Here is a 219,158-nt window from a genome sequence, read left to right as displayed (position 1 = left end):
TCTCTAGCCAAAAGTGGGTGGGTTTTTTTCTCTTCAGTGTACTCTTCTTTGCATTTCTCTTTGCTTTCTCGCCACCTTTCTATGTGTCAGCCTTGTTCCACTTCTTCTCCCTGGTGGCATTCAGAACTCCTGCTACTTTCATACACTCTCACCATTTTAAGCTGCTTTCCCACATGCTGCCTTTCACGGAACACCTTCCATCCACTGATTTCCAAAGCACAGATGCTTGTTCGCTTTCCATGATGGCAACAACAGCTCTAAAGGAAACATATCGTTTCCCTTCCTGCAATTCACGCACAAATGCCTGGCATGTGCTGCCTGGAGAAAGCCTTTCAACTTTGAATTTCCTTGCTTTTGTGGAATCTGTGAAAAAGTCTGATAAATTAAAGCTTTGGCAGTTATTTCAAATAACTTTATTTGCAGCCAGCTGAGGCAAAATATGCCAAGGGTGCCATCCCCGTGTTCTTTCAAAGGTTATTGGTGTTTCATGAGGGAGCTCAAAGTCAAGCTGGTTCAAAGGGAGGCTCACATTTCATTTTTTTCCAAGAAGGGTAGCTTACATGTTCTAATGGTGACAGGACTGTCTTACAAGACATAAGAGCTGAGTTCTAGTTGAGGCCATGAGTCTCTTCCAATACATGTGTTTTGTCACTTTATCTCTCGCCTGATGATTTCTCATCTGTGAAACAGCTGTAATATTAACTGTTAGTTGTAATATTAGTTAACAACAGACAAGAAGACCCCAACTAATCATATGAGTGGCAAGGTTTTGGTGTTGGCTTTGGACCTGGTTTTAGTGTTGGCAGTTTGGGCAAAGCCAGTGAACCTCAGTCTACAGCTCCTCTCAGCAGGGCTCAAGAGACACCAGCTGTGACACACAGCGTGCAGCAGGCAACTTCTCACATTGTCCCGAAGGCCGAAAGGAAGAAATAATACAGAGCCTTGGCTTTGCAAGCCGCTGCTGCCTGAGCTTGCAGGAACCACCATGCACCTGGGGACCTCCAGTGATACTCAGAATAAACACCAGCATGGCAGGGTTTGCCGTGGGCGTGAGCAGGATTTCAGTGCATGCCAATGAAAATAAGCATGGCGTTCCTGACCCTCTACATCCAGAAGCTGCCCAAAGCCGAAGTCTCATGGCACGCCTTTGCTGAGCTGTCTAGGTGGATGGAAGCTGTATGTAATTGTCTCCCATCTACACCTTCTGGTGACCTGAAAATGAATGGTGAGAACATGTCAATTCTGCTTTAACCAGTAGCACTGTGTAAAGAAATTGATAACTACACTTGACTTCAAGAATCTTGGATGAAGAAGGATACAAATGCTGATCATATTTTAAGGCAAAAGATCCTGCTTATGTAGAGAAGGATTCTCAGGACTGTCTTTGAGCAAAATCTACTTATGGTAAGAGACATAGATTATTATCATTAATGTTACATGCATGATTTAATTAGGAAAAGCCACACAGTTCATGAAAACAAAATATTTCCAGCTAATAGTATTACTAATTACCTAAAAGATCATAAATCAAAACAAATTTAATAAGATGCAGGAGAAAAGGCTGACAAGAATCTCATGAATTTCAGCAAAGAAACATGAAATCCTGCACACAGATCAGAACAATATTTGTGGTAACAAAGCTGGGGAAGCAGCTAAAAAGCAGCTTTGCAGGGAAGGCCCTGGGGACCCTGGTATTCAACAATCTGAACATGAGCCAGCAGTGCAGCCTTGCAGCAAAAATTGCTGGGGTGCACTAGGAAAAGCACTGCTGGCAGGTTAATGGATGTGATCCTTCCTCTCTACTCAACTCTGGTGAGACACATCTGGACTGCTGGGCCAACATCTGAGCTCCACAATATAAGAGAGACATGGACACACTGGAACAAGGACAGTGAAAGGCCATGGAGATGATAAAGGGACTGAAGCATCTATGTTTGAGAGGCTGAGAGATTTGGGATTGTTTAGCAAGGAGAAGAGAAGGCCCAGGGATATGGCGCCTATACATATATGATCAATGTGTATAAATACCCAAATGGAAGGAGGCAAGTAGAAAAGACAGAACCAGGCTTTTTTCAGTGAGAGGACAAGAGGCACAAATCAAAGTACACCAAATTCCATGTAAACATAAGAAAAAGCTTTTTTTTTTTTTTTTTTTTACTATGAATGTGGTCAAACACTGGAAGAGGCAGCCCAGAGATGCTATGGAGCCTCCATACTTACTCAAGACATGACTGGACACAGCACCAACCTGTTCTGATTTGAACAGGGAGGTTGGACTGTATGATCTCCAGAGGTCTCTTCCAATCCCAGCAAAAATTCTTTGATTTGCTAAATACATGCCCCATTCTAGTCCTGAATATATCTCTGTTATGCACGCCAAAGATACATTTGGATTTTTGACAGACTTTTCACCACATCAATGTGAAGGCATTGCCATTGTATATTAGGATGTGTAAAATTAATGTAAATATAACTGAGAAGACCAAGAGATTGAATCACGTGTCATGTAGGATTCTGGGGGACGCTGGCAGGAAAACAAGCATTGCAGTAGAAGAGTAATTGTCAAATAATGGTATGTCAAAGCTCAACTTTTACCAACTCTAAATCATTTAGTGTATATCAGTGTAGTTCCCTTGACATGTTTCTTTGGGTCCTGGAAAGAAATGAATAGCCCACTGTATCTTGTATATGCAATGCAGGGGATAATTTGGACAAAATTATGTAATGTTTTTGAAAACATGACAAGAAAATTAAGGATGAAGAAACTCCAGAATGACTTTATGAATGAAAAGAACCCGCAATTGCTTTCCATCCCTTGACAGATGTTACTTAAACTGACATACTATATCATACAACAAAGCTTACAGGGGATATACAGGATTATGAGAAAATGTATAAACCACTATCATTACTGTAAAAAAGTCTTTTATTCTACACAGAGAGACAAAAAGAGTAGGGATACTTTTTAGGAAGAACTTGATGTAGAGTATTGTACCAGTATTTTCAGGAATTAGCAAAATTAATCTATTAAAAAAGAAAAGAGTGAAGTTAAAAAGAAAGGAGAACTTTCTGCTGTATCCCAATCCCACACAATCTTTCCCCCTCTTCTCCTGCCTTTGTAGCATCTGGGAGACTTACCTATTTTTTAAAGTAAAACCAAGAAGACTCTCTCCTGCCTTCTTTGGTACAGAGAAGTAAAATAATTGGAAGGGGAGGAAACAGTCATTGTCAAGAAATGGTAGGTGAAGAAATGAATATGCCTTGGCTAAAACATTCTCAGTTCATCTTAGAGGGAGGTTTACAGCTTAGGATTGCTGCAGAGAGCACAAGCCTCCACCCATCACTGGTTTTGCTTCTGACTTTGACAGTTCCCTGCTTTTGATGTGTGTAAAAAACAGAGGCACTGCACACAGGGAGTTAGGAGGATGCCTCAGAACCTCAGTCCTTCTCCAAAGCAGCCTTTGGAGATCAGAAATTTAGGTGTCAACCCCAATGAAAGAAGAAACCCTCAAGAAAGTAGGGCTTAGTATATGCTCTTACCAACCTGTGTGACAAAGCAAGTAGAACACCATTTTGGACCAGATGAAACTTCAAAAATTCACAAAATCTCTTTTTAAAAGATTAATTTCATTCTGAGGTACAGACCTTAGCTGTAATGAAGCTGCAAACCCATAGTTTGTCACAGCCAAGTTCAAGTCTGGTGTAATGTGTCTAAGTTTTTTGCGCATCCATAGGTCCTTTGCTTTTTTCTACTTGATTTTTGGCATTGCATTCAATATGAAAGCATCACAGAAGGGTCACTGAATAACCAGAGTGGATAGATAGAGTATAGCAGTAGACAGATGATAAAGATTTTTCCCCACAGTCAATACTGGTGTCCGGGACATATTTTTTACTAATTTGTTTTTTAATGCATTGCTACCTTATAAAAAGGTTTAATATTGATTGATTTTTAATAGCATGGGTGTTCTCTTGTGCTAAAGACTTCTTCTTGCTTACTTTTGTTGTAAGGATCATGAGAAAATAAACAAGAAACAAAAAGGCATTTTAACAGGATACTTGGAAGTATTTAACAAAGAATCATAGAAACAAGTTAACTTTTCTTTCTGTTTATCAAATTATATGAGGATTCAGGCCAAAAGAGCAATTGTTATTAATAATTTAATAAGTTAAATAAAGTTTCTTCTTTTTTGCCAGAAGCTTCAAAAAGCATTAACAGTGTTAAAGCACTCTCTTGCCATTAATTCATACAGATTTGACACTGATACCCTAAAAAAAAAAAAAAAAAAAAAAAAATTCATCAATATTAAAATATCTCCAAACATTTCCAGATCTTTGTATTTGGAAAGCTGCCACTACTCCCATTTCAACTGCCATACTGAGTCTGCTTTGCAAAAGCTACCTCTTGACATTTTGCAGAACAGCCTCTAATCGTCTAAGGAAGCTCTGGATTGAGATTAGTATCCACAGCAGAAAGGAATCTACAGACACTACTGTGTGCGAGTAATGCTGTGGGCGTTCATCCAAGCTCAGGAACGAGTGGAATGTACCCCTTCTCCAAGGTATGGGTGAAAAAACATCACTGAAGTGGAGTGGAACTGAAGTAAGAGAGAAGCTCACATATATGTTTTCCATCTGTATGAAAATGACTGTCTACTTATTAAAAAATATATTGGGAGCCAATATTTTAATTATTCACTGCATTTATTTGCTTCTGATGGCATAAATAATCTATCATCTTAGCGTGCCAAACAAAAAGTTGGAGGAACATTTCCACTTCAAGTCAAACAAAAAAAAAAAAAATAAACCAACGTAATGGAACTTTTCTGTGAACTCACATAATGAATTTCTTTGTTTAATTAAACACTTCAGCAAACCAAATACCTGAATTTAAATTGCTGTTTATTATGGCTTCCCCTCGGATACAGGTGAAAGACTGCATAGACATATGTTTTCCACGGTGACTGGCATTACCAAGCAACCTGATGGAGAGCTGACAACACCTGGCAAGCAGGGAATAATAAGGTAAATAAATTATCGGCAATATTAAGAGAACCCAGTTACGAGCCTCACCTTTACTTTGGCCTGAGACGTCTGGGGCTTTTACTTGGGGAAAAAAATAGAGACAACAGCATCCCTTTTTACCTTCAGCTTTCCTCCTGTGTGTGTGGGTGGGCGTGTGGGTTTATACGTGCATAATCGCACGCAGACTGGTGCTTAAACACATTTCTGTGTCCGAGGCTCCATGATGCGCTTCCCACCGTGCTGGGAAGGAGCGGGACAGGAGGGGGAGCTCTCGCCGCAGCCGCCGGGCGGGGATGCCGCTCCTCGGGCCGGGGGCGGCGGGGCCGCGGCCCCTTCGACCGCCCGCCGTCCCCGCCTCCCGCCGGGCAGCACCGCGGCTCCGGGGATGATCCCGCTTGTCCCGATTTTGCCTCTGAAAACCGGCACGATGTCTACAGAGTGCCCCCAGAGCGCCGTTCGCTTGTTGCTGCTGCCTTCTAAAACCTTTCGCTTTGATGCCGTCGTGCTGCTTTACATATTTAGCAGCTGGAAAAATCAGGCCTGCTTGTTTATCTCATCCTCCCCAGCAGGAAAAAACAGAGAAGAAATAGCTCATTAATAATATTAAAGAGACTTCTGCATTAATAAAGGCCAAGATGAAGAACTTGAAGCAAAGTGTTTCTTTTGTGTTACCTAAAAAGCAGCTCTGGTATGTGGATACCTTTAAAAACATTTAAACATTAGTAAATAGGAGTATGAACAATAGAATATAAATTAAATCTGGGGTGATTTATTTTAGGCAACTCATTTATACATGTAATTTTATGAACGATACATATTTTTCAGAAGTCCAAATTACTGTGCTTGCAAAAAACCCAAGTGCAAATTCAAAGCTGGAAAAAAATCTGTGATAGAACAAAAATAAGGAGCTTGGTAAAATGTGGAGCCTTGGGTATAGAGCATGTGCTTGAGCAACGGAAGGAAAAGCTCAGGTTCTTGCCACAACTTAGAGACCACCCAAAGGCAAAATCCCATAGTTTCGTCCCAGTTTTAAAAGTGACCAAAAAACCAACCAGCTTCAAACCCTTGAACCATCATGACAGCAAGAGACTTTCTCTACTGCACTGTAGTTAGAGCACACTCTAAGAGATTGATTTTAAATCACCTTGGAAATTTCACAAGGAATTTGGTCTCATTAAACTCAGGAGTAAAATCTTCATGGATTCCCACACGATCAGGGTTTCATCTTTGGCTGCAAACTGCTCACAGATACCACATGCCCCGGTATCTCTGTTCCCTAAAATAAATCTGAGCAGTTCTATCGATCCAATATGTCACCTTTATTCACCTGTTTAAGACGTTTGCAGAATCCATACTGAGAACTACAGAACCAGGATTCTTTACCAAAAATTCAGGTTTTTATACAAAAAATATGTGGTGCTGCCAGAGTTCAGTAAATGTGTTCAATGTTAGAGTGCCTGTAATGTAAATAGCAGATTTATTTTCTCCTAACTTTTTGGAGATGTTCAGATCAATGCCATTGTATGGCTGACAAATGTGTGGCTTCCATAGATTCTGATATTCTGCCTCCCCTTATGAATTCACGAGTTACCACTAAAACCTGAAAGTGTTCCTTTTTGTTAGTCATTTCCCCACACTTAGTAACAAGCGGAATAATTAGATGGTTTCCAAAACTTATTTCGGTACCTCTGATGTGTGTCAGATAACATCTGAGCACTCTAAATGCATGAACTTCTGTGTTGACAGTTGATGGTCCTCCATATGCTGCCACTAGAAGAACAACTTCCCAAGAATATGCAGTGTAATAACATGCAACATATAAAGGTAATAACAGCTCTAGAAGAGTAGGAATCATGACAGTTGCAGAAATAACCTGCTGTCAGATGGAGATATTATTATTAGGGCACAGAGAGGTAGAACTTTTGTATCCGTCCCAGTCCTACATTAAATACTGAGAAAAACAGGGTATGTTTTAAGACTGTGGCTTTCATCTGGTGGTTGACAAGGTACTAGGGGACTGGAGGTTCTTTTTAAAGAGCTTACCAGAAGTAGCTGAGAAAACGAGCCTACTGTCAGGAGAAATAAGTTCACATCTCCATTCAAAAGTATTCAGAAAAATACTGTGAAAAAACCCCAGCTGAATGCTTTTGGTGATCAAGAAGTGAGAATCAGCATTCAGAACTGGTAGCAAAAGGGGTGGGAAGTGCTTCAATTTGCAGCCAAACCTTCAGATGCTAGTCAGGGAAACCGGAATGACAGACTTGATCCTGAAGAAAATTCATTCTGGTCTACTCACTGTAACCTGCTGTAGTCACATCACCTAGGCTTGCAAATACTTTCTGCAAAGTATCTTCCAATATTAAAGGAAGTTCTGTTTATGCTGGGAGTTTGAGATTAATCTTTTTGTCAGATTGTCAACTCAAACCTGTTAAATTTATGCAGTGCTTAATGGAACAGTGTCAGGGTTTTTTTACAATACACATAGAAAGTGTTGAGAAGTAGTCCTCTGATGTTTCACTGAACAAGAACCATTTAAGGCAATACTCTGTTTAGCAAGAAATTTTAAGGTTTTCCTTAAAACTCTTCCATCCTCTCTACAGAGGAACTAGCCATATGTCTAATACAAGAGCTAGTTTTGCCTTTTTCATTAGAATGACTTAATGTATCAGCAAGGTGGTGGCTGCTCAAAGCAGAATAGTTGTCTGAGGTTGGCTGGCTTTTTCTAGCCAAAGGTTTCAAAGAGCCATGTGAGGCTGTGTTTAAAAGAAACTTCCCCTTGTGCTGTCTGTCTTATTGTGTGAAAGAATACACTGAGATTCTGGGACTATCTCCTGTACTTAATGAGAGCTCAACTGTACTGATTTGTTTGTAATAGAATATGGTAAGGAAAACACAGAGGTGAGGTTGCTGCTGGTGGTAGTAGTGGTGAGGCACAGGAGGAGGGAAACGTCCCTACTAGGCACCATCCTTTGAAGGTTATCTGTAGTCAAAAGTTAGTTTCCACAAGTTTGAGAAATCACTGTATTTTAAATTCTACAAGCAAAAATAAACCTTGCTTTCTTCTCATGCTTGCTGCTTGGTGGGTTTGAGCCCAGACCTTGTGCTCCTGGGGTGCGCAGAATGGACCAAGCCCACAGCACGAGCCCTGCTACAGCTGAACTCCTGCAACTTTTTGCTGTCAGCAGAGCCTTCTCGAGGTTCTCTGCGAAAAACAAACGACCAGGGCTGGGTTTTTTTCCAATATCTATCTGCCTGATTCTTTTAGGCAGCGAGGGGAGTGGCAGCACCTTCGCCCGGCAGCGGCCGTGACCTTACCACTGCGGATGTGCTCTAGGATTTTACAAGCTCAGTCTGGTTGCTATCTCATCTTTTGATGCTCGATGCTCTAACAGCTGAGACTGTGCAAAATCCCCATTTCTTCTTATTCTTAAAGTCACGGAGGAAAATGTGCACCGTGTCTCTAGAAATCACTCTGACAAGGCAGGCAGGCAGGCAAGGCTCATTTTAGTAACGAAACGAACAAAGTTGTGCTCAACTTTTCATGTAAAAAGTGCCAGTGATTTAAAGCTTCGGAAACAGAGAATGTAAATTAAATATTGTTGCACGCAAACCGAACTTGTCTTTGACAGGCTAAACAGAGATTTTTATGGGGAGCCTACTCATGCCCACACGGAACGCAGTTTATCTTTTCACTGTGGGTTTGGGTGTTTTTATAAAAACACGTATCATTTTAAGGTGTACCGCCGTTGTAATGAGAAACTCCGTACGATTACAATTTTGACTATCCGAACAATGGACACCCCCGTGCCGTAATGTGTTGTATCGGGTAATCAGGGACTGCCAGGAAAAGAGGGAAAGCAGAGCCTAGGAATAATCAATGTATCGCCCACAGTGTGTGCTGTAATCCAGCACCTCCTCGCTGAAGCGCGTCCCACCAAACCATTCATCCGCACCTCCCCGCTGCAGATAAAGGGAAAACCAGGAGTGATCAGGGGAAGAGCCTCGGCTGAAAGCGGCGGGGACGGGACGGGACCGGACGGGACGGGAGCGCTCGGGACGGGACGGGTCGGCTGCGTAGGAGGCACAGGCCGGGCGGACCCCTCGGATGTTCGTGGGGGGCACCGGGCCCCCCTCCCCATCCCGGGCTGGGGGCGGGGGCGGGTGCGCACCGCCCCCTCCTCTCCGCCGCGCTCCGCTCCGCCCGGTGCTCGGCGCCTCCCCCCTCCCCGGCTCCCATGGCGGGCAGCGGCGGCCGATTCGGTGCCGGCAAGCCCCGCCCGCCGGCGGTCCGGGGCCGGCCTCCCCCTTCCCTCCGCCGCCCCCTCCGCGGCAGCCCGCCAGCAGCGCCACAGCAGGCGCGGGGCCGGCTCGCTCCGCGCTGCCTCCCGCCCGCCCGCCCCGCCGCTCCCATGCGGGCCGGCGGCGAGGCAGAAGATGGCTGACTCGCCGGGGCACCCGCGCCCCTGCCCGCCCGCGCCCCCCGCCCGCCCGCCGCCGCCGCCGCCGCGCTCCCCCCGGGCCCTCCGCGGCGCCGCCTGCCACCACTGAGAGCCGCCGCCGCCGCCCCCCCGCGCCCCTCCCGGCCCCCCCAGAGCACCAGCAGCCATTTCATCTCCACCACCACCACCACCAAGTAGGCGCAAAAAATGGCAGAAATGGAGAAAGAAGGGAGACCTCCCGAAAATAAAAGGAGTAGGAAGCCGGCTCACCCGGTGAAGCGGGAGATCAACGAGGAGATGAAGGTAGGTGCCTGTGATAGGGACGGGACCGGGGTCCCCCCCCGCAACCCCCGCCTCCGAGCATGGAGATGAAATAAGAAAGGATCTCTTGTCATTTTTTTTTTGTAGGATGCACTGAATGTGTCTCAACTCCGCCTCCTGGGCTGCAAACAGAGACGAATTCACAGGCTGCAAATCCTGTTCATTGACCAGCTTTATTTATTTTTTAAAAATAACTCTCTCGTTGGGCTTTTAAGCTCCTCGGGTGCCAATGATGAGCCTTTTTTTTTTTTTTTTTCCCCTCTTTCTTTCTATAGCCACCCGCTCAGGTAGCTGCGAAGCCCTTAAAGTTAGGAAAGAAAGGGATCTCTTTTGAACGCTGTATTTCTGTCCTTTTTCAGTAGCCAGCTGCAACTGTGTAATTAAATTGTCAAAGTGAAACGTTGCGGTCTGAGCCGTGCATCAGTCAGGCGCTTCAGCGCGGAGACCCCTTTTCTCTCCTTGCCCCTTTCGCCTCCTCCTCTGCTGCACCGCTTCGCTCCGCGGCTCGCGGCAGCGCAGAGGTGTCGCTGGAAGGTGGCTTGTCCGAGGCTGCTTTTGATGGAAGTGTATTTACGCGCGGAGGGCTGTCCTGCTTGATAGGAACCGGTGCCGCTCCAGCTGTGCTCTGGCGGCCGCTCCAGATGTTGGGATGGCTGCGATGGCACAAACCCGCTATTTTGGAACTTCTTTTATCATTAGGTCGCTGTTCCAGGCTGGACCGGTCCTATTTTTTGCGGCGGTGTTCCATGTCTGTTCCCTGTCTGTTTGTTTGATGTCTCTAATTCCCCAAAGTTGGTAACAATGTATTGCTAGACTTCAGCTGAACTTGTTGTTAAATGCGCAGATAAAGTGACTAAAACAGCGTAGTCTGGCTGAGATAAAGCTGCCGAGATTTAATTTGAATATGTCATTTATTAAAAGGCTGTTTTTAAGTGGAAGACTGCCTGGAAAATGTCACTCGTTCACATAGTATGTATACTATATAGGCGAGTGTATAAATATGCATGATGCCTAGTGAAAATATCTTTGCTTTCCGGAACATTGATCTCCCCATATAAAATTAAACGGGAATGCGCCATCCCCTCCCATCTCCCCTCTTTTGCACACCACTAATTTCGGTTAGGTGCCCTTTCCTGCCCAAGGCAGGCGTTCTTGTTCTTGCTGCCTGTGTAATGAGTGTGTACATGGTTCTGTGTGCACTTCAAGTGTAAATGTGGACAAGAGTAGTATTAGGGGCACAAACAAAATAATGTGTTGGTGCATCTCTTTGGAAACAAACTGTAGTAGCTTCAAGTCCAGAGGAGCTCCCGCTTTTTTTGTGAGATATGTGACACATCCTATTTTCAGAGAGGGCTCTGTGCAGCCACCGGAGAGTCATTGCTCATTGTAATCCCACATAGTTTTGAGGACTGCAGAGGTCTGTAGTACAGGGCATTGGCCCCTCAGAGCATCGCCTAATGCGATCTATATGGATTGCAGCTTTTAAGTTTCATAGGTTCTAGAATTACAAATTAGCTAATTTTAATCAAAACATGTGAAATGTTATCCTGGCTGGATATAAAGGCTGACTGTGCTGGATCCTCTGGGTTTGTTTTGTTTACTTTGGCTGCAGGCACACTCAGCGGTTTGGGAGATAGTTGTTCTTCTACAGTATAACAGATGTTTGTCTGAAAGGGTGAGGAAGAAACAAAAACAACATTGTGTGAAGGAGAAAAATTACACAATTTTAAACTAATGCTTTGGTATTAAGCACTAGCATTAGCCTTCATGTAGAAAGTTTCTTTTTTTTAATCATGGCTAACTGCTTAAGGTTAGGAACCTCAAGATTTCAGCTGACTTAAAAACTAAGGGTGTGTAGAAAGGACATTTTGAACCCATGTAATTTCTGGTTGAGAGTGAGACAGCTGATGGCAGAACCTTCCATAGCCCACCTTTCAGCATAAACTATGCTCTATGTGCTATGCATTTTTAGTAGGGCTGTTGGTTGCTATCATCTAAGAAGGGGAAAAAGAGGGAGGAGGCAAAAGAAGTAGTTTGAATTTTTGACTGGTTGAGAAAGTTAAAATCCTGTGGTGATCATTTACCCTTTTTCTTTACTGCTGAACTAAGACGTCTAGTTGTTCTTAATAAACCCGGAGAATACAATAATGTAACAAATTGGTTACAGTGTGCAAAATGTTTGCAGTGAAATGACAGAGGGAGCACAATGTGCCCTTGTGTAGGTTTGTATCTATAATGTTCAAACAGGCTGGCTGTTTCCCTTCATCTGAACTGCTTTCATCTGGACCAGTGTAAAATAAGCTCTGGTAAGTAATCACAGCAGAGCAGAAAGAAAGGAATGTATACAGCAATAGACAGCCTAAGCTGTAAAAACTGTAACCTGAGTATCAGCAGCAGATCAGATATCAAGGCTTTAAGGTAGGGGAAATGAAAGAGATGAAGGGGAGGAAAAGACGAGAGAGGGAATGGAAAAGTCAGCTTGGAAAGTAAGGGAGAAGTAGGAGGGCCCCCTCAGGGAAATTTGGCTCAGGGGTTAGGGAATTTTATCATGGTGTACAGTGACCTACTCAGGTTTCAGCCCACGTTGGATCAAATTGTGTCCCTTTGCTAGCAGAAAGAAAAAGGACTGGTGTATATGTGATTTCTTTCCCCCCCCACACACACTTTGGATAATAAAAAGGCCATTGGTACAAGTGTCTATTTTAAGTACAGTAAATTCAAGGCACTATGAATGAGCAATAATATTACTTCATCACAGAGACTTCCTTTGAGATTTGCTGTTTGATACAGTCAGATATTTACTCGAGAAGGATCACAACACCTAACTGCTTGCTTTAGTGTTTTCCAACAGTAGTGTCACAGCTTGGTTTTAACATGACTGGATGGATATTCAGGTTGCTCGCTCTTTCCTTATGCCAGATATTGAGTTACGTTTTTGTTATCTCTAACCTAATGTACACGATGGTAATAACAAATTTTAATTTGATACAATGTTGTGTGCAAAAAGTACATGACTCTGCACAGTTTTCTGATATTACGTTTCAATGAAAAATATATTCACGAGGAACTGTTTTGTTACACTGTGACCTTTACAGCCACTCTTTCGTATTTTCTAGTTGTTTTTTCTTTTGTCCTCCTTCGGATGAGACTTTCCAGTTTTTCTTCCAGAGGTAGCATTCGCCTTGTGCCTTGGAGGAAAAGCAGATGGTTATTCTGAAATTCAGTTTGGTGCCATTTTCACTTGCTGATGAACAACAGAACACCTCATAAATCCAAACCTTTTGTCATCAGGGAACCTACTACTGTTTTAAGACCAAAATATCTGCAAAAGTTTAATTGATGAAAGCAGTTGTCTAGGCACAGTGGTGGATTCCCCCATCCATCCCTCCTTGCCTTATTTCCATTTGCCATCCTGCTGCCAGGAAGCAGTGCTGCTCAGGAGGAATAGCTAGGTGCTCTGCAATGCTGTGAGGTGAGGTTACATCCAGTACTGAATTGCACTGGAAGTTCTCCTGCACAGATGAGGCAATGTATCCATGTGTCTCTAGCAGTTGAAAGGTAAGCAATTAATTTGCGTTGTAATTTCACAGGGCTGCTCCATGTGCCCAAGGAGTTTGCTGTCCATAAATATTCTCAATAACTAATTTGTATCTAAAACTGGGCTTTGTTCCTGGTGCCTAGAGCTTAGGGCAGCCCCATCTGTTATCATTGAATAGTAAACTCATCAGAATATCTTTCAGTTTAGTGTTTAAATAGTCCCTGTTTGGCATTTGAAAGTACTACTGTCAGAAGGAGGAAAGCGGTGAAGCAGGCGTAGCAGCCCTGTGCCTGGAGCGAGCCAGTTTGCTCAGAGCGCTCGGAAGATTCCAAGGAAACGCCTCCCTTCTCTCCTGAAAAGCAAAAAATATCTTTGGGAAAGTAGAAAAACAGACAGACTTTATCAATTGCATTATTTCAGGAGACCAAGGTTTTTCTGTGGAGTATGTATGGAAGTTTTGTGGGATGGCTGCAGAGGGGTTGCCTGTCTGCACAGGGAGCCTCACCTGGCAGGGCATTGCAGAAATATGCTTCCCCAAACAAAGTGGGTTGTACAGAGCCAAACGTACATGGGAGGACAAAGGAAAGCAAAGCATAATGGAATTGTGCTTCCTGATAGTGTAAAGGTCTAATCACAGAATTCAGTATGGTGACAGCATAAACAAGCAAAGAATGTGAGGGCTGGGAAAAAAGATCCAAGTTTGTATAGTGCCCCTAGAAACATTTTTATTTCCTTGATGCAGTGAAAGTGAAAAGTGAGTTTGTGGGGCTCTGCGCTGAGTAGGTTATGCAGGCAAGGAAATGGAGTGGAGCCACTATGCTTCCTCCCAGATCTGAAATAAACATTCAACAGTAAAACCTAGAAGAAAATGAGTCTGACAGACTCATGCTCCCCTGTGTTTCCTGCCTCCATGTTTGCCAGGCCTCATTCGGTGAAGCCAGGTCTTGCCCCCTGTGAATAAGGTTCATAGAGAAGGAAAGTCAAGAGATCTAAGATGGAAAGACATGCATGGCATAGCTTGAGAATGTATTAATTAGCAAAGATTTGGAGAATTGATGCCTTGTAATCTAAAAAATCAAACTGTACGCGTACTGTTATGATGAAATGAATCCTGAAGTGGGAATAAACGTGATTATATTTTTACTGCCTAGCATATAAGTCAGACTCAGGAGGGAAACTGCAGTCTAGCGAGTCAACACACTCTTCTTCATCTTTCAGGGGAATAGGGAGCAAATTCAAGTAGAAATACCAATGAGCATAACAGTTAGTTATCCTGGCTCTTCCAGGAGGGAAGTAGTACAAGAATAGAGAAATCATACAGTTAAAACACAAAAATTACACATTGCCCCACAGTGATGATAAGTGTTTTGGGACGTAGCAGTGGGCAAAAGCTGAATTGCCATCTATTGGGAAGGAAGGGCTTTGGCTGTGGTGTGTGACTGGGGCCACTGGAGCGTTTTTGGGCTGATTTCTTTGGCAGACATGAGCTGGTTGTGCCGCAGCCGTAGTGAGTGCTCAGGCAGTCAGCAGCTGTAATGGTGCTCTGTCAGCTAGGGAAGAGCAGGAGGTTTGGCTCCTGTGGGATGTTAACCAACTGCCTGGGTGCACTGGCAGCTGCAGAGGGGACTGGTGTTTCCACTGTGGTCTCAAAAGCTTGTCTGCTTGGTGCATGGTGTGACAGAATGAGCATGGAAGGACGTGCAACAGGATTTCTGTGGTTTTCTTCTCAGCTCTCATGCTGACCCACGCTGTGGGTGGCACCAGGGCTCCGTCTCTGTTTTCGTGCTGGGGACTGAGCATTGCCTCTGCACCTGGCTGAAGTTGGGCTCCATGCTGTACATTTGCAATGAAATCTATGGGTCCCTGCAGGGGGGCTCCTGTTGGGCTAAGGGTCCCAGCTTAGCAGTGTAATTGCTGACCTGAGATGTTATTGATTATGAGTAAGGTTTTCTCTCTGTGCTAGTCTTTCACATCATCCCAGCCCTTTGGCACATCTGTGGGGTTGGGGTGGCAGCCTCATCCTGCAGACACTCCACATCCTTTTGGGGAATGAGTCTGAAAGTAGGCATGGACTGCCTTAATGCCTCTGCTGTCCTGTTCCTGCTGAAGCTTTGAATTGCAGCTCCTTGCACATCCTCCATCTGGTCATCCACACCTGCCTTCACATCTCCTCCGTGGTCTTTGGCAGCAGGTCTATTATCTACCTCTGGCTTCTGTCTAGCTTACTTGATCACTGCTGCTTCTGCTTTCCTGCTCCAATGTTGAGTCCACATTCCTGCTTTTCTCAAACCTCAGTGTTACAATCATCACCCTTCCTTTCACTAAGCCTTTGACACTTGTATATCTTTCAGTGATGTTCTGTTCTGCATGTACAGGTTGTGTATTAACATGCTTTCTTCCTTTTCTTAGCTTCACCAAGGACTGGTCATTGTCTCTCTTATTTTTTTCTTTTTCTTCTTTCCCCCCTTCCCTGCATGCACACAGAGAAAAATTATCTAATCATTTGTGTTTTGGCTATTGCCACCAAACTGGTCTTTACAAATCCCGTCTTGTTACCATGTCTTGAATCCATGTGTTTTGTGTCTATCATTGAAATGGAAGAAGGGGAAATACATGAAAACAATGAATTAATAGTGGTGAGCTTCAGGGCAGTGGCTTCAACATGATCTCAACTGTCAGGGTGTTAGACATCTCTGCAAATGGGTGTTGTAGTCAGGAGTCTGAGGGAAGGTGATGTTCTTTGGATACCCATCTATGCAATAGAGTCAGTGTGGAAAAAAAACATTTCTCAGGTTTGACACTCAGCTTGCTAAGGATGGGGTCATGCTTTCCGTTTGCTGTGAATAAAGTGTGGTGTAATGGAGCTCTGGCTGTTAGTCACTGAGAGAATGGTATTAAGGGTGACTTGCATCATTGTAGTAGGTAAGAAATTATGGAAGAAAACGGCTTAACTGTTTTCTTCTTTTATAATTTTTTTTAGATCCAAGCCACCCTTTTTTGGGAAATCGGTGTAAAAGGTGCTTACCTTTGTTATTGCTGGCATGCAACCTTGTTGTACTCTCATTGAAGTTAGTAGAAAAGACTCCATTGATTTACTATTTTATAAAAGAGTCAGATCTCTGTGATGAGTGATTTTGAAATCCAGTGTATTTTTTGTCAGTATAAATGTTCATTTTGGTACATCACTTATCATGGATAGTTTAAATGAGACATGGCTTAAACTTGGTGCCATCACAAACCCAACCATCATTTTGACTACATTTCGAAGGGACAGATGCATGTATGAATTTTCAGGAAAAAACAAACATACGTACAACCTTGCTTATGTATTCCTTGACAAGTAATTAGAAATTATTCATTATCTGAGTTGATCAGCAGTGCAAATAGAACACAAAGCATCCACAGGAGGCAAATTTAGAGCTACTCAATTAATTTGGTTGCATGGGGTAAATCGGTAAGATTTTGTCTGTTGGTCTCTACCTTGCTAGATTAGTCTCTAGGGCTGTGTCTCCATAGTTGAAATTTAGCAAAGCAAGGGAAGCTGGCAGATCTTGCCTTTGGGACTCCATGGGCCCTTTCAGGTCATTTTGAGTGTGTTGCAGTGGTGAGATCTGACTCCCCAGGTCCAGGTCATTTTGTTATTGGTTTCCCATGGGTTACAAACAGGGTTGGTGCCTTTGGCCTCTTGAATGCTGGGAGAAAAGTTTTCTAAAAAGCTAAAAAAAAACCCCAAACCAAAACACTAATGAAAAACAACTTTCAGAAATTTTTTTCATTTTGCTAGTATTTAAAACACAGCACTGCATCATTCAAATCACCTAAGTAGTTGTTAGCCACATTTGCACTGCATTGTACTCATTGAAAAGTGTAGTAGTGGCCTAATTCACGTATTATACTTATAATGCTGAGTCTAGAAGCAGCGTTGGGATGATGGAATATTTTTGAGCAATCTGGGGCTGCACAGGACAGCCACAGAATTGTGACTTCCATCAGATGGTAAGGTGAAAATGCAGAGAGGAAAAAAGAAAAGGAAATGGATGCTTTAGGGGTCTGCTCTGGGGTTTTGTTTTGGGTTTTCTTTTCCTGAAATGTGTTTGTAGCATAATTGCACAGATGATACTCTTGGAAGAGTACAAATTGCTTGTGTTTATTGCTTATAGCTGCTTTAGAGCGCTCCTTGAGTGACAGGAACACCTATGTAATCTGGTGTGATGAATGAGCCAGGAGCAGTGCAGCGCTCCAAGGTTCTGGGACACAGCGCCTGCTGTAGCTTTGAATTCAAAAGCAATTATCATCTGATTAATTTTATTTATTTGTTTAAATGACTGGAGAATTGCTGTGTTCTATCATTAGACTTTCTACCACTCAAAAATTAAGCTAGAGCAGTTACTAGACAAAATCTGGCAACCTGCAAATTTGACATTCACCATTTGCTTTGAATTGGTGTTGTATTCTCCTTATTCCTTTGCCAGAGTCCTGGGAGGCAGTGCTTATCAGAAGCATTAATTTAGATGTCAAGATCTTGGAGGAATATGAAGTTTGGAATTTGTTCTAGAAGAGTGTTAATAAAAAAAATTGCAAAAACCAAATAGAAGGGCTCTGTGTGTGGCTTTTTTGTTTCAACTTATAGTTGTCATACTACTTTAAACTGATCTTTGCCATTGCAATAATTTGTTAGCTGTTTTCCTTTGGTAGTTTCCTAAATCCATAATCTGTGGAGCTCTGTGGTGCTATTTGGTTTCAGAAAGCTTTGTTGCCTGGCTGCAGATTTCTTAACTTACTCCATTAAATCTCCTGGCCCAGTAATGAGCATTTTCTACAGAAATATTTTTGCCTCATGACCTAGAGGACATATTTTTAATAGAAATTGAGGGTTATGACAGTCATGTTCCATACTCTATATTTCCATACAAACATAAAATGTAACCACTCAGCCGCTTGGAAATTGGTTTGAAAATAAATATGGCAAAATTGAGAAAGGTTTTCTTAAACAAATATAAGAAACATTTGTATGAAAAATGATGGTAGAATGCTTTCACAGTGAAGAATCTTTAAGTGCTTCGACTATGCAAGGGCTTATAGCTGAGAAAAAACGTCTGCTGTGATTTTATTTGATTTGGTTCATGGGCACCTCAAGGAACTGTAATTGTGTCAGTGACCTGCTCCAGCTGAAAAGACTGTAACGCAGTAAGATTGATTAACTGCTGGCTGGAAAAAAAAATCCTGGTTTTCTGTTATTCTCTTGCTGCAGTCTTAAATGTTTTATGGCAACACAGACAAGTTTGTGTGAGGAATGTATGTTAAAATATTTCTGACATTGAATGTCAGAGCAAAAGTCATAAATAACTCTCCTTTTCATTTTCTTTAAATTACAGACATATGAGTCTCTGTCATAATTACATGTGCCAGTCGGAGATTTAAATGCGTTTCACTTTATGCACTTGAGTTATGAAATGAACATTAGTCTTTGAGGAGGTGGGCCAAACCTGACACTTCCTCATGTAGCACAGATATGGTTCGATTTATGCAGTCCTCCCTTCCTTCCAAATGGTTATTGATTACATAAATAAGTAGGTAATTTTTCTCTTTCAGAACTTTGCTGAAAACACTATGAATGAGCTCCTTGGCTGGTATGGTTATGATAAGGTAGAACTGAAAGATGGAGAAGATATTGAATTCAGGAACTACTCAGCAGATGGGGAAAGCCGCCAGCACATTTCTGTTCTCAAAGGTAACGAGACTTCATGTTTCTGTGTTCATGTAAAGAAGGATTAATAGCTCGACCTGTCTGATTGGTGTTGATTGCAAAGCATGTTCTGCTGCTTGTGTCTTGGTTGCTTTACATAAAAATACCTGAGAGTACCTTGTGGTACAGGGAAGCCCATAGGCTATGAGGAAAGTCACATAACAAATTAGCTGTTGGTCTATTGATATACTGTTATATATTCATATATATCTTCACAAATAATGCCTTTCATGTGTCAGTTGAAAGCCATGTGCCTGTGGTATCAATAAACTACTCACAACTGGAGAAAGGAAGGAGTACTTAGCAGGGTGGCCTTAAGGAACCCTTTTGCTTCCCATACTAAGGCTGGTTGGTCTACAACTTTTTAAAGTATTGAAAGATTTTAAACTGGAATAGTCACACATGTAGGAACAAGTGTGAATGCTCACAGAAGGCTTCTCATCCATGTTTGTACTATACGGTCTTCTGCACTGTGGTAGAAATTTTCCATAGATGAAATTTCTTTGAGACATTGCTGAATCTTTGTGATTCAAAATGTAAAGGGTGAGAGCCTTTTGGTTTGTTCGGTCATTCAGGTTTTGCTTTCTGACTCCTCAGTCTCAGGGAGTGGATAGGGGCTTGTCATCAGAGTAAGGAGGAAAGTAGAAAATTGCTGCATCTTTACTTATCCAACAGGAATTCCTCAAAGGTGAGGTAAAGAGAGGAGATCCCAACAGCTTTGATCCACTTGGAGTGCTACTTTTCACTGTGTTCGTGGGCAGCAATGTTTGGGTTTTCTTCCTGATAGCTAGCAGCAGCACTGTGTTCAGTGAGTGTTGCAATGAGTACTGACACCAGAGAGACCAGTGCTGAGGGACAGATGGCTAGAAAAAGGGGAAGAAATTAGAGGTAAGGTGAAACAACGTAATTGTGTTAAAATTGAATGTTTGCAGCTTGTTAGTACTATAACAACATTGGTGATCAATATTTATTTTTCATTGAAAACGTAATGTCATTAAGCTACCTTTGAAGAAACTTGTGCCTGTGTAGTAATGTACTTAATTTATTTCTGTTTTAATAAATACATCTTTTACTGAATGATTACTGACTCCAGCCTATGCTTGATGAAATTTGTGACATACTTTTTTAATAGGCACATGATACAAATCATATGTTTTATGTACCATAGATATTGAATGCCTGTGATAGGTAGAAATTTTTGGTGTGTGCTGTTTTTGGGAGGGGAAAAAGCACATTTCTTGTTCTGAGAGATGGGAGAAGAGGGAGTCCCATGGCTGAGATATATTAGAGAAATTCCTACAAATAAGAATCCTGAGGGGATTTGGAATTAAAGAATGAGAATAATAACTGTCATCATTTTATGCACACTTTACTGTGATTTCAATATTTTGTTCCTTTCTTTAAATTCCTTTCATTATTACTACTCATGTTATTTATAGAGAATAGGAATTATTTTATTCTTCAATTTATGCTTCTTGTACTGGTGAAGTCACAGCACACTGAGTATGATCATGCAAACAGTAGAAATGAAGTACAAGAATAGGATGCCATTGACTAAATCAGGCATACTAAGGCTAAGCATGACAAAATAATCCTACCTTTTACCTTCTGCAAAAAGAAAGTGTGAGTTTGATTTTGAAAAAAGAATGGAGCACTTCTGAAGATTACTGGAAAGTATCAATTTCTTTAAAAGGGAAAATACTTGCGATTTTTGTGCACTATTCTTGTATTAGGGTTAGTAATTTAATGAAGAGATTGGTGAAAGTATGTAGGGCCATTTAAGAAATTTGTGTCATACTGTACAATGTGTTCTTTGTCTTTTACAGAAAATTCTTTGCCAAAACCAAAATTACCTGAGGACAGTGTTATTTCACCGTACAATATAAACCCAAGCTACCCAGGGCTTGCCACAGGAAATGGACTATCAGACTCACCAGCAGGGTCGAAGGATCATGGGAATGTACCTATTATTGTCCCATTAATTCCACCACCTTTCATAAAGCCACCAGCAGGTAAATCCTAATGAACATGTAAAAATGGTTACTGTTACTGAAAACATCCTGAGATCACTGGATCACAATGTCTTAGCAAGAGGGCTGATTTCAAAATGATTAAAATCCAGTCACAGATTACTTTGAAAATGAGTGGGAGAGTGGCTTTAATCACTTTAGTATTCTGGAAAAACTCCTACAAATGCAATGACAACAAACTTGCATTGCTTGTGACACTTCTTATGCTGGATTATGCTCTCAACACTTCAACAGCATTTGCTTTTAGAAAAAAAATAATAAAGATTTTGTTCTGGTGAATAAAGCCTTTAACTAAATTAATGAAAGATTATTAAATTAAAAATAGTCTGCATGAAGGAAACAGTGAAAGAGACAAAGCCATCAAATCAGTATCGTGTCTTTATATCAGGTTAACAAGCTCATACTGGGAAAACTGTCTCTTGATTCCCATTGAAATCCCTGACCGCTGTCTCTCAAGGGTTTAATATGATTTTGACTCTACCCAGGAGACTGCACTGAGACGTTTTACATTTTCATTAGATTTTTATCAGGAGAGGTTTTCTAACATGCCATTCCTCAGAGTTTGCATGAAAAATGATTTATTCCCCTCTGCATGCTGCTTACTGTAATCTGTGGAAGGAGCTCTTACGGCTACACCAGGGTGATTAATTGTTCTGTTATTGTTTACTGCTCCACACAGTGTGAAAATTGGTGCATCCAGATAGGAGCAGGCTGAGTCCTGCTTCCGTGGACATCCCTGGGTATTGTTGTGGTTGTTCTTGAGTGACCAAGGCACTGAGGAATACAGGGTGACATGCAACTCCTAGCCAAGAACATCGGTTCTCCACACACGGGGCTAAAGACATGCCAGTGGGTGCCAGGGTGCTTCTGCAGATGCAGAACTGCTTGTAGGATCAGGTCCCAGGTCACCTCTGCCCTTCGTAACATTGTCTAAAGGTAGCTGCAATATATTGATTGATCCCAGAAAGTGTTTTCCTGTTGTTGGTTGTGTAATAGACTACAGTTGCCCCTCCTAAATTATTGTTATGCCATTGAGTTTTATCTCTAAAGAACTATATAATATGCTATGAATAATTTTCAAATGTTACTCAATATGTGGTCCTTGCCAAAGACTTTCAATCTATTTTATACGATAGTTGCTAATTACCAAAGCTATTTGGGTCCATTCCTGCAGCCTTTACACAGCTAAAGATCTCAGGCCATATGGGCTGGATCCTCAGCTGTTGTTGATTTGGCCTTAAAGCTTTAATCAAGGGCTTGTGCCATCCCAAGCTATTTTCCCCTCCAATCTGAGTCACGAATGAATCCAGAATGCAGAATTTGTGGTATGTGAACACAAGGCTATAGCATGCATTGTGCAAATTGCCACAGTTGCTGGATTTTTACGACACCAAATAAGCAGGAGAAGATTGAACTATGAAGTAGAAAAACAAATTACTGCAACAGTAGTTAAGTGGACACAAGGGAATTTTGGCCAAGTCAACTGCCTTCTGTTCTTTGCCTGTCCACCTACAACATATGATCCTGTGTTCAAATGTACCCCTAAGGGTAATGTGTAGAGAGAGCTTATCATAAGTCTTTTCCACCTTTAGGTTTTTAATTAATTCATCAACAATGAATAATGTTGTTGTACCTGCACAGGAGATACGAATGTATAATCTCTGCCTCCTCCGACTTTATCCCATGATTGGTAATGAGCACTAGATTACCATGACTTCTGAGCAGATGAATGTATTTATCTCACATTTGTTTTAGAGACCAAAGCTTGGGAGGATGAGAGGGGGAGGAGAATCACCACCTTTGTGGGATTTGCAATAAGCAAGGGTAGTAATGGTTTTGTTTTATCTTAGGGTGTTGGTGCCCTAGCCATGATCACCCTGAAGAGCCTGGCAAGAAACAACTGGTAGGAAAGGGAGTACAAAGGCTTCAGGAGAGCCAGTGTGCGAGGCAGTGGTCTTGGCACTGCACTTTGAGACCGTTTTGTGGGCACTACATCAAAGCAGAAAACTTCAGAGTGATACAAGGCCAGATAAGAGTAACTCTGGGGATGTGTTCTTGGAGTTCCTCGCAAGCATAGGGGGGATGACTTTGGAAACAGCACAAAGGTGCTTCTTTGACTTGAGCAGGCAAATGATTAGACTCACATCATTAATTAATAAGGTGAAGGTTGACATTTTCAGCATGGGGGACAGACAGGCTATGACTGATCTGCCACTAACACCAAAGTATTTATCCATGTTTGAGTAGATAAATGAAGTAAGGGGACAGAAGAGAGAGGCAGAAAGAGGTCAAGAGAAAGTTTCAAGGTTAAAATGCTGGGCAGAAAAAGGGATCTTTGCAGCATGTTTTGTGTGGACACACAGAGGGCAAAGCTACATTACAGGCCAGAGAGAACACCAGGTAGCAATGCACTGTAGTGACTGGGAGGCTAAGAATTAGGATGTGCCCAGAGCTTGTGAGCGGTGAGAAAAGCTTTTAGATATTGTACAGAAGTAAAATCTACAAGACTTCAATATAGCTCGAAAGGGAGTGCCCACAGGTGAAAATGACACCTAAATCATGAACCTGAAGGATGGGAAAAATGGTGCAGTCCATCCTTATTGAGCGAATAATATGGAGTGAGCACTCAGGGAGAAATTATTAAGACTTTAATTCTTGCTGTATTGATCTTGAACAGAAGGGTCAGCATGAGTAAAGAGGTGTCAGAGAGACAGGCTGAGGTATTCATTTGGACAGGAGTGTAATGGTCTGAAGAGGATAGCAGATCCATTGAATTATTAGTTGAATAATTTTGCTGATAAGATTCAATACAGGTAAGAGGAACAAGAGCAGAGCATGAGGGATGCTCACAAACCTGAAGAGAAACAAGAAGGATACTCTGCAATGTGCACTGACATAGCAATTGCAGAGGTAGAAAAGACACAGTCAGGAAGCCAAGGGAAACAAGATTTCTAGGAAGGCAAATACGATTCTTTATCAGAAACACATTTCAGTTTGAAAAAGAGGAGGAAGGAGTGCTGATCCTAAACTGTCTAGGAAGCTGTCATTGAAGATTTCAGCAGACTAGGTTTCCTTGAGCATGCTGGAAAGCTTTGGACAAGTGTTCTGCTTGCATTCATATTTTGTATGACCAGGCTAAAACTTAATATAATAAAATTACCTTTTTTCTTCTCATACCTATTGGTTTTTTTTTTTTTTTTTTTTTTTTTTTTTTTTTTTTTTTGTAATTTGAAAACCAAATAATTTTGAGCAGTCTGGCTAAAATTTTATCTTCAAGCTGTTCAGATTTCTGTTTTATCAAATGAAATGTTAGGTTCCAATTTGCTTATATGATTTTGGAAAACATTAGGGTTCTACTAACCAAATAGAAACAGCTCCAATAAAGGCACTGTCTCCTTGCTATACCTCATAATTAAACCCAAAAAAGGTTGAGTTAAATGCATGAGCCCTATGTGGTGCACTGAGTATCTACAGGCTCAGGTTATGCTGTGTCACTGGAGGATGCTAAATCCAGTCATGGGAAGTGTCCACCAGGAGAATGCAAGTTACTCAGATGTGGAGGCTGTCAGCAAGAGCACTCCCCTGATCTGCAGCACCAGGCAGATAGACCACACTGGAACAGTGCCCAAATCAAACATCACTTTATAAGTCAGCATCGGCCATCCAACCTGCATCTAGAGGCATATAAGTAGTCAATGCAGCTTCCAGAGAATTGCTGTAAAGAGTCTCCTTGTGCCTAGTAAGAGTCCATCTTGCCCAGCCAGCTGGCAACTACATTTAGACTTCACTGCAGGTTCTGAGTGATCTTCAGGGTTAGTCTTGAGTACAGCCTATTGCAACAAAGTGATCGTAAGATTAGTTCTGCTTGCTGTTAGAAGGTTCTTATTTTCTGCACAGCAATGTAAAGAAGGCTGGTGGGTTTTTTTTTTTAATTTGCTTGTTTGTTTGTTTATTTTCCCAATTTAAAAGTTGCATAGAAATAGCGAGGAACAGAAATGCAATAGCCAGGAATGGCCCAGAACTAAAAATCTCACCACAGTTGTTTGGGGTATATGGCCTTAGTATGTAGCATGCAAGCCTTTTGTTATTCTGCAGCCTTTAATGATAGAGTAAATTCGAGAGAGCACTTTGGGTGACTCTGCCCTTTTGCTCAGGCAAGTTTGGACAACTCTTGTTACCTGGGATGAAGGAAGGCTGAAATCAAGAGTAATCAAAGAAGAATGCAAAAAATTCTTGCAATGCAGGTGAGAACAAGCTGCCTCCTTCCCCTGGCACCTGCTGGAGGCTATGGTGTGTCAGTTTTCCCATTTCTTTGAGTGCTCTTTGATTTGTTTTATCTTGTGAGCCCCATGGCAGTGCCTTGGTAGGGGGGTACAGCTGCTGGTTGGTCTGTCCTTTGAGCATGAGGGTTGACAAAATCCTTCCCTTTCCTGCCTCCTCCTGTGATGCACGTGATGCAAGTGATGCACAGAGTGTGCCGGCTGCTCTGAGCATCCCAAACAAGAACTGGCTTCCTGCGATGCTGTGCTGTGAAGGGAGGTCACTGCCAAGGGACACAGTAGAAGGGGAGGCAGAAAGCATGATGACATGCAGTTGACTGAGCTTTCCACAGAGAAATAAAGTACAAGGGAAAAATAATGCTCCCTCCCAAGGTTTTCAGAAGATACTGAGTACATTTGGAGAAGGAAAGGGGATGCAAATCCTACAACCCACAGATGAGTGTCTTAACATAATATTAAGTTCCAAATGATGACTGGAGTTGTACCAGAAGTTATCAGAAACTTGTGAAGGTGAAGGAGGACTAGGCTGGAGGAATGGTATCTGAGGAGGCAAAATGTCTTAAAGGAGAAGCATTTCCAGTGCTGACTTGTAAAATCAGCCTGTGACCTAGGCTGGCAAAGCAATATCAGATTCAAATACTAAAGTACATATTTAGTTATTTTATAGAAAGAAACCAGTGATTTTCTGTGTTACGGTTTAGCATCACTTTAGAATTAAAGTTTATAGGAGATTTTGTAAATACAAGTGCAGATGAGTAACTTTGTGCAACATATGTGAATAAGCAGAGTTCCTGCCCTACAAACATTCTGGAAGAGCGTGCTGTAACCTCTCTCAATATTTAAATTGCATTGGAGGAATCTGAAAGCATAAACAATGTTTTAAATGGCATTTAGCAGGCCACTAAAAATGAATTCCAAGATCATCTGTCAAGATTCACTGAGGAATTGGATCTATGGCTACAGTAGCAAGAAGTTTGATTCCAGGCAGAACCAAATAGCAGTTTTCCTTAAGTGAAGACCACATTATTAGATCTAGTTAGCTCTGTATATGGAGGAGACTTTCATTTTACTGTGCTCTGGATCCCTCTTCAGTATTTCACAGATATCTTCTGGTTGCTGAACAGTGTTACAATTTCTCTAACTGTAGGCTTTGCCCCCTGGTAAAGACCACTGCAACAAATCCCATAGTCACTACTCTTCAAATTATTTCTCTTGTTCTCTGTTTGAAACATCATCAAATTTACAGTGGTTATAGGGTTATTGCTGCCTGGGTTTTTAAATGCTGGTGGTTGCCAGGATGCCTGCCCTATCTAGCCCACTGTTGATGTCTTTTGCTCTCTGTGGAGGGCCAAGTGTTTCCTTTGTGCTAAAAAGAAAATAATAATGTCCATGTATGCACCTTAATAACATGTATTCAAGTGTACAGGGAGTTCCCCCTCTGTTAGCTGAAATAGGTGCTTTTTTTGTTTGCATGTTTAAAACCTGCCTAAATGCCAGCTTTTGTGTTGTGCATTCAGTCCCTACTGAACTCTGCATAAGAATGTGCCTCAGCTCATGTATAGAAAACGTAGGCAGGCCGTGGTTCCCCAAAATGACTTTTGAAAAAGGGGCTGGGACATTTTGCTTTATTGGCAGAGCAATGAACTTGAAGAGACTGGTCCTTAAAAGGAAATGCATTGTAGAGGCTATGATATTTCCATAGTGATGGCTGCAGCAAGCTTTCTATTGTCTGGCCTATATTTTAATCTTCCTCTGGTAGTTATTTTTTTAAGGTGCTTTTTCTGCCTTAAGTTTGTCACGTGCCCTATTTGCTTAGGGGATCAGTGCTTAAGGTGATATCACAAGAGGATCTGCAGCAATGTCTCAGGAGTTTTGTTTCTTCACCTTTTTTAGTTTGAGATTAATTTGATAAAGCATTTTGGGTGTAAGAAAATTGACAGCAATGGTGCTTCTGCCTTGCTTGGGATTAACAACCTCAGGAACTACTTGGGGATGAAAAATCTGAATACATGCTACTTGGTTTTCTTCAGTGGTCATCTGGGATTTCAGGAGCAGCAGGAGAGTAACTCAGAATTATCCAATTCTGAAATCCTGGCAGGTCCCAGTGGAAGCAGTGAGCCCTTACTGTTACTGCTGCAGATGCTCAAGTCAAGATCTTAAGTCTTTAAAAAGGAAGTTTTGTAGCTTTTCATTAGAAAGTAATAGTGAAAGCAGCTAAAATATTTAAAGATATATGTACACCAGTGGATTGAGCACAGTTCCCAGCTCAAAATAAAAGGGCTATTATAGCTTCCTACCCAAAAAACCTGAGATTGAAGCTGCCTGTTTGAGGGGGTGGGATGCAGCAAAGAGAAAAAGAGAAGAAAGCAGTAGTGGAGAGACATGGCTTCTGATAGTGTGATAGAAGGAAACTCATGCCAGAGATGAGTTGGTTGGCTGGTAGACATGGAGGAGAGGTGGGATTCCAAAATATTTTTTGTATCAGCTCATGGATATGACCACAGTCAAGGTACAGGTTTCAAAAAGGCTCACTCAGTCCGGGTGCCATACTTGAGATCTCAATCCCAAACGCTCCGTCCTCCTGGTCCTCCTTCTGCATAGCAGTCCTGTGGTTGGGCAGCTTTGGGACAGATGTTATCTTCTTGCCAGAAGAGTTGACTATCTCCTGCTGTATTTTTATGCAAGGAAATATGGAAAATAAGGTTTTGAAGTACCTGCTGTTGAATCATCATAATAGGCAAGATTAGAGCTGTAACTGCATTTCGTTTCACCCAACTTTTTGAAGCTGGAGTTAAAATTGAAAATGCATCACAGTTCAAAACAGTAGAGTGTTGCAACCTAAAACTTAGTAAACTGATCAGGATTTAACTCCAGAATTGTAGGGATTTTAGGAACATTGTGCTAAACACCACAGATCATGCTGGTTTGCTTAGATGAAAAGACAGGATAGATTTACTCCATTGTACTCATTGCATTCCTTTGCTTCCCCCCACCTCTTTAAATTATGGCTCCATATAAGATCGATTAGTGTAAACTGCTGCTCATTGGGTTTAAGAGGAACAATTTTCTGCAGCTCCTTCACATGGGTTTGAAAGGAAAAAAATACCAAACATTCTGCTTAATTAAGACCTAAAGAGGCGGTGCAAACTTTTGATGATTAATTGAAGCATGCTTTAGACTGATGCATATTTAGTTATTATAATGTGATAATTTTATCTTGTTATACAAACTACTCCCTTTGGGAACATTATTTAACACCGCAAACACTCCGTGTTTATTGCATTGTTCATTATGAAAAATACACAGGATAAAAACCACAAGGAGATGTAACTGAACAGTATCTGTGTGGTGGGTGCAGGGAGTACTTCTTACACCTGTAATGACACAACCCAGAGGCAGAAAATCACAATATTGTAACTCCCACAATATTTCTCCCTGTGAAGAGTTGAGAACTCAGAGAAGTGGAGGCTGGAAATTTAGGTCTTGTGCAGTATGTAGAAAGAATTTATCTTTTTATCACCTGGACTAATTAGAGAGGACAGCAATATGCATGTTCTGCTGAAAGTCCTCCTGTTACTATTTAGTTGTGTCAGTCTCAGCTCCTCTTTGTCTCACCTGTAAGAGTGCCCATGCTACCTGTCATAAGTGTGAGAGATCTGAGAGCATGCTAAACACTTTGCAAAAGTAGGTGATAAAGTTGCAGGCCCAGATGGAGGGGGGAAAAAAAGCAATTATTAAGAAGTATTTTCTTTCACTTCAATATTATCTGTGCCAGGACTTGCAAATGATATTTTTGTACTTTACAAACGTGTGTCAGCATAGCTGTATGTGTCCTAAAAGTGATGGTGAATGATCTTCATCAGAAGAGCTGCTCCAGTGAGAGCTCACATGATGGATGTAGGCATGGTGTCAGGATGAGCTCATGTTACTTTAAGCAGATATGCTAAGCTAAACTATCAGCAAAAGATTGACTATGAACAAAGGAGACCACTGCCGATGTAATAAACTGGTACAATTATTGTGGAGAAGCTTTCTTAGTGCAGTTCTAATGAGGAAAAGATTAGAATAAAGATTGAAGACAGATAACCAGTCTTAAACTACTGGATTAGAAATTTCCTGCTTCCTCTTATCTCCTAGCAGCAAGTTCTTCTAGCTGAGCGCTCTAGGAATAGGGATTTGATACATTTTCCTGGAAGCAGGGCAGGAATCTGGTAAAGTGATTTTCGAAGAATTTGGCCTTGAAAAACAAAGGTCTGTGAAAAAGTGAGAGGAATTTTATCTTGAATGGAATGCAAGATATGAATTTCTGTTTTCAGATTATTCCAGCTTGTGTTTAGCAGATGACAGCACTTAAATCCCAAGACTGTGTCTTTTCTTATTTCACAAAGTCTTAATATCTTGAGGCTATATTAATTGCTTCTCACTGCTGCTAGAAATACATGAAGTAATACTTTCTGCCAATGTTGAAGTCCTGAATTTTGGTTGTTAAGCTTAATACACTGTAACAAAACATGCCTATTAGTTCTTTTCACAAGGTCTGCTCAGATCCCTACCACAACCGGTATGAAGAACGAAATCACACAGTCAGGTCTGGACCTTTATCAGTGTCCCCAGCTGTCATCCACGCCCATAGGGCACAGCTCTGTACTCTCCCAGGTACCAAGCATGGCTTCCTTTTTCTGCTGTTCTTAGCATCACTGAAAGAAAGGATTTGATTTTAGACCAAGTTTTTCCTCCCACTGGGCTTGACCCGGTTGATGGTCCACAGAAATGTGATACTGGATGTTTTCTATTTCACCTGATGAACTGCATTACAAAAAGTTAAAGTTGCATCAAAAATTGACTTGGGCAAATGTACACCTGAGGGAGCAAAGATGACTTGAAAAGTGATGTATTAGTGTCCTGTCCCAGGAAATGTGTACTCTGAACCCCCTTCTAAAGTATTGCTATTTCCTGGCTGCTTCACATGGCCATACTCAGTTAATCCTTTTGTAGCAGTGTTCCTGAGTCTATTAAATTGAAGAGGCATCTAGTTTTATTATTGCTGTTACCATGAAATGAAAAGAATTACGTTGTTTGATGACTAGAATGAGAAAGGAGTAGAATAGAGAAATAGTTTAAGTTCTTTGTATATAGCTAGACTATTTCCTTTCCTTTCCCCTTTCCTTCTTTCAAAATGATGACCATTTTGACTAATATTGATGATGCCTCCTGGATATTGCATATCACTTCCTGGAAGGGCATACAGTGGCTGGAAGTAGTAGTTTGTAGACCATTCTCTGCTATTTTTCTGACCATCAGATTTGTGGACCACAAGTGGAGCTATACTGCTTCAAAGGATTCTCTGTGAGGTGGTTGTGAAGTTCTGCTGGACGGGGCATGGCAAGACAGCAACCTGACACAGAAGGTCCCTCTCCTCTCCTCTCCTCTCCTCTCCTCTCCTCTCCTCTCCTCTCCTCTCCTCTCCTCTCCTCTCCTCTCCTCTCCTCTCCTCTCCTCTCCTCTCCTCTCCTCTCCTCTCCTCTCCTCTCCTCTCCTCTCCTCTCCTCTCCTCTCCTCTCCTCTCCTCTCCTCTCCTCTCCTCTCCTCTCCTCTCCTCTCCTCTCCTCTCCTCTCCTCTCCTCTCCTCTCCTCTCCTCTCCTCTCCTCTCCTCTCCTCTCCTCTCCTCTCCTCTCCTCTCCTCTCCTCTCCTCTCCTCTCCTCTCCTCTCCTCTCCTCTCCTCTCCTCTCCTCTCCTCTCCTCTCCTCTCCTCTCCTCTCCTCTCCTCTCCTCTCCTCTCCTCTCCTCTCCTCTCCTCTCCTCTCCTCTCCTCTCCTCTCCTCTCCTCTCCTCTCCTCTCCTCTCCTCTCCTCTCCTCTCCTCTCCTCTCCTCTCCTCTCCTCTCCTCTCCTCTCCTCTCCTCTCCTCTCCTCTCCTCTCCTCTCCTCTCCTCTCCTCTCCTCTCCTCTCCTCTCCTCTCCTCTCCTCTCCTCTCCTCTCCTCTCCTCTCCTCTCCTCTCCTCTCCTCTCCTCTCCTCTCCTCTCCTCTCCTCTCCTCTCCTCTCCTCTCCTCTCCTCTCCTCTCCTCTCCTCTCCTCTCCTCTCCTCTCCTCTCCTCTCCTCTCCTCTCCTCTCCTCTCCTCTCCTCTCCTCTCCTCTCCTCTCCTCTCCTCTCCTCTCCTCTCCTCTCCTCTCCTCTCCTCTCCTCTCCTCTCCTCTCCTCTCCTCTCCTCTCCTCTCCTCTCCTCTCCTCTCCTCTCCTCTCCTCTCCTCTCCTCTCCTCTCCTCTCCTCTCCTCTCCTCTCCTCTCCTCTCCTCTCCTCTCCTCTCCTCTCCTCTCCTCTCCTCTCCTCTCCTCTCCTCTCCTCTCCTCTCCTCTCCTCTCCTCTCCTCTCCTCTCCTCTCCTCTCCTCTCCTCTCCTCTCCTCTCCTCTCCTCTCCTCTCCTCTCTCCTCTCCTCTCCTCTCCTCTCCTCTCCTCTCCTCTCCTCTCCTCTCCTCTCCTCTCCTCTCCTCTCCTCTCCTCTCCTCTCCTCTCCTCTCCTCTCCTCTCCTCTCCTCTCCTCTCCTCTCCTCTCCTCTCCTCTCCTCTCCTCTCCTCTCCTCTCCTCTCCTCTCCTCTCCTCTCCTCTCCTCTCCTCTCCTCTCCTCTCCTCTCCTCTCCTCTCCTCTCCTCTCCTCTCCTCTCCTCTCCTCTCCTGGATGTATCTTAGAGGGTAGAAGGAGGTGGACTGAACCTGACTGTCCTGCATAACTGCCTGCAGAGAAGTGAATAATGTGGCTTTTCCATGTAAACAGCTGTTGCTGGTTGCCTGTGTAATTAGAAATAAGCAATTGTGTGGGTCTTTCTCATCATCTGTGGGAGACCATTCATGCAAATTAGTGAACAGGAATTGAATGACAGCTGAGGTGTTCCCCCTGTCAATCACTCATGAAAGTCCCTGAGAATCCCAGTGGTGCATCTGTGTTTCCCCTTAAAAACTGTGCCCCAGACAAGCCAGCCTGCTTCAAAAAGGGCTACTTCAGCACCTACTTTGCCAGTGAACTCTCTTTCAGCTCTGTAATATTCTTTTTTCATTTATGAGAGTTCCTCTCACCAGAAATGAAGGCTATTAGAAAGGTATCACTGGTAGATCTTCTCTTTTCCAGAGATAAAATGCTTCTTATCAGTAGGGGAATATATGTTACTGTTATCTGAAACAAGAGTCTGCTGTCTGGTTCCTTTGATTCAGAGGATCTTCTGTTGTCCTGGTACATTCAAAGGGGCAGGTTCAGACTGTAAGGAATTGGTTTATTATGGTGCAAAAGTAGCTGAATCAGGGTGCCTTTGTAAAAGATAAGTGCTTCAAATGACTCAGGACAAGAATGAGGGGAAGAGCTCTAGGTCTGTGCTGGAGTAGTTGGCACCCTGGACAAGGCCAGTGTGCAGAAAAAGCAGTGATGACCCCATGCAAAACCACCACAGCAGCACCCTGTGTGCCAGGCTGATGTTACAGCCAGCTCAGGGCAGGCTTTTTGACCCCAGAGATGGCTAGTGATAATTTTGGCCAAATTGTTTTGATTTCCCTTTGTGTTCAGTATATGAAGGTGCCTATAATACTGACAAATCCCACTCTAAAGGGTAAGTGATACAATACATTAAACACAAATCTGTGCTATAACTTGGCCTTAAATGTAGGTTTAAAGGTAGACAGTCTGATTAAAACTAAAAGGTCATTATTTTACATTGTAGAATTTTATTTGTAGCTGTAAATCATAACACAGTTTGTGGAAGGAAAAAAGTTATTAAACTGGCAGTATTTATTCCAATAAGGTGAGTAAAATGCAGCACATAGTTCTGAGTTATGATAGTCAGGGAAAGGAGCCAAATCACTCTGCTAAAAATTAGTTTGCCAATAATTTTACTGAATGATGACAGCGTAGCTTCAAAAACAAATCCTTTATAGGGAAATAGGATGGCTGCATGACAGAATCTCTAAGCTATGAATTCTCCACAGCTCATGGACCAGGAACTGCTTTAACAATTAGTCTCCAGAGATATTTTTTCCCAGAAGTTAGACAATGGCTGCTGTCTGTAACTGAAAGGTCACTGAGTATCATAAACTGGACATAAGAACTGAAGAATTCTGAATTTTAAGCCAGAAAGATTCCTGCTAACTTATTGACTTGATCTGTTTAGTAGGCTTAACTATTCACTGCTGTTGTCTGTGAAGCTGAGGTGGGAATGATGACCACAAAAGAATATTTACGTTTGTAAATAAGCTCTGTGGTATTTTTACATGGCAGAAGGCACACATGCCACATTTGTAACACATGTTAGAGAAGAGCTTGAAAGAGGCTTGCAAACTCTGCCTGAATTAAAATTTGACCAATGAGCATAATGATTGAAAAGCAACATGGCAAATTTTGCCACAGTGCCGCGACTTCCGCCTTGTTCAAGTCTGTGTTTCTGTAACTGCTGAATTCATGAAAAAGCTCCTTGTTTTGTGTGCTAGTAATTTCAAAATAATACAGAAAAGGGGTGTTTTATATTCCTTCTTACTTAGAAGAGGGTTCGTGTTAGAGACCTGCCTTGGTGCAGCATCTTCTGGCTGTGTTCTATCACCAGCTTGCTGAGCAGAGCATCTCAGGGACTCACTACAGCAGACTGTAAGTAACAAGAACAAAACAGCAATAGCCACTAAACCTTCAGTCTTGGTTACTCATTTAATAAAGAGTTGTGCGCTCTTAAGCGTGCTAAAAAAGTTCTTGAGATTTCCAGACATTTTCAGCAGTGCACAATTTTTGAAGCTAATAATCTTTTCCAGCCATTTTAGAAGCTTTGCCAGTCTGCTGAGTCTGGCTGGCACAGGTCAGTGGCTGCCTGAGGACAAAGCTGGTGATCACAGGCAGGCACAGTTCTGCTCTATGACAGTGAGGGAGTTAGCAATAAGATGAGCTGGTGCTGCTTGTATCTAAGAGTAAGTGTGCAGATGTCTGAGGAAGGTGTTTGCATCTCATGTAAACATTGTTCTTATATTTTTGTTGTAGAAGATGATGTGTCAAATGTACAAATAATGTGTGCCTGGTGCCAGAAAGTTGGAATCAAGCGCTATTCCCTGAGTATGGGAAGTGAAGTGAAATGCTTCTGCAGCGAGAAGTGCTTTGCAGCTTGCCGAAGAGCATATTTCAAGAGAAACAAGGTAAGAGAAATAAGGAAAGATGTAACCTACATAGATGTGGCTTTAATCAGGCCCAGCCTGAGTCTCATTTAGCATCTAATAGAAACTCTTTTCTTTTGTTTTCTCTGTTTCATCTAGTTCCACCACTCTCCATCTGTATTGTCTGTTGGACTGTCAGCCCTTTACTAACCTTCTTTCTTTCAGTTTCTCTCAGCTTGATACTTGGGTTTTGTGAGGGTCAGGAAATTTAAATACTAATAAGCATTAACGTAAGACTCTGAATTTGGCCTTAGAGTCTCAGGATACTTCCTACACATACACAACTAAGAGGAAGTATCAGAGAAATAGAGTAAGGTGGTGTATGACAGTGCCACCAAGTCCCATGGCACTGGGATCATGGCCAGTGGGTAAACACTTTTAGGGCCTAAGTCTCAGTCCTGTCACAATACTGGACATTTTTTCACTACTGCTAGTGAGCTCTAGTTTAATTCTTTAAAAGTATATAATTTTTAATAACTTGTCATTGCTACAAAATTCAGACCCTATACAGTTTTTGGGTTGGGGTAAGCAATGTTAGAACATCTAGAGTAACTTGAACACCCCTCCTACTCAATTTAAATTTAACTCCATCTAAAATTAGAAGCAATCCTAATATTGAATGTCTACAAAAATTGCTGTAATCACTGAAGCACAGTGCCTGAAGATGCCCTCTAGGTTACTTCAGCAGCTGTTTTTCTGCAGCAGAATTTGTAACATGTCATTTAAAGAAAAATAGAGCAGAAACACCTCAAATTTTTAGTTGTTAAAAAAGTAACTGTGTCCTTTTGGTGCTTAATAGTGTGAGCCACTGGGTAACTTTATTGTCTTAGAAATGTTTATCATTAATAAAACTCTTTACATTTTGGCTTCCTAAATGATGCCATTTACCCTTATGCTTCAGGACATTCCAAGCCTGTCAAGTTCAAACTGACTTCAGAGCTCTAAATCTTGTCTTTTACATCTGTCATAATAATAAATAAGTACATATGGGTTCTAGACTCAAGATGCAATGTTATAGCAAATTAACCTCCTTTATAAATTTGGGTCACATCATCCTGTCAAAAAAAAAACCCAAAAAACAAAACAAAACTAAAAAAGCCCTGAAGAATTAGGTTGCAAAAATCAGTAGAGTGGAATTTTAGTGGCAGTCTTGGCGAATCAAGCTCATAGTGTCTACTGGAGCAGACAGGCAAGTAAAAGTCACATGAGTATTCTGTGAAGAGTGTTGTTTACATTCTTCTTGTCTAGAAAAAGTGTAGAGAAGGGAAATACATGCTCCTTAGATGCTGCCCATTTGAAAATAAATCTGCACAAATGTATGTGCATGTGCACATGTGCACTTCTGTCACATGCAGTTCTGTGTGCCTTACAACGTGCAAGGCACAGTCCAGACCCTGTGGGCTGACAGGACACAGATCTCTGTCAGCTGGTGCTCCTGTGACTTCCAGTCATTAATTTACATGGATAAGATACTTCCTAGTAATGGAGGCATTGTCAGTGATCCTGGTTAGGTGGTCCTGTGTGTCCAGAACTGATGAGTAGCAGATAATTTGGGAAACTTTGGAGAGGCAGATGAAAGGACTTGGTGTATTCTTTCTCACCTACAGCTTAGATCCTGAAATAAGAGATTTAGATCTCCACTAAATGAAAATAAATGCATGTTAACATAATGTATAGGTGTACTTCAACCTTCCAGTAACCCATTAGTAGTAGAATTCAGTAATAGTTTATGACCATGAATTCAATCAGTGAGGCAGTATATGAAAAAGTTCCCTTTTACCTGACTTGCTATTTATTACCCTTGTGCTTTATTGGAGGCCTCCTTGTCCTTGTATTATGAAAAAGGATGAATTAGAACTTCACATTCTCCTTGGTTCCCTTTCCTACACCTCTGTGAACTACTTCTGGAAGATGCCAAATATTTCCATCCAGAAAACTCTCTGTATTCATTATTTTGTATGTGTGTATAGACAGACAGACACACATATACGTATACAAATATATACACATATACATATACACATATATGTATAGAAACACAATAGATATTTCTAATATTTTCATATACCAGCATATCCCAGTGAAATGTCCTATTATTCACTAAAGAGGTTTCAAACTAACAAAATGTCATGTGGGAGGACTTGGCAAAACATGGTGAGAAAACATTATCATGTTGATTGGCTCTGCTTCAAAGCTAAGCCAGTGAGTTAAATTTTCTTTCTCTTTGGACCTGTGCAACTTGGAATTTCACAGGATCTGACTGAGCAGAGGAAATCTGTAGCTGCCCCTTGCATGTATGTTGATGGCATGAGATGATTCGGGGACAGAATATTTAGGAAGTGCTGTCGTTAAATGAAGACAAGCACAGTAGAACTCAGCAGACCCTCACGCTTCTGGTTTTGCACTTCACCTGTTAGTAAAAGAGTGGAGTCTTGAAGATCAAAAGAACCAGGATGCAATAGTTTCAGATTTAACTGCTGACCTTTGCTCTGTTACTGTTATTCCAACATCGTACCTGTCTTCTCGATGACTCTAATGCTTATTTATGTATTTTAAGGAGTTATGCCACTCTACACGTTCTCATTTTTCAAACAGAGGAGCAAAACAGTCACGTTTCACCTGCCTTATGCATGTTTTAAACAGCGGATCTCTGCCACAATATAGTGTTGTATTACATTAAATATGTACAGCTGCTGCATTTCTGGGAGCTGATAGGACTTTGTGGTCACTTTATTTAAAGCTTGAGTTTCCTAATGGATCACGTTAAGCAGTCTTCCCTCCCTCCACTAGATAAGAAGTGCTGTAATAAGTGCTTGCCTTACTGTTTAAGCAGTAAAGAATTAGTCATCACTAATGCCTCAAAACAGCACTAAGTAATGCTGTGAATTATCCATCCCTGAATGACAGTTGCTGTGTTCAGAATGAGTACTTTTGTAATCATTCTAATAAAAAGATATTGTCCCATACACAGGGCAAATGCACACTACAGTGCTGCATGCCACAGATTCCCAACTTGGGGGAGGCTTGGCATGAGCCCACACTGAAGTGCCCTGAAAGTGCTCCACAAAGCCCCAGTTCAGCTGGGCACTGGCTGCTCCCAACTTCTAACTCCTTCTCAGTCCTTTCCTGCACTAGGTTTAGCAAGAGTAGCAACACACTGGAATAAGCTGGTGCCTTCCTGGCTTTGGGAGCTTTGAACCCAAGGAGTTAAGTCAGAGGTGCCCATCAGGCTTTCCTGCTTTTTGTCCTGCTGGAATCTTGTCTATTTGTGCTCTGGAAGCTGGGCCTCTGTGTCCTCTGCATGCATGCATAGCCAGGTTTGTCAGGGAGCTTCATGCCTGGAATGGGAAGTTTGTAAGGAAGAAGTCTGGTGCAACCTTAAGTTGCTTTTCTTATAAGAAATGCAAATTTTGCTCCAGGTATTTTAAAGTCACGACCGTTTAAAATTATATGAGCTAGCAGCCATGCCTTGCAAGAATAGAAATATATGTGTTTTGAAATGATAAAGGCTCCCCCAACAGAATAAGCTTATCTAAATTATTAGTGATAAATGAACAAAAAATTGAGGCTTTTACCCCATCAAGCAAACCCCAAAGTATTTAGATGAGATCCAATTTAGAAAGAAACCTAAAAATAACATCACTGCCACCCCCAAACAAAAATAACCCAAATCTGCATTCCTGCTCCTGTTTGTCCAGTCAAATGCACATAATGAATATTGTATAATGACAACCTGTTGTGTATAAAAATACTGATTAAAAGGAACAATTGTCGGAAAAACTAGCATTTGGGACTAATGTTAGTACCCAAAGATATAAGATTTGGATGCTTCCTTCTTAGATTTAATTTTATAGGCCAACTAATACAAAGTTAAGTACCAAAGAGTCATGTAAGGGCAAAAAGCACTAGACCACCAAGTTTCAGAATACGAAATTTAAAGGGAACGGTTGGACTCATAATTGGATCCAGTGAGTCTGAAGCTTGAAAAGATTAATTTTGAAATTAAGTTGTTTGACTCACTGGGTCAGAAAACAAATTTATTATGACCAAATAGCCAAACATAGAACTAGAACTGACTTCAAAGAGGCTATAAACTCTGTTCACAGATATATTAAAGAATAATTTACTTGATTTGACTAAGACTTTGGAGACATAGTGACTGCAAGGTTCTCAGGCAGTATTTTGTACCTGACCTTGTCCCTGCTTTGCACTGCATCCCAATTAGGAAGAAAGATATTTTTGTTTACAGAGCAGTCCAATTTCATTCATACTAATAAACAAAAAGGCATAAATCAAAAAGTAAAAGTAAGCTACTCTTTAGCACCATGAAGATGTAAACAAGGATGACCCTTTTCTCCCTGTAAAGTATAGTGATGGGCAACACTGTGTGTTAATAGTGCAGACAAGGAGTGTGGTTTAGGGTCCTTTATCTCATCTGTGTGGCAAAAATGAATGTGAACTATCAAATGGAGCTGAAAGAAGTCATACACATTTATTTAGTTCTGAGTTCTGTTGCATTAGACAACTCCTCACATTTTCAAGCTATATTTAATGATGATAAAGAGCATGCAGTATCATATAGCTTTAGTGCTCTTGCTGCATAATTTTTTGGTTAATTAATATCTATCACGAAGCGATGATATGGACATTTAGATACAAACACATACTATAAACTGGGAGTAAACAGCAGCTATCATTCCCCAGAATTATTACTGAGGATTGTCAGAGAAAGTTCTCTTGATTTCAAGCCTAATTGTGCAGCCTAACAGTGCATGAGAGATATTTAACAATCTCACTGTTAAGTCAATGAGTAATGGCAAAAAAAAAAAATCTACTTTCATCTCTTTCTTATGACTCTGCAAAATTTAATTTGTAAAGTGATCATTATTCATTGAGATTCGGAAAATTGCTTAGAGCAACTTGATGCAAATAATGCCCTGACCAAAAAAAAAAAAAAAGAAAGCTTAACTGTTCCTTTAGATTCCCTTTCCATAGTTGAAACACATGGGGCTCTGAATAGAAAATCTATTTCTCCTAGAGATTTAACTTGCATTAGTCAGGTGTTCAGAAAGGTCAGTGCAGAGCAGGTGTCCCACCATCTTTGCATGCAGTTGCCCATATTTGGTTCCGTGGAGCTGTAGAGAAAAGCCGGATTCAATAAATGGTTCACAAAGTTGCTTCTGCTGCTGTGGGTTTGCGTAGAACGTGCGTGCGTGTATTTGTGTGTGCACATCTGCGTGTGTGCGCGCGCCTATTTGCCACAGCAGCCAATTGAAAAGGTTTCTTGCAAATGCTTGAAGGTAGAGGGGAAAAAGACAACAAACATCTCCATAGCTGTGATTGCTTTGTTGAGATATAAATGAGCGCTGATGAGTGAATGTAGATGAGACGCTGAGTCTGCAGGGGAAACAGCTCAAGCGTAGGGCACAATTGCAAACTTCTTTGAGGAACTGGCGGGAGAAGGAGGGATAAGGAAAATAACCTCATTCAGAAGATGTTTTTAAAGTTTGTGGAGGGTTGAAGCCTGCAGATAGTGACCAAGAATCTGGAACAGAGACTGAAATATTAAGAAAATCCTGAGCTGTGGCATTGGTCAGAAAGAAGATTGGCATCATTGTCTTGTTGTCATCAGTTGGCCTTGTTATTTACAGGATGCTAAACCCAGAGATCTCATAGAACTGCTTCCTTAAACCAGAGCTAGGATTTTTTTTGTGATTAGAAGAGGCAAATGAAATTCCAGATTAACCTACTGAGGCCATCAGTCAGAATATCTCACTGCTAACCCACAACAAAGCAAAATGTATTACCATTGCTAACAATGAAATGGGCAGCAGCACCTGACTTATGCCACCAGTGACTTAATGAAGGGATCTGGCAGACCCAGCATGCTTGTCAGTTTGCAAACTCAATGGACATTTTAATGTCCATCTGCTGCCGTTTAATACTATAAATTTGAATCAAATTCCCATTGTCTGAATTACTAGCAGGTATCCAATCCAATTAAAAGGCGTGTTCACTTTTAATTTTAACCACCGTGTCACATAACATCAGTCATGTTGCATTCTGGCTGCTTTGGTTATATCAAGATGAATATGCTAATTACAGCTGCCTCTTGTGGGGCAGGCGTTTGATTCAAACAAAGCTACCAGTTTATGCATGGTGTCCTCACATCAGTTTTGGACAGCTTTAACGATTGCGCTTTTCCTTTTTCCCAGAAGCAAGTTTTGTTTACATACAGATGGTACAACAAAAACCACTAATTGTGTTAGGACTTGACTGGAAATGCTTTTAAGTTTCTTGCACACTGGGTGAATGCCGTTTAGAGCAGTGATTTGGATTTAAATAGATGTTCTGTCACCTTGGTATTGGAGAAGTGAAAGAAGTTTCTACCTGCAGAATGACTGCGGGAGAAATATGACCAGTAGCCATTTTTCTGGAGGTTACTAAAAAGCTTTACTGAGGCTTTAAATCACTTAGGGTGAATTTTTGAAGGGGAGAGGAGGACACTAGAAGATAACAGACATTTTGCTCCTTTAAAAAGTTTGGCAAGGTAGACTTCATGGTCTGCATCCATGACATTTTTATATCACCAAGGGATTTTTGATTAAAGAGTTTAAATGAATAACAACGATGTGTTCAGAAAATGAGCAGATATAATACACACCGGTGCTTACTTTACCTCTGAACCCCTTTGGTTCCAGCCTATGTGAGCTAGCCAATTGCTCAAAAAAACATTGCTCTCCTCTGTTTCAGGTCTCAGCTCCGGTTGCCTCAGATTAACCTTGTCTTTGTATGAAATTAGGCGCCTTTCAGCTTCGTTTTTACATGCTCAACACAGAATGAGCATCAAGAACAGTCCTTGTTCTGACAAAAGCTTAGGGTAGATCTCCAAAGTGAATCTAATTTGCACAGACTATATTTGGTGCCACTCTTCCTTTTCCTAATGAACACATCAATCATTAATACTAATAGGAGCTGGGCAAATAAAGAAATGCATATTAAATGTTTGTTCAAAAATATCATGACATTTGAATAAATGATTGCCTTAATGGCATCTGTTCATTTATCAGTCAGCTCATTAACTTAGGGAAATATTGAAAAGGAGGTTGAGTATTTTTTCACTCTATATATTTTTATTTGGAAACCAAAATTAAGCAAATATGGTTTTCAAAAATGTGTTTGGATTAGGAACAATGTTGTGAGCAACACCATTCGTACACACTTCTGAAAGGGTGTGTGGAATACAGAAATTGGAATTAACGGCATAGTTAAATGAGGCAAAATTCCACCCAGGCAGGATAGCATAGTGGGAAGTCTAATGTAAAAAACCTGAGGTGCCCAGCTGATGGTGGAAGGTAATTTCTAGTCCTAAAGTGTCTCGGATGACATTGCTGTCACATTTCGCAAGTGGCAAAGTAATTTGTGCAGGTGAGGCAGCAATTTGGTGGTGTTGTGACATTTCTTGTCAGCTGACAGTCTGTATTTAATCACTCTATTACACTCCCAGTGTGGCGACTTTCCTCTCCATCAGCCATAGAAATCTTGCAATAAATTCAAGGATGAAACTGAGTCAGACCAAGGGAGTAAATCATGTTGTCTATCTTTTTGGCCCCTTCTAGCCGGGAAAGTTTCATCCCTTTTAGCTTTGTTTGGAAATGTCTGCTGGTTTATGGGAAGACTGAAGAAACCCTTACACCCATTAACCTTGAGTCTGGCCTTGTGAGTTTAAATGAGGCTAGGAGAGGCCAAATGGATATAACTTATAATCTGCTGGATGAACAGGAAAATGTACTACTGGGGATTGTTAGTTGAAGTCAGTTTCTTGCCATAAATCAAGTTGTGCTCACTGTGCAGGCGTTAAACTTGATGGAAGAATGAGGTGGGTTTTATAGAGCAAAAGTCTGAAAATCTAAAATGTCTTTCCAGTAGAAAATAATTTCTCCAGTAATATTTGATCATTTGATGACCAGATAAATTCAGTGACTGGCTGTGCTTTGTCAAAACCCCAAGCATTTACAGCTCACCTATTTGAATTTAAGTTGAAAGTAAACATATGTTGTGAGTTGTCAAACTTGATGCAATTTTGTATCTAAAATAAATGTACTCATCTGTTTAGTAATACTTAGAAACAGACATTTGATGGGTTCGGAGGTGGGGAGAATGTGTCTTCAGAGGTTTTTGGTTTATTTACTCTCCAGCCTAAGAAGCAGGAGGCCAGACCCTGTCTCTGTCACGCAGAGGGGCTGGTGGAGATGCTCAGGCAGGAGCCATTCCTTGGCTGGCATGCACAGGACGAGGGGGAGACGTGGCTCTGTTGCTGCCCATTTACTTCAGAAGCAGAGCAGAGCACCTCTCCAGCCCTTCTCTGGGCTTTGTGAGTGCAGGGCTGTTAGTGGGGCATGGTAGCCTGGTGCAGCTTTCCTGGGGAGCATGGGAAACCACCGAGGACTCAGCATCTCCATTAGACTGGCCGAGTGCAGTGATTTCCCTCTTACCACATGGATGGATGCAGCACTGCAGTGTCCTGTGTGCCTGTGGCCCATCGTTCCCTTGGAATTCAGAGTCTCAAATAAAAAGGGAAACCTGTTGAGTTAGAAATCAAACAACAACTCAGTCTCAATAATTCCTATTATTTTTAATTTAGCCCCAGGCTTTCAGAGTTGTGGTGCACAGTGCTACTAAAAATGAGGTGGAAGAGAGCTCCTAGAACTAGAAATATAAGTCCTAAAAGATTAATCTAGAGATTAAAGCAGTGCACCAACATTTAAATATTTATGGGGAGAAAGGTTTGAATTATTTCATTGTGTAGTATTAAAATAGTGGTTGACTTTGGCTATTGCTGAATGGTCCAGTCCCATGCCTCCTTTTGCAGAAGCAATTTATCAATATCACTGCCTTGATAAGGCAAGTCCCTATGAGTTGTAACTAATGTACAAGCATTAAAAGAACAAGTAGTTGCACTACTGACTTCAGTGTGTGAATGTGATAACTTCATCCTGAGGAAGAAGAACCAGGAGCTCTGAAAGAGGAGGTTCTAAAATACTGAGGAAAAGGGTTAAACAAGAGAAAGTTTAAAAGGGAAAAAAGAAGCATTGAATCTCTCTGGAGGCTATTTAAGAACACCATATTAGATGCACAGATGGTATGTATACCTCTGAGCAAGGAAAAGTAGAAAGGGGAGAGTAAATCTGGCATAGTTAAGTGAAGTGCATAAGCTTAAAGGGACACTGTCAACTTAAAAATCACACTTTTACTGGAAAATTTGCTACCTACTACTGTTACAAACAACACCTATGATTACTGTAACTGAAAGATGAGACAAAAAACTCCCTCTCCTTTTTTGTGTACTTTCTTTGGGCCTGATCCATATTCCATTGGCATCAGTGGGTGACATCCCACTGCTTGCAATTAGCTTTAGATCAGGCCCTCTGCATATTTGCCCTGTACATTGTGTACATGCAATTCAATTATTTTGCATCTGGTCTGTTTTCCTATTGTTTCTGTGGTTTTTCACACAGCAAGAGAGGAAAAAACCATTTTTTTTCCAAATTGACAGTGTGATTGTTAAATGATGGAAATACCACCAGGGTCCTAGGCATGCATGTAGCAAAAATACCAAATGTTTTGCCTTTTTAAGACAAAACACTTCCTTCAAAATATTCGAAAACATGGTCAATCAGTTATAGCTAAAGGTTCCTGAGGTGGAGTGCGGAAATTTTCTGAAAGGTGCAGGTACCAGGCAGTATAGGAAGTATAGAAAAAGTGGCTCTGTAGAAAACAAAAAGGCACCTGTAAATCCTCTGTGCCTGTAAGCCATCCAGCCATGGCTCTGACCACTTCTGAAAAAGTGGAACAGCAGAGAAACTAAATTAAATTTCCTGTGTCCATCTTCACCACAGAGGATGATGAGGAAATTCCTGTCCCAAGGACACTATGCACAAGAAATCAGAATGTGGCCTTTTAACAGAAATTGAAGTCTCTTAGGATGAAGTTATGGAGCAACTTCAGCAACTCGAGAGCAGTAAATCACCAGGAGCAGATGGTGCTCAGCTGAGTGTTCCTAAGGAAATAAAAGTGTGAAGCAGCAGAGATATTGACAAGGATCTGCAATATATCATTAAAACCAGCAACTGTTCCTGAAAATTTGGAAGTCTTTTGTATGGTGCTTAAAAAAAAACCAAAACAAAAACAAAAAAAGAAAAGGAGACATAAGGTTACTTTATTCTTGAGCACAGGAAATGAGAGTTCCTAAATAATTTTTATTTATTTTGCTTAACAGCAGAATAAAGTAACTTCAGCTAGGCATGACCTGGCAGGCAGTAACACTGTAAAGAACAGCTGGGATATAATTTTTACACATAACAGCTTTTAGACAGAGATCTTTAGGTAGTTGTTTGGACTCGGGATCGTGTTTGCTGGATAAGATTAGTTGGTTTTGATGTGTTATTTGATGTCTATGGATAGGTCCATGCCCTCCATGGAAGCAGTGAATGCAGCATACCTCAGTCCACGTTTTCACAGGAAGCTGGACATTTAAATAAGAAACTGCTTGCATTGAAAAGGACTCAAGTTTCCTGCCAAAAGAAGAATTACTTTATAATGCTGAGGAGTGTTTTTATATGTGCTACACAAAATTTCAATTCCATTTTCTTGAGAAAAACAAATTGTTTTTTAGGAAAAAAATTGGATTTTCCAACAAAAGGCAGATACTCAATGCAAAAACCCACTCAACCACATTCCTGTTTTCTGCAGTTATACCACATGGACAAGGAGTAGCAGACAAGTACAGAGGTTTAGCTCAGCAAACATGGCTAGTGTGTACACACGCACAGAAATCAGCTGAGGGAGGCAAATTAGAAGTTCTAATGGATTTGAAATTTAGTAAAGCACTTGAAATGGCATCTCATGAAATCTTACCCTCAGATTAATTCAAATTACTTTGGATATGAGCACAGTCAAGTGGCCTGAAAACAGGCTCAAGGAATAAAGTAAAGGGTGGTGATAAAGAGCAGCATATCAGGTTGTGGATAGAGAAGTGCCAGGGGGACTTTTGTGAGGTTGGTCTTGTTTCATATTTCATTAATGATCTCCAGGAGAGAACAGAGAACAAGTTCACAAACTCTGCAGCTGATACAGAGCTAGGAGGAGTTGCAGATACCAGACAGGACAGGAAATAATTCTCTGGAGGAATTCGAAATAATGAAAAAATCCAACTTGTACTTTTCCAAACATGAGATGTTATGTCTAGGGGGGCAAAAAAAAACAACATGAAAAAAATGTCTTAGGGGAATGAGTGAAGCTAGAGAACAGCCTGAAGCTGAGGATAGGAGAATAGGAGAAAGGCAGTAAGTTGGATGATGCGGATATAATGGTAGTTAAATGGGCAAGGGTCTGGGGTGGTGGAGTGTTGGGGAGGATAGTTGGGTGATTGCTGTAATGTGGATAGAGGAAGGAGTGGCAAGATTTAGAGAGAGTTTGGATATGCGGAGTTCAGTGATCAGAAGAGTCAAAGATGCTTTAGGGAATATGAAAGTGTTAAGCCTGTAGAGAAGGAAGAGAGGGCTGGACCAGAGGTTCATCTTTTGCAGTTTTGATGTATAATACTTTGAGGTGTTAACACTTGTAACTGGGGCCTGAAATGAGTTTGCTGGGGACTGACTAAGCTGGGAAAAGCAAACACTAGTAAGCACAGTGGCTGGCACTGACAGGGAGATACATACACCGTCCTCTGTGTATTTTCTGTCTCCTGCAGAAATGAAAGGATAGCATGCTCAGATTCAGCAGGAGCTATTACTTCCCAAAAGTACACGCCCCATTTTTAGACTCAACTGTTACAATTAGTTAAAGGCCTGAGTGACAAGCCACTGAAATAAACACGAGTATTCTGTTTGGAGTAGCAGTTGAACTGGTACTAAAATTAAATGGTGTAGTTGCAGAGGTTTGATAAAACTGATCACTATTAGCAAAGTGTATAGCTAAACCAAGTGAAAGAGCAATAGGAACCAATATCATTCATGAGAGATGTTGCCTGCTGTGTCAGCCCCAGATGCATCCTATAACTGTGTAGGTTATAGGATATTTTTCATTCCTTCCTTCAGGTATTGGCTGTTGTCAGCTGCAATTTGCCAGATGAGATGAACAAATGGGCTGATCACTATGGCGAGACCCATCTTCCTAATCAGAGTTGTTGCACTGCTGGCATAGCAAGCATGAAGGGCTCTGTGACATAATCCAGATCCAAATTGATGTGTCCCATTTGGTTGGGCAAATACATAGCTGGTGTAAACAGGCATAGCTTTATTAAAATAAATGGGGCTGCTTGGATCAGCAGCAATTTTGGCCCAATGTAGGAATTGTAATAGCTCCATTTAGTTCTTACTGGGTCTGCAGGAGCAGTAGGTTTGGTATAGTCTTACTAGGGAGTTTTTTGTTAATATCACTCAAATGAAAATGTTTTGTCTCACTTTCAGTTATTCTCAAGTCTCTCTTAAAAATTTTCAGCCTTCATAATGCAGTTGTCAGGGTCACCACACTGCTCTCTTGGAGTATTTTGAAAATGTCAATATTTTCTAGTATTTGCTGTTGGTGAAAATATGGAAAGTGTAAAAGACTTCTTATAAAAAGACTAAAGCAGTATGTGAGGTTGTGTTCAATCTCACACAATAAAGGCTGTTTTTAAAGAGGGGTCATGTAGAGCTCTAATTCATTATATCTGGACATTTCAGCATAAAATGTAATGTGTGGCAGCTTCACTATGCCTGACTTTTCCAAAGAACACAGTAGAGATATTACAGCATTTCACCTAGTTTGTAAGTTGTTTCCTAGAACTGATTTGTTAAAGACAGCTTACAGCAAATGTGGTTATTTTGAGCTTTTAATTTCTTCAGCCTTGAATTTAAGTGTGAATAACTCAATACCAATTGCAGAGCAGAATATGCTATAGCTTGCTGACCACCAGTTTAAAAACAAAGGAAGTATTTTGGTCTTGTGAATGTCAGGGGCAATATTTCCACTAATGTCAGTAAGATGAGAACTGAATCACAAACTTCAAGCCAGTGGTGGCATTACAACAGGAAAAATGAGGAACTTGATATTTATGCTCTACAACTATAACTTTTTGCTGATAAAGCTGTATAAGTATTTTAAATTTAACCTAATTTATACGAAATAAAATAAAGCTCAGGTCTGCTGCAGTTAGGCTGGATAGCTCTTTATTCTCCAGTAGCCCAGGGCAGGGAGGTAATGCACATTTTTCTTCCTTTACCATTCTGCCTTATCCTTTCCCTTGCTTTATTAAATGGAACCTTTCTAGCCTTCACAATACAGCTACCAAACTTTCAACCTCTCTCTGGCTATGTCTTCCTACATTTCCTATTCTCTTTCTGCATTTTCATTGGTGAGGTTAGGATAAGGTATGGCATTTTCTGTTCCCTATTGTGTTCTCTATTTGCAGCATGTCTTATATTGTCTTAAGGATATTTTCTTAGGTTGCTTTTTTTCCATTGAAAGGTACCGAGGAGAGGAGATTCTCAGTTGTTTTTTCTCTGTGCCCTTAATGGGGTTTAACTTACCACCCCATTAAACAGTCATTTATGTGCAATTGTGATTGCTGGAATGTAGGTTGCTATTATTAATCATCTTTCCATTCTTGCTGTTACGTTAATCATGTGAGGAGACATGGGCGTAAGTTTGGATCCAACAGGATGACAACTTCTCGTTCGTGGTGATCTGAAATTCAACCCGTGAAGCAAAGAATGACTTTTACAAGTCATTTTCATGTTTGCCAGTTTTGAAGGCAGCTCTGTGCCATTTTGCAGTACTCCATGCTAATTATGACCCGTGTGGATTTAGGGATTTCATGAATAATACAAGAGAAGAAGGAGCAGTTGGGAAAAAAAAAAAAAAAAACCCACCCAGTTTCACATGTTGTTTGTGTCAGGGCTTGGTAATGGATTTACCCTCGAACACAGTCAGCACTAAGAAGACATTCTGGTTTGCAGGGCCTCACACTGTGCATGCAGGAGTCATTTCAGTTTTGCACGCGCGGCGCTCTGGCTGCTCTCCCTTTGTTTCCAAATCGCGCGTGCTCTGCCGCATACATGTGCCCTCCCATATTCCTACAGGAAATCTACTTTCACGCCCAGGAGGGAAAATGTCTAGCATGTTTTCTGCATGTTCCTTCGGGAAGCAGACGAGCAAAGAGGACAGTACAGCTGTAGACATTCTGCACGGAGATAATCAGTGCCCCAGCAGGAGCACCTTCTCCACACAGCTGTACAATTCCCTTTGCTCCCTAGAAGGCACTGCACCCTACGTGCAGTTTCCAAGCTACATTTAACACAATTGCCCATCAGCACTTAGGAAGCAGTTACCACAGAAACCCAGCAGAGACCAATTAGTCACATGATTAAATTAATTAAAATAACCCAGGGTATCTGCCATCTTGCTTCTTTCTGCTATGCATAGCACATGACCCAGGCAGAGATGTAATTGGGTAGCATTATTGTGCCTTTTAATCCTAGAATCATCTTCATACTGTACTGTAGGTGGTCTTTGATTTTTCCTTTTCCATGGGTCTACATAAATCCCCTCCTAGAGATCCGTCTTATTCCCCTGCTGCAGAGACGCTTTATTCGTTTTCTGGAGATCTGTGTTATTACACAAAAAAAATTCTCCAGCCCCCTCAATAAGCCAAGTAGTATCGAATTTACAAAACATCAGATTTAACAACAGCAAGATTTGTTATGTTTGGGATAAGAGGATTTGGAAACATTTTGAATTGCACAGCTAAGACTTTTGGAGGTCTTTAATGACAGCTCTAACAATACTTGCCAGGGAGAGCTCTGTAATATGTATTAGCACTTGACCTGAGAATTGTAAAGCACTAAGAAAAGACTGTATGTTGTGTCTTCATTTCACAAGTAATACTGTTACTGCAGTGGGACGCATTTAAGTGGAACAAGCTGTCTGCCTTGTAATACTGCTTCCTGGGAAAGGCAGGCAGTTTGGTTTCCTCCCTCGTTTTTGAAACCTAGAAGTGCACAGTCATTTTCTAACTTAGTAAATCAGTGCTTTGTCCTTGGTCGTTTGGCTGCCCTGATAATGGCATCCCCCGAATACCCATGTCAACTAGGGTTTTCTTCTATTGTGTCAGTGTCATACTTCTGCATGCACACAAATCATCTCTACCTGAAGCGGCGTAAAACATAGAACATTGCAATTTCCATCTCATCAGAGATTTGCTGGTGGCTGCTCTGAAGTTACCTTGATCCATAGCACCAAAAGAAAAGAAAAATTAATACTATTTCTGGCCCCAGAGTAGAGAGCAGCTTGCCTCTCCAAAGCAGATTCCGTACAAACAGACTTGACAAAATAGCATGCATAAATTACACGGCTCTGATGCATTAATTCGTGCCTAACAGAGCAAGTGGCAACAACACTACATCTACAATTGTACATCTACAATGGGTGGGTATAAGATGGAAGAAATGAAGTCTGTGGGTTAATGTATAAATAATCAACTGTTACGGAATTTGCAAATATTATGGAAGAAAACTAGCAGGTTTTGCGTGTGCTGTATTGCTAAAGTGCCGTGCACAAACACATTTGCCAGGCTTAACTGGCTCTGAGTAGCCTGTCAGGAAGGATGTACACGTTTGGCAGTGCTTGGGCACAGATGCTCCAATATGAGATAGGGTCTGGTTGTGAGATGAGGTCTCTGTCTACCAGAGTAATGTCAGTGGCAAAAGTGAGCCTCCACTAAGTCATAGCACACTTCCTGAGGTGAAACAAGCCTTGTGCCAGGTATAATGTGGGTCTGTGGCTTTATAGACATTTTCCCTAGCTGGCCAATCTCCCCTGAATCCAGGACACATGCATGCACACACACAAATTACCAGGCATAAGTGACACCAGTGCTCTGAGTGTTTCCATTTTTCTTGTGTTTTACTTGTCATCATTTAAATCATGCATCATGGGCTGCTGCAGTGTGCACAATACCTGTGGAAAAGTCACTGTGTTTGATCTTGCCATTTTTGCAGTAAGTGACAATAGGAACACTGGGAAAGAAATTCTTCACGGGATCACCATTTTACACTGTAGTAGTCCCTCAGAAATTGGTTTAATTAGGTTTCCATAAAACTGAGGTTAGCTAGAGGCAAATCTGGTTGAAAGATTGTAGGTGCAGCAGCCATGTGGTCTTGTTTCCAGAATTAAAAAAATGTCCCATAAATAAACTCATTAAAAGAATCATAATAAGAAAGCTTTCTGCTCTGTATTTAAAGTGCTTTTTCAACAAATCTGCCTGCGAAGTTCTCAAAGCTTTTATTCCTTTATAATACAGAAGAAAAGTGGGTTTTTTTCAGACTAGAGTGAAGAAAAGTTTTGACTGTGTTTTCTTGTCATGCTACATAAAATACACATGTCTGAGAGCAGAAAACAGGCTCTCCTGCAACAGCTAAAGTGACAGCAAAGGCTGAGGTGGCTGTTTTGAAGTCTCCAATATAAATAGGAAGGGAAGGGGTTTTCTTTGATGTGCAGGAGCTCTGTGTTCTTGATACAATTTTCATGGTATGGTTTCTAGCTTTTCTCAGGGAACAGACAGGCCTCCTTACTCCTCTGAGTATTACAGAGGAGTGAGTAGTGATGGAAGTATGGGTCCCTCTCCCAGTTGTCCTTGGAGTGGGGTTCATAAATGAGAGAGCAGGGACTGAAGTGGGTCAGTACATATCTCTGTGCCATAGCTGCATTTGGGAGGGATGTGTTGACTTCTTCCTGAACCAGGAGACGGAGCAGTTCATAGGGACCTTTCTGAGGTACAGCCACTGCTGCTGGAATGGTCCCTCCAGGAGCAGACAGAGGTAGGGATTGCAGAAAAACAGAAGTACTGGAGACTAAAGGTCATATTGTTTTGATTGTGGAGGTATTGGGCAGGATCAGCAGGATTCCAGGCTTCCTTTGTAAAAAGGTGAGAAAAATTATATTTGGCCTCCTTGAAATAAGAAAAAGGGAGGATATAAAAGGAAACTTGATAAAGTGCAAGCAATTTTGGAATAACTCTTGTGAGTGAATGGTCCAAACACACAGTGAACTGCATGTGAAAATAAATGAGAGCAAATCAAGATAGCAAAAGAATTTTGGTAAAATATTTTCTGCTTACCACAATAAGCAAAACAAAGAATAAAGAGCTGTATCATAACAATTTGATTTTCCTAGATGTTGTAAACACCTCATCTTCCAGGAAGTGTGATGGGGTTTACAGCTAGACATTCACATCTGGGAAAGTCAGGCCATCTTGAGCCTTTAGTTTGAAGGCAGGCTGAAGCGAGTAGGAAGCTTGAGCTGAGTGGCAGTAAGTGATAAGCATTTGGCTTACATGTTTTTAAACAGGAGGAATGGATAAAGCATGTACTCCTGAATAATTTATGTATGGATTTTTTTGTGTGGTAGAGGACACATAAGGTAGTCTTCAGAGCCTAAGTAAATAGTCTAATGGATTGCATGAGAAGGAGTGCCAATGGAAGAGAAATTCAGTGTTCTCTCAGTCAGGAAGAAGGTAATCTAGGTGACAGGAGGTTAATTTTGGGAGATTCCTTTTTGAAAGAAATCACGGCTGCTAGCTCAGAAAGAGCTGGTGAACCCACAGCAGTCCAGTATTCCAGAATTCATCTATTCCTAATCTCTCCACTCATTTGTATTCCTAAAATGGCTCTGACATTGAACTAGTTAGGGCAGAAATAACCTCCTGGAGGTCATCCAGGCATTTCCCTACAATGCAAGAGGGTTTGTTTAATTTAGTCGTAGTCTACGATCATAGTGTTACTAGATAAAAGCATATAAAAAGTAGTCTGAGAGACTGTAAGGAGGTACTTCTCTTTTGGTATGTTTCAATAAATTTCCTCAACTCCTTGACATTCAGAAAGTTTAAAAGAAGAATGAAAAGTTCACAAACTTTCCCAGATTGTGTATAGAATTGTGGGGTTGAATTCTGGTCATTCTAATCAGTTTGTCTCGAGTGATTTCAATAGAGTAAGTTTGGGTTTTTTTTGGAGCAGCTGTATTCACAAGTGGACCATGGCTTTAAGCATGTTAGTATGAAGGACGTTGCTGGTATTCTTGATTAGAAACAGCATACAATTTTGGACAAATGTCAGGTGAGAACTATCTAACTAAAAGCTGGGAACAGATTCCTAGTCATCTGGGATAAAGGAAGGTCCAGGTGATTCCAGTTTAGACATATTCAGCTTGTTCTGAGGCCATTTGGATAGGATCCAGTTTCCATATCCTCTAGGGTTTGTATTATCATTCAAGCTTTATTTGAACTGGAGGAGGAGTCATTCTGCTGTGGTCTGTTTCTCAAGAATTGCTTTGTCTTAAGGCCCAACACTTTTTGCTTCTCTCAGAAGCATTTCCATTTGTCTTTATTTCCTGTACCCATCCTTGTCTCCCTCCTGCCAACAGTCTCTGATTACTCCTTGGACTTTCCCTGTCTGTCATACCTGCTCTCTGTACCTGCCCTTATGGACCCCAGCACTTCTTACATGCCACAGACACCTACTGTGAATTCCACAGGAAATCACAGGAAAACTGTTTCTAAATCCCATATAACTAAGGCTTTTCCCCCCTGCCTGGAAGCACTACCTTGTTTTTTAACCTGTATTTATACAAATTCCTTGTGCTAGGAAGCTATAGTAGCTGTGTACCTGTTATTGCCCTGATATTGCCAGTAGATTCCTAATACGATGGCAGCACAACGTGGCTCTGCCTCAGGAGCTGACAGCCACTGCAGGTGGCAAGGGCCAAATGCCAAATAGGTAGTGCTTTTATATGTGTGCTTTCAACAGATTCTTAGTGGTGTTATTGTTTTCTGTAGAAAAACAACTGGTCCCTGTGAGGAATAAATAGTCACTCATGGGAAAAGTTTATTTTATGAATGTGGTCTGTAGATTGTCATGCCCCTTTTGCTCTCCAGCTGTCCCTTTTGCTTCCCTCTGGTGCCAAGCACCATGGCTGTCCCTTTCACAACTTCTCCAGTCTAAATCTTGGCCCCTTTGAAAGTCAAAGTTGAAACTCAGTTGGTTGCAGAAAGGCAGGACTTTAGCCCAGCCACTGAGCAGATGCCAGTCCCATGTTGCAGAGGGTGTGTGTGGCTCTCTCCTGGGATGAGGCAGCAGCATAAGCAGGCTGAGTTAAAGCAGAGCGTGCCAGCAAGAGCCAGAGGAGAGGCTGAGGACACTAAACCAGGATGTGTCAATGTTGTTATTGCTGCCTTTCTGAGCTGCTTACAACACTGCATGCTCCTCTGTCAATTCCACTCAGATTAAAAACCATGATGGAATGTTCCTTTTTGTGCTTCTGAATGGGAAATCAGAGATTACTTAGACACCTAATATGTATCTGAAAAGATAAGTGTTTTTTTTTTTTTCCCTCCTTTGAAGAGTATTGCAAAAAGAAACAGTTGTCATGAACTATCAATAAAATTGTTTCCTTCTCAAGAGAGTTTTTACCCTTCATCTTTCATTATCCTAAGATATTTACAGGTAGCATCTTCATTGAACATTCCTGCATGCTTGTACAGGCACACAGTGCACAGATGCTTAGGAGACAGTCTCCTTAGTGCCCAAAAACAGGGTATTCTCATTTACTGTTTTCATTTCACTGCACCAAGCTGTGGAGCTGCAGCATAAGCAGCTTTGGACTTACTCAGACTGCGATATTCAGCGACACAGAGTTTTGACTGGTCACATTACGTGTCATGTTAAGAGCCTTTTGTCTCCATTCAAGCTTTCTGAAACAAGACAAATTATGATATTTTCCTGTTAATTTCTGTTAATTTCTTTCCTTAATGAGTTTCATTAAAATCAAAGCTTCTGGAAGACTGAGCCATGACAGCTGTCTAAAGACTGTTTCACTTGCTATGGGCTGTTTGGGCTGAATAATTATTTCAGCTTTGTGAGGATTATTTCTTTAAATAAGAACAATGATGCTCTGTTTGGGAAGAGGAAGAAATGCTTGGAGTGGTGCAGTATAATTTCATAGCTCTGTCTTGTAGTACTCGATGGCTTTAGGAATACCTGGGAAAATCACATCTCTCTCTGTCTGACATGTTTCTTAATGATTTCACTTAAGGATACAAAGGCAGCTATTTCAGCTGGCAAGAGAAAGAGGGTTTTGGCTTTTAATTAAGCAAATAAATTCTGCAAAAGAGAGAAGGGCTTATTCTTTGCTCTTGCATTGCTGTGAATGTGATCCAAGAAAGAAAGAAAAATCAAGTCATTCTGGCTTACCATTCATAAAATATTCCTGTAAGTTGCAGGCAGGCCTGATATTTTGATAAGACAATGGCAAATATTTCAGTTCTTTTATATTACCAGCACTGTAAAATCTTAAAGATGCATAGTTCAGTCTCTTCGCTGAGCCTACCTTCTTTTTTTATTTTTTTTTTTTTTTTAATTTTTTTTTTGACATAGAAAATCTTAATTCAAGGGGTGGGAAGATGGGAATTTTACAGTAGTACACTACTTCCCAGTTTGAACTGGACACTCACCACCTGTTTTCATGAGCTGTTGCACCAAATTCCTTGTCAGAGTTGCAGAAAACCCGGCTGGTTTGACGGAGCTCGTGTTCCTATTGCGAATCTCAAATTTCAACACCCAAATAGTAGATTTTTGTTTGGGGAAAGTGAGCATATTCTGAGATTTAGGGACACCTTCTCAACTTCCTAAGTCCTTGTTCCCTGACCCCAGTTTCTAATCCTCTGTCCTTCCTGGTGCTGATTTTATCACATTACTCTTATTCCTTGAAGAATAGAGGCCAGTGACCTCTGCTTAAAATGAGATTGTAGTTAAGAAAGTGGTTATTTAGAAAAACAGCACCTTCTTGTTTAACAAAGAAATTCTGCGTGCTCTATGTGCTTCCTGTGTTGACCCAGATGGATTTTGTCCCTGTCAGTGTGCCTGGAGAATGACCAGATGCCTTCCCACCTCAGTAAGAATCATCAGGGTAATAATGGTCAAGAAAGCCTGACACACAGATTTTTTATTACCAGGAGTGAAAATCTTTGAAAGGACACAGCATAATTTTTGAGTTATAGGTTGATTTCATAAGACAGACAGCAAAGCACAACCCTATCTGGCCTGAGAAAGCCACTGCCATAATGGAAAACAAAGCTGAGCGTATCTGATGTAGTAACTGTCAAAGGGGGAGTCTTTTGGAACTGGTCTGAGACAGCAGTCACTGCCTGATGGATACTCGGGACACAGTAGGGGTCAAAGTGTTTAAGGTAATTGTGAACTGGCCAGCTGACAGCTGAAGATCTGCAGTGAATTTGCAGCTTGGACAGTTTCACAGGGAGGAGCCTCTCCCACCAACAAACAGCTGCATATCAAGCAAAGGTGGGCTTCTGCCACTTTGTTTTCCTTTCTGATGGACAGCTGTAGCAGTCAGAGAGATGCATGCTCTCATCAGGGAAGGAAAGACACCCACAAGGGCACATGAAAGCCAGGTGGGTAGTCCTGCACCACATGAGCCCTTCCTCCATGGAACACCCACGAAGGGAGCCACCCCACAGGAACACCACATCTAGGCAGCCCTGATGCAGCTGGGCATTTGTAACCTATCATCATCACAGCTCTGGAATGAGGGAAAGTGTTTCCTTTGCTCCTTTTGCCAAGCCTGAAATTTCTGAAAGCACAGGACAAAATTAAGCAACTGATTTCCCTGAAAAAAAAAAAAAAAACCAAACAAAAATGGACCTTGCTTGCTTAACTTATACCAGGTCTTCTAAAATCCAAGCCCTGGTGACTTTCTTAGAGGTAATTGCATGGGCTCTTGACTCCAACACTGTTGTATAAATTCAGAACCACATCATAACTTTGTTCTGTCATGTTTTAATTACTGTTGGGACATACAGTATGGGAAATTTCAGCATGAAATTTCAGTTCCTCTTAAAACTTTCCTCTAATGAAAAATGTGAAATAAATGAAAGGAATGAATGAAAAATATTAGCATCATAAAATCAATCACAATTAAACACTTTTCACAAGAGACGTGCTGTCTTTCTAGTTAGTTGTTGGTTTGTTTTGCTTCAATTCAGTTCTTTGCCTCTCTGCCTTTACTGTTTCATGACATTTTACTGCAGAGACTTGATCTCCAACCATGAAAGCCATTTCAGATTTGCTGAGAACCCCACAGCTTCTGGGCCCTGGGAGCCTCTGGAATGAAAGCCTTTGAGTGCATGATGGGCTTGGCTCTGCCACTTTTGCTCTGTGGCTAAAAGTAGCTGGCATAAAAATTTGCTGCTTTTCTTATTGAGTGGCAGCTTTTAGAAATCAGCCCTTCTCCTGCATGTTGCATGTAACAAACATAAAGGAGCTGGGTGCTTTTTTATCAGAGAATTGTAGTATGGTTTGTTTTGGAAAGAAATTTCAAGAACATCCAGTTCCAACTCCCCTGCCATGGGCAGGGACACCTCCCACTAGACCAGGTTGCTCAGGGTCCAACTCCAACCTTTCCTTGAACACTTACAGTGATGGGGCATCAGTAGCTTCTCTGGGAAACCTGTGCCAGTGTCTCATCACTCTCATAGTGAAGAATTTCTTCCTAAAACCCAATAAAAACCTCTCCTCTTTCAGTTTAAAGACAATCTCTCTTCGCATATGGAGAGGGGATACCCTTGGAGGGATGTTTAGAGTTTACAAAAGTGTTGGTCACTTTTTCACATTAATTGCCACTGTCCAATACCCAGCCTGGCAGACAAACTCCAGATTTCTGTGCTTTCAGCCTCAGTGGGTGAATCTGGAACCTAGTTAGTTTCAGCATATATTGTGCATGGATGTCTATCTGCCTCTCAGTGATGCGAAAGCACTTAATTGAATGTAATCCATGAAAGATTTATTCTCCTGATCAGATTACTTGTGTTTTTTGACTCATCAGATGCCAGCTGTTGCTTAAATCCATTCAGCCATCAAGCCTGTCAATTTTATTGTGAGTATTCCAGGTCTCTTCCCTGCCATGGCCTAGATATGTGTCTCCTATTAGTCTCTTTTGCATTTCAGTCAATCTAGAATAACGTAGGTTTCCTGGTGTGTGTGGGGATGAGCAAGGATGTGGGGAAAAAAAGCAAGTTCATCTGATCTAGTTGATCCATCAAGGGTGGTTTAGAAACTCCTTTTCTGTAGAACTTCTGCTTCCTGAAGTGATCTGTCTACAGCAACAAGCACCTGGTGACCAAGAGGGATGAAAAATGATAGGAAAAGGAAATAAAAACCACATTGGCTTCTGTGAGCTCTTGCAACATTTGACACAGCTATGTGTGGCAGCTCCACCCTTTGTGAAGCAACTGTTGTAGCTGCTTCACAACAGTTGTAGTTTTAGGATGTTTAGGATGTTAATTAACTTTAAAGTTTCTAATTACTTCCTGTGAGTGATGGAACTAAATCTAGAGATTCATGTTCATACATGCATTTATGCACATAGTGAGGCTGTTGTATCTTTTCCTCAGAACTAGCTAAAAAGAAATGGCATATCTTGGCACAGCCAAGGTTTTTTCTTCTTTTCCATTACTACATTCTCCTTTCCATGTCCCAGAACTACATAAATGTTGCCACGTTCCACCTGTTACCAGGCAAGTGACTGACAGTAGCAAGAGACTGTGGTTTTGGGTTTATTATATTATATCATTATATTATTGAAGGTAATTTTGAAAGTCCTTTACAACTAGTAAAACTGTAGTATTAAAGTTTATAAAAAATGTGTCCAAGGCTAGTATTTTTTTTTTATCCCATTTTTAGTGAAGCATGTTTTAAAGGTCCTGCTCAGGATCTAGGTAAATTCATTTCTTAGTATCTCCAGCTGCCCTTTCCTTTCCTGTTCATATGTTTTAGGGAAAGTCTCTTAGTAGTTGGTAATATTCTAGCAAGCTCTCAGTCCAGAAGTGGTGTTTTCTAGGATACTCATTTGTAATTGTCTGAATTCCTCTGAGCAACACCGCATTCCTTAGATTGAGAGAGAAAGATTTAAACCCCTGCTGAAAGCCATCACAAGAGTGATGACATTTCTGGTTGCTTCACGTATCTCTAGGAGTGCAATCTAAGTTGATTTCCTGGATGACCATGTAATTGAACTCAGAAATGCAGGTAAAACTGAAGAAAACTGGAAGTCAGAGTGAAATTTATTTCTGTTGTACTCATTATATATGCACATTTTCCTGTGGATATTTGTGTGTTTCAAATCTAGTTGTCTCTTTTTGGCTCAAGTCAGGATATTCAAAGTTGTTGAATTTCAAGAGTGCTGAACTTCCTCACAACAGGCATAGATTCCTAGAATTTTTTTTGTGGTATGTACAGACAGCTGGAAGGCCAGAAAAGCTGTGACCTCCTGGCTTTCAAAAGCCCTTCAATGACAAACCTTTCCTAGAGCATGTATAAGAAGAAAAGCTAGTCTGTGTCCAGTACCATCAGGAGATAAACACCTGTGTTTTACCCTTCCACCTCTCAGCCAAAGTGTGGCTGTGTTTGCTGTAAAAGTTAAATACAGCTCCCACCTCTGAAGTCTCGTACCATTCTCAGAAGCAATTTAATTACCCTTTTCTGGAGGGAGAAATGATAGCCCCAATTTCCATGGGTTACTTTCAGGGTTTGAAAACAGATCCAGAGTTCCTATTTCCAAAACCAATTCCTAGTGTTTGACTGCAGGGAGGCCTAAGTGTCTGAAACCTCCAGCTGAGGTCACCCTGCAGGCCAAACTCCTGGCTCCTTGCATTGAGGCCATGTCTGCTGGTTCCTTGGAGCTACTCTCATGTGGGAGTGCTTGTGCTGCTGTTGTTAATAGCTGATGAATGTGTCCTTCCAAAAGATATCACACTCCTCCTGGAATAGTGCGTGGTTTTGACCTGCACATCACCCAGCTTGGTGACTTGTTCTGCAAAGAGTTATTTTTTAAAAAAAGTTTTTAGCACATTTATTGAACCTCTAGCTTTTCACATTGTGATAGTGGATTGTGAATGGATAGCTACTTTTGCTTGGGTAACAAAAATATGGGAGGTTTCTTTTTTTTTGTACCATAAAAATATAGCATACTACATAGACTACTATCACATCCATTGTCTCTCTTTTTTCTTTTTTTAAGTGGGTAAGTCCTTGTTATTGAATATCTTATGTAAAAGCTGTTCCAAAACTCTGCCTTTCAATTATACTATTTCCTCTAGTGCAGACCATGGCCAGGTTTTAAGGAGCAGTCTGCCATATATTTAAAATAACTTTTGAAAAAGAAAGTGTGGAGATGCAATTAAAGTCAATTGTTGAGAATGAACTAACATCAGCAGCGATTAGAGCTTGAGGCAAGAACTTGTTATTTTTCCCTTCCCTTGCTTCTCTTTTATTTTCATATATTTGATAGGAGGGGTGACAAAATGTCTAACAGGGCCTTAAATTGCTCTTTTTTGTCTGTCTTCCCCCCCAAAAGTGTGACAGTCATGTCCCCCTTCCCCTTTGCTATGGAGTAGCCAGGGTGTTGCTGTCAGGGCTAGGGAAGAAGGCAATGGGCACAGTGCAGTGTAAAAGCCACGGAACTGTGCTCCCACGAGACGAGGCAGACAGGCTAAAGCTGGCTGGGGGTTGTATTTCATCCCCTGTAGGGTCAGCACCTGGCTGCAGGACTCCTACAGTGCCATTTGGGCAGCCCCCAGGGGCAGCTGGGTCATGAGGTGCCATCATGACTGTGTCAGAGGAAGGAAGTCTCCTCACAGCTGAGGGACATGGCAGCAGCTAGATGAAAACTTCCTTTTGGGATGGCTTTCTCCCTCAGCTCCCATTGACAGGAGGGTTAAGCTCCCTTCTCCCTTGGAATCAGGTGGGGTCCTGCCTGAGAAAAAGAAGTTTCTGTGAGGAGCAGAACAGGGTGTGATTCCCCTGGTGAGTGCCTGTGGAACGCCAGTGTGCTCTCCCCACCATAAGGTGCTCTCCACATCCTGTGTCTCTCAAGGAAGCTGCTGGAGCCAGAGGCCCACCTGAGGAGTCAATATCACCCCAGGCAGTGGAGAGGCTGGAACAGGAGGAATTTTTTTCTCTAGCTGGGGAGCCCTCACAGCATCTCTGGGAAGCAACACAGGTCAGCCCTGAGAAGTCCAGCACTCAGCTGCGTGAGGAATTCATTCCTATGGGATCAGGAAGCAAGTGTGATATCTCCAGTCGTGGCTTTCTTATCAGGGCAGTTCCTCTTCGTCCTAAAAATGCCATCTCACCTGCATTTCCCTTCTCCGTTTTGCTTACTCACCACACTTCCTCTGCCTACACGTACATGCACGTATGGAGTCCGTCAGTAGGTAGGGAAGGAGATGTACTACGATCTCACCTGACTCAGCACTTCACAGAGATATATGTCAAAAAATCCAGGAACCATGGACACACAGGCCAAACTCACTTATCAAACCTTTTACACGGCCATTCCCACTGCCCTCAGGGCAGGTCTGTGCTTCTGGAAGGACTGGTAGCCCATTGCTCCTCAGATTCTCCTCAGGAGAGTGATACTGGTTGCTGCTGGAGACAAGCCTGAGCTAAGGTACCTTAGATTTGACCCAGTGTGGCCATTCTTACTCAGATTTAGATAGAGAGTCCCTGTTTCAAGGCTGTGCTGAAAAAAAGCATACCAGACATCTGCTTCAACCAGCACCTGAGTTTCCTACCCTGTGTTTCCATTACCTTCAGCCCAGTTTGTAGGGGGAGTAGGGAATGCAGGACTGATCCCAGCTTGAAAGCTGCTGTGCTGGGTGAAGAAGAGAGGCACAATTGCTTTTTGGCTCCTGCCCACACCCTGCTTGAATCCCTTCCTATCTCAGGCCGCCTGCAAGCACAGTGGGGCACCAGGGGGATGATTTGCCTGTTTGCTTCAGTCACTATCTGAAGCTGTGCACTGGGATTGGGAATCATTGTCCTAGAACAAACCAGCAATGCTATTTGTGACCCGTGGCAGTGAAAGTCCAAAACATGAAGTCAGGGCTGACACTCCCTCTCTAACTTGAGCCACTGTGCTTTTCATCATGATGCCAGGAGTTGTCAGCTGTAACTCCGTCTTTTTTTGGCTTGTGTCACAACCTAATAAGTTATAGGCCAGCTTCTCCTGTCGATGTTTTTGCTGCACAGAAGGCTTCACATTTTGTAAGCTTTTACAGCACAGCTGTGCTCAGAGATAAAACAGAATGTGTATACAGTACAGTATGCATTCAACTGATGCACTAGATTCTTCCCACCATATGTATGGAGTGGTGTGCATTTCACTCCGATACCTCACTGCCAAAACTGCCAGAAGCAAATAAACAAATGGCGGAAGAGAGACACCATATGAGGCAGTGCCAGGCACATGACCTAGACTTCCAGAAAGAGATCCAGGCTGCTTTTAAAGGATTATAGTGGACCATTTTTTTTAAGCCTCACCTTCCACCGTGTGAAATGTTCTGCCAGTGTATGCAGGTTGTCAAAGAGCACTCACAGATTTCCCCTTCCTGCTAAGCAGCCGATGTTGCGGCTTCTTGTGCTCAATACTCATTTCACCTTTCTTCGATGCCAGTGATTCCCCATCAAGTTTCTAAACTGAGAGAGGGGAACAATGCAGATGTGCAAAGCACTCTAATTCTGGAAGGAATGCTACTCTAAAAAGACAGAACACATATAATTAGGATAATGAGATTAATAATATTAGTAGCAATTTAACGATTAATATATAAACAATGGGAGACAAATGGTTGTTCCAGCTCGTTCCCCACAAAAAAAGTCACTAAGTTGCATTTCACAGCGTCGATGGTGAAGATGCCTGTAATAAACTGACACAAACATTAATTACATAGTTAGATGTAAGTAATTTCGATGGTAATTCTGTTCCTGGAACTCACACTCTGAATATGAAAAGACAATTCCTCAGCTTCTTTTCTCTCTGACCAAGCTGTTGCTAATGAAAAGATGATGGCCACCACCACAGTCCTCCTCCTGCTAGTAGTACTGGGAAACACAGACAGATTTTCCTGTCTACTGGCCTCAATCTTATGTTAGGCTGAACATCTGTCACTACCCCAGTGGTTATCTTGCTAGCTCTAGCCTTTGCCTAAGCTTAATTTCACTCATCATTGTGTGAAGGGCAAGTAGGTGCTTTCTTCACTTTAGAGTATCTGTAGGCACAGATGGAAAAAGTGTACTAAGAACAACAGAGGTGAAGACCATTCGTGTGCTTTACAAAACCAGTGCAAAGTGGTCTGGATGCAGGCAGGCAAGAGGATTGGGCCTTGAATTTTGATGGAATAAATTAGGGAATAGAAAATTATGTGAAGTTTTTCAGATAGCAGCAATATTTAGTAGAGTAAGAGTGTGCTTAAAGTGTTCATTTAGAGCTGGTTCTTCGCTTGATGCATTTGTATTTCCACGTAGAGGTAATAATTAGAGTACCAGTTTCCTCCAAGCCTTGCTGCCTCCTACTGCAATATACGCTGTGACCAAGACAGACACTCCACATCTCAGTCAAACAGTGGGGAACTTGTGGAGCTGTGCCAGTGGATGAGAGACCAAAGGCCACATTTCTGCAGGTTTCTCCAAACTCTTCTTAGGAACATCCTTTCAACTGAGCCCTAAACTGAGATGGATAAGTCCCTGTGCTGTAGACAGAAGAGGCAAGCGTTCAGTTCACAGCCTGGGAGTGCAGAAACATCAGGAGTGCTTTGCTCTCTGAGTATTGCAAAGCCTACCAGGCTGTCTAAATTCCAGCCCTTGAACAGAGGACCCAGGGGCACTCAGGGTGTGGGGGTGTGATTTTGGCAGTTCCCAGCTCTTCAGCTGTGGTACCAGTTTTGCAGAGGAGTGCCTATCTGCATCTTTTTTCTTCCCTGTTGAAGCAGTACCTCGGTTTTTGAGGAAAATGAGACACACCTGTGGCTGCAGACCTATTGCATAGGCCAACAGCTAGATTTCAGCAGGCCCAGCAACATGATGGGTGACACATTTGAGGTGACACTGAATAGTCCACAGAATAGTGAAGAAACATGAAAGAATGTCACGGCTGTAAGCAAGGTTATTGGCTAAGTATCTACAATATATATTGGCAAGTAGGAGCTATCTAAGGGGCAATCACATAAGAGCCTGGAATAAACACATGGAAGTTTTGAAAAGCTGACAGTGCCACCATGAAATGGTAGGGGTGGCATGTAAATACTCGTACATATGCCTGACGAGACATCAGTGCTAACTGGGAGTTTGCAGAGTCTGGTGAAGCCCTAAGGGATGCTTTTCAAGACAGGAGCTGAGAGTGAGAAGTGGAAAAGAGAATCATCGAATCATTAAGGTTGGAAAAGACCTTTAATGCCATCAAGTCCAACTGTCAAAATTTATCATCAAGTCCAACCATCAAAATCAGGATTACAGGATTACATGGCAAAACATGCAGACTTTTGCTGTCTGGTAAGGGGCCAGGTGAGTCAGGGGCAGAGCCATTTGAGTGAATGCAGAAGAGATAAAAATGTGTTTCTTTCTGTTCCTTTTTCGAGTGGAAGCATCCCCATTTTTTAGTCTATCTTTAAAAGTCAAAGTAGTATATTTTTTTTTTTCTGTAATAGCAATGCACAGAGTTGAAAAAAAAGTGTAGTCTGATAAAACTTGTGACCTGAAGTAAACTGCTGGGAACAGTTAGAATGGATTACTTTAGATTCAGAAACTTGGCCAAGGACCAACTTGCAGCCACTCCCTGTGGAAGACGGTAGTGAAGGAAGCTGGGAGGATGGAGGTGTTTTTCAGCACATTTCGTCTTATTGTCACAGAAAGGAGAACTCAGAATGGGACTTCTCAAATCCCAAGGCAAGTTGGGAGGATAAATTATAGTCAGTTGCTTCCATTGCCTAAAAAGATCTGTGTGCTCTGAGCTTTCTTGTGAATTTGAACAGTTTCCTGGTTTTAGACATGATATATGTTATTGGAATCCCTCCAAATGACAGAGGGTTGCAGTGGGCAGTTGTGAAAATAGGCATGCCACTGTGATTAAGGAATGACTTTCTGCCAGTGTTGGGAGCAAGCTCGGGGGTGTTTGGGTTAGGTCCCATTTGTCAGTGGGAGCATGGCATCCCACATGGTCATTACTTCTTCTTATTTAAAATAGAGTGGGAATCCCGGAAAAGGAGGGGTACCTCATTTGGACTATATCTGCCTAGTACTCTGTGAAATGTCTTTGAAAGTAAAACTTTGAATAAAAGCCTTGAAAAAAGGTGGCAGGAGATGAGGAAGAAGTACTGTACCTGGCGTTAGACTCAAAGGCAGTGGCGATACTGAGACCTCAGTTCCTGACCTCTACCTGAGCTGCTGGGAATTAAAATGAATGGTCCTCACCACTAGGCAGGTTTTGCTTTTTTCCTGCTTGTATGTGCCACTATCCCACCTTTTATTGCAGCCATTCATCATTGGCAGAAAGACTGGGAGATGATATTAAGGTTGTAGAATATGTCATTTGTATCAAAGCTTCCCCCATTTCTTTTCACCCTCTACTTGCCTGTTCTCTTGCCTATATTCCGTTCCTGTTGGGTTTTGCCCCCTCTCCGGACCAGTCATCCATTGGCCCAGCTCATAAATGATTGTTTTAATAATATTACAGTCCCTCCATTTTCATGTGTGAATGACCCAAGTGGCATGTGGCTTGTAACCGGACCAGGAAGAGATTTCTATTTTCCCCCTTTAAAAGGCCACAGAAAATAGAGAGAATAGGATCCTGCCTGTCTTGCAGTGGCCCCAGACAGGCATTTATGGCTGTGCAGTAGCTTGCAGACACTGCCTATTTGAGGGAAATCTTTACCAGCCAGACCTGGCCATTGTTTTTCCTTTTCTGCATTTATTCAAAGCTCGGAGCCGTTTATACACCACGAAGATGGGAATTGAAGAAAAAGAGTACATGTAGAATTCACCAGCTGTTTAAGTCTTATTGTTGCCTTCTGTATTGATCAAATCCCTTGCCTCTTAATTGGATATTGACTGTTGTGAGGCAAATAAGGCAAGCTGTCAGAGGAGGGAGGGATGGGGCACGAGGTTTGACTTAATGGTATGTTGATCATGACTAGTCTATAAAAGCCAGTGGGAGAGGAGTTCATTAAACCAGCCTGCAATTGCTTTAAAAAAATATGCTCTGAGTCAAGATGATTAATCATATATGTGACACTGCAATCAGAGAAAACCCGCATTGTTATTCTGGTATTTACAATGCAAAAACTTGAAATACACAAATGCATTAACACAAATTCACCAGGGACAGCTATCTGTTTGGTCTGTGAGCCTTAGGTAACCCTACTAATATCTGACTTTTTTTTTTTTCCTGGTGTTTGTTTGGGTTTTTTTCTTTTCTTTTCTTTTTTTGTTTTTTTTTTTTTTCCTCCTTGGTCTTGTTTCTGTTTCCCTGCTTCCCTGCTCCTCTGGCAGGCTCACTGGAAATGTGTGCTTGCCCTGTGCCCAAATCTGTCACCTGGACCGGGGAACCCATGTAGAAATGGCAGCAGGACGAGGGACACTTGAGCTTCCTGACAGTGAAGCATGCAGAATATTTTGGAAATTGATTTTATCTCATAAATGACAATAATCAGAGAATGTGAAGAGAGGGGGAAAGCTTATGCTGGTGTGAGCTACCCATTACACAAATGGAAGCTACCGGCAAGTCTGTTGTGTATTTTCATATCTTTCCTGGCCATATTTTAGGCTGGGTATTGGATATGTTGCAATAACTGTCAGGCACGGTCCATTAGTGTCTCTGGATCAGGCCTGTCATGAATCAGGAGGGAGATTAGCAGGATAGGCTCACGTTTGTGAAGATCCCACACAGCAGTGACTTGTTGAAAAAACGTTCAAAGGGCCAATAAACAAAGTTTATTTCAAATTATTTCAACGTTGTGTGTTTGTAATTGTATTTATTCTTTGAGAATTTGGGAATGGTTATAAAAAATGTATGATGTGAAGGTTTGTGCAGTTTGAGGGAGCCACCTGAACACTTCTCATATATCACCATGCCATGAACTGTCAGAGAAAGGGTAGTGCAGTCCTGTGGAAGGCAGGAATGCTGCCTGGGTATTGGCTGATAGAGAAAGGAAAAGGCCATAAGTCTGGAATGCAGTAGGAATATGAGGTTTAATGCAGAGTTTTCACTTGAGTGCTTTAGGCAGTTCCCTGCTTGAGCAACTGGATCGAGACTGTACCACCTTCTCTTGCATGTGGGCTTGAGTCAGTTAACATCTCAAACCTTCTACTCCCCTTCCTGCAAAAATTAGAAAAGCAATCCAGGGCCATAGACACTGCTGTTTTTAATTCAGTTGCTCTTTCTGGATGTACTGGGAGACTGAAAGTGATCACCAGTTTTTTCTAGGTATATTATAACTCTGGTAGAAAGGGCCATAAATGTACAGTACGGCAAACTGTATAAAAAGAAAATCCATCAGGAAATCAGGATTCTTCTACAAAGTATATGAAACAAAACTGGCGGAAGGGGAGGAAAAGCTTTATGGAATCCAGAAAGCTGAATGCATTTTTTAGTGGAAGTTTTAAGTGCAGTAGGATGGAAGTTATTACTTTAGCAGGCACTATAGTAGTACTGTTATTAGTAATTCCTTTTGATCCACTTATAATATTCCTTACATTATAATAGAGTTTTCAGCTTCCATTTTAAACATAAACTGTAGAGAATTTTATACCATGAAATCCTGAGTGAAAAATTTAATACATGAAGCTGGACCATTCAGAGCCATAGCCTGTGGAAGACAAGCATTTAAAAAAAAGTAGAAGAGATCCTTAAATAACTGTTTTTCAGATTTGCAGGCACATTTGTTTGGATTTTTTAGTGTGCTTCAGTTATGCAAGAAAATGAACGTGACAGTCCTCAGTTGATTTGACAAGGATAATTTCAGAAACACTGCCCTATCATTCCACAGTTTGGCACCTTCTCCTTCTTTGTTGTAATGCATTTTTTCTGAGTTGGCTTTTCTCAGCAAAACTGCTTGTTTGTCAGGAAATTTTACATGTGTTCAGAAATGGATGATGAAGTGGTGTGGGCTGGGTTTGGTTAGAATAGCAGGTTTGACCTGGTGACTGTATATTTTTGAAGTCAGGGAGTATTTCGTCTGTCAGCACAGTGGAGAGGTTTGCAGGATATTTAGAATTAGATATTTTCTCAGGGCTTAATCACACTGGCCAGACTGCTGCCTCCTGAAGTCGCTTCCACACCAAACCTTCTCCTAAACAGGAGGACTCAAAATGTTTTTCTAATCCCGTCTGCCATTAGTGGTTTTGCATTCAGGTTTTGTATTTGCTTTTGAAATGGCAACAAAAATTTGAACAAAGGTTGGAATTTGGGTCTAGATTCATCACTGTCTTCGCTGGACATGTCACAGTGAGGCAAGAGCAGCTGTGAGCAAGAGCTGTGACAGCAACAGGGAGCCTTGTCAAGCTGAGGATACCTGCGGGGGATTGAACCTCAGGCTCTGCTTAGGGACTTGGTAGAGACATCTTTGCTCCTTCTTGGGGACCTTATAACTTCCCTCTGGGAAAGGGACTCCACAGTTGTGGAGTCTCTACTGTAATGTATGGGAGCCAGGAGCAGCTGAGTGCCAGAGAGATTTCCAGGAAGTCTGTGGAGACCCCAGGCAACAAAATGGCAACAAAAGCTGTCTGCTGCAGTACATCCCCTTCTCAGGAGCTGGGGAGAGCTGCATGTGCAGTCCCAAGGTTTGGCTTGTCATGGTGATGTTGTTCTGCTGGTTTCTATCCGCTGGTGCCTTCTTCCAGTATAAACACGGTCTCAGTTCCTAACTTGGGTGGAGATGTGCACGTGTGTGTTGGTACATGTGTTCATGTGGCATGTTTGGAGAGAGAGAAGAGGAGGCAACAAGTCAGCAAAAGCCCTTCTGGTTTTCCTTTGCATACTTAATAAAGAAATTACAAGAGGGCATATTCCCAATTTCTTTTTAACTTTGTAGATCACCTCCAGTAGACAGATTGTCTCAGACCACTTCCCCTCCCCTTGGCGATCAAATAACATTCCTGTGGTGACTACAGCAGTTGCTTACATGGAAAAATAACATTAGGAAAGTATTTAATGTATTTTTAGCTGTCTTTAAATGCATTTTAGCAGCTGGAAACAAGGGGAGTTAGTAGCACGTGACCTGCAAGCTCTCCATAGACCACCACCAAGTGCGCAACAAGTCACTGATGGTAAAGCTAACACAGGCTGGAAAATGTTGGGTAGGGTGGTCACCTCTAACCTTTACTGGTCACCAGAGGTCAGGCTAAAGGGATAACCTCAATTTTTGTGGGCTGTAAATAATAACTTGATAAACAACCAGCATGATTTTAAGTCCTTTCTTTTGACTGATCTGAGTCTTGGGAGATTTTATGAAAACTTGTTTTGACGTGTTTTCAAAATACCTGTGACTTTTCAAAAATCTTGAGAAGATTTTAGAGATTTGGAGTGGTGAAATATTACAACTGTAGAGATTAGTGAATAGAGTGCAGCTGAGAGAGGCAACAAGAAAATAAATACCGCTTATTCCATCAGTCTTTGATTCAGGAAAATCTTGAAATCCTTGTGAAGAGCAAACCTCTCATAAAACGTTAGTGGGAGCTTTTCCTGAGGGGAGACTTTCTCTGAGCTGAGGACTTGCTCATTCCTATAACTATGTGATTGCTGAACCAGGGAACATCCTCTCTGAACTGTCTTCCCTGGCCCTGTTCCATTCCCAGCACAGCACCCCCACCCAGGATCCTGATGTTGGGCTCCCCCACCATCCAGCCCACAGCAAGCATGTTCATATTTCTGGGAAAAATATACCCAGCAGGTGGAAGTTTAGTACTATTTTTACTATTGCTGGTACAGTGAATGTAAAGAGCATGATAATTGATTATCTGGGACAACAGAAATGCACAGGAACTAGAATTTCAAGGATTAGGGTCTCCCCGAGGATTTCCTTCGAGTTTCAGTGAAAGGAGAGATAACCTTTGTGGTGGAAACGGAAACAGAGCTTTCAGTTCCCATCTGCAGCCAGCCTCTGGAGACAATAGTATTAAGGGTGATGTGAATTTCCTCTGTTCATCGCCACGGGACAGGAGCTCCGACAAAATTATCTGCACTTCTATAGCAACGCTATTCAGCTCCTTGCAGCTTATTCTCTGTCCTACCAGGGACATTCAGCTAATGCCTGCTGCCTTTAACATATCTGGAGGTTACATTCCCGTGTTTCATCTGTTTAAAAGGACATTTATGGAAATTAGGAGGCAATTTTATCCCAAGTAAGCAGACTAATATTCTGTCACTCTGCCTTACTCAAGTGACTGTTGCTCTTAATGTTAGGTGGTTTTGGTTAAGTGGCATTAAAGTTTTGTGGACTAAGCAGTAGGATTTTGTTGCAAATGCATTGTCCCATTTTAGTGGAAACTTTGCATTAACAAGTTCCATCTTAATAAATAATTTTGTTCAACCTGTCTTGTGACTTATACTATCATAAGATCCTGCCCTTAATATTAAAATGTAAGCACAGATTTCCTCTCCCAAGGCTAAAGCTGTATAAAAAGACTTGCACTGAAGCTAAGAAATCCTCTGTCTGGATCAAGATATATTTTCTCTGAGAATAAGGAGAAACAAATATCCACATATATTTGGAGAGGAGGAAATTCTGCTATAGATTGTTCTTCCTCCGTTGTGTTAAAAAAAGGAATCTTGACTGAATATATAGTCTGTTTCCAAACTATTGGCATCTTTCACAAATATAGGCTGGCTGGCTTACGAACAAATAGCACAGTTTCTGTAGCCAAAGATAGTTGTCATCATGCACTTATTAATGAGTACACATATCTCTGAACATCAAATGCTGTGCTATTTTCAGAGAGATCCTCTCAGATCCTGTTTTCTGGTTTGGGGTTTTTTAAATTTTTTTTCCATAGCCTCCTGCCATTTTCTTTCAAAGCTCAGCAGTAGAAAGCAGAGAAAAAAGGGGCCTAGGAAAGGAGATGCTCTCATCTGTCCAGCTTCCCCACGTCAGGAGCTACTCCATGCGTGTCATTCCTGGCAGATGTTTGCCTAATCTGCTCTTAAAAAACTCCAGTGATAGGGCTTTGACAGTGTCCTTAGGCAATCTGCTCCAGTGCTTTGCTGTACCTGTCATTAAGAAGGGCTTCCTGATATCTAACTTGCAATTAAAGGCCATGATTTCCCACACAACGCATCATCAGGCTGACCTTACAGCCAAACCACCTCCACCAAGTCAACTGCAGTTTCCTCACTAGATCATCTTTGCCAGCACCGCTCCTTGGGCAGTGTGCTCTACTCTGGCAGTAGTAGTGAGGTGGGGTGTGTGTGTGTGTGCCACTGGTCTTGTCAAGGGTCCAGCCCGGTGTCCCCAGCGGCTGGTGATGGGCCGGTTTCCCTCTTGGATCCCTTGCAGCTGACGGGAAGGCGGCTGTCTGCCAGCAGAAGGTATTGAATTAGGAGATTCAGTAGATCCCTGGAGAGGCACTGCCACTGTGAAGTTGCAGCAGTTTTGCACTGATAAAACTAACAGTGCTTACCATGGTTCCAGGCCTCAGAACATGAGCTGATGCCTTTTCTTGTCCTCAAACAAAATCTGCTGTGAGAGCAGTTGTCCCATATATTACATGTATGTAATCAATCACATCTAGCAGTTAGTACATATGTTTTTTGATGAGTGCATTCCTATAATGATTTTAGCAGTATGAAAGCATTTTTTAAAAAGAGTGATCACAGATTTGGCTTGGGTTTTTTTGCAGTTGTTTTCTTTTGAACAATAGCATCCCATGTCAGCCAGGCCTGATGGCAAAGCTGTAGATGCCAACTTGCTGTGAGGGAGATGCTGGGGAGCTGAGGCAGTCACAAGGTGTGCAGCAGTGACTGAGAGTGGGTCAGTGTAGGCACAGATGCATCACAATATTACCATTGCAAGATAAATTCTGAGCCACTTTTTAAATATGCTTAGAACAGTGATGAACATTGTAAAAGTGTTTCCTTCTGCAAATTATTTAAAACTGGAAGATGGTAGTAATGAATTAATGGGAAGATACTGGAGAATTAGTCCTGACTGCTCACAACAGATATTTTTTACAATGGAAACCAGCTAGCTAAATTAGGTGTATTTCTGCTGCCTGAGCAAATTATGGCAGTATGTAGCTAAACAGGTTTTGAGACTAGGAAATTTTAGCAACATCCAAAATTAAATAAAGCAAGATTTAGATGAGTAGGAGCAGGGGTATGTTGCTGTCAGCAGGGGTCAGTAACCTTTGTGTAACTGGCAATTTTGGTGAGCAGGTCAAGTTCAGTGGGGTTTGTCTCTATATTTTGACAGATGCACTCCAAACACCCTGGTATCCATTTCATTTTACAAGGTGTGTGCATGCACCAAGACAACACTCCAGAGGGTCACTGGCAGGTTACAATGTGCCAGCCATCACATGCACAATGTATTGCATGGTGCCAAGGTAAAATTTCAGGGGTCTGGGAGCACCAACAGTGTTCAAAACCCCACACAACACCTGTGCCCCACCAGTATCTCCCTAGCTGTCCCTCACTGACATCCCATTGGCATCTGTTTTCCCGAGCTGACAGTTCTGTTTCTATTTGTGCAAGGCATTTTTAAGGCATTCATCCCCTAGCTGTCTTCTAGATGACCTGGAAGAGCTTCAGTGAGTTGCCCATATTCCTTCAAGGAGGAAAGGAAAAGATTTATTTTCAAAATTTTGAGAATTTTGAGGTGTGTTTTTTTTTAGAAAGGTTGGTTAGATTTGAACTTTATATTCCAAGCAGCATGGAGGTAGATTTATTGTGTAAGAGAGCTTTTAGTTTCAAACTAATAATTGGAAGAATACATTTAAACCTTTGTCAATATAAAAGTGACTTCAGATGCTCAGGAATCCTCTTTCTTGTGGTTTTAAAGGAAAAATTTAAACATTTTCCATGCCACAACTATTGAGGGCATTGAAAGAAAATACCCAATAACTGTTAGGAAACATACAGAATAAACTTTTTTCTACTTCCCTGTTCTTGTAATCATCATCAATTTTTTAGGTACTTCCCAAAATACACCTTTGGACAAATTTTGCACTGTTAAAAATGGCATTTTATGTTGGGCAAACCAGAGGCCCGAGTCAAAGCCTGCTGGAGTCAAGGGGCTTTCATTGAGGTGCAGACCCTGCATGTTTTCCTAAAAATCGCCAGTGCTGTTAGCCCACGTCTCCCTTTCCCCACCCGTCTCCTCGGGGAGAGGCAGAAGCCTGTTTGAAGACAAACAAGTCGCAGAGCCTGCAAAGGTGTAAATATCTTTCATAAATGCCAACGCTGAAAAGCCTGAGCGCCGGGCGTGTGACACGCGACGACAGGCAGCTCTCGCTGCGCGAGGGGCGAGCGATGTGCCAGCTCTCGCTGCCACAGGCGCTGAGGTGTGCCCGGATTGCACCTGGGCATCCCTGGGCACCCCTGCCCCGGGAGCACACACGGGCCAGCAGGAGGGACGGGCAGCAGAGCTGCCTGCTCCTCGCCCTGCTGCCCCTGCCCGCACCCCTCGCCCCCGATCCGGTCACCCTGCCCCTGCCCTCCTCCTCTCCCCGGCTTCTTTGGGCAGGGGCTGATTTAAATAGGTTGGCAGGGAGCCAGGAGCTCATCATTTTAATGCAGTGTAAAATGGAATGTGCATAATTATATGCAAGCCATATGTGAGGGAGACAGCTCAGCTGTGAATTTTGGGAGGCTGTGAGAGGGAGAGAGTGAACAGTCAGGAATCAGATGAGATGGAGCGGAACGGAGTGCAAGTGTCACTCAAATGAACAGTGTAATGAGCGTATTGCTGACACTCCTCCTTTCACCTGCTTCTCCCTTTTGCTTTAACTCAAAAAGCAGAAAATGTAGAGATGAGAAGGGAAAAATACTATATGCAAGCAGGATTGCTAATGGCTCTGGTAATGTCTCCATTTAAACTTCAGCTTTCTTAATTAACAGTGTAGTTACAAATAACCAGTAACTTCTAATGCATCTTTGTCATTAAATATTTTGACCGCATTTGACTGAAGGATCATTGTTCTCACTCAATGATTACTCCTTTCAAGGCTTCACTTAAACATGGAGGGGGAATCAATTTATTTGTAATAGTATTACATGTAAATTATGAGTATGAAAGCTTTTATTTTTTTTTTTTTGGCCTTTCTGTTAAACTGAAAATACAAGTACATCATCTAGGGATTGCTTAAGCATGTCAAAAAGTTTAAATGAGTACATATGTAATGTAATCCTGAAAAATGCCATGGAGTAAATTGAAACCCTGAGTTACTCAGTTTCCAGCTCAAAGATTTCATTTTGGTTTTGTCTTTTGTTGTTCTAATTATTACTCCACAATGAATTTGCATGTTCAATCTAAGCTATGTAAGAAAACAGCATCCCAAGTTCTCATATCTAAAAGGTGTACTGACTATTTAAAGAAACTTTTTAATAATGTTGTATTTTGGGATTCCCGTCTGTTTTAATTATCTGAGCTGTTATGCTTTTAGCTATTTTTTTCCTTCCATTATTTGTAAGTCCCTAAATAGGCCATTATATTTCCCTTCAGGCTAGAGATGAAGATGGACATGCTGAAAATTTTCCCCAGCAGCACTATGCTAAGGAAACTCCAAGACTTGCCTTCAAGAATAACTGCGAACTACTTGTAAGAATAACATACTTACAACAAGTCTAGATTGTTACTTTAGCACAGTGAAAACCGTTTTTTTTTAAAGGCTTTTGTTCATTATGACATACATTATGAAATATGATAGGTTTTTTTTTTTTTACTGTTTTAGCATTCTAATGCTAGTTCTGCTATCCGTGAACAGTTTAAGATCTCAAATTGCTTGAAAAATATAATATATTTGATGTCAGCACGTGAATGGCCTTGTCTTGCACTGGTAAATCAGGGACAGCCATGCAGGGAATGGCTGGTGATGCACGGAAAGCCCCCCACCCCTTCCCCCAAAGCACCCCAAAACTCACTCTCCCATCTACCTCTTAGCTCTGCCTTGTTTTTGGGTGACGGCGCTGCATTTTGTTCTGCTAACAGGCAGTCCTCCCTTCACAGCTTGCCTGTTCCTCCCCTTCATAGCTGCATGCAACCCAAAGCATCCTTTCCTTTCCTCTCCACTCCTCTCCATTCCTCTCCTCTGCTGTGGGGAAAGAGTGAAAGCCAGGAAAGCACTTACGGGGAGCCTGGAGTGTTTACAAGCCATAAGAGAGATGATATCAGCTGTGAAAGAATCTCTGTTCCAAGGCAGGGTTAATTTGCTGTTCATTTTAGCATTTGCAGCTAGACGAGATTAAAAGCAAGCAGGAATGCCTATTATATTTCTATTAAATGAATCTGTTGGGACCTAATGTTCTTGATTAGCTTGAGAAAATTAGTGCTCCACCATGAGTTTTTCTGTTTGCCTAAAGTAAACAGAGGATGAATTGTCATACATTTAAAAGAGATTCATGCATGGCTTTCGAAAAGGGAGGTTTAGATACATCCGTAGATCTCTCCCTTGCATTCCCCTTTCTTTCATCTGCACTTAAGTAAGATGTACCATTTGGCTAAATGGAAGTGTCTATGGAGAGTTAGTACACGGGGTTTTACTTTGAAACAACATTTCTTTTTTTTCTTGTTGTAACCAGAGAAGAGGCGGGTGGCAGTGGAGGAGCAAGCTGTGTTTTATCTGCATTAGAGCCCATGCCTGCCCCTCCCAGGAGGCAAGGCCAAGTGCTACTCTGGGTGCCCCAGCTGCAACAGGCACTGAAAGTCGAGCTGATGAGCCGATAACCCAGTGCTGAAGTTGGCCTCCAGGTTCAGTCAGCTGGCCAGAGAAGCCTGCACAGCTCAGGGCTGGTGGCCAGTCCCTGCTCCCCACGCTGGCCAGAGCGCAGAGCATCTTGGCCACACCTGGCACTACTGGGCTTGCGCTCTCCTACCCCACAAGTGTCCCCTGTGCTGAGCCAACCCTTGGTTAGGTAAAGACAATGCTTTTCACAGCCACAGGTGTCACTTGGAAGGTTCAGTTTGTTACCAGTGTAATTGTCCCCAGCCAAAAGCAAGGTGACCTAGGAGATCTGGTCTTGGTTCCTCTTAAACCCTTTGCCAAGTTCCTGGTGGTTTCAGGGTTAGCAGCGTTATATCCTAAGGAGAGGGAACTAGACAAACACAAAGAGTGGTTCCCTGGTGTACTCATAATTTCTGTGCCAAATAAATGAAGCTCTTTCTTCAAGGCCATGCTTAATTACTGTGCTGCTAATCAGGCCTGACAAACAATCACAGCACACCAAGATGCTCCCAAAAGTCAGTAGGGCTTCTTGGTGCTGGAGAAACTTAGTAATAGAGACAACATGGATATAAGTAATGTAATATTTCCATTGAAAATCTGCTTTATATTTAATGCAAGCCATCAATGAACTAATTAACCCACTTTGTGCTGTTAAAATCAAGCATTCTTTTAATGCCCAGTTGCTTATTCCTCTATTAATACACATTTAAGATTTTGCTTTATTATATCATGACTTTGTCTGGCAAAAGCTCAAGTCATCAAAGTTAGTCTTTCATGTGCTTTTTTGGACAAGTTTCAATTCTTGTTTAAGGAAGTAATAAAAGCAATTTGTTATAGTTTTATTTTTCCTATGCTATTGGAAACAAAATTGGCAGGGATGTAATCTGTACTCAATTAGTATGTGGAAAAAAATAGCAGGCAAATAATGAATATGTACCTCTGCTATCTTTAAAGATGTATTTTAGGAACTTTCAGTGAAAATATGATGTTGAGCCTAGGTGTGGGTGGTGGGGGAGCTAGTGTTATTTGTTGAAGGTTCTGTGTGTTTCACAGAGAAGTAGTGTTATTCCTTCTACATTTTACTTTATGGAAACAATGCTATATTAAAATGTGCTCAAATTTCAAAAGCTAAATTCACCAGAACTGGCCATCAAGAAACCTTCTTTCTCTTAAAGGCTAGTCAGTATTCCTTGAGAGACGAGGAAAAAAACTAAAACAAACATGAAAGAAAGGAGTGGGGACAGCTGATCCTCTAAAAAATATTTTCCCAATGGTGAAAACTTACCCAGAATCTAACAGCACAAGTCAGATGCCAGCTGAGTGAAAAGACGAGATTTTTTAAATCAAAGAGAAACTGAAACTTGATTATGCTTTTGAGAATGAGGGAATCCTTGGAGTTTTCTTAGGGCAGTTCAGAGTAAATAGAGTAATAGTCTGTCAGGTAAAATTGGAGTTTTCAGCTCAAAAATGCTTTCTTTACTTTAGGGTTTAGCTGCCATTTTCCAGTGAGGCTTGTTTCGGCAAAGGCAGGCTCCTCAGTTTGGGAAATGCTCATGCTGGGAGAGTGCTGCCAGCCAGGATCCAGGGCTGGGTTGCTGCTGCTGGGTCTGCATGCCAGGGCTCTCCCACAGGAGCCAGGCTACACTGGCTGAATCTTAACATCCCAGGTCACAGGCACACACAGCAAGCTTTAACTCTTCAATACGTGGAGCGATTTTAAAGCATGGTAACATAGAGTATTACAAAAGTAACATGGAGTATTACAAATTGTATGTTTTCTTCATTGCTTACACACTACAAGAACAGATGATTTGATGAGGTACAACTCAGCTTTTCTGTTTGTTTCTGGTCTTTTTGAATGTGAGCAAGTTTGATAAGAAATAGAAGGAAGAAAGGTATAATTTAGGCAGAGGAAATCCCTGAAGTGTGTTCAGTAGTTCTGCTCATTAAGAAAAGCCGTGACAATTAAATATTTTGGTTAGTATAGAAAGCCATTTTGCAGTTATGGGATTAGAACAGGGTACTCATTTCCCAAGCTAAATCTATATATGTTGTGTCCTGGGATTTGTTGTAGGGCACGAAAACCAAAGTGGTTAAGATGCTCTAATCAATGAGCACATCAGATTTTCCTAGTGGACTTTACAGTATTATTGAGAATCATGTTGTTTTAAGTTTAGCTATCCATGCTAAAAGTTGGGAACTATATAAAAGAAATCTATTTTTAAAGAGCAAGGTCAGCATGCTGTCTTGGCCAGCCATCCATTCTTCTCCCATAGGCACTGCCTCAGGATTTTAATTTCTTATTCCATGAGTGGCTGGAAGCTTTTCTTTCAGGCACATCTCTTTGTTTCCAGAAGGAAAAGGCAGAATTTAGTCCCTGCTGTAAGCTGATTGTCAAGAAACAGCACAGTCCAGCTAATAGTGGATGGGATTAACTGCAGAGAAGGGGGAGGCTGGAGTGAAAAGGCCAACAAGAAGCCCACAGCTCCAGCTCTAGCCAGATGAAATTCCTGAGCCATTGCCTAGAGAAAGGAAAAATCCATCTGGCACCTACCCAGGTTAGTCAGGGTAGGAAGAGTCATGCTTGGTTGCCTTTTAACAAAAGTGGGAAAGAAAAACCAGAAGTTCCTCCTTCCTCCCCCCATTTACTCAGAATATTGACTCAAGGTTTCAGATTGGCATGCTGCTGTATGAGGTAAGGAGGGTTTGATGGGTTAAGGAAATTAAACATCAGGTTGCTTTCCAGATAATTTGTTTATGGAGATGATGTGAGTACCACCCACTGCTATGGGATTATATGTAAAGCAAACAAATAACCAAACAAAACATAAATATCCTCGAAAAAAAATTCACTTCCAGTCCTACACCCAGCTGAATCCATGATTTTCCTGCAGTAAAATCATGATCTTTTCATCTTTGAAATGAAAAAGTCTGTTCCTAGTAGTTCTGCTCTGAGAGGATAAATTTGTGAATGCAGTAGGAGATGAATTATAAGTCCTGGTGCTTGGAAGCTATTATGTAAAAGACTCAAAATAAAACATGCTTGCTATTGGATTTAATGCAAACTCACCTACGGGCAGTTATCTTTAATCATTGACAAAAAGAGGCAGAGAAAACTCTGAAAACACATCTACAATGGAAACACGAAATGCAAAATGTTCTCTTATGAGCAAAAGGCCTTTGGGGAGGCTATGGCAAAGCTGTGGTGAGCCAGAGCTACAACTAATGCTTTGCTTGAAGTCGTGTCACTGTGCTCTGCTCCAGCACTAGAGGCAGAGTCAGGACAAATGGCATATGTGGGGCACCCAGACAGGGCAGTGGGGATGCAGGCAGGTTAACTGCAGAATTATGGCACTGGAATGTGGGAAAGATTTCCTACCTACCAGACTGACAATGGAAAGTACGGAGAGTATTTGTGATCCGATGTGGCCAATAGGTTTTGCTGTTGTGGATGAGTTAAATGTAAATATGCATATTGGTATCCATTGAAGGCCATGACAGTTTTGGTTTCAGAAAGTGAGGCTTAAATTAATTTTTTTTAAGGTGCCTGACCTGCTTACTGTGCCCCAGTGTCAAGCAAAACCGTTCCCTATTAGTGCCTCAGCAGCAGAAGAAAATACCTCTTAGTCCATTTAAAATCACAGTGCCTTCAAAAAAGGACTGAATTAGGGAGAAATAGCTTTGCTCATTCCATCTCTTGCCTTTCCACCCTTTTTGTCTCTCCTGCTGTCTCCTTATTCCTAGCAGAGTGGAGAGGAAGAAGTGCACTTCCCCCTGTGCTTTTCCTGGCTCTTCCTTCACCCTCTTGGGTGCAAAGCAGCAGAGGGAGAGGGAGGGAAAGCACTTCCTTCATTCTGGCCAAGGACTGGGGATGTGCAGGGCTTTCAGCCTGAAAGCTGGAGCAGGAGTACTGCCCAGCAGCTGTGAGAGGGGCAGAGCCACATCAAGCCTGTCAGGTACAATCCTGTGGTCAGGAGGCAATTCTGCCACCTTGGAGAGGCAGAATAGGAGAGGGGGAAGAGACCTGTGACACCTTGTAGAGTTCCAGATCGTAGTGCTACTGAGCCTGATGAGAGCTTAAAACCTCCACAGCCATGTTTAAATTCTGTTTCAGCATCAATCAATGTTTGTCTCACCTCTGGTACAATTTTTTGGTGGTTTTCTGATGGATTTCATCAGTTTCTTGCTCAGTTTGCCACAGTCTGAGGGCAACTGGTACTCCTGCATCAGTTGCACTGTGGCATATGCAGTGATTCGAGCAGATGACTGTGCAAAACCCCCAACAGCCATTGGAGAGCCCGCTGTTGGTTTCAGGGTCTTTGGATCAGGCACAGAGAGCTGTCAGAGTGGTGGTTATGGCCCTGGAACAAAAATATGGAGAAAAACAATTGTAGCAGCGAATTGATATTGATGCTCTTAAAACCTCAGTAATCTTGGCCACATGAAATTCAACCTTTCTTGTGACTGAAATAACAGTGACGCTTAGGTCATATGGTAGATTAATCGCCTATAGTGTTTCATTTTAAAAAACTAAATTGTCCATGAGCAATGGCAGAATATTTTGAAACTAAACTCCCCAAAACCCTGCTGAAAACCTTGCACTCTGTTTGTCTTCAAGTAAGGGCAACAAACCAGGAAAAATTATTCTAAATGGTTTTTTGTCCCTGATTGCCGCCAGGCTGAATGAAGGGCTAAGCGGTGCTCGCCTTATATGCATGTTCCTGTTGAGTGCTGTGTAAATGCACTGAAAAAAGGCAGCACTCAGACCATGCCTATTTGCAGCCTTGGGGAGAGAGAGCCCTGACACCCAGCTCCAGCTGACCCTCCCTGCCTGCAGGCACAGGTAGGCACCACGGGGCACTGGGTGCCTTGGCATCTGTGCCGCGATCGGCATCCCGCTGGGACAACACGGGACCAAACACAGAGCTGCAGCCTGCCAGCCACCCCGCCACACGCTGTCCCCAGAAAATGATAGTCCCTGTGGCCTGTCTGCACAGATCTATTTACTGGTTTGAACAAATGCAGCCACTGTCTTGCCCAGCACACAGGCTGTGTCCTTCTTGGCCCTGCTTTTTAATGATATGTTCTTCTATCCCACAATGGAAGTGAAACCATTCCTCACATTATGGCAGCATGGACTGGACCTGGGAGGTTTTCTGGGCTGCAAGAGACTTTCTAGGGAGTCCTGAGAGATTGCCTTGGTCTTTCAGACCTTCTGCTCCCCTTCCCCTGTCTTGCATCACCATGCTACTAAAGTATTACGCTTTTATTTCTTAACTCACACCATGCTTAGGACTCCACAACCCCAGCAGGCCAGCTAACAGCTAATTTGAAGTGTAGAAAACATGATCTTGATTAATAATATCTAAGCCGAAGGCAGACATCAGAGACCTGTTGTAGGAACTAATAGAAAACAAAGCCCTGTCTTGGCAAGTCTGAGGTAGCAGATTTTCTGCTGGAAATAAGACCCAAACCTTGCTCCTTTTACACCCAGGGTTAGTGAGTGAGCAGGACCTACAGCACTAAGGAGGGCAAGGGATTCCTCATGGCTCCCGCCGAGGTGGGCAGGGGAGCGCCAGTCACCTTGAGAGGAGGGCAAGGCTCTGCCAGTTCCCAGCAGCACATAAAATACAAGGTATAAAATTCACAGGAGCATGAGGAAAGGGAAGAAGGGAGGGAAGGAAAAGAATAAAAGGATAAAATCTCCCCCATGGTCACAGACGTGGCTTCCTCCCCAAGCAGGCTGGTACCACCAGGAGCTCTACATAATCCCATTTCTTCAATCCAGTGAACTGAATTGAATTAAGGAGGATGATTCAGGGCCCTAAAGAGATGGACTAAAAGGTGTGACAGTGAGAGGGGTGAGCAGCATGGGAACAGGGGCAATGGGAACGGGACAGATTGGGGAAAGACTGTGGCTACAGGCAGTGAGTGTTTGGCCTTCTGGAGCCAAGAGTGAGTCATATCCCCTTTCCCACAGCACCCACTTACATATAGGAAGCAACTTTGCCCCACTGCCTCTAATTTAGCATTTTCCTTCATTCCAATACAGGAGCATTATTTTAAGATGTGGCATTTGACACTTTGTGAGCACAAGCCTGCCTTTCCTCAAAAGGAGGCATGTTTTTTAATTTTTAACACCACTCATTATTATTTTGAAAGAGAAGCAAAATGCATTTGTTAAAAAGGAAAACAATTAAAATCCCATTACAGCTCCAAATCTGTCATCTTCCTTCCCAGGACAAGCATTCAAATTTTCATTAATAAATCTGCATTTACTGATGACCTCTGAATAATTTCTCTAGCCTTAATTTATCCTTACTGCAATACCTTGTTATATTACTCTAGTTTTACTCTTTACTTTCCTTATCTGATATGTTTACTGAAGTTATAACTTTCATATTAAACCTGTTGTCACTAAAAAAATTGATTTTTCTTGAATATTAAAAAAAAGCCTCTTTCTTTAAACCACAGATTTAAACATGTAAAAAGTTAAAAAACTACTAGATGAAAATAATTAGCAGACTACTTCTTAATAATGATTTAAATAAATTTTGAAGTAAAAAAGCCTGGAAAAAATTGTCAGCCATTCCCCCACCCAAACCTCTATAAATAAGGAAAAAAAAAGGGAATAAAAAAGAAAAAAAAAAAAAAAAAAAAAAAAAAGGAGGTTCATGTCTCCTGGAAAGAAAACCAGTTGGGAATTGTGGCTTAGCTTTAGAAAACTGGCATTCATAACCTGTGTCAGGCACAGCATCACCAGCCAGGCAAAGGAGGGGATTGTCCTGCTCTTCTCTGCTTTGGTGCATCTCGAGTCCGGTGTGCAGTTTTGGGCACCACAATATTAAACTATCAGAGCGTCCAAAGGAGGCCAACAGAGATGGTGAAGGGCCTTGAGAGGAAGCCGTAGGAGGAGTGGCTGAGGTCACTTGGTCTGTTCAGCCTGGAGGAGACTGAGGGGAGACCTCATTGCAGTCTTCAACATCCTTGTGAGGGGAAGAGGATCAGCAGGCACTGATCTCTGTGGTGGCCAGTGACAGGGCCTGAAGGAATGGCCTAAAGTTGTGTCAGGGGAGGGTTAGGTTGGGTATCAGGAAAGGTTCTTCACCCAGAGTGTGGTTGGGCACTGGAACAGGCTCTGCAGGGAAGTTGTCACAGCACCAAGCCCGAGAGAGTTCAAGAACCATTTGGACAGCACTCTCAGGCACAGGGTGTGTTTTCTAGACCTGAGTTGGACTTGATATTCCTTGTGCGGTTCTGCCAACTCATCTTATTCTGTAATTCTGTGAAATTAAATTCAGTCAGTTTGTATAGAATGTTAAAGAATAAAGATATATCTTGTTCTAAAGGAAGTGAAGTGTGATAAATTAAAATACACTGGAATTCCTTCTATATAAATTTGAAATAGAATTTCCCAAGTCATCACCCAAAGCTATAAATATTTTCTTCTTGGGGTCTGTGCAGGAGATGCAGATGGCTCAGTAGGGCCTGTGGAATACCCTGGCAGCTACCTAGGGGGAACCATCCCTTGCAACACATCTCACCACCACCACACCTGCAGCATGGTGTCAGGCCATAAAACTGGCTTTGGTCTCCAGGCGCTCAAGTTCTTTTTCACCTCTGACCCTGGCTCTCAGTCATGCAAGGTGTTCATTAGAATGGGTTTTACTGAGTCTGAACAGGTGCCTACATTAATGAGTGTGTCTTTGTGTAATGGTGCAGTTGGCTTACGCCTCATCTTGCTCATGTGTTGTCTTCCCCATTGAAAAGTGTTTGAAGGCTTTGATCCCTTGTAGAGCCAACATACAGCAGTAAGAGAGTAAGGTTTTGAAAATCAGGAGACTGTGCTCCTTTTATTTCTCAGAGTTAAGATCCAGCCACTGGGAAGGAGGGTTGAGAAGAGCTTGGCCACCATTCAAGTAGACTGCAGGGAGGTTTGGGGGCGCTCTGGGATATTAAGTGTCTGACTCCATTTCATTGGTAATCCCTGGGGCTGTGCAGAGCTTCCAGGAATGACACCCCAAGAAGGAAGATCAGTGCTACACATTTATCTGGGGAAGATCTGAATGCTAGGAGCACATATCTTACAGCCCACTGTCTGTGGCAGACACTTTTTTTACATCTCAGCAGTGACGTGTATTATATTGCTTTTGGGATGGGAAGAAAAACCCAAAATATAAATCCTGCATTTTATTATAGAAGTTAATACCAACAATTACATAAAATCTAATGAATTTCAGTTCTCACTTAATTGCTTCTGAGTAGTTCACTTAACTTATTATAAAGAAGCAAGGACATATTCATTTAACAAGCAGCAGCAGCCTTGGCCTAGCATCTGCCTACATTCTCTTTTCAATTAATCAATTATAGTCCAATGGTGTGTAATTACACATTAAAAAAGTTATTGGATATCACAGCATGACTGTCCCAGGGGGCTCATGAATACACTAATATAACACACCTGTAATGACCTGTTCTCATATCTGCAAATTGCTCCCATTCCTCTCTCTCTCTCTCTTGTTGCTAAATGAAGATGAAAGCAATTACCATTAACTTTTTGAGTCACATCTAGTCAATGAGAGAGAAAAAAGATCCCTACCAGCATTCATAATAAATCTGTCTGTTGGTACTCAGAATTTTAACTGTACCAGGCACCAGGCTGCAAGGCAGTAAATGTGCATCAGGATTGTAAAGGGCTGTGGGGATCCCAGGTTCATTCTGACCACATGCTACACCTGTAGACAAGAGACACAGGCAAGCAGGAAGGTCTGGTCAGATCACTTCCAGGCATAATTTGCCTGTCTTGGTTGGAATCAAACTGAACTCTGGAACTGATCCCTATGCAGTGACTCTAAAGTCTTTGCATAGCAACTAAGCCATGTTGCTGTTGTGTTGGGGTTTTTTTTGAATGCGAGAAAGAACAAAATTTACTATGTAATGGCAGAAAGGCTTTGGTTGTGCGAGAGGATGCAGGCACCAGTGCTCTCTTATTAATGCATAACAAATGAAACCAAGGAGAGACTCTTAATCTGTAGAATGGAGTCTGACAGATTCTGAATTGGTGATTCAGTCAACTAAAGGGTCCAAAAATGCTCTGTGGAAGTGAGCTTTTGATGGCTCCATAAGTCAAAAGGGGGATGATATCTATCAGCATTTTATAAATATTGTCTTGCACAGTGTGAATTTGATGTGCTGTTGTCTCTCACCCAGGAAAGAAGTCTGTTTCCTTACAAGAAGTTTTCTTGTTCTTGCTTTCATTTGCAGACTGGGGTCTTTCAGGTGGGTGTACATGCAGATAAAAGCACATCAGTATTTTAAGCACAGCTTTTTGCTTATAGTAATGTGAAATATTCCTATGCTGTACACCTTTCTCCAGTCTAGCCCTAACAATTTCAGTGAAATCTTCATTATGCCTGAGGTTGCTTCCCTCTTTGAAAACCATGCATGTCTCCTTGTGCCTGATGTCTTTCAGGATAACAGGATAATCCTGTGGGATTCAGGTGATCAGTTGTTGTTTTCAGTTGCATTCACAATAATGTGATGGATGTTTCAGTCTGAGCTTCAGCTAGGTCAGCATTTCACTCTGGTTTTCACCAGTGCCACGTTTCTTCCAGTTCCACAGCATCCTTTGGTTTAGGACATGGTTCCATTCACGTGCCTGGCTGTGGCATCTCAGTATTTGGCATCCAGGCTGGACTCTCTCTCTAGGTCCTGTCATTAAAGAGGAAGACAAGCACTTGTAGAGTGGGAATTAGGTGTTGATTTAGGATTGGTCAAACCAATGTTTAGATGTGCCTGTATCTGTTTATTAACTAGATAAATACCTTCCATATGACACCTGCATTTTAGGTATTACAGTCATTGGCTGAGCTGCATATTCCTGCATGCTTGCAATGTCAATCTTGCATGTAGAGCCATTCAGAGGGACTGCTTGTATGCTTGGAAGTTAGGAATCTGCTAACTTATGTTTAGATGTCTAGTCTCCAGCTTTGAAATGGGGATGCTGTTATTTAATTCCCTTTGCATGGAGTTTAAAATTGAGATTAAAATGTTAGAAGTGCAAAATTATACCTTATTTAATGTTGTGTTATACTGCAAATAATGAACAACTGCATCCTCGGTATATGAAAAGTTCATTTATTATGAATTATTATCTGATGCAGGAGAAAATGGGTTCCAAGATTTACTTACAGGTATTTAAAAACAATTTGACTGCCCAGACATAGTAACTGAAGTAAGCAGAGCTGTGTGTGGATCCCCAAAAGTGATCAAAGTGTGCATGTGCACAATGTTCTCAAATTCTGCTCAATGCACAGCTTTGTTTATGCTTGGGACCAAAATTAAATTTTGTGGGGTTTTTGTTTTGGTTTTTTGTTTGTTTGTTTTGTTTTATTTTGTTTTGGTTTGGTTTGGTTTTTTTTTTTGCTTTGCTTTGTTTTGTTTTAAACCAGTGCCTGAATAATCAGCTAAAAATGTTTGAAACAGAGAAAGGAACACAGTTATAGTCTAAAGCTTTAATACACAATACAATATTCAATTGTACAGGCTGGTTAAATATTCAACCTAAAATACCTGTCAGTTGCCTCTCCAGCTGTGTATTTTCTGTGTGTCTGATGGGGAGGAGGGTAGTATTTCACTGAGTTTTAAAAATTTGTTTTTAGCTCTAGTCTCCACAAGAAGCTGTAACTCTTTGCATGTCACTTTCCTAATTGAGCTATAAACTCTATATTGTACTAATACACTTTATTATGAGGAATAAACATACTTCTTCTAGACAGGCAGAGGAATAATTGACCACCTGTGGCCTGTCCCAAATGAACATTACTGCACATGACACTGAAATTAATGCCTCCTTAGTGAAGATGTGAAGCAGTCATTTTCTGCGAGTTTTTTAGTGGTTGGGAAGGTAACACATCCCAATACATTTCTGCTTCATAACAACATAGATTCCTGACTGCCAGGGCTAGAAGCACTTGGTGTTCACCTGGCTACTGCCCCCTCCTCTCTGTGTCTTTGGCACTCAAGCAGCAGCTTCATTTGTTCAAAACATTAAGCAAAGAACCAGGTTCTGGCCCAAGCTAGGGATGCCTTTCATCACTCTGGCAATAGAAAGAAGCCTCAAAAGTTGGTGCATATAAAATGTACTTAGGTGGCCCCTTTCAGCTGCCAGAGTGGTGTAAAGGAGTCTCAAAGTTGTTGAGAATCTGTCTCAAACATAGGATTATGTAGTGCTGGAACATAGCACTAGGGACATTGTGCTGGTGTATCATTTTACCAAGCCATAAGGGCCAAAGGATTCTGGAAACTGAAATATTAAAGAGCTAAGAGATTGACTCCATAGATAAAAATGGTAAATGCGTCTCTTATCAGTTATTTTTCACTTTGTATTAATAAATCTCTGGGATGAGGGCTCATGTAAAATCACTGGATCCTTCTGGATCCAGCCTCTTCCTTGAACTGGAAGCATCTCGTGCCATGAGCAAAGCAAGCAGGTGAGATTCTCAGGTGTGCTTGCACCTGCAGCATACAGGGCTTTTCCCAGAGCATGTGCCCAGGGAGGAATGGGGCCCTCAGCAGGGACAGGGGTTGCACAGGGCCAGGAGAACATGTTCAGTTTTATCTTACGCGTATCCTATTTCTTCCTTTCCGAGATTGCGTTGGACTGTGTTGAGCAAGCGCTGCTCTCCCCAGTGGCTATGCTTGCTGTATTGCCACAGGGCTCTGGCAATTGCCACTGCACTGTGTTCCTTCTTTGTCACCACACCATGCACATTTAATGAGGGGTTATAGCTCGTGTGCTTGCACAGTCCAGCAGTCCAGCTTTAGTTCCCTTTTTCCTCCAGCACAAACAAGGGCTGAAACTCTCCCCAGCAGAAAGGCATGGCCGAGGACCAGAGGAGTGCAAGCTGTCCAAAGTTCAAATGAGATTAGCTCAAGACCACTGTGGTCAGTGAAAGTAAAGGCTGCTGTTGTGCTCCTTGCATAAATGGAGATACTCATCTGCATTCGTTATCAAAATCCTTTTGTTGAGATCTTGCTGAAATCTCAGTTGCCCTAAGTCACCAGACAGCTGCAGTGACCTCTGTGTGATGGCTTTTGTCTCTAATGCCACCCTGGTGAGATGTCTTTCTTTGGTATCTCTGAACTGCTGGTGGGAGCTGAGGTAGGGGCTAGGAAAACCACAGCAGCCTCCTTAGGAGCTGCAGTACCTTGCTTGTGTATTTGGAAAGCAGGTTGTGCTTGTCTCCATGGAATTTATGATCTCACTACTCTTTGCCTCCAGTTCAGCTGTGCCAGTGTGAATTTTGGGAGAAGCCCCTGCGTAGAGGAGTGTGGCCCAATTTCCCCCCTGTGTTGTTAGAAAAACCTGCTGGAAACAAATCTGATTAACACAGCAGAGAAAATAATTCAGCTGTAAAATGTTGAGGATTGCCACTAGTGCAGGTTGTGTGCAGAAGGCAAAATGCCTTTTTGAAGGTTTGTGGACCAGTAGGAGCTGCAGTTCATGGTCTTTGCTGGCTGTTTTTGGTTCCTACCTGCCCAGCTTACAAAATCATGCGTGGCGTGGGCAACACACTTTTTATTTTCAGAGTGCCTTTCTGAGTGGCAGAGTGACAGCACATCATTTTATCATGGTGCACTGACACAGCAGGAGGTACCACATCCCTGATGTGCAAAGCCCTGGTCCTGCTCCAAAATCCATCCATGAAGGCAGATACAGCAGAAGGATGAGGTGCTGGGGGGATCTCCCAGTGCTCTTGGGGTTTGAAAACTGCAAAAAAGGCAAATCAAAAATAGCCTGGACCTTGTTGAGCCTTCAGGAACTCCATGTAGCTCCATCTTAAAAGAAGGGTTTAGAGAGTGCTTGGGCTGTGCCTCTTGGAGGAAACCAGTAGTGTTTAGACTTCACATTTTATGTTTTCTCCCTTCTGTTTATTTCCTGGGTGGCATTTGCTCCTTTCCATAGGTGTTAAGACAATGCCCAAATGAGTTCTGGGAGGAGCCCGAGTTAAGGCAGCTCACCCTGAATTTGAGACAGGTGCTTCATCTGAATATCTCTACAGTGAAACCTAGAAATGGAAAGGTTCTGTTAGTTCCTCCGGACGGTGCTTTGATTCTGAAGTGCATCTGTATTGTGCTGTGGGCTGGCACAGGGGCAAGAGAAAATCACTCACTTTTCTGTAAATGGAGAAGCAATGATTATCATGATCTAGTCTGAGAGAAACCACTCTGCAATCTCTGTAGTTTGTGCTGCCTTTTAGACCACATCACTCTTCAGTGAAGGCACTGGGGGCATTTTGAAGCTGGTGTCCCTTGCCTGTAAGCATGACAGAGAAAGAGAACAGCTGAGAGGAGATGAGAGAGAAAAGGGCACAGCCTTTTGGTGAGGGCAGGGAAGTGATTTCAGGTGTTTGTGACACCACATGAACCTTGTGTGGTTAGCCTCTTCCTAAGCATGATGTACCCTGGAGAATGGCGGAAATTGTAACAGGTAGAGATATGGTGGAAGGAGTGAGAGCTATCTGCAGATGTGGCATCTAAATAAATCCAAAGACAACACAACTATTTTTAGCAGAAGTGCAAACAGTGATAGATGCCACGGGGCTGCTGTCACTAAAATTTGTCTATAAGCAACATATTCATATTTAAACAAGTCAGCTTTGCACATTGAAATGAGCAAACACTGTCTCTGTGCTTGTTTGTTTGTTGTGCAGAAGCCATCAGCTTTCACTCCTTATCCCTTCACCATGGTGCTGATGCAGAGCCATGCTGAAGGATCATCTGTCTAGCTTATCTGTAAGGCCACAAAACATTTATATCTTTTATGGTATGATAGGCTGTTCTCATGCAGCAGTTGAAAACAGAAATTTGGGGCTGCCCTTGCAAAAGTACCATCTCCTGCACAACACTGCCATTCTGGTAAGCTCACTTGGCACAGTTTGTACAGCTAAGTGCATCCACTGTGAAACCTAACACTGGGATGCACATGAATAAAATCACACAAAATCAGGAGAGGAGCAAGCATCAGAGAAGCCTTTGAACGCAGGGGGCAAACCAGCAAGGATGGAGTTCCTGCAGCTTCTCTCCTGCTTAGAGGGGGCCTCTGTCACCTCTGGTATAAGGCCTCCAGCTCACACCAACATTATACTTGGCCAATTATCTTATTTAGGTATCTCATATATATTTAGGTCTTGAAAAAGGTCAACCACAGAGCATGTCTGGGCAGGGGTTTTTGAAGCTGTAGAGCTGAAAGCTTTTCTTCTGGCATTGTTAGAAAATAATTGCTTGTGAATGTCCAGGGATTTGAATTTACATGTCGGAGCTCTGAAAAGGAGGGCAGGAAGGTTTAAAACATTATTGAAACAGCTCCTGCTGATGTTACACTCACTGCAGATGCTGAGCAGGGAACAGGTGGAGCTCATTGGTGGGCACGGCTGCTGCCCTTCACCTGCCTGGGTACCCTTGTACTGGGATTCCGTCTCCTGGGCAGCTTCTCTTGTGACTGTTTTCAGCACAGACAGCTCCTCTGCCCAATCTGGTAATTTATTGCAATTAACAGATTGCAATAAAAATGCAAGCTGGTACATTTTTATTGAAAGTGCAGTGAGGCAGGGATTGTCCCTGTCGGCTGAACTTTTCACTTAAGTACACCTGCTATTTTTCTATTTAAAATTGTTTTTTACCTTTGTTTTTGGTTTCCTGCTACTTGCAATTTTTTCCTTAGGCTTCTCTTCCTCTACTGAATACCTCTCTTCCTCCATTACTTTATTTTGTTTCTTTCAATTTAACTGGCTTCTTCCAGTTCCATGACAAATCGTGTAACTTTTCTTTAAGCCCCCACTCGTTCCTGTAGTCTTTGGCTTGTAAGTGCTGTTAGCTGTGGAAAGTCCCCATCCCTAAATGTTGTAAGGCCCAGATATTACTAAATGTGAGCTTTGCTATCTAAAAGCCTGTCAGTTACCTGCCACAGCTCACAGCCTGATTTCTCAGTATGACCAAACTAGGTGGGTCTCTGAACACAAGCCCTGAGTTTTTTGCAAGGAAGATTGCCCCAGTGCATGGTATTAGATCAGTCCTTAATGAGGTGCCTGTTCTTTCCTCAGCTCTGTTCCAGATATTCCCTGTGACCCCAGACAAGTCATTTTATCTCTCTTTGTCTCTGCTCCCATTCATAAAATGAACATAATTGCACTTCTGAAGCTCATGTGGAATTGCAACAATGAATTCCTCCTGCTTGCTTTGCCTTTACCTCATCCCTTTTGTCTGCACAATTGTCAGAGGGGATAAAACGCCACCGACTCCGGGTTAGCCATAGTTAGCACAAAGCTCCAAGCAGCTGGCCCGGCCACTCACCATATCCCAATAGCACTGACAGCAGAGAGCCAGATTTGTTACTGCACTCTTGTGTGCTTTGAGGAGCTTCCTATGCTCTCTCTGAATAGTGAAAAGAGACATTTCCAAGGCAGGGTGCTCAGGAGTGCATAGTGGTTGTTGCAGGACAAAGGATTAAAATGGCTCCCTTTGAGGGCTTGCTCCACAGGATCCTTAGCAGAAAACATGGGGCCTTAGAAGAACCAGAAGGAGAGGGAGGGAGGCAAGGTGAACTGTCCAGCCTCTTTCCCTTATCCTCCCCTGTTTAGTTCTGTGACAATAATAAAATAAAGGAATGCAAGGCAAAGGCATCCTTAAGGCTCTCATTGTTACCAAGTAATCCTAACAGTACTTTCTCTCATACACCTGCCTCTGAAGGCTAATATCATTTAATTATTGTGATGTTGCAAATGAAAGTGCCCACACACAAATTCAATATGGAGTGCCAATTAAACACACACCACACTAAAAGCAAGTGGTGTATTTTGGATTTGTCATCTGATTTAATGCCATTTAGCTCACATGCCTCAGAGAGTATCACCTGAGTCAGGAGCAGAGAACCAGCCCTGTGTGTGCAAAGCTTGCTCTTAAATCTATACTTCACAAGATAGCAGCAAGTGACATAAAACATCTGTTGTTAAAATACAACTGGGAGTGTAGTTTTGAAGCATTCTCTCCATCTTAGGCACGGAACACAAGAGAGGTATGAGTTTTGGTAGACAGATAGATATCTCCAAAAGAAAGCAGTGCATGCAATACAATTCACATATGTAACATATGTCAAAAGGCCTTCAATGAGAATCCAAAGTAGGCAGGGAAGAAAACCCAGCCTGCAAAAGTTTAAATATGTTGGCCAAGTCAGCTAAGAACATCTACAAGCTTGGGCTTCTGTATCTGGGGGCATACCTGCCTACCAGGTAATAAATGGGGGGCAGGGAGGGGGGACCGGGGTGTTTCAATTTTTGGTTGCTTCCTAGTATTGCTTTTTTTCAGTTCCAGTCAGTCAGCTTTGCATTTTGAGGTGAGCAGCACAGTGCCAGGGAGGCATCCTGCCTTGCTGTGCAGTCTGGACACATTTATCATGTTTTCCTACTCTTCCAACCTGTAAAGTCCTTCTTTGAATACTGTGCACTGCTCACCACGCAAGCAGCTCATTATCTCAGGCATTTCAAGACTAATTTATAGGACATTTGGCTAATTTGCATAAGCCATCCAGTACACAGAACATGTCTCCACAATAAAATAATATGCCAAAATCAGGATTTATGTGAAAACATGAATATGGGGGGGGGGGTGGGGGGAAACGGGATAGGAAGGGACACACACAACAACATTGTTAAGAAGCTGTTGTTAGCACCAATCTTTAAATGAATACCCCTGACAAAAAGTCACAGAATCCTGCCTGTCCACCTACTGTATGTGAAGCTCCCATATAATTTTCTGCTTTGAATCTTGCTCATCTTTTTATTAAGTAAGATGGGTTTTGATCCTTAAAACAGCATTGAAATATGAATACTTGGCGCTGTTGGCTTTGTCTAAAAACGAAACAAAATCCCCCAAACTGAATCCAAATTGAGGGCTGCACATTCAGCTATCACTGCGAGGATCCTCACACATCCACTGCTCTGATTATTACCTTGACACTGGAAACAGGAGGACTTGTAATCCTTGAAACAGCTGACATCTGAAACACTGATTCTTCCTGTGCTTTGAGTTAGTCGTTCCTTGATCTCTGTGCCTGGCATGCAAGCCTGGCTTTCACTGAAACCTGACCTCGTGGTCCCTTCTTCTGCAGCCCTGTTTGTCTTCTGCCATTCAGAAATGTGCAGCTTCTGTCCTCAGGACTCTGAATTAGAGCTGCACAGGTCAAAGGAGCAAACAGGAGACTTGTCATTATTGGATCCAACACCTGCCCTTGATTTAGGTGTCCCTGCATTGTTTTTTTATTTTTTAATAACAATTACTAAGTAAGAAGGTTGCAAGGTACTTTTTAAGCAAACCTTTCCTCTCCAAGGTGACACGGGCATTCCGTGATCTCTAATGCATGACTGCTTCACCTACACTACAGATGTTTTTGCTCCCTTCCTTGCAAAGCCAGCCTGGGATTTGAAAGTCAAGTTGGATTCTTTCTTCTCTCCCTAATATGTCTTCTGCCATTATGAGGCCTCTGAAGAGCACATTATGTCCATATTTAGTCCTGTGCAATCTAATTAACTTACAGAATAACTGTGCAGGTGTAACAGAGATCTCAGTTTGAAGGCAGCTTTGCTTCACTTATTATAATTGAAGGAACTGTTTGGCCATCAGCATTTCTATTAGTAGTAATGCTATTTGAAAAGGAAATAACTTAGTTTTGGGCTGAATTTGTAGGAATACCAGCTAGAATTGCATAAGTGAATGAATATATATCTGCATACTTGCAAATAGAGGCTAAATGGAGCTGGAAATTACACATGTAATAAATGTGTAATCCTGATGCCATTGCTACAAATTCATTTCCCATAGCAGAGCTATGGTTTCAAGCGCCTATTTCAGTGCTGTATTGTTTTGGAGGTTTCAACAATGTTGGTTATTCATTTTGGTGCTTCACATGTAGTTCCAGTTAGGTGAAACCTGCTGGGTGTTGAATGTCTGGTTCAGCTTGAACTAGAAGCAATTAGAAGGAAATAATGTGTTGAGGAAGACAAGGACTCTGGATAAAGATTTTTTTTTCCTGTTCTAGAGTCTGTTACTCTATTACTATTACTCTATTGTAGGCTTTGAGATTAGTATTTTTCTTGATCAGACTGTACTACAGGTAACATGGAACTGACAGCATAATCTTGAACATAGTGATTATGTTCAATACAAAAAATATATGCAGTTTTTCATTTCACTTAAATCAGTTTTTACTATTCTAAGATGTAAGAAGCACATTTTTTTCCTCTGGGGATTTACAGTTTCTGTTAGTGTTTTGATTACTTGTGAATAATTTGGTAAAAAACCCCAGTGGTGTGCAGCATCTAGGTTGGATTTGGCTTTTGACTGATTCCTAATAGCTGAAGTTACTGTATACAACAAAAACATTTGTAATGCTGTCAGACAGGAACAATCTCTCTTCTGCAACTTGACTCAAATTTGTTATGTGTATAGCTCCGTGAAGTTCACTAGATGTAAATACAGATTAATTATTTAAAAAGTAATAGGAATGAATGAGCTTCCAAACATGTAGTGTTTAATTATTTAAAACCTGTAATGGAATTTCAACCCTCATGCATACCTCAGATCTCTCGCTGTGCTTGGACAAGTGCCTGAGGTTAACTGGCATGTCCCCACCTCTTAGTCACATCCCCTCCTATAGCACAGGGTGATAAATGTGCCTGGTACGTGTGAAGATCAGCCAATATTCTCAGTCATGTCTAATGGTAAATACCCTGTATTAAACTCCATCTTCCTTTCCTTTCCCTGCTACTGTGGTGCACCCTGCAATAAGCCACTCCATATACCATTCCATGTAACAGCATGTGTACAGGTGCACAGTTGTAATGAGCCACAGAGCAACAAATCCTAAAGTCAGAGTGTGAGCAAAGCCCCACTTGATTTCTGATCCCAAAGGGTAGAAAGATCCCCGCAGGGATGCTGCACTTTGGTTGTTTGATGGTGGTGGATCAAGGCACTGGCTCTGTGTGACTGTACTGGACGTTGTACACACATGTGAGAGGACCTGATTCCGATTTCAAAACCCTCCTGCTCCAAGTAGGTTAGTCAGATCTGGGGAAGCCTTCTCCCAGTTGTAAAAGGAGAATCAAAGATACATACTGGAAATGAAGAACACAGACGCCTCCCAGCTTTAGAGACTTGCTTGGTGTCCCTTCAGTCCTTTGACAGTGGATGGCCAGAGAGTTCTGCTGGGACCAGTTCAGAGCCTGAGTTAGGTTCCTGCTGTGATCCACCCTCCTGAGAGTCCTACGTCTATTCACAGACCCAAGCTAGGCAATCAAAGTTAATATCTAAAATTCTGCTATTTACATTATTTCACTGCCTGCCCTTTTCCTTGTCCAAAGTTACTCAGCAGTTTTTTCTTTGCAGAGAATGACTAATGCCAACCTGGCAAGTCCTATCTCAATGCTCTAGCTATGTAACCTTCCTTCTCTTACTGCTCAAAGTCACTGGATGAGGAGCACTTGACCCAGGATAGGTGTTAAAATAAATGTAAAGGAAAGCTCTTTAAAGAAAACAAACACTTGAGTTGCATTGAACAAATGCACAGTTAGGAGTCTTTGTATGTGATGGCTGCAGGTCTTCATTTGCCAGCCAGGTCTCAGCTGGTCCGATGGAGAATATTTCGAGTGGTGTTCTATCCTGTGAAATTGTTGTCAGAAGTGGTTTTGTGGGAAGACTAGAGGAGGAAAAAGGCTGGAGAAAGCAAGACAGACTGGGTCCTCTTTGAGGAGGAATCTAAAGAGCAAATCATTCTTGAGAGCTTTGCAGAGTGATGGTTTAAATATGTTGATTTCTTTTGTCCTAGTATGCTGCTTCCACATAGCTGCTTTGTCATGCATGTCATGCAAAGAGAAAATCATCTGCATGGTCTTGTAAGTATGAAAGGCTTTGGCATGATGCATTTACATAATAGAATCTGTGCAGTCGCAGTGTGCATCGTGCACCCAGGCAAGGAAGGAGTGCCATCTACAGTAACACAATGCATTGCTAAAGGGTCCTCTGTGATTGTGTTCTTTACTGAACCGTTCATCTGATGCCTTCTGCTGTAATGTACCCTCCTTGGTGAGAAATTAATCCTTTGTGCCAAATTCAACTCTCAGTTACATGATTCAAATTGAAAATCAACACTAGCTTCAGTGGAGTTAGCCCAGATTGATCCCAAGATTACTAAGAATAGATTTGATTTATGTAAATAGCTTAGTGTCAGGTACGTTCTAGTGCCAAACACTTTCCAAACAGAAGGATAAGTAAGACCTTTTCATTGGAATAGGAAGGATCATTTTTTCACTTTGATACCTTACTTAGAAAGAAAGAGGTATCAATCAGCAAGGAAGAAGACACATTCTGCATTTCTTGAGAACCAGCAAATGTTTTGGGCCTGAGAAAAGCATCACAGTGGTCAAGCAGGGAGTGTGAAGGGCTGGCCCTCCCTCCCTCAGGTGTTGCACATAAGTAAAGCTGGTTGCTGCCCATCACCCTCACAGCTGTTGGCTCCTGTCAAAGGAAGCCTGGCTTCTTTGCAGGAATGTTCTTAGTAAAACAAGAGAGGCATTAGCAGAAGAAGACGACAAGGAAGTTTTCACACACATTAGTTCACCATATGTTTGGCTCTAGGCTGTAGTTTCAGACCTTTGTAACTCCTCATTTATTATTTTCAAGGTTAAAATTCTGAAAAAACATGGTTTCAGATAGCTAGGGACCATAATATTCATGGTAAATCCTACCTACCAGAAACAGAGTAATCTTTTTATTCTCCTCTCCTCTCCTCTCCTCTCCTCTCCTCTCCTCTCCTCTCCTCTCCTCTCCTCTCCTCTTTCCTCTTTCCTCTTTCCTCTTTCCTCTTTCCTCTTTCCTCTTTCCTCTTTCCTCTTTCCTCTTTCCTCTTTCCTCTTTCCTCTTTCCTCTTTTCCCTGTTTGAGGGATGTGCAGACTGTTACAATCCCCATCTCTTCTATTCCCTGGCCATTATTTCAGTCTTCCTTGCTCTCTATGGGAGTGACCAAGAGTAATACCAACAGTTGCTCAGAATAAGCTTCTCTCCACTGGTGATTTTGTGCTAATTAGGAGGGGGAAGGGGAGCTGGGTCTGTACCAATGGGCTCTGGGTTTCAGCCAGGATCAGTGCCTTGCAGCAAGAGAAAGTAGAGGACTCAGAATGTTTCCTCTGTGTGCAGCAGAGCAATTTCCCTTACTTGGCTTCGTCTTCTCCAGCTCCCAACTCCAGAGGAAATGGGAAAATGAATTCCACTCTCAGTGCCCAATCTGCAAGAGATGTGACATGTCTCAGTCCTGGGCTGAAACTGATGTGACACATGTTTCCCTGATGCAGGCAGGTTTTGGATCTGGCCCAGGGCTGTTCTAATCAAATGTGGTTTCCAGAGAGAGGGCTGCTTTTCAAACTGAGCATACTCTGGGACGCAGGGTGGTGTGTACCATTACCAGCAGCGAAACCAGCAGTTCTCAAAGTGTGAATCACACGCATTCAAATCTCAAACACTTTTGACTCCCTTCAGAGTTCTGTAGCCTAAACCCAGCAACACCTCTCTTGGGAAGTTTTGTGGGTTTTTTTCATCCATTTTTACTAAGGGTCAAGTCAATCTTCCCCTAATCAAGTCAATATTTCCCTGTTGTTATCTTTTCAAGTTAGTGGTTGATGCAGTCCCTCTATGATTTTTGTATGTTTGAGAAAGGTGGGGAAACATGTAGGGATCTGTGTCAGGTAGACTGTGAGACCCAGCCAGTTCTGCTGCAGCCTGTGCTACAGTTATGTATGTGTTACAGCACCTACTACAGGGTCCTGGCCTCTAAAAATTATTGCAAGAGAAACATTACCATGTAATAATGAAAACTGAAGATCCCTGAGCTATGTAGATAGAGGGAAAACAAACACATACACAGACACACACACATATATATATGTATATATATATTTCAAAGCACCCAGAGACTTGAATTCTGTAAGCTTCTTGCCTGTACAAGCGTAAATCGGAAGAAACAGCCCACCAGTCTGAGAGAGTTATGCCACTGTAAAATGGCAATGGTGTGAGGGAGAAATTGGACTTGGAACCCTTCATTACAAATAAGGGGTAATAAATAAAGATTTCCCGAGGTTTCAGATTGCACTCCTGCCTCCTATTCTATGGAATAATGAAATTTCAAATCTGGATTACAGTACTGTTCTCTAGATCCAGTAATATTACATTTAACTCTGAGTGATTTAATGACTGTTCAGGGGTGATTTTGGTTTCAGGTGAAGTAGTATTGGCCCCCAGCAATGCCTTAGGCTAAAAGCATCATATGTTAGCAAAAAACATTAACCTGCCCCTCAAACCTCTTCATTATTGCACTTATAGTTCTGTCAACCAATCTATGAGCTACTGGAGTATTAACAGAGGGGGTTTTATTGTTATTTTTATATTTTATTTAATATAAAAAAGAAAATATACTGGGAAAAAATACATGCAAGATATTACCAGATATAAATTCTAGCCAGATGGGTAATTTTCCACCTCACAATGTCTGCCATATTATGAGAATAAAGTTTTGATCAGAAAACAAGATGAGTTAACATGTTTATTCAGATACTGAATTAAAAAGTGAATTAATTAGAGAAGTAAATATTCATCTGGCTTCTGAAGTCATCTGCAGACTTGGTTACATGAGATTCCTAAGGGTGCAGATTTCTCATTTGGAAAGATTTTGGTCAATCATTGAGATACTGATTGAGTGTAGTAAAGTGCCCCTTTCATTTTTACCCTTAAGCTTTTCTTTGCTTAACAGCATCTATATTTCTCAAAAGAAGTTGATAGAAGAATTTGTAGTGTCAGTTGCTCCCTTTCTTTTCCCAGTTGCTGGGGCTGGATGCAGGGAATGCTGCAATGCCTAGTGCATACAGGCTCTCTTTCTCACTGCATTTGTTGGCAACTGCTCTGCAGAAGAAACCTTCTGAGGCTGATGTTTAGTCCAGTTCTCAAAAGGAGCAGCCCCTGTGTAGGAGTGAGGAGTTCCTGGCATGACAGAAGTGCCAGCCCTGTTGTCAGCCTGGGCACTGGTGGGACTCTGCAGCTTGGCTGTCTCAAGGATGGAGAAGCTGCTCTGCTGCCTCCTGTAGCTGAAAATGCGGGAATGTAGACTATACAGAAAGTTCTCCAAGGTCATGGAGGTGAATGTCCTCCTGAGGAAAGAAATGCATTTCCTCTCTCTGAGGAAGAGAAAGGAGGGTATTTCCTAGTGCAACCTTCCCCAGCTGCCCCGAAGAGACACCAGGGCCTGGACACTCTGAGGAAGTATTTCTAAGCCCCAGAAATGTTTTTCCAGATGCTAGCTCTGATTTCTTTCTTACTGCTTCCTGAATATTCAAAGCCAACATTTCTTGTCCTGTTCTCAAGGTGTTTGCAATGCTTCCCCACTGCTGATATTTTGCACAGCTCTAGTGACAGCAGTTTGATGAAGTTCATTTGTATCATCTTTAGGAAGAAGTGAAGCTCCTGCTGGGGTGCTAACAGCTTAAGGATCATAAAGCAAAACTTCCTGTTGTGGAAAGGCACAGGCTGGAGTTCACCAAGACTCCCGGCTTCACCTACTTGATGTAGTTCTTGTTTCTGGCTGCTGAGTTGTTTCCCACCATCATCTCAGGAGCAGGGGAATTTGGGAATGAACATCATGAGAAGTGTTGGCCTGGAAATCAAGTGTTGAGCATCAAGTCCAATACTTACATAATCCAAATTAAACTTCTTGACTGACCAGCAGATGTTTGCACCATTGCTCTGCCAAGCTGGCTTCTCATGCTGCCACCCATGAGCTTAGGGCCATGAAGAGCATGGTGGAGACACTCAGTTGACTCCACAGATCCCTCAAATTATGCTCACAAGGAAGATGGCTACAGACACAGTTGCATGGTCTCCTGTCAGACTAGATTAAGTCTGGAGGAGCAACTGTTTCTTGACCTTTCTGTGTGATGAGGCTTGATGAGAGTTCAGGATCTGAGTGTAGGACTTAATGGCTTGAACTGTGGTTTGCTGTGCCCCACAGACTCTTGCATGCTCAAAGGCCAATGCACTTGGTGTGGGATGAGGTTTCCAAGTATGGGAAGCCCATGGCATGCCCTTTTGAAAAGGGCATTCAGACTGAGGTGTTCTTTAGATGTTTCTGAAATGTGAGTCTTGGTGAGACAGACTGTCTGACCTATTGAGGGCATTAAACCCCCAGCTCTCTCTCCTGTTCTTACCCTCCATTTATCTTATGCATCACATTCATTTTATTTAGGACTTCGGTCACTGCTGCAGTGGTGGACTTAGCCAGTATTGAAACAGCCATGCAGACATGCCCTTTAATCCACTCTTGTATAGTACCCCTGTAAAAACCTTACATTAAAGATTTTAGATTTAAATGCTGCTATTGTCCCATTCTATGTTATTTTAGCCAGGAACGTTTCTGGGGAGAAGAACTTCCCTCTTGGCAAGCCCCACCTCACACTACATTCATTTTCCCTAAAGTTTGGCCCACCATATTTTGGTCTTCACCAGTGGTTTTAGATCCAAAGTTCCTTCTGTGGTTTCAAAGCCTCAGACTGAAGGTGAAAACACAGAGCTCAGCTGTTTATATACAAAATCAAATATGTAGGCACTCTGATGAAATAAGACCCAACCTGGATTTCCACTGGGTATTAGCATAACTCACATTCATTCTTTTTGACTGGGAACATTAAAAAGCCCCCCAACACAAAGCAGCCCAAGGGCTTTGAAAAGCCCTATGTTTTAAATACCACAGATGACAACTGCAATGATTCAAAAAAGTGAATCAATTTATCATTAGCCATTAATTACCAAATAACTCTATTTTCTCCTTATGCTTCATGTAGCTTAGACTTTTGCATAATTAGGATGAAAAATGGAGACAGAGTGAGTCCTGCATTTAAATGACATAAAATCAGTATTCACTCAGAAAACTGGTAAAGATTTTTGAAAGGACAAGACGTTTAGCAGGATAACATCAGGGAAAGAGCAAACAATCAGGCAGGCAAGCTTTGGTATCTTTTTAACAGAGAGAAACTTGTCACAGGACAGTTTTAAGTTGTAGGCAACTGCAGTGTTCTGTTTTGTCAACTGTTTTTACACAAAGCTCCAAACATTGTAAAAATCTGTTTTCCTTCACACCTAGCATCGCTATGAGCTATATTGTAACCACATTCACAGTGTGTTAGAGCCTGCCTCGGGGTTCCTTCGCAGCAGGTTTCAGCTGGAATGATTCTTTTTGTTTTTTATAATAATCACTCCATTCAAATGGAACAATCAGTATAAAAAAATTATCACAAGCCATCTTGGATAGAAAAATCTTGCCACAATAAACATGCTGAATGTTTTACAATAAGACATCAAAAATGGTGATCGAGGCTGGAAAACTGCATAGAGCCACACTTAGGATTATGCCTGTTACAGTATTGCTTGACATTTGGTAGTGAAAGAGCATCAATTCCCAGTCATGACAGCTGAGGCAGGGACTTAGTCATAGTTGTCTTCAAAGCAGACACTGTGAACTGCCCTCCCCCTTCAGGGACAGTCTGTGTGCCTGCCGGGGACCCCCAGACAAAGCCCCCAGCCCCATGGGCCAGCACATGGTGGCTGCAGTGCTGGACATGCAGACCCTGCACACTCTGCCCAGGCACTGGCTGTGCCCCAGGCTGCCTGGTCCTTCTCAGGAGGAAGCCTGAGCATGGGTGTTTTGGAGGAGGATCAAGCAGAGAAATGTGGGGCACACCGGTGAGCGACAGCAGCTTCTGGCAAGGCTGCACCCACTCTGTCTCTTGGTGCTGGGTGCTGGCAGCTGAATACCTTTTGTGATAACTCAATTAGCTGTGAAAAAAGCACAACAGCATTAGGATATTATGCTGATTATTGCTTACCTCTCAAAGGAGTTTGTCATTTTCCATCATCTCTGGGTGGAACACATTACCCCTCTCTTCTTCATTCTGACTCCATTCTTCTGAGCATGGTTGTGTCCTTCTGCAAATCTTCACCTGCCCACCTTCTCAACTGGCATGGCAGTGTGCCTACCTTGCTCTTTTTCCATATTTGTCTTTTTCTGAGTCAGGAAATGCTAAAAGGGAACTTTAATGCCTTGGAACAACCTGTGTGTCAAACAAATCAGTGTGTGTGCCAAGAACTGAGCAATGCCCTCAGAGCCCTCAGGGCTTTGGCTCCTGAGGGGGTGTTCCACAGCAGGTTACCCTCAGAAGGTGAGCAGAAGAGGAGGTGAAGATTGATACAGACCAAAACTGATGTTTGCAGGAGGTCTCAGTCTGACCCAGAGCTCCACTGGGGCCACAGCTTCTCTGTGCTCACAAGTGTTGAAAACATTAACGCTTGAGGTACAGCTCTTGCACCAAAGTTTCTCTGTTCTTAATCAGGCAAAAGACTGCAGAAATAGGGCCATTTGCAGGATTAGCATTGCAGGTGGGATCTCTGAGGGGATTACCTTTTAGGTGACCTGCTCTGAAGAGAAGCCTTGTTGATGGATAAATGGAGAAAAGAAGGGAGGCTGCAGATAGCCACATTTCCCAATAAGTTTGGGGAGCTGACAAGGACAGCAGAGAGAGGTTTCACACTCCTTTAGAGACAGTTAGGTATAGTCCTGCAGGACATACAGATGTAGGTTTCTTTCCTCCTAACTGACTGAATTTTCCCCTAGTGTCCTGCCGGGAGTGCTCCCAGCCTTCTGAGGGGGCCTGGGTCTCAAGGTGCCTGCTGCAGCCACTGCTGTGTGTTCTGCAGAGGGTGTGACTGAGCTGTGTGTTAGAACACTAGCTGTGACTCGTTTGGCTGTATACTAGAAACCTCTGTATTTGTGTTTCTAGCCACTTCCTAATTTCTAGATTTTTTCTGTATCCAATGTTTGGCTGGTAGGAGGGTGTGCAGGGGAGAGGCATTGTGTCCTCACCTTGTGGCTTTTGGGATGGAGTGGCAGCCTCTGCCTCCATGCCTTGCACATCCTGCCTGGGTGACAGTACTGGAAACTTCAGGGAACTTCCAAGACCCGTGCAGGACCAGTCTGGGCTAAAAGGAAAGGCAACCAGGGCCAGGACAGGATATAGGAAATGTGCAGTGGTGTTTGTGAAGTCAGAACATATGCCTGAGCGTATATAAAGAGACAGCACTTGGATACCACAGTAAGAAAAGGAAGTAGGAACTACTCAGCAAAGTTGAATACATGGTTTTTATGCCAAGAAGTGAGTCTTTGATAATCTTCAGCATCTGTTCAGCATCTTTGATTAAAGCCTGGTCCTCACATGTGATTCATCCCTCCCTTGTGCAAGATGTTCCCCAGTGGCGTTGTCCTGAGCAAGGAGAGGAGCTTTGTCAGTCACCCTCTGGATCTGGAGAAGCTGAAAGTGGCATGTCTTTGCCTTTGTGACCACTTTCTGTCTTCTTGCTAAGCTTTACCATGGAGCTGATAGTCATACAAAGCTCTGTGTAAGAGGCACAGGGTCTCTTTCATCGCAGAAGTGTTTTTTCCACTGCTACTTGTTCCTGGTTTCTCTAGGGCTGATGTAAATACCTCTACAAACAGGTTTTGCCAAGTGAATTTCTTAATGAAGTAGTGTCTGATACTAGATTATTCTTCAAAGGTTAGTGGTGGACTGCACCAATGTGTGAACTTTGTGCCTGCATTTGACAGCCAATTGATTTAAGTATTAATTACATGGTGCCTAAAGTCCAAGTGTGGCCCTTTTAGGCACAGCAGGATCCTGTGTTGTGCCTGCAAGGCAGTCTCGTAGCCATGTCTGGACTCCCCTTTGGATGTTTCTATCAAAATAAAGATATGGATGCCAACAGGAATGGCTTTATTCCTGCTCTTTGTATTAGAGACATCTGAGCATTACGGGATCCCTCAGTCCTGGCTTCTTCGGTGTTCCCATATCAGGCACGAGTTGTGTTTCTGCTGATGCAGTGTCTTCTGAGTTGTCTCCTGGTGTAGATTGCTGTGTGTTTCACAGGAAAGCAGATAAATGATACCAAGTCATTGAGCTTATAAGTAGCATGCTGGCAACCCGCCACCAAAATATAAATACATTAAATGTACTGAAGGAATGTTCATTCTGTTGTTTAGCCTTGGATATGCCCCAGTTAGGTAAATTTAATCTTCTTGAGGGTTGTTGTGTTGCAGCTGAATGAGATAGGCCATTATCTTAATACTGATCTTTCTGTCATTCAGTATTCATGTTCTAGCATTCATGGTGTGAAGTGTGCTTGCTGCAGAGCAGTCCTAGAGCTGTTTTCCAAAGGAGATGAAGGTGCATAGGGGATCTGTTAGCACCTTGCAAGTTTTGACCCTCTAGGTATTTCTTCTGCAGCTCCTTCCAAAACCCCCATCTGTGCCTCTGCTGCTGTTGAGGTTGGGACAAAGCTCTTGATGACTCCAGGGTGAGCAGGGGCCAGTGTTAATCAACAGACCCAAAGCGACGGATCGCGTTAAAGATGAGACTCTTCATTGTTTTCCACTGGTGCTGGGTCAGACCCTCCAAATGTGTTCCTACAGCATTAATGCTTGTGACTAATCCCACTGAAACCTAGGGAGCTGCTCCCATGTGTAAGCACTACCAAATCCAGTGTGCAGTGTCAATAAGCACTCTGCAACAGTTTAGCTCTTCTCTTGGTTGTACAACGAAAGGAAGGGATGAGGCAGGAAAAGGGAAGGAAAGGGAACACATGAGCAGAGAAATTCTGAGCTGAATTCTGGTTGTGAAGAGCAGTGATGTTCCGTACAGAATGCAAGTACTTTAAAAAAATAAGACATCAGCTGTGTGTTCTACACATAAGAAAATGTTATTTTATTGAATGGAGAGATATATATGTTTTACCTATCACATCTGAACTAATCAGTGTAGGCTTTTAGAAGAAATCTGTAATTAGTCTGAGCACATCATTAGTTAGATGTAAAATGAATGCTATTGCTCCATTTTATTACCTCTAGTGATATAGCCATTTGTATCATAAATTCATTGACCTCATCTTAAATGATCAATTCTGTAAGACAGACTTGATTCATTAATTCTTAAGTGACATTTTTTTCTCCTCCACTAATTTTCTTGTTGTTGTAGAGACTGTTTTTCTGCCTTTTAGTATGGTATTGTGAGGTGTCATATTACCTGCATATGAATCCCACATTTTTATACCTTTTTTCTTAACTAAGCAGCACAGACTGATTGCTTATGTATGTAAAAAGAATGAGAGAAAAAACAAAAGAAAATTATGAGATACATGAATATAGAAGATGGCCATTTTTCACTGATATTGTAACTTCAACACTTTGAGATATTGCATGAAATCAATGAGATAATTATTGAATATTTGGTCTATGCAGGGTATTCAGAGGAACAAGTTTGCTGCCTTTAATTTTTCTGGCTTTAATTAGTTTTATCTAGTGATAAAATATACAGAAGGGTCTGTGATCAATATGTGAGTGATGCAGAGTTTCTTGTTCCTCAGCAAATTATTGAAAACTGGAGAAATCAGTAGAGAATTTGCAAACAGGATTTCTAAATATTTTACCAAGGAAGAGAAAATATTTGTTTAGCCAGGAGAGACACAGGAGCCCACTGGAGATAAACAAATCAATACAACAATAATACAGTGGAGTGTTTCAGTGAATTTTTCAAATGCTGAGTAATAAAATTAAATTAGTAGAAAAGATGCCACAATTTTTTTGCGGGGCTGTATTTCCCTTTCAGTCCCTTTAATTAAGGTTATGGACGGGGCTCTTCCTAGAAAGATAAGGAGACTCATATTTCTCAGGCACTTCTTTGGCAGCAGGTTTACAAGGTGGTTTACTTCCTTGTCCCAAAGGAAGGGCAAGTCTTCACTGCAGCTGCATCTAGAGTCCTGCTCCATCTCTTTCTGCAGACACCTCTGAGGCCACTCTTCTCCTTGTCTTTCCACTGCAAATAGATGGTGATGGGCCAGGGTGGGCTTCATCCTGCCTCAGCCTGCCTCAGGAGCTGTCTGGGAGCTCCTAGTATCTCTTTGTACAGCTCCTGGGGTACCTGTGGAGACCCTCTGCATCTTTGCCAGCCCTTAGGGCAAGAGCATACTCTGCAAGCAGAAGCAGGAGTGTGGTGGAGTGCATCCTGATTCCATACATGCAAAATAGATAGCATTTTGTGGCTACAGCAGTGAGCTCTTGCTCAGAAATTACTTTAAGGTAAATTCAGCAGCTCCACTGAGTTAAACAGTATCCTATTAACCTCATGGTGTAGACTCACAAATTCCTCTTTTGTCTCCTTTGAAAATAGTGGCAAGCCAGAAAATTTCAGGAGGTTGATTATAGGATGGTTCCATCATATGTGCCGATGTGCCAGGTGGGTGGCAAAACCCACACCCATGCCAAATATACTGGATGGTTCGGTACCACTGCTGTGTGTTTGCAGTATTTGCAGCACAAACTCCAGGGCTGTTTGTGATGGCCACTGAACCTTCCTGTGGGGAGCAGATGGGAGAGCTGATACCTGATAAAATCCAGGAGCTATTGGAAGTGGGATTGTCCCCTCTGCCCTGCTTGCTGCACTCCTGCTTTCCCATCTGCCCCACGCTTGGAGGGGATGCATGCGCCGTGGCAGTGCAGGCATTTATCTCAACAGTTCTGTGTGTTTGACAGCCTTTTTGTGCACCTATTTTAGGGTGTGACACCATCACTGTGTGTTCAATGCAGGGCTAGACTTGTTTGCACCGGGAAATTTCCTTTCTTGCCACAAGGCACCATGCTGGAAATACAGCCTTGCTGATGCCACATGTGCCGAGCAGCGCCAGCAGCCCCTCTGCTTTATCTCATGGAGCACAATGTCTGTATGCCCAAGCTACAAATCTGGGTCCTGCATTCACAAACTTCAGGGCTGACTTAGGGGTTGCTGCTTCTCAAGAGATTATTTAGCTTGATTTAAATGCTGGGATAAAAGAGAGGGAGTGTGTGCACAAGTGTGTGTGAATGGGGAGGGGAGCAGGAAGGAAACAAACAGCGACCTGACAGGAGAGCCAAAAGGTCCAGGAGTTAAATGGGCTAATAGCCATAGCACAGAGTTGTGTGTGTGTCTATACATTAAAGATACATTACTGAAAACTCAAGAATGTTGCCACTGTTTATATTAAAGGAAAGCTGAGAGTTAAATGAGATGGGTAATTAGATGCCCAGCATATGTTGTTTTGAATTGTTTATATGGCCAATAGTTATTAAAATTAATTATCCTTTTAATGCAGTCTTTTCACAATCATAGTCTTCTTTGGGGGTTTTTTTGTGTATTTTTTTCCTTTGTACAAAAGATAGAGTCATTTCAAAACAAGTTAATATGGGCTATTTGGAAAAGGCAGAGCAAACAATACCAGGATATATTATGACATGGTCATAGGCTCAACATGCTGATAGGAAGCACCAAAAATCTCTGTCAGTGGAGTATTTTGAGAACTAATGTAAATGACAAAAATGGAGGGGGTTTGTGTGTGTAAAATTCTGTCAAAAAAGTGAGGCACTGAAAAATCTGACATCTGTTTATCTGTTTATAGCTATGGCAAGATTACTCATATTAATTCTTGTTTAAAATGCCATATGAAGGAAAGGCATTTGTGCAAACAAGAGTCATATTTGAATTGTAGATCATGTCTTCACCATCTGTGAGAGCTGTTGGTGTTGCAAAATTAATGTGTTAATGAAATCACAATAATTTCTCTGAAGTAATGGATTCTGAAGCCTAGAATGACTATTTTTTGAACTTTGGTGTCTAGTGGTTTACAACTGGGAAAACCTTTCACAGCTTAATTAGTTCTGCAGCCTTATTTAAAAAAAAAATTGGCTGTGCCCTTACCACACCAATAGCAACACAAAAAAAGGATTAAATGGAAAGCAGAGAAACAAAACAAAATTGAGCCTGCAATGCAAACTTTTTGCTGTAGTATTTGAAAAGTTGCTAAAAAGGTCCTTGCTTGCCAAGAAGTTTTACTCAAAGCGACTCGTATACAAGAGTGGGCAAACAACTCAGAAAATAATTCCAGCTTGCTGAAACATCACAAATTGGGACTATTCGAACCTTACACAAATATCCTGACTTTTTCCAAGATTCAACTTGGAATGAAGGGCAAAGAATCAATGATGCTTTTTGCTTTGTGATGCCATTTTGAAATATCACACTCTTTCCAACTTTGATACCCTTTGATTATTTGATACCCTTAGTAGAATACTAAATGTTACTGTGTGCTGCAGTTTAGCAGAAAATGGTTTGTGTTCATTTCCAGCAATTTTCTGAGTCCTTTTCCAGTTCTCACAGTCCTTGTGTAGTATGGCATCTCAGATGGCACAGGCGTGCTTAGATTACCACCAAGGAGTAATCACAGCCATACTCATATGGACTTTGCATACTTACATATGCGTGTTATAACAGTTTATGCCAGCTGAGGATTCTTCTCTGTGCTTTGGGTTTAAGACATATAAGGCATCATATAAGGTAGAACTGAGATCATGGGAGCCAGAAAAGGGAGTGGCATTCACTTCATTAATATGTTGGAGGAAAAAAAAAGGTGCAGTTTTCACAAATGTAACTTCTTTTTATCCTGTTAGAAAAATAATGTATTTAGCAACTGAAAAATTACTTTTAAAATAACACTATGAAGAGAAGATTGCTTTTCTTACCTGATTTGATTTTATTACTGTGTTGTAGGTATGTGACTGGTGTAAGCACATAAGACACACAAAAGAGTATCTGGATTTTGGGGACGGGGAAAGAAGGCTTCAGTTCTGCAGTGCAAAATGTCTCAATCAGTACAAAATGGACATTTTCTACAAAGAGACACAGGCCAATCTTCCAGCTGGACTGTGCAGTACATTACATCCTCCAGTCGAAAATAAAGCAGAAGGCACTGGGGTGCAGCTGCTGACTCCAGATTCTTGGAATATACCGCTAGCAGATGCTCGGAGAAAAGCCCCATCCCCAGCGTCTGCAGCTGGCCAAATTCAAGGCCCTGGACCATCAGCGTCTACCACTGCCTCTCCGTCTGACACTGCCAACTGCTCTGTCACTAAAATCCCCACGCCAGTTCCCAAACCTATTCCCATCAGTGAGAATCCAAATATTCCACCAGTTTCTGTCCAGCCACCTGCTAGCATTGTGCCTCCAATTGGTGTCCCTCCTCGCAGTCCTCCCATGGTGATGACAAACCGTGGGCCAGTTCCTCTGCCCATATTCATGGAACAGCAAATTATGCAGCAAATCCGTCCACCATTTATTCGTGGGCCACCTCACCATGCCTCAAATCCTAACAGCCCTCTGTCCAATCCAATGATTCCTGGAATTGGTCCCCCACCAGGTGGTCCCAGAAATATGGGTCCCACCTCCAGCCCCATGCACAGGCCAATGCTTTCCCCCCATATCCATCCCCCCACAACACCTACCATGCCTGGGAATCCTCCTGGCTTGTTGCCGCCTCCCCCTCCCGGAGCTCCTTTGCCCAGCCTTCCCTTCCCCCCTGTCAGCATGATGCCAAATGGTCCTATGCCTATGCCACAGATGATGAACTTTGGATTGCCATCCCTTGCCCCACTGGTGCCACCCCCAACTCTACTAGTGCCATATCCTGTCATTGTCCCTTTGCCCGTTCCCATCCCCATTCCCATCCCCATCCCTCACATCAACGATTCCAAACCCCCCAATGGCTTCTCCAGCAATGGCGAAAGCTTCATTCCGAGTACCTCCAGCGAGACGCCTGGGGCAAAGCCAACCAATAGCTCTTCATCCCCTCGAGAGTCAAAGCAAGGATCATCCAAATCCTCTGACTCATCACCGAGCTGCTCAGGCCAGTCCCTTAATCAAGCGAAAGTGCTTCAGGAGCACAGTAAAAATGAAGTTGTTGATTTGACTGTCAGACCTAGTAGTCCAGTGAACAGTAAATTTGGTTTCCCCAGTGTGCTACAGGGTCCACAGGACGGTGTGATAGACCTAACAGTAGGCCACCGGTCTAGGCTGCACAATGTCATCCACAGGGCTCTACATGCCCAAGTGAAAGTTGAACGTGAACCTAACAGTGTTGTAAATTTGGCTTTTGGTAGCTCAGACAAAAGGAACTGCAGTGACTGCAGGGACAACTGCAGCCCGGTTGACTCAAAAACGTTACCGTGCAGTGACGGAGCTCACTGCTGTCCCGTCTCCTTGGCCTCTGGCACGCCAGGACTGGAAGCTGGCGCAGCGGTGTGCAACGTCATTGTGAATGGCACAAAGAGCACAGAGGGTTCCAAGAACCCGGAGCCGCCCCAGGAGCCAAAAAAGCCCCAGTCCCCGGAGGAGCTGGCGGTGAGCGAGCTGGAGTCCGTTAAGGAGAACAACTGTGCGTCGAACTGCCACCTTGAGGGAGATGCTGGCAAGAAGACTGGGGAGGAGCCCCTGGCTGGGGGAGACAAACAGGACCCAAACCTTAACAATCCAGCAGACGAGGACCATGCATATGCTTTGAGGATGCTGCCCAAGACAGGTTGCGTGATCCAGCCTGTGCCAAAACCAGCAGAAAAGACTGCTATTGCGCCGTGCATTATCTCAACGCCAATGCTCAGCACAGGGCCAGAGGATCTGGAGCCACCATTGAAAAGGAGGTGTCTCCGAATTCGAAATCAGAATAAGTAAAGGTTTGTGTAATCACTACTGCCTTCTGTGTGAATAGAATTCAGTATTTTCAGGTATGAGGTCAAACTCATCTGGATGTGGCCTTTATGAAACAGAAAGATACAAATTCCATTTATGAGCACTTTCAGAAAACTATTGTTTTTTGTGTTGTAGTATTGGTTTTTTGTGCTGTATTGCATCTGTACTTGTCAGTACTCCATTCATCAGCAGCCTCATTACACTTTTGCTCACAGAACATATCATGATGGTTCTGGCTGTGAAGTTATTGTGCTGTGTATGTCAAAGTCAGTGGTTTTCTGCCTAGAATATGGTACAGGTCTGGGCAATCTGCTTACTTATTCCAGCTGAGTTACACAGCAACTCAAGCCTTCACGATGACTGAAATTGCCCTGCAGCATAGCATAGAGCTGGATGACCCAGCAGTTTCCTGCTCAGATCAATGGACTTAGCAAATGGCCACCTCCAACCATCTTACTTTGGTCTGCCTCCAGACTGCACCCTGGTTTTCCACTGAGCTGTTCTCTAGAGACTGAACTCCTCTCCATGAGCTTTCCTTTCTGGTGTATTGGTTCTTAGGGACTGCTGTCTATTTGGGACCTGCCCACTGTAGCTTGTTGCAGCAAAACCTCTGCCTTGAGGCTTTACTGCCTTACCTGAGGTATCTGCCTTTGGTGCAAGTCTCCCACCTTAGAAAAGCAGCTGAGATTTGCCCCAGCCCTGTGCTTGCTATATGTTTGTGGCTCCTGGTAGGGCTGCAAAGCAAGGCAGAGATATGGGTAACTTCACCAACCCCCCATGGCTTGTCCAAGGACAGTGCTCCAGATGCAGAAACCTCTCATCCTTCGTTTCCAATTTCCAGCCTACTGAATCCCTCTGATAGTGTAGCATCTTTGTAAAACTTAATTTACTATGTGTCTGATGCTTGTAAAACTCTTAGTTTACTATGTGTCTGATGCTTCAAACCTGTGAGCGAGAAACTCTCTAACGAATCTTTCCTGTCTGACCATGCAAGAACAGCTCTGGCAGCCACTCTCGTACCACCTAAGCTGGGACAAAAGCCCCTCCACAGCTACACACCCCACACTCACACAATCAGACCGGGTTTCCTCACTGGCTTGACCCCAGGTTTTCCATAGCAGAGTTCTTAGCTATCCCAAGCATTAAAATAATTTCATCATGGTGCAATAAATAAATAACAAAACAACAGCTTGAGCTGATGCCTTTGAGTAGGGATCCAGAACAAAGGAATCCTTGGGCTTTTTTACCTTGTATACCCTCACAGTCTAATCACAGGAAAGTCTGGGGGTTGTTGGGAGTGTCTGGTCCTTTGTCCTTTGTTATGGAAAGGATCAATGTCCATTCCCATCCTCTTGCATGGTGTTCAGGCTTGGGCTCCTGTCCCTCCCTGGAGCTCAACCTGCAGCTGGCACTGCAGCTGCACACTGTGCTACCTGCACTGAATATGTTCCTTAACAAAACTAATGTAATGGGATTTATTTAGATTCACAAGCACGGAGAGCTTCTTTCAGGAAAAGGGGAAATGGTGGGTGTTGCAAGAAATCTGTTCGGCAGTAAAATACTGATGCTTTGCCAGATGTGGCTTGGTGACATGCCAGATTTCATTACAATCCGTGGAATATTCTGTAGCCTCCAGTAAATCCCTGTCCTTGGTAGCACAAATAATGACTGCAGTGGTGTTTGGCACCTACAGCCACAGATAGCAGCAGCAGGCTGTGTAATCTGGGCCATTGCAGTATCTCCCTGCTCCATCAGTGTGGGCTAATTGCACCATCAAAGGTACATAGTATAGCCAGGACTCCCTTCTCATTTGTTAACACTGCATTCCCTGTGCTGGTTGCAGGGCTGGAAACATCTCTTCCCTTGATCACCAACAGCATTTATTTACTTTCTTTGGTGGAACACAACCATTATTCTTTGCTCTCAGCATGTGCTGACACATATAAAAGATACACTAATAAAAAGAGAGGACAACTACCACGTTCTCAGTCTAGTAATCAGCATATACAGTAACTTTTAAGTCAAATTAATATTTAAATTCTTTACACACTCGTAGGTCCCATTAGTGGGGATCCCCCTACCTGCCCCTGAGGTATGGAATGTATGTCCTCCAGCAGCAGTATCTTTATTGCAAACCCCAGTGTTACCTTTGGAGCTTGAAAGATTCCCTTCATAAATGTATGCATGCTTCTACCTAGGGGTAGTGATTTGATCTAGTGAGAAGGCCACTGTTTAGCTGTATCCTTTTTATTAAATTTTAGGAGAGCCATGGTTAACCCTTCTTTTCCCACCTCGCTGAAGTTCCTCATAGCTGCTTATTTCAAGACAGTGCTAGAAGACTTGCACATTTATGTGTTTACTCCATAGTCAAAGACAGGCTGGTTCTCAGCATCTATTTCTGCGTGCCTGGACTATCCACGCTGCAGCCATGCTGCCTCTTCAAGGTCCCAGTCCCAAGAGGAGTTTAGTATCATTCAAAGCCAGAGCCTAAACCCTCAGAGAGAGTTCTGGCTTCACCCAGTTGTGTATTTTTGCCTGTTGACATGATTATTCATGACATCACTTCACAGATAGTATGTGAGCGAGAAAGTTGGCAAACTGAACAAGCTGCATTGGAAAGACAAGGATTCTTTATCATTCAGTTACTGTCCTCAGCCCTTTGTATTCTCTAAATGTTAATAACTGCCATTGTGATTATCCTCAGGAATAGCGATTTCCCCTTTCATCCTGAGTTTTTCATATTTCTTTGCCTCAGTGTAAGGGTTGTCTTACAGGAAACTTTTCAGGTTGCCAGACAAGATTAATCTGACCCGATACAGACATCAGTAACAAAGATGCAGCTGAACTAATTGTCTAAACTCTCTTTAACGTAGAGAAGCAGGCACTTCAAAGAGACAGCTGAGTTCATCCCAGAGTCAACAGCTAAGACAGTTCAGATGAATTGTGCCCTAGGAGTGCCTATTTTTGCCTGTAATGAGGTAAACTTAGGGTGACTGGCACAGACCTAGAAGTCCACATAGACACTGGAAGTTAAGAAGCCCAGCCTAGGTGTCTGCTGTACCCCTGGGGCTTGTGCAGTAGCACAGCACAGCATGGTGATGGTTATTAGTCTTCATCCACCCCCCCTGTTCCTCCAGAAAAAGAAAAGTAGCCTCTGTGCAGAAGATATGGGACACCAGGGTCCTCATGTTCTCCAAGGGAAAGAGGATACTCCAAATCTGCAGAAGTAACCATCTCATTCCAGTGGGTACCTCAGTGAAATGTGGGTGGGTTTTGAGCATCTCAAGGCACACACAAGTGATTTGTGCAGCTCTGATGATTGATTAGAGGTGAGGACTCTGTGGTTTCATGCAGAGCCCTTCTTTTGCTATTTCAGCATTGCTGGTCACAACCGGTCTAGGGGAGCAAAAGGGCTTTACCTTAGATTTCTGCCCTCCCTGCCTGTGAGAACTGAGCAGGGCTCAGAGCCTCTCTGTCTGTGCAGAGGGGGCAACAGGGAGAGGAGAGCATCAGTGTAGCCTCTTGCACCTGCAGCCCTGACCTCTGCCACGCCCATGGGTTAGTTCCTCCTGCCCAGGTCGGGAAGCAGGGAGATAAAACCCTTCTTCTGCAGTCCAGTTGTGGGGAGGATACCTTAAGAGAGACTCCAACCTCATAGAAATTCTAATAAATTAGAAAGAGGATAGAAGCTGCACGAACAAATGTGTTGATTTGGGCCCTTGGAGGTTTGTATTGATAGCACTGGCCACACTAACCTGGGAGAAAAAAAAGTCCAGACAGTTGTTTTTTTCTCTCTTGCTTCTCACCTACTTGAATTGGAAAATCTGAACATATTGCCGTAATGTGCAACTTTTCCTGGATTTTATTTCCCATCAAATTGTGTGACAAGAAGGAAATTAGCCAAATATTTTTACGCTAGAGTTCTGGACAGACAGATTGAATTCATGTAACAGCAACATGGACTCTCTAAAAAGGAATCAATGCAAGCGTGACCTTTTCGGGAAAGTTGCCAATTTCTGAATTATTTAATGTACCAATTACTTGATTATTGAAAGTGCTAATCAGCAACATAATCCTTGATGTTAAAGTTTAGTTTCTCCATCAGGATGTGGACTGTCAAGCTGTTCTAACTTGATGCAATTTGAAAAACTATCAAAAGATGTCTCAGTGCCAAAGTCCTGCTATGATAAAAGAATGAAGCTAGGAAGAGTATTCTGTTGAGTGTTATATTTTCAAGTTTGAGCAATGTGAGTTTCTAAAATTAGCAGTGTTAGTGTTGCCTGCCTACATGCTTTATGCCCTGGTGGGATCAGTTTTAACCCGCCAGCTTTGATGTCAATGTTTCCTAAAACAAAGAAATGAAAACACTGAGGTCTGCTTGGATTTAACATGATAGTTTTGTTAAACTAAATGAGAAAATGAAGTGACACATACTAAACCCACAACTAGCTTCTGTGTGTGCATATGTGTGTGTGTTGGGTAATCCTGTGTTGGGGACAGAGGGGTCAGGAAAGGAAGCAGTTCTTCTGCTTGTGAGAGCAGAATTTATTCCAGAAGTAATGGAAATAATAGGTGTATGGCCACCTACAGAGCCAACCTGTATGTCCCAGGGTCAGCATCTGCTATGTGAAAGGCCCAAACCTTCAGCTGTCTAGTCCATGCATTGTACTCATAAAAATACACAGCATGCAGAACACTCCGTTCAGAGCAGAAGTAATATATATCCTACTTTGAGCTCCTCTGCCCATAATGGTCCAGCACAAGATTTCCTGCTGTGGTCTGGGTGTTCCTGAGGCAAGGGGTATAGCTATTAAGCTCCTTTTTTTTAACCTTAGAGATTTTATCTCTCATCTGTCACTGTGGTATCTATCTACCAACATCTTTCTTACCTCTGCCCAGCTTGCTATGATCAGGACAAAATTTGACCTTAAAGATATACTTGAAAACAGTTTTTCTATATTTGAACACATTTCTATGCTAGTCATCTTTGTTGACATGGTACTACGGGCCAGAGCCTTAGCTAATTTTAACTGGATATAGTTCCACTGGTGCCAAACTAATTTAAATCAGCAGAGTAATTGGACTCATACACTTAACACCTACACTTCTGCTTCAGAAGTTTTCCTTCACCTGGCTTCTTATGAGCCTACAGAAATTTTCCATTTATCCAGAAGGGGAGAGGAGAGACTTTTAACACCACAAAGCCTTAAACACATTTGCTTGGAACTGAAGCTTTGCCCTTGAGAGCTGCCTGACTCTAGCAGTGTGATCTTATGTTTCAAAATTGCCTGTATACCTTCTCAGGTGCATTAAATCAGAAAAAGGATTTCCCAGGGGAAAAAAAAAAAAAGGAAAGAAAAGAAAAAAAAGGTTCTCAAAATAGTGAAGTATAAAATGACATACTTCCAGGGTAGCTTTCAGCTCCCACATCTTGCTGCCGGGGTGTGGGAGTGCTAACTTCCGTCTCAGTGGCAGTAAATAGCAGGCTCGTGGTACGCTGCCATAGATCACTGCACACTCTTTGAATCAAAGGAGCAAGTGCTGATTTCTGATGGGCTCCTCCTGCTTTTCTATAAAACCTCCTGGGGTGCATGTTTCAAATATGAAATCTGATTCTTGAACTCAGTTTAGAAAATAACTACACCTGGTCTGATTTGTAAAGGTAATACGTATCTAGGACTGTTGGCAAACAAAACACACGACCAGAACTTGACAGCCAAAAAAGGCATAGCTCAATTGACAGACCCACAGAAATCTGAAGAACCTATGACACCTACAGACTGTAGTCTACCTGACAGCTCCCAGGACCTCAGACCACTGATTTCAGAGAAAATTTTGGTGCTTACTTGCCATTTTTAGTTTTAATTGTCTTATGAAATTAAAATAATTTGAACTGAAGTAAGCACCATGCATTCCCTAAGCTGGTACAACCCACATTCATATTGAAACAATGAGTTGCTCATAATTCTTTGCCAGGATTTAAAGACTGATCAGGCACTGCCATATGTATAAGGTCTAAAATTCTCCCCTTATTTAAGTTGGTTCAAAGCGGGTTTGGCTGCACTGAAAAGTGTTAAGTGTGAAACAGCCCTATGGGGAGACTTGAGCTCTTCATCAGCCTGTCCTTGTGCTGTCAAGCCATCGAAGTCAGTGGTGTAGGGAAATTTTATGGGGGTGGGGAGGAAAGCACAACTCATAATTAAATACAGAGTCCCTAACAACAAAGACCACAGTAAAACAGAGTCTTGTAAAAACACTTGTGAAAATATAATCTAGACATCAATTGCCTCGACATGCAGGGGCCGAGATGCTGGACGGTATGTGTCTGATTGCCACTGAAATCTGATGAGGAGCTAAGCACCTCACAGCCTTTGTGAAGCTTGACCCTGAAACACCATGGCCAACCTCAGTGCGGAGCAGTGAGCTCTGAACAACTGTGAGAAGCTTATAACTTACTTAACAGAATTACAAGCAATACCTGAAAGTGGGAAAGAAAGGAGCAAAACACTTCTGAGGACTGTGGTTGTAAAAAAGTTGGACATACTCAAGCAATGAGCCATAGATTTTAAGATAAAATTAAATTATTGTTTAAAAAAAAACACAGTGGAAGATTGAAGCACAGTAGAAATAAAGCTCTTTAAGCAAGAAGTCGGGAGGAAATCAGACAGTGGCAAGCAAGACTTTCTGAAGTAATTTTTGTTTCCAGATTACTTGCTGTCTCCTGTTGGTCCCATAAAGGTAAGCATGTTTCTGGGTGCCTCCACTAGTCAAAGCCTCACAGCTGAGACCTACTAATCACGACCTTATTTACATTATTTTGTTAATGAGCTGCAGTGCACTCGCAGGACTGAAAGCTGTCTTTGGAAACATGTGTGATCATCTCGTGAGAGCCATGAATTGGAGTAACCTCTAACATTCTGCAGAACCCTCAACTATTTAATGTTTGCTTCTACCATGAAAATTACAGCTGATTAAATATCTGGGCTTAATCCTGCTCAGTACTGTGTGCACTCAGCGCTTGGTGCCTCTAATGCAAGTTGAAGGCCCTCGGCACGTTACGGATCGAGGTCCTGCCTCCGACTCCTTTGCGTGGCTTTGCTTCCCCAGACACAACTTTGGTATTTGAAGAGAATGGTATTCCTGTACAACATGTGTCTCAATTTGTAATGATATCCGCCCTGCAGCTGGCCTGCTTTTCCAAGTGTTTCTGAAACATTGCTGCCTTAAATTCGAGCCAACCTTCAATAACAAATTATCTAAAGGCAAGGAGGCTGAACTGCATTTGCTGAGAGGACACCCATACTCCCTGCTGTGCTCCATCTTCCAGTCCCAGTTTTGGACTTCCATGCTGTGTAATGTAATCATCTTCTATGAAGGCAGATATTAAAAAAAAATTAAGAAATAAGGGGGTTTGGGACTGGGTAGTGTTGAGTGACATAACTATGGAATTCTGACCTCTCTGGAAAGATCTGTATCCCATCATCAGGTGATTGATATTGAAACCTATGGTTAAAGCAATTTTCAGCTATTTATTTGGAGCCCACGTGGTTAAGTGCAAAACTTTATGTCGTCTGCTTATGCTCCAAATATTTATAAAGTTTCATGAACCACTTGTGCTGCCACTTCTAAGTTCCTTATTCAAAAAGAGGAGAAAAAAAATCCTTTCCCACAGGAATGCTCCAATTGAGAGAATCTTGAACATGACTAGAAAGGATACATGACAAAGTCACTGAAAATTTGAATTCTGACCCTAAATTTGAAAGATCAGTTAAAATGCCAATTTAGTTTTATTTGAGGCAGTTTGCCAATTATTGCTGAAATGGTCATCTTGGTGGTAAAAGCATTGTTCCTGTCTTCTAGGGTTGAGAAATAGATAAAATCTAAAGCAGTGTTTGGGCCCAAAGCAGGCTTTTCAGTGCCCAATTCAGTGCTGAGGATAAGGGAGATGCCCTAAGGTGCCTGACACTGTACTGAGGTCTATGCCAGGTCTCACCCACTTGCTCCTTATGTGTTCTGGATGAGCTTTTCCTCTTCGTTCTCCCACAAGATAATCCACATGACATTTTTGCCACCTGAGCATGCCCCCTTGCTTTTGGATGAGTCTGTGTCTGCGCTTGTTTAGACTTGAAAAGAACCAGAACAAGAGCTGTGAAAACCAGGGAGAAACCCCATGAGGACAGTGCCAAGCACGCAGTCCTGGATGGTTATGGACAATGGAGTTGTTCATGGGAAAATGTCGATTTCTTCCTGATGCAGGATGCTGAAACTTTTCACTAAGAAGGTTCATTGCTGCTTCAGAAAGTTTTGTTATTGTAATTGTTATAATTTTGTGGCCCACAATGACATTTAAGGTGAAAAAAGCCAGGCCCAGGTGTAGCCCAGGTGAGGATGAGAACTCTCTTAGGGAGGTACAGACTATGGCTCAGCAAGACACCCATCCTCACCATCCTCCTTACCACTACCAACAGTTAAACTGCCTTTCTCTGGCTATTTAACAAGGAAATGGAGAAGAATCTTAGAATAGTGGTTTAGGCCCACTGCTGAAATACAAGTTGAAGTTACTATTCTGATTCAGACAAAATCGGAGGTTTAAAGAAGGGTTATCACATCACAGTGGTTGCCTGTTTTCAGGAAAGGAGAGTAGAAACTGTCTGGATTTGGTTTACCTTCTATTTCAGTTTTTCAGTTTAGTTTTTTTTTGTTTGTTTGTTTGTTTGGTTCAGTTTGGTTTTTTGGTTTGGATTTTTTTTGGGGAGGTGTCTTGTGGTTGGGTTTTTTTTGGGGGGGGGGCAGGTTGGTTGCTTTTTGTTATTTTTTTTAAAAATACCTTGCAAAATGTCATCTTTATCCCAGCTTAGAATGGGAGAATTTGTTGAAAATCTGGCTGGTTTTTTTTCAGAGGAAAATCATATTTTCTGCCACATCAGCACACCAGTGGGGCAAAGCACACTACTTACAAGGCTGGCAAACACACTGATGCTGCACTAACTGGAGGAGACTGGGCTGCTTTGCTGTTGTGGAGATATACTCAATTACAATCAGGACTGGCCCTGGCAGGCTCTCCTGTAGGGGTCACTTTCAATGTAGAGATTAGAAGTCCAAAACCATGATGGCATTTTCCTCTTTGCATGATCCATGTAGATACCTCAGAATGCCCCAAAATATAAACCAGAGACTGCCCTCCATCAGTAATAGCCTGGAGAAAATGGTGCAACAATTCATAGAGTTGGGAGTGTCTTTACCATTTCTTCTGCCTAGGTATAGAAAGCAAATCCCAGGGCTCTTCCCCAATGCATTCCCTAAAGTCACAATGTTTGCTCAGATTGCAGCTCATGTTTCGGTAGAAGGGAGAGCCTGAGTTCCACAGGTGACCCAAAGCTGAGGAGCATCTTTAGCTAGCAAGGTCAGAGCAGAAGGAAATCACTATCTTTGAAATCCAGCCTTGGTGCTTAAAGGCTTGTTTTCCCATTTGAGCTAAATGTCCTCCCGTCTTTTGCAATGTGGCATCCCTTCCGTTAGCTCATGGAAAGATAAATTATGAAGTATTCAAAGGGGAAGGTTTTAATGAAAAAGCTTGAACTGCTTTAAGAATTGTAAAAAAAAAAAAAAAAAAAAAAAAAAATTACAGAACTATTACAAGTAACAGATGATTCCTGAGTATTTCCAAGGCTGAGCTTGCTCCCATGCTGACTTTAGCTGCACTCTTGTGGTTTATCTTCAGAGCGTTTCCCTGAGAAAATAATTGCAGTGCCTTTACTCTAGGGCCATGCATGTCCCAGATGAACCAGACCTCTTTTAGTACATCAGCATTCATTGTCTGGGTGAATTAAGTGCTACGCTAAATTATGGAAACTCTGCCATGCCAGTCCACATCAATGTTTGTTTCAGCCTTCCCCACCCAGTCTCTAATTTTTCCTGAACAATAAGATGTGAATCTGGAGACAGAAATGTTCAATGGGGCATAGAATGACAGGGAAACAAACGTGGAAAAAACTGTGTGTGTGTGTCTGGATGTGTGTATGAGACCAAAGCCATGTCAATGACATGCAGGACATAACTGGGGAGGACACTGTGGAAAAGCAGCTCTTTGTGGTGGCCATCAGGAGCATGCTGCCATGCTTGGCTCCTGGGGCAGTGCTGGGAGCAGATACACAGGGACCAGTGCTTGGGTGTGGGGGAACAAAAGAAGGACACCTGAGCCACCTAGCCTCTCAGCATGCAGTGGCAGGGAAGTGGGGAACACTTCCAGCATTTGGCTCTACCAGGCAGGACCAAGATTCCCACCACAGGACAAAGGGCTGTAGCTCTGCAACAGCACCTGGAAAGAGCTGGGTAACTGCAGAGAGGGAGCGAAGACTGGGGAGGCTTTGCCTGAGCTGCCAAATTAACCTGCCATTCTCTAATTCTGTGCTGCTCTGAGCAAGGACTTAAATCCTTACATGTCAGGCATCAGCCAAAGAGGAAGCTCTGTGTGGGTGAGTGCAGCCTGTGTCACAGCTGCCGATTGCTCAGGTTTTGACTAACAGCCACACAGGGCACCAGTGCAGCTCTCACCTGTTGCATGGAAGCACTGCATCACTATCTGAGCCCACACAGATGAACCTCCAAACCACCTGCTTGAGCTGGGTCATCATCCAGTTGAGTTATTCTCGATACCGCGACATTAACCATAGGGCAGAAACCTTCTTACTTGTTCTCTTTCCCTCATCTTTTCCATACTGCTTCCTGGGTTTGAACTACAGCCTGCCTCTAACTTCTAGGTGGTCTTCCAACCCAGGATCAGCCCAACCCTACTTGACTTTGGAAAGCAAGCAAAACCCAGTGTGCTTACCTCAGCACAACTCACATAAGTTGCTTTACCCTGATGAAAATTCTTTTGTGGTCGATACAATTTTTCTATCTGATCAGCAATATTTGATGTGTGTTGAAGGCAGGTTCAGCTCAGGTGAAGAGCATATGTTGCTCTCCTAAAAAGTAATTTAGGTTTTTTGGGGGGAGATATAAATAGCTGACTTTATTGTGCTGGTCATGCACGCTAGTGTTGGCACGAGGTGCGTAGCAGTGCTCCGAAGCAGTGATGACTAGCGTGTTCTCATTTCTTTATAGAACTTTGCATGCGATGCCTGATACGGATTTTTATTGTGTAACTTGATTGCTACAAAGATGCATTCATCAAACGCAATTGCTGCCATATGAGCCAGTCAACAGGGAAGGTCCTTCTCGCCGTTCTGCACACCCTGTTACACTGAGTCCATCTGCACCAGGGGAAAATAGACAGAACTTACACAGCTAGATGACTGCTCCAGGCAGAAAGCATCAAGAGCCACTTGAACTTCTTTATGCCTTCCCTCCCAAATCCCTTACTGGTCTGTGCTGTACCATGTACTATGAGATTGGTTAGTGAGGGATGGAAATTCATTTCTGTTGATGTATGGAAAGAGAGAACAGTGAGAGGCTTCAGACATTACAGGTTTAATTTTCTCTGCTTCCCTTTTTACACTAAGATTTCAAGCCAAAAAATGTGACAGAAAGCAGTTGTGTACTTCACCTTAGTAGGTGGATACATCCCAATTCTCAGTGTAGTTCTTGTTCACAGCTCTCTGTACACACAAAGAAGCTCATCTCACTGGGCGCATTGCCTGAAAGCACAAACATTACTCCTTCACCTAGATATTATGGTCTCTATGCCATGGAAGTTTATGCTGGTCGACATATTCCATGTGCCTTCCAGTCTCTGCTGTAAGGAGGGTGGAGGTTTGGCAAGGGGATACAGGCACATTGTTGAGAGGGATTGCAGAGGAGCCAGTGTGAAGGGGAGGTCGTGAAGCAGACTGAGAAGGAAAGTGTACCCCAGCATCAAAACTAAGGCTGATAAGTACTGCAGAGTTTCAGTCCAAATCTGTAGGGGACAGCAGATCCCATCCAAGGAGATAAAGTCCAAAGCTCACTGTGTAGGGAGGCGGAATCACTGCTAGGTAACTTACGTGGCCAGCTGACAAGGGACGTAGCAATGGTGAATCTCTCAGAATCCTCTAGAAACACTAAGACTCAGGAGCTTATAACTGCCAGGGTGTTGTTGAGAATTAACTATAATTATATCAGCTTCCAGCTTTTTATCACAGGAATTCCTCCATGTTCCTTTCCAGGAACCTTGGGGGCTGTTTGTCCCAATGGCCCTTGAGGCACGAGGGGCCGGCGAGGCTGGAGCAGTGGGCTTGTGCCTCAGCCTGGCTGCCTGCCCAGCGTGAGGCTTTGTGGGGCATGAGCTCAGGCAGTGCCCAGCCTGCCTGCAATGAGCCTCTTGCTGCTCTCCCTGACCCCCTCTGCTTGTCTGCTTTGCAGGAGCGCTCACTGACAGGGTACCTTGCATGGAGAAAGGGAGCAGAGCAAACCACGTCACTCCACCGAATGACACCAGCTGGTCCGCTCACCACCCCCTCTGGCTGAAAGTCCAGCAAAGAAAGCAGCTTCCTGTCATGAAGCCCCCGAGGAAGTCTCGGTCCCACGGGTGCCTTTGACCCAGAAGACAGCACATCATAGATCCACACAGTGTGCTCAGCATTCCTGCGACCACCCCTCTTCTCCTCTCGGAACGCTTTTTCCTCTTTGTTTCTTGCTGGGGGGGATTTTTCACCCAGGTTTCAAAAACCGCATGGACCAACATAGGTACTTTTCCCTCACTGACTTCGAAGTTCAGATATTTGGGACTGGACAATGATACGGATTTTTTTTTAATTTTTTTTTCCTTTGAAAAACTGCTGTGGTTTTGCTGCTACACTAAGAATCGTGATTTGCATTGTATGGTTTTGGACCTATTCAAGTTTTGATGGGGGAAAGGGGTAATACTGGAGTAGCAACGCTTCAGAGTCATCTCTGTCCTACCCATGATGCACTTTTAAATGAAGAGTTAGAATATTTTATTGGCTAATATACTTTCCTTGTTATTTTTACAAAGGCCACCTTTATCCTTTCTAATGCCATATTTTCAGTGTTACACTTTTATGGCTTTTAATTTTTGATTTGACAGATGTAAGAAGCAGCATGAATAGTTTATACTGTGGTTTTTCAGAGACTGAATGCCAAGAGAACTCAGTAAATGTTTATTCTTCTCAGCTTTCTCTTTAAATTCCCCTAAATAGCGCCCCATTTGGGAACAGAGCAAGAGTGTTGAACTAAAGACCAAAATTCCCTCAAGGTGTAAAATAATCTGAGGGGAATATTTGCTGGGCGTCACGAAAGACTTGGATGAAATTTCAACCCTGATGGTTTTCAGTGATCCAGGAAGGCAGTGAGACAATCTCTCCATATGCATAGCCCTTTCATGATAATTAGAATGGTATGGACAAACCAATGAAAACAAGGGTAAAGTGAGAAAGATCCCCCATGATTCTGTTTCACTGTTTGCTTTCTCCTGTCATGGTTAAGAGAAATGTGCAATTTGATCCTCAATCAGTGGGTGGAGGATAACAGGGTAGAATTTACTTGTGTGCACTTGTACAGTTGTAGCCAAGAGTCCAAAAGTACACTAGAGCATGTTATACTGGCACTGAATTGGTAAGAGAGTTGTGGAGTATCCCATTCTGACAAATAAAAAGAAAAAAAAAAAAAAAAGAAAAGAAAAAAAAAATACAAAAACCCATAAAAACCCCACAAAAAATCAAAAAGAAAGAAAAAAAACCTAAAAAAAAAAATCAGATCACCTTGTGATTCAGTGTAACTGTTTACTAACTCGAATAAAGCAATTGTTCACTCTTGAGTGTTCAGAGTACACCTTTTCTATAAGGCTGCTGCAGGGAAGAGAGGAGCAGTTTGCAGGAGCAGAGTCTCTGTGTCAGCGCTGTTGGGAGCAGGGCAGCAGAGTCAGTTGAACCAGAGCCTTGTAGTGATGGTGCACTATGAGCACTATGTATATACTGTATTTCTATATTTTCCTTTGTACAGATTCACTTAAGTCAAGCTACTGTTTTACAGGTGCTCCTTATTTATTAGAGCTGTGAAAGCTTGGAAATCACACCGGGCGAGTAAGCTCGCTTTTTAAAAAAACAAACAAACAAACAAACAAAAACAACAAAAAAAAAAGGGTGGGTGGGGGGAATCCAACAACTCCTGAGTCTAGGGAGAGAGCTCAAAGACATTTTGATGAAACATCTTCAAGAGAGCAAGAATCTGAAGCACCCTAAGCGTGCTCTGCTTTCCTTTCGTCTTGCAATGCTTTTCTCTCTCCCTGACTGGTGTCAGATTTATTAAAACAAAATAAATCTCCAAGAAAAAAAAATGCACTTAAACGTGCTGTTGTTTTATTTTTCTTTTTTTTCTCCTCTTTGTGCATGCAGTTATTAATTCCTATACCTGCCTGGTCACAGACAAGAAGATCCCTGAGTCTGAAGCCACATAAAAATATGTGTAAGTTGTTCTTGAAAGCTGTATCTATGTCCCTTCTATCTTCATGCCTCCCTTGACACTTCTCAGTTTCTGCAGTGTTTAAGGCATGGGGAGAAAAAACCCTGCACTTAGCACAGTGCAGTTAGGTCCTGATCTTGGAGAAGATCCCTGGATAGATGCAGTGGCTGCAGCTTCATTGATTTCGAGAGGATCTGTGCAAGCACAGTTTTCTCATGCTGCCTCTGGGGCAGTGTACAGAGAGTATTCTGCCTGCCTTTTGTGAGGATGGGGCTTTTCTGTGCATGAGCTCCCCCTGAAATCAGAGGTTCTTCAAAGGACCAAACTCCTCCCAAGTGCCCCCAGACCTCTGCCACAGCTATCTCACACAACAGCGTTTGCTTCCCAGCTCTTGGCTAGCACAGCCAGCACTGCTGATGGAGGGCTTGGAAATGTCCGGTGAGTTCTGGAACGGTTTGACTGATTTCATTAACCAGCCATGTAAGGCAAACAACAACAGCCTAAGCATGGCTGCTTGGAAGGGCATGTAGAGTAAAGCTTGTCTCCCTAGCAAACAGCTTGCTGCATCTCTATTTATTCATCTGAACTTGGCTGTAAAATGAAGGCCATGTGTATTGATTTTGCTTTTGTCAGTGGTCCAGAATTGTTAGCACACATTTTCACTCTTCTGAAAAACAACAGACTCTTTAGAGAAATCTTTCTCTCTGGTGAACTGGTTTTCTTTTCCAGAAATGGAATCAGCTTGTCAAAAATCATCAGGGCAGCAGAGGTAGAGAAAGTGATCTAGGCTAGGGTTGGCTTCACATGTTTCCAGTGATCACAAACTTACCTTAGCTTTCCTGAGAATTTGCTCACCTTATACTTTCTTAACATCTTACCCCAAAATTCAGAATGTGAACAACTGCTTTGAACAGCTGAATCAGTTCATTGTTTGCTATTGAAAAAAATATCTCCAGCTGCATACATGGGGAGAAATATCCAAGTATACATAAACCTTGAGGAAAATGCAGACCAAATGGTACAATACATTATTCAAGAGAAACCTGCTTTATTTCTGAGGCCAAATCTATCCTGTGTACGATGCCAACAAAATGAATGGAATTACACAAAGGATGTAGAGGTCTTTTGCAATTAGCAGGAACCCAGCAAACACTTGCAGATCGGTGCTCTCCTGCTGCTGACATTATTTATTGAGCAGTAAGACCTAATAGCCAAGCCAAGCTCTTTCCTGGGGAACTTGCCATCAAGAAGCCAGACAAAGAAAATCCTGTGCACTGGGAGATACAGGGGAAGGTTCCTGGGTGCAACAGCCATCACTCCAGCTCTTATATGTGGTTTTGGGATGCAGAGACTGTCTCTATCAGCAGAGAGAGGCAGTTTTGCCTCGGGTCTCAGAGCAGCTGGCCGCGCGTGCATCCCTTCACACTGCCGGGGCAGAGGGGGAGTTAGCTGTGATCAAGCTGCATGGGCCCTTCTGCTAGCACTGAATTCTTGCTGTCAGCGAGAATTTTGCCCTTGTGATAAAAAGGGGTCTGCATACTGCAAGCACTCTGCATTAATTTCCTCCCCTGTTGTCTTAGATGATTTTGAGAGCTTTTTTTTTTTTTCAGAACTACTACACGTGACAGTTTTTTGAGTGGCCCAATTCTGTGAATAAGGATGTCCTTCATAATGAAAACAATTTGTGCTTTTTTCCATGCTAAATTATAGAAATAAATTTGCTTTGTTCAAATAAGTGCTGTGAGCCAAATTTGCAGGGATGCTTATCCAAGTGAGATATCCCATTCTGAGGTCCATATTTGGACACTCAAATCAACACTCAGCCAAACACATGCATGAGGCATTTCAATGCCATTTGGAGTGTCCATATATAGAACTGGATGCCCAAACTTCATTGCCTTTGTTTTAAAAATAGACCTGGAATATAAAGGCATCATTTAATAATAACAACTATGACAAACATTCTGTGTGCAAACTAAGAGCAAATTTGCTGATGCTGGTTCAGGTTGATTCCCCTAGAATTGCTCTGGATTTACAGAGGTGTAACTCTGAAAAGAAGCAGTCTCTTAAGTTGTTTTGCCTTCCACTGTCACTGGAAGGTGACTTGATATTTGGAATCTGTAAGGAAAGGTGGTACTCGGTATTCACACGTGTGCAGCAGAGGGAGGGAGAATCCAGAATTGAGTTGAACCTGCTTCATACTGAACATAACATCTGAAATGTTTTTATGTGGGGAGAACAGCTTTTCATAGACTTACACACATTTTAGTTGTCATTTACGTGGTATTAAGCAAAGAAATGCATTGCTACCTTGAACAATACTGGGACATTTTGCACAAAACTTGGGAAGCACCAGCGAAACACAGAGAGCTGTGAAAAAGCACAGCAGAACAGCAGCTTCTGGCTGTTTGCTTACAGGAATGGTGGGAGCATGGCTCCTCAGAGGCGCAGTGGATGCTGACTGCAGGGCACTGCAGCACCCCCAAGGGGGGTAGGGTATCTGATACAGGGGTGCCCCTCAGCCTGACATGTTGACCGGTCAAGACCTGCTGGGACTTGAAGTTCTGTGACGATATGAAGAACAGACCCGGCCACAAGGAAGAAGAAGAAAACAGTAACTTAGGCCACTGACACTATCTTTTCTCCAAGCTGTTCCCTGGTCTCTAAAGTATTACCTATCTGCTGGAGCAGGTGTGTCCCAGCCACTTCACCCACTGCCCTACTGAAGTAAGTTTTCCAAGGATACTCAAGATGCAGAGAGGCAGCCAAATGCCAAAAGCCCAGGACCTTTCCTTACAAATGATGTAAACATCTAAAAGTTTTGTGTCCCTACATCAATAGTCCAGGCACATGACTGTCCCCAAAGAAGGGGCAGCCTCACTGTCGTGGTTTGACACGGAAGTGAATTTTTCAGAAAGTTAGGGTCAAAGCAATCAGTGGTCAGGTTTGGATATTGGCACCTGGAGTGACCACTGAAGGCATGGACACGCCTCTGAGAACACAGGGGGTTAAAAGCAAGAACTCCCAGGGGAATGCTCTCTTTGGTTCCGGTCGTCGGAGAGTGCAGAGTCTCCCCTGCCCAGCCATGGGCTGGGTGAGGGAGGGGAAGCCATGAGGCCTGGTCATGGTAGGCCAGGGGTGAAGGGACTGGAACCGGGCCGGCCCCTGCAGACAGAAGGGTGGAGAGAAACGGAGATGCCTTTGTTCCCCCCCACCCCAGAGGGAAAGAGACAGAGAGCCTGACAGCACCTGGAATTTGCCAGCAGAGGAGAAGGAGAAGTGCGGGGGGAAAGTGCTCAGCCGTGGGAATTGGAGTTCTGGGCAGAGATTTCAGTCTGGGGAGTCTGAGACTTTTAACCCTTTCCTGGGAAATTAAGGCTTTGTAAAATATTACTCCTCCTTGATTTGAAGTAGAAGAGAGACAGTCTGGGATCTGAGATGTTAGAAGTAGGAATTTTTAGGTGGGAGGAGATGATGGAGTGGCTTGTGGCTGGACTTTTCTTGATAGCCATAGACTGAACCAATTTCTCCTGCAACAGAGACTGCATTTTTAGGGGGATGCAATAGTGACCCAAGGAGACCTGCTTCAGCAACTACCAGCACAGGAATGAGAGAACAGAGAAAAGCTGAGGAGGGTGTGGTGATGCCCTCTGTCCTCAGGAAGAGGATGATCTCTGTTCTTGAGACCCTCGGCCCCAGGGGAGGAGGAAATGGGGGGGACTGTTGTCCCAAAATGAGAAGCTGAACTGTTGTTTCTTTTGGCCCTTGGCAAAGCATCCTTAAACGAGCCCTATGAGCAGTCTGCCCATGCACGGTGGTGAGAACACTGTGACATGGAAAGGAGAGTGTCACACTGGCAGATTTTCTTCACGTGGTTGCCATATGTGACATGGAAACACAGAAGGGTGGCAATTGTGTTTCCTGGGGGGGTCTATGGTACAAGAGAGACTCCTCTCTCCCTTGATGGAGTGAGTATTGATTATCTGAAGGGTGGCAACTTGATCAGGAATCCCGGGTGGTGTCTTACTGTGGTTTGTTGGAAATGGGTGGGGGGAGGAGGAGTGTTTTGGAGGGTCTTCATCCTGGATTTAGTGTGTGTGTCTTTTATAGCAGAAGTAGCTTAATAAAGTTTTTTTTTTTCCTTTCTTTATAAGCTTGGGCCTGTTCTGCTCTGTTCCTGATCGCATCTCACAGCATTTATTTTGGGAAGGTGTATTTTCATGGGGGGCGCTGGCATTGCGCCAGCATCAAACCATGACACTCACCTGCTCCTTATTGGAGCTCTCTGGCATCTGGGCAGCCCATACTGCAGGTGGAATCCTGCCCCGGATGGGAAAGAAAGCTTGGTTATTATTTGCTGATAAGATAGAAGAGGACAGAGATGTGTTGTGATTCCCAGCTCTCAGCAGGCCTGCTTTTGAAGGAGCTTGCTGGACCTATTTAGTAAAACAAAAAGGCTTGAGGAAGGAGGAATGCTGCCTTCTTTTTCCAGAAGAGTGTGGTACTCTGGGAGTTTGCTGAAGGACCAGGAGACTCAGCTTCACTCCCCTTCTTCAGCCAAAGGAGTTGAGCCCACACAGGCACATGCAAAAGAAGTTGTTGAGAGAGGCTGTTATCCCTTCCCATGTCCCAAGCCAGAATCTATGTGACACAATCTGTCCTGGCTGGTCTACTGGGGCACAAGTTATGCCAAGAAAGGCAGGAGAGGTTCTCTTCATTTTGCAGGGAAGAGACACGAAGATGACATCCACAGTGCCACAACGAGGAAGCACAGTCCTCCAGTTAGTGCTTGAGGCTCTCTCCTGGAACAAGGGCATCTGCTCCTCCTCCCAAAAGGGCTTTAGAATTGCTGCTCTTACTGACCCATTACAGAGCCCACTTCTGAAGCAAAGGAAGCCTCCCCCAAGCCAGCTCCAGGAGTTCACTTCAGCATGCCACAGCCCTGCTGTCCTCCAGGCTTCCTGGGCCCTCAGCACAGCAGGACAGGGAGGGCAGGCAGCCAAAGAGCTCCCTGGGGCAGCAGCACTGGCAGTATCACCCAGGCAGCTTTGGAGTGGGGGAGTGTGCCAGGCTGGCAGGGCTGCTCTGACATGTCTGCCCCACATGTGCTGGGTGACACTGGCCCTTTGCATTACCTGCCCTTTCCTGAGCACCTTTGGACAGAGATGTGGTTTCTCCTTCTTGCCAAAGGAGATTGACTTACTGCATACCAGTTGCTATCATGTCTTTGGCATGACAGGCATTATGTGAAACGTAATATTTGGGACACACACACACAGGACTCGGGAGCAGCCCGCTGTATAATTCCCAGGTATCTCCCAAAACACACGGCTGAGCAGGTGCCCGAGCGCTGAAGCACAGCTGGATGCTGGGGAAAGCTCCCTGTTGCCTGTACACCTCACTAAAGGTCCAGCAGGATGATTTATGGGCAGGGTCAGGTAGAGGAGCTGACACAGACGGGTCAGAGAGGACGGGTGCCAGCCCACAGGCTTATTGTCAGTCGACATCCAGGGAATGAGGTGGGAAGAGGGGGGAGCATGAGTCGAATTCCTTAATAACATGAATTATAAAATCATTTCCTGTGTTAGGGGTTAGGAAAGAGAGCAGAGGACCCGGAGATCTTCCAAACAGAAAACAGCTTTTGTTAAGGCTTTTGGCCTAAGGAGTTTGAGGAGGATTGGGGGGGCGGTGGGAAGGGAAAGTGCTGGCACATTTTTGGCTGGAAGCCTCAGACAACATATTTTTTATTCTAGTCTTTATTTTTCAAAATAAAATCATGGCAAAGCAGCAACAAAGAGGGGGTAAGAGGGTGAAATTAGGAGGAACAATGTACCCCAAGTATTTCCCACTTCTTTCTGTCCCTGCCATTAAACACACAGGGTGTCCTTTATTATATACAGTAGCGGGATTAAGTCAGCAGCCCAAAGGCTAGGAATGCAACAAGATACTTCTATACTTATTGATCCCTTTTGCTTTTTTAGGGAGATTGTTTTCATGAAAGTTTTATTCACCTTTTCTAGCTTTTGAGTCTAACTGCCACACATTTTATCCCGCTTCTTTGTGAAATGCTAAATCCATCAGTAGGTTTTAGTTTTCCTGGTGTAACTTTTCAGAAACTGTATATCTGCATAGCAACCCCACTGCAGGCAGCTTATGTCACGGTATCACATGTCAGAAAGATGAAAAGAACTCCAAATCTGAGCTGCTCCACAAACTTATGTCCCCCATTCTCGGACATATATCTTCTGTACTTAATATAAGTGTCAGGAAGGCAACTTCAAGGCCAGAGAGGTGCAAAGTTTTATCTCGGAGATGACAAAAAAAAAAAAAAAACAACCTCAATTGAGCCTTATGCGGACAGTCAAGTGAGAAACAAAGATTGTCTTTTTCCTCCTCTCCCCACTCCCCCTGACCCCCACCTCCCTGTGTCCCTGTTGTCTGCTTCCAACTGCAACCCGAGCCTGAATCCTGAGCCCAGTGTCCAGATTAGAGATTGTTGACTCAGATTTAGTGGTGAAACTTGAGCCAGGCCCTGTTGATGGCATAGCCTTGAAGGAGCAGGTTTACTTCAAGCCAAAAGAGAGATTACATGTCAGACTAGAGCCTGCCTTTTCTTTATCACAAACTTCCTGATCTCCCTCTGTCTTAATAGTGTGTGTGTGTCTCCCTGCCTTGTGCCCATTTTCAATTCCTTCTATAGGGTGTCATAAATCAGGAAATTAGCAAGTGTGTAGCTGCCCTTTGCCACAGGCAGAGACAATGGGCTTGCTGTGTTTTTAACCAGTGGGTAGCACTTAACATAATCAATGGAGAGCTACGTGCAGAAAGGATGAAAAATTTGGTCTCGGTCTGATCACTTACAGGGTATTTCTCATCACCCAGGCAAGCTGCTTTTATGAGAATATGACATGCCCTGGAAGCTTGCTCTCCATTTTGCAGGAGAGTCATTAAAAGAAATCATTACATGTTTTTTTTTGTTCCTTGGCACACACGCTGCTTTTCCTTGGCTTCTGATTTCATCCATCTTTCAGGCGCTTCGTGCCTTTAGTAATTTATGTGCAAGATTTTTCCAAACCTCCAAATGTTTTTCCATTTGGCAAACTGTGGAAGCCTCCACAGAATGTAACTGTAGAGTTTTCTTGTACTTCAAAACATGAGCCCTGTTAGCACAAAGATGCATCTAATACTTGTAATCCTGTACATAAAAGCTATAAATTCATCTAAGACAATCAAAGACATCATTCCTCCTTGTGAGTCTTTACCAGCCTTGTTGCTGTAACCCCTTACTTGATACATGGAAGGAGAATTTCTCTATGAGCATTGTTGTTTTCTTTAACTATAGTTTTTGGAACCTTTATGGTGCCATATGGAGAACTATTTTATTCTGCTGCTGGTAGCTTTCTCAGTACAGGCTATAAATTAGATAATTTTCCTTGTGTCTGATAGCCACACACTATCAGTCAGACACATTTGCTCTCACAGGAAAATCCAGGAGAATTCTAAGGAAAGAGATAATCTTCCCACCATATAGAATCTAATGGAAATTTTTATTCCCGCCTCTAATACTTATAAGAGTTGATTAAAAAAAAGTACCATGTATTTCACTGTCCATTAAGCTCACAGGTTTGTAGACTGCTTTTTACAGAAGCCTCCTCACACTGCTCCTGTCCAGCCCCTGCCTTTTGACAGGGATACGTGCTGGTGGATACCCGGGCCAGGCTTTTTAAGGGCTCCTAAGGGGATCAAGAACTCCTATGCATTTTGGGGAGACTTAAGGAGGTCTCTCAGCAGGGTAAGCATGGCCTCAAGGAGCAGTTTGGCTGCCATGAGCTGCAATCTGGGCTGCTGTGGCTTTCTTCGGGAATGCAAACCCAAAGGGAGATTCATTAAATGTTTTTGATAATGCAGTCCACTGAGTGACATCCCCAAAATAGCAGGGTATGTAACCACGAGAAAAGAGATCTTTTTTCAGCCATCCATGCTCTTGGGAAATTATCAGACACTGAGGAACAGGAACAGTATCCTTGCTTTTATTTGTTTATTTTCAAAATCCTTAAGTAGTTTACAAGGTTGCACTATAAAATATTTTCATTTGCTGGAAGTCCCAATTGGACTAAGTTCCTGAAAAAAGAGTCTGTTTTGCCAGTAGAAATTGGTCCAGTGCAGGCCTAATGTATTATTTACACAGAGTTGTGTTCCATCCTTGCCTTCTCGGCATGTACTGCCCTGCTTGACCTGGAAATAAATTCTCAGTGAGACTATAGAATAACTGTTGAGATAAGTAGCTTCAACAGTCTTTCGCCCAAACTCCTGCATCTAAACTGAATTTACATGGGAAGAACTTTATATGTTTCACTTAAGAAAGGACATCTCTGTTGTCTGCCAGTGCAAATCCTCCAGAATCAGTCTGGATCTACCCTGGCACAGGAGAGAGGTGAATCAGACCAGCAGCAGGGACTTCTTTTTTAAGGAAATGAGGCTGAACACTGAGAGCTTTGACAGTCCATTCCTGTCTTAGTGTCCGTCTGTGTCAATCCAAAGAAAGTGGAGGGAAGGGTCAGTGAAATTCTTCCAGGCAGCACTGCTGGGATGGAGAGCAGAGTTGGTCTCTTCTATGTCATTCCTCAGACTGCCAAACTATGATGACATTTCTCTGAGAGACACATGACATCCGCATTAACGGCTGAAGATGTCATTGCAATCTGAGCTATTACGGTGAATTTATCGCTGTTATATCACTTTAAAATAAACTATTCCCTTATTAAATAAAATTAAGGGTACTTTATCAGTGTGGGTGCGAGGCACATTTTCTTCTTGTAATTTCCTTCCTCTGAAGTGACTCTAGACTTTTGCTTATCTTACTGGGTTGATAAACTAGCATGCTCTATTGTCAACATGCATTAAAAAATACTGTCTAGCTGTTGAGGGAGAGAATGTGTGGAAAAGACCAAGGTCACCTGGGCACAAGTATGTGCTTTGCCCAGGCTATTAAGCTGCAGCATTTTACCATTTTCACAGCTCTTTTTTAAACCTAGTTTTTGACTGGCTGAGTGCTTTTCCTGCTCTCTCAAACTCCTCTGCATTGCATCCAGTTCGCTCTTCCAGAACTGATTGACTAGTACAGCAGGTCACCACCCCTGCTGAAATCAGCCAACAAGCCGACCATAACCCCAGCAGATGTTTGTGGTTTATAGGCCAAATGAGAGCCCCGCAGACCAGTGAAATACCAGCACCACAGATGTGGAACCTGGCCACTCGACACGAGCAACACAAAGCCCCGTCCTGCCCAGCCGGGCTGGGACTTCCAGAGGAGCAGAAGGTCTGAGAGACTAATTAGCCTGCAGAGCCAACACGCTGGCCTATGCTCCATCATTCTGATCGGCACAAAGTCCTTTAATGAAACGCCACATGAGTGAAGTCAGATGAGGCCCCTCTGTAACTTCACCTCGGAGTCTGGCAATCACCTGGGTTCATGATGTTCCCCAGAATGTGCCAGCCAGCTCTGCCAGGCTCTGCCACTCACCCCAGCTGGGCTGGGGATGGCCAGCCAGCCTCATTACCAGAGTCTGCACTGCTCCTGTACTCCAAATGAAAAGTGGGGACACAGAACCATGACACCTCCGGGAAAAAATGTATGTTGGGGTTTTTTTTCTTTTTTAGTTACAGACGCTGCTGGTAATTACTGAGGAAAAGAAAGACCAGCAGCTCTCAGCAGGATCCCAAAGGGATGAAGGATGGCACAGCCCCTGTTCAACCAACCTCTTTTGTGCAAAGCATGTGCTATTCCTCTGATGAAAAAGCCAAGCCACGTTCTTGTGCTTTCTGACAGGAGAGACACAAATGATCTTTGTGGTTAATATTACCTCCCGAAATCTCCGAGGCGCCTTGCGGTGCAGATTGCCGCTGGAGCATCGGGAAGGTGTGATTCAAAGAGAAGGTAGGGGAGTAGCAGCAGCGCTGAGACCCACTGCCAGGCAGACACAGACCCCGAGCCCGTGTCCTGCTGCCGCAACGGGCATTTCCCCACGTCCCAGTTCTGACGCCGAGCGATCTGAGCCAGCACGGAGCGGGGTGGCGGGGCTGCGGGAGCGGCAGGGATGCTCCCTGAGGATGAACGAACGAAGGAACGAAGGAGCGAGCGAGCGAACGAAGGAACGAGCGAACGAGCGAGCGGCGTCCGAACGAGCGCGGCTCATCCCCGCCCGCCCCCGCCCGCCGCCCTCCGGCGCCACCTGCCGGCCGCATCCGGGCACGGCGGGCTCCCGGCGGAGCTGCCCCGGGCGGCGGCGGCGGACCGGGATCGCCCCGCGCCCATCCCGCCGCCGCGCCGGCCCCCGCTCCGGAGGGACCCGCGGCCGCCGCCTGGCGCTGCCCGCCGCCCGGGGCCGACGTGCGGGCTGGCAGCCACCAGGTGTCAGCCGCGCTCCGGGCAGGGGGCCCCGCCGCTGGCTGCGCCCGACGGCGGCTCCGCGGGGCGCGCAGCCGGAACCCGGGACGGGTCGGAGCCCGTCGCCCCCCTCCGCCGCTTCTTCCCGTGGAGTGATGGATGGCGAGCGACGCCTCTTGCAGCCTCTGCTCTCAGGATGGCTTGTAAGCCGTCAGATGTCACCCGTGGGTGACGCCCGGGGCTCTGCGGGGTCCTGCGGATATGAAAATCTCGGTGTTTAGGGTAGATCCATCGAAGACGAGGAAGAACCTACTTGCATCAAAGGCATTGAGATCTCTGAGAGGTTTCAAGGAAGCGAAGAACTTCAGAAGGAATTAGAGACTCAAATGTTGTCAGATTGTGCGTGGTTCAGGGGCAGAAGTGCCACCGTAGATCTCTGGGACCAGGACTGCCGTGTTTTGAACTGGCAGCGCCAGTCCACTGGCCCTGAAACGTCATCACACCGAGGTTTGTGGGGCTGCAGGGTTTTACACCCGCTGCGGGCAGGTGCGTTCCTTGCAGGGCTGCTCTCATGGCACACTTGGTCTCCAAAGGAATGGCATTGTCAAGGTCCCTGCCATGGGACACCTCTTATTCCTGTAGGCAGTCCTGCAGGCTTCTCTTCTCCTTGATTCCCTGCTGGGAAGCCATCACACAGGATCTGGCAGCTCCAATAAACCTGGAGTCAGTGAGCTGGTGGATTTTGCCAACACGATCCAACGGTTCTTTGTAAAAATTGAGTGGCTCTGTTGGAGACCAGTATGCATCATACTTAAAATAAGTCTCCTTTTATTGGTAGGAGACAGGAAACAACAGAGTGATTAACTTATTCCTAATGTATGCATTTAACTCATGGAAACAGAGAAGTTGTTTGGTTGGTTTTTTTCTGCTTTGTGCGCAGTTATTTATGACGTCTACTGAGGAGTCAGGTCCCAAAGCAGTGTTCCTTGTCCCCCAGGTAAAGAGCAGGAAACTGATTTCTCACCTGTTCTTCATTATGAACTCTCGAGTTCATTGCAGATTGACATTGGCTTCTACCGTGCCTAAACTTACAGCCACCCCTCTGCAGGACTGTGAGCAGTCAAATGATGTCTCAGAAAATGCTTTGTCTGCACCTGGAAATGCAAACTCTGGAAGGGAAAGCAGAGCACATTTAAAAGGAAATGATCCCATTCTGTGATTGTATCTGATCCAAAGAATCCTTTAGACATGAGGATTTCTTGGATTAGCTCTGTTAATCCCACATGATGTCAGGATGATCTCTCCATGGCTCTCCTTTTGAGTTATGCTCGTAGAGCAGAGGATGAAGGCTGCTTCCCCCATGTATGGTCTGTTACAGCTAGAGAGCTGAGATGGTGTTTTTGGCAGGGGATAGCTCTGGACTGTGCTTCCATGTAACTGCTTTTATACTCTGTTCTCTAAAGTATTCAAACACAGAGAATGCCTCACTGAAGAGGTTTCTTCTTCTCAAATAAAAAGGCATATGCAGATTTCCTGCAGATTATATTCCACAGGAACAAAAAACAAAACCAAAGAGGATATATAAAAATAAGCCTTCTTGTAGGATGCCCTAAGTCAGGTGGGGTGTGCAAGGCACCATAACCTTAAAGAGAGAAACTAATAGAAGAAATTTCACTTCAGGATCAGAATTAACCTAAATTGGAGGTAGAAAGCAACTTGAAAGATAAAAAGAAACTAAAAATTAATATTTCTTCACGTCCAAAGAGTTATTGCTGTAAATGTGAACAGAAAAAACCAGTTATTTCCATAGTTCTAATAAAATTACAAAGGGGATGTAGATCTTTAAACAGTAGTTCCCACATAGACCTTTGAGATTTTATCTGAAAAAAATTCTGTAAACTGTCTGTAGCTTTAGATGTACTGTTAATCCCCATCATTAAAATTAATTAACAAAACACTATCTTTAAAAAAAAGAAAAAAATAATTCATGAAATGGGATTCCCAGGCCAAATGGAATACTTTTCTGCACCATTTTTTAAATCCAGGAATCCTTTTTGAAAAAGTAGAGGAAAGATTTAGGGTGAAGAGCAGTGATGCTGTTTCTTTGAAATACTTTGCTGCCCCTGTTCTGCCCATGTCCTTGACAGTCCCTTTTTTTTTATGGCTTTCCCCATTTTTTCTGACTCAGAGGGGAAACAGACCTGATCTTGTTCAGCAGGCAAAACTGGGAAAATAATGCCATGACCCCTAGGCCACCTATTTACAGGTGTGTGCATCTTTATGGCTGTTTCTAGGGCAAGCTTCATCCCCTATAGAAGAAACCCTTCCTCAGCAGCTGTGGATAGCTTCAGAGTGTTGGAACAGAGCACAGCTAATGAATTGCCTGTTAATGCCCCATCCATGCTTATGACAGTTAGTAAAGGCACTGGTGACAAGGTAATTTTTAATAGGATGAGCAGTGTGTCAGAATACTAATAAGGCACTAAAAGAAGTGATTTCCAGGGCAGTCACCTCATTGCTCAAGTGAAAGAGGGGATAATTCCCTCCGGCCCTTTCCTCAGAGCTCCCAAGGACTGTCACCTATAACGATCCAAATGCCACAGCCTCTTCTGAACTACTACTTAATTGGGAGAGTACTTCAGAGAAAAAAAAAAAAAAAAAAAAAAAGAGACAGTCCTGCAAGCCACCAAGTTTCCCAAACCTCACTGAGCTTAACTTAAGCCTTGCTTAAGAGTTTAGCTAGACTTGGAGGTCTCAGCTAGTTAAGGGTTAATTATTTGTATTGTCAAAATAGTCCCTGCCAGTGACTGAGCCCCTCAGGGTCACAGACTGTCTAGAAAATAGGAAAAAAACAATCCAAAGACCTTGTTGGAATAGAATAAGATAAATGCCAGCCCCTACATATAGACTGGCACAGGAACACTATATAATAGTCCATGCTGTGGTTGAGTTGGACCTGCTTACCTGGACATAACTGTGGGGGAAATAAATGGGTACTCAGGATGGGTGGCAAAAACAGTTGGAAGCATGAAAAGGTTTACATGCAAAGGACAGGTGGATGGGTACATCTATCCTTGCAAGGAGAGAATCACAGAATAATGGCATAGGAGGGGTAGGTTAAATAGTGCTACTTACCTTTCACAGCATGGAAAGAAATAAAGAAGTCAGTATGAGGATTTCTTAGCATTGCATATTAATCTGAGGATACCATTGCCATAGTACTTCAGAGGCAGAGGAAGTTTTAAAAGTTTACAGAAAGATAAACAGAGTTAGCTTTTCCAGAGCACAAGGCAGCTGTTAGCTGACAGAGACTGGCAAAACACCTGGGTATATCTGTGGGTTTTGCATCTTCTTCTGATGCTTCCACTGAGTGCCAGTCAGAGAGATGCTACACTCTGAAATGGACTTGGAGCTCCTAGACAATTCTGGCTTGGCTAAGGCAACCACTTGCACACGTAAGAACCAGACCAAGTCAATCCTTTGACGATACAATGGTAAACCCTGAAGATACACACGCTCAGTTGTTGGCATTTTGTGAGCTTTGTGCCCTTATTTTTCACCCATTGGTGCAGTAAATGCAGGGGCAAGATAAGGTAATATTGGCATGGTTATTCCCTTGTGTGGTAGGGAAACCGTCATATCTTACCTGCTGGCAGGAAATGAATCAAGGACTACTCTGTAGAAAAATGCTGTCTGTTGTAGATCACTGGCTTAATAATGGAAAAGAAACACACTGAGCTCTCAGTCTGGAAAAGTTACTGCATTTTACTGCGAATGTGCCTGAAATACATTGCAAAAAATGTGTCCCGGTCAGATTTCTTTGGAAGAAACATTACAATCTTCACTTCTGCAAGGAACCCCACCAAAATCAATGAAACCATTCACTTTAAAAGCTTATTAATGTGAGAGCACGTTTACTTTACAGGAACCAGTGGCAAGAGTCCTGTCTTACCAAGCAAAGATTTATCTACCTCACGAGGATTTATTGCTCTGAAGCTAAGGTTGAAACATGTATATCTGTATATCCCTGTAATTACAGTATGTGTCCTTTCAATTGCTTCATATATCTTAGAGACTCTGAGTGGCCTGATAGCTGTATGTCAACGAGATGTGAACTGTTCCTCTGAGAGCCTTTGTGCTTAAATGTAATGTTTTCCAAGCACTTGGCATCACTGATATCCCTGGTTTTAATAATTGTATCATCCTGGTCACAGGTAGGGTTGTTAAACAGTAGCCAGTCTGCCTTTTACAAATGATAACTGCTTTTTATTAATATTTTACATTTTCCTCTAACCTCTGCCAGCAGCCCCAGCTGTTTGTTCCAAAGCTCTCCTGGAAGCTTTTAGCCCTGACTTGGACTAGCTCTGCAAAAATCACTGTTGCTGTTTGGTTCATCCTGGGGGAGGAAGGGATTTGGAGGAGGAGGAGGGGGAGGAAGGGAGGCAGAAATGAGCAGCGAAGCAGGGGAGGCAGCAGCCTTGCGTCAAGCAGCTTCTGACACAAGAGAAACTTTCTCCACCCATAGTAGATTTGCTGTTAGAGGATCCTTTACCCTTTCTTTCCCATACCTCAGTTACATTGGATGCAAAATCAACTGTTTTTATGGCAATCCTCAAGCTGTGGGGCCAGAAACGTCCCTCTTTTAAGGGGACAGGATGGACAGGAAAACAATCATTGTTTTTTACTATATTCCTCCAAATCAGTGATCAATTGCATTTACAGAACAAAACTGGCAGCTGTCACCACAAGTCTGACATACTCCTGATTGATAGACACCAAAAAATCTGTGTATATCAATATAAACCAATACTCACCTGTCACCACCCAACCTGGCCTTCTATGTTTGCAGGGACAGGGCATTCACTACCTCTCTGGGCAACCTGTTCCAATATTTCACCAGTCTCATTATGAAACATTTTTTCCTTATATCTCATCTAAATCTATCTCTTTTTAGTTAAAAACCATTACTCCATGTCTTATTGCTACAGGCCCTGCTAAACCTGATGACAAAGTTTGTCCCCATCTCTTTCTTATAAGCCCTTTAGGTACTGGAATGTGCTCTAAGGTCTCCCTGGAGCCTTTTCTTCTCTGGCTGAGCAACCCCAAGTTTCTCAGCCCTCTCAGTCTTCATAGAGAAGGTGCTCCAGCACTCTAATAATTTTTGTGGTCCTCCTCTGAACTTGCTCCAATGATTCTATGTCCTTCCTTTGGAGACTTGGATGCAGCAGTCCAGGTGAGAGTCTCACAAGAGCAGAGTAAAGGGGCAGAATCTCCCTCCCCCAACCTCCTGGTCACAACTCTTTTGGTGCAGCTCAGAGCACAGTTGGGTTTCTGGGCTGTGAATGCACTCTGTTAGCTCATGTACTGCTTCTCAGCCACCAGAACCCCCAAGCCTTTCACCACAGGGCTGCTCTCAGTCATTTCCTCCCCCAGCCTGTATTGACACTGGGAGTTTTCCCAGCCCAGGTGCAGGACCTTGCAAAGTAATGAGGAAAACTCTTTCATTTGAATTCTTGAAGTTGAGCAGCACTGTAAAAGTCTGGGCCAAAAATTAATTATTTTAAGTGACAACTACTAAATCAATATCTTGGTTTTACCTGAATGAGATTCTCACGTAACAGAGTTACAAGTGATGATGAGTAAAGTGCTGGTAGGGTTTTGCTCTCCCTGGAAGCCACTGGGATAGTGCTGTGGAGTTTCAAGACCATACAGCTCATGTGGATTGCCAGTGGGGTATAATATGAGTTGGACTTTGATGATCCTTGTGGGTCATCAAACCTTCTAACTCAGGATATTCTATGACTCTGTAACCTAGAACACATTTTACTTCTACATGTTGCAAACCAGGCAACAATGCAGAGCACACCACGAACCTTCTTCAGAAACACCAGCCGGTCATCTAGAGCAAATGCAGAGGGCCAAGGGTGCCTACTCCCTGAACTGGATTGGATGGACATGGTGGAGCTCTGTTTCCTTATCTGGGACTGCTGTGGACAGGCTGTGGTGGGAAAAGTTTCGGTGCAGCCTTTCCCGCTTGGCTGGGGCGCTGCACTGAGGCTCACGCTCTGACCTTGCAGGGTCAGGGGTGCCCTGTGAGGGAAGGCGAGCCAGGAGCCAAGAACTGTTGGTCTGAGTCTGCTGGGAGTCCAGCAGTTCAGCACACAACATCTCTGCCTCCTGTCAGGAGAGGCTGAGTGTCCTTTCCATGGAAACTTGGCGGGTGGTAGGATGGCAGGTCCAGGGAAGCTGGCCAGAACTGCACTGCTGGTGCTCAGGGATTACCAGACAGGATTTTTTTGCAAACCAGGAATGCAGAAAGCTCTTGTCCTGGGCAAGTCATTCTGGCCTCTCACCCCAAGGTGAAGGGAAATAAATCCTGGGCAGAAATAACATTCTGTTTTACAGATGCAAGCCCCTTCTTCCAATAAGGAACATGGCAGCTTGAGCAGCTCTCTCTGTCTTGGGGGTTCAGCCTGCCTGCAAACCACAGCAAGGTCAGGAAAGGCCCTTTTTGGGTTAATTCGTATACCCCAGCCTCACTTCAGGAAAGTTTTCATTAAGGCTGGAACGTTGGTGACAGCCATAACTAAGGCTGCCAAAGTTTTTTCCATTATGTTATATCTCCCTGTTTTCACTTTCTTGCAACTATCCAAAAGTTTCACCTAGAAGGTTGAAATTTTCCAGGCCTCCTCTCTAGCTGGAGGTGAAGGTTTTTGTGGAAAGTTGGAAAAAAATAAGAAGAGACAGAAAAAACGGTTCTGCTCTTTTTGAAATGGCAACATCCAGGCAGAGGTCATAATTTAAGAGAACAAAATTTAATAAAAGCAAACAGTGCTATTGGGGACTCAGAAATTACTGACACTTTGAATTTTGGATAAATCTCCAAATATTTTTTTTAATATTAGAAGAATTTTTACTTTCCTTTTTTCCTACATCCTTTGCTTTTAGCTCAAGGCATCTTTAAGCAGTGCTGCCTGCCTTGTGCTGCTCAGCCTCCAGCTCCCTCTTCTCTCTATGCACAGTTCCAGGCTTGACACAGGCTCTGTGACTTGAGGCTCCTCTCAAACCCCTGAGTCAGATCCTGGATGGTTCCTGTGACCAGCAGGGCTCTTGCCTCAGTGCACATTTGCTCATTGCCTGAGGATAGGTCTGGTGAATTTGGGAAATCTCTGTTGTGCTGAACTCTGTGTTGTGGTGAGTGTTTAACTTGCAGAATTCTCTGTGTGGAGCTTTAATTTAAGCATCCGTTCTGAGCCAGAGGTGGGCTGCAGACTGTTAAACCACATGGCCACGTAGCATGAAACTGTGGGTAATAAATTTACAATATAAAAATCAATTAACACGAATAGTGTTTTTATTTGCAGCAAATGTAGGTGCTGGATTTCACTAGTAAGCATGCAAAGCAGAGAAATCTGAAGCTAAGTAAAGTGTAGCAATTAATCATGCTTTCTAATTCAGTTTACTTCTTAAACTGGAGAGTCTCTTACTCAGATTGCTCATCTGAAATTGGCTCTGAGCTAAACAAGGGTTGCAGTTCTAGGTCCTTGCAGCTGGTCTGTGGAACTGTGCAGTTGGCTTGAAATGAACCAGTTCACATTTGAAAACCCCTACTTCACAGTTCTCTGCAAAAGAAGCAACCAATCACCTCATTAACTACCAAAGGAAGCCCAGAGTGCACCATTTGTTCTAATGGAGGGTTTTTTCTTCTAATATCACAGATTGCCTTGGAGATTTGCATACTCTTTTGGGTAGTTTTTCTCCGGAGAAGGCAGAAAACCACTGCTGGCCATGGCTACTGTTGATGCTTCTTGTTCACAGGCAGTAACAGGGCAGGGTTTGGCTGTGAAGGACCCTTCTCAGTTCCTGCTGATGAGGGATGGTAGAGCCAACAAAAACAGCCAAGTCAATAAAGTCAAGACCAAGTTGAAATACTTCAAATTGGATACATAAAACACAGGAGACAGCTTCATGTGTGGAAATGGAAAATTAAGACCTGGAAATTTAAATAAAAAACACCCCCTTCCTGCCTTCCCCATCCCTGCAGTCAGCTCTGAGTTTGTTGTTTTCAGATGAAGGTTTTTCTTGCAACGCAGTTGGACTAGTTGACTCTGTTAAATATGCAGGAGGAGATTTGTAAAGCATCCATTTCAGAACAGTACTCAAAACTCTATGATCTGACTTTCATGTTCCTGTCCCTGCACAAGATGCCCCTTCATTTGTGAGTGTGTGAAGGCTGAGATCTTCCTGAAGCTTGCTGAGAAGCATTACAGACTAGGGCTCATCTTCAACTTTATGCCCTCATCCCAGAGTGGATGGGCTCTATTTGCTGAAGGAGGTACTTTATTTCAGTTAGGATTCACAGCCTTAAACCTCCTGGAACCAGAGGCAAAAGCATTTTTGTTCAGAAACTCAGAAAAGCCCAGTCCTTCCAAAAGACAATCTGGTAGCATAGAGGCTAGATGGCTTATTGTGGTGTGGAATCATAAATCATCATAAATTTACAGCCCCAGTGAAGGGTGTTATGATATCTCTGTTTTGCATGCTAAACAGTGAGGTGATTAGAATCTGCATCTCCCAGGAGAAAACTTTAAAACCCCCTGCCAGGTGACATAAGGCAAAAGGATGTTTATTTTGTGTACTTTGAAAGTAGGAGTAAGGTGGAGATTCTTATTTTAGTGTGGGCTTAGAAACCACTGCCTATGCTCTTAATCAAGTTTTTAGGGTCTCCAGGACACTTTCCTGGTGAAGCATGTGGTCCTTAGGCACCTTTTGGTGGAAGTGACATTAAAAACAGCCCTGAGTATCACAGTATGGGACATTTGTCCCTGAAATAGAAGTAGCTGTTCATGGCAATGGACACACAAGTCATAGTAACAGTGAGGCTGGCTGCTTCACAGAGAAAGGGTTTTGTGTCAGCATAGGACTTCATGGGTAAAACTTGAAGGATGTCAGCATCCCTGAGCCTCTACCCTCTGGCTGAGCTGTACAAACTAGACAAAGGGCTAGCAGGTAGGAGGTCAAAAGGAGCTAGACAGGGGAATAGTCAGGAAGACAAGCTGGAAAGAATTTCATGGGCATGGGTCCAACTGAAGCTCTTTCAGTGCAACACATGGAGGTAGCAGTTTGGGAAAGCTGAACATTTTGTCAATCAGGGTGCTTGGAATAAACTTCAAATAGAAATCAGGTTCATCTCCTATCTCTGGGATGTGCAGTTTGATGTACATGGTGATCACTGCATTCGCGCGCGCGTGTGTGTGTGTGTGTATAAATGTATGTATATGTGTCTCTATATAAGACAACTTATCCTACTTCACTGTGCCTAATTTTAAGCTTGTGGCAGTTAAAACTTCAGGTGGATGCCAGCACCTGAGAAATACTGTCTAAAAATATTCATTCAGAGAAAGTTAAGTGCTGTGTGCAGGTTGGTGCACTGAGGTAAAACTGAATTAACTTGAAAGAGTTAACTTAATATTGAGCATCCTTGGCAATAGGAAGAGAAAACCTGAGAACTGCAGTGGAGGTCACTGGCCTCCACTGAGGCCACTTACAGCCTTCATGTTGTACAGCTGCAACAGAAAATGAGTTCCCAGCTTTCTAGACCTGTTCCCTGGAACTTGGCTTTCATGGCTGTCAGCATTTTCCAATTCAAGGCAGAAAACTCCTAGCTGACATGTTGTTTCCTAGACAGTGATATTGAAGGAGAGATCCACCTGGAAGTGCATTTTCTGGTGGAAAATACAAAGTTGTACTAGAAGAACCAAGCTGTTCTAAGTGAGGAGAGCAAGGGACAGGGAAGCAATGATTAATACAAGGTTAGCTGCTAAGTGAAGGAAGGATACAGAGGTGCAAGCAAAAGTGGGAAAATATGTGCAGAAAATGCAGAAAGTAGAGCACAGCCAAAAAATACAGAATTCCACCCAAAAGGAAGCTGTACATAGCTCTAAGAGAAAGCAGAAGATGTGTTAACAGAAATGAAAGTGAAGAGGAAAACACCAGACATCACCAGCCGGCATCATCTTGACTGAGAAATTCACAGGCAAGTTTTTCAGTGCCAAGAAAACACAGTGCCAGGGATTCAAAAGGCACTTTGGTATCAGACTCTGACCCTCTGGTCTTGAGCACTTCTTAACTTCTGACAGGCACTGCTTGCTGCAGTGAGGATATCATAGAGTGCACAACATATTTTGTATTTTCCTGGACCACATATGCTTCTCCTTCAAAACAACTGTTGTCTTTCAGCTTTTTCCCTGTGAGAGAAAAACTTTCCTTGAACCAAAGCACAATATTTTCTGTCTGCTGCCTGTACACTGTTACACCACCTCTCCTTCCCCAGGGGATCATGGCTTTTTTGCATGCTCCATAGCTGCCCAGCAGCATTGGAAAAAAAGGGGGGTTTGGTTCCAAACACTAATGGGGAAAGAGAGGAGAAGAGGGGAACACCCCCATGAGCACCAACAGGGAGGGCTTCCTGCCTGCACCCACCCAAGCACAGGGGCTGAACATTGTGCTCAGCAGGCCAACCAACATCCACCAACCCTGAGTGGGACCATGCTCACTGCTGTGGGGTTGGCATGTGTCTCCCTGTATGTGTGCACCCAGTCGTATGCAGAATTAGGAGTGCAGGGCAAAATCCTACTCTTACCAGCAGCCCAGTAAGTCTAAAGTTGCTGCTGAAAGTCATGGAGGGGTGTCAGTCAGTAGACACTTTCTTATGAAATAAGTGGAGAGCAAAAGTGAGGTTGCCGTGTCCCTGCAAACCTCATTTGGCACTGGAGGGAGGAGTTTTGCCTAAAGCAGCTGACTTTTGCATGACTGTCTCTGGAAATGTAGATAAAGAACACTTCACACTGGAAAAAAGCCCTGCTGTCGAGTTAGCTATTGGCACTCTTCATCTTCCATTTCCAAGCAACAGGATGGGTTCTGAATTTGGCTGCGTCTGGGACGGGGAAAGCAGTACAAAAGGGACTGGTAATCAAGGAGTGCCTCCAGCTCTCTAACCATAATAAAACACATTTTTGTACTCTTCTTTGGACACTGATGGCAAAAATCCTACTCTCTTAGTAAGAGAGTTGAAATCTGGACTGATGATTGCATCAGTGGAAGGAAGCCAGGCTTGCAACGCTGTAAGCGAGCAAAAGATCTGGATGACAATCAAGATGCAGCATTATAATGAAACTTTTCAGGTTGTTTTCTTTTTAATTTTGTCTTGTGACAGGAGCCAGCTCTGATTTCATTTGCATGAGGCTATGTTTGACTTTAGGATGCCTCTCATGCAGCAGCAGCATGCCTGAAATCAAAACTAAGCATCCATGGTTTCCATTCCCCTCCTAAATATAAATTTCAAGGTGGCAATAAATACCAAAACAAAAAAGATATGTAATTTTAGTGACAGTGGAGCAAATTGATGCAGAATGTGTGTGACATTTTTTCAATTTTCCTCTTGCTTTTCCTGATGGTGTTTTGTGCTAAACATTACATTTGCAGACGCAGAATTTAAAGAACACTTTATCTTCAGCACCGAGAAACATAACATGTAATTTGCAGCTTCAGCCAAGAGTGATGTCCTTATTAGTAATGGGAATTTACTGATTAACTGCTGTTAGCAAAACATCATCTTCAAACCCGTTAGTCTCAAACTGGCAGCCGCTCTGTCGGCAGGAGCTTTTTTTATTTCGTCTCGAGGGAGCTCTGTAGAAATATTTCTCATTTAAACAGCTTTAGCCTTGGCCTTTCAGTAATTTTTATGGTCTCCACTAATAGGTTAACAATTGGTTAAGAGCAACTATCAGCTTAATGTCAAGTCATTCACAGGGAAAAGTTCAAGGAGAGAAGTAACACTATTTCAAAAGAGGGCTTATTTTTGAACAAAGAGCTCCCATCAGTTTAAAAAGCCAGAAGGATAAAAATGAATGCAAGAGAGAAATGGAAAAATCAGCACTGGGGAGGAAAAGCCAGGGATGTGAGTGGGACCAGGAGAGGGGTGCCAGGGTTACTGGGTGGGGGGTGGAGGTGCACCAGAGTGCCCTGCGCTCTTCAGTGGCTGGCATGGTGTCACAGGGAGTGTGTGTTTGTGGGCTGGGGAGAGCTTATGCAGATTCAGTCACTGCTGCTTGTAGTTATTCATGGGTGCTGCAGGTCCCTGCAGTGATACCCTGGTTCAGAGAACCCTAGAAACCAGCACCATCTTCTTACAAACCCTATGGTTTGTAAGAAGAGTTTCTTCTCTCTTTGAGAGAGAAGAGAGTTCCTTCATCAACCTGTACCACTTTTTTTTTTTTTTTTTTTGTTTGCATGTTTGTTTCAGCATATTCCCATTTTGCTTACAATCCCTGTCTTTCCCATTTTCTCTCAGTCTCAAGCAGTACCACCAGTTCCCAGTCTCTCATTTATGTCCAGGTTTTGTCCATTCTCCTACCAGCCCATCCCTCAGACCCAGCTCTGCAACCCTGCTCAGGATACATCTTTCTCCTTCATGCTCTCTAGGTCCTAAAAGGGCACTGAGCAAGTTTTCAAAGGACATGTATGTTCTTGCTTTTGCTTCTGTGCCAGATGTCAAAGTGGCCTGTTCACAGCTGGGAAGGGAAGGCCTGCTCAGCCGTTGGTGGTACGAGTGCAATCAAGAAGGCATTGGCAGACAGAGTGCCATTGCTGGGGCATGAACAGGGCTTGTTTTTTCCTCCCAGAGCTCTCATACAGACAGATCTTGGAATTATTTACAGTGTTGCAAAAGTGCACAACATTGCCTCCAGAGTAAATCTTTGCTGAACTGGAGCTCTCCGATCCTTCTCCTGGTTGTGCAGAGTGAGGCAAGGGCATGGGAAGCAACTCCCATCCCCCAGCAGTTTTTTTCCAGCTTAATAACTCATCTTGTCTGGACATAATTTTTAACCAGAAGTTTTCCTCACAATAGCAGCATATGAAAATCCTTCCCAGATGTGTTAATGTAGATTACCATGGCAAAGGCAGGCAGGCTTTCATTCCAGAGATCTGAAAAACCTGGAACCACCCTGGCATATTGCACTCCCCTTTTGCCTGGTAATACCAGAGAAACAGTCTGTGCAAAACATCATCACTTTCCATACCCCAGGTCTTGGACCACAGGTTCCTGACAGATGTGCAAGAGGCAGACAGCTGCATGAGCAAGCGACTCATATGGACTTGTATGGGGAGAGTCCTCATATGGGGAAGGACAACCAAGCCCCTGTTGCCATCACACCAGGTAATCAGGGGAAGAAAAACAAAATAAAAATTTACATAATCGTTATAGAAAGCATCCAGATCTTTTGTTTGCTTTGCACTACCAGTTTTGTCAAATGGTGTTTTACTCTCTCCATATATATATGTGTGTGTATATATATATATATATATATATATATATATATTCATCCATAGCCCGAAGTCGAAATCATGGTCTGTTTGCTGTGCAAGGCAAGAATGCTGATGTCTTATTTCCTTGTGTGATTCCTTGTGGAGCTAGGATGTGAGGTCCAGCTGGGATCTTTAGACAGAATAGTAAATGAAAGTGCCTCATGGCCTGTGTTATTCAGTGATCTTCAAGATCAATGCTGGCTTCCTGAAGTCCAGTCTACTCTGTACACTTCTAATAATCAAAGGAAGGTGCTTTCTCCCTCCCCCCACTATTTATTACAGACAGTATCTGAGCTTCAAACTGAGGCCACAGAGCCCTTTGCAGACACATAAACCAGGGATGAAGTTGAATTGCTTCACCTCAGAAACCAGGCTCTAAATGACTTCAGACAGCTTCTAAATATATTCAGTCAGAAGGAAAACTTTCTTATGGCTTTAAAGCCTGGAGATAAAAGAACTGTCTGGTGAAAAAAGCAAATTTCTTCTCATCAGAAAAGCCAAAATGCTGCACTTGATTGTTTAAGGGCACAAGGGAAATACATGGCTTAGGTCAGGCTTGTTATATGAACTGGGACCTAATTCTGTGACTCACTCAGAATATGAGCATCTGTACCAGGCAGAGGAAACTCTGGCCATCAGCAGGAGTTGGCCCAGGGCCTCCTTTCAAATCTGCCAAGGCCTTTGGCCTCTCTGAACTGGGATATGTACTTTCCTGCTCTTTCTACTGTCCCTGGAACAGAAGCACAGCGACAAGCCACAACTGGGGATGAGCAGCAGCTGGTTTGCTGTATGTCTCACAAACCTTCATTTTGGTCTTAGCATGCAAAGACATAGCATAAGAAGAAACAGCTTTAAAACATTTTTTTAAAGTCTCCCTTAAATTCAGGATTCATAAAGAGAGTCCAGAATCAGTGAAATCAAGGGGTGTCCTGATTCATCTACTTTTTCTGTAACATTAGTTTTTGCACCTGATTTCTATCTGATTAGGGAGAGCAATAAGATAGGACCCAAAGACTATTATCCAGGGTCTGTACTCGCTTTCACTGACATGGATGGCAAATTGACTTCAAGGGAAACTTCATCAGGCTGTAGGTTTGATAGCATCATGGAGGAAAATGTAATTAAAGGGCAGAAAAGAGGGGAATCATCCAATGCAATGTATTTCTTGGATAGTTAGAGCTGACTCTATATAACAGGAAAAGCATTTCTTATTTTCTAGGGGAAGTTTTTTAATGGTATTTGAGCTGAGATTTTTTTGGCTGTTTTTCAGGCTTTTTATTGAGACATTGCTAGAGTATCCCACTAGCTGCCAGAGTATAAAGGGAGCAGACCAACCTTGAAATATTATGGTCTTGGGACAACTCTTGCTCTTGTTTTCTCCCCAGTGTAAATCCAGAATAACTGTAATGACTTCAGCTGAGCCACCTCAGATTTACATCAACACAAATGAGAGCAAGCCATGCCCATTCAGAGGCAGCCTGAGGGATTAGGCATCTGCCTGTGTGTTGTACCCCTGCCTCAAATTGACACCCCAGCCTTAATTCAGTGGGGAACGGAAGAAACTGCTTGCCCTGCAAATGAGCATTGATGCTAATGTATCGCAGTGGGGATTTATCAAGAGGCTGGCACCTCAGTATCCATCTCTTATTTGCATAGCAGAGAAAGGTGAATAAATACATGAGATTAGTTCTGCACTGGGCAGGATAGGAGGTAATTCTGGCATTAGGAGAGCTGCAGGCTCAGCCTCAGGGAGTGTGGTAGGTAAAAGTGCTTTGTGTGTTGAACACAATGAACATTGCAGATGCATAAAGACTGAGCCCAGATCCTTATTTAAAAAATAAGGTTTATTGGAGAAAACATACATAGAACCAAATAAATCCAATTCTTTATTAAAAAATACAGAAATAATTTTGCAATAGTAAAAGAAAGTACTGGCTTTTTCTATGAAACATAAATCTGAATTTTTAGGACCTTTTTACTTTATCACAGCCGGTCCCCTTCCACACTACATTCTTAAACATACTTCATCAAATTATGAAACCCAAGCAAAAGTCCGCTGTACAAAATTAAGAACATTTAAACCAGTAATACTCAGCTTATTTAAGATGCAAAGAGTATATAGCACACAGAACAGGCAATATACAGCTATACATTAAAACATGCCTCTAAATAGTGACAGTGAATCCACTGGTTGGAACAAGTTGCAGTTAATAAAGAACAATGTCTGAAGAAATAGAAAAAGGATCACAGTTTGACACTATATTTGGTAAGTGGCTGCACATGTATTGAAACACTGTACGTACTAAGAATGATTATATTGGACCCACCCATACAGAACATGCTAAAACAAGTTATTATTTGGCTCAGATGCATGAATATGTATGAGGTGTACACATGGTGGGCAGGTGCATATCTGTGTACACACATCAGACCAGTGCATACGTACACATAGAAAGGCACACACCTTCACAGCTGAAGACAAATCACTTCAAAAAAACCTTTGAGGCAGGGTGAGAGCAATACTAATACACTGTTTGTCATAATCGAGCCATTCCTGGGACTCCAGACATTTAATTTACATGTTATCCCCACTTGTAAGTTCCACATTCATTTTACCTCAGCTCTCCCAGGTTTGCATATTGGCAAAGTGAATACAAAACTATCCAATATAACGCAATGTTCACTGTTAGAGATGATTTACTGAGGGAAGATTTGATAGCTGAGAAACAGCAAAGTATGAAAAGGTTTGTATTGTTTTTCCAGTAAGTGGAACTAAGGGGTAGATGTCTTTTCCCTGACAATTGTTAGCATCATACAGTAATCCTGGCATAATTAACAATATATCCTGTATGTCACCTTCAGTAAGACTTTTTGGTCAAAAATGGAGAAAGCTCGTATTAAGAGCTGTAGGCATCAAAATCTACGTAGGCATCTAAGCAACCCAAATTGTTTATTATCTGCTGACAATAAGAGAAAAATAATGTTAAAATATGGTGATAAGTAAAATTAGTGGACAGCAGAGTGAATATTAGGCTTTCCAGAATGAGAAATTACCTATATTCAGCATGTAGAGTATTCAGCTTGAGACAAAGCTCAAGACTTATGGCAATGGTACAAATGCTCATGCTTGGCATTGACTGGCACAGAACTGCATTGCTGCATGGGGGCCTTGAAACTGCTCACAGGCTAAGATGCTTTCTTGTTCCTCATTGAAAGAAAGCAAAACAAAACAGCGCTAAGGCAAAGAAGTGTAAAAGATGAATACAGAAACCCTGACTGTTCTCTCATCAGTGAGTGTGCCATGCCTTGCACTAATGCTGGCGGGGATAATCTGGATTTATACCGGCATCAGGAAAGAAGCAGTGAGGAAGATTTACATAGCAGGACATGCTCAAACACCCTGTAAAGCTGTGTGGTGCTATGGACTGGGGATAGGGGTGGGAGAACTCCAAGAGGAATTGATGTGGTCTTTTCTTTCCAAGGGGGTGCTCAGGCAGCATCACTCCTGTCACAGCCCACGGGGCTGCTATTGACAATGCTGTACTGCCAGTATAAATAAAGAAATAAATAAATAAACATCACTGCTTTTTGCCAGCAGGAATAGAGTAGGACAGCAGCATAGTAGTGCCAAATAAAACCACACAGGACAATGAAAGGAGGGGGACAATCTGAGCCAAGGACTTTCAAAAGTCCTCAGCCTTATAATCTTATCATGACAGCATATTTTTAATAAATAGGAAATCTAGTTATTTACATCCTATTTTAATATACAGTCTGGCAGGTGAAAGAACCCTGGTGAGCTACTGTATGTAAACTGATTTCTCTGTTATGAGAGCAGTCACTGATGAGAAACCTGTGCCATGTGCTAGACAAGATCCTGTTATCTCCTATGGGATTTGGATGAGAGCAGTCACAAATGTGTTTTTTCTAATGATGTGAGATGTGGAGATGTTGCGTCTATCAATAGTAAGTGGTATAAGCTGTAATAAATTTGGGAGTGTCAGAATGCAAGACTGTGAGTTTGAACTCTTGATTGTAACCAAATTGCTTGTCTAGTCAGGTTTTACTCTCTTTAGCAGATATTATATATGCTTGAAAAAATTAAAATATCATCCCTTGATGTGTGCTGCCTGTTACAAAATATCTACTCCTAAGGTTGTACAGTACCAGGAAAGAGCTGCCATTCAACTTTCAAGGTTAGTAGATATATAAACAATTCCAGTGTTATAAAATATCTGCAAGATGTGATGAAAGATGCCCTACCTATATAGCTGCTGCAGAAACGGAGGCTTATCTAGCAAATTACAGAACATTAAAAATCAAAGCTAACACACTTTGAGCAATTAGCAATACAAAAACTGATAGCTGTACATACATCAAAAAAGCCCTGTACATGCTTCACTAGCCCTGGAAGCTGATGCTGAGGAGTTGGAAGTGAGCTCAGAGCAGCATTTAAAGAAAAAAATTAAAAAGTGTGAGCAGGAGTTGCTCTGCTTTGTGGCCTGATTTAAGGTTGCCACTTTCCAGCTGGATATAAACTGTTCTGCTCTCATCCTTCCCACTGTTTGGAAACAGAGACCCAGAGCCAAGATCTGATCTCAATCCTACTGGTAGAAGTATGCAGCCCCACAGAAGCTACAGCCATTACTCTAAACTCACACTTGTGTGCACCCATGCATGCTCTGCCCTGCATTATTGCACATATTTCAGTATGAAGGATGATGCTGTAAATATTGAAATGCCAGTTGCCACACAGATTTTTTCAATATAGGCTTACAAGCATGGCCTTCCCTCACTGCTGATTTTGTCCATCCCACCACCACTGTCCAGCTGGCCAATGTCACTTCTTCATCCAACTGGATGGCTCTTTCCTACCTTCTGTTGTCCTTATCATTGGCAATGAGCACCTCTTCTTTCCAACCAACTTTCTGATGCTGGCTGAAAGCAAACTGGACCTTCTCCAAGCCTGGGGAAGCAAGGCTGGTGGCTCTGTACACATCAGTGCTCACACCTGCCTAATGGTGTGCCATTCACAGGTCCAAGTCTGGTCCATGTGGCCATCAGCAACAGGGTGGGAGCCAGGGATTCGTCCCAATGAGCAGTGTAACAGGGACTCTTCAGCACAAGCAGAATTTTAGCAGCTTGAATATCCCTAGGCAGCACAGAAAAAGATGGAAGCTAGAGGGAGAAACTGCACTTATCCTTCATTAAAGTGCTGAGCCTTTAATGAGATATTTATTGCAAATAGTCATCAGCCAACTAGTTAAAGACCATTCTCAAGAAGTGCCTTTCATGCTGGTGAATGAAAGCAGCAGAAGAGTTTTTGTATGAGATAAAGAGTGTGTCAAAAAATGTACAGACAACCTAATTCAAAGATGTCAGTGCATGGTAGTCTGTCACAGAAGAACTGGTACAAGATTATCCTGAAAAGGGCACTTGATTGAAAGGAAAGAAAGGGTTGCAGAAAACTAGACAAAAAGAGAGGGAAAACAGAAGAACAGGGAAGAGACAAAAGGTAGAGAAGGAGTTGTGGCAAGGGTGAAGGAGACACGTGCATAGTTACTGAGAGAGGGAAAGGAAGGAAAAGAAGCAGTGCTGCAGGAATAGAACTGGGGAGAAAAAACTGAAACTACAGTGGGAAGATAGGAATGGAAACGGGTGGGAAGCTTCAGGGGAAAAAAACTAGATAACAGAGGAAGACTGAGGTGGAGAAGAATGAGAGCAGGGTGAAGGACTGTGACCTTTAAAGGTCCATTTGGGTGCTATTTTTCATATTCATAAGGATGTAGTTAAGGGCTGTGTGAGGACACAGATGTGAACAGCACTGGGAGAAAAGCCAGAGGACAATGAGAGCAGAGGGTCTTGTGGGTAAGGCACCGGATTCCACCAGGAGGCTTGGGTTCAGATCCCTGGCTTCACCAAAGGCCAGGCTTAAGAGTGTTGGGAAGGAGGCAATGCTGTTCACCTTCATGGAATTTTTGCTTCATTTTTCTCAGTGTTCTGCCATTTTCCACTCACATCACTGTGGGAAATTCATGCCATTTACTTCTATTTGTTTTCAGCATTTATCTACAATAGGAAACGAAAACTAGGAAAGGAAACCCTTCTCCTTAGGTTGTCTCTCTTGTCCTATGAAGCTGTCAAGTCTCCAAGGCAGGCTGAGCATCTCACAGTGTCCCTGCACAGCACTGGACACAATCCTGACATGTCATTGTGACACAAATACCGATGGCAAGTTTTGACAGCAGCAGCCAAACCAGCTTGCATTTAAATTTCAGTATCGTCAGAGGACAGGTCTATCAAATGAGATACAGATTTTGTTTACACTGATAAGAATGTGTAACAACTGTACTAAATTTGGAGTGTCAATAACTCTACTATATTTAACACTTCCATTTACAGGGTCAATGGAAGACTAGAATCTAGGTTGGCTTCTTGTATGTCCATAGACAGAGTAAGCAAAAGATTTTTTACTACTAGGTTTCTGAGAGGCATAAAATTAAAAGCTGGGTATGTTGACCTGCTACACAGTTGTAGCTATAGCTGTTTTCTGAAGTTTTGTGCCACAAGATTAAAAAATAAAAAATTGGAAAAAAAGAGATGTTTGTCTTTAAATACTGACTCCTACCAAGCTGATCAGAAGCTTTCTGGATGCTACAGCATGTTAGAAAAGCCATGAAGAAGACAGATAGCTTTTAGAGACAGTCATTTGGTTTGAGTGGAACCTGGACACGCAGATCAATTCACTGCACTGCCACTACAGCAAATGCTCAGGGCCATAAAACACATTACAGATCAGGAAACCATCAAAGTGAGGGATAATATTAATCACTAGTCTTTTACTGGCTTGCATTCACTTCAATTCAGAAGTTCTTTTTCTCTCCTTCCATGTTTCAGCTGGAAGACACTGAAACCTGTGAAACTGCTCCACTCTGAAATGTCCTCATTCCTGTACCACTTGGACTTCAGAATTTTGCTATTCCCTGCTCTTTTAGAGATGTCTGACAAAATGGAGTTGGTTTCACATATTTCACGTTCACAAAGGGCAGCATGATCCTTCATGTTTTATACAACACTAAGTAAAGACTCTGGGTAATAAAGACATGCTGTGCTATGCAGGGCAAGTTCAATAACAGGCAGGGCTGCCTGGAGACAGGGCATAGACTCCATGGGAACCCCAGTGAAGCTGGGGGCTTTCCCATTTTTAAAAGTCCCTCCTTCCTAGATGCTTTGTCCTTCTATTATTTTACTCACTTCACAGCCTGTCTGTGCAGCCAGGCAAGCCTCTCTGAGCAACACACAGACATTCACACATTCTCCCCAAATGCTGCTTTTTGGCAGCTGCCTGTAGACCAAGAGGAGCAAGACTCTGTAGTCAGAGATGGAGTCTCTTCTGAAGTTCTTTGAGCTATTCCTGTCCGATTATGGCACTACCAAGAGACTTGACCATTTGAAGTATGATGAAGTGTGGTGGATGCTGAAGGAGCCAAAAGTTGTGGGTCACTGAGACTCATTTTGAAAAGTTTTATTTTTAAATTCCACCTCAGCCTTCACCTCAGGAACATGTGGAAATCTCCTGGTACAGTCATGTTCAAATCAGTGCAAGTTTCTGCCTAGTGGCACAGCTGAAATCCTCAGGGCATGGGCTTTGGTTTGCTCCAAAGTGGAAAACCCAAACCACCTTGCATGAAACTCATAGCTAAAATGCAAAGCTAACAGGAGAAGGTGTTGGGATCAGGTAGAGGTGCAGCTGGAAGAACTCTGTTCCAGTAAGCTAGCAGCTCTCCTGGGAGCAGGGGAGAGGGGGCTGGCCAGCAGCGGCTGTCTCTGCTCTTTATAAGAGAGGATGGAATAGCTTGTTAGGCTCTGGTTACTATGGGATATGGCTGAAGCTTGACCTGGGTTATGAGCCAAGCCCCAGTTTTATGAATTCAATAGAAAAACTTATGCAGACCTCAGAGGGACCTGGGTTTGGCCTAACATGCTTTATTTAGAGTCTTGAGTGAGGGAAACATTTTTCTTTAGATTACAGTTGAAGGATTCTTGGGTTTCAGCTGAAGTCTTATGGTGGCAGTGTACTGCACACTCATATTTCTTCCTTTTTCTTTAATAAATCACTTTTCTCCTGAGCTTAGCCTCTGACCAAAACCTGTCTGCTTGAACTGCAATAAACCTGGCTGGTCAATGATATCTTTGCTGAAAGCAATCTGCTCCAACCACACTTTGCATGCACTGGCTGACCCCCAGGCTGCCACATCCCCCCAGCCTCGACCCCTCTTGCTCCAGGTACCTGGTGGGGAGCAGAGGCTTTGGGAATGAAGGGAGACAGAGCCTGTAAATACATCTTTCTGTAGCTGTACTTCTGAGGCATGGGGATTTGCTGGAGCTGGGGCCAGAATGAGCAAGCTGTGCTTGAGTCTATCGGATTTGTGAAGTACAGATGTGATAATTCCGCTGCAACCACAAAAGAATTTACAACAGGAAGTGTTGCAGCTGTTGCTTATTAGCATTAGTACAAATTATGTGAAGCAAATTGTTAGCAGTCATGTTTCCATGATATTTAACTCATGGCAGTGAATAAAAGTGATTTTTTCTCAAGGAAAATTTTAGATTTCCAAGGGAATCGAATTCCGATTGTCCATGAAGGGAGCATGGATTGGAGAACAGCATGCAACTACTTCAAGGCATCAGAGGCAATGTGTGCAGCTACATGCTTGCCTTCCCTGGTAAAGGTGTGTGAATTCAGGACCATATTTCTTGGTGAGAGAAGGAAAATCCCTGTGGCTCCACATGACCCAGTTGCCAGTGGTGAGGTGTAATGGTGTGTGGGTGTTGTGTTTTAACTCCACCTAAGCCAAAAATCAGCACATTATGCCCCATTATGGAGCTGCTGAGTAAAGTTCTGCCCACAGAAGCGCCTGCAAAGGGAAGGAGGATCTTGCTGACCTGCTGTTTCCCTGAATTTTTACCCTCAATGTGCTTGTTATGACTTTCTTCCCTAGCAACCCCAAGCCTGTTCATGTGGAAGCAGCCTGTGCCAGCAGAGAAGTTCCTTAACACAAGCTCAGGAAGGTGGATTTGGAGACAAAAGCCACACTGCAACAGCCTGAACATGGAACTGACTGAAGGTGCAGACTGAAATGCTGGGGTGCAACCTGTATGTGTTTGACAGGAAAATCCCCCAGACCAAATCCCTGGGCATGACACCTGTCTCCAGCCAAACCAGTTTCAAACAGGGGAGCAGCTGGTTTTGGTCCTTCCATACCTGCTGCCTTGTTGGATCAGCCAGCAGCAGGTAGTCCTTTCAGGCACCTCCTCTGTCTCTCTCCTTGCTGCTTTGGGAAGAATGAGCAACTGGCCCTGTGGAAGGAAGCTGTAGTTCAGAGAGGGGAAGGACCTGAAAAGCATTTAATTTTAATTAATAAAGGGGCGTTTAATTCTTGCCTCCCTTTCCAGTGCTGAGCGAGGATCAGTTGTATCCAGGCAGATGTCTGGCCCTGGAGATGCTCCTCTGTGGGGTGAGCTGAGGGGTCATTCACAGGCTGCTTGAGGGACCTGGAGGATCTCCCTCTTGATGTCTTTCTTTCAAACAGAAGCTATTCAAATTAAAAGAGAGAGTAGGCAGGCAAATAAAGAAGGCACTAACTAATTAACTGAGAGGTTTGGGTATGTTTTGGGGCAGTAAGAGCTGACAGATTCCTCGCTGAGATTGTACACACCCAAACAGTGCAGCCAGTGATGGGGGCATGCTGCATCCCATGGGCAGGAATGAGCCATGGGGTGGCTGTGCCAGGGCAAGAGGAATGGAATGGCCACCCAGGGCTGCTGCAGTCAGGACCAGGCTTTGGAGGATGGTGTGTGCTCCTGCTGCTGATCCAGCAGTGGTGTTCTTTCTACACAAAAACCTTTATCAGCCATTTTCTTGTTGATTTACTAATTATTGCTGGTTTTGCTAATAATGTTCCATTTAATCTCTCACAGCCATCCGTTCTTTACAAAGGCATGAAGTGTAACTCATGAAGACTGCTGACAACCTATAGAAATCCAGCCATCAGTTTAAGGCCAATAACAGCCCAGAGTGATGCCTTACATGCCGGTCCCAAGGGTGCCTGCCTGCGTGAATCACACTGAGCAAAGCTGCTGACGCTGCAAAGGCTGCTGCACTCCTCAGCCTGCCAAGCAAGACAGTGTGCTCAGAGAGGAGGAGGCATTCCCAGAGGCATTTCTTGAAATGCAGTTAGGTCTGGCTGGGGAAGAAAGCATTTGCTGGTGCGAGAGAAGAGGCTGTGATGGCAGGTGGATGGGAAGCAATGAGGCTGGCCAAAGTTGGCAGCTGAGGCTGAGCTGGTCAGCCACGGGAGATCCAAGAAGATGGTCTGCCAGGGAGCAGTGGCTCTGTGTCCCCAATACCCTGTAACCACCACTCAAGCAAGGGAGGAATGGTCTCCAAGTCCTTGGACTTCCACTGCTTGCTTTTTTAAGAAAAATAAAGAGTGAAATCTCACAAAGAATTGAAACTGCCTGGAGCAACAGAAGTGTTTTTTGATCCAACTACAAGTGCTTAGAAGAAGAAAAGAGGCACATGTGTTGCTTTTAAAGGTATCACACATCCACCCACCTGTTGGGAACAGTTAAAAAATACAACTGGTTGGCTACAGTCTGAAGGGAGAGCTGTGAAAGGAATAGGAAGCGAAGAATTTTCTACAGGCGACGCTTAAAGCAGCGGCCAATGGAGAAGCAGCTGACATGCATGTTCTGGTTCTTTAGAGCCTCTTCTGAGGAGACGGCCTGACACCCTCAGCACAGCAGAGCTGCTTAATTACCTTCACTGACAAGACTTGAAAGATAAAAATTAGGTACAATTTCTATGTTACAGCAATTGCAATAATGTTTGTCTCCTAATTGCCTCTCAAGTGAAATAAAACAAAACAACATCATGCAACAAGGAATTTTTGTCATAAGCATTACTTACATGTAAAAGGACTCCACTAACTGCCTCCCCTGTGAAAAACAGAACATTAAGTATCATGGCCTGGATGGTCCTGATGTACTTACAAGTGTGATATCAAATGAAATGGTGCCACTGACGGTGTGCATCAGTTGCATACATGAAAATTATTTCAGCATGTTCAATCATGTGTATGAACACCATTTCCACCACGGAGTCTCTTCACACTGTGTTGGTATGATCAGCCCCCTCGGCTGTAACATCCGAAGTAGGGGCAGGGAGTGGAAGGAAGGGGTGAGACACAGAACAGGGATGAGACACTAAAACAGAATCAGAATCATCCTTCTTGCCGAGGAAAATCGAGTTGTGTTTTTTTTCCCCCACTCTCAGAACAAAATGTGAAGCTACAGATCCTCCAGGAAAACACAATAAAATGCAAAATTATTCTTGGAACAAAAATGTTCCACTTTCAAAATGTCAAAATGATGTTTTGACACTACTGAAAGCTGTAGTTTCAGTTAAATAGAATTTAATGTTTGAAAGTGACATGCTTTTATGAAGAGTTTTGATTTTGACAAAGTGGGATTTTCCTGCATTGAAGCCATCTGATAAAGTGTAACCAGCTCTGATTACCAATATATTGCAGCAAGGTGGGGTTTTAAGTGAAGGAATTAAAATCCCATTTTGAAAAATGGGGAGAAGTTAACTAAGTTTGTAATTATGAGGAAAAATATTGTTTGAACAGTCTCTGAAGGAGATATTACTAATACAGCGAGATTTTTATATGTTTTGGGAATGTAACAGTGAAAAATTAATGGTACAGGTTTGCTGTTGATGGAATGTCACCTCTGCCTCAACCAGACAGCTGACCAAAGAGATTTCCATTCTTTATACCACAGACACAAAGTGATGTAGATGGGTGTTGTATTACAAGCATTGGCACGTTTAAGGGTTCCCTATATTACGTCACTTAATGACATATATGACTTTTCATTTAACACAGTTGTTCAGCTATTCCTATTTAGGGTATTTCAGCATGCAGACAGGATTTGCTGAAAGCTGGTCACTCCTGTAAAGATCCAATCCTGCAAACTTATGACAAGTTTTTTAAATTAGGAGACCAGTCCCCAGGAGTTTAGTGAAAGTCTTGTAGGATATGGTTTCTCCTATTTTTAAGGATTTCCAGGAGTAGGCCTTTGAACAGGTATCATTTCGTAGGAGTTCTAGTCTAGCAACATGCATCAAGTTGAATTTTATTTCATGAGGTATTTTTGGTAACATTCTTTTCTACATAAACAGGGTCAAACAATCTTGCATACTATCCAGGACCCTGTTTCTCAATAAAGTTTAGTTAACTAGCTCTAAAATCACCTGCATGACTTACAAACACTTGCTACCTCTCCCTGTCATGCACTAGGGGTTTGAACTGTATGGATGTGTCCCTTCATAGTCATCCTTTGTGGATGAAAACAAGGACATACTCATTCCACAGATTCATACACATTCCTCAGCCTGAGACCTGTTTCGTCTCCCTCAGTTACACGGAGTGTCAGTAAGCACCTTTTATATTTGTGTAAGAGGCAGAAGTGAATTTTTAACTCACTTGAGACAGAAAGTCCAACACATCTGTCTGTGTACTGAAAGCCACCGCGCAATCAGGAACCAACCCTACAGCATTTGTCCTGGGCCTGCGCAAGGTGCGGGTCCTTGTGTGGAACAATCCCACCCAGCTTCCTCGTTTTTTTAAAGATGCAAACAAAAACAAACGCAGAAATTCAGATTTTTTTCTTGGAGTGCCACAAAGTGTGCGCCAGACTGAGGCGGCTCAGGGAACGGAGCTGACAGCTGTGCACGCCAGACACCGTGGGAGCCATCCGCCCCCTCTTCGGTGTGACGGAAACATCCTGTCAGAAACACTCTCTGCATTCGGGCTCTTCTTGAATGAATTATCTGTAAACGGTGACGGGAGCATCCTGCTGGGAGCCTGTGATTCCTTGGCGGTATTTACGGACGTGTTCGATAGGAGAGTCATGACGGTCAAAGTTCATCGGACGCAAAGCGCCGCAGCATCAGAGCTCCAGCCACAAGTCTGCTAGGGCTGCTCCCTCTAGCGGGAAAAACTACTTTAACTGGGGAAAAAGCCTTCCCCTCCTTCTTTTTAAAATTATTTCTTCTTCTTCCCCCCGCTTTTCTTTGTTTTTGTTTGTTTGTCTGTTTATTTGTTTAAGTGAATAATTCAAGTTTTCCGGATAGTGCAAGACACGAGGCAGTTCCCATGAGACAAAAGGTGACCAAACGCTGCACTTTTCCAGCCCTTGAGCATGGAGAGTGGAGCTGGTGCCCAGGCAATGCAGGTCAGCGATTTCTCCCCAGAGGTGGCAAGTGAGGGACTCTTGATTTGTCTTCTAGTAGTCCTATGGATATGCTGTAGCTGTGTTTGGTTTTAATTTCCCACTTCTGGTTACAAAAATAGGACATACTATAATCATAATAATATTAATGATACAAAATAATTATTGTAATTATATATTTTTTGGCAAATTATTAACACAAAGCAGCCCAAAAAAGATCCCATTGGATTAAAAAAAGTGACAACGCACAAATGTTAAAAAAGACAAAGTCTTTGATAAAAAAGAAGGAAAAGCAATCTGCAAATGAATGCATTTCTGTAAGGCATGGTGTTACCTTTAGTCTTCCATCTAAATTTAGCTCAGATTCTGTTGTTTAAGAAATGACTAGAATTTGGCTTGCTTGAGCTTATCAATGTGGTAACACAGTTTCAGCGCTGGTCCCAATTTCAGCCCCAGGTATTTCATGATCATGTCGCTTTTCAGCAGTAACAAAGCATTGCCATCAATTTCCTGGTTTCAAAAGAGAGGAAGAAAATCAAAATGTGTTAAGCCCCCTTTAAAGAGCTGTGTCCTGACACACTAAACTAATGTGAATTAGAAACAGCATGTCATTTAGGGTAGAGCTACATGAAATGTCATGCATCTTGAAATTTCATTTAAAAAATGAAATCTGAGGTGTGATAGTAGGAAGCCATAAAGGAAGGTTTAGTTAAACACTACTTTTTATTCTTCAAGGAACTATAAGATTAGTTTAGGTTTTCAATTTATTTTGCAATTAAAAGTATATTTTTTTAAAAATCAGGGTTGCTCTAAGTGCAATTCTGAGAAAAGCCAGTCAGCCTTGAGAGAAAGGTATGAATGATGGAGACAGCAAAGGATGTAGCCATATTAAACTGCTAATAGAACACCTCTGGATCTCAGTTTCAGTTTTGTCCCCACTTTTGTTTCACATATCTCCAGTACACTGATACCCAGTGATGCAACTATATGGTATACGTGCATGTGCATATATATATATATAAAATGATACAATATATAAAAATATATAAAATGTTATTATTATTTTTATTTTTTATTAAATTTGTTAAATTTATTATTAAATTTGTTAAATTTTAATTTAACTCTCATGTAAGTGGAGGAAATTGCCACCAAGCTCAGCTGTTTATCCCAGAGCTTTTGGCTTGAAAACCTTTCCAAATTACGAAGTACTACTGCAAAAGAAGCCTGAGCCCACAGAGAAACACACTCTCCTTTACTATGGGCTATAGAACACAGATGCTTTCAGCTATACTGTTCTTCCTCGGACCCAAAGCCTGTCTGGTTTTTCCTGACTCTATCAGTGGATCTGCCAAAAAATACTACCTGTCCCCACAGCTTCCTGCACATTTACACACTTGGAGTGTCAGAGCTGAAACATCAGAAGTGCCACGTGTGTGTGCATACACATACACAGATACACACACACACCAATGCTGTCTGTACTGTGTTCTGTGGTTTTGATGGTCAGATCTTTCCACTTTGATCTATTGCCTACTTATTAAGCAACGCTATGGATCCTAATTCGCCCTGATCATTATTATTCCATTCACTAGGTGATTTATCTGATGAGCAGTTAAGGTCACTTTCTGATTAACTCAATCAATTAATGCTCCTCATTTTGCAACCCCCACTCTATCCATAATAGAAACTCTCTCCACCTCCTTGCTCTCCTTGCCATTATTTTAAGGAAGCTAATGTAAAATAAGAATAAGTGTTACATATAATTACTATTTGCCTAAGAAATAAAATAAGAACTCCTTTAACTGAGATGCCATAGGGTAAAAACTCTGTCAAGGGTCAGGTGTGGAGGCAGCTGCTTCTAAATGTTGATTTCAGCATTTTATTATTTCCATTATTATTACTGTGTAGGTGTCAAGATTAAACTCCATGACAATAGTATGCCAGAGGGAGCATTCATATCCAATTAAATATCCCATATTAGCCATTTCCCTGTGCAGATTCTTGGCTTGACTTCTTTACAGTATTACTGTGTCAGCCCTTTTAAAAATAATTTTTAAAAAGAAGACTTTGATAACATGGTTCCCGCATGTACATTAGCCCCAGCAGAAGATCTTGAACCAGGTCTGGAACTGGTAACATTCAGTGCCATCAGGGCCACCTTTCCCCTCCTCTGTTTCCTTTCCCCCTATCTTTCTACCACGCCTTTCCTGCTGATGGAGATTCCACGGGATCTCACACAGTGCTGCTACGAGGTCCCTGGTCAGGCCAGCGGCTCCTTTCTGTGGGACCAAGAGCTCTATCAGTGATGAGCTCAGCTGTCCTTGGCACACAGATGTGCTCAGGGAGCAGGGAACAGCCGGTGGGAGCTGCAGGAAATATCTCAGTCTTTGGTGGACACTCTCAGGAGCTACCTGTAACAGAGCTCCTCGGGTATCTTGGCAAGAAGCAAAGCTTCTGCTCCTGGTGGGAAGAGCAGACAGAGCCAGGACATTCTGCAGCTCCTTTTGGGGCAGTGAAGGATGTGGGCTGCAGGCTGGAAGAGCTGGCTCTGAGGACTGAGATCAGCACCCAAATGGCTTAGTAGAGCAGTAGGAAAGCACACTGCCCATGTTCAGGATACATCCTCCAGCTGTTTTCTTCCTGCTGGTCCCAACAGCCTCTCTCTCCCAGCTCAGATGAGCTGATTGCCAAAGCAACTGTTTCAAGTGGTAGCTGGGCCTTGTCAATGACAGTAAGTGCTTCTAAGTAAATTATGCACCTGCTCCATAGAAAGATTGAACATACAGGAAGATATGGCTGAGGTTAATGGACTAATCACTTGTCTCTCACCCTTGGGGTCTTTGTGCTAATCCAGATGAGGTTTGAAGGCTGAAAAATTGCAGGGATATATATAACTCAAAGGTGTAATTGAATTGAGTTGTGTGGCAATCATACCCAGGTTCTCACACCTATGGCATATTTTACAAGGAAACCAATGATAAGTAGAGCCCATGGGTGCTGGGTGTGCGACAAAGGATGACAGGGAAAGTCTTTAGTGGCAATTTAGCTTGATCTCTTTGGTCACAGAGCAGCTGCAGTATCATGGCATTCCCTGGTGCAGCTGGCCCATGACTGCCTGGAGCATTCCCAGGCCCTGCTGCTACATAAAAACATACTTTGCTACAAATGGAAACTAGACAAAATTAGTGCTTTTGCACTTTCCATATTTACAATACAAACTTTAAAACTTGGGGTTTTTTTCCTTTGGGATATACCTGTATGCCTCAGACTGTGCCAATTCTCACTCTCTTGCATGAAGATTTTTCTCTTGATGCACAGCACCTTTTGATACTGTAAGAAACTAATTTTATAGTAAGTTCCTTCAAGTCTGAAGGTGGCTTGTTTATGTGCCACATGACCAGTATAGGCCATGCTTCCATTATCAGCTTATAAGGCAGAAGGCAGGAAAAGCAGGCCAGCACCTAACCTGTACCTGCAGATTTGGCCCTACATCACTGTGTGTGTTGCTGCTCTCATCCCACAGGCCTGTCTACAGAATGGCAGATGGCCTCAATACCTTCCTAGGGTGAGCAGACACCAGGGCCTGTGTTCATTTTCAGCTGCTCCTCATCCACCTCCTCTCCTGTATCTGGAAACCCTGAAGGCAGAGTGGAGCTGGAAGTCCATTTGCCTCCCTCAGCTCCTGTCTGCAGCTCCACAGCCCCACTTGTCTCTGCTGGCATAGGGTCAAGGAGTGATCAAGCCCTCTTGTTGTCTCTGCAGCACTGGGGGTGCTGGTCAGCACTAAGGGCTGGGGAGCAATTCTCATTTACACCTAGGTCCAGGCACTTACATGAAAACTTACGACCTCCAGCTGAACACAAACAAGTCACTTCTAGGGTAAAATCTATTTTTCATAGCCAGACTGCATTGATTATGGAGACACGGAGAAGGCAACAAATGCTAATAGATACATTGGTGTCAGCTCCATATACAGCAGCAGAACAAGATCAGACAAGTTTACTGTCTTCCCCTTTACTAATTAAGGATAATAAAATTTCCATCACTGGAGGTTATCCTTACTATCATATCCTCTAGGGAGTCAGTAGGTCTGTTAAATTTGGTTATGTAATTACATAATACTGAGGGGAAAAAGATTAAAATATTGGCTGGTTTGGGTTTCTCCTGCTAAATATCTAGAGACATATAAAAATGCTCTTCAGAGAAGAATCATATATATCCTGTGAAAAAAACATGTCATTGAAACGAGGCTTTTTTTGTGCCAATCTGACAATGAAAAATGAGCACCAGATCCTCAGTGCTTTCTCTAAGGCTTGGCATAGAAACAATTTATGCTGGAGTAGCTGGGAACAAACAGTGAGCATTTTCTAAAGACACTGTTATGGTTTCCCCATTGACGTAGAAATGAATAGAGTAGCATAACATAGCACAAAATAGAGTGGAATGGAATGGAATGGAATGGAATGGAATGGAATGGAATGGAATAGAATAGAATAGAATAGAATAGAATAGAATAGAATAGAATAGAATAGAATAGAATAGAATAGAATAGAATAGAATAGAATAGGAAAGTCTTCAGTTGGAAGTGACCTACAATGATCTAGTCCAACTGCCAGAGCAACTCAGGGCTGACCAAATGACATGTGTTATTAGGGGCACTTTCCAAAAGCCTCTTAAACACTGACAAGCTTGGGGCATCGTCCACCTTTTCACAAAGCCCATCCTGATGTTTAACCACCATCTCAAGGGATAAGTGAAATTTCTTTAGCCCAAACCCTCCAGAGGCATTGCCAGGCTCTGCATTCAACCCGGTTGAGGAAGCCCAAGGCATTTGAGGGGCTATGTGTGAAGTGCTGGCTGTCTCTTGTGACTTAAATTTCCTAGATGTGGTAAGAGTAGCCTTCTACATACGTGTTTTCTGAAGAGCTCCACATGAGGGCCTAAAGCTTGAGGGTCTGCATCCTTCACAAACCAAACAACATCATCCACCGTCCAGGTCAAAGGATTCTTGCTTGATGGCCGAGCTGCATCTTCTCGTTCAGGTGAAGGACTTGAGGCTATTGGTACAAAAAGCCCACAACAGTGCATTACAATGGCATGCAGAGGTTTCCTCAGTTTGTGATTGTGAGCGTGCAGGGCTTTGGCAGCCTCACTGCAGCACTGGACATTGTATCTGTGCATGCAAGTACTGGCCTGAGATGGTGGCATAGGGAAAAAAGGGGACTTGCAGAAGTTTCCAATCTGACTGCTTATTGGAAGACATGATCCCAGCTGGTGAATTGTGTTAAAAAACATTAAACCCTTCGGTCCCTGCTGAGGAAGGAAAAATGTGCCAGCTGCCAGGCTCTTAAACCAAGCTGCCCCTGCTGTCTGATCTGCAGCAACAGGTATCTTGGCTCAAGAAGACACTACCTTCACACCTAGAGAGAAGATTCTTCAGCACTAAACAAAGGAGTTTGCCATTGAATGTGAAAGCTAGAGGATAAAATCAGGATTTAGCAAATAGGGTTTTTTAATTTGCATTCAGATATTCAAACTTCTTTTAGAGCTTAGCAGAAGGTTTTCAGTCTTTGTCTTCCTAATCTTAGTCTCTCACAAAGCTGATGGTCCCCAGTGAATGCCAATTTGAAAAGTTACTAAAACATGTGAAGATGAACATTGCACATGTGACTTTTTAATGGTATAACCCCTCGATGATTTAAGGTGACTTCAGCTTGCCATAGCTTTAAATCAAGTGAATAAAGGCACATAGGAATGAAAGTGCATTTATGTTTTTATTCTTAGTCTCTGCAGAATTATAAATCTCAGTCTCCACCTGAATATAATTTGTGCCCCCACTTATGCTGCTTCTTTACAACAAGGACTATATTATGCTAGGTTACAGGAAAGCTGTTTCCATTTGTTTATATCCACACCAAGCAAACTTTGCATTAGCAGGCAGCAGCACACAGATGCATTAAGTGTTACTTGCTCACATCTGCTCATCTCTTTCTGTCAAGGCCCAGTTTTTAATGAGAGAAGTGCAAATGGAAAGCAAGTATACTATACAGAATACCAGAAATCAAACAGAAGAGTGCGCGTAGAGGGACATCACAGACACCTAAACTAGAGCCTGGGAGTGCCCCAAGTAGCCAAGAGACAATCCTAACTGCTGAGGAGAGAAGGGATGAGCTCTCCAGAGAAATACTGAGTTTATAAAGACAGATGAGATGTGTGAGAATCCCCACGCATGACTCCAAACATTCTAATGTGTGTGAGTAAATGTGCTGGGTGGGTTTGGGGCTTGTGTAGATTGTCATTCCATTGACTTCAATAGAGCTCTGGTGATTTATATTAGCTGAGACTCTGCCCATATACACCCAATAATGTGTTTATGTGTGTATTATTTGTCCCTTTTCCCTTGCCACCATGCTCATCTTACAGTATAATGTAACGAGGTGTATTTGCAGTTACTCAGAATGAACTCCAGAAAGCAGCAGTGCTATGAGTGTGCAAATCTGGTTGATGGTTTTTATAATGAGATGAGATGTAAATATCATGATAATTGCACTCTCATTTGCTAAGTCACTGTTCTGGATACAAAGGACAAGGAACAGCCGCAGGTCCTTTTAATTAGACAGCAAGGACCGGTGTTTGTATGGACTCAGGTGACCCTGGGCTCTGCTCACAGAATAAATGCAATACACAACGGTACAGACACCATCTGGAGCCTTTGGCATGAAACAATGAAGACAGAGAGTGCAAAACAGAACAGGGTAATCTTGGCCAACCCCTGGATCATCAGTAACAATGAGGAACTCTGTCAGGGACAGGTGGGAGAACTGAGACTTGTCTTGGAGACACAGGGGTATTTCTCCCCTTCATGATCTGTCAATGGTTTGGATGCGAGCTGATGTGTGGAGGCACTGGGCACCACATCACCTCAAACCAAAGGTCAGGAAAAAGACCATGCTTTTGCAATCTAGTCAGAAAATAGAGGGAGGAGAGAAAGGCTTGGCTGTGACCAAAAGACTGCAGAAGTTTCTCTGCTACTGCTATAACATGGTCAGGGGAAATGTGCCACTACTGAGGAGCATGTTTTTTCCCTTAGATTTGTATAAATGTAAGGAAAGCCCAGAGGACTTAGCCTGGGATTTACACCAGGAACAGAAAGGGCAGCCTGCAGCCCACTGACTCCTGCCTGCAACCTGACCAGGAAAGGGCAAAGGGGAGCAGAGAGCCCCAAGTGCAGCTGGGAGCCTTCACAGGTATTGGAAGTATCTGTAATAAAAGGAAGGGGAATGAGAAGAAAAGGTTGAAATGACAGGAGGAATCTATTCACTCCTTTGCAATCTAGCAATCAATAGCATAAATGTGATTTCTGAAAGACAAATATATAAATGACCTTTCTAAAGAGGCTGCATGGCTAGAACTCTTCCAAACCCTATCAGGTGAAGATAACCCTTTCAAATCCATGCCTGAGGGATAGTATAATATCATAATATACAAACAAGAATTATGTGCCAATATTAATTCTTCAAATACTTTTTTTTGTCTTTATTTATATACCTAGTATCAAGGTTTGGATTCTCTGCTGCTTTTTCATGAATTAAGGTGTGTTAATTTACTTGTGCGAAAGGACCTACCTTTAAATGTTACTAATAAAACTGAGATACCCCCAGTTTGCAGCAAAAGATCAGGTTTTAGCTGATGAGTCTGGAAACAGTCTGGTTTTCCATATATTTTATAATTTATTTTGTTGATTAATTTATTTGGCTTTCTAACATTGTAGTTTACCCATCTGAGTGTAATTTCTCAATTTACAAAAGAAAAGAAACTCCATGCCTTTGTGTAGAAACCTTTGTGGTGGCTACACAAAGGCATGGGGTTTCTTTCAATAGCATCACTTTGGTGAAAGATTATATGAAGCACAAAAGTGTTTGATGGCAGCAGGGCAAGTACTATACATTCTTTTCATATCTGAAGGTATTCACACTTAACCTAAGAATTAGATAAATGAGGAAGTCTCATGTCTCCTGGGTATCCTATGCCATCCTGTCATCAGAATTAATCAAGATGATAATGAATACTCAGATTACAAAGAGATGGGAGTGCTTGCGACCAATAATTATTTTTAGAGATCATAATCTAGGTCAAATCCAATTTCCTGTTTTTGACAGGTGGCAAAAATTTGTCAAATTAATGGAATGAGATATGGAAATTTAGGTAATCAGAGGCAAGCACTTTCCCCTCCTGCCTCAAACGATATTGGGGAAGGACAGTGAAGAGGTTCCTCTGCAGGGGAATGTCTCGAGGCATCCCAGTCAAGACACTGCCCATACAGGAACAGCTGGAATTACCAGGTCAGTGGCAAAAGCTGAGTGAAGCTGAGGGAAAGAGGTGGCCTGGCTCAGTCTGAGTTTTCACCCCACACTTTTCTCTGCCATTCATCTCTAACCTCTGGACCCTCCTGAGAAGGAGAATGGCGACAGAGCCAACAGCCAAATGGCTGCAGAGGCATGACAAGGAAATAAAATGCTAAAATGGAATTAAACCTGCAAAAGAAGGAAAGACAAATAACAGACTCCCTAAATATGTTCTTGGCAAACAAACTGAGCTCAGAGGGAGTACAGTCATTGATAGATAAGAGTGGAAAGGGAGTGACAGATGAACTTTAATATTGCTGCAGGCCTAAATGATTTCTTTGCCTCAGGGGAAGGGGGTGGGAATGAAATTTTAAAAGGTTCTCTCTGATTGCACTGGAGCAGATAATAAGGAGCAGCAGATCTACTGAAACTAAGCAGAAGTAACATACTCTCCAAAGGTACAGAGAAATGGGAAATATTTTAAAATAAACAAACCACTCCCCACTGTAAAGAAGGAAAGGAAGAAGACTTTAAGATACTTTCCTAAAAATCTAGGGCACACCAAGCAGGAGGAGAAGAGGTGCGTCAGGCAAGCAGGCGTCTGGGAGAACGCAGCTACAGGATATTTGGGGCGGGGCAGGGTGTTGACAAGCCATGGTCAGCAGAGAGCTCTGCAAGGATCAGGCTCAGCGCATCTGTTTGCACTGGCCGGCGCTGGCAGGACATGTCGGGCACCACCTGCCTGGTGTCCTCCGCCTTGCAATACGTCCCAGCAGCGTGGCAGCCGCTCCCACTGACAGCGTGGCACGCACCGTGCGGGGACGCAACCTCGCAGGTGCTCCTGCTGCAGGAGCAGCCCAGCATCCGGCTGCATGAGACGTGGCCGCGGACATTAAATATTTATCCGGGCTTTTCTTGCTTTGCCTCTCCTTTGTAGGGGAGACAAAAAGGCAGCTCAAAACTTCCAGACTGAAATGTCCCCAAAAATTAGCAGGCAAGCTGTATTTGCTGAGGCAGTGCTGAGGCTCACAATGCCATCAGCAGCTCCTTTGCCTTGGGGCGGCGCTGGATCTGCCCCCCAGCGAGCTGCTTGCAGCATTATTCTCGAAAAAGAGAAATTTCTACTCCCGTGCCCCCAAATGTTTTCAGAAAATACATGCACTAATAAGCAGGACTACCCCTTTAACAAAGACCCTCAGGTGATAATAATTAACTGCTAATACTGGATAATAAAATCTCCATAAAAATAACAAGCTACAGGGCAAGGTTAAGGTTATTATATTGTAGTTGAACACACAATTCTTCATACTTGGGATAAAGGCTTTGTCTGCTATGTAAGCAGGCTTGGAAAGGTTTATGATGTCCTTGACTATTCCTTCCCTAATTTAAAAGCTTGAATTTGGCAAATGATGACAGGAAAGTGCATGTTTATCTGTTTGCAGCCCCAACTGGCTTTCTGAAATGAGGGGTTTTTTTACATCTTTTTTTTTCAGAATTTTTTAGCATAATCAAGGAGAATTAGGCATCATGCTTCCGATCGCATTAATGAGAGCTTTGAGGTTTAATCTCATCCATTCCGCTTGAAAGACATGTTCTGCTATGCACTGAGATATGTTTTATGATTATGGCTTTTTCCATGATATTTGCCCACCGTGATAAATAAGGCAAGCTATTTTTCAAAACTATCCATAAATAAACAGGAATGGTTTGAGGTTTCAGAGATAAATTCTTCCTCTTTTTAATGAGTCCGTCTCTGCCTCTTAAGTATACAAACTGAAGAGGATAAGAACACAGACCGACATGCTCCACTTACTCATCTTTGCTTACTTATGATTCAGCAACATATAAATTATGCCTAGAAAGAAGAAAAACACATGCACAGATTGTTAGGGACGTTGGCAGCAAACCCTGTATGGGTTTGCGTGTGCCTCTGTGGTAGACCATAATCTACGATGGGTGATACCAGGACTAATAAATGCTTAAAAATTAGGAAAAGTCCAACAGTATAAGTGAATCCAAAACCATTTTAATGATGGTCACTGCATATATTTCTGTTTTAGAAAGCCTTTACTGTTGAGCTGGCCAAATGACCCAGAGACCTCAGAGGAACTAGGCTATGCAAGTGTCAAATGATTGTCACATAAAAACTACTGAGCTGTTTTGGGATGAGTTCTGTTAATCCCAGGTAGTATATGTAGCAGTTTCAAGTCACTTGTGACTGCTTTAGAGGTGCTCATGTCAGGGATGCCTGGTTCAAAAGCAATCTCTCCCTCTTTGCTCCTCAAAGTGCTTTTAATGGTTTTAAGCCAGAGGAGTAAAGGAATCTGTAAAGCCTATTGCACGACCACTCAATGACTTTTTTGTTGATTCAGTTCTGGAAAAAAACATGAGCCTTATTTCAGCCTTCCATTTTGTAAAGACTGCGGATTTTGTGGGAAGTCGTGAAAAGAGAGATGGAGGTTTCTCCTGAAGCTTAGCTTCCTGCTCAGCACTACGTGGACGTTTCACAAAACATTGGCCAAGACTGAGAAACAGTGACATTCAAAGTCTAAAACAAAAAGGGAGAGCAATGCAGCTTAAGCTTAAGAAGCTCTGATTTTAAGCTTCAATCCCTTGAACATAGTTTCTGTCCCCTGATACCCAGGGTTTTCTCCACATAACACATTCTTATGCACAGAAGTTCTGTGTATTCTGAAAATTCACAAAGTATTCAGTCAGCCACCAAGTGATCCAGAGGAAAAAAAAAAAAAAAATCTGTGAAGGGTTACTGTGCATGAATCTACCACCTCTGGTTGTGGAAATCTTTGTGCCACAAATTTTTGAACACCATCTCTGCATTTACCCATTTCCTTGGGGCATGCTGCTGTTTCCTGCTGGAGACAAGATGTGTGGCTAGACAGACCTTTGCTCTGAACTGCCCTGGCTCTTCATGTGTGCTACAAAGAGACAATGACTGATCCCAAGAAGAATGATCAAGATTTTTAAGGCAAGTAAGTATCACCATTGTTAAATCTTGGCTCCTCACAGCTGCCAACTATAAAGCTTGGTTGAAAGGGTCCCAGTTCTGCTAGGATGCTCTAAGAAATTGGTGGGAGAGGGGTAAATGAATCCTCTGTACAGTGAGCCTCTTGTCCTTCCAGTACTTGATTATGCCAATCTGAGAGGTACTGAACAAGATCTGAAAGAAAATGGCTTTTCATTTCCTTTTCTTTGTAACTAGGGCCACTAGTTCCTAGTAACAAACTTTTACAAGCTGTTTGCAGTGCATGTCTGCACTATCCACTTTACTTTGAGTAAAGTTGACTCTGTAAGTAAAGAATGAGATAATTATGAGAACCAAACACTTATCGGTGGTCTCTATAATAGCCTAACACAGGGCTAAACCAGGGAAGCAAGTGTGTAAAAATAATAGCAAAGTCAGTGATAGCTTTGGGTGGGTATTGAATCTCTAAGAAGGCAAACTTAGATAAACAAATAAATACGGGGATAAAATTTTGTAATACATCTTTTGGAAGAATAATGTTCTAAAATATTAAATAGTGAAATTTCAGGAACAAGAAGTAATACAGATGTTGGGGAGGTGAGGAATGTGAAAGAATTAAGTAAAGATTAAGCAAAGGATACTAGAAAGAGGCTCTGGAATGGCTTCCAAGCCAGAATATGCAGAATCAATTGAAGTTTCCAAGGGAAATGCAAGGGCAAAAAGACAGTGTAATGAGATAATGGTAGACAAAGGGACTAGGGAACCAGTAATTTTCTGCAAATATATCAAGATAAAAAAAAAATAGTACTAGAGTGGCAGTAGATTCCATTAATAAATGAGGAAGGGAAAAAATTAATGACTTTAAAATGGCTGAGACATTCAACTCCTTTGTTAGAACTCTTTTCATCAGAATGAAAAATGCATACATGAAGTTTGAATAATTAGTAAGGGGTGAAGACACTGTTGGCATCACTACTGATAAAGACCTGTTGACTGAAAATTTGGAAAATGCAAACAAAGTTAACTGAAGTTCAGTGAATTAGCTAACCCGTCTGATGAACTTGGGTAATTTCTAGAGGAAAAAAAATCATGGCCACTAGGAACTGTAGTGGATGAGTGGAGCAACTGCCCCAGCAAATGGTAACTGAACAAAAATACAAAGAAAAGGAAGAAGAATCATTGAGTGCAGTGGTTTCCATGGCATTTCTTGAATTTGCTGATAAACTTCTTGTGACTTTGCTTCCTGAAGAATAAAAGAGCCTTAAGCAATGAGCTGAATGATTTTTAAAAGCATATGTTTTGTTGAGGAGTCTTTTTCAAGCAAAAGCTGGCTTGGTATGTAATTAAAGGGGCAGGATGGGCACAGAGCTAGGAAGCAAAACCTTTGGCTAAAATGCTTTGAGGTAGGCACTAATATTTGGGTTTGCTTTGCATCACATCTTGTACACAGCTGGTGTCACACAAATAACAGGTACCTTCCTGTAGGCAGTATAAATCTTTGGGAGGAATGCTTTATATATTAATGTCTATACATCTGAGCTGGTAATAGCAGGTGTGATTGCCACACAATTATACGTAATACACATGTTTACATAACAACAGCATTAGAAAACCTTCACTTTTTTACTTAATGGTGAACAGACTGATTTTGTGTTTAGGTTATTTTTTCCCCTTCTATAGGTTTCCCCTTCTCTAGGTTATTATTTCCCCTTCTAAATGGAAGTAGGAGCGGTCTGGATGGATTCCAGGACCACCTTACTAGTTTTCTTGTGAATTTGGGAATGAGTTAAGACTCCAGCACAGCACCAGCATAGCAGCACGCATTACTAAATGGCAGATGTTACATTACCACTTCTGTTTCCTTCAAGATACGCCCCATTCCTTGTTGGGCTGGAGGCCTGATGCCGCAGGCCAGTAGATGAGGACCCCCCTGAAGACATCTGGGCAGGACGATGGCTACAGGAGGAAGAGGAGCCTCCAGCAGGGTGTCCATCTGCAGGACTCTGACGCACGGTGTACATGGAGCCCATGGAGCCCAAGGCAGTATCGGCAGGATCCGCACTGTACTGCTTCCTGTTTGGAGCATCAGCCAGGTAGTCCTCAGGTATAACTGTCTCTGCTCAGGAAGACCAGACACAAAACAAACATCAGTAAAACAGAAAATTTTTAATCAACCCTTGAAAAAATATTTTTTTTTAGCCAAAATTCCCATTTTTTTGTGACAAAGTGTAACTCCGTTATCAACTTGTGACAAAGTGTAACTTCGTTATCAACTTTCTGTACAGACAGCTGGCCCCAGGAGAGATCCTTGCTGAGAATTAATAAACAGTGAAAGGAAACACAACCATTCAAAGTCAGTAGAATCACAAGAGGGAAACCATGGCTTGATATGAGTTATCTGTGTCAGCTTACAGTATTATTTTCTGTAAAATCCTGGGTCACTTAGCTCAGGTCCAATTGGACACATGGCACTCCTGAAATACACTGAGACTAGAGGACTGAAAGGAAGGAGGCAGAGGAGGACAACGGGACAGGCAGTTTGTTAGGTTCAAAATGCCTGACAGCCTGTAGGAAGGAGTGAAGGTAATAAACCAAAGCATTCTGGCTGCAATTACCAAAATTAATCAGAAGCATCCTCAGCTGCAGACATCCATCAGGCCCGGTATCCTGCAAGGATACAGGCTTGATGACTGATGAGCACACCCAAGGTTTTTCATGGACAGTTATGTTTGAGTCACTTGGACCCGACTCAGGTTCAAATGTGCCAACATCACAGACAACTGCAAACCATTGCTATGATGATTCCTGTCCTCTCCATGGTAATTTTCACACTATGTAGGAGCTAAATACCTTGCTTTTCAGATTCCTGGAAATAAACCAAATTTTGCACTTCAAGACCTGTTTTGGAGACTTACACTCCCCTATGCTTGTCTAACACACAGGCATGAGGCAGGTCTAGCTCCAGGTTCTGCAGCACGTAGGCATTTTTTGCCATTTTCCCTCAGACTTAGGCTCAGATTTGTCACTGACACTTCCATGCCTCTGTCACTGTCTTCCTCCTCCAGTTCCTCATATCCATGTCTTTCCTATTTGCCTTTTTTTTGTCTTCACAAAAGATGGCCACAGGTATTCCTCCTCCTTTTTCCCACTACTATTCTCCCTACAAAACCAGCCCTCCTGTCACCCAGCCCCAGTATCACTACTGGAGTACAAGCAGAGCCTTTGGAAACCTCTATGAGATCCCAACCTTCACAGAACCCTGCTGGCAACCTGCACTTTAGAGATTCCACTCCCACTGGGTGTTGACACCTGGCAGGCAGGGAGCCCCTAGATTAGAGAAGTGCCTTCCATTGCCTCATGACATTTTTCTGAGCTGTTGAAAAGGCCACTTTCCTCATCATGTGTACTCTCCCTCCAGAGACATCTAAGTAGGGTGAAATTTCCCCCATGGTGTCACACATCAGCTTCCTGGCCTGAGCAACACTCTCCTCCTGATGTGTTATGCAGCCTTATTGAGTAAGAAGAAGAATTTATGTTGTAATTTATTCCCTAAGACACAAACTCCATTGCTAAAAGATGTTGAGGCTCTATATAACAGAGTATTCCTTTTAATTTACATTTTCACTCTTTTCCTTAAAAAAAAAAACAAACAACATTCATTACTTGGCAGCTGTGTACAGTAGTTGATGTTAAATGAACATGATTTATCTTGACAACTCAAATACTCAAGTCTTGGGGTCTGAGTGTTGAGGTGACCCCAAGAGTGTAAAAGTCCTTGTTTCCCAGCCCACACAGTCAAAGAATAAGTCTGGATATGTAGGGTCGGCTTCTCAAGGTTGTTTATTTTCTCTTATCTATAACATTCTTTCTCTGACCTGCTGAGCTCTGTCTAGCAAGTCAGCCATGGTATTCTGTCTGCCCTCTTGGGCAGTGTTTACATTTTATACCAAAACCAACGTGTATTATATTTACAATAATGTGCCAATATTTATCATTTATGTTAGACAGTGTGTCTCTACCTTAAACCAATAGAAAAGTGTCATCATCACACCAAGACATGGAGGACAAGAAAGAAAAAGATCAGGACATGCCCAAATCCCTCCATCCTGTCCCCTTGAACCCCATTCTAAAAAGCCCCAAAATTCTACTTTTTCACCCTGTGTTAATTCATCTACTACACTACTCAAACCCCTGTGGCTTGTAATTCCTCATACAAAGTTGGCAGTTTTTTCCACGGCCTAAAATCAAAGCCATAGGTGTTTTTGACTTCATGCCAAGGTCTCCGAGCCCCCTGCCAGGGTCTCGAGACAGCCAGGGCAGCCAGAGTGGTGTCCTGGACTCCCACACTCAGGAGTTGTGCCATGCCATCATCTTGGCTTGTGTGTCAGGCCACAGCACAGATTTTTGTTACATTGTTGTATTTTATTGCTTCTTTTAAAATTTTGTCCCATTCAGGGCCAAGGCTGGACTCGCCATAAGGCAACCATCAAACCTGAAGGAAAGCTGCAAATGTGAAATTTTCTCGCTTTTGGGCATCTGTCTTTGCAACTGCAAGTAACTTTCCTTTAGCAAAGTTTTTTTCCCTTAGATGATTTGGATTCTTACAGCATACATTCAGGTGTCCTGCTGCTTTCTGCCAGGAATTTCTGAGCTTGATTCTCATACAAATACAGATAGGGTGTAATCCAATTGAATTCAAGGGAGTTCAGATAATGTAACACATAAGAGAAATGGGAATCAGACACTCTGAACCTTTCCCCCTAACCTCCAACAGATGCCAAAATTGTATAGCGATTGAGCTAAATACCTTGCTTTTCAAACTCCTCCCAATAAACCAAAGAAAATCCAATCAAGCCTCCTTATTCAAAGGAATTTAATTACTGTGTAGAACACTTGCAATAAAAGCCTCTTATGCATAAAGAAGATGGCTCTTTCTGCAGCATCCTGCCTGCACTGCATGGAATAATTATGCCTCTTGTGAATCATTACCTCTTTATTCCAGGAAAAGAATGCTCTTTTAATATGATTACAATATGAAGAAGACATAGACTATCAAAACAACAAACGGCACATTAAAAGAGCCCTGCTAAATAAACAGCATATAGCTTTTATTGCCATGGATGTAAATTACTCCAAAATTTTTGAGCAGACACCAGGGATTTTTTTGATGGATGTCAGACTGTTTCAACAGTCTGTGTGAAATAAGACATGTACAGATATAATCTCCATGTGGAAAGACACCCATGAATTGTGTACAAGACTACAACAAGGAGCCAATCTCTGTCAAATGTGTTCCTAACTTTGCTTAAGACTCTTTTCTTGATCTAGAGCAATTTAGTCCACATCTCTGCTTTGGGCTCCAAAATGGGAGTAATGATGCCTATGGCCATGGAACAAGCTGGAGCCTCCATTCTTTACGTATGAAACATCCCCCAGTGGGAGGTGCTCTGGGAATTTGAAAAGTCGTAGTAATATCTTCATTGGACCAAGGGGAGCAGGGATCGTCTCAAGTGACCCACTGCCCAAAAACTAAGAAACCCTGTGGAAGCTTTTGTGTTCCTATTTTTCCAGCTCTCTGTTAGATTGCACCACAGAGAAGCTGCATGACTTAAGGTTCCACTGATGAATTAAAAAAAAAAAAAAAAAAAAAAAAAAAAGTCCATTAAAAAATATGCATTTTGTAAGTTCCCAGAAGGCTTTGTAAAGTGTATAGCCATCACAGCTTCTAATCCTACTTTGGCCAATTAGGAAAAGAACACCATTTTTGAGACAATAGAAGAAAATATAAGCCTCTATTGGGGTTGAAAATGCAATAGTTCATAAATCTGTAGCTTAGCCCTTCTGTATTCTGACTCACTTTCATATTTTATTTTGTAGGTAGTCAGTTCCACATATTAGTGAGAAACTAATACACAATGCTTTAAAGCAGGATTTATGAGAAGGCTGTTTTGAGCTTTTGCCCTGAGCACAGTAGTCTCCGTCACAACTGCTCACCACCCTGAGATGCTTAAGCCATTTTGTCAGTTTTCCTTTCCATGAATGGTCCACAATCAGCTGGATTGAAAAGCCCAAGGCTGTTACATCCAGCACACCTTAAAATGCAACAAAGGAGCGAAAAAAGCATCAGTTGCCTTCCCAATTAAAAAATGTGCATTTCTTCAGCTGAGCTTCTTAAAAGTAGCAGTTGGTAAGATTCCTAGCCAAAATCCTGAAGATGGGTCAGCTGAGAGTTAAAAGAGCCTGAGAATCTGCAGTTAACATCCCACCTCTGCTGCAAACCCCTGGAGTGACCTTGGTCAGGTTATCTGTCACCTCTGGATGACAGTTCTCCATTAGGATGAAGAAAAACACTTGTTTTGTCTCTCACATGTGTAAAATGTTGAGTTCTTTGCCCCAGCAGTACTCATTTGCCACTGCAGACTGCCACGTGGACGCATGCTGCATGTGTGAATGCAGAACACAAACACTGGGCCTTTGGTAACATCTGGGAATAGAGACACTCCAGAAAAACAAAAGAATTTACTCTCATTGTACATTAGGAAAGCAAATGAAAATCAATTTCAAGTCAAGCAGGAAATGAAGAATAGTATATACACAGGAAAGATGATCCCTAGCTGACCTTTTCCTGAGCAGATCTAATCTCCTACTTTTTCTTCTACATCTTAAAAAAACCCCAAACTTAGTTTGTTAGAATCTCTCCTACAGGCAAAATCTCCTTGTACACTCCAGAGACACTCTATTCTGCCTTCTCTGCTCCCAGGCCAAACATATCTTGCACCGCTTTCCTCACCTGCTGCTGCTCCCACATCACTGCTCATGGTATATTTTTCTCTCCCTTTACCTTTCTAAGGCTCCATTCCCTTATACCCCCACATGCTTCTACCTTTGTTCTTCCCTGTCACCTCTTCCTACATCTCTTCTGCCATTTTGCCACTATCTTGACTTTGTTCTAACACTACTTTCCCGCACCTACTTTTCCTACCCTTTTCCCATTTTGCCAGTTATTTCCCTATCTCTCTTTTCTATTTTCCCTCCTCCCACACATATGATTTTCATAGACATTTTCTCCCCAGGCTGTTCCCCTTCCACCCATCTCACACTTTCATTGATCCAGATTTCCCTTTCCTGACACTCCCATGCCTTTTTCTGGGTTCATCCCCAGATTGCTTCTTGAACAGCAGAGCCCAAGGTCAGGGCAGTGAAGTGGGACCAGAGTCCCTTTTCCTAGTAAACAGCCATATCCTGCACAGCCATGATGTGGCTGCATCTGGGTGAAGGCTGCCTGGGCCACTGCTGGAAACCCACATACCCTGCTCTGAGCATGCTGGACACTGATCCCCAAGCCAGGGAGGTCCTCTTTTACATACCAGTAGCTTCCCGGTACAATTGCCCTTCCGTCTAGGACAATACTTTAATGTCATTTCATAACCTTTTACTTTACCACCTGCAAGGCTCAATCATTTGTATTTGCTTTAATTGAATTCCCCATTAACTTCTTTTCCTCACAGTCAATACAGATTTATTTCTATCTTTCTTTTCTCTGCCTCCAATATTCCTTTTTTTGTGTCATCTCCCATTCGTCATATCATTTAGTGATGGGCTTTGCCCCCTGACCCTTCCCTGTACCTTTTAAAGTGCTACCATATATTGTCTATAATGGGTTGACCAGATGTGAACTCCATATTTTAAGCAGAATGATATCATAGCTTCCTCAGACCTCTCCTTTCTCCCAGCCAGGGACAGCCTTTTTTCATCTCCCAGTCATTTTGAGAGGAGCCAGCTACAGTGTCAAAATCCTGTCGAGAGGCTCCTTCTTTGTATGGTTTTATCTTTGCCTGTATTTTATAGTTCCTGAGCCTGGCTCCTGCTCCCAACACAAGGATGGCATTTGCCCTATCAGGGAGGTGGGAGGGGTGAGGGAGGAGTGGGGGAGGGGACAGTTTTAAGCAGCAGCTTAGAAACCCTGCATCTCAGCCTTCATGAAAGGAAAAATAGAAGTGGGGAAACACAAAAAGCAAATGCTGAAATGCAGGAGGAAATCCTTCAGATGAGTTTAACCATCAGTTCAATCTAGCGAAAGCCAGAGAGGGAGAGAGCAGAAAGGTATAAACAGTATTTAAGATTGTGAAAGATATGCCTTGGCTCTGAACTGCTCTCTTCTGTTTTAAATATAAACTCTTGAAAGGTTTTAAAAGATTTTTTTTCTGTTCTTTCCAAACAGCATCACATATTTCAGTCTAGTCAGGAATGTACCACAGCCCTTATCTTCCCTGCAGTTTGAGCCTGCATGCATCTATCTAAAGATAAGAGTCTCCTGTGATAGATTAAGACTTTCCAGCTCTGGCTGCTGTGATTTACTCTGGGATTACAGCACCAGCCTATCCCTTTTAGCTCCATTGCCCATCCAGACATGCAGCACAATGAAAATATGATGTCACCCCTTAGCAGATGTTTCTGTACCGTGTCAGCACCACTCTCTGGTGCATGCATCTGCCCCCTACACAGCTGGGCAAGGACCAGGCCTTTTCCACACCAGCCCAGGGTTTGCCAGGGTTTGGCTGGACAAGGAAGACAGTACGGGGAGTGACATCTGGTTTGTGGCAGCAGAGTCAAGATGCTCGCTGCCTGCCAAGGCAGAGTGGCATGGAGACACTTCCCCAGGGAGTCTCAGCATCCCTGAGGCTGCTGCAGAGAGGCAGCAAGAGAGCAGGCAGCCCAGGGCATCCGCCAATAGCGGGCCAGGGCTGTCACGCCTGTGGTTTTTAGTCTATGGGAGAACATTTGCATGGGTTATAGGAACACACAGTTACATCCACAGGGGAAAAAAGGGAGGCTTAATAGTCAGTCAGAACAGGAAAATGTAAATATGCGTAATTCACTTGTGAATGCAGATATTATGAACACTGAAACTATGGTCACACTATGGAGATAAAACCTGAAATGAATTCTCCAGGGTTTAGTCTGAGGCTTTACTGCACCATGTATCATCTAGCTGTGCCCTAGCTGCTAAAAAATATTTTGCAGTAACTGAAATGCTGAGCCCCCCAAGGAGAAGCTGCCAGTCAGTTAACATCAAGAATCTAAATTTTTTTAGAGAATTTTCCAAAATCCAATGTTGTCCTGATTAGGTCTTCAGCATAAGCAATTTTTTTTTTCATTATTTAAACAATTTCCCTTGAGTGTTTGCAACCCAAACAACAGCCACATTGTGCTTAATGCAGTAGAACTAGGGAATGAGACCAGCTGGGAACAGATCAACGGGGTTTTATTGTCCAAACTGAATAAAAAGATAGAGTAAATTCAAATGCTAGCTGCTGACAAATATATTAGCTTTAATAATAAAAGATGCTCGTGTGAATAAATAACCCATTGAGGAATTTTTTCCATTTTCAAAGTGCTTGGGGAGGATTGAGTAAATGTACTTTGTTACAATAGAGAGGTTTTAGTCCTATGTTACAGCACAGGCAAATTGTTTAGGCACACGCAGGAGTGAAGGCAAAGGGATTTCAATGACACAGGGATCTAGGCTGTAGTAAAAGTCTTCCTTTGGTCTCTTCCACCTGATTTCAGACCTGCTCCTCCTCTCTCTTCCCTTCTCCCTTGCCTTTATGTTATACCAAAGTGTACATCATGAAAAGAAGATTTATCAGGGTTGTATAGTTTTGTGTCTTAGCACAGCAATGGTTCTGCGATGGCAGAGGGAGATGGGAGAGGCTGCGATCGATCTTTTCTGTTTCCAGCTTCTAGCAGGAGCTAGAGGGGTTTTTCTGTCAAGGTAGTTTATAATGCACTCTGTATCCCTATAAATCAGCATTGATAGAAGTCACAAAAAAGCTGTATACAGAATAGACTAGATGAAAATGACTGTGTTATTTGAAAATTTCAAGGTATTATATACTGGGATTCTCTGCAAATACTTAGTGCATTTCTGTTTTGCTGCCACCATGATTAATGTCCCTTAATTATTTAAAATATATAAATTTAAAATATTTAAAATATATAAAATTGCTTACTACTGGCTTAAAATATTTAGCAGTAATTTTTTTATTGTTTGAAAAACAAATAATTTGAGATACAAGAAGTGAGATGTCTACAGCAAAATGCAGTGACTGCAAAATAAGCTGTGTTTGCTCATTAATAATTATAATAATCTCATCCAGAAATTAGGTAGAATAGTACATATAAAGCGTGAGCCTGTGCACGTGTTTGTATGCAGGTATAAGATCTTTTATAAAGTCTTTGCTTCATTTCTCCCTGCCCAGTGCTGCTGCTCTGCTGAACTTTCTGATATTTCTTCTACCATATAAGTACAACATATATGAGCCCTGAAGTCTTAGTTCCCCTTCACAAAACCTTTCTTTTCCTGTCTTCTCTGCTTCTGCTATCTCTGGCTGACCTCAATCCCAGCAGCTAGGAACTCACCAATTCCCCTTTGTTGAGTCTTTTTATCCTCTCCTCTTTCCATGATCCTACAGAGCAGTTTCCCCCCACATCACTGTGCTGCACCATGCCATGCTGCTGGGGAGCTGGGCTTACCCTGGGACCCCATCCTAGGACTCATCCCCAGCCTCACTCCATTTTCCTTAAATCTGGCTTCTCTGATGAAGACCATCCAGCTACTGCCACCTTTTTGTTTAAGTCACTTCTGTAACCTTTTCTCTTCCATGAAGAAACTCACCATAAAGTACCTGATTCCCTTCCCCAAGCCACCAGTTGCAGCTTATTTTCAGTCAGAGGATGTACTTCTCTTGCCCAGCTGCTGGTGGTGCAACTCCTTGCCTTGCTCAGTGCTGTCCATGGCCAGCACAAAGACCAAACTACATGTCACCACCAACAATTTGCTTCTGGTACTCTCTTAATTGCTTTAATCCCCTGCTTTGCACTCATTTTGCCAACAGATTAATGTTCTTTAGGCAGATGCTGCGTATTACTACTTTCCAAAAGGCATTTTGATGTTCTCTGTATAATTACTGCAAACAAATAAATCCTAAGGAGCTGGGGAGTGCTGTTGATTAAACAGCGGCCAAGACTTTTCAAGGAAAAACAGTGGATGTTTCATTTCCATGGAAATGCCACTGTGCATGGGTTTCCATTTGTTTTGTAGTGAACTGGGAAAGGATAGAAAGAAACAGAAGGTAGATAAAGACAGATAAGGGAGGGATGACGATAAAAGGCTAAAAAAGAGAGCAACATGAGGAATGTGAAAAACTGAGCTGAAAAACTGAAGAACACCCAAGCAAAAATCAGTAATGCCCTGGGAATAAAATTCTGAATCTTGTTTGAAACCTGTCATATTGAAATAGCCTAAATACCAGATTCCCTTTCCCCACTCTCAGCTGTCTCTGCTTCCTGCCATGGAGGTGCAAGCCCAGGTATTGCCATAGGCACCACATACCAGGCAGCCCCAGAAGCAAGGGCTTTCTCATCCAGATTCACGAGCAGAAGTTCCCCTTTCTTCCAAAACCTTTCTTGTTTTACTTAATAAGTGCAAGTGGATCTTGAGGTTCACCTTTTTTCACACTCACATCTTTGAAAAACCAGGTGAGTCATATTGATTTATGCTTGCAGCACTTGCATAGGTTTCCCATCACCAGTTCTGGCTTGTGGCCTGCTCATCTGACTGCTTGAAATACTGGTATATTGGATCACAGGTATTTGGATCAATATTTTAAAAGTTTAGTTGAAAATTCCTGTTTCAACTTTAATTTAAGCTATTTAAAATAAAAGCCTGGACTACTTCAGATATCTCTTAAAGGAATCATATAGCTCTAGGGAAAGGTCTTAACCAGCTAAAACAAAGTTAAAGCTAAACCTGGAGCTAAAACAGAGTAACAATCACATAATTTACCTGACTAGGGCTCTGAAAGTGTCCGTACTTCCTCCACATGACTGCTTGTAAAGCTTGAATTAAATGCATATACCCAGGGGTATTTCTTCTGTACTGGATATGATCTCATCCATCATGCTTCATGCATTTATGCCCATCATTTAATCCACTTTCCTTATGCATACCCTTTGATATGGAGAAATAAAGCATCCTTAAATTTTGTCTCATAGCTTGGCTCTCTTTTCTAACCTCCATGGCTGTAGCCCAGGCAATATCCAGCACTGTGGGTGTCTGTGCCACAGCACTGAGCACATCTTGGGCTGAAGGACAAAAAGGCCTTTGGGCTTTTCCTTAGTCACTGCTGAGAGCAGAGTGCCTGCCCCACCAGGGGTAGCTTTTCAAAAGGGATGAACTTCCTTGCAGTCCCTCAAGTCAGTGAAGGGAAAACAGCTCAGCAGAATGTGGGAAGGAGGATCTCCCTGGGGCTGGCTGCTGAAGAGATGTCTGCTTACAGCTTCATTGCTTAGCATCCACAAAGAGATACAATTTCATAAACTTAAAGGAAAAGGGAGTCTTCATTTGTGAGTTAGCAAACAATAATCTCACAACTTAAAGGTCAGAAAGTTCAATTTATTCAATTCTGCCAATTCTATAGAGTCCAGGCAAAATGCATCACAGCTGAATTTTCTCTCTTCCATCCATCTCTTATTTTTCTTCCTGCCAGGATTTGCTCCTTAGTGTACATTTTATTAGTTTCTTCCAATCTAGCCTGAAAGGGTGTGAATGCTAAAGCCTCTGCTGCCATGCTCATGAAACCCCTCCACAGGAGCACTGGCTGACTCTCTTTTCTTCCAACCCCCTGCCTTTACTTCCTTTGGGCCATCCTAAACCGTTCCTGTCCCTGCTCTGGGCTGCAACATGCAGCTCCAGCTCCAGGTGCCTCTCCTTCAGCTCTGCCACATAGTTACCACCCTGGACACCTCATTTCAGGAAGCCAGTCCTTGGGAAGCTGCTCCAGCTGCAAACAGGACCTCAGCACCAGGGAGGGAGGGAGGAAGGAAGGGAGGGAGGAAGGAAGGGAGGAAGGGAGGAAGGGAGGGAGGGAGGGAGGGGAGGAAGGGAGGGAGGGAGGGAGGAAGGGAGGGAGGGAGGGAGGGAGGGAGGGAGGGAGGGAGGGAGGAAGGAAGGAAGGAAGGAAGGAAGGAAGGAAGGAAGGAAGGAAGGAAGGAAGGAAGGAAGGAAGGAAGGAAGGAAGGAAGGAAGGAAGGAAGGAAGGAAGGAAGGAAGGAAGGAAGGAAGGAAGGAAGGAAGGAAGGAAGGAAGGAAGGAAGGAAGGAAGGAAGGAAGGAAGGAAGGAAGGAAGGAAGGAAGGAAGGAAGGAAGGAAGGAAGGAAGGAAGGAAGGAAGGAAGGAAGGAAGGAAGGAAGGAAGGAAGGAAGGAAGGAAGGAAGGAAGGAAGGAAGGAAGGAAGGAAGGAAGGAAGGAAGGAAGGAAGGAAGGAAGGAAGGAAGGAAGGAAGGAAGGAAGGAAGGAAGGAAGGAAGGAAGGAAGGAAGGAAGGAAGGAAGGAAGGAAGGAAGGAAGGAAGGAAGGAAGGAAGGAAGGAAGGAAGGAAGGAAGGAAGGAAGGAAGGAAGGAAGGAAGGAAGGAAGGAAGGAAGGAAGGAAGGAAGGAAGGAAGGAAGGAAGGAAGGAAGGAAGGAAGGAAGGAAGGAAGGAAGGAAGGAAGGAAGGAAGGAAGGAAGGAAGGAAGGAAGGAAGGAAGGAAGGAAGGGAAGGCCATCCCAGCCTTTCTCAACTGTACTGCAGGCTATGCCATCAATCCAAAAGCCCCAAAGACCAAATAAACTTTTTATATTATACTTTGTTGTGGCTGGATGTCTCTGCTCCCTCTTTAAGAGTGACCTTAATGTTTTATTTATTGTTTAAAGGATAATGATCATGGTAGAGGAATATATGAGGCAATAAATGGCCTTTGCAGGTAATTAAATGCTGAAGCTATTGATAGCCATAAAAGCCATTTATTCTGAGTGTGCTGAGAAGCCAGGAGCACTGTTCCTCATAGCATGCAACAAGACAAGATTAAAGAAGCCATGGTACTAGAAAGGGGAGAGACAACATTTTTCTTACCCTCTCAGGGCTTGAAATTTCTGAGCTGCTGTTTATTTGGTGCTTGCAACAGAAAATATTGATTGTAATAATATGTGTTTTTTTATGATATTATTTTTTTTCCCTAGCTGTTTTAGAAGGGCTTTGCACATGTTGGCAAGAATTATTGCCCTCCTTTGACACATACTCAAATAAAGGCACAGCAGGGAAGAGTGGCTTGCCTACATAGTCAATGGGAAAATCTCTTATAAAAATCCAGTTCCCAGGCCAGTGTCTTGCCTACTTAGTCACACTCCTATTGTGCATTGCTATTGTGCTTGTCATACCAGCTTTTGTGGATAGGAAGAGCCCACCTTACTACAGACAGAGGCACTAGCATCCTGCTGTGCTTCTGCTCCATATAGATCCCTACTTCCAGCCAGTGCCACAAGAAGAGAAGCTGCTCTGCTCTCCTGCGGTCAGTGGTAGGGAACTCCATATGGTTCCAAATTTGAGTTGGCCATGGGGAGAACAGCAAGGCTAGGGACCTTATTCACAGACCTTCCCATCTTCCCCTGTGATATGAATAATACAGGGTGGCCACTGAAATTCTTGCATAAAATTTTGCTGCAGCCACAGACAGCCAAGCTCTATGTGGAGATATCAACTGTCTAACAGAACAAAATAGCCAAAACCCAAGGTTTGGGACAGAAAGAGCAAGGAAAGAATTGACTGAAAAGGAAAGTGGATGTTTATCAAACTTAATGCTTCCCACATCAGAGAAATTTCTTCCATTTCTGTGCCTACCATCAGGTTAGCCAGAAGTTTTTTAGCAAACATGGTTTCCTCTGAAGAATAATCTAATATCTCATAGGTGCATGTCAACAGTATGTAGATGTCCTAAATGCACCTTTCACATGCTCCCATCCTCCATTAGCTGAGCATGAGACAAATGAAATCTGAACACAGAATGAAGGCACTTTACAGGATCTCTGTTGCCTTCCCATCATTTAGCCCCTGCCCCATTCTACAGGGTTTTCTGCACAGGTCACCCAGGTCTTGCCATCATTTTAGCTCAAACTGCTCTGCCGCTCCCATGGAAAATTTTGGGGTGCAGGTTCAGAGGTGCTTTGAACCCAGGTGCTGTGGTGGCAGGTAACATCTCAGGATTTGCTGTAATGCAGACCAGAAGCTGGGCATTTCCCAGAAGACCTGGGAATCACCCCACAGCTGTTCCCCAGAAATCAGTCTCAGGAGCCAGAAAGTCCCTTCACAGCTGAGAAAGAGCCCTGGAGAATGTCCCATGTGAGGCATGAGACAGGTGAGGGGCCTTGGCAAGGCAGGCAGAGCGTGGGGTTCAGGTGCAAGGAGGGTAATGCATAGCCAACAAGGCTCATTGCAGAGGCCAGCTCTAGGCACAGCCTGATGAGTGTGCACTTCCTAGGCATGTAAAACATAGTTGTAAGTGATATATGCATATGTCAACAAATCCCACCTGGCCTGTACACAGCCATTAGCATCTGGCAGCTTGCTGTGAGCGCAGGTGAGTTATGGTTTAGGGGCATGTGCTTTGGGGCAAGGTTAAAAGGTGACTCCTGTGTGGGGTAAGTGGATTAATATGACTGGACACGATGCCGGCTTCTCCTCTCCCTTCTGACAGTGTAAATCAAGAGTAACTGCACCAAAGTCAATACATGGATTAGATTCATTGGTGCAAAGGGGCTGAAAAGCACATGATTTTCAAAGAAAGGACATCTTGATTACAAGATGGGGAACAGAAACAATGAAAAATGTGGCTGCTTTGCGTGGCTTCCTGTGGTGCTTTTTTATGGCCCTGCTCCTTCCATGCGAGCTTTATCCCAACAGGTGCCTTCACAGACCCGTCTGCAGCAGAGCTCCTACGGCCCTCCTTGTCACTGCACTGTGGGGAAACCCTGTCTGTGCTCTGTGCAGCAGAGGAACCCCCATGCTCACCTTGCTGCAGAGAAATGCTGGCTCCTGGGGGGATGGAAGGAGATTTAGGCAATGCAGCACGAAAAATACACTCAGTGCCTCAATCCAACCTAGCCTCAAACACTTCCAGGGATGGAGCACTCACAGCTTCATCTGGGCAACCTCTTTCAGTCCCTCACCCACTCTCACAGTAAAGAATTTCTTCCTCATGGCTAATCTAAACCTACCTGACTAGCCCAGGCTGCCCAGCCCATGCTGCTTCTGAGGGCCTATTGATTGCACACACACACACACCCCCACAGTGAGAGACCCAGGAAAGAAGCCTTGCCTACACCCACATCTCTTGTCTAGTCTGAGGGAAAATTAATGTTTAGCCCAACCTTAGTGTGTCTGGGGAGATCCAGTGAGGATGGTGTCAGGGACGGCTGCGTTGGAATTTTGTGGGGATGGAGATGCTCAGAGTGTAACAGTAACTGTAAAAACTCTGGTTTTGTGGAATTGCCTTCTCTCACACACAGCCCTGCCGTGAGAAAGTAAATGCAAATGTACATGCAAATTAAAATGCAAATGCAAACGCAAATGCCAGGCCTCCTGGGCTGCACTCGCTCAGTGCTACAGAAATCCTTTGACCTCTCAGAAGCATTCAGCTTGCTGAGAATGTCCTAGTGGAGAGGAAAAAAAAATACTGCTTTTCAGTCTGTGCTCCTACCTGTCTTCCCCTATGTGTTATAGAGTGGCAGTTGGATTTCTTTGTGCAAAAAGATGATTTTTACACTGTGTGCACAGCCCTCTCCCAGCTTTGGTGAGCAAAGCACACACTGAGGGTATTCTTGGTGAACAAGTGATTCAAAAAACGCGATTGTGGACACTAAAACATCTTTCTCTCATCTGCCAGCATGTATCTGCCATTAAATTGAATGCATGAAAGACAGTGTTCTCCCCAAACACCCACAGCGTTGTTAATAGAAGAAAAGGAAAAATAATTTAAGTCAGGAGAAAGACTGCAGGTGAAATGAAGGCTCATGCCCATAATTTACATCTTTCTTTTTTTCTAAACTAGCTTTTGCAATGCCACAGTAAGGCCCCAGGGCAGCTTTCCAGCCTCTGATTGCGGATGGGGCTGCAGGCGTGTCCCAGCTCCGTGGGGGCTGTGCGGGGCCAGCACCCTGTCCCAGAATACAAACGAGAAGGAAGCTCAGAACAACCATCCATCTGGGAGCTCAGTGCTGCCCAGGGCAGGTGCTCCTCAGGATCACCACCATCCTCACATGCATCTGCCTCACACCACAGCTCCTCCAGGCTTTGCCCCACATGGTCAAGCACTTAAGACAAGGACCTTGCTGGTCCTGGAGGGTTTTAAGCAAGGAGAAACATCGCTGCAAGTAGCAAAGTAAATCACTTAGCAGTTACAGCTCATAAAATACCTAAGGGTGGAGGTGGCAGATTGGGATCCAGCCTGTCTGAGCTACAGCTAATAATAATTACCTTAGGTTTGTGCTACCATAACATGCTGGCCCAAAATTTCTCTGCGATGCACCTCAACACAGTGGTTCTCACTCAAACACCTCCTCTATAGGCACTGGGAAAATACCACAGGTAAGCTCACTGCCTCCCTCTGGAAGAGTCTGACAGGGGCCTGCAGTTCCCTGTCATACACAGCACAGCACCAAAAGGAGACAGGTATTTCTTCAGCTTGATTACATCTTGAGCCGAGGGTGATCAAGCAGCCTACCTGCCTCCATCCGCCTGTTTTCATACCCCTCGGGGCTTTCCGGCACGGCGCTGTACTGCTGGAAAGGCTGGTTGCTGAAGAGATTGTCACACAGGAGGCTGCGACAGAGCTTCTTCAGGAAGCGCAGGACGTACCCGATGCTGTTCACCACCAGCAGGCTCTGGAGATGCTGCTTCCCCTCAAAAGAAGCTGAAACTGGAAAGCAAAACAGGAGCAATTCAATATCTGTGGATGCATGGCAGAAGGGAGAATGAGAGCAGGGGAAATAATTTTACTCAAGTATTTGCATGTCTTAAAATATTTTGCAAAATTACCCTGCCTGAGGCACATAACAAACTGGAGGAGCTTAAGGAGCTGAGTCTGTGTGATCCAGATCACCTTCCCCCTGAAGAGCTGAAAGATGCTGACTGGCATGGCCAGCAGTGCAAGATTTTCTAACATATTCATCCACCTGAAAATTGTGTTGTGTGATTAGAAGGAGGCAATCATGATACCCTGGTCTAAGGAAGGGGAAAGAAAGTGATGTGCAGTGATCACCAATGGTGATGGGTAGGCTGACTTCAGCAGTACCCAAGGTTTTAAAAGATAATGGGGACATAAGAATTAAAGGCATGGTTGTGAATGAATGAAAGGTACCAGGATTGTACTGAAGAGAGAGGTAACAGCTTCATCATTGATTTTTAGTTACTGAGATAACTGCACTTATAGGCAAGGGAATGTTGTGGTCCATCCAGAATTCAGTAAAGTATGAGAAATCTTCCATTAAATTGGAAATGATTGCATATGAGAGGTGGGTCAAGAAATGGCAACAGGGTCTGCTGGCAGGAGACCCCAAGTTCCAGAGAGAAACCAGCAGCAGTCTGTGCTGGCACAAAGAGATTTTGTGGATGCTGTAATCATCATGGCAGACATCATCAATGGAGAAAAGGCGTGGGAGATTGCACAGAAAGGATTGACCGATTTTGTCTTCCATGATAGTAAAAATGAGTAAAAAAAGTCTGGAAAATAAACACATAAAATGTTTAGAAATCCACAACTCTTTGAAGAGGCTCAAAACAACCTGGTGGGACAAGAAATGATAATGCAAGCTTACCAGATGCCCATAAAACAGTAAGGTGATGCAGTCATGAAAAACTCAAATATATTTCCAGAAGGTGTGGAACAAAACACTTCCCAGAGAGAAAATGAAGTATTAAATCTGCTATACAAAGTTCTGGAGGAACCTGATATGGATTGATGGGCATCATTCTGGTCATACAGGCTGAAGAAGGGTGAATTCACACTTCCAGAAGTGCACAGGCAGACCGTGTTGATGTTTGGGGAACGGAAATTTTCCCTGTGGCACTGCAGCCACCACTATCCTGCTGTGTGGGACTGTGGCAAGACACTTGCACTCCTTCCACTGATGCAGTGATCTTCTTAACCTGAAAGGAACTGTGTATTTCAGCCTAGCAGGATGAGGGTGTCTCTCTTAGAAATACATCTAAGAGTAAGAACAGGGCAATTAAAATTCCTGTGTAAACCTGTCAGGGGCCATACTTAGCCAGGAATCAAAAAAAGAGCATAAGGTCCCAACCACGGAGGGGTGGAGGGGTCAAAACAGACCCACCAAGATCAGTTGTAGCAAGGCACGTTCAATTTCAACAGGTTTGCAGGGAGGACAGCATGGTATGGCTGCCTGAACTCTTCCACCTGGAAGGTTCTTTCGAAATCCTACCTTCTCCCATCACTACTAACAAGAAAAAATTGCAACATTAGACTTATAATTTTGGGGATAACTTCAGAGATTTCCTGTTGGCCTGAGCTGCTGTGAGGGATCATGCTTCACAGCTGGTTGAGCATCTGTGAGCGAAGCCATGGGAAGATTGGAAAGCCCCTGACAAAACTCATCTGCACTGCTGGGAGTGAGGTGCAATTGCAGAGCCACGCCATGACTAGGAGGCCATTCACCCCTCTTTGATGAATCGAAGAACCATGAAATTGGGAGAAATGTTGACCAGGTGCTTTTAGTACAGGTGAAGCTGAAGCTCAGCCAGCTCAGAGGAGCTAAGACCAAGGATTTTGGCAGGCTTGGTGCATAATATGACTCTCCTGATTATAATGAAAATCATATATGCAGCACAGAACTAGGCAAAAATGAAACTTTGCACTGAATTAATTCGGTCTTGTGTTTCTGTTAACAAGTCTGAGAGTATTTTTGGTGTCCCTTAGGGAAGGCGCACCTGTGATTACAGAGAACTTGGGGAGAGGGAAGAAGCGAGATTTATATGCTGCACAGAGGGCCAGAGCTTGGGCTCCCACACAGGAAGGTCCCAGTGGCACAGCTGAGCATCTGCAGTCCCTGCAAAACTGATTGGACTTGCAGTCCTTGGCTTTGTGTTCGTGCCTGACTCATCTGCAGCAGCTCATTGGAGAGTGCTGTTCCCATGTTCCCATCATTGCTTCATTCCCACTGCATCCCCATATGCCAAAAAATTGTTGTGACACAAAACTCTTGCTGTGATAGAAGAAAAGTTCACGTTCACACTGAGAACCAGGCGAGAGGATTTGTTGTGGGACATGGGAGGTTCATCAGGACACAGCAAAAAGTGCCACTGCGGGAAGACGAGGAGCTGCTGGGAAGTTCCCCTTGGTCTTTGATTCTCTCTGATGTATTTGTGTAGACTGTGTGCAGTCCTGCTGCATGGGGAATTGCCATGGGACTTTTGCAATTCCTGCAGCGGAGAGCAGGTTTGCCTCATGAACTGCAGGCAGGGGACACACCAACCGCTAAACTCCATAAAAGTTGTCCTTTCGTGAAACACAGAATCATAGAGTTATAGAAAGATTTTGGCTGGAAGGGACCTTTACAGGTCACTTAGTCCAACCCTCCTGCAATGACCAGGGACATCTTCAGCTAGCTCAGATTGCTCCAATACCCGTCCAACCTGACCTTGAATATATCTGAGTTTGGGGTATCCACCACTTCTCTGGGCAACCTGTTCCAGAGTTTTTGCCACCCTCATCACATGAGGCATGCATGTGTACTTGTGGTGATAATGTGAGTCATGGGCAGCTGGCGTTGCTGCCCATGCTTGAACAGCTGCATGAAAACAGCTGTCAGCCCTGGCCTCAGCACTGTTCCAAAGAGTGGCAAGAGGCAGACTCTAGGGTGCTTGTTCCTCACCTGAATCACCACTGCAATACCCCTTACCAGCATTCTTTCATCTGACACCGAGGTAATTCCTGCAGCAGCTCATTTTGCAAAGGCGTAAGTGATATTCAAAGCTGGCTGCCATCCCACTGATGGGAACGGGACATCCAGAGCAGTCAGGGTTAGGGAACATGTTAAGACTTCAAGCATTTCCCTAGTGCCACAAACCCCTTACAAGGATGCTTTACCTGACACCATCTCGCCTCCATAGCCCTGTCTGATGAGGGAGAAGACCACCTTTTGCTGGAGTGCACAGTCGATGCAGGCTTGCACTGCTTGCTGCAGGGCTGCCGACGGCCGCTCCGGGCCAAAGTGCTCTGGCAGCTGCTGCACCTTTTTTCTGTCAAGGTACGGCCCCAGGTTCGCTTGTTTGTTGACATAAATGCAGACTGTAGACATAAAATCCAAACAAGATTATTACAAAACAGGCCTGGGAGCATCCTAGGAAATGCTAACATTCTACATTCCTATTCATTTCCCAAGTTCTTCCTTCACTGGTGAATTGCTGGCATTTGTGATGGCAGAGCCAAGTCTTCCTTGCACTAATGACCCATTGCCAGAGCAAAGAAAGCCAAGTTTGGGTCTAGCTCAGTGTCACAGGCTAGGATAAGCTACACACATCTAAAAAAGCTCCTATATGTGCCTAGGGTCTGCTGTCTTGAGTCTACCTTGTCCATGCAACTTGTGACCAGAAAAATGTTCTGGGAGTGCAGAACAGTGACTAGCAGCAGTGACTTCACAGCAAGGAGGGAATGCCAGCCTGAGGTGTGTTTTCAGATTGTTTATTTTTTTTTTTCCCTCTGTTTTTAGCCTGGTTCGTTGAGAGCTGCTGTGAGAAGCACTGCTCTGAGATGACTTTCAGAAAGCCTTTGGATCCTTGCTTCTTCTAACTCAGCTGTAATTTCTGGAGGGTTATGCTGCACAGTGCCATGGCAGAAATCTGGTCTTTGGGAGCTTCCTAACCCTCCATGTCCAACCTAACACTCTACAAACTACATCAAGTTGAGGGAAACTTGTACATGGTGTGCAGTGCTATATTTTGGGACTGCAACAATGTGACTGCGCTGCACAGGGGTCCCTGAGGGAGTCCACCCCAGCCTCTCCACAGCCAAGCTCTCCATGCCTCCTCTCATAAGCTGCAAAGACAGTTTTTCTACATGCCATCAGGCCTGCCAGCAATAGCCCAAAAAAATGAGTGTTCTCCTCACTACCATGAACTTATTTTAAGCTTGGCTGAGGCTAACTGCATCTCAGGGGAAGCAGGGATAGCTCTGGGTAACTAAGGGCAACTAAGACACAGCCTAAAGTCAGGCTAAAGTGAGACATATTATAATAGCTGGCTGAGTGTGCTTGAGCTGTCATCTCTCAAACAATATAACATTATCTTCTGACAGAAATCAGATATGTGACAAAAAAAACCCATCAAGCAGAGTAGAGGACATGATGACAGCTGTATAAAGTTGGAAATAATTTACAGTTTGCACCACCATAATGAAAATCTAGTGCAACTGTCACAGTGCACTCTGCTACCCTACCTTGCAGGGACCAGCAGAAGGGGCTCAACCAGGGTAAACAGGAGGATAATAGCAATCATACTTATCATTACACTGCTTCACACCTCCCAAGTGTCAAACAAACAAAGGGATAGTGCACTGAAAATACATCAATAGTATGTAGGAATTGCAGGGGGATGTCAGAGTGCAGCTTTCCGAGAGTGCCACACCTTGACAAATCTGCAGAATGTGGCTTCTGTGTGACAATCCACTGGTTTTGTCGGGGCTCAGCTGTGGGAAGGACTCTGCAGCTTGCAGGCAATGTGCTGAGTCCCCCACTGCAGAGCCAGGGTCCCTACAGTCCTTCTGAAGCAGAGAGGGAGGTGAAAGCTGGCTTGAGCTTCCCTTCACCTCTTGCCAGCCCCGCTCTGGTGGGAACCTGCACACACTGTTGGGAGGGTGCTGGGAGGAAAGGTGCCAGTGGCATGAGGATGGGCAGACAATGGTGTGGGGCACTGCCTGAAATTACCCTTTCAACCCCTGCCTTTGCAGTCACCCTGGTGATATGGCAGGGCTGGTGGACTGTGCCTCCCTGTCCCACTCCAAAAGCAGCCCTGGGCACAACCTGTCAGGGCACTTCCATCCACTCAGCTGGTGTTTGCCAAGTGCTTTGCAGACTTTGTGTGTGAAGGGATAAACGAGAATAAAATATATTATTGTCATTGTTGCTGGGTTTAGTATCATTCTGCCACCAGAGCAGATGGAAAACTTCTCCTCTGTGCATCCCAGCTAAGAAATAATGGGATTTGTGTGTTGTGTTTAGATTCTAATGTTATTTAATCCATTTCTCTGCTGAAATCTCAGGGTAAATCAGCTGTCTTGTTGATTTTATTCTCATTTACATCAGTCTAAAAGCCTTGACCTATTTTACTTCTGGTAATATAAACAAAAAGAAGGAGTAAGGCTGTGTTTTCTGACTACATTTGGAAATGACCATGCCTGCTGCTGTGATAAGGCATTGGGGTTTTTGTGCTGGTAGCCCTGCCAACAGGCAGACCATGGTTCCTCCATTCTTCTCCCCACAGCTGTAACAGATGCTTCACGTTCACACAGGGATTTAGGTTGGTCATTGCAACATATTAGCTGGGGTGAAAATGTTAGGTATAAAATGGAGCATTTATGGGGTTTTGATGTTCACATTTCAAGAGCAATGGGACTGACATCTCCACTAAACTCAACACATGGCAGTCAAAATACAATCTTGCAGGATAACTCTGCTCCTTGTCACTGGTCTCTAGACCAATCTGCAAACACCCCATTTCCATGAGCTCCCCTTGTTCTGGAAAGCCCAGCATCTGGCTGTGACATCTGGCTGTCGTCTCGTGGCTCCTGCTCACCCCTGGGTCAAGGAGCACTTGAGGCTGAGTACCTGTGAGAGCCTGTGGGGTGTCCGAGTTGGGTACCGTAGCTGCATCCTGGGGGATTGAGCTAATATCCGGCTCCGGCGTGCTTCTCGGCGGAGAGATTGCTAAAGGAGTCATCAGGACACGAGATTTCAGCTGCAAAAAATAATGAAAGTATACACAAGATATTCCAATTTTATGCTATGTATGTCACGCCCCATGAACTCCCCCTCATTAGCAATCTGCTATTGCATCACTTTCTCCAGGCCAGAAGATTCATCCTGATCCCACAAGGATACTGGAGCCTGAAGCCTGACTGATTTGCTGCAGACAGCAACGCCTTAAGCTACAGGATGCAAATATTATGCCACCCACTGGGTAGTTATTTACACCTGAGCAAATTGAGCCTAACACTCCAACAAATCAGTGAAATGGCATTTTACGACCCATTTCATGTGGGTGTAAACAATGCTTCACAACTCAGAAACATGGGGTCTTTAACTGCATCATAATTTAGGGCTAAATTCTGCTCTTGGTTGCAGGGCTGTAAATCTTGTATAAATCCAGTGGCACCAAGAGGCCACTCTGGGCTGACACCCATGTAAATAAGCTCACACTGTGGTCTGGTCCAGATTGTATTATTGCCAGCTAGTAAATACAAACTGCTGCACTGTTGCACCCAGTGATCTTTGCTACCTGCAGCCCAGCTTGGAGAAGAGAAGCAGGATGTGAATTTACGGTGCAATATCACTATGTCTTTATGCTGCCGGTACCTGGCAACATCTCACCAGTCAAATGATGATCAGGTGCTCATATTTAAAAAGGACTGATGTGATGGATGTGACCTGAAGGTACCATTCTTGTTTTTCCTTTTGCTAAGAAGAGAAGTAGGGGGAAAGCAGAAAGCCAAGCACACAGCTTGCTGGTTTATATATTTACATATCCTACCCCAAAATGTTCTTCTGACAGGTATTTATTTCCTTTTGTTGTTTTTCAGTGAACAATGTACAAAGTATATTTTAGGTGGACATGAAGTCAGACAAGTGCCTACAAACCAAACCTTGAGCAATCCCTGATGAAGAGTAGAAGTTGTTTTGGATGAAGATTTTTGTTGTCCCTGACTCTGAATTACAAATGTCTAAAATAATTGTCACTGTTTCAGCATAATGGCAAAACCAGAAAGCTGGGGAAAGGAGAGGGAAGTATGTAGGACTAAGGGACATCTAAGTGACTTTTTACCTCCCCTGGGACAATGAGTTTTTATCTCCCCCTTTTGTTTTCAGTCTGAAAAAGGGAAAAAAAAATCAAAAAGTGCACCTGAGACAAGCTGTGGATTTGACCTTCTGCCGTATGGCTGTTGTAGAGTATGAGAGACCCTGAGCTGGCCTCTGGTTAATGCCATTTCTCACTTGCCTTTGTTGTCCTGTTTTTGTAGAGTTGTATGGCCTTCAGATTGGGATCAAGAATGACCAGCAACAAAGTGTTGTCAGTTTGTTTTCACAGAATCACTGACAATGCTGAGCTGGAAAGGACCAACAAGGATCATCAAGGCCCTGCACAGGACCATCCCCAAGAGTCACACCCTGTGCCTGAGAGCATTGTCCAAATCCTTTTGAACTCTCTCAGGCTTGGTGCTGTGATCACTTCCCTGGGGAGCCTGCTCCAGTGCCCAACCACCCTCTGGGTGAAGAACCTTTTCCTAATATCCAACCTAACTCTTCTCTGACACAACTTCAGGCTATTCCCTCAGGTCCTGTTGCTGCTCACCACAGAGAAGAGATCAGTATTTGCCCCTCCTTTTCCCATCATGAGGAAGTTGCAGACTTCAATGAGGTCCCCCTCAGTCTCCTCCAGGCTGAACAGACCAAGTGACCTCAGCTGCTCCTCATATGGCTTCACCTCAAGGCCCTTCACCATCTTTGTTGTCCTCCTTTAGATGCTCTTGAATAGTTTACTATCTTTCTTATATTGTGGCGCTCAAAACTGCCCCCAGCACTCGAGATGAGTCCACCCCAGTGCAGAGCAGAGCAGAGCAGAGCAGGACAATCTCCCTTGCCTGGCTGGCAATGCTGAGCCTGATACCCCCAGGACACCACTGGCCCTCCTGGCTGCCAGGGCACTGCTGGCTCACATTCCACCTGCCACTGACCAGCACCTCCAGGTCCCTTTCCACAGCACTGCTTTCCAGCCTCTCATTGCCCAGTCTGTGTATCCATGCCAGGTGCAGAATCAGGCACTTTCCCTCCTTGAACTTCATATGGTTGGTGATTTCCCAGTCCTCTGATTTGTCAAGGTCTCTGTGCTGGGCCTCCCTGCCCTCAAGGGAATCAACAGCTCCTCCCAGTTTTGTATCATCTGTGACCTCGCTTAGTATCCCTTCCAGTCCTGCATCCAAGTCATTTATGAAGATGTTGAAGAGCACAGGGCTGAAGATGGAGCCCTGGGGAACCCCATCAGTGACAGGTCACCAGTCCAATGTCACCCCATTCCCTAAAACCCTTTGTGCCTGAGTGGTGAGCCAGTTGCTCACCCATGGCATGATGTGTTTATCCAGCTGTGTGCCTGACATTTTGTCCAGAAGGATACTGTGAGAGACAATATCAAAATCTTTACTGAATGGGAAGAGAACAGAGTTTCAAAAATCAAGGTCTCCATCCAGTTTGGGATTTATTCCATGTAAGAAGGTGAGAAGCAGAATGATTTATTACATTCTATAGCAATATGTCAATTATTCACTTTTCTGTGGCAAAGTGGGCTGGCAAAGTGAAACTTTGGGTGAGTCCCTATGTTAGGCCTCTGGGTTTGTTTTTGATCACATATGTATATATACACATATACAAAGAATATATATATATACATATGTGCATTTGTACACACTCTATATTTATTATATAAAATAGATATATTTATAGAGAGATGTGCAGATCTAGAATCACAAAACCATTTAGGTTGGAAAAGACTGCTAAGATCATCGAGTCCAATCATTCCCTAACATTGCCAGGACTACTATACCATGTCCCTAAACACCTACATTTCTTTTGAACACTTCCAGGGACATGATTCCACCATTTCCTTTGTTCCAATGCTTGAACACCCTTTTAGTGAAGAAATTTTTCCAAATATACCATCTACACCTCCCCTAGCACAACTTGAGGCCATTTCCCTTTTCCCTGTTGCTGGTTGTCAGGGAGAAGAGACCGACCCCACTGGCTACACCCTCGTGTCAGGTGGCTGTAGAGATTGAAAAGGTCTCCCCCAGACCTCCTTTTCTCCAGGCTAAACAACCCCAGCTCCCTCAACTGCTCCTCATAATAGTCCTCCAGACTCTTCACTGGCTTTGCTGTCCTCCTCTGGACAGGTTCTAGCAATACTTGTATTCTCTCACTCTTACATTTCTCTATATAGATATTATTTTTGAGACAGTACACCTGACAAATTCTGCTTCACTTGTGTGTTGGCTCCTTAATATCCTTACTGACTCACATTCCTCTGGTCTCAACAGAGGCACAAAAGTCCCGTCTTCAGCCCCTGAGCCTCGTGAGTGTGTGCTGCCCCACCAACACTGTGCAGTGCCTCACCAGCATCATCAGACATTTTCCCCTCCTAGATCTTGGAGGCCCAGTGCCAGGGCTCACCCCCAGATTGGGGTGACCCCAAAAGATGGAAGAGTCTCTCCTCCAACCTGTGCCTTCAAAGAAAGACTCAGTAGTCTTCAGTCGGTCTCAAGTTAGTTTATTGTATGTTATATAAAAGATTTTCTTCCTGAACTGCTGCGGTTCTTTCAGCAGGTCGGACAAAGGTACACACACATACACTGACACACTCTCTCTGACACACTTGGACTCTGCCAGGGGGCTGGTGCCATCTTTTATATCACACATTACGTGTTAAATGTTTATAGTTTTTCCCCAATGCCTATTACCTATACTGAATGGTGACTTTCTACTCTAAACCAATCTGTGAGTGCCAACATCACCAAGAACATGGAGGTTAGGAAGGAGAAAGAAGGAGGACAAGGCACACCCAAATCCCTTCATCTTAGAACTTCTGACCCTCATGTACAAAACTCAGACCCCTCTGTACAAGGCCTAAACCCCCCCTGTACAGCACTCAAAGATTCTTCCCTTCACTTTGTGACTACTTCTACTATAATATCTAAACTTTTGTGATTTCTTGTTCTTCCTGCAAGGTTGATAAATTGTTCCATGGATCAGATTCAAAGCCACAGGGGTTTCCAGCTGCATGCCAGCGTCTCAAATGCTTCTGACCTGGGCCCAGAACATCCAAGAGTGTCCAAGGGACATTCTGGGTTCCGACAGCCCAGGCAGGATTATTTTCAAGAGTGAATAAACAGAGGGCAAGGCTTGTATAAACTCTGTAGTGTGGAAGCCTCTTTCTTTGTGGAAACTCCCCTGTTTTAGTGAACAATTTACTGCAAAATTAATTGCAATAAAATGTGTTCTACAGCCTCTGGGTACAGGTAAATGCCATTTTATTAGGGGTAGTAGAGAACTGGCCTTTGTTAGATCAAAATAAAACAATGCCTGATTAGTGCAAGAGACAGTAAGCAAACAACAGCTTAGCTACCTCCTGGCCACTGAAACCCTGAGTAGTCCCTGAATATAATGAAGGGTAAATCTCAAAGTATTCCATTTAAAGATGTCTTTTCTTGGACTGAGTCTTCTCTTCTGAAAAGCTAACTCAACCAACCAGCTGACTGACTGAGAGCTTGCCAGTAGAAAGCACATATGTGTGGAAGTCAAAAAAAGCAGTGAAGAAGAGAGAAAGAGAAAGAGAAAAAGAGACAGAGGAAATCTGTCAGAGCACATTGGGAAATCCTTGTTGTAAGGCATTGGAATCAGCTTTTGAATATCAAATGTCGTGAGTTTTAATGTGCACAGCATGAGATGCAAAAGTGGTTGCTTTAAAACAAGATCTACAACCAACCCCCCACTCTTAGGGACTTGCTACCATGGAATTGAGATCAGAGAAAGCTGATCAGGGATTTTTGGTAGGAAGTAAGTTTGTCTACTTTATCAAAGTCACCATGCATTAGATGCAGTGAGAGTGGGCTTTTGTGCCACTGATGCTGGCTACAAGTTTGTTTGAATTTGCGGTGGCTGGGGATGGGGAGGACTCTGCTAAGTCCTGGAGTTTTTATTACAATTTGCACACCTCCTCAGAGAAGCCAGTATTCATCTAACTGGTATTTATGTCATCCCCCACCAAAAAAATGAAAGAGGGTGAAGAACATTTGCCAGGCAACTTTTTTTTTTCTTTCTGAAGGTCTCTGCAAGCTTGTATAAAAAAATGCATGGGAAAGTAACACAATGAACCACAATACAATCTTTCCCTGCAGTTTTCTTAAACCACTTAGATGCAGGTTCTCATTTTTATTGCTCCCTTCTCCTGTACCAGTTGTCCCTTGTCCTGAAAAAACAATTGCTTGAAAAGGCTGGGATTCACCCCATTCCCATGGGCATTTGTTCTTCCAGACAGGAGGGCAGGGACACCTCCTGGCAATGAGACCTTTTGCTGCTGGAGAGAGAGCCATCTCCAGCCCCTGCAACTGTGCACTAAGGTGAGTGTCTGAGCCAGCCTGGTCCTGCCACGTGGACTTCTGATGGCTGGACAGAAGGTTGTCATTAAACATACACCAGGGAAGCACAGAGCTTCTGAGCACGTGTTTTGGGGTCCGTGGCTCTGTGCATTTGGCTGTGAGTGAAGAGACTCAGCAGAACACAAGCCCAGTCACTGAGGGTGAGAGGGGAGGCCAGCTGGCAAAGGCAAACACAGTCCAAGGTCTTCCCCACCTTGTCGTGCAATAACTTTCTTCTGCACAGCAAATGATGCAAGCCAGCCTGCACACAGCCTCCTACCTCCCATCAGCGTTTCACAGTGAATGAGGCAGGTAACCTTGACAGGAGCATATACAACCTTGAAATCCAAGGCTGTATCATAGGACAGGTGAATAAACAGGACACTTTAAGGTTGTCTGTGCAATCTCATTCCCAGTGTGTCCAAGTCCTGACTGCTTATTTGTCATCATTAATACTGACTTCTAGGGCAGCAGGGTAACCTATGCCCCGTAATGGAAACTGTCACTCCACACGTGCTACTCTTGCTGCCCACCCCACCTGGCTGATCTGGGCAGGGGCCACCTCTCCAGCTGGGAGCTGCACTGGTTGCACAGAGGGACAAACTGCCCTCGAGCTGCTCAAAGGGTGCCATGGCTTTGTTGCCCTCTGGAAGGGACATGATGGTCTGTGCTGCAGTGCTGCCCCATGCACATGTCCCTCCAATGTCCTCTAACAGGGCGAATCCCTGCAGGGTGCCACCAAACCCTTCCCTTGTACAGGCTTTCTAGGCAGCTCTTCAGGGCTGCTCTCACTCACAGCCAGAGAAATAAAACCCATCCATGGACTAACTTCCCCCCAGGCTGCCAGAATAGGCTTTTTCCCAGAGATTTAGACAATCAGAAGGAATATTGTATTTTGGGGAAATGTAACATTTTATGGCAAATAGCTCCACATAAGGTACAAAACAGTTTTTGGAAAAACAGCTGATGAAATTTTATAGCCAAAGCTGTGAGAAAATAAACAGGATAGCAAGGAAAAGACTTTTCTTGGTGATGAAGTGTGATGAAATGTCATTTCAGGAAGACACAGATATTTGCTTTACTATCAATGAAAACAGGCAATGGGTCACCTGTCTATAAAGAGCATGTGATTGAAAGTGTCTGTTATTCACATCTTGGTCAAAATAAATTTAAATCTAGGCTGTAAATTCCTAGTTTCTTAAAAATTCAGAAGTATTTTTCCATCTGTTCTGTAACAATTCAGCTCTCTGGCTGCTATAAAGAATTTGGTTGTCTGCCATTTGGGCAGGGAGTAATTTTTTAAAATGCATTTAAGTCTTGTGGTATTGGAAAGTCAAACAATTACCAAGCTAATTAAATCAAGCTAGAGTTCCCCATCAAAAATTGTAATTTTTGACTCATGCTGGGGAAGTGCTTTGGATGGAAAGGGGTTCACTTCAGCTGAGCACACAGCGTACGAAGGCACCTCACGGAAAACATTGCTTCAGTGTACAAATTCTACAGCGCAAATCAACCAGGCCAGATGCCATGGGTGCTGCAGCTCATCAGTGTCAGCTCCATCCACCTAAGCCATTGGTTACAAAAGAATGCCTTTTTATGTGCCACACTTGCCAAGAAAGAGCCTCATCTCAGATCCACTGCCAAAGGAGGGGTGCTACTGCCACCTCACTAAGTGCCTGGCGACAAAGAGGAGGAGTGTGTGGTACCCAGCCAGGGATAAAATGTCCCTTTGGAAGAAGTGGGGGACAGAGCAATCAAATGCTCGGCCACATAGGTCCAAAGCACAGTATTACTGCAGCATTTCCAGGAATTTAGGTCTACCATTTCTCATATTTATATATATGTGGTGATCGGTGAAAGCCTTTTTTCCAGGTGAAGGGGAATTTGGGATAGAACAGAATATATTCCCCAGCTTTTTTTTTTTTTTTTTTTTGGTCAAATTACAAATGACATGTAAATGCATGAGCAAGAACTGGGGGTCACCAAGAGAAGCAGGGACAGAAGGGACAGGGTCTGGAAAACCCTGCATACCTAGTCATTGTGGTATTTGGCGAATCATTCAATCTCAAACCTCAAAGAACCGATTTCAGCACATTTTCAAAGTATTATTGTCCAGACTGGATGGTTTTGATCTGAAGAGTCTGCAAGTCACCCACTTTACTGATAATAACTAAATTACTTGAAATAAATACAATAAACAATAAACTTGAAATAAGAAATACGTCAAGTAGAGCAATTCAGATATTTCCATCCTGGAGTTTTATCCTGATGTGGAATTGAAAAATTAAAAAGTATTTCCATATCCCACATTTTACAAAACACTTGAATATTTGGCCCAGTCTTAGCTTGGAGCTCTATTTTGGACTACTGTTAGACAGAGGTTAGGGGATGGGAAGAAGAAGGTCAGGCAGGAGGTGAAAAGGAGGGAAAGGTAAAGATGAGGGTAGCCTGCTCTAGATTCAGCTCAAATCCAAGGATCACAGCAATCAAACAATTGGTCCCTGTGTCCAGAGCTCAGCCAGCAGCACCATGCATGGGACGTTGTTGCCTCCTATGAAGCAGGAGAGACCCATGGAAGAGCCAGGCAACACCTCGGACAAGACCTTCTCCAGGGAAGGCTGGGTCAGCCTTCTGCATACCCTGATTGTTTTATTCACCTTTCTCTCTTGAAACCACAAACTCAAGCAGCTCTGATTTTCCAACAGTCAGCAATTTGCCCTCCTTGTGTAACACTCTGCATGTCTGTACCAGTGCCCATTCAAAACAAGGAACAGGCATGGCAAACATGTACAGTGCCCTGAGCTGGCTGGGGACAGAGATGAAGAGATTAACAGAGCAATCTGCTGAACACAAGACCCCTTACTAAACTGTAGCCCAATTTCACTCCCCAGAACAAATTCTCCTTCCCTCAGCATCACAGTTCCATTTTTGCCTGGTGTGGGGCATCACAGTGGCACTACTCCCACTGGTGCTGAGCCCACTGCAAGTGTGTGGTGTGGTGTGCTCCAGCCCAGCAGCAGCATTGGAAGGGCTTAAGGCACTAAGGGTTCCTGGCTTTCTTTACTTCTGCCTTTGCCCCAGGGTTGCACAGAGAGCTGGGCAGGAGCAGACTAATGAAGTGAAATACAATTCTTTTCCTCAAATGCCCCTCTTTTCTTTTTTCCTTTGCAAAGTAGCTTCCCCTCCCCCCCTTTATTTCCTCTCTTCTCTATTCCTTTCCTTCTCTGTTCAATTTGTTTAATTTCTAATCACTGTTAGTGAGAGAGAGGAAAGTGACAAATGAAAAACCCTTCCCCGAAGGTGTGCAGCCTTCCCACACAACACTGTGGAAAACATTTTCAAATAGACCAAATTAAAATAACTTTAACCTTTGGGAAAATATACATAGTGGGGTTCTTGTGATGTCCTGTGCAGGACCAGGAGCTGGACTCAATGATCCTGATGGGTCCCCTTCAACTAAGAATACTCTATGATTCTGTGATTTTTTTCATCAGCTAAAGTAGAAGAGAAATAATCTTCTCTTTTGCTTTTTTATTCTTTGCATTGCTCCGCCCCAGACTTGCACAACTCTTCCTCTGTTCCTGCATTTCAGCTGAAATTCTAGAAGAAAAAGTATGAAGACCTACAGGAAGTGGACAAGGAATGTGAAAGTCACGCGTCTACCTTGTGCCCAGGTTTTCTCCCTCTCTTCTTTGGGATCTTCATGACTGGCAGAGCAGTGGCTGGTGCTGAGAAGAGGTTGTGAACAGCCATTTTGATGGGCGCTGGCTGGAGCGGCGGCCGCCCTCGCTTCTTCCCTGCCGTCCTGGGGGACTGCATCTCCCCAGCAGCCAGGCTCGGGTCCAGGCACGGTGGGTGGCTCATCTGCCCTAAGGAGACAAATAAAAAAACAAAAAAAAAAAGGCAAACCAACTCTTTATTTCATTTTCATTTTAGGTTTTTTTTTTTTTTAAATGTTGTCATTTTCCCTCTTACTGTTGCTCACAAAGCAGCAAGAAACAGACCACAGATGTATGACCCTGGGTGGGATTCACCTGACCAAAGCCTTATCTTCATCTGACCACAAAACTCTTATCTTTCCCCTTTCCCCCTCCTGGCCATGAGTACAGTAGAGGGAGTTGCTTAGGTGGTGAGGCTTCTATTGCAGATGTCCAATAGGTGAATCCCACAACCTTGGGGATACCACCTCAGCCCTGCATCCTGCAGTTAAGTATGATGAAGGCTTGATCTTGCAGCCATCAGTCAGAGGGGGTTTGGAGTAGATGATCTCCTAAAATCCCTGCCAACCTGATTTTTTTTTCACAAATTCCATGGCACTGCCTCACCTCAGAAGTACTACCAATACCAAAATGGACTTCTCTCCTCTTCACCCACAGCACTCCTGGGTGGGGAGGCTGGGTTGGGCATGAGGCTGCCAGCACGAGGTAGCCACATTAGAGAGTAATTGCCAAACGTTTCCTCTCTGCAATTTTATAACATCTGTTACCACGCATGTTAGTAGTGGGCTTTTGGATGTACTCCATTAGCACACTGACTTCACCACAACTCCATGCAGCTGCTGAAGTTGAGCAGGGGTAATGGAGTGGAATCTGGTCCATTTTCCTCTGCCCAGATTTTAATAAAGAAAATAAATATACAGCTATACACACAATACCAAGGGAATATATGCCATCCTTCACAGCTTCTAGTTAGGGTCACCTACGAACAAAGGTTAATTTAAAAAAAAAACAGATGTAGCAATATGTTTCCAAATGTTCTTTTGTCCAGGTATTTGATTTCCTGCATATGGGCAGAATAGTATCCCCAGTCCTGCCTGCATGCATTGCTAGACACCAAGGTCCAAGGAATTCTCATACTTTTATGATAAACCTTGCAATGTTGTCAAAATTGTGCTCCCTCAGGCCAGTGATAATGGAAGACTCCCTGTTTCCTGGGGTTTTTTTTTCCACAGAGCAGGCTCATTGTTCTCTCAGCTTCAGAGAAAACCTAAAGATGCAGTTCAAGAGCATTCTCTACATAAAGCAAATAAAGGTTTGTTTATTACTACAAACAACTACAATTTTTTACAAAACCTATAAACTATAAAGTCTACAAATTTCTCAGAGGACTTCAAATTTCACAATTTCAGAACCCAGCGTGATCAGAGCTGATGTTGCTGGGAATGAAATCAGGATTGCTCACTTACATAGTGGGAAGGGTACCACTTGACAGGGCCTCTGGTGACAAGTATCTGCAGCTGGAGGCTTCTTTGTTTCAAAGGTAAGCATATTATGCCTAGTTAAAACTCTGTAAGTGTGAGTAACCAAAAAGAAACCACTTTTATGGTATTATCCAGGCTGTAGTTTACACAATCTCCTGTATGATAAAAAAATAGAGGTCCTCCAGCCCTACCCTCCAGTAAATGCATTTATTTGCAATATCTTAAAACCTGTGTGTTTTCAATAAAGCTAGGGGTATCTGCTCTGTTCAGATAGATCCATTATATATGATGGGACTTCTAAATCGATTATAACATTTCTAGTCTTCAACCCCACCTGCCTAAAACTCTCAAGCAAATACTGAATGTCAAACATCAGAGCAGAGCAAATTTGCAGTGCCTGATTTACCATATTGTCCAGAGTCACTGTGGTTGCACTCACTCTCCAGGCATGCTCAGCCAGCTTGGGAACCCCATGAAAGCCTGCCATGGGGCTCTGATTTTTACCAAAGAAAAGTCTCGTGACTGCAGAGAATGTCCTTTCAGGGTTAAAATCATCAGGCTTGCCACAGCAGGAGTTAAATGGAAAGGCCCAGTTTATCCTGAACATCACTGCTTTCCTTCTGTCTTCAGCAGTGTTCATTTTCCTCCCTGTAGTGCTTTCTTACAGACACCCTCAGTGTCTCTTCCACCTCCCAAAACAAAACATTCCCAGGATCTTACATTACAGGCTGTCTGTAGGCAGGGAGTTCAGCAGGGAAAAGAAATGCAACAATTACACTGGATTTGGCACCAAAACACACTGAAAGCCCAGTGCTGCAGGCTCTGCATTTTCGTCTGCTTTAAACAAAACCTGGCAAGATAAACCTTTGCAGCAGAGCTCGGTGGAGGCTGAGGAAGACAAATCCAGCCCAGATTTGCTCCCTGCTTGAGGAAGGGAGTGGTTCCTGCAGGAAGGACCACTGGTGGCCATGGGGCTGTGAGAGAGAGGCTGTGCACCTGCACAGAACACCACACTGCATTGTCTGTATCATATTCTCCTCTGATGGTAAAAGTAGCTGACGGCACCTCAGAAACTCTGAGTTATCAACCCCCAAAACAAGATGTACTGACCAGAGCACCTCTTTGTCTGAAATGTTACTTTCCTTTGCAACTGGTGAAGTATTAAATACATGCTGCTCAGGGAAACACATTAAATTTTAACTATCACAGTTTTTTGTGCTGTTTCTGCACTCCCAATACTTGTGACACTGCTTTGGCAAAACCTCTTAGAGCTCCTCACCACATGTGCTGACACACAAGACCCAGATGCACTGTGCACAAAAGGATCTCAGTGTAGCATACTTGATTTGATACAGCAAAGACATTGTCAACTTCAGTATACAAGCTGTTGTAATTACATTTTATTACAAGCCCAACCGTGACTTGATTCTCCTTCCCTGTGTGCCTAGGGAAATGTGAGTGCTTTTGGTGGCATTTATTGTCGTGCTGCTGCAGATCCTGTGAGGCAAAGGTGCTCCCCAGCAGCAGGGAAGGGCAGCAAAAACACAAAAACTGCTTCTGCCTGACAGTGAGAGGTCACAGCAAGACCTTCTCTGACAGCCAGGAGGAAGCTCTTGGGCAGGATGGAAAAGCATGCAGTAAAATTGCAGTTGGCCAAAGAGGTCAGAGGGACACAGGGGCTTGTCTTACTGCCCCCAGCAAAGTCAGGGTGTTACCTTGGAATTACTTTCCTAGGGCAGCTCTGACTACTGCCACAGCCTGGGTTTGACCCACAACTCAGTGCTGGAAAGATTGGTGAGTTCAAGGCAAGTTATGAGAGTTTGATGAAATTTAAGGGCAAATTCAAGGAAGCAAATTACAGGCTGCTAACAAAGGCATCGCCTCAGTTCAGGAAGGCACTGTAGTACAAATAGCTTGGGAGAATGCTATAGGAGGGAAATCAGTGTATGTTTGCCCTGTCCTTGTACTTTTCCAAATGCACTAGCTTTTGGATGCCCAAGGATGGTGCAGCTTCAGTCTGACCTGGGTCTATCACTTTTGTATTCTTAGTTTAAAAATAACAGCAGGAAACTGCATTTATGGCTTCTCATCACTTAATGCAGGGCTAGGCACAGGGTAACCTCTCCTGACTTGTCTCTCAAACACTGTCATTTGGAAATACAATTTCTAACCCTGCCTTCCACATTGCCCCATCAGGTCCCAGGGAGGAGGCAGCAGGGAAACACCTCTCCCCACCTTGACATCCAGGCAAGCACTACAGGAAGGGTGAAGTCTCATTCCCTCCTGCAGCACAGGTTCAGCTGTGACTTCAGAGGATCCTGAGGAGCACCCTGTGTACAGCAGTCTGCCCCATGGGATGCCAGGCGTGGGGAGAACACATTCCCTAGGCCAAAGCTGGTGAGCTGTAGGATGTTTCTAACAGCCCGTGCTTTGCACCATCCACGCCTTGCACCACGTGTTGGTGTGTATGCTGCACAATTAGCAACGCAGACTACCGTGCTGGAAGCTACAGCTGAGAGCAGAGGGAGCTACGGTGCATTTCCTCCCAAGCTGAGTGTTTTTGATGGACTGCAAAGATCCATTCTTAATAAAAATAAATGTCTGCAATAAATGCAGCTTGTAACCTGCACTCCAATAACTGCAAGGACTGAAGGTAAAAACACCACATTAAATTTTACATCGGTAATTCCACAGGATGATAATTTAAACTTGGTTTATACCAGGTCTCATGCAAACCTGTGCCTGGACAGGCACAGGGATGACACATAGGGAAGGAACAAGCAATTCCTGCTGTAAGCCAAAGGAACCTGCAGGGGTGCAGTCAAGTAGAAAATGTGCCTGTTCCTCAGCAGCTGAAGGAGATTGCTCTTCTCTCCCCTACACCCATTGCTCCCAGATGCAGAAAGACTCTGACCTGTCAGCATTTGCAGCCCTGCCTCCAGCTCTTGACTCCTGCAGAGCTTAGTGTCTCACTGATCTACATACCCAACAGTGGTATGTGGAACGTGGAAAAGAGATAAACTTCTTGTGATCTTGTCTGTCTTTTCTTCAGATGTTCAGGAAAGCACATTTGTGGGGGAATATCACATTGTTAAACAAGAGGGAGGGGATACCTTTCAGTCAGTAACATGACTATTTTCCCCTCTTTCTCTGTGCACAGCAGAGCAGTCCTTTGACTGTGACCACTCAGAGATGATGGTCTGAGGAGTAGGTGAGCAAAAAGAAAAGCATTGTCAGATCTGGAAGCCAAGCTTTAAACCTGCCTGCTCCTCCTGGGGAGTATTCAGGGACATGAGACATTACACATCTCTTCATCGTGAATACCAAAGCAGCACTGCAGAGTACATGAAAGGTAAGAGTTTAGTGAAGCAGACAGTAGGAATTTTTGCTAATAAAAGCATTGAGCCAATATTCTCTGCATGTCTGTATGTGATTGCCTAATGACCTCTCATGGTGAACACCCATTTCACCATTGCTCAAAGAAAGGTCAGGATAATTTTTATCTGTGGCACAAAGTTCTTTTACAGTAATTTGCAAACCACTTCTCTTTTCTTGCCTATTGCTTTGGGGATTGAAATTACAAGCTACTTCTCTGAGGGACTCTTTTGCTCATTTTGACCCTAGGAAGAGTATTTCTATAGAGAACTCTTGAGACTGTCTAGCCAACTGCATATAAGTAAACAGGCCTATTTTCCCAAATCAGTCATTCAAGAAAAAACCCGAACACAAATACCTGTGCTAGCTGTGGGAACCAAAATTGGGATTCATCCCACCTAATTTCAAACCCCAGTTTATCTTCACCTCATTATAGTTGCCCCTGGTCATTTTAACGTGATACCCTGTGTCGCATCTGCCAAAGTATCTCACACGCTTCGAGTCATCTAAGGTAGCACTACATGACTATTTCAGACAACCAGACTTAGTAACAGCCACTGTTATTAAGTGCCTACATTCAAACACTTGGACACAGGTGTCTCCATGGGTACTGGATGTCTGATGTCCCATGGTGTCAGGACAGATGTGGCCAGTATGGTTGAAGGCGTGGGGATGTGCCCAGATATAAATGGTTGAAGGTGTCCAGATATAAATGTAGTTTGTGGTGGCTTCAGTGGCTCTAGGGTCCACTGATCAGGTCCAGTTTATCCCTTCCTTGCAGACATCTGCATTTAGGTGTCTTAAACCAAAATTTGTCTTGTTTCTGAAAGTTAGGTTTGACTTACCTATTTTATACCCGACACTAGGGTGGAGTTTATCATGTCCTACGTGTACTTCCTTCTTCTGATTATAAAATGAGTCTGGAAAAACTAACTCTTGTGAATCCTGCACTTGGTTGCTCATGCCCATGTACAGTGGCCAGTTCTGTGCTGTCCTGTGTTCCTGGTTAATAGTACATTATACTGCAGAGGAAAGAATTGCCATTTTGAAAGTGAAAACTCAAGTTTTCTGGGTAAGAAAGATGAGATTCCTGGGCTTGTTTCAGCCTCCTTGTCAGGCTGCAAGTTAGGAACTTACTATCCTTTCAGTGTCTCACTTCTCCCACATGTCCCACAGAGTCCCCCCCCAGGGGTCAGAAGACACTCAAAGCAACTTTCCTGGGACAAGGCCACTGATTGCAGGATCTAGGCTCCTCACACTCCCATCACCCATACCCAACCACTGCCACATGTTGTTTCTCAAGGAAAAGTGAGAAAAAGATTTCAGTACCTCTCATTTGAATAAATTCATATGTTCCCCCCATAGTTCCTTGAGTATTATTTTTTTTTGCCATCTATTTTATGGTTTAGACCTTTTCAGAAGCAGTTTAGAAAAGCTGAAGAAAATGCAAACACATTTTCTTCTTGAAGGCACTCGCAAGAAGATTGATCCTGAGGTATTCAAAGAGATACTTGCGAGTTTTCCCTACATGGAGCAGTGCTACAGTGAAGAGTGTACACAGATACAAGAGGGGTGAATATGTTTATGTTCAGGACTGTAAAAACATGGATTTCTAATGAGCTGTAGTCTCTTGTTGGAAGTGGTAGCCCCATATCATCATCTCCTTGCAGCACAGAAGAAATTTAACTCTCCTTGATAGAACTGAAAGTAGTTGCAGCATCCAAAACAACATTCAGTGGCATCTGTCACTGCATAGACTTTGTGTACCTTGCCCTGGAGCCACCATGTCAGCCAGGGACACTGTGGGAGATGACAGTTTTCCTTCAGTGACATCGCTTTGTACCTGAGATATGCGTGGCAAAAAGTTGGTTCATTTATTTAGTCTACTTTTCTGCAGAATAAGAGTTCATGTATTCACAAACTCATGCTCCCCTTCACTCCTCATATGGCTTTTGTTGCTTTGTTTCAAACAGACCTGATGGAGCACAAAAGCAAGAGGTGCAAAGGCTTGATGGTGGAAATGTGGAAAAAACAGTTGTGAGAGACCCCAGTTGTTCTCTTTCAAAACAATGAGAGCAGAATACACAATATAAAAGTTTTGATGCTGGGAAAAGAATCTTGTGAGACCTGACACCCTCTCAGACACCAGAATCAGGCAGTTACAGGACACCAATGTCACCAGTCTACAGAAAACCAAGCATCCTTGTCTCCTCTGCTCAGGAAACTACCTGAGGCTGTTCCTATAAATGCTGTGATTGACTTTGTGCCTGCCCCATGGGAGCTGAAGGAGGTGCAGCAGCCAGTCTGGGCATGGGTGGCACTCTGCTGGTTGGCTTTCACATCTTGGAAAATGGCACATTTCTCTTTGCAGGAGATTTCAGGCCTTTCCACCTGCATGCCTCCAGCCTGTGCTGAAGGTTACCCTGCAACAGCAATTCTATAGCGCTTCATTAAATAATTTGCCAGAGGATCCAAATCAAACAGAGTTAAACTAAGGAAAAACCCTTTTACCTTTGCAAACGTGTCTCAGTGCAGCAGAAACCCACCTGTGTGTCTGCCACAGGTGCTTTGCTGGCTGCTCCAGGCTCAGGAGTAGCAGAAGGGGTCCTGCAGCAGGCTTGCTCTTCAGGTACTGAGAGCAGGTCCTGGTATCTTCAGTCGCTGCATTGGGGTGGGAAAGGACTGGGCAGCATGCAAGCAGTGTCTCTGCTGTATCCTGCCCTCTTCTCCCTCTCACCATCTGGGTGCCTTAATGAAAAGACAGGGAACTGGTAGAAAAAAACCACAGAATTCTTCAAAATCCAGACAAAAGTTGTTGATGGTGTCTGCACCTTTTGTTGCTACTAAGAGCAAAAGAAAGGGAAAATGGTTCCCAGTGTCTTCTTAGAGCCTGATTTTTATTTTTTTTTTTTTAAGTTAAATTCATCAGCAGTGACAGTGCTGTCCTTGAGGAGGTGTTCTTTTGAAGGATAGCACCCTGGTGACAGCAGGTAGAGCAGTAGCTGCATGGCCCTTCTCACTCAGGTTTGCTTAATGAGCCAGAAGAACTTGAAAACCCTGGCGAGAATGGGACCCCCAGGAACAGCCGAGGCCAGCCTCGCCTCCTGATCTTACCTTTCTTCATTTGGCCTGACGTTTTTGTTGCAGATGTGTAGCCTGTAGCAGGGAGTTGGAAGGATGAAACTTTATGGGGAGTGAGTGAGTACAGGCAGAGCACCAAAGGAAAGATGTGAAAAATGGATGAGCGAGGCCATGTGAGTGGCAAGGGTCACTCTGCAGAGGCGGTGAAGGAAAATGTGCACAAAGAAGGGACAAAGCAAAGGCAATTCCTTCCTTCCCTCTCTATCTTATGTGGAGCTAGTGGCCCCACTTCTGATATTGCAGAGAAGCAAGAACAAACACAGTGGACTTGGTGTCCAGCCTTGGCAAACTGCAGGCGTGGGTGGGGTTCCACTCGCAGATCTTTGCCTCAGGCTCTGGTTTACCATTTGCAAGACAAGGTCCCAGAAAAACAACTTGGATCCCTCCCCTCACTGTCCTGAGACCTCCTGCCTCAGCTTATGTGTATGCACAGGTGCCATTTTATTTTGTTAAAAAGACCCTCTTAAAATCCCCTGTCCTGAAATCCTGAGGGTGGTAAAATGGGCTGCTGGGGGACCTGTCCAGGAGCCATGCAAAACTCCCTCTGGGATCTTGGAGAGGCAGGATGGAGAGCAAAGGCCAAGGACTGAGTATTATAACTTTGGTATTTATTATATAAGTAGATGCTCCTGCAGACTTCCAAGCTCTGCTTGCCAGGCCTTCCTATCAGGCTTCCTCCACTTCATTTCCTCACCTCCCCTGCCTCATCTGAGCATCCTCCCCTTGGTGCTGACAGGCTGAAAAGTCTCTAAAGGAGATAGGTGCTCTCCCCCACTGCCTCCACAGCCATTATTCTCCTGCTTAGGTGGCTCATGAGACCTTGCATCCTTCCCCAGCATCCCTCTGGATGTGGGGATATGTAATGGAGGGCTGCTCCCTTTCCAGGCTGCAGTCAGCCTCCACCTGCTTCTCTGCCACCCTGCCTGTGACCATCAGCAGCCTGGGGCCGAGTGGACTTTGCAGTGACTGGGAGGACTGGAACACAGAGTACACCGTTCCTCTCTCCCTGACCTACCAGCTGTGATTTCCAGCACCAAGATCCTCAAGTTTCAGTTTTCCCAACTCAAACCCCAAGTGCTGGAGGTGCAAAGGTGCCCAGTATGTCTGACAGTCTGACATTAATTAATTGATTAATTAATTATATGGCACTGTGGCTGTGATTCTGAACCAACAATTTAATTTAAACTGGTCTGATCCCTGAAATCATCTGTAATTAACAGAAAGAATCCCTAGAACAGAAAATGGAGTCAAGTTGAAAAACTCCCTGTCTTCCCCAGATTCAGGTTAATAAGAAATATAAGCAAACTTTATATGGTAAAAGAGAAAATTGTCATGATGAACAGCTTGAGGTGGTCTGGATATTTTGTGCTGATATTTATTGCCTCCTGTGCTACTCTCAGTGTTTCATTATGGCTTACACCCTGCCATCCTGAGCTACCTTGCCAAGTACATTTCTAATACAGAGACAGCCCCTGTCCTGACTACAGATGCCATCATTCCCCACCTTTCTTGAGCCCACAATATGGATAAAATATCAATTTTTCCTTCTTTTCCAGATTATATCTACTACATAAAATCACCAGGGCTAATGTGCCTCTTTTAGGAAAAAGATGTGGAATGGATCCCTCTTTCCCACAGAAATATGCTTTGCAGGCAGTCTGAGCCCTGAAGAAGCAGTCCACTGCTTCTCCAATTGCACACAAATGATATCCCAGCAGCATGCTGGGGAACCCTGGGGTGCTTGGCTGCCATGCCCTGCCCCCCTGCTCCTGCACCAGTCCATGTGCTGCCTCCCATTCCACCACCAGTAACAGCCAGCCCACGACTCCAGGAGGGTTTTTCGTGCATACCAGAGCTGATGTGCCTACCACAGATATCTGCCCCAAGAAATAAATTAGCCCCCTAAATCTGAAGAACTGATATTACAAAAGTCAGTAGGGAAATATCTTCTTTTGGACAGAGGGCAGAAATTTCACACATTTCTCACATAAAGTTAACTTTATTCCTTAGGGATCTGATGCACTTTTTTATTACATTTTGAGAAATAATACTTATAAAAGATTCATCGTTTTCTGGCATAAACTGGAGTAGCTCTTATGTTTCTGTCTTTAGAGATTTCAGGGACCACAGATTCTGAAGATGCTGAAAGCTTCCACACATGAGAGATACATTTATATTCAAATCACATTTTAACATTTTAATTGGACAGCATAAATAAGAGGATATTAATTTAATAATTAAGTTCAGGAATAAGAAAAGCATGTGCATTACTACCTGGAGCCTGCTGCATTAACCTGGACTGTTTGAGAACCCGATGGTCACCCCAGTGCTTCCCACTCCAGCAGAAAAGCTCTGGTACCTCAGCAATCACTAAGCAGGCTGGCAGAGGGTAGTGGGGAAGTTTCAGACCATCAGCTGTGATTTTTTTGCTGGTACACCCCTTTTGGGAAGGCGAGTTCTGGCCACTCGCAGGCTTGCTGTCTGCCTGGACGCTGGATCTGTCTTTTGGGAAGGCTGCCGGTGGCTCTCAAAGTGCAGATTAGATACATCTGGAATAAAAGTGTGCTGGGAAACTGCAAAGTATTTCAGACCTAAGACTGAACCATGGGAATATCATGCAGCAAGTTTGAAAGGAGCAGCTCACTGTGACTGGGGAGCAAAACTTTGCTAACTGGGCCTGATTGTTAAAGGACAGGCACTCTAAAGTTCACCCGTTTGACTATATCTGTAATTCATTTTCTAAATAAATATATAACCTTGACTTTTCAGAACTGTTTTGATCCATTTCCTTCTCCAACTAACCACCATTTTCTGTTTTCTCAATGATTTTTACATTGTGTTTGGCAACAACCCTGTTTTCATCACCTAGAAACTCAATATTCAGAGCAAAATCTCTCCAGCTGGCTCATGTGTCAGAGTCTGCATACCTTCAGCAATAGAATCTGAAAAATTGTACTGATTAAATGTCTGCTTTTGCTGCTATTTAAAAAAACACACCCCAGATGAAAGGTCCCTCTGAATGAATTTTCAGTTGGTTTGTGCTTGCAAGGGCCTGTCAGTAGAAGGCACATTTCCAAACCTGATCTGAGGGCAACTAACAGAAAGCTTTCAGACATTTTATGGAACCAGAGTTTGGCCCCTGTGTAATTCTGACAGTGGCTGGTGAGAGCAAACACAGAGCACCAGCAGAAGGCATATGTGATTCTGCTGTACAGCTTAAACCTCTGCAACAGGGCTCTGTGGGACCAGAGAGGAACTTGCATTACATACTCAGATCCTGCACACAGAGATTTTTTCCCCACCACATGTTGAATTGTTTACTGGTGCTCAAGGTGTCACTGTTTTCATATTTTCTATGTCTGTATCACAGAATTGGCAAGAGATTTCTAGAATGGCAATGTCTTCCATTCCTGGCTACATTTCTTCTTATTAATTGGGATAACAATTTAGGTAGCAAAGACAACTCCTGGATATACCAGGGGCTGCCAAGGAAGAAATGCCTTCATGCACAGACTGAGGCACACAGCAGCCTGAGACTGACAGCAGGCACCCACGGCAGCATATTCTGATGGACCACAGAGGTTTCTGTGCTCAGTGGCAGCAGGGGCTCTGGGAGCTGCTCAGTGTCTCAGGGCTGTCCCACTGTATGGAGCACCAGAGGAGCGACACAGAGAATGATTGGTGGCACCTGCCTTCCCTCAGGGAGACCTCCCTCCATCACCTGCCAAGCACAGTGGGCACTTGGTGAGAAAGGCTCAGGGTGCCTGTACAAACCCTGGCCAGAAGGGTGGACTGTTCTTTTCCCCCATCACCTGAATCCCCTTAATCAAAAGCCTTCATAAAGCCCCTCTATGCCCCAGGCACACTGCTCCGCTGCAAAGTTATTTTAAAATTGTTCGATAAAATATTTCAGCTTTTAACCTCTTTCTTCTACCAGTGAGAAAGCACAAATGAATATGAGACAAATGAAATATCTGCAGGTCATAGTTCATTCTGCCTGCCCCTCTGTAGGGGATGGTCACACTGGATGGAGGTAAGTCATCCTTTTTATTGTTTGTGTGTGTGACCACATCACTTATGAACAGATTATAAGCTCTTTGCGTCAGTGTTTGAGACAACTAGTATGTATCTCTTAATTCAATCTCTGTGATATTGCAGAGGAAATGAAAAGGCAGATTGAAAAGCTTCTTGTGTCTCTCTTGAAAATCCAAACCGGTCTCTAAATGTGGATCATGTATGTTTCAGATGCCCACAGCAGAACAGGCAAAGTGTCCCACTGCAAACTCCTCCCTCTGCACCTTAAAATCCAAAATCAGATTTACTCCCTTGTGGTGTAATTCACACAGGATTCAATACAATCAATGTCATCACCGCCCAATTTTTTTGTCGGAAGCCGTTTTCTTTACTCAGAGTTCATCCTATTTTCCTTGCAAGTTTCTTTTCTCCCTTATCAGGAGGCTGTGGCCTGGTGCTGTCCATAGTACATGATGACTAAAGCCTCCTGAGTACCAGGAAGAATTTCAGACTTTATTTGTTTAATTTTCCTCCCACTTTCCTCTAATTTTATGTCCCCTTATGGAGCACAGTCTCCTGGCCTTCCCAGCCCATTTTTTCTCTTCTAATGTTTAAAGGCACCTGCATTAACCAACCTGAGCAGCCCCCTCTAGTAATCATAGGCAGCATGACCAGAGTGTCAGGCTTTTCACTGTCCCAAAATTAGCATAAGAAACTGGCATATGGACTGTGACTTTAGGCAAATGTGACCTTTTCAGTGGCTGACTTTATTTATTTATTCTGCTGCCATTTATTTCTGTGTTAAAAAACAAACAAATAAACAGAAAAGTCAAGGGTGTAGTGCACTGTCTCCTGGACCTACTAACAATAAATAATTACAATACCTCTGACTAGCAACACTTCTTCATGGAACAGTAATTAAGATTGCAGTCACAGCCTGGGACACAGGCTGAGTACACAGCGAGACCATCGTTAGCATTTCCAGTTCCTGTGCACCTTCATTTAGCTAGTAAAGGGCCAGACATGAGTGCCCCCATGGTTGTACATGTCTCTGCATGCTGGCCCTGATGGGAGAAATAACTGAGTGGCACACATGGCCCTGTTTGCCATTGGACCTGTACATCACAGGTTTCAATAACCTCACATTATTTCGGGGAAAACCAGCTCATGTGAGGTCTTAAAGCACACAAATCCATGGCAATTTTTTCCTGCTCTGGAAAGCTCTTTCCCTTTCTGGCCTCAGGGAC

General features: G+C 43.2%; 2 protein-coding genes across 2 annotated transcripts; one reads left to right on the top strand and one right to left on the bottom strand.

Moving 5' to 3' along the window:
• Positions 1-9,572: 9,572 nt before the first annotated feature.
• On the top strand, positions 9,573-122,543 carry SOBP (sine oculis binding protein homolog). Its single transcript, XM_053939253.1, has 7 exons — positions 9,573-9,767; positions 18,916-19,054; positions 20,896-21,081; positions 34,390-34,541; positions 74,155-74,250; positions 108,143-110,097; positions 122,456-122,543. Exons 1-6 carry the CDS (start codon positions 9,672-9,674, stop codon positions 110,093-110,095), a joined length of 2,622 nt encoding a protein of 873 aa, XP_053795228.1. The 5' UTR covers positions 9,573-9,671; the 3' UTR covers positions 110,096-110,097; positions 122,456-122,543.
• Positions 122,544-161,808: 39,265 nt separating this feature from the next.
• On the bottom strand, positions 161,809-206,015 carry SCML4 (Scm polycomb group protein like 4). Its single transcript, XM_053938906.1, has 7 exons — positions 205,845-206,015; positions 196,609-196,738; positions 193,875-194,075; positions 190,494-190,688; positions 174,745-175,011; positions 166,479-166,624; positions 161,809-162,077 (listed from the first exon to the last, which is right to left on the bottom strand). Exons 1-7 carry the CDS (start codon positions 205,998-206,000, stop codon positions 161,952-161,954), a joined length of 1,221 nt encoding a protein of 406 aa, XP_053794881.1. The 5' UTR covers positions 206,001-206,015; the 3' UTR covers positions 161,809-161,951.
• Between the last annotated feature and the right edge of the window lie 13,143 nt (positions 206,016-219,158).

Source organism: Vidua chalybeata, chromosome 3, assembly GCF_026979565.1.
Source record: "Vidua chalybeata isolate OUT-0048 chromosome 3, bVidCha1 merged haplotype, whole genome shotgun sequence".
NCBI classification, from domain to species: Eukaryota; Metazoa; Chordata; class Aves; order Passeriformes; family Viduidae; genus Vidua; species Vidua chalybeata.
This window is presented reverse-complemented; position numbering and strand designations above follow the sequence as displayed.

Bases quoted from the DNA above. Each gene is read 5' to 3' on its own strand.
- SOBP (XM_053939253.1), top strand. From the start codon at position 9,672: ATGGCAGAAATGGAGAAAGAAGGGAGACCTCCCGAAAATAAAAGGAGT. The intron at 19,055-20,895 runs GTAACGAGACTT...TGTCTTTTACAG, and splicing joins GCACATTTCTGTTCTCAAAG to AAAATTCTTTGCCAAAACCA. The intron at 74,251-108,142 runs GTAAGAATAACA...ACTGTGTTGTAG, and splicing joins AGAATAACTGCGAACTACTT to GTATGTGACTGGTGTAAGCA.
- SCML4 (XM_053938906.1), bottom strand. From the start codon at position 206,000: ATGCAGTCCCCCAGGACGGCAGGGAAGAAGCGAGGGCGGCCGCCGCTC. The intron at 196,739-205,844 runs GTAGACGCGTGA...TATTTTTTGCAG, and splicing joins GGAGAAAACCTGGGCACAAG to CTGAAATCTCGTGTCCTGAT. The intron at 175,012-190,493 runs GTAGGCTGCTTG...CTTCCTGAGCAG, and splicing joins AAACAGGCGGATGGAGGCAG to AGACAGTTATACCTGAGGAC.